The sequence below is a fragment of the Urocampus carinirostris genome, chromosome 17, assembly GCF_059441175.1.
Source record: "Urocampus carinirostris isolate Australia breed hairy pipefish chromosome 17, RoL_Ucar_1.0, whole genome shotgun sequence".
Classification (NCBI taxonomy): domain Eukaryota; kingdom Metazoa; phylum Chordata; class Actinopteri; order Syngnathiformes; family Syngnathidae; genus Urocampus; species Urocampus carinirostris.
Window position 1 is genome coordinate 4,773,625 of NC_142365.1, and position 288,358 is coordinate 5,061,982.

A 288,358-nucleotide genomic window follows, 5' to 3' on the forward strand; every position below is an offset into this window, starting at 1 on the left:
GTGAATGAGCGAGCGAATTGTCTGTCCCTGTGGCAACCAGTTCAGGGTGTCCCCTGCCCACTGCCCGAAGATGGCTGGGATGGGCTCCAGCACCCCCGCGACCCTACTGAGGATAAGCGGTACAGATAATGGATGGATGGATACTCAATACAGCGGCATCTTGTGGTCAAATACGACGGTGTCCCTTAAAATCAGAGGTCTCCAAGACTGCCCCCTGAAAATAGCTCACCAGTGTAGTTTTCTGGTAAAATGATTGCTACTGCTACTAATTACCCTGGTAATAACATAGTAACATCGTAATAACAAGTTATTATTTTAGAAATCTATATCAAACTGGGTGCCTTTGCGTTAATAAGTAACAAAAAGTAGCTCTCGGCTTGCAAGAGGTTGGAGACCCTTGCTTTAAAGCAGGGGTCGGGAACTTTTTTGACTCAAAGAGCCATAAAAGCAAAATATATCAATTTTATTTTGGGAAAGAGCTACACCATATATTATGAGACAAATTGACTAAATTGCTAAACCCGCGCCCCAGACAAAAGCTTAGTCTTCAGCACATTTTTGATGATTTGATAAAAATTATGAAAAGAGAATAATGCCAGAGCCCGTGTCCCAAAATCAACAAACATACCACTTTAAACTTGTCTCTTTCTTGCAATTACTGAAGATCGGTTAAACTCATTTTGACCCTTTTTTTCATATATATTGTTTTCAAAACCAGATGCAAGCAGTTATTGTGTAAAAACGTCACAATATTCTGCAAACAGGGAGCCTGATGTGCTTACCTTTGGCGCAGACGGCGTAGGGTGAAAGATGGTAGGGAGTGCTTGCACTTTTTGCATAGCTCCACCCATCCCTCCCACTCACCCAATCAAAAAACTTTAAGTTCTCTTCCGGTGTTTTGGCGTATTTACAGTTTGTTCTGTGGATTCATCATAAGGTATCTGAACACTGAAGACAGATAATATAGTGAGGTTTTATATAACGGATTCTTTAGCGTTGTACAGCCAGAACGTTTTTTTTTTTTTTTTTTTGTGACACCTTGACTGTAAATTGTAGTGAAAAACGTGCCCTATATATTTTGCGAAGTACTGCTCTCTTATTAGCTTTGGTTTGGCTTTGCGTGTAACTGAACAGGATTAATAGCTTACGTTTTGGACGAGATGGAGAAAATTTGCATGCAATCAAATTTGTCTCTGAGCCACAGGTACTCATAGAGCCATATATGGCTCGCGAGCCATAGGTTCCCGACCCCTGCTTTAAAGTATAACATTTACTCTAATACATGTGGCGCGTCGTATTGTGCGACATGAAGTAGAGGGCACCATGGCTTGTCATCACGGCAGGGCCATCCCTGGAGAAGATTTCAGCCGGATGGTAAACCTGCGCCCTATAGTTAGGTGCATCCTTTGTTTATCGTGTTGGTGAAGTAGAGGGCACCACTACTTTGCATCATGGCAGGTTTCCGGCTACCTGTGGAGTTCATTTGGCCGGGTTGGAAACCTGTGCCCTATGGTCAGTGGAGTCCTGTGTGTGTTGTGGACATGATGTAGAGGGCACCATGACTGTGCAACATGGCAGGCTCCCGGCTGGAGAACATTATGGAAGGGTTGTGTTTCAGTATCTTCGGATTTGCATCACAGCACACTCCCTGCCACTCCTGGAGCTCATTTCGGCCAGGTTAACCTGCACCCTGTAGTTAGGTGCGTCCTCTGTGTGTCCTGTTCATGAAGGTAAAGGGCACCACAGCAGACTCCCAGCCACCCTTGGAGCTCATTTTGGTCAGGTTGATAACTTGCGCCCTATAGTCAGGTGTGTCCCGTGTCTGCTGTGGACAAGAAGTAGAGGGCGCCACCGCAAGATCCCGGCCCCGTTGTAAACCTGTGCCCTATGGCCAGGTGTGCTTTATGTATCGACTAAATTAAAAAAATGGCACACGAATCAGAGACACTTTGTGGTTGTGAAAATATGGTAAATTTCATTTGAACCTGTAGGGGGGAAAAAATTGACCACCATCTAAAGCAAGCACGTCTAACATACGGCCCACGGGTCGGATCCTGCCAGTTGGGTGATATGATGTGACCTGCCATAAATTTGGTTAAATTATCAATTAAATAGTGAGCCTCTGAAAAGACTCTCCGGTCGCTAGGGGGCAGTGTTGAGTCTCATGTGGAGAGTTGGTTCAGGTGTAAAACGCAATCACTTACATTGTCATGGTTGCCATGGCGCCCAATTGGCCCCCGCCCATGGACACCAGCTGAAACTTGTTGACAGATTGGCTCCCTGTCAGTATATAAACTCTGTTCTGCCAGCCACCTTTTGTCGGTGCGGCTGAGAATCTCCGTTTTCCCTGTGTTTTTGCTCCTGTTTTCCTCCTGCCACAATCTGTTTGATTTTGACTTTTTCCGTTCCCGACACGGTCATCGCTAGCCACGGAACTCCCCGCGACCAACAATCTCCGGATCGAGTGTGCACGCCTTTCCCCAATAAAACTGAGTAACGTTACGCGAGTGGGTCCCGTTTCCCATTCTGGTCCTGACATAAATGGTACAATAAACCAGTTAACACATTTAATGCCAAACAGGAAAAATATTCTTCCGTGTTGTTTGTGAATAAATGTGTTTAGAAAAGATCGCTAGTCATCCTTGATTATAGAATGTAGGCTGATAAAGCATCATAGTGAAGATAAACATTTGGAGTTGACATTCGTTTACTGATCCATCCCATTTCAAAACAGAACGTCTGGATTAGGACTTAAATCCCAACTGTGTTGAAAATCCCAGATTCTAAACGTGAGCTGCAAACACAAGGTAAAAAAAATAGGCGAGGGGGTTCTCTTTTTTTATTCGGCTTTTATTTACTGGTGAAAGGAAGACAAAGCAAAACATCGAGCAAGGCACTGTCCGACAGAAAAACAGATCCATTATGATTCGATTCTTTAACAGCGACTAAAATAAAACACGAGTGAGCCCGGTTGTTCGCGCGTGATCCGACTTGGGTAACGGGACCGTTCTCCGGTCGAAACAAACAGCGCAGCGTGGTTTAAGTTAACGCCTAAAAAAAGGTATCCAAAATAGAAATCGCATTCTTACGTTTGATAGCTCGGTGAAAGAAAGAAAAATACTGTGATACCGTTGCTTCTAAGTAAAAATTGTATTCTGACATCGAGATAGAATAAAAAAAAGAAAAGCCTACTTCTAGAATACTTTAATACATCTTTCAAAGACTAATCTACGGAACAAGCAACACCCGAGGGACGACGGTTTGAAAACGTCCAATTGATCTGGCAGATACGTTTGGCGGAATGTGAAATCCGTGAAACCGGGCGTCGCTCGTTCCTTACTACAGCGACCGCTACAATAGTTTGATCTCCAAAATGCTAAGATACAAAAATATCCTCGGCGGAACGGCTGCGTCTTCTAGTAATCCAAATCATAAAATGACCCAAAAAAATCATTTTCTTAAATACATACAGTATATTCAAATGTAAGGAACGGAGATACTACGCTTTCGGTTCATTTCCAATACTGTGATGTTCCAGTGCATGTTTAAAGGTACAAAAATGGAAACGCAGAAAGGTTTTCCCGGGATGTGATTTTCAAAATGACTTTGTAGAACTTTGTAAAGATGTTTTTGAACCAGATTTGAACGCCCCCCCCCCTCCCCTTATCCCCTTGATATACTTGATAAGCAGCATGGGTCTCATAACAAAGAATCCAAATTTAACACTACAAACTAAACTGGTTCCTTATGGCACTTGAATTCAGTCTCTATCCCAAAAGCAATCGCTCGTCTTCAATCCTTCGCTCCAAATCAACTCAAAAATCAATGTTTACAGAGTACAGCTTTCCATCGGGTTATTGATTCGAACGGGAAAATTCCGTTTCCGTGTGTACAGCGGGGACTTTATTTTCATCGGGCCGTCTTTTATTTTGAAGTCACGATACAAACGTGAGAGAAATGAGATGAAATCAGAACTAGTTGAGTTAAGGAGACGCTACGGACACTTCTCGGAGTGAGGAATGCGCTTAGAAAATACAATCTGTCCCTTATTAGCCCCGCGACTTGCCTAAATTCGGTTCGGAACGGTAGCGCATGCGATTTCGCGGATCCGTGTTTATACATCGTGCGGCCGTGTTGCGATTGGCGGCCATTTTATCGGGGAGGACGCAAAAAAGGCGGAGCGACCGGTCGGGAAGGCACACCTCCGCTTCACATACATTCGAATTCGTCGATGCGCTGCTTGGTGTTCCCCGATCGGATCTGTCGGAGGGTCTTGTACTTGTCCCGTCCCGCCCGCATGTTCTCGGCGTGGATCATGTCGTTGACCGTCTTCTTGGTCTCGTCTCGGGCGTTGGCCAACTCCGAGCTCAGGGCCTGGAAAGACGGCGGTCACATGTTCAGCGAAGCAAACCCGGCGACGATTCTCGTGCAATGTTCACTGTAATTTTCCTTACGGGTCTGAGCGTTCACACAAAGTCTGTGAGCAACGCTTGAAACAACAGTGAGCAACGGCAATCCCAAGTGTGGCAAGATAATGAATTATCAAACATGTCCAAAACTTGACATCAAGTGACATTTTGCTGAGTTTCCGGCAATGCAAAATGATTTTTCTCTTTTGAATGAATTGACTCATGTACTTACGTCGTTTGTTCTTACAATTCTTTCACAAGATATCCATTTCTTTTTATTACCTGATATATTTTGTCGCATAATATTAACATTTTGGGGGGCTTATTGAGTCGGTTGCAAGATACAGAACTGTACTTAAATTTTTGAGTGGAAGTACAATGTTGGCAACAAGATTCACTTGATATAATTGGAAATTATTTGAATGCAACACAAACTTTTTCTTTCTTTTTTTCGTGTTTTTTTCTACTTCTTTTTAAATTCCTTTAAAACAAATCTCATTGTCTTTATTTTTTCCGAGCTGTTACTTATTTCTTTTTGTTCTGTTTACTTTTTTTCTTACATTTCTTTTTCTGGCTTTTTTCTAAATTTGTCCTTTTTTTCCTCTTCCTTTTCTTTTTTTCTCAGCTTTTCACTACTTTTTCATTTTGGTATTTTTTTCTTTTTTGTTCCATTCCCCTCTTCCTTTAAGTCATTTTGTGCACATTTTTACATAATATTTAGTCATGTTGGGATTAAAGGAGCAAAAACAACCTGAAGAGCCGTTTAGGACCCGAAAGAGCCGGTTCTCGACAAACTCTACTAACTTGACTCAACTTTGTTCTACTCCGACTCGACTTCAAAATACCGCATTTAGAACACAACGTCGGGGGAACCCGTGTATTTTTACCTTCATGCATTGTAACTTTGACTTAAGTCGCTTCTTAATTAGTAATTTTGAGCCCTCATTTTTGTGCGCTGGCTAGATTTTCTTGTGCGCTGAGAATGTGCGAGCAGTGCGCAATTGCGCACACGCGCAGCTTAGAGGGAACACTGCTCCCGTGTTAACCGGGGTCGACCCTGACCCGGCCGAGTTAGCGACACTAATTGGAACTCGTTATAGAAAATGAATGAACAGGTTCCATCTCTATGTGGTTATTGTTTCCTGATGATGTCAGCACACTGCAGTCTACTGTGACCTTTGCGATATTCGAGTGGGATTTATTGCTCCTGCCTCCGCATTCCATCGTGGGAGCAGGAGTCAGCCCAAGGGCCGGGACAGCATGTAATGAACCGGGCTGCTCGGTGGCTTTAGTGACGAAGGGGCAGACGATAGGTTTCTCTGATTGACCGTAATAATTTAGTCAAGGACTCTGTAGTACCCGGTGACTTTGACCAAGAACGAAATCTGCGACAGCGCTGTCCTGTGGTCATTTGTCAAATGCTGCTGCCGTACAAGGACAGCTGCAGCTGAGATCAGTCCTATTATTGAATAGGGCTGGAGCTGCCCATGATTTTGCCATTACAATTATATATACAGGATAGGAACACACATTGGATTTGTTCATGAGAGACATACTGGGTTTTAATCATTTACCTTATAAATGTATTGATTGGTGCCAATTTTGTTATCATAGAAAAACAATTTAGTATATTATTAGTACTTCAATACTCCAACTCAATACATTTCATTTATATCTGTACATTCAAGGAAACTGTGCGGGTCAGATGTATCGACATTTCGTTCTGTGTACACGTGTACAAGAATGACAATAAAGTATATCTGAATCTGAAGTATAAAATTATATAGTACATGGTTATATTTATTCAGTTTTTTCACAATTTATGATTTCATTTATTCAAAATCGCTGAATTTCACATTTCGTTACAAATAACAGTATGTTAACGTACTACTGTGCTGAGCAGATGCAAAGTGGGGCGTGCAATTATCTTGCCTAATGGCAGGGGGCGATAGTGAGACCAAGGATTTTGAGTTGACGCACACCTCAGTCCCAAACAATAATAATAATAATAATTTCCTTGTATTGTCATTCTGTGTAACAATGTACACAGAACGAAATGTCGATTGCACCTGACCCGTTGTAGCGAGCCGATGCAGCCGCAGCCAACAGAGGGCGCCGCCGACCACTTTTTAAGTCTTAGGAATGACTCGGCCGGGGCGCGAACCACCGACCTCCCAGTCTCAAAGCGGGCGCCTTACCATCTAGGCTAAGAGTTAGCGATAGAATTAGCAAACCATTCTGTAATTATTGGATTATTTCTCATAGAGGATTACCTATCCATTGATACTTTTATTCAAAAAGGAGCAGTGTGTATACTTCATTTATAAATTAAGGCATTCCATTCATTTTTTTTTTCAATGCTACAATTTATATAATGCTTGCTTGCTTCCAACTATGGCTAAGATGTAGGTTAATATATCTGGAAATTTGACTGCCTCACCAGACACAAAGCTCACAGAATGTCACTGGTTAGCTTTCATGTCTGTGTTGCTAGTACTAATTGTTATGTGCCCCTGTAGTAAAGCTAACTGCTAGGAGCCACTTAGGGAATGCTTGCTGCAACAACTAATCGATGAAATCTATTAATATCAATTGATAAAAGCGTTGGCAACTAATTAGATCATTGATTCGGTGTATCGCGTGATTTATGAACCACTAAGTGTGTTAAATCGATGCAAATATGAGTGCACGCAATTCAGTAATGACGCTGAGAGTTGCAGTACCACTTTGGTCTGGCAGAGGGCGACAAGCTCGTTAACAAATATTTTTCTATTGAACATTGTGACATTACAAACAAAATTGGCATGAAAGTTTCAACTCTGTAGTGTTTGTTCATGAAAGAAAGTTAGTTTAAGGGAACAGAAAGTTCTGCAGAACTACAGAGGGGTAAAAAAAGAAAATAAGTAAATCAAATAAAGCAAAATGATAAATAATAATGACATGTTTAACTCTACACAAGAGGCATTTTATATATCAATTTTATATTGGGAATGTTTATCAAATTTAAAGATTCAACCAAAATTAACAAACTTGTTGACACATTTCTGGAAAGTGGGTTACATTTTTTGTGGCTAGATTAAAATGTATTGCACTCTTTTTTTGTTATATTTAAGTCCAAATATAAAATGATCTTTGGATAAGGTGGTGGGAAAAGAGTATCTTACATATTTGCAGGTGTATAGCATATGTATTTTATGGTCAAGTTACTTTTTTTAGTCCCTTGAATGTTTCTGTTCTTTTATATTATAAAATATTCTGTTGTTTTTTGCCCTTTTTTCTATCGGTCTAAAACTAATATTTAAATAAAGTGGGGTATATTAAAAATGTCTTTAAGAAATCCGATGTATCGATTAATCCCCCAAAAATAATTGATTCATATATTATCAGCAACCCTATACTCCGATCATATATTTTAGACCAGGGGTCTCCAATCCTTTTGAATCAAAGAGCTACTTTTTGTTACTAATAAGCGTGAAAGGCTACCAGATTGACATGTATTTTTAAAACAAAAACGTTATTACAATGTTATTACCAGTTTGTCATTAAAACATCATGCCACTTAGAAATCACATATAGTAGAAAATCACAATGCCCTATGATATATTTTCAAAACCAGTCCGCAGGCTACTCGGGTGGTTTTAGGGGACTACGTGGCAACCCCTGACCTGAACGTGAGTCAACAAAAAGGAATGCTAAAAGCCAAGAAATTTCAAAGCTACTGAAGCTCACCACAGCAAAAGCGTGGGAAAATCGTTTTGATCATGTATTAAATCTAAAACGGGGAAAATATAAGGATTATTTGAGAGCGCCGCACAGTGGTGGGAGATTTCCTCATGCAAAAGGTACGCATCATCAGACTCACCAGTAAATGTTTCTGCAAACGCTCGTTCTTCTCGGCCTCGGTCATGCGCTCCTCCTCGCTGCGGTCCTTGTAGGTGACGGCGGAGGCGAACTCGGCGCTGGCCTCGGCGCTGCTCTCGTCGTTCTCGTCGTGCTCGTTCTCCGTGTTGAGGGGCTCCTGGACGTGGGCCGCCATCACTTTGTTTTTCAGCTCTTCTTTGGTCTTCTCCAGGTCCTGCTGCACCATCGTGGCCTGAGGCAAGGAGAACGATTAACGTATTTTCCGCACTATAAAAGGCGCTCCGGATGAGAATGCGCACACACCCCCAAAATTGTATTTTTTGGTATTTTTTTTTCTCATACTCTCTATCCAAAAGGCGCAACACACTATAAGAAGGACTGACTTAAATTCATAGAAAAAGCTAGGGTTGCACAACAGATAAAAAAGTGCCATATACGCATCAATTGATCAGTCTCAATATAATACTGATCACAATTGCATCAAATTAGATGCAACAGAAATTGAACCCGGATCACAGCGTGAAGTCCACCGGCGTTGGGTCTTATCTCATCATCACAATTTTTGGTCAAAGTACCAAATTGTGGATTATAATCGGCCCGGGCCGTGAGAATACCGTCAGAGATCAACTGAACCGAGGTACAGCGAACTCAAAGTCATTACAAAGCGCACAAGATTCTGTACTGAAGAGAACAGCATTGTGGGAAGTAATTTGGTCGCCCTGAAATATATAAATATTTGCATGGCCACATGTATTCAAACCATTTGTCACTTACAAGGCTTAATTTGAGCTGAGAAAAGGTGAAACAAAGTTCGCTCTACTCTTAACACATCTGGTACTGTGACTAAAAAGAAATAATGAGACAAGACCTGATGCCTCATCTGTGTCCCTAGTGGTCTAGAGCAGTGTTTGTCAAGCCTTTTTGAACCAAGGTACAATTTTATTTCTAAAAAAGTTCCGAGGTAGACTGTCCATCAAAAATGTTTGAAAATAAAGTTATGTCAAATATTTCACTGTACGACCTCATAACCAGATAATTAGTATATAAAAAGAAAAAAAATAATACTTCAAATAAAAAAGAATGATGTGCTTTATTTATGTTTTTATTTTTTTACAGTGCAATCTTAAACCGCTTTGTTAAATTAAGTGATCAAATGTACTGTGATACCTCAAGAGCAGATAATTAGTATATAAAAATCTACTGCCACCTACTGATATGGATGACTATTACAGTTCCTCGTCTAAATATAGCAAAAATACTGAATAATGGCCTGATTTTTTGGAAAGTTAAAATTGGGAAAATTCCAGCGGCACACTAGACAAGGTCTCACGGCACACTGGTTGGAAAACACTGGTGTAGAGGTTAGGCTCTGGGACTCCCCTAACTGTGATCCGGGTTCGATTCCCATTGCGACCTGGTGTTGGGGATCCAGTGCCCTAACCATTTCTACTCGGTTTGATCCCCGACTGTTCAATAAATGCACAAATGTGGTAACACATTTCCAATTTTGTCCACATTTAAATGCTCACCGAAATTTTGGCCTTTTTGGGTGCGCCAAATAGTCCGTAAAATACGCTAAGTGTTGAAAATTCACAGTAGGATAAGAAGTGACTGTTTTTAAAAGAAAATCAACAAAATTATACATAGACATAGTAGCCTACCTTCTCTTGCCATTGCTCGGCTTCCTCTTCCTTCTTCTTCTTGGAATCCTCCAAGAGGGAAATCTTTGAGGTCAGCTCGGCTAACTCAGTGGCCTAAAACAACACCCTTCTTTGAGTTGCACATCACCAAACTCCACAGATCGAACGGACTTCTTCTCACTGACCAAGTGCTCTTGGTTCTTCATCTGGTTCTCCGACTGCTGCAAGAGTGCCATCTTTGCGTCCTCCGCGCCTTTAAGGTCCGCCTCCAAGCGCTCGGCCTCCTCTTGAGCTCGCTTCCTCTCCAACTCCAACTCCAAAGCCCTCAGGGTTTGCTCCTCCAGCTCTGTGCACAATGGCTGAAGATGAAAATCACTCCGGGACAACTTCCCCGACACTGTGGCCCGCGACACTCACCTTGCTGGGCCTTTTTGGTCTGCTCCTCAATTTGCCTTAATCGCTCCATTAATTCCTCTTTTTCCTTTTCTATCTTCTCCTTTTCCTTTTCCGCAGCTTCTCTTTTCCTCTTTTCGTTATCCAGAAGAGCTCTAATGCATTTAGGAATCAATGGACAGCGCATTAAATGAGATATTAACACAGTAATTATAAGTTGATGAAAATTCATTAAAAGGAAAGCCTGTTCTTGTGGTTTTAAGATTTTTGTTTGCATGCTTTCTGTGAACTAAACTTGGAGCCCTATTTACAGTCGTATGCAAAAGTTTGTGCACCCTGATCATTTTCAAGATTTTAGTAGATCCCCTTTTGCAGAAATAACAGCCTCTAAACGCTTTCTATAGCTTCCAATGAAGGTCTGGATTCTGGTTGAAGGTATTTTTTACCATTCTTCTTTACAAAACATCTCCATTTCAGTCAGGTTTGATAATTTCCGAGCATGGACAGTCCGCTTTAAATCACACCACAGATTTTCAATAATATTCAGGCCTGGAGACTGAGATAGCCATTCCAGAACATTGTACTTGTTCCTCTGCATGCTTTAGTAAAATTTGAGCAGTGTTTGGGGTCGTTGTCTTGTCGAAGTATCCAGCCCCGGCGCAACTTCAGCTTTGTCACCGATTCTAGAACATTGTTCGCAAGAATCTGCTGATAGTGACTGGAATCCATGCGACCTTCAACTTTAACAAGATCGCCAGTACCTGCACTGGCCACACAGCATGATAGAACCACCAAAAAATTTCACTGTGGGTAGAAAGTGTTTGTCTTGGAATGCTGTGTTGTTCTTTCGCCAAGCATACCGCCCCTTGTTATGTCCAAACGACTCCATTTTAGTTTCATCAGTCCAGAGCACCATATTCCAAAATGAAGCTGGCTTGTCCAAATTTGCTTTAGCATACCTCAAGCGACTGTTTGTGGCATGTGCGCAGAAAAGGCTTCTGCCGCATTACTCTCCCATACCGCATCTCCTTGTGCAAAGTGCGCTTAATAGTTGAACGATGGGCAGTGACACCATCTGCAGCAAGATCATGTTGTAGGTCTTTGGAGCTGGTCTGTGGGTTGAGTTTGACTGCTCTCACCAACCTTTGCCTCTGCTTATCTGAGATTTTTCTTGGCCTGCCACTCTCGGCCTTAACTAGAACCGTGCCTGAGGACTTCCATTTCCTCACTATGAACCTCACAGTGGAAACTGACAGCTGAAATTGCCGAGCTAGCTTTTTGTATCCGTCTCCTAAACCATCATGGTGACCAATCTTTGTATTCGGGTCATTTGACAGTTGTTCTGAGGCTCCCATGTTGCCACTCTTCAGAGAAGATGCAAAGAGGAGAACAACTTGCAAATGGCTGCCTTAAATACCCTTTATGATTGGCTTCGCCTGTGTATGTAGGTCAAGGGTCAATGAGCAAACAAATTTTGTGTTCCAATAATTAGTACTAAAAGGTATCCAGATCAATAAAACAACAAGGGTGCCCACATTTATGCATCTGCTTACTTCTGTTCAAGTAATTATTGCACACTTTCTGTAAATCCTATGAACTTCATTTCACTTCTCAGATATCACTGTGTTTGTCTGCTTTATGATATACAGTGGAACCTCGGTTTTCGAACGCCTCTCAGTTCGAACAAATCGGTTCTCGACCAAAAATTCCGAGAAATTCTTGCTTCGCTTTTCGTTCAAAAAAATCGGAGTTCGAACACCGGTACGCTAGGGGCGATGCTGAGCGGCGTACGAGTGTAGATTGCCCCCACCCCTCGTAAAGAACTGTTGTCACGGCAACGCGCACTCCTTCTCTGCTTTCGTTTTTCAAAAGCGGTTAAGGGAGTGTTTTAACTCCTAATTATGCCTCGGAAGAAGGTTGGTGCAAGCAGCAAAGTTGCTACAGGTGAAAAAAGAGGAGTAGTGCCTACAAATATTGCATTTAAGAAAGAAATAATAGCAAAATATGAAGAAGGTGTGCGAGTTTCCCTTCTTTCAGGAATACAGCATGGCTTCTGCAGACAACCGCCAAGAAATCCGACTCATAATTCTTTTCTTTATCCTTTAACTGCTCACCACTTGTTGTGGAGACCCGGGTGCTAAATGACGTGTAAACGACCTAATTTTTTTATTTTTACACGTTCATGTTAGCGTAATCTTTCGTACGGAAGATTACGCTAACGCGAACGTACGATTAGCTTCATGTTTACTTTCGTGGTAAACATTTAGGGTGTTGGAACGGATTAAAACAGTTTTACATTACTTTTAATGGGAAAAAACGACTTTGGTGATCGTACAAATCGTATTTCGTACAAAGAAATGGAACGGATTATTGTCGAGAACCGAGGTTCCACCGTATCTAAATGGAGATGCTGTTCCGAACAACCAATGATTTGTAAAGGAAAATCTTGAAAATGATCAGGGGTGCCCAAACTTTTGTATCCGACTGTATATACGTTTCTACATGGGGGCATTTCTTGTTACCGTTCCATCTTCTTTAGATTCTTCTCCTCCCGAGCCTGGGCCTTCATCTGCTGTACTTCAATGGTGTCGGGCTTGCGGCGGCGCATGTATAGCTCGTGGTTGCCCATGCACAGTGACAGAATGCGCTTGTTGATACGCAGCCTCGGAGCATAGAACACAAAGTCCTTCAAAAAGAAGGACACACATTAGTGACAGCTACAGTAAATTAAAGGGAAAGACGTCTTTTCTTAAAAAATGTCAACATACTGGAGCTTTCTTGTCAATTGGTTTGATGACAAATTTCTTGTCGTTGAAGGAAATATTCCTGATTTCACTCCAAGGGAAACCAATTTTGGGCGTCATTCTGCGAAACACACAAGCTTCATTAGTGGACCCAAACCTCAAATTTGGAAAAAGGTTTCACATTAACGACAATGATTTAGGTCCTGAATACAATCAACAACTATTAAAAATATACCAAGCTGGGTTCCAATTAGTAGAGCCCAGAGTTCAAAACATACATTCTATCTATCTACCTTGGTCATATCCCTCAAGAGGGATGACCGACAGCAATACAAACGCATACAATAACAACGAAAATAAAAAAGGGAAAAAAAGAGCAAAAAACACAAACATTTTTGGACCATGGCCAACCCAAATGCCCAAATACCCAAACAAGTTAGGCACCTCGGCACCTAAGTTGGTCATGCTTTCGTCCCTCCAGATGAAACGGGACACGAGAAAGCGGCCAGGTCAGATTGACACAACACACTCCTCTGTTCAACAGCAGGGCCCGACAGCTTTCGCTGGTTTACCCCTGCCGCATCATACAGGTGCCCTGCCCATCCCTTAGAACGCGTCCAAACATCCTCTTTCTTCCACTCAGTCACTTTACTTCCACATCCTCTCACATTTAGTGACCCTATAACTAGGGTTTGCGAGACCTTTCGGTCTCCCGCCCCTCTTTCTTTGCCTTGCTGTCTCTTAGGGAGTAGAGATAGAGAGGAGAGGATCCCCAGTCCCCTCGCTCCCTCTACTTTAGTCGTCTCTTACGACACGCAGCGGACCACGGTGGGAGAATTCTCTTACCTCTCACGAGGAGAGGGCCCCCTCACCACAGGGCAAAAAATATACATAGAATCAACTTTAAACAGAAGTGACTTTAGCATGAAGTACAAATGCTTTAAGAAAACAGTTTTAAATGTCTTAATATATTCTAAGTATGAGAAGTGCATTGCCCCTTGAGTTCTGGTTCATCGACCTGGTATGCCGATCCCGTACCAGCTCCTTGTTTAAGAAATGCACTGAATAAATAAAACCGCCCTCCTTTGCCTTGTGTACACTTACTTATCATTCTGTTCATAAATGTTGAGTCCCAGAGCGTCCACTCCTAGCCACAACTCTGTTCCCTTCTTATTTTTGATGCTGAAATAGTTGACTCCGTACATCTCCAGGTCTTGGGCAATCTTCAAATACTCCATCATGGACTCCTCTCTGTAAAAACAAGTAAATATGTTTTTGGCATCAATAAATGAAGGGTTAACATATTCGACCACTTTGCACAACCTAAAACTTTCCAAACACTGTCATTCAGAGAGTTCCTCCAGGTAGTTTTATAAAATCTTATAAAATCAACAGCACATAGTTAAATTTAGCATTTAGCAATCACGAGGAGAACAGTACCCATCGACGGATACTGCACACTGTAATTGACTTAATAAGATCTCTAACTATCAGGATGACTTCATTGTGGTTTCTGTAATTAGGAGAAATGGAAATTGCTTCTGTTGACTTCCAATGTAAATTCAAAACAAGTTCACTGCTATTTAGCACTTGAAATCCTTGCAAATTCTTCAATTTTAATGTGTTTTCAAGGATGAGAAAAATGCTTGGATTTCGGGCGAAGTGCTTGTAAATGCTTGACATTGTTGCAAGTCTGCTCAAATTTGGGTTAAGTTTTTAAACTTAATTACTGCAGCTATTTAGAAATCTCTTATAGATTTGAATGGCCTTTAACAGAATTATTCTAAAGCAGCATTAGGAATTATCTGGACCATTCAGGAATGGACAAAAAACTATGACCGCTCTATATGTGTCAAGTGATTTGTCTATCTGTCCATGGAATTTTTCTTTTATTAAATGTGTTCTATGGTCTGTATTTATATAGCGCTTTTCAAGTCAATGAAGACCTCCCAAAGCACTTTACAATGTGCTTCACACTTACCCATTCACACACACACACACACACACACACACACACACACACACACATCGATAGCGGTTCCAGACATGCAAGGCAACCTTCTTATCTGGGGCACTAGGGTTTCAGTGTCTTGCCCAAGGACACTTCGACACAGTGGAGCCGGGAATAGAACTTGTAACCTCTTGATCCCAAGACGAGTGCTCTGCTGTCTTGTTGCTTGATGTGTAACTGGTTTTCGTTCGCTTTAGCCAACAGTGCCATTTAGTGGTCAAATTTTACACATTGGGGCTTTAAAGGAGCTGTACATAATTTGGAACTTTGCTGCTCTCTGCAGCCATCCCCTGGCTTGTGTCATTAATACAGCCTCAGTCAGCTCATTTATGATGTGCGTGCAAGTACGTGCATTTTTCAGACAAGAGCCAGGAATCGAACCTCTCGATCCCAAGACGAGCACTTACCTCCTGAGCTACCACCGCCCCATGTGTTGCTTTTCATTTCTGATATAAGGCATACGCTAGGTTCAGTGGTCGCCTACTGTTATGAAGCAGAGATCTACTTTTTGGTTACGAATTAGTGTGGAGGGCTATAACTTTTGTATGGATCCACCACTAACCATCGTGCCATTTAGAAAAATAATTCTTACAAAAACAAGGTCACCAATGATACATTTTCAGAACCAGTCTGTGGGCTACTCAGGTGGTATTAGGGTCTACCGGTTACCACCACGTTGGAGACCCCAGTGCTAGGTTAAGACAACTCCAAGAAGAATCTAGTCATGAGAAGTGTCATGACCTCTGGCCCCCTGCCAGTGTTATATTTAAAAAAGGGAGAGGTAAACAAAGGACAGCGTTTCAAGTGTGCAAAAAAAAAACGGGTAACCCTTATAATGAGAAGGTCTTATCTCATATGGGTGAGATAGGAGGAACAGTGATTACCTCATCATCCCCTTGTGCTCTTCATGCCATACTTGAATCCTCTCCTCCCACTGGTCCTTGCTGAGTTTGTGCTGGTCAAGAACTCTGCCAACACCAGCGGTCAAAAGTCATGCAAAGGCCGATGCAAATCCAGATGACCACCGTCTCGGTAGTCGAAATAGTGCTGTCATAATCACCTCTGAGGGAGCAGATGTTCGTTGGACAGATAGCCCGGTGTGTGGACCTCCTTGTTGTAGTCAGCATACTTGGCTTGCACTGCGTAGGAAGCCAGGAGGACGGCCGTCTCGGGAGGGCAGTAGATATCGTCGTTGAGGATTCCTTCCTTCACCTGCAGGAAAAACAGCCGCTGGGTGGCATCCTGGATCAACTCCTCGGACACATCCTCAGGAAAGAACTTGGCGCGGAACTTAAATAGCAGCGGGCTTTCCTTCCGCACATCTTGGGCCGTCACCTGGAAATAGAACGTAGACTGAAGGGTCATGAAGGTGTTCAATAGTGAGGGAAATCAGTTGTGTGATTACCTTCTTATTCAGTTTGAGCCATGTTGATAAACCCTTGGTATCTTGGTACTGGAGTCCAAAGTACCAAACCTCACGAAGCCCAATGGTCTTGACCACCTTAAAAAAATATGCACGCGGTTATAACATATACAATGCACTAAATTGTTTTTGCGTGATAGCACATCGTTTGAAATGTCGTTAGAAGTTAGTATTTGTGTGTTGTACCTGGTCAAAGAGTTGCTTTCCTGTTGTTGTAGGCTGAATGGCAAACTCCAGTTCCGCATCCATTGTGGTGACTCTCACACTAATCTGAAAAGCCAGAACGAAAGACATGAATGAACAATGCAAAATTGGCGATCACATGGACTCAAGTGCTAATTTCAAAACATAAATCAAAGTTGAATTTTTTTTAAAAATCAGTTCAACAAACTCGTTTGGCAATCAAGCTTCAATAAAAAGGCATTCATTGGTTGATTTGAAATTCCAGTGGATGAAGTCAACTGAAAATTATTTCAATAACAGGAGAGGGAAAATATAAATAATGACCAAACAGAAGTCACCCTCCAGACAAGTGTAATTTACACTTTCTTTAGAAAAAAAATAGTAATGTTGCACCAATTTTCATATTCCGTAAAATGAACCATTTTTATCAGGAATTTTACAAGTAACTAGACTATAAATCAAATGCAGAGCTGCCAAATACTAACAATTTCCATGGGTTACTAAGCCAGTTTATAGCAAATTACTAAATGCACAGTTTCTCTGAAAACTAAGCAAATCCTCTCGATGGTGTTCTTGGTTTAATTGCAAATGTACACTGTCTGAATTTCTATAGCGCTTTTCAAGTCAATGAATACCTCCCAAAGCGCTTTACAATGTGCTTCACACTTTTCCCTTTTACACACCAACTAACCGATAGCAGCGTCAGCCATGCAAGGCTACTACCTGCTTACGAGGGCATTAGGAGGTTCAGTGTCTTGCCCAAGGACACTTCGACATATAACATGGAGGAGCCAGGAATCGAACCTGCGACCTCTTGATCCCAAGACGAGCGCAAATACAAAGGGTAGTTCAATAAATTGCCAGAGCATCTTCAACCATGAGCCATATCAACATAATGGCTGCCCTCAATAGGGCCTGATGTAACTCATAATGGTCACCAAATTTAATTGGTATGTAAAATAAGTGTAACTACTGTTTAATATAGTGCCTCACCACAAAAATATATTAGCATTGAAGTTGAGTAGCATCATGTTGCTACACCTATATATTATCAACTAAATATATGAAAATAAAATTTATTTGGCATTGACGTGGAATCAGTGGTGCTGAACAGTCACTCTCGGGGCATCATAGTCGACAAGCATTGTGGTAAATGTAGCTTTTGGTCAAAGAACTCGAGTATTTTTTAGGATAATCAGACACTCTGCTCTCGCAGGCGACAAACAGATTTGGCTGGCCAATTCTGGCCCCCAGACCTTGGATTTGACACATGTATCCTAAATGCACTGAACAAGCTTTGGTCAATCATGGACAATTCATCACATCCACTACACAACATCATCTCCAGACAGAAGAGCAGCTTCAGCGACAGACTACTGTCACAGTCTTGTTCCACAGACAGACTGAGATCATTTCTTCCTCATGCCATGAGGCTCTTTAACTCCACCCGGGGAGTAAAAGCTCACATTAAACCCCACCCTCACATTTGCATATTACCCTATTCTTATTACAGTGTGCATTTTCCGTAGCACTATTTCCCTACAGGGATGAATAAAGTATCCATCTATCGAAATGCTACAAGGATATTTTTAGTAGAAATCTGAAAATGTTCTTGATCCATTCTGAAATAGACATTTTTATCTTGGCAGCTCCGCAATTGTGTTCTGAGTTTAGTCACATGAAGCCAAGCGGAGCCAGAATTGATCTTAACCTGAGCATCATTTTCTGTCAACAGAACGAAAAATTGACAACCTTAGTGACTGATATGGATTATTTTATGCCACTTCAAATAAAAATAAAATTGAATATTGTAAAAGAAAATGGCAGATGACTATTAGCTCAGGAGGTAGAACGCTCGTCTTGGGATCAGGAGATCGCAGTTTCGATTCCCGGCTCCTCCATGGGCAAGACACTGAATCCCTAATGCCCCAATACGCAAGTTGCCGCCTTGCGTGGCCGCTATTGGTGTGTGAGTGTGTGTGTGAAGCACATTGTAAAGCACTTTGGGAGATATTCATTGACTTGAAAAGTGCTATATAAATACAGACCATTTACCATTTATTCCTGAGCATTTTTTTCCAGCCCATGACTCAATAAAAGTCCATGTGCCCGACTGGTTGGTCTCAGTATGGAACTTATCTACAGGAAGTAACCACATCCTCCGGTGGCGAGCCCTTTCGCCGGTTCGACCTTACGAGAGCAGCCTACTTCCTGTCATGCATCGAGCCGTCGGCTCGCAGCTATGCGGTCTGCCAAGAACATACTTATACACCCATTGCATTTACTTTGTCACCACCGGGGAACTTCCTGTTCAAGTCAAGAATGCACTGAACTCACATTAGATATGAGTCAGGATTGCGGAATGTATAATGACCACCCTGGTCAAGTGAAGACCCTCATGCTTTTGCAACAGTGATGCGACATTAAACTAAGCCGTGTCCATTTGCTGAGGTCATACAATATTACATCTACCGTATTTTCCGCACTATAAGGCGCATCTAAAAGCCTTTATTTTTTTCAAAAGCTGACCGTGCGCCTTATAATACAGTGCGCCTTATATATGGATCAATATTAAGTCGCAAAGTCTCGCAACTAAGGCAAGCAGCCGCCGACTGGATTTTCCCCCAGAGGCGAAGTCGTCCGCGGTGTATGCTGGGATTAATATACCGGCGTTTCATTTCCTAACCAATGTGTCAATCATCATTTGAATCAGTCACTAATGGCTAAAGTTATTCGGAGGTAAAGGGGGCGGATCCTTTTTATCATTTACAGGCTCGCATAGGCTAAAGGGGCGAAACAAAGCCTGCAATTGGCCGAAAAAGATTAACGTGAATCCCACGTTGGGTTGCACTACAGCATAGAGAAAACATTTTTTATTATTCTGTATTTGTAAATATTTTACTCTCCTGGATTTATTACACTCACGGTTGTAAGAAGACCATGGTTACGTATCCTTATTGAACGTGATGGCTGCAAGTAAACTTAGGTGAGCTATGCGACTTTATATTTTCTCGGTATCTTGTTTTAGAACGATCTTGATGTTTCTGTGATGAGTCTATTTTTAAACTAAATTCAATTCAAAGTGTTTATTGTCATATGCACAGAAAAGAACCCCGTTTCCCTGCACAATAAAATTATTACTTTGCTGTCCACACAGTTGCCAGCAAAAAATAAAATGGAAACTAAGAAATGTTTGACATTTCTTGAATCCCAAGACTTTAACCTTCCGAATGATATTTGGAACGATGCATTTGAGTGATTGGTGACATCGTACAGACACTGTTTCCGTACATGTCTGAGACACGTATTTGCTTCTTTGCAAGCTTTTGGAATGATAAGGGGGTAATAAGTTTGACTGAACTATCTGACTGTTTTGTCCACGTTCCCATTGTAGCGCCTTATAATCCGGTGCGCCTTATGTATGGAAAATATAGGACCAAAAACTATTTTTGGGGGGTGCGCCCTATAACCCGGTGCGCCTTATAGTGCGAAAAATACGGTACTCTAGAATCAGTGAGTGTGTCGCAGTTTGTCATTTCTCCACCCTCGTGGAGATGAAAAAAAAGCAGCACACATGCCTGTTGGGAAATAACTGTTCAGGCTGAGGCCCTGGCCTGCCCTCAACAACAAAGGCACGCATTATTTGGCACTAGCAGGGGCTGACAAGCGCCGCGTTCTTTTCCATTCATGTCAGCAGAAGCTCATTTACAGCTCGGGACACTCGCTCCTCTGTCACTTCCTGTTAAGTTGCAGGTCAGACCGAGTGCAGTAAAAAAGTTGAAGAACCGAATTCTAACAGGGACAATGAGAAGCGTTTTGAAAAGGCGGTTGGTTTCCTGAGCGAGAATGAATAGGGAAGCATGCGGCTACACGGGCTACTTGTGTTAGGGTGTGTCGCCATGCACTATTCTTAGCGCGTTCACCAGCGCCCTCTCGGCCCACGTGCCCTATTTTTGCGCGTTTGACCTCATCGTTTTCCCCCAGGCAACGGCACAATCTACACTGGCTGACTCAACTGGTCTGCAACCTTGATACCATACAAGGGTCACGCAGTATTTTGCTTTGATCAATGACGTCTTTTAAATTGGGATCAGACACACAACTCTGTCATTCTAGTTAAGTTTAATGTTTTAACCACCATATTTTCCTCACTATAAGGCGCACCGGATTGTATGGCAGACTCCCCATTAGTCTTTTGTGATATTTCACACAGAAAGTGCACTGGAATATTAGGTGCATGGATTTAAAATTACAGTAAAGGCTAGTGTTACACAATAAATGAAAAGTGACATATTTGCGGATTGATTGGTCATAAGATATCACTGATCACAATTGCATTAACATTGGACAAAACGGGAGTCGAACCTGGATCGCGTGTAGAGTGTGCCTGGTCCACTAGACCAGTCACTCTCAACCACTATGCCGCGATACACTAGTGTGCTGTGAGAGATCATCAGGTGTGCCGTGATAAATTATCCAATGTCACTTTTTAAAATATTATAAAACATTTATGAATCATTTTCTGCAATGATGTAATTGTCAAGTGTCTGTTCTGTAAAAACAGGGGGTATTTTATTAATTATATTTTAATTAAATATACTATTCAGTGTCATTTTATAAAATTTTTGGTTAGTGGTGTGCCGCAAAATTTTTCCAATGTAAAAAAAAAAATGCCCTGGCTCAAAAAAGATTGAAAAACACTGCACTAGACCACTAGGGATACAGACAACACATGAAATGGCAACACTCATTCAAAATTCTTACTTTGATCCGAGAAAAAGGGAAACAACTATTCTTTCTACTCCAACAGATCTGGTACCATGACTAAAAATAATGTGATGAAATTGTGAACAATTAGCCATGTCTCTATCAGCCCTGGCGGTTGGTATCCAGTTTTCTTGCCATTGCTATCTGGTTCGATCCAAGTTGCAACGCCAATTTCAAATTTCTGGCCCATTTAAAGTGTTTGGATGCGCCTCATCGTCCAGAATATACGGTATTTGAGTTGTGAACTATTGTTACGAAAACTACTTTTAATTTGAATCATGTATTATTCTTTTCCAAGTAGTCATAGCTCATGGCAGACCCAAAGGTTGGACTGACGCTTATATGCTAGAGTATAAAGTTTGTCTCCCCCCGCCAACTTTCCTTGCAAGCTGCTATTGCTAGCTACTCTTGTCAACTCTACACGCTAGGTCACCAGGTTGCCCGCTTGCTCACTCACTAAATAATTGTTGGCAGTAATTGGTAATATGCGTGCCAAGTGTGGTTCGTCAGCAGCACTAGAGAGCACAAGCTTCGTAATTGTTTTATTTTTTTTAATCGTTGGATGGTGCATTGTACCAATAGCATCTGCCCATTTTATATTGTCCTTTTCCTTTTTTTGGGTAACTAATCTTTTGCAAATTAGTGAATATGAATTAGCTGAGAGACGGGCACTGAAAAAGCTGCGGTCAATCATGGACAATCCATCGCATCCACTACACGGCATTATCTCCAGACAGAAGAGCAGCTTCAGCGACAGACTGCTGTCACTGTCTTGTACCACGGACAGACTGAAGAGATCTTTTCTTCCTCATGCCATGAGGCTCTTTAACTCCACCCGGCAGAGTACAGGCCCACATTAAACCACACCCCCTACATTGCATATTACCGAATTTTATTGCAATATGTATTCTGTGTAGCACTCTCTAGATACTCTATATAACACGCTACAATGGGTATTAGCTTGTCACATTGGGTATTTGTATCTTGTATTCTTTTTGCTTTATTATTGTATTGTTCTCAGCGCAGGGACGCTGCTGGAAATGTGAATTTCCCTGCGGGGATGAATAAAGTATCTATCTATATGGTAAATAGTTCACTTTCATATCGAGTTAGATTGCAGCCCATTGCGTGTACAGACGTTTGTATCTTTCAATTGGAGATTTAGAGCTGTAGCTTCCAATATGGAGTTTTGTCTTTTGACGTTGTTTGACAGCTTTTGCCAAAATAGGGGGACTGAACTACAATATCATGGTATGATCATATACTACTGCAGAGGAATTGATTTTAACCAGGCTGGCAGACAGGCTTCAAGTAGGTTTTGACATATCAACAAACACTACTGATTGATCTTCTCGACTTCAACAAATTAGTTTATTAGAAAACTCTGCGGGAACTTCATATCCATCCCGGTCATTCTAAATCAGCCATCTTGATCTAGAGAAACCCCCAAAACATACAGTACTGCGGCTTTCGGTGAGCTAGTTTCCCCTCCCCTGGTGTTGGGCATGCTAAGCAACTCATAAAGATGCCTGTGTTGCACAGAATGAGGCAGTGTTAAACCTCCCACCTCAGTTTCAGACGCCCTGCGGCTGTGTGTACCGTTGTGTGTCTGAAGTCCAGATGTGTTTACAGCTGAGGGCTTGATGCAGCCGAGCGTTACGTTTAAAGAAACCCTCCAGTTGAAGAGGGCAAGCTAGCCGACAGGAAGAGGGAGGGATGAAAAGGAGGATGAGCTTTCTCGACAAAGTGAGGAGGGGTCTTTCCCATGACCATTGTTCCGTAAATATACATGTCCACATCCATCTGCTTAGACATCGCTTAGCAAGACCGAAATCCCTTTTGGGGGGTATTTAGTTAACATTTGTGAACTCTACCCTCCATTTAAACCTCTCCGTCACTCAATTCGTCAAAGCCAGTTTGCGCTAACTACCTCCTGTTCACCAAGACTTGTTTGTGAGGAGTGTCATTGGTTCTGGGGCAGAACCAACGGTACAAACATTTGGCAAAATCTCAAGCTTGCTCTTATCTTTCGACAACCTCGATTTAATTGGAGCTGAAAACCCCGTGGAAATAATGGACCGGACAAAGCCAGTTAGCACACCTGAATGACACAACATAAAATTACTTACTTTCTGAAGTGTTATCGTCACACCAAATCCAGGTTGGGGAAAAAAAAACAAATAATATCAACTATTTCTCAAAAAAACATTCACTTTTTCCGCCAGCTCTAACTCTACAAACTGCTAATCTGCTCTGCTATGCGCACTACGGCCTCCTTAAATCCGCTGCTAGCATACCTCCACGTCTTTCCATTCAGCAAATCACCATAGCCACACACACTTAATGTTTGCCCCTGTTGCAGGAAAGCCACTCATGTGGTGGACTTTCGATTGAAATGGTAAGTAATACCCAAACTTTATATCTGAAGTATTTTGTATCGCGGGTATGTTCGACAGTATGTGCCGTTTGATGCACTGAACGACCCTTTGACTACTGATTTCCAGCTAAAATGTGTCATCAATTTATTGGAAAGTTTTTTTTTCTCTGGAACTCGTGATAAATCGAAGGTTGATAGAGGGCTTCAGTGCGAGCTTGAGCAGTGCACAGCATGTAAAGAGTAGGCAAGGAGGAGGGGAAGCAGAGAAGAGAGCAGCTAGACCGTGATGTGAAAGTCCATATAAGGCTGCGGGCGAGGAAATTACCAGAAAGGAACTGATGTAAGAGCAGAACATTTGAGTCACACCGTGACTTCCTTGAGAAACTTAAGTCCTTGCCAGTAGGAGGATGGCGGACGCACAACTTTTGGAATAATCCTCACTAGTCAAACTTTCTGCAATTCTGGGAGTTTCTTAGCCTCTTTAGACTTCTCCAAATAACATTTTCACTTGGCAAAAACTGATCTTTGATCCTGAATCAGATTGTCTCACCACCTTACAGGCATCAAAACTTACGAATACAGTTACCGTAAATTCCGGACTATAGAGTGCACCTGATTATAAGCCGCACCCACCACATTTTAAGAGGAAAACCGATTTTGTACATAGACAAGCCACACCTGTAAATAAGCCACATGTGCCCACATTTAAACATGTAACACAAACACAAAATTAACCCAAACCCGACTTCAAGTCCCGCGATTGAAACTAAATGTCCTTCATCAAAGTCCACAGTCTAAAAATCACAGCTGGCAAAATGAACGGAAAATGATACCGGTACTTAAGGTTTGATGCAGACCTGCAGAGTCCGGGTCTCGTTGAAAGTAATCCAAGGAAAAAAGTGGATATTTCCAAAGGTAAGGGTGGGAAAAATATATCAGATGAACACATTTACTCACGCAACTCCTTTTTCTTTAACCAACTTTTTACCCCCTCTTCTTTCCTTGTCTGTCCCTCACCTTTAGCGGTCCCAACTTCAACTCGGCACCCCGCGTTTGTTCCGCCCCTCATTTATCGTTCACACGTGCAAAACATATCAGAATAAGTGTATAAAATAAATACAAATAAATACGTTACAAAAATATACAGTTGCAAATACGTATTATACATGGGTTACACATATTTACAACGAAAGACGGTACACCGAGAGAGTTTTCAAAGCTTTAATAATAATAATATAGCTTTGACAGGGCAGTTAATGGTAGAAACACTCGAGCGCCGCTAGCGGCCGTTAGAAAAATGACATAAATTGGCCGCATCGCTGAATAAGCCGCAGGGTTGAAAGTTAGGGGAAAAAGTAGCGGCTTATAGTCCGGAATTTACGGTACCTTAAACAGAAATACACTTGATGACATTGCGAAATCCTAAACTTTTCATCCAAAAAACATTATTCCTCAGTTTTTTCCTGCCATCATCTGTGACCAGTGACCTTCCTCTTGACCAGATAATTGTTCCTTTTCAACGTCCCCTCGTTTGAACACTGAAGCGGGACAACTTAACAACACAGTAGCATAAAACAAGAGGGCCTTATTGCTTGTAAACATTGTAAAAGCTCTTTTTGAGCGTCTCCCAGCTTGTCAAAGCAAACGGGGGACCATGACAACAGTGTCGAGGTTATCGGTATCCTAGCTGCATTGCTCAGACAATGGGAACATACCGTTACCTGGGTAACGGACTAAACATATTTCTTTAAAAATGCATGGTAAACACGCGAAGCACTGCTTAGAGTTGGAATACTTACAGCACAAACAATGTTGAATAATTAGCTACACCGCTTATCCTCAGTAGGGTCGCGGGGGTGCTGGAGCCCATCCCAGCAATCATCGGGCAGTGGGCAGGGGACACCCTGAACTGGTTGCCAGCCAATTGCAGGGCACACGGGGACAGAATAATATTTTACCTAAAACATACTATACATCTTTAAATATCAGTAAATAGCTTATTTTCTAAACAAAATAAATACCCTGCCGTATGTAGAGAGTAACCAACGAGTAGCATGTGAAATGTAAATGTTACAATTGAAAACAGTCGTGTCTGGGGTTTACCTGACACGAAGATTATATACAAATGAATTTATTATGCAAATATGCATTTCTAAATAATTACCGGTACTCACCTAGAAATTTCCGCAAATGAATTGGAATATGTTCAAAAGTGCGCTGTCTGTATCCATTACCTCTAGCTAGAAATATTGCAAGCATAAAATCATGTGTACAGAGCCTTTGAGAAATGCAGAAAATGATTGAATTATTATTTTTTCAAACATTGATGAATCTGAAAATTAAATGCTTTTATTTCAACTCTTGGATTCTAAAACATTATTTTCAGATTTACTTAGTAAATACAATTTAGGGACAAGAATGTGTCAGATAATATGCGAAAAATGTATTTTTTTTACAATAAAAGCAGATGCTTTCCACTCTCAAAATAGTCCTTATGCCAAGAGCTCAAAAGCAGCAACAATGAATACTGAATTCTCTTTGTGTAGATCCTTCCGGATCAGATTTTACACATCCAACACAAAAGTTATTAGGTTTTTATCACGTAAGGCAATATCAAATTGTGAATATTCACTGTTCTCCAGCCATCCATTATCTGCACCGCTTATCCTCAGTAACATGTAAATTTCTTCCTCATGCCATGAGGCTCTTAAATTCCACCCGGGGGATTAAAGACCACATTAAACCCCACCCCCACATTTACGTAGCACTATTTAAATACTCTATATCAACACGTTATATTGGGTATTTTTCTATTCTATTTCTTTTATTTGCTTATTTTACTTTTCAACACAAGGATACTGCTGGAAGTGTGAATTTCCCACCGGGGGATGAATATCTATGAGTATCTATCTATCTAAATGTGGCACAGGACTAGAATTGCAAATGTCATGGACCACAATTTGAAAACCACAATAGAAGCTTCAGAGGGTCACGTGACTTTTTAAGCGGCTGCCATATTGGATTACAAGCGCCAATGGAAAATGCAGCCTCCAATCGATCTGTGTGCTGTATAGATTTTGAAGACGGGATATTAGGAAAAGTTTAAGGCGATAAACAATGTAGACCCATATTTGATGAGAATCAACAATTTAGTTGTCAGATCTTGGCATTTTACCTGAAATTTAAGATCCAAACATTGTCAAGTAACATTTATTTGTATAGCCCTTAATCACTAAATGTCTCAAGGACTACACAGGTCACAATTACACCATGCCCTAATCTGCACCCTCGACGAGCTTCGATCTTATAAAAGCCTCGATTCATAAAACTAGTTTGTTGGTGGCTAGGCAAGAGAACTCAAATCAACTGGGATCAACGGCCATCATTCAGTTCTAGTAAGTAGTTTACGATATCCAGGGATTAAATTGCAGCTATCTGATGACAACTTGTCGTTTTTCATAAAATAAAAGTCTATATTGTTGTTAATTCAACTTTTCCCTGTATCACGTCTCGGAAGCCCCACCTAAATTCGTAAAAATGTGGATTGATTTTTGTTTTGCATCTCTTGTTGTAATCCAATATGGCAGCCGCTTAAAAAAGGCACGTAACCCTGGGTTTCCTCTATACCGTTTTTCCATCACCTCACAATTCTAACACAAGAACACAGGTTCATATTATTCGCACCACTACACATGAGAAGTCACATTTATTATTTCACTGTGGGCTAATCATCGGAACACTACTTAAGCTATAGTTTATAAAGATGTGCTATACAGGACTGTTGGAGGTAGTTTAAATTTTTGTGAAAAAGTTCTTTTGTGTAATTAAGAAAAAAAATTATGAGTGATTCTGGATTTATTACAAATCCATTGAAATATTTCAAGTATTTTATTATTGCCGATTATGACTTACGACCTATTAGGATACTTTTTCCTGATATTTTGGTACTCGATTTATCACTATAATCAGTGAAATTAATACAATACAAAACAAAACAAAAAAAGACTTGCAAGTCAAGTCATGTTTATTTGTATAGCCCTTAATCACAAAGAGTCTCAAAGGGCTGCACAGAACCCAAACTATTGCAAACTACTGACTATTATGACACCTTCCCGTGATCTATAGCCTACATGAGGGCAAGGGAAAACTCAAAAACCTCAAGTCATGTTTATTTGTTTGGCCCCTAATCACAAAGAGTCTCAAAGGGGTGCACAGACCACAGATTATTGCAAACCAAAGTTTGCAATAAGCAAAGCACAGCAGCGGATTTTATGTCCGAGAACAATCTTTTTGAATCTATGCAATCAGGATTCAGGACTAACCACTCTACTGAGACAGCACTGATTAAGGTAACCAATAATCTACTGGCAATGGACTCCGGCGCTTCATCACTCTTGCTGCTGCTGGACCATTAGTGCTGCCTTTGACACTGTGGACCATAATATCTTACTAGAACGGTTGGAAAAATGGATTGGTCTCTCAGGAAGCGTCCTCTCATGGTTCAGATCCTACCTCTCAGATAGGACGCACTGTGTTAAATATGGTGAAATGACATCTGAGCCCTTTAGTGTTACCTGTGGTGTTCCACAGGGTCCAGTACTTGGATATCATGAAAAAAGTATACTAGTAGGCTGTAAAAGCTTGGATTTGTAAACTGTAGTTCAAATAGTACAATAAAATACAACAATTTTGATATTAATTTTATGTTCTGATGAGTAGATTACAGTGGGACATGTGGCTCATTATTATTTATGATGCAAATATCGAAATGGGACTTGTCAATGGAGGAATTGCGATACAGTGCTGTCTCAGAATATTCGAATACTTTCATAAAGTTATTTTCTGTAACAGTGAACTGAAAATATTCTCCATTCGGGACCCAGTGCTGTGGAATGCTCTTCTTCCTGAGATTCGATCTGCAACCTCAGTGGAACCGTTTAAATCTAGGCTTAAAAAACACTTCTATTCTATAGCATATAAATAACCTACATTTCATGTTGACAATATCTATGTACAGTTTGTTAACGCTACATCCATTGCAGCCTGGTCATCCTGGAAGGTTGATGACCTCATGTGCGGTCCCTTCTCAAGGTTTCTTCATTTTCCTCATGTTGAGGTTTTTGAGTGTTTCCTTGCCCTCATGTAGGTTTTAGATCAGGGGATGGTGTAATAGTCTATGGTTTGCAATAGTTTGGGGTCTGTGCAGCCCTTTGAGACTCTTTGTGATTAAGGGCCAAACAAATAAACATGACTTGACTTAAGGTTTTTGAGTTTTTCCCCTTGCCCTGGTGTAGCATATAGATCAGGGGATGGTGTCATAATAGTCTGGTTTGCAATAATCTGTGGTCTGTGCAGCCCTTTGACACTGTCCCTTCTCAAGGTTTCTTCATTTCCTTATGCTGAGGTTTTGAGTTTTTCATTGCCCTTATGTAGGTTATGATCAGGGGATGGTGTCATAATAGTCTGTGGTTTGCAATAATCTGTGGTCTGTGCAGCCCTTTGAGACTCTTTGTGATTAAGGGCTATACAAATAAACATGACATATCATTTGAGATGGGATAGTTTTTGCCATCAACAGCAATATCAAAACAATAAAAGACTAGCACTATTTCATAAATCCAGAATTGGAGTTTTCCTTCAATTGCATGGCAGAAAATTGAATAACTTTAGCGCAATATTCTGCATTTTACTAGACAGTCCTGTTTGCAGTTGGAATTATTAAACAAAGAGTGTGTGCGCACCCCCAACAAAGAGGTGGCTCCTCTTCATTGTTCCAAACTATGCCGCTCTGAAAACGGGTTGCTAAAAGGAAATAATAATACTAAAAGGGGATTTCTTTGCAGTTGAAACTGGAGAACCAGGTCTAAACAAGGAGACGACTGGACCGTCTTGACAGCTCCAATCTCTGCTTTTCCCCCCGCTAGCTGGCCTCCCGTTAGAGTTGAGGAGGCCTCCGGAAACACAAGCTTCCATGGCTACCGTAGAGGGGGAACCGGAGGGCAGTCTCGAAGTACAAAGCCACCCCGGAATGTGTTGGGAACCGTTTCCATTCGCGGTGGAGACGCGATAAAAGTAATTCGGATTCAAAGTGGACTGGAAGACGCGAGACGAGATTTCGGGCGCTCGTTTCAAGCGGGGGGCGGGAATGCGCACGCGCACTCCCCTAACGGAAAGTATTGTGTCGTAGCGTGAAATTTGACAAAGAGCGTTTAAAAACGAACATTTATCTTCTTAAATCGAATTAACGCACGTTAAAGGCGGACCAACGTCGACGCGCGGTTCTGTCTGATAAGAATAACGTTCACACGGTAAGAGTAGTCACTGTATATTCCACTTACCGTTTTCGGCATCTTGGCGTTTGTTCGTCCGGTTCTGTTGAGGCGAGAAAAAAACCCAAAGAAAAAACTCAAAACTCTGGTCAAACTAAGAGAACAAACGAGCAGTTGTGGAACCCGCCAGGAAACTTTTTCCCATTAGAACAACGCCTTCCTGTCCAAAAAATCTCGACGCCAATACAAAAAGGAAAAAAACTACACTCCTCTGTTAAACTATCACTCTCGATTTGAGTTTTCGTCTTCCCCCGAAAAATGGACGCGGTTTCCTGCTAACGGTACCCGGACTCTGTAACCACACCCAGGCCGATGACAGGGCAGTAGCCAGACAGAAAGAAGAGAGGGAAGCTCGCTTTGGGCTGGGTCGGTTTAGCAGACGCCGCTGGAGCCCGCAGACTCCGCCTGCTGCCTCCGCATCATCATCATCATCATCATCATGGCGGAGTCTCTCTCTTTTTTTAATATTCCATTTAAGAGTCGTTCAAAAGTAAGAAAACACTCCCCAAGTCGCTCACTGTTGGAAAGTTAAGTTACACTACTGTCTGTATTAGTTATTATAGGCTACAGTGTTTATACTTTTAACATTTTGTATTTCTCTCGAGATAAAAAAATACATATAACGTCTTTCTTCCTGAATTTAGCGCCTCCATTTTGTTTCCGGCCTTTTGTAAATTAATGAATTCAGGTGTGCGTGATTCTGGTAACCATGACAACAAGGCCCGAAGGCACCTGGCTTAATTAATTAGCCAAGATGGCTTCAAACCAGGGGTCTTCAACTCCATTAACATGGGGGCCACCGTAGCGAGGGTTTTCTAAAAACATTCCACTGTGTTCGAGTAGAATTCTTCCACAAAATAAGATCTATCTATCTATCTATCTATCTATCTATCTATCTATCTATCTATCTATCTATCTATCTATCTATCTATCTATCTATCTATCTATCTATCTATCTATCTATCTATCTATCTATCTATCTATCTATCTATCTATCTATCTATCTATCTATCTATCTATCTATCTATCTATCTATCTATCAACAAAAATATCAAAAATTAATTCGGAAATAAATAGATCAACCAGTAATAAATGAATACATAATTTGTGTGGGGTGTACTTTAAAGGGACAGTGTGTGATATTTAATGCTTCCTAGTGGTACAAAATCAAGCCATGTTTATTTGTTTGGCCCTTAATCACAAAGAGTCTCAAAGGGCTACACAGATCACAGATTATTGCAAACCACAGGCTATTATGACACCATCTCCTGATCTAAAACCTACATGAGGGCAAGGAAAAACTCAAAAACCTAAAGTCAAGTCATGTTTATTTGTTTGGCCCTTAATCACAAAGAGTCTCAAAGGGCTGCACAGACCACAGATTCTTTCAAACCACAGACTATTATGACACCATCCCCTGATCTAAAACCTACACGAGGACAAGGAAAAACTCAAAAGCCTCAAACAAAAACTTTTATTGAGTAAAAAATAAACCACTGTTTTGAATACCAAGCATAAATACTTGAACTATCATAGGTCAAGGAATTTGTATTCATTTTACATAGTGGAATCCCTACTTTGACCGTCGCCATGTTTGTCTGCTGTTTTTTGTTCGCTTTAGCCAACAGTGCCATTTAGTGTTCAAATTTCACACATTGGGACTTTAAAGGAGCTGTACCTAATTTGGAACTTTGCTGCACTCTGCAACCATCTCCTGGCTTGTGTCATTATTGCAGCCTCTGGAAGCTCATTTATAATGTACGTGCAAGTTCGTGCATTTTGTAGACACGTTTAAATAAACTTTTTTTTTTTTTAATATTTCTTAAGGTATGACTTAAAACAGGCCTTTTCTTACTTTCACCATGTTCACGCTACACTATACTTGTTTTTTTTTATTCCTATGGACACGAGCATGATGTCACTCTCCAATACTCCTACCTAATGTGTTCCGCCCCGAACAGCCTTGCTAAAAGTAAGATGAAAACAGACGCAGGGGGAAATAAATGAAAAGGGTTCCTTGAACTTAGTTGGGCATTGCTCTCACATAATAAAGAAACTATTTAACTTTCAACTTTTTAGGGACAACTTCAACGACACACCCCACCTTTAATGGGACAGTATATATTTGACCACTAGATGTCGTTGTATTTTGTGGTGCAACCAAAAACAAGCACTACATAGCACAAGGAAAAAAAAGAGACTAAAGAAACTCAAAGTGACTAACCTGAATAAGGTTTCCTTCTCATTGTTTTGCCAAACCTTTTGGGGGTTTTCGGGTACCATTAACAGCAAGATGGTGGACAATTAGGTCAGCTCCGTTTTGGTGAGGCTAATTTTATGTAAAATAAATGCAAATTTCTCGGCCTTCGAGTATTTTAAAACACGCACGTTTATATCATAGTTCATGAATTTTTGCTTTTCTTCCCCATTTTATTTAAAAAAAAAATAATAATTAGTTTTTTACCAACAGGAGGACCTTTTTGATACACAATATATTTTTAGAATTTCACAGTAAGGCGGGGTCCTCAAACTGTCATCCAGTGGGAATCAATTTCCCACCGGGCCTCAAGTTTGAGAACTCTACTCTACAATTATATTCTCAAATTTTAAAGTAATACATGTTTTGGTAGGGCAGCACGGCGGCATAGTAGTTAGCATGTGTGCGGCACAGTTCTGAGGTCATGAGATTGAACTTTCCTGTGTGGAGTTTGCATGTTCTCCCCACACTGGGGTTTCCTCCGGGCATTCTGGTTTCCTCCCACATTCCAAAAACATGCATGTCAGATTAATTGCCCGGTCCAAATTGTCCCTAGGTGTGAATGAGCGAGTGAATTTTCTGTCTCTGTGTGCCCTGCGACTGTCTGGCAACCAGTTCAGGGTGTTCCCTGCCCACTGCCCGAAGATGGCTGGGATGGGCTCCAGCACCCCCGCAACCCTACTGAGGATAAGCGGTGCAGATAATGGATGGATGTTTTGGTGGAAACGCATAGTATAAATGATTTTGTCCTCAATTTGCTCTACTGTAACAGGGGTCACAATGTGGTGCCGGCGACCACCAGGTGGCCCCCTAACAACATGTGGGAAGCCTACGGACCGGTTTTTAAAATAACTCACAAGTGATGGGGTCATTGTGATTTTCTAGAGGATTTCATTTCTAATTGGCATCAGAAATCATTGACATGATCAGTGTCTTTAAATACATGCTCAATTCTCCCCAAATGTATTTCAAATTTAACGATTTAAATATGTAAATGAGTGCTTTAATATAAGGCAGATGTTTTAGTGGTTTACTGAGCTTATTTTGCCTAATTCTAATAGTCATAAACTAGTAATTACATATTAATATAGTAACAACACCGTAATAACATAATTAGGTATTTCAGAAATGCATATCAAACTGGTGGCCTTTTGAGCTAATTACTATCAACCACTGGAGTACTAAAAACAATATTTGATGAAATTGCATCAGCAAAAAAATATTCTTATCATCCCTCCCACCTACACTACAAAAATGAAGTCATCAAAACGAAATAGGGAAAAAATAGTCCGACCAGCATATTCTACTTTCCTCATTTAAGTATTGTTTTTTTTTAAATTTTACTATATCTCTTTTTACTCTGAATTTAAACGATGAAAATGAGTAAGATTATCCGATAATTCATGTCTTAAAGGATTTTTAAAAATATATATATTATTTTAAACATTTTGCTCAATATTAAAAATAATACTTAAAATAAGCCACACCATAATGTATTTTATGAATCATAAATTAAAACGTTCATTTTAAAGTGAGCATTTCATTTTACCAAGTCAAGTCCTGTTTATTTATATAGCCCTTAATCACAAAGAGCCTCAAAATGCTGCACAGATTATTGCACACCACAGACTATTATTATACCATCCCCTGATCTAAATCCTACATGAGGGCAAGGAAAAACTCAAAAACCTCAAGTCAACCTCAAGATGAAAATGAAGAAACCTTGCGAAGGGACAGTCTCAAAGGGCTGCACAGACCACAGATTATTGCAAACCACAGACTATTACTACAACATCCCCTGATCTAAAACCTACATGAGGGCAAGGAAAAACTCAACATGAGGAAAATGAAGAAACCTTGAGAAGGGACCATTTTTCTGTTTCTCTATCATTCTGTCTGTCTCTCCCTTTCCCTCTTTCTATCTTGATCCATTTCTCCCAACTCTTTATTTTCTATAACTTTTTCTCTCTTTATCCTTTTTTCTCTCCCTTCCCCTCTTTCTTTCTCTCTCTCTCGTGAATTCACTATATTTCTATCTATTTCCATCGCTCTCTCGTTTCCTCACTCCTTCTATCTTTCCCTTTTTGTATATCTCTTTTTTACCTTTCTCTTTAGTCAAAAAGACTGTTAAAATGTGTTTTATTTTACTAGAAAAACAAGTTTATGTCAAGTAAAAGAAAGTACAAAAATACCAGGAAGGCTAAAATACGATTAAGAAAAATGAGCAAAATTATCTCAGACAATATATTTATTTTTGCTGTGTACAATATCAAAGATCCTAGGCAAGGGGGGTACTTTAATTCCTCCAGATTATAGCAACGGAAAAAGGTTGAAAACCTTTGCTCTAAGTTTCGGGGATATATGGTTGACAGAGATAAAATAAATTATATATATGAATATATAATTACCTTAAGTATAAAGCACTTTTTGATTCTCTTCACAGGCAGTGGAAAAACGGAACCATTTGCCTTCCCCTCGTTGCCAGCACTACTGGAATGACGAAACGGAGTCCAGCAGACGCCGCAGCAGACATATTTGTGAGGGGCCACAATGTGGTGAACAAGAGAACGCAGCAGTGGAAGAAGGTAGAATCATTATGCTTTTATGGCGTGAGTAACCTGAATATAGCATGCCTCATCCCACCCAAATTCTTTTGGGTCTTTTAAGAAAAAAGATGTTTCAACAGTTTTTAAAATATGGTGGATCGGGGCGATAATATCCTCTGGTTTCTTGAGGATGGGGGATACGGAATCGTGATTTATGACACTGCTTCGATTATTCGATTAAAAGCTGCACTGATTTTTATTTATGTGGAACAGTGTTTCTCAAGTAGTGGGTCCTGGGCCTTTGCTTTGGCAAAATAATGCTAAGGACAAGAAAAACGTCAATTTGCGCTTTCCCAATTGCGTTTGAGAGGGACTACATCTCATTTTAGTGTGATTTTGTCCGTTTTCTTTCCTTTTTATGCCCGAACTAATGGGTCCCAAGAAAGTTAGCAATAAAAGGGAAGGAAAAGTTGAAAACAGTGATGAAGTTGAAGAAGTAAAACATTGCAAGATACGAAAATAGTGTACGAGTGTCTGCCATTGATGCGCTGATGGAAGGTATAGTAAATAGTTTACATACCTGTCGCGCTCCAGGGCTCCATGCCCTTACAAACTGTCGTATTTTCCCTTACAAAATACAAAAAAATCTTACACCATCATTTTTTTTCAAATGTGTTTATTTATGTAGTTTAACATGTTATATTGTACATGTGTTTCGTTATATCATATATATTGTTAATTAACATTTTGTTGTGAGACACTGAGTTGCTCGACATGAATGAGGTTTATTATAAAAAAGTTAAACAATTAAGTAGCTTGGTCGTTCACTGTAGAAGGAAAAAATACATGCAAATATAACTAAGTAGAATAATAACATTTTCTCATTCAAATTATGAATTCATTTTCTGCATTAAATTATTGTTGGTAATATACTGATTAAAGGGATAACCACAAACCTGTCTTTTTTCATTTTCTCCTTTTATACTTCCTTTTTTCTTAACTTCTTTATACAACATCATAATTCGTAATATAATGCATCAAAGCAAGTGAGCCGTTTGAGAGCCGAAAAAGCCTGTTCTCTAAAAAGAGACGGACTTCCTTTCACTACACAACTCAAACTCGTTTGACTTGATTGATTAGCCGTTTCGTGATAGTCGGTGTATACCGGATGGTACCCATAATTGACAAATTTGCGTTTTTCCGTCCAGATTATCTCGTACGTTGTACACGTCTTAAAATGGATAATAAACGTACTTTGTACGGCAAAAACGTACAGGTTGACAGGTATGGGTTTACCATTATATTACCTGTTAAATAGTTATCGATGTTTCGGTCCATGTTTCATTGATATTTCGGGTACAAATTTCCCTTAGTATGTGGCTATTTCAAAGCAGTTTTATATGCGATGTGCTTATATGGCTACGTTCAAACTGCAGAGCTTAATGCTTAATTCCGATTCTTTGGAGAAATCTGATGTTTTTGTGAGATTGTGCACGTAACCAACTAAATGCAAATTGGATGCAACTTGATCTTTCTGTGCGTATGCGCCAAAATTGTCACGCGTGTGCACAAGAGGACACGAGACTTCACACGCAATGCACTCATGTTTGCGGAAGTACTCACGGATGTTAACAGAGGAGTGTTGTCCCTCTTAATATTCATTCAATCAAAAACTTTGATTTTCCCAATTTAATACTGTCCGTGTTGTGTGTTTTAAATGTTAACTACCATTAGAGCGTGGGTCTCAAACTTAATTGAGTTGGGGGGCACTGTAGCTAGGATCCGGGCCAAATGGGGTTTCTTCATAAAAAATGCGCTGATTAAAGCATTCCGTTGTTCCTAAAGAGACCGTGTTTTATATTTGTCCACGAGATGTTGCTGTAATGTGTGATGAGCCTAAGGAAGACTACAAACTATGGAGACTGAAATTGAACAGAAAGAACCCCTTTTCTTCCAATTTTACCAAGCTTTTCTTAAAGAAAGACAAAAAGGGAACTTTTTGACATAAGAAAAAGGGACAAAAAGAGGAAAACAGGAATAAATGGAAAAGTAGGGGAAAGCAAAAACGAAAAATGTAGAAAAAAAGGAAAGAAAGAAATGAATTGTTGAGGGAGAGAGACAAAGACAAGAAAATTAATAAAGTATTTTTTTTTCTCTTTTTTTTGTTTTATTTTATTTTTTCCTTTGCCCTGCGACTGGACGGCAACCAGTTCAGGGTGTCCCCTGCCCACTGCCCGAAGATAGCTGGGATGGGCTCCAGCACCCCTGCAACCCTACTGAGGATAAGCGTTGCAAATAATGGATGGAATGCATGGAATTCAATGCCTTTAAAGACTTTTCAAGCATCCACGGGAACCCTGTGATGCTCACTGGCACAAAATTGGTGACCCCTGATCTAGCTGAATGCATGGATACAAAAAAATTAAAAAGGATGTGTGTAGCGTGTTTTAATATATTCTATTATTTATCCAGGGTCTTGCCCAATGTCAGATGTGATAGGCCCCGGATCTGCGGAGTCCACAATCCATTTGCTGCCGATGAAGGATAAAAAAAAACACCCAAGGTGAAATTCCGCCAGGGTAAAATTTTGGACCTTCAAAAAGTAACCAAATCAAAATACTTTTATGTTGACTCACTGAGCTGAATTGCTACGGATTACAAGTCTAGGATAAAATGGCCTCTGTTGGTGTTTTCACCTAGCGAGATTTATCGATCAAAAAAAAAATTTGCATCTTAAAGCATCATGGAGACTGCGCCTACGTTGTAATGCCATAATGTAACGTTGTAATGCATAGTACACAATCATTGCCAGCAGAGGACGCTCAAAACCAAATTTTAACCACACTGCATTTTAGGCCTCTTAAGCTATGGATGCCATACAACCATTTTCTTTGTTATAACAGTGTAGCCAAATGACATTTTTTGCCAAATTTGCATTAAAAGCTGTATTTTTCGATAAGCAGTTTGTATATCTTATTAAATGAGTAAATAAGGCAAACTTGTACGCTGCACAAAAGAGTTTAATGCAGAGATGTCAAACTCAGTTTGGCTCTGGGGCCAGATTCAAACTTTCTGTTCTCAGGCAGACCAGATCAGTAAAAGAAGTAAACTTAAAATGTTTTGCTTACTTTATTTATTTCATATTTTATTTTAATTTTTATTGTTAATGCAACATCCAGGAATTGCAGTCTCCTATCAATGTTTCTTCATTTTCTTCAAGTTGAGGTTTTGAGTTTTTCCTTGCCCTCAGTAGGTTTTAGATCAGGGGATGGTGTAATAATTGTCTGTAGTCTAATAGTCTGGTCTGTGCAGCCCTTTGAGACTCTTGGTGATTAAGAGCCATACAAATAAACATGACTTAAGTTTATCAGTATACTGCTTCATCATTCAGCCTATTTAAGTAGCGTACCCTTCATATTATAATCATGGATGACAACACATTTAGTCACAAACAATAGGGATAAAATATTTTCATGTTTGCCATTGAATCCGTTAACTGGTTTAACAGTTCAGCAAATGCAGTTTCACACCTGAACCAACTCACCACACTACACAAACTCATGTAGGAGCTGTAAAAAGTATATAATTTTTGCCTTAATTGCCGAACTGGTTTGAAATGAATGGGGGGGAAAACAAAATAAAATGTAAGCAGTGCATGGGCAATAAGATCAGACATATATATATATATATATATATATATATATATATATATATATCCTCTGGCAGCCAGAGGGAGCATTTGGTTTGTATTTATTCCTAACTTTTGATTGAAATTATCTAGCTTCTTTTTTTGACACTCAGAAATTCATGGTGGAACATATAAAGTCATCAAATGCAGGCCATATGTTTTACATGCCCGGTTTCGTGTCTTCCATATCGAAAACTCTCCAAATTATTATGAGAAACAGAGAGGGCACAGTTCAAACATAGGTACTTTTATTCATGGTGAGAAACACGTCATTAAGACTTACATTTTGTTTGAGCCTGTAGACTCAAATAATCTAGTTTGGTCTACAAAAAGAAGCAATGCTTTCCAGTCAAGTGTGGATTACAATACCGAAGATAATAAGCACAACACAAAAAGCTCGCCTCTATGTATTCCGGTTTTACACTGCAGACAAGCGGTCCACTCACCTCGCCAGTACAACTCAGTTTTGTGATTTTGAATGATAGAGGGGTTAAACCTGAGTTTTACACTGTAAATATGTAGTCATGTTGATCGGAACACCGCTAAGTCTAGACATTCTGCATACAATAATCGGTCCATCTGGGTGTACTGGATGTTGGAATCAAGTGTCGTAGTTCCACATTTAGAGTGTGTGTTTGAACCGCTAATCACATTTTGTACAATTGAAAGAGAAAAAAAAAAGAAAACAATGGCTTTGGTCTTCATTTCATCCATTGACACACTAGTCAACACTTCGAAGTAGCGCAAATCCAATTTCCGAAGGTTGTCGGCTGAAAGTATATACAGACTAGCCACTCAGTAAAATTATTCACGCTCGTATAGTCTAGAGGTCAAAGTAACAATGAAGAGCACACAACTCATCGTCATTCAAAAGCCTGCCCCGAAATTACAATAAATTCCAGTTTAAGGGGGAAAAAGCTTCACAAATGTTTCAGAACTGGCACTGCACTACCATTTATAAATTATATTAACATTTCTATCATTTATTATTAGAAAAATACATCTTGAAGAAAACAAACCATCAATACACAGTTGATTCAAACCTGGCACTGTGCTATAGGTTTAGTAAGAGTGTCCCTTATAGTAGTCCATCAGTTCAGTGCATGACAATCTGTTTTTTTTTTTTTTAAATACATGTTTCTGTACGAGAAAATATGAACAAATCAAGGGAAAATAAGCACAGATTTACAACATTCAAGTGAACTAAAGTAATGTTTTACATTTACGCGTTTAATCCTATCCACAGGAACACATAGAAGTATTTACAGTGAGGGCATGTAGCTTAGAGCCGCACAGTTTTGACGTGCACCGACCCAGCACATCAAAGTCCTAGGAAAGTAACTACTATACCCAAATAATAGATAGTTCATACCTATGGGCAACTCCCAGTGACACACAGTGTCACACACGATAGGCATTTTACCCTATTTAAAAATCTTTTTTTCTATTCATACTAAGTTTTCAATTTACATTCAAGGTAGAGATACAATTTGTATCAACAAGTAAAAGTCAATTCTAGACATTTGTGGCTTGGTTGTTTGCGGCACTTGCAAATGAAGGGATATGGGAGGGGTTAAAGTACTATGAACTACTACTTTTCAACCAATATCGGTCTAAAGTACACTTATAAACAACTCGGCTATGAAATATGAAAATTGAGGATCACATTTTTGAATACAATCAGTATGTTGAAGTCACTACACGTTTAAAAATATGCAGTTATATTGTTTATTATAGATTTTTGGTGAGAGCATTTCTCTTTCAAATAGTTTTGCAAACATCTGGCCAAGGCTTTGAGTTTTTCCTTGCCCGCATGTTGGTTTAAGATCAGGGGATGGTGTCATTGTAATCCTGTGCAGTCATTTGAGACATTTTTGTGATTACGGGCTATACAAATAAATGTGACTCGACTTGGCCTGACTTTAAGGACGAAAAGATAGCTTTGATCTGATTGGGAGTTTTAATTTAGGGGGTTAGTTATGAAAAAATGCTTTTTCACTGAGAATGAACTGATCCTCCAACTTGGATTTGACAAATATAAAAGATAATAAAACTAGTCAAAAGGTAGGGAAGGATGGCACGCAAACGTTGAGCCAAATGCCAGAAACAACGGTGACAGCAGCCTTGCAATCTGATTGTTTCATAGGAAGAAACATTTAGGCAGTTTGTTTTTCACCTTCTCATGAACAGATCTGGCCGAAATTGGCCTCGTCTATTTTCATGAAAAAAAAAAAAGTCAGCAAAACCCCTTTAAAATTTTCGGGCAATGCACATTCAGGTTTTACATAACCAAACATTATAGAGAACACTTTAATCTTTTTTGATGAAGACTCACCCTTGAGAAAAATAATCTAACTCTGATAAAGTCCACGCTTAAAGAGTAATAACACTTGACCCCAAAAATCTGTGTGGCACTTTTGTTTAGATGCTCAGTCAGGTGATCCGACAGATTTCGATGAAGTGATATTTCCCTTTAAAGGCATTCGCATGACCATCTTGCAGTTGGGGTGGCTTTATACAATGTCTGGGTTGCCTTTCTGCAGTGGCACCCTGAAGCTAAAAATCTATTTTTGTCCGATTTTCAATGCTTTAAATATTAATTTGTATAAACTGCAATATACATCGTGTAAAGCCGCCCAAAAGACCCAACGCTAAACTACTCAAGGTGCATACTTTGAACACAACATACAAAGTTTTAAAATGTTTCAACAGTATGTACAAAATTTTCACAAAATATATCACTTTTAGATGAGACTCACGCCAGGACTGACGTAGCCACTGGTTTTTGGCCAACAACGTGAGAAAAGTGAAAGCATCCTGAGAGCAATGTGCTGCAAGGCACAGCCAAATTGTATTGAGCCATCCACTCTCGCAATACGGGCCAAACATCGTATGAAACATGCTTTCTTTTATTTTTGCCAGTAACGTGCAGCCAGGGGAGGCAGGTGAGGAAATTTTAAATTAATAATATAAATTGTTTTTATTTATTCAGTTTTTTTCTCATTTAACTTCACATTTTAATTTTCCTTTAAATGCAATTTTGATTATGACTATTATTACAATTAGGTTATATCATATTACTCTGCTGAGCATTTGCAGAGTGAGGCTTGTAATTCTTCTGCCTCATGGCAGAGGGTGATAGTGAGACGGAGGATTCTGATTTTGCACACACCTCAGCCCCAAACAACTAAATAAGAGATAGCATTAGCAGGCTAACGGCAAATCAATCCATCCAGTAATTATTTTCTCGTTGCATGGACTCATTTTCAATATCGATTGATCTTTTTATCTAAAAGGAGCAGCGCATAGACTTCATTCATAAATTAAGTTAGGACAATTAAAAAAAAAAATCCTATGCTAAAGTTTATATACTGCTTTCCTGCTCTGCCGATCAAACGATAAATAAGATTTAGGTTAATTCTTAATTCTGACTGCCTCACCAGACACGAACCTTGCCGCACGTTACTAATTTTTGCCGTTTGTTGGACTTTAACTATTATTAGCCTCTCCTACTTAAAGACCTTGCAGGCCAAATGCAAATGGAAAGATTTTAATCGATCCAAATAAATATAAAAACAGAGCAGTGTGCAAACTCTTGTCAGTAATCTATTTACAGTAGATGCAATGTGGTCATCTTATTTTTAGTTTTGTTATCTCAAGTGTCAAATGTTGACTAGATCAAATTTATTGTACATGCATTCAAAACGTCTTACTTTATCAATAGATCTGCAGCAAATTACTTCAAAGTATCCTCAATTGTAAACGGTCTAGGAAATACCTCGAAAATTGTCTTCAAGCGAAAGCCCAGGAGGGATAAAAACCATCTAATTTTATATGCCTCGGGTTGAAGTCAGTTCAAGTGCATCTAAAAGTAGTCTTTGATCCAAAGGAACAAAAAGCTTCACTGACAACCCGAGGGAGTTCAGAGAAGTTCAGTTTTCATGGGAATTGTGTACAAGCCCAAGTGTATGAGTAGAGTTTTCTGGATAAAATCAATTGGGCTTATTTTTTAAAAACGACCTCAGCTAAGCCTTTGATATACAAGCGCTACATATTCTATGTTCACAACAAATATGAGAAAAATACACATTATTGAGAAATGTGGAATCATTCCAATTAGGTGAGGCTGAATGCAATGTGTCAGAATAATGACCTTTTTTGGCATTTTTTAGCAGCTTATAAATGACTGAAATAATGGCTTTTGTGTGATTTATATGTACATAGATAACGACATGCACCCGCATACAAGACAAAAATCTCTTTTTGGCTTGCTTTGTGCACGGACAAATTCTACCAAAATAGTTGTAACTGAGAAAATAGATCTCTTTCCATACTGAGAGTGCTTTACGTTTGAAAGTAGGAGGCTTCAATGACAAAAGACATTCATTGAAGACTAAAAGCGTGAGGTCATTCAGATATAAGGCCATTAAACATCATATTTATGTTTGGGAGGTATGCATGTACCTCCCTCTTACTCATCCTAGAAAGAATAACACAAAATAACCAGGAAATGAGTGTACAACTGAGGGATAGCTCAAGAAAAGTTGTTGATATAGTTGCACTGCACCCCAAACCGACGTGACCTGAACAGGAAGGTTTTAAAAGCCAGAATATAATTCTTTAAATATATTTAACATTTGAAAGAAGCGTGCTAGAATTTTTTTGAATTAAATAGGAATTCGGGGGCCTGTTGATCATTACTTGAAAATAACTGGACAATACCTAAGAAAAGGGAGCTAACCAATAGATGAACGGTGTGGATAATGTTACTGAAACGGTTTAACTATCTTAACCACTCTTAGGGGGAAATCTTGATTTACACGGACTCCACAAGAAAATGAATATTTGTTTTTCTTTCTATTGACTTATTTGTTCAACTCTTAAATATGTCCTTTGTCCAATTTTGTTTAATATAATTTTTCAATCCTGAATTTGTTGTACAGTATTTTATTTACTTGTAGTTCCTTTTATAGGATAATTAAAATGTTTAACCTAATCACTGTCATGTAGAATAAATGGGATCGATCTAAAAAGTTATTTTACCAGCTTAACAGGATTCTGACAGTCCCGAAAAATGTTAATAGCGGTCCTGTATCAACTTCCCGATGCCTCTTAATTATGATCCTGTAACATCCCTATTCAATTCATTTATAGTTCAACTTTTTATTCATCATTTCGAAGGATTTATTCGACCTATCATTGTATTTGTACAATATATTAAAACTGAATCAACCACTAAATATTGGCACTTTTAATTTCGTAGTATTTCTTAAACAATGACAATAAATTAATCTTACATCTAAATAAACGGAGATTTGAACAAAATAATCTGACGATGTTAAGAGCTTGTTAAATGTATTCAACCAGCGGTTATAAATGTAACCGTTTTTCACAACCAGGCACCGATGGGTCTGACAGATTTGATAGCAGCTAGAGCACTACATTTCTTGTATTTGACATTTTGCAGCCAATTTCAAATGCTGGAGGAAACTCGCCTCCTGGTTAGGGGTGATAGATGCGTTATGAAACATACAATAATGTTTCTTTTTACAACCACACTTCAAATATGTAGCTTTCGATGTGAACCGTACCAAAAAACTCAGACAAATGTCGTCTGTTGTTGACTTGATGTCATCTCACTGATGGAAAACCAGAATGCTGGATTTTGCACCAGGCGTGAAAACAAAAAGAAATCTCCTGAGGGCAAATGCTGCACATTCGGCAACATTTATCAAGTGCCTGTCTTTGCAATCAAAATCTTTTGAAAACCTAAATCGCATGTGGGTCGTCAGTACCCTCAGTGACAAGACCTCAAATTTGTAACAATGACTGCTGCCAGTTGTTGCGGGTCTGTCAAATGAGGGTTCTTCTCCATCACGGAATGGACCACGTACGCGGGAAAAATGTTGCAAAGGTTCCGATATGTTTGATACTGCTGCTCCGGGATGACGTACCGTTCTTGGTGTTCGGCTGCAGCCGGAGCCTCCCACGGCAAGTTCCAAATTTGCTCCATTTTGTCGGGCATGCTGCGGACCATGACTCGCTCGCAGCATGGCATCAGGCTGTTGCTGAGCGGGTACGAATGGTATCCGTAACAATCGTTCCCGCCGGGGAGAGGGTCCCAGCTCGCGTGTTGCTCGCGACACAGCGGCGGCCGCCTCTGCCTCATCGGGTTGCTGTCGTACAGTCTGGAGTCGGAGATGCTGTCCATGCGGGTCATACCCAAGGATCGCGCCGGCTGCGAGGACAACGGAGGCAGGACGTTTTGCGCCATGGGGTAGTCCCCGGGGCAGCTGGACCTGGCCCCCACCGGCACGTGTTGAATGTGCGGGGCCAGATGAGGCGCCGACGGCTTGCGCGGGAGACCCTGCTTGGGCTCCTCCGGCCCGTAACTCTGCACCCGAGCGATCGCTTCGTGGCGGAAGCCGTGGGGGAACGTCTGCACTCTCCCCGTGGCCGGGGACTGCTGCTGGATCTTCATGCTCTCCTCCATGCTCCCGTCCACCGAGCCGGGGTACATTTCGCCATAGGAGGAGAAGGAGTCGCTGTTGGAGTGACTGAGGCAGGACTCTGGGCAGTGGCTGAGAGTTCTCTGGCACATAGCGTGCTCGTGCTCCATGCTACTACAGAAACTGTCGACATTGTGCATACTGCTCATGCTCATGTTGGAAAAGTCGCTGTGCAGGGAATAATAACCGTGATCGCTGACAGAGTCGTACTTTGGGAACTGCTCGCTATACGTGACGGAATTCCCGTGACTGTTGGTGACCAAAATGGGAGGGTACTGTACACTGGACATGTGCTCGAGCGAACTATGCGAGAACTGCAAAGAGCCCGGTACGGGACTGCTGGCGGATCGCGTGTTCAGAGCCCCGGCGGCGTGGCTCTTGGCGGGCTGCATGGTGGGAACGCTGAGAGCAGTCACCAGGGAAGGCACCGAATTCGTCTCGGACTTCCTCACGACCGAAAGGGTTTCCGGAGACTCGCAGGCCACCGAGCGTATGCTTGGGTCTGACTGGCGTTTGGGCGCCACGCGTTTGACTTCAGAGTTGCTGTCCCTGTTCACCATTGCCGGGCCTATCCCGCATTTCGCTAAGGCCCCCTCGCTCATTGTCTTTACCGCGGACAGCTTGGCGAAGGCCCGTAGTTCGTCTGCCACTGACCGCAATGGTTGGTTGACACGCTCCGGATGGTAGTATTTGCACTTGTGTCCATACGTGCACTTTTTGCCTATACAAAGGGGGGGGATACAAAAAATTAAGTCAGCAACATGCAACAATATGAATTTGTGACAGTATTATTAGTCATCAAGGAGGCTGATAACCAATACAGTCATCCCTCACTATATCGCGGTTTAATTTTCGCAGTCTTGCTGCATCACTCTTTCATCGTGGATTGTGTTCTGCATTTTGTCACGCCCCTTTGCAGTTAAAATTGTACACGTATGTAAAGGAGCTCGACAAACCTACATTAAGTACACAAATCTTTTTCATTTTCCAGTTTCTCTATAAGCCATCATTTCAACAAAACGCTGTAGACCAACAAAAGCACTTGAGGTAAGATCGTGCCTAACAAAAGAGGATTGTACCAGTGTCTAAAACTCATGGGAAAAAGTTAGCGGACACCAGGGCAGATAACTCTGAAAAGTTGCCTGCCCCATTTTTCACAACTTGAAACACAATAAGACGACTAATCGAAAAAAAACATTTATGCAAAGTATTAAGGATTGATAATCAGAATATATAACAGAACATCACTTAAAATTTAAGTTTATGATAAATCTACTAATAACATTCATTGCATGTATTTGACATCACTGTTTTCCATCTGCCATCATTATGTACCTGTATTTACTCATCTTCATTCACGCATCGTCTGCTACAAGCCACGTGAACTCCTCTTTCCACGATGCTTTAAATGTACGTTTACGTTTTGTAGCGTCATCAATTTTGTTAGCTTCTTTTAAATCTTTCTTCTGGGGCTGCTGAGATTTTGGCTAGATTCTTAACCACTTTTCCATTTTTCTTGTGTTTTCTGTGCGTGTACCATGGAAAATTATATGCAAATGCACGACCTTATAAGGCTCGGGAAAGTCCGGAAGCAGGAAGTTATCTGATGCAGGCTTCTGATCAGCTGCCGAGTATGCAAATTGTCTAACGAACCGAAATTCTGAAATTTCCAAACCGAACAAAGATTTCGAAATCCGAATAAAGCAAACATTTGATTTGAAAAAAAAAAAAAAAAACGTTTTTTTTTAATATATCAAAGGATGTATTAAGCAGATATCTCAATGTGCGAATGCATGCAAGTGTAGGAATTGTGTTTTGTTTTTTTAGAAAGTATCAAAATATCTTGGATTACAGTGAACAATTCCCTAAACAATCTTTGCAAACGTTTGCACATTTTTAAAATCCTTTAACAGATTTTTTGATGATTCTAAACAGGTCTTAAATCTTGTTTAAAATGAAAATGTTGTCAAAACGGAAAACATTGTCGCAAATAAGCGGTCTAAACCTCCCCCAATAATGCAAGTCATTCACCATATGGGCAAGGTTGTTTTTTATGCTCCGGGACCACAGGTCTCTTGCGAAGGAAATTTTCCAAGCTTGGACCATGTCTTCCTAAGGGATCATCAGGTGGCATAAATCTGAAGACATTAAAATGATTAAATCATAAATGTGTCAACAGCGACGGTCATCCAAACGTGTGAATATATTTCTTTTTCAATGATATCATTTTGCGTTTACTTACTTGTCATTGACGAATGAATACATCAGGAGACGTTCCTCGATGAACTTCTTCCATTCTGGTTTTTCGTTTTGCAAGTCTCTGTAGTTGTCATTGGACACAATAATTCCTTCAGAATCATAAGCCAGCTTCACTATGAAGCGATCATCATAGCACACCACCCTTCTGCCTTGGACCCTCCGAGATGGGGTAAAAACCAGTATCTTTTCTTTTTCCAACTTTCGTAGTATTTCTTGATCTGTGGGGGGGGGAAACGGTTTCAGTTGGCCACCCACTTAAACATTGACTGGATTGTGGCGCACACAATATCCGAATACTTCTGTGCATTTGTAACATTCAGCAGCTTGTATCGAACTCCTATGTTGATACGATATCAGCTGGTGTACTACAACGTGCACAAACTGCAGCTGTAATACGTGCAAAAAATAGCTTTTCTACCTGTAATGGGGGCATCAGGTCTTGACTGTTCCTTTCTCCAAGCTGGGACAAACACAGTAATGTCTTTGTGTCCCTTTTCTAGGAACCATTCGACGGCAAGTTGGATACCACGGCAAGAGAAAACCTCTTTGTTTCCATGGCTGAAAAACAAACAGGCAGGATAAGCTACCATTAAGAGAAAATGTGTTGGACGAATTAAAGTAGTCTGCGTACAAATATATACATTTTTAGAATTAAGGCCATCCTTGTTGAGGTGGACCAAAAAATATACTAAAAAACAAGTCATGACTCATTTCAATACATTCTAAGTCAGTGTTTTTCAACCTTTTTTGACACAAGGCACACTTATTTTCATGAAAAGAAATTGAGGCACATAGTCCGTAGAAATGTTCCAAGATAATTTGCCAGAACCAGTTTTATGTTGTTTTTACTTAAATTATATTTTCATTTTGACAACATGATAAAGTATAGATTTAAGCACTTTGGTACACTGAAAGGACTGTTGAAAAGGGCTGTGTAAATAAAGTACTGTACAGTTAACATTCACATTTTTATCATCATTTGTAGTCACCGTGGGTGAGGAGGTAAACCAATTTATTCATTCTGGTTAATAATTTTGCTGTGATTTGGGATTGTATTATATGTTTCATCTTTTTAAGTTTAGCTATATTTTATGCGGTTTTCCTCATGTTGAGGTTTTTGAGTTTTTCCTTGCCCTCATGTAGGTTTTAGATCAGGGGATGCTGTTAAAATAGTCTTTGGTTTGCAATAATCTGTAGTCTGTGCAGCCCTTCGAGACGCCTTGTGATTAAGGGCTATACAAATAAACATGACTTGACTTTTTTTTAGAAAACAAACTAACAATGATTTTCTAGTAATACAAAACATGATTTGATACATTCTAACCTTTTTTTCAATATTTTTGCGGGGATTATCAAGATATCTAGATTATGATTTTTACTTTATTACATTTCTTTCATTATTTTCTGTTGGTTAATAGATATCTGTACCTGTTCTGTCTCATGTTCAAAAAATTACTTTATAAAAAGAGAGAAAGTAAATGATGCCACCTACCGGTGTGGATGAATGTTACAGTTGGATGATTAATGGCAAAAAGCTATGTTTTATTTAAATACTAATAAAACAAGAATAAAATTGGACAATTTCCTGTGGCACACTAGACAAGGTCTCACGACACACTAGTGTGCCCTGGCACACTGGTTGAAAAACACTGTTCCCATTTAAAAAAAATAAAAAATACTACTTACAATCAAACAAGTATTTTCCTGACTATAAGGTACACGTAAAACCACAGAATTTTCCAGGAATTTCTTAAGTGACCCATATAATCCAGATCACCTTATATTCTAGAAAGTACGGTAATATTACTCTTAATTACACTGAGCTGGGTTAATTTAATTTTCACCAGCAAGCTGGTAGTGTGCTGCACACCAAAATCTTGTAAAATCCTATGGCCTTACTTATATTATGACTTTGTAAATGTTTTTATTTTAAAATTTTTGTTGTGCTTGCTCAAACTTTTGAAACAATTTCTAAAAGCCTTTTGCATCCTTTTTGAGGCCTTCTGGCCAAATAACGTTTAAACTTATGCTTCCAAAATTAATTTTATTATGATTCCTTAGGCAGCACGGTGGCGCAGAAGTTAGCGTGTGTGCGGCACAGTTCTGAGGTCATGAGATCGAACTTCCCGTGTGGAGTTTGCATGTTCTCCCCGTGCTTGCGTGGGTTTCCTCCGGGCACTACGGTTTCCCCACATTCAAGAAACATGCATGTCAGGTTAATTGGCTGGTCCAAATTGTCCCTAGGTGTGAATGAGCGAGTGAGTTGTCTGTCTCTGTGTGCCCTGCGACTGGCCGGCAACCAGTTCAGGGTGTCCCCTGCCCACTGCCCGAAAATAGCTGGGATAGGCTCCAGCACCCCCTCTACCCTACTGAGGACAAGCGGTGCAGATAATGGATGGATGGATGGATGATTCCTTAGTACCACAGGACACATCAAGCTTTTTTGTCCCATTTCCCTCTGTTGATCGTTGCTATGGACTACGTGCATGTAACGACAATTTAATTCCATTTACTTATTTATTGCCACTGACCTTTAAATTTGTTATGTTCAAATCAAACTATTGACTCCCAACACAGTACATGTACGAACATTAAAACGTTTATCAGGTTCTCAATGGGATTTTGATCTTACCTCATTGCCACATTGGATCCATCAATGACAATAGGCCTGAGGTTGTCGTAAGGGTCCGCAGATTCCTCTTCCAAAGACACCTCAGGACTAACAGTCTCTTTGACGCTCGGTGTAAGAGACAGCAGCGTGGCTGCAGTGCTGCAGGGTTGACTTTCAGGTTCCACTTTGTTTCCCAGCCTTACCAGTTCAGCAAGAATGTCATTAATAAGCGCAGCGGACCCCAATTTATTGAGCACCATCTCAACCTGTTCTCCGGAATAACCCAGCTTCAAAGCAAAGTCCATTTTTGTCTGGTACTCCTTCTCGCTGGCCGCTTTGATGGCCTGCCCTGCCTCATCTTCACGGGATTCTTGCACGGTGCTGTTCTGGGAAAAACTAGGTTGGTCCAGACACGGAGAACGACACAGTTGCCGATGTGGCTTTGTCACCGCCAAGGGCTCCCAGTTCTTACAGCCGCTGTTGTTCACCGGAGCCTCCGGGCGCTGCCGCTCGTCGCCTTCGCTCTCCGAGCTGCTTCCGTCTTCAGGCTCACCGCTGGCATGCTTTTCCCTGCTCGAGTCAAAGTTCTCCTCACTGCATGGGCGCTTTTCCATTTTTTAGCCTTTCCGACGCAGAGCATGCTGTCACGTTTGCCTCAGCACTTTGGATTTACGGTCCATGCTTCTCCCTCACCTCAAGTCCAACCAGGGAATCCTTTTCATTTCTGGACTTATTACACTCCTTGAGTCGGACGGAAGAATCGCACGGTTTCCCTGTGCCAATTACGTAAACCTGAAAAACACATAAGATTAATTGTTTTACAGACTTCCAAATGTTAAAGACCGGCCCAACCTGTACAATTATGAACACTTGGTAAAAGTTGGAGACTGTATAGCAATGAGCAGACATCAAGAACTCTTTGCTGCGCCTGTTGGTATGCAGCGAGAATATTACGAAGCCAATGACGAAAATATAAATATTCAGAAAGCGACACCACCATCCGAGGTTTTCAATTTCACAAATTCAACTATATTTTACATGAGCAGCTAAACAACAATCACCGGCCAACCAATATACAATTCGTTTCTCTGTTGATGAGCAAAAAGACTGATAAAACTACCTCAAATACGTCATCAAATCTCCTCTCCCTGTGGTCAATTGATTTTAAATTCATGCAAAAAGCCAGGAACACTGTTAAAACACTGCGGAACAGCCCTCGCCTTGAAGCACAAAAGCAACATTGAAGGCAGACACGCGTGAGTGCATAGAACCTGAGACAGTGTGGGCTGATCAGTGCACCAGTGTGCCGCCAGCTCACAAAGCGTTAATATCGCTTGGCAACCAATTTGTTACGGCCAATAGGTGCACGTCCTAAAATATGTTTTCGTTAGCCATAGAAAAAAAATAAACAATTTTACTAACGAGACAGTTGAGATGGTAAGCAGATACAATGCTGCCAGATTCGAGAGGCGCAGCCCATGATGTGTGTTGCCTAGCAACACAGCCGTGTCATCAGCTAACTCCTTTTTACAAGTCACGACTAAGGCAAACACGGCTCATCATCTTTCTTCGGGCTGCCAGATAACACGCAACACTTGCAGAGACCGTACTCTTTGCACCACGAGTATCCAAGCACATTTTTACCTGAGAAAAATAGCAGATCTTCGTCTATACGAACCATTACATGCATACAGCACCTCATCTCATCTCATCTCATTAGCCGTACCGCTTATCCTCAGTAGGGTCGCGGGGGGCTGGAGCCCATCCCAGCAATCATCGGGCAGTGGGCAGGGGACACCCTGAACTGGTTGCCAGCCAATCGCAGGGCACACAGGGACAGACAACTCATTTGCTCATTCACACCTAGGGACAATTTGGACCGGCCAATTCACCTGAAATGCATATCTTTGGAATGTGGGAGGAAACCGGAGTGCCCGGAGGAAACCCACGCAAGCACGGGGAGAACATACAAACTCCGCACAGAAAGTCTGGAGCTGGATTTGAACCCACGACAGGTTCCCATGACATGAACTGTGCCGCACAAGCGCTAACCACTGCGCCGCCGTGCTATATATGTAAATACAATCCACAAGAACAGTGAATAGAAAGGATCCAAAAAGTTTAAGTCTTGATAATGAGAGTAAAATCTATGTATCTATCTACCTTGGTCATATTCCTCGAGAGGGGTGACCGACAGCAAGACAAACATACACAAAAACAAAGAAAATAAAAAAGGAAAAAAATAGCGAAAAACACACACACACATTCTTTTGGACCATGGCCAACTCAAATGCCCAAACACCAAAACAAGTTAGGCACCTCGGCACCCAAGTCGGCCATTCTTCCGCCCCTCCAGAAACAGGACACAAGAAAGCGGCCATGTCACTCGGGTCAGGGTGACACAACACACTTTTCAGTTCGACAGCAGGGCCCGGCAGCTTTCACTGGTTTACCCCTGCTGTATCATAGAACGTGTCCAAACATCCCACTATCCTTTCACAACACCTCTCCACTCATTCCTATCACCAACAAGAGCTCTAGCTTTCACTAGATTTAGACCTCTTTCCTGCAGTGCACTCATACCACCATCCATCCACGTCAATGGCGGCCTTCCTCTCGGTCTCCTTCCATTGACTTCTGCTCTGTAGATCCTCTTCAACATTTGCTCCTCATCCATCCTCTCCATGTGTCCAAACCAACCGTGTATTCTCTTATCCACACGCTTGCCCAGTTCCACTACTAGTGTCCAAGCACATTTTTACCTGATACAAATAGCAGATCTTTGTCTATACGAACCATTACATGCATACAGCACTATTGACGTAAATACAATCCACAAGAACGGTGAATAGAAAAGATTCAAAAAGTTTAAGTCTTGATAATGAGAGTAAAATCTATTAATATTAATTTTACTAGACCAACAGTTTTTTATATGTATTTATTTTACAATTTTTTGTAAAATAAATACATATAAAAATGTAAATATTTTACATTGACTGTGGGTAAGACATGTATTACAAAGCGAATAATGCACATATATAGTTTTAAATATTTTTATTTTTTTTTGCTTATTCAGTGAAATATATTTTTAATGTTTTCTTTTACTTCATTATTTTTTTTTTATTAGTTATTTTTAAATATGTATTTTAGATTTTTATTCTTTATTTTATTATCATTTTATCTGTTCTTTTCTGTTAAATATAGATTAAAAAATGTATAATAAAAGTGTAATTACCAAAGAATTTAAACACAATATAAAGGTCCAGTATGGCTGGCACAAATTGATCCAAATAGTGCATTCTTTTCATTCTCAATGAGTTATGGATACTAACCAAAAATATATTTCAATATTGTTTGTTTTTTGTCAATAATACGAATGAAACACAAAATATGATATCATTATTATATTATATTTTATATAGCCCTATGACATTTCCAATCACTGTATTGGCAAATCTAAATCCCTAATGCCCCCGCCAAGCAGGCAGTTGCATTGCATGGCTGACGTTGCTATCGGTGTGTGAGTGTGTGTGAATGGGTAAGTGTGAAGCACATTGTAAAGCGCTTTGGGAGGTCTTTAAAACGCTATATAAATGCAGACCATTTACATTCATACTCTTTATGCATATCTGACAAATTTGCATTTTTATTATTTTTATATAGCAACTGTCATGAGAGGTTTTGGACAGTGAGCCAATGGAAGCAATGCCGTCCATTCATTGAGCTTACAGATTCACAGGTTTATATTCCAGTGCAGGGGTGTCAAATTCATTTTAACTCTGGGGCCACACGATATAACAAACTTTCTGTCGGGGGCCGGACTAGTAGATTAAAGAGAAAGAAAAAGAGAGATAAAGAAATAAGAGAAGGAGGGAGGGAAAAGGAGAGAAGGCGGGACAAACACAGAGAGAGAGAGAGAGCGTGAAAAACAAAAGAGATAAAAAGAGAAGTTGTGAGAAAGGGGAAGAGAAAGGGAGAGGAAGCAAGAAATCCAAAGAGAAATAGAAAGCGCAAAGGGTAGGAAAAAAAAGGAAGTTAGAGCAAAATAAGTTAAAAAGACACAGAGAGAGAAAGAGACAAAGAGCAACAAAGGAAGAGAAAAAAGAGACACAGAGAGTGAAAGAGACAGAGACAGAGAGTGGGAGAAAAGGAGTGGAAAAGAGGGAGCGAGAGAGAGAGAGAAAGAAATACAAGTACAGTGTCTTTGTTCAAGGCACCTTTCTTTGGCAAGATCAAGTTGACATATTTCAACCTGCAGCTTGTTTTTCTCTTGCACTTCTCTGAGTGTTGTCTTGCGGGCCGGATTCAATCCCTTAGCGGGCCTTATCTGGCCCGCGAGCCACCTGTTTGACACCTGTATTCTAGTGAAATGGCCATCTGTGTCAGAACCTTACATGGCAAAGGGTTAAGAACTCCTTGAAGAGGTCCCTGAGGCGTATCTGAAGCCCATCTGTGTTTGGGATTGTTCGATAATATCCACTGTAAATTCAGTTTCTTAAATACTGTGCTGGGAAAAACTACATTTTGCTGCTGACTATTCATTCTGGGAAGTTGCTAACTGTTGTTTACTAGAAGTGGGAGTGTTCATGCTTATGTTTCTTTCAATTGTTCTATACCTGTCGCTTATTATTTAAAATGATTTAAAAATCTGTTTAACAATCCACAGAGAATGTTGGCTGTAAACCAATGACATAATAACCATTGTCCCAGAGTAGTGTCCAATGAACAGTTTTTCAATTGACTAAAGTCAAGTCATGTTTATTTGTGACGCCCTTAATCACAAAGAGTCTCAAAGGGCTCCACAGACCACAGATTATTGCAAACCACAGACTATTATGACACCATCCCCTGATCTAAAACCTACATCAGGACAAGGAAAAACTCAAAAACCTTAATATGAGGTAAATGAAGAAACCTTGAGAAGGGACAGTCTCAAAAGGCTGCACAGACGACAGACTATTGCACACTACGGACTATTATGACACCATCCCCTGATCTAAAACCTACATCAGGACAAGGAAAAACTCAAAAACCTTAATATGAGGTAAATGAAGAAACCTTGAGAAGGGACAGTCTCAAAAGGCTGCACAGACGACAGACTATTGCACACTACGGACTATTATGACACCATCCCCTGATCTGAAACTGACATGAGGACAAGGAAAAACTCAAAAACCTCAACATGAGGAAAATGAAGAAACCTTGAGAAGGGACAGCCTCAAAGGGCTGCGCAGACCACAGACTAATGCACACTACGGAATATTATGACACCATCCCCTGATCGAAAACCAACCTGAGAGCAAGGAAAAACTCAAAAACCTCAACATGAGGAAAATGAAACCTTGAGAAGGGACCGCACATGAGGTCATCCCCCTCCCAGGATGACCAGGCTAAGAAGACTCTCTAGTATAGAGAATGTCTATCAAACTTTGTTGGTCTCATTTCATTCATCCATTTTCAGAACTGCGTATCCTCATTGGAGCTCATCCCAGTTGTCAGGAGACATGGTGGACAAGCTACCAGCTAATGGCAGGGCTTACAGAGACAACCATGTATCCAAACACTCAATACTAAGGACAATAGTATAATCGATAATCAACCTGCCATGCATGTTTTTGGTATGTGGGAGGAAACCGGAGTGCCCACTCACAGGCAACTTACAAACTCCGCACAGGGAGGCCGGTAGCTGGAATTGAACTGTCAGGCGGGCGTGCTATCGATGTATTGTGGCACTGGTGTGAAAACTAGAAATTGAAAAGTTCAGGACTTTGTTTTGTTTCACTTCAATTCAACATTTGTTTGTAACTCAGGAAGTATCACAATTTAGGTATTGAAGGATTTCATACATTTCACTATAAAGGATTTTATACAAGTTACATTTATTGAGTTTAATGCTATAGTTATTTACGGACTGTGCCTTTATTCAGTGAAAGTTCAGGGCAGGCATAAGTGGTGGAAGAGATTGTTTACAGGAATGGGACATACTGCTAAGATAATCAGCACATCCAGACGTTGTTGACGCAGGCGTATTTTTGAGTACCCCAGACATAGGGACGCTTGTCTACAGGGTTGGGTAGGGTTACTTTAACTTGATTACTTTCAATTACTTTTGGATTACTCCAATACCAAATATGCTAATAAAAGACAAAAGAAACTAAATGTGAATAAAATGACTAAATTGTTTGCAGGCTTAGAGAGTAACAGAATACATGGAACGGCAAAAATGATGTTGGCAAGCTGTTTGGATTTATTTTCATTTTGTTTCTGTCGCATTTTATGTGAGTTTTGCCGGAGATCAAAGGGATCGAAGCCAGGAGAGAAAGCTTACCACATGTTGTGAGTCATCATTTTATTCATATTTAGTTTATTTTGACTTTTATTAGCATATTTGGTATTGGAGTAATCCAAAAGTAATTGAAAGTAATCAAGTTAAAGTAACCCTACCCAACCCTGCTCGTCTATAAGATAGTGAAGCCCAGGGGGGGCTTCCTTGGCGTGCCCATGGGAGGAGTCGGCACGCCATTATGCGGGGAGAAGATGGCTAATAGGAAAAAGCTAAAGGACTTAGGAAGAAGGCTTCCCAGAGACTCCAACGTCACCAATTTGGCCGTTTGAGATGGCGTACACTTAGTTAAATTGCTAGGGAAAATAAATCCTGTGTGAAAATGTCGGCTTCCTGTTCATTTTTCCCTCAAGAAACGAGCGCACATAAATTCTTGGGTGAATGTAGCTTGTGTTTGGTTAATGGAGTCAGATAACTAATTTGAACAATTTGGTAAACGGGACATTTTGATCATTAAATTCCAATAGTACCAATCAAAACTCACCGATGGCTTCTTCGATTTCACACTTGATATGATTATTCGTTTTTGTGCAGCAATACTGTTACGATTATAAGTCCCAGATGACTGACACATGAAATAATCATGACATAATGATATAAGCGATTTCGACGAGTAACAGATTGTACTTTAAATAGAAACTTTAGTTACTTTGATAGCACTCATTTTCAAACGTCTTACGATCAAATGCACGTCGACGTTGTATCATGTCATCTTCAAGAGGACCTTAAACGCAGCACCGCAGACTTAATTGAGGTTTACATTTTTAATGCAATGTTTACAGGACGCCGAATCTGCGAATGTTTATCATTTAGGCCCCGCGTTAGCGTAAGCTTGCGAAACCGCTTCGTGATGACTTACCTAGCCAGCTGACACAACATCGTTAGCACGATTAGCTTTCTTAGCTACGTCTTGTTTGATTCGTGGCTATAAAAGCACAATGCGTTTCCATCAGGTGGAGTTTTGCACGTCACACAATCAGCGATCGATGTCTAAATTGACTTAAGAGAGGAAAAACACTGCACTAGCTCCTGATGCTAACCTCGACTTGCGAGCGTGCGTTAGTTAGCTCGTGGCTGACCCGTGCGCGCTAGCTATTTCCCCTAAGTTGATCCATCGAAGGAACCCCATCTTACTTCGTGTTGAGGGCGATGCACGGTGCAGGAAAAGCAGCCCGGTGTGTTCCGTAGTCTCACCGGTTTGCTGTCATCCTCCGCGGATGTTTTGCTGCTGCGCTGTCGCAGTTTGCTCAAGGTTGCCAGATCACTACGGGATCCTACCTGCCTGCTGGTGGCCGTCTGGTAAAAACCTCAGCAAGTCCCTAAAACATCGCCTTCTTTTTTTTCTTTTCTTTATTTGCAACTTTAAATGAAGCGCATTTGATTTTTTTCTTGCAGTGCACTTGTTCTTGGCTGCAGCTATGCAACTGTGGGCAGCGTTGCCATGCGATATCACATGCGATGTTCTGCAGGTTTTAAGTCGGAGAAATTTAAAATGCACGGGTGTCGAGCATGCGGCCGGCGGACCGATTCAGGCACCGCCGGTGTTATGCCGAGAAATTGGGAGTTCTTTTGTCACTCTCTTTCTCTCTCACTCTTTGTTTATATTTCTATCTTTTTCTCCATTTCTTTGTCACATTGTCTCTTTCCTCTCCTTCTTGTTTTTCTCCCACTCTCCTGAGTTTTTTCTAATTTCTTTTCCTCCTATGTCTTTCTATCCGTCTCTTACTTTCTCACTTTTTCTTCATTTTTCTTTCTCTTTTCATTTTTTGTCTTCTCTCTTTCCCCTTCTCTCTTTGTATTAATCTTTCTCTATTTTTCGCTTCTCTTGTCTTTTTTTCTCCCCATCTCTTTCTTTACCCTCTTTTCCTTTTGTCTTCTCTTCTTTCCCTTCTCTTTGTGTTTAACATTCTCTATTTTTTGCTTCTTTCTTTCTTTTTCTTACTTTTTTTGCCTTTCACTGTGTCTTTTTCTCTCTTCCACCCTGTTTTTTTCTTTTTTCTCTAGATGGAGATAAATAGATAGATACTTTATTCATCCCCGTAGGGAAATTCACACTTCCAGCATTATCCTCATGTTGAAAAATAAAATAATAGAATAAAAATATAGAAATAAGGGCAGCATGGCGGCGCAGTGGTTAGCGCGTGTGCGGCACAGTTCTAAGGTCTTGGGAACCTCCTGTATGGGTTCAAATCCAGCTACTGGACTACCTGTGCAGAGTTTGTATGTTCTCCCCGTGCTTGCGTGGGTTCCCTCTGGTGACTCCGGTTTCCTCTCACATTCCAAAAACATGCATGTTAGGTTAATTGGCCGGTCCAGATTGTCCCTAGGTGAGAATGAGCGAGCGAGGTGTCTGTCCCTGTGTGCCCTGTGATTGGCTGGCCACCAGTTCAGGGTGTCCCACTGCCTGATGATTGCTAGGATGAGCTCCAGCACCCCCGCGACTCTACTGAGGATAAGCGGTGCAGCTAATGAGATGAGATATAGAATACAAAAATACCCAATATAACGTTATGCTATAGAGAATTTAAATAGTGCTACGAAAAATACACACTGCAATATAAATAGGGTAATATGCAAATGTGGGGGTGGGGTTTAATGTGGGCTTTAAATCCCCCGGGTGGCGTTAAAGAGCCTCATGGCATGAGGAAAAAATGATCTCCTCAGTCTGTCCGTGGAACAAGACTGTGACAGCAGTCTGTCGCTGAAGCTGCTCTTCTGTTTGGAGATGATGCTGTGTAGTGGATGTGATGAATTCTATTTCTCTTCCTTTCTGTCTTTATTTTTTTCCACTCTTTTTCTTTTTCTTACCCTTGGCAGCTCCATGGTGGACAGCGCTCCTTGTATGTGAGCCTCGTGTTATGTCGAATAAATACAAATTTCTTCACCTTGGAGTATATTTCAAAAATACTCGTTTATATTATAGTTCATGTACTTTTAATTTTTCAAATCAATGGTTAAATAATACACACTGTCCCTTTAAAGGCTCAACATGTATGAAAAGTCACAAAAGGGTGTGCACTCTTTGAGATATGGTTGTTCAAACAATGACAAAATGAATCTCTAGCGCCACCAAGAAAAAAACAGTATCCAGATCCAGAACTATTGGGCATTGGCTATTAAAATTGGCAGGCACATGCATGGATGCAGAAAAAAGTTAATGTTTGAAGAGAAAATGTGTATTTATGCCCCCTAGTGGTAAAAAAAACTTCATAATAAACAATATTGGTTCAAATAATAATCCAAAATACATTATACAAACGAACATTTCCTAAATATTCCTGAATCACAAAAGTTGCATTTACTTGACATAACAAGAGCCTCACATAGATGTAGCTGACATGATTGTCCACCATCTTGCTGCTACAGGTACCCAAAAACCTTGCCAATGGTTGAGCAAAAAAATGAGAAGAGAAAATGTGCAGTTCAGACAGTCTCTGTAGTTTGCATTCTTTTTTGTGATTTTTAGCACTCGTTTCAGTTGCACAAAGACATCTAGTGGTCAAATAAGACACACTGTCCCTTTAACTTGATTAGAATCAGATGGGAAAGGACTTGCGAGAAAACCAATTATCTTTTTTGTCATATTTATGAGTGGCTCACAATCCATAATGTCCATAATTGTTAATTGATCAGGCAGCAAATTCATTTTACTCCGTTGCTGCATTTTTCAACAAAATCTAAATGGTCCATTGACTTGAGTTCAAGCTAGCCATGCTAATAAATTTTTCAGTTTTATCAATGTGGATTTCGTTCTCTTAGCCCATTTATGTGAAATTCCAATCACCTTTTTAGGCCAACAAACTGAAATACAGTAATCCCTGCCTATTACGAGGTTCACTTTTCACTGCCTCGCTGATTCACGGTTTTTCTATTATGCATTGTCTTCTGCATTTTGATTGGCTGAACAGTCTCAAAGAAAATGTTTACAGGCACAGTATACGGTACTTTCATTTTTTAAAATTTGTGTAAAGGTTATGTTCTTTGATTTTAATGTGTTTAAGAGTATTTCATTGTATATAATTGTAAACAAATTAAGGTTTCCAGTTTATAGATTCTTCTTGGAAAGTAACCCCCACAATAAAAAAGTACATTTCAACAGTAAAACAAAATTCAACAGATGCATGTTTTTTGTGATTTAAGGCGATGTTCACATTGGCAAAACAAATCTTGAAACCAGACATTTTTTACAGCAAATACGAGTACAGTCGTACGAGGTGCAAGCAGCTGAAAATATAAATACAAAACATCCCATGGCATTTGTGAAACCCAAAAAATATCAACAAAACATAATTCACATTTGAAAATGAAGCCTGGATTTCTTTTCAAACCACATTCCTTCTAATGCAATTATGTTTATAAATTGTGTCAGATTTTGCTGTGCAGAAGCATCCAGGCAGTATTCCTCTCACGTGCTACATAAATAATCCAGTTTTTTCCTGCCCTACCATCTACACTTAGGCTGCAAAAACTACACCTCTATTATACATTTCCAAAAACAAAAGGCTTTACTGTCACCTCCAGTCCCACAAGTTTTGTGTTTGAAAAACATCTAGACCAGGGGTCGGGAACTTATGGAACCTGTGGCTCACGAGCCATATATGGCTCGGTGATAAAATCAGACTCATGCAAGTCTCATCTGTAGTTTTGAATAAGAGCAATGTCAAAATTATTGCGCATATAGCTGACATAGCGTAAATATTCTAGTTGGTACAGTCTAGTATATAAAGAGCATACTCCCTGTAAGGTCTTAACATTTACTTCACGTGTCTTGTCCAAACCCTGACAGTTGGAGCATGTCCAGAAGCCGGAGAAGTTATTGAGCCGAGTATAGTCCACATATTGATTTATTTAACCGAATCAAATAGTTGAACGAATCAGGTCTCTGCCTGTGCCAATTACAATCGTGTGCAGGAGACATGACGGGGGCTTCCGGGTTGCCCACTTTTATGCCACATGGGATGAACTGTCCACGCCCCATGATCAAGCCTCTGGCTGATTGGTAAAATTACATCAACACGGCACGGACCAGTCGTCCTTAGAAGCATTGGGAGAAGGGTGATACGTCATCGCCCTTGCCCCCCCAGGCCAGTTGATTAAGTCATTGTTATCTACACAAACAGAAACCAAAGACACATTCCAAAGGAAATGCAGTTTCGACACCCTTCTAAAGAAATGTATTGAAGGTTGACGTCACACAAAGGACAAGTATTTTTGAGTATAAGTGGAATAAAACAGCGTATAAAATAGTATATAGATAGCTTCATCCCCCACTACAACTTAAAGTCACCGTGTCACACCAACAGACATCGTTCTGGCTGTACGTCACTAAGGAATCCATTATATGAAAGCTAGGTTATAGGAAATTTAGGTTCACTGTTGAGACACTTAATGATGAAAACCCACAGAAGAACTGCAAACAACCAGCCAGGCACACAGAGCAATTTGATTGCGTGAGCAGTAGGGGGTGGGCGGATCTGTGAATTAAAATGCTCGGAAAATTTTGATTTTGTCTGGAGAGATATATGTTATGGCTCTCAAAAAATAATATATTTTTTGTCATCATGGCTCTTTGGCTCAAGGAGGTTCCCGACCCCTGATCTAGACCTTTAGAAATAAAAATACTTTTACACAGGCCACGCTGTAGTACAGAAACACATTGGGGAATATCAAGTCTGAGACTTGAGAGGCAACTGGTGTTATAAAGCACAGCAACAATAATGAATCCTGGATATATGAAAACATAAGACAGTTTTGAGAAGAAACCTTGGTGATGCAAGGATTTGTGCGTTAATTCCTGCAAATCATAAAAATTCAACCAACGTTTTCAGCGAACACCAAACACATTCCAACGTCATTGTGGAAAGTCCTTCACATCTACCGAAAGCTCTTCTGTTGGCCCGCTTGCCTTCAGCGGGCTTCCAGGATGACTCACTATTTCCCTACTCGATGTCTTTTTGCTTTGACTAAACTGCATATAGGTCTTCAAATCGGCGGCGGCTTTGCAAAACTCTTCCTCGTCTGTCCCGGAACGAACAAAGGCGCTACGGGGTGAACAAGGATCCGATCGCAAGGGGAGATGGCGTGGTCTGTTACAAAACTCCGAATCATGCGACGTCGCATCGCGGGACATTTGCACATCAGGGCGTAGGTGGGCTTTATCGTCGAGTGAATCCGAAAATAGGGTGAGTTTCTGGACTGTTTCAGTCGCTTCCTCAGCACTCGAAGGAAGGCTTAATGTAGCGTCTGACCGACTTTGCCATGCTAAAGCCGTAGCGCTATCTGCGTCTTTAACATCCGATGCGGACACGGCGACATTCTTTTTGTAAAATGCTCTCTCCGCGTCTCTTTCAGATCGTGGAGAGGAAACTGTAGAAGCTCTGCTTTCTCTGTATATTATAGGCATCTGCATCCCAATGCTTTCCCTATCTAGAGACCTGCTCCTTCTGTCTAGGGACAAGGGATTGGACAGGGACTGGCTTTGTCGCGGGAGGCTGGCGACGACCCACGTGTTCCTGACCAAACTCTGCTCGTACAGATCCAACATTTGATAGTCGCATTCGGCGAAGGCGTCTTTTTGGAGGTAGCTGTCTTCGAATTCTGGAAAGGGGGACGAAATGTCCTCCTCCAGTTCCATTTGTATCTGTTCGTCGTATTGGCCCTCGTTATGCATGTCCATTATATCGAAGGTGACGATGGTCGGTAAGGCGTCCATGTTCGGCGTGAAATCGGCACTCGTCTCCAAAACGTCCGCGCTGGCGTCGCGCATGTTGCACAGCATTTGTGAGCTTTTCTCAAAGTTTTCAAGTGCTTGGGAGAAACAAACTGTCTGGCTTTCATCGATGCAACTGTTACAATTCGGAGTCTGCAGATTGACGTCTTGGAACAGCAATTCACCCTCTGGAAGTTCTAATCTTCTCAAATCTGGGTCCGATTTTGAATTCAAGTTACAGTTCTTCTGACTGTCCGTTTCTTGCAAAGTTCCCGTATTTCTTACCAAGTTGAAGGTCTTGCGGCTGCTTTGAACTTCAATCGAATCCTTCCTTATATACTGGTCGGGACTTGATACGCGTTTCATCTCTGAGAAAGCAGAATTTGTCACATCCGTTTGCCCACACTCTTTGGGACTCTGTAGTCTCGGTTTGCTTTCGTGGTGGGGACTGACGAGACTCTCGTCAGTCGCAAATAGTTCATAGAGCGCATCCCCGCTGTAACTGTCCCTGGGTAAATTGTTTGTATGTCTTAGCCGGTCTGTTCGTTCCTGTCCTTCATCGTGACCTGGAGTAGTTGAATCATAGTAGCCCTCGTCACTATTAGGAACAGATTCTTGGTGTTCGCTTTGAGGTGTCAACAGATCAGATGTAGTGTTCATTGTTCCAGGTTGCTGTGTGCTGTTACTGTCCACCAGGTCTGTAGGCACCATGTAGGCTGTCAGATCCATGTGGCCCTGGTTGTAAGGGAAGCTCAGTTCCTCAGACTCATTATTTTCCCAGAAATCGTGCAGACATTGTCCGTCTAAATCTTCGGGGGAGGCCATTTCTTCACCGCCGCCCTGATAGGTGAGAAAGCAGGAAGCCCGCTTTCCTCCATTCCGACTCCTTTCTCCAGAAACGGATGTGTCCGTGATGCTATCATCCTCTTGATCTGCGATGATGTCCCCACAACCAGTCAGCGAATCAAAGCTCTTCAGTGAGGCAACCTCACCGTAAATCAGGTTCAATTGATCCGATGAGCCAGCTGGGGTTTCAGACTTGGGCATCATCTTAAGTAACAGACAAGGCTCACTATGTCCTCGACCACTCTCCTTGTATTCACTTGAAACCACCATCGAGTTGACTTTATCTACTTGGCCATCACAGGACTGATTTTGACACCCAACCTCCGGGTCCTCCTGTTCCAAAGTCTTCTCTAACACCACTAATTCACCTTCCATACCATCACGGGGCAGTGAAATTTCACACACAGAACTTTCAAAATCAGGCACATCTGGTTCAGAATCCAGGCACTGTGTGACATTTTGGTCAGGGTAGTCCTGAACAGCAGGCACCTCTGTATGGCAGTGAGAAGAGGACGTTGGAATTGTTCCCGTTTTATCCGAACCATCAATCCTATGGGTTTTGTGATGCTTGAAACTACTAAAAAAACTTTTCAAACCTCGTTTCTGTCTCGTGAGCGACTGGGATTTCTGCTCATTGGAGAGACGACCTTCATTACTATGGCGGCTTTCAGTGCAGTCACTCTGGTTGTAGTATTCAAAATCCCCAGTCGAGGCGGATCCGCCTCTCAGGCTGTCATCGTGACTTATTTGGCTTAGCCCATCGTGGGTTTTGCTTTTAGAGATCCCTTTCTTAGACCACTTGCTCTGATTTTTGCTCCTCCCGCTGAAAAAGCTTGGTAAGAGGCACAAGCTCTTTCGAAATCCAAAGAATGTTAGCGCAGTCCTGAACTTTCCAGATTTCGGACCCTTCACCACTGAAGTGGTTCCTTCTGGAAGGTGCTCTACTGTAATGTCGGATGGGCCACATTTAGAGAGGGATCCAGAAATAGTCTCTAAGTCGCCGGTGTCACTTGGGAGACTGTCCTCGTCAAGAGAAGCCATTGCAAGCTCATTTATTTAATTTATGGTTGTTTGAGCTGATTGTCCACAGCCTGCATTGTGGCTTAATGTTGTCAATTTTTCATCCATCCATCACAGGATCTGCAGTACAAAGACACATAATTTCAATATAACAACAACCCAAAAACAAAGTGGCATTCGGCAAAATATAGCTAGTAGGAAATGTACATCGTACAGACACGTATTTGTTTATCAGTCACTGAAATACGCCATGCCACATATACAGGGTTGGGTAGGGTTACTTTAACTTGATTACTTTCAATTACTTTCGGATGACTCCAATACCAAATTTGCTAATAAAAGACAAAATAAACTAAATATGAATAAAATGATGACTCACAACATGTGGTAAGCTTTCTCTCCTGGCTTTGATCTCTTTGATCTCCAGCAAAACGAACATAAAATGCGACAGAAACAAAATGAAAATAAATCCAAACAGCTTGCCAATATCATTTTTCCCGTGCCATGTATTCCGTTACTCCCCAAGCCTGCACAAAATCGAGTAATTTTATTCATATTTAGTTTATTTTGTCTTTTATTAGCATATTTGGTATTGGAGTAATCCAAAAGTAATTGCAAGTAATCAAGCTAAAGTAACCCTACCCAACCCTGCACATATATTTGTAAAGCTTGAAATCTTGGGATTCAGGACATTTCAGAATATATTCATCAGAGAAACAGTGATCAGTCAAACAAAATACCCCGAAAACTGGAAAGCCGAGGCGACTCACCAGTACGTACCCTGGCCGTCTTTAACTTGTTTGAATGTTCACGAAAATGGCTTGATTACATAAAGGACAATCCATAGAATCCAATCCCCAAAACACACGATAATGCAAACAGATAAATAGAAATCCGCCTAAAAGCATCTCTGCATCGGTGGAAGTTGCTTCTTGTAACCTGTTCGTTTTGCCACATTATTTCCGTTTACAAATAAACTGACTTGTGAAATTATTCCTAATATGGTAGTTAGCTCCCCCCTTTCGATTGACGCATTTCTCGGCCAATCGCAGACTTTTTTACGGTCCACAGCCCGCGTTGGCCTGTTACGAGCCTGCTTGCTAAAACGGATATCGGCTCCAATGGGTCCGAATAACTTCAGCCAATAGTAACCAAATCAACTGATGATTGACACATTGGTTAACCATTCTAAAAAGTAAAGTATCACAAAGGTTTAATCTCAAATGTATATGCAATATGTTAACAACCTTAAGTCAATTTATAATATATGCTATTTCATCATTTAAACTGCATTAAATATCTATTTCCCCGTATGCCCATCCATCTTTCCATTTTATGACGTTTTTTAATGGGTTACAAGTTTTCAATCCGGTAAAATTAGTAATCGAAACATATTGCTTATAAAATGTGTCGTGACACGCCCGCCTAGTGCTTAGCAAGTCCACCTCGAGTTCAGAGATCCAGTATTTTTAAAAGTTCTCCCCATGTCTGAATTTATTTTTCCAGATACAGTACTCTGGTTTTCTGTCATAGTCCCAAACACATGGCAGGAGAATTGAAAAGGTAATTGTGCAAGTAACTTCTTTGTAGTGTACCACGCCTATTACTGATAGAGAGCCATGATAGGCACCAGCTTTAATGACCCTCATAAAAATGTGATGGTTTTGATGATGCATGCATGAACAGATGCAGAAGTTGCATAAAAATTCTGTTTCACTATTTAAACACTTAGTGATTTCTACATATATAAATGGCATGAAAACTAGATTCACTACTAAAGCAGTGATCCGTGCAATACTTTAATCAATCTTCTTGTTTTACGATCGTGTCTGCTTTGAGGAAAACTCCGTCATGATGTAGAAATGCTCCCTGGATTGTAACAGGTACAATCAAAATCACAAGCAATTCCATCCAATTCAATTAAACCTTCTTTAATTGAAATAATCAGCATTTGTGCGGTTGCTTGAAATTCTTGAAAATGCTTGAATATTAATTATGTGTTTTCAAGGTTGGAAATGTGCTTGAATATTGGGAGAAGTGCTTATAAATGCTTAAAATGGATGCCATTTTACTCAGCAGTCTGACTTAATAGGCCACGCAATAAATGAAGAAAAATACAACGAGTCTGCTTAAAACGACGCCAAATCTGCTCTCTCGTTGCTTTGTTTTTCCATTGTATTTCTTCTTCCCTAGTGATTAACGGCAGTTGGCATTAGTTTGTACAGTGTCATCTAGCGTCGCCGTTTAATGGCCACAATCTGCGCGCATTGTAGAGGCAGAATGGTGGATTTTATGTCAATATTTACCAGCCGATTTACAGAAAAATATTGTTTATTGTCGATAGTAAGATCTCAAACGAGCACAAACTATGTACATATGTTGTACAGCATGATAGCGACTTTATTCCTTATGCTCTTTAGTGTGTAAAAGGGAAAAGTGTGAAGCACATTGTAAAGCACTTTGGGAGGTCTTCGTTGACTTGAAAAGCGCTTTATAAATGCAGACCATTTGCAATCCAAGGTAACAATTATCACTGCCACATGTCTAACGAAAAGTGAAACTAAACATCAATTGCTATCACACACCTGCACTTTTAAGCAATGCAACACGTTGTCGTTGCTGCAATTTGTCTAAATCTTTATTTTCAACACAAGAATACTACTGGAAGTGTGAATTTCCCTCCGGGGATGAATAAAGTATTTAACTATCTATCTGGATCTAATTTTGAGTAGGCCTATCCTAATTTGAAGCCACAATATCTATATATAGACTATCATAGGTAATGGCCAATAAATATGTTAAATAACTTACCGGCTGCGGCAAATATATCCTCTCACATACTGCACTCCATTTTCAGGCATCACCAGCTCGACTTGGACAATTTCGCTGGATCGGGAGCTGATGAGAAGCTTGCACCACAAACGGGTTGATTTGTTTTGCAGCGCTAACGCTACCTTTGGCTAGCTAGCTTGCTAACGAGCTAAAATCCGCCTTTAAATCTCAACTTTGGTGGCCATGCAGTGGCTCAAGACAGGAGAAGGCAATCCACTCGATTGCTTAAAACACTGCTTTTTAAATATCGGGTGACTGCGAGATGAATTTACTTTAGCAACGGTGCTGTCCGTGTTGGAAACGCAACAGTAGTGCGTCGCTTTTCCGACGCATTTTGATGACGTAAGACTTTATTTATTTGTACTGTATACGTACAAGCATTCTAAATCATAAGTTCGTTTTTAAATAATGTCGGTGATTTGATTATTCCATTATTATTCAAATGCTGTTTGAATCCCATCGTTCTCAAAATTCACATTTTTAAGAAAAATAGGTCAGTAGCTCAGGAGCGCTTGTCTTGGGATCAAGGGATCCCAGTTCTAATCCCGGTTTGTCCGTGTTACAGGTCGAAGTGTCCTTGGGTAAGACACTGAACCCATAATACTTCCAATAAGCAGGTTAGCGCCTTACATGGCTGCAAGGCCGCTATTGGGAAATGTGGAGCACATTGTAAAGTGCTTTGGGAAGTCATTGACTTGGAAAGCGCTATATAAATGCAGATCATTTCTTTTCAATATAGTAAATAAGAACACCTTATTAATAATATTATCTATATTATTCTAGAGAAAAAAATACAAGAATGAAATACAGCATAATAAGAAAATAATAATTACAATGAGTAAATCATTTGCCATTTTTGCAAGATTTCTTTTGTATTTTTTTAACTTTAATTTGTTGTGAGAAGGAATCCATGTTTTATTTTGCCATTTGCCAGCTCATTTCTGTAGAGCAGAATGACCCTGTATAATGAAAAGCAACGGTGACCAGATGATGAAGGTGCTGTATTTGAGTCAAATCAGGAGGCTTCTCCTGTTACTGGTAACCAGGGAAACAAATTCTGTTTTATGTGGGGGAGAAAACCCCCACCTAAAAAAAACAGCCTGGAGAGGGATGGGCGCCGCCAGGCTGTACTTGCCCAAGACACATTACAGGAAGTGGTGCCCTGATGATCATGGCGGTTAAGGGATGTGTGACCTGTGAGCCTTGATCTATTTTTTTTTTTGCTCAGGGGCACTTAAAGAACTATAAAATCGTTTTTGTGGCAGCAGTCATTGATACAGTTAAAAAAATACGTTATAATAATAAAATTATGTCTCAAAAAAAATTTGTGAAATAAGTTATATTGAACTCAAAACATGCCGTTTCATTAGGGCTGTGCATACCTTATATATGCACGTAAAATTCCTCAGTATTCCATTAATTTCTGTGTGTCAAGGAAGGTATTAATCACGTGATCTGATTATAATATATATATATATATATATATATATATATATATATATATACAGTGAAGAAAATAAGTATTTGAACACCCAGCTATTTTGCTATTTCTCCCGCTTAGAAAATCACAGAGCGGTCTGAAATTTTCATCGTAGGTGCATGTCTACTGTGAGAGAGATAAAGTAAAAAGAAAAATGTATATACTAATAAGAAAAATAGCATTGCCCAGCCAATCTCCAGACCTCAACCCTATCGAAAATCATTGGCGGGAGTTCAACCTCTGTGTTTCTCAGGGACAGCTCGGAAACCTGACTGATCTAGAGAAAATCTTTGTGGAGGAGTGGGCCAAGATCCACCCTGCAGTGTGTGCGAACCTGGTGAAAGACTACAGGAAACGTTTGACCTTTGTAATAGCAAACAAAGGCTACTATACCAAATAATAACATTCATTTTCTCAGGTGTTCAAGTACTTATTTGTAGCTATATCACCAGGGTTGGGTAGGGTTACTTTAACTGGATGACTTTTAATGACTTAATACCAAATATGCTAATAAAAGACAAAATAAACTAAATATGAATAAAATGATGACTCACAACACGTGGTAAGCTTTCTCTCCTGGCTTTGATCTCTTTGATCTCCGGCAAAACTAACATAAAATGTGACCGAAACAAAATGAAAATAAATCCAAACGGCTTGCCAACATCATTTTTGCCGTTCCATGTATTCCGTTACTCTCCAAGCCTGCACAAAATTTCGTCATTTTATTCAAATGTAGTTTATTTTGTCTTTTACTAGCATATTTGGTATTGGAGTAATCCAAAAGTCATTGAAAGTCATCCAGTTAAAGTAACCCTACCCAACCCTGTATATCACACAAATAAATTGTTTAAAAAATCATGCATTGTGATTTCTGGATTTTTCTTTTTAGTTTATCTCTCTCACAGTGGACATGCACCTACGATTAAAATTTTAGATCCCTCCATGATTTCTGAGTGGGAGAAATAGTGTTCAACTTATTTTCTTCACTGTATAAATATATATTTTTAAAATTTAAATTGTATTATGTAAAAAGGCAGTGAATATGTTAATAGTTCCCATTCCCAAAAGTAGAGATTCTGATATCAATCGCCATAAAGACAATTCAATTCATAATGCCACAGCCTTTCAATGTTTTTGTTATACATCAGTTGTTATTGACCATAATTGTGTCTTTTTCTTCTCATGTTTTGGACTGCCGCACATCTGTCCATTCCATCTTGGTGCTTTGTAGGGCCTGCGTCTTCTTCTTATCCACCAACACATAATCCACCCGCTGTTCTTCAGAAAGAAGGGGCTTCTGCGGAGATGCTCAGGTGAGGTCATAAATCATCCTGAACCATTCTTTTCGAGCCGGATCATCCATTCGTACCTTCTGCACAGGAGAAGGAGACGCCGAGTTGAAATCCAGCGACAAGTAGTCAAGGTCAGATCTTCTTGCCCGAGGTAGGAGAACTCCTTCGATGTTGAGAGAGAAACGTTGTCTGGAGTCCTGCGGTCAGAGAAATAGCTGAAAATCTGAAGAGACATCAAATTTCACATGAAGCGTATGTAGAGAAGAGTTTTACAGTTGGAATACATCTAAAATAACCAACATCACAATCCTTTTTAACTTTTTTGAAATGATTAGACTGAAAATCACAAATTGGTCTCTCCAAGGTGACCAACCCTCGCGAATCCAACCTCTAATACCAAGCATCAAGCATCGTGTCATGATTCTAGGCACCTGTGACTGCTCAATTGGCGCCAACAGCCCTGAGAGCTGATTGGCGCCAACAGCCCTGAGAGCTGATTGGCTAAGAGACGCTTTTCAAACCCCGGCTTTCAAGAGAACACTGTCAGATCGTTGCAAACTGATGCTCCCAGCTCGGCAAGCTCTCACGTTCAGACTCTGTTCCTGCTCTGTTTCCTCTGCCTGATACCCGTTGTCGACCTGTTTCCGGACCTGATACTGCCAACATCCAACCTGTTTTGCCCCGCTACCTGCCTGACACCTGTTGCCGACCTTGTTTCCAAACTTGATACCGCCCTTGCTCTCCCGTCCCGGCTAACGACTAGTATTCCTGCAAATCTACGACCATCCTCGCTCGACAGGGAAGTGCCACTTCCGCATCTCCAGCCACCTGCTACCCTTGTCCGTCAACCATCAGATCGTGGAAGCAAGTCCTACTCTCCCTCTTTATTAATAAAACTGAGTAAACGAGCGCTATTGGGTCCTGTGTCTGTTTCTGGTACGTAACACGCGGCAATGGATAACAATGTTGTCTTCGGCATGACTCGGCCGAGGCTCAAACCAGTGACCTCCCAGTCCCGAGGTAGGCGCTCTTCCCAAGGCCACCTAGCTGGTCAACAGAATCATCTCCTGTGGATGACACCCATCTTTACCTTTCCGGCAAACCCAACTCGATACTGCCACCACCTGACCTCAAATCTTGCCTTTCTGAAGTAAAATCATGGTTCACTGTCAACTGAATTTTCCTACGGGGATGAATAAAGTATCTATCTATCTATCTTGCCACAAACCAGGACAGGAAACAGGAATGAGAACCCAATCGCGTAACGTTACTCCCAATTTATTGGGGAGAGGAGGAATGCACGCACACTCAATCCGGGGATCGATGCAAAATGATTCAGCCCCATTGAGTTAATATTTTGTAGCGCCAACTTTTGCTGTGATTATAGCTGCAAGTTGCTTGGGGTATGTCTCAGTTTTGCACCTCGAGAAACTGATATTTTTGCCCATTCGTCCTTGCAAAACAGCTCGAGTTCAGTGAGTTTGGATGGAAATCGTTAGGCCTTTCTTTCTTTCTTTAGTAACTCGGACCTGCCTGGCGTGTTCCTCGTTCTTCATGATGCTCTCTGCACTTTAAACAGACCTCTGAGATTATCACAGTGCAGGTGCATTTATAGAGAGACTTGATGACACACAGGTGGATTCCATTCATCATCGTTAGTCATTTAGATCAACATTGAATTATGGAGGGATTCTCAATGAACTTCTGGACAGAGTTTGCTGCACTGAAAGTAAAGGGGCTGAATCATTTTGCACACCCACTTTTTCGTTTTTTATTTGTTAAAAAAGTTGAAAATATCCAAAAAAGTGTGTTCCACTTCATGATTCTGTCCCACTTATTGTTGACACATTTTTATATCTTGATGTTTAAAGTCTGAAATGTGAAAAAAGGTCACAGACTTCAAGGGGGCCAAATAGTTTCGCAACCCACTGTACGTTTATATCACAGGTGTCAAACAGGCGGCCCGCGGGCCAGATCGGGCCCGCTAAGGGATTGAATTCGGACAACACTTAGAGAAGCGCAAGAGAAAAACAAGCTGCAGGTTGAAATATGTCAACTTGATGTTGCCAAAGAAAGGTGCCTCGAACAAAGACACTGTACTTGTATTTCTTTCTCTCTCTCTCTCTCTCTCTCTCTCCTTCTATTCCACCCCTTTTCTCCCACTCTCTGTCTCTGTCTCTTTCACTCTCTGTGTCTTTTTAACTTCTTTTCCTCTAACTTTTTTTTTCCTTTTTTCTCTTTCTCTCTTCCTACCCTTCGCGCTTTCTTTTCTCTTTTCTCTCCTTCTGTCTTTCTATTTCTCTTTGGATTTCTTTCTTCCCCTCCCTTTCTTTCCCCCTCTCTCACGACTTCTCTTTTTATCTCTTTTGTTTCTCACGCCCTCGCTCTTTTTCCCTCCCTCTTTCTCTTATTTCTTTATCTCTCTTTTTCTTTCTCTTTAACCTACTAGTCCGGCCCCCGACAGAATGTTTGTTCTATCGTGTGGTCCCCGAGTTCAAATGACTTTGACACCCCTGGTTTATACTATGTCAAACTATTATTACCTGAGCGGGAAAGTTTGAGTCTTCATCTGTGGAAATGCCCTCGTTCTCAAGAAGTCCCTCGAGCGCTAGACACCTTTCTGAAAAGCTGAAACTACAACGAAAGCAGAAACACATACTGGATATTCAATATGATTTTGACCATTTATCAACAGAATGCCCCGCGGCCCTACTGAGGATAAGCGGTGCAGATAATGGATGGATGGATGGATTAACAGAATGTCCAAAATGGTCAATTATGTAGGGTTTGTACTGGTGCTTGAAAATCCTTGACAATGCATGAATTTTTAATGTTTTGAATTTTCCGTGACATGCTTGTGAATGCTTGAAATTGTTGGCATGTCTCTCCACAAGTCTGCTTAAAAATGGCGCTGGTGTCTGGTGGCTTGACTTTGCCATTATATTTTTATCTCCCTTTGTGATGAACTGTCACGTCCAGAACAAAGGGTGGACCCAATTGCGTAACATTTCTCACAAGTTTATCAAGATAGAGAGAGAAAAAACAGGTCGGTAGCCAGGACAGAGAGAGCAAAAAACGTGGTCGGGGTTGGAAACGAGTCGTAAGCCAGGACGGGGAAGTAGACGTCGTTGGGATCAAAAGAGAGTCGTAAGCCGGGACGGGGGGAGCAGACGTGGTCGGGATCAAAACAGGTCATAGCCGAAGGACAAACGGGAGCAAAAACGGGACAGGCGGGAATCAGGGTCAAAAAAGGCTTGCCTTGTATCAACAGAGGTTCGCAGACGGACTGACAACAGGAGAGTGACAGGACTGGGTTTAAATAGGGACAGGGAGCCAATCAGAGCCCGCAGCGGTTGGTGCCAAAGAGCGGGCACAGGTGATTCACATTGGTAATTATGACATTAACAGCAGCTGGCATTAGTTTGTATGGCATTACCTCCTGAACAGGGCACTATGAAATCTGTATTATACATCAATGATGGACATTTTGTCTGAGGTATGTGGGAAAAAATGAAAGTAGTGTTTCCCAGAGGTAAATTGTAATGGGAAGAACTTCCTGCAACTGAAAATGTGATCTAAACATGATTGTTATTTTAACTCAACACCTCTATGGAAAGACATTTGTCATAAAAGCAAATATATATATTTTCGTGATTTACCCAAGATCTAAAAATCATATGCAAAAGACACGATTCTCTAGTACTGGCAAAAATTGGAAAATTGACTTCGTAAGTGTCATGAAAAGGAACGGGACTGTCTTGAAACGGGTCGGAAGCAGGAAGTCGGAACTCATTTGCGTAGACGATCTGTCACTTTAATTGAGAAAGAAAAGTGGTCCAAGACACAAACGGACCAAAAACAAAACAAAGCAGGCTCAAATGCAGGCAAAACCACAGACTAGGCATTTAACGGGATTAAACAGAACTTGGTCGGGGTCGGAAACGAGTCGTAAGCCTGGACGGGAGAGGAGGCGTAGTCGGGATCAAAAATGGGTTGTAAGCCGGACCGGGGGAGCAGACGTGGTCGGGATCAAAACAGGTCATAGCCGAAGGACAAACGGGCGCAAAAACGGGACAGGCGGGAGTCAGGGTCAAAAAAAGGCTTGCCTTGTATCAACAGAGGTTCGCTGATGGACTGACAACAGGAGAGTGACAGGACTTGGTTTAAATAGGGACAGGGAGCCAATCAGAGCCCGCAGCGGTTGGCGCCAAAGAGCTGGCACAGGTGTCTGAGAATGTTACAATCGGAGTGCAACAAAGTCCAACAAGCAAAACAAGAATAAACAGGTATCAACAAGTTTTCAACAAGGGTAGACAACTATCTGGCATAGGGCAATTCCAAAAGGCTTAAGTACCCATAGGAGTAATCAAGAAATGCAGGTCAGCCGGTGTCAAGGGGCGGGGCCAGCTGGGCGCCATGACAACCGTGCAGGACATGACAGAAAGTCCTTAAAAAGTGCTTGAATTTGGACGGGAAAAAGGTGTACGACCCTAATAATGTTTTCCCTCTTCTTAGTTTTATTAAAGTCATAGTAGCAATAGAAACTTTACAGTTTCAATGTCTCGTATAGGATACAAAAAATTGACTTTTTGATTATTATTCCTCAAAATTTTTATTCAGTCTCACCAAGTCTTTGTTCTGCTCAAAGGATGCTGAGTAGGACATTCGGTGATGGTGGAGAGGCCTCTCAGATCCAGAGGTGGAGGTCGAGCTGTGAACCCAGAGAGGAAAGCAAAACTGAGGTTTGAAATTTGCATTTGCTACAGGGATGTCAAAACTATGGCCCGCGGGCCGGATTCAGCCCATCAAAGGATTTCGTCTCAGGATTTTCGAGTATGGCAAAAAAAAGAAGCGATTTTATTGGTCATTTCCCTCAAAAGTTTTATTTTAATAAATGCAAACCAAATCCTCCCTCTGGTCGCTAGATGGGAGTAAAGGATAGTTGTTTGATCTGATGTAGTTGTCAGTACCCGAACAGATGGCGGACCCAGACGCGTAACGTTTTCATACTAGCTTTATTTTACGGGAACGGGGCAGTCATGCGCGGGAACACAAACGCTGGGCAGAAGATTTGGGACAGAGAAGTCAGGCCCGGGAAAACAGGAAGCCAGGGGCAGACGAGATCGAAACCGGACAGGACAGACGGGATCGATACAAGATACAGGATACACGAGCAGATACCAGACAGGACGGGATCGATACCGGATACTGGTTACACGAGCAAGATACCGGACAGGTCAGGCGGACTCGATACCAGATACTGGACAAGACGGGACAGACGGGATCGATATCGGATACTGGATACACGAGCAAGATACCGGACGCGACGAGACAAACGGGATCGATACCGGATACTGGAGACTGGAACAAGGTACCGGACGGGACGAGACAGACGGGATCGATACCGGATACTGGAGCAAGATACCGGACAGGACGAGGCAAGCGGGATCGATACTGAAGACTGGAGCAAGATACCAGACAGGACCAGACAGACCAGATCAATACCGGATACAGGAGACTGGAGTAAGATACCAGACGGGATCAATACCGGAGACTGGAGCAAGATACCGGACAGGACGAGGCAGGCGGGATCGATACTGGAGACTGAAGCAAGATACCAGACAGGACGAGACAGACCAGATCAATACCGGATACAGGAGACTGGAGTAAGATACCGGATGGGACAAGACAGACGGGATCGATACCGGATACTGGATACACAAGCAGGATACCGGACAGACACAAAATACGCGTCTTGCAAGTGCAGAGGTTCATTGACGGACTGACCAAGAGGGAATGGGAGCACTGAGTTTAAATAGGAGGAGAGCCAATCCGACAACGAGCAGCAGCTGGCACCAAACGAGCGTGCCCAAGTGAGGGCAATGGGCAATCGTGACAGTATTCTTATTGCCCATGCACTTCTTTTATTTTGTATTTCTTTTTCATTCATTTCAAACCAGTATGACAGTTAAGGCAAAATAAATGTTTTTTTTTTCACAGCTCCTACTTGTGTTCGTGTAGCGTGGTGAGCTGGTCCAGGTGTAAAACCGCATTCACTCAACTGTTAAAATCAGAATAAAATAGTAAATTCTCTTTTTGTTGTTGCTAAACCCAACTGTAAAATAAATGTTTACAACCTAACGCAGAAGCCGGAAACCTTCACGTTTCCGAAAGACTTTCGCACTTACCTCTCCTCAAGCAGGGTTTAAGATGGCGGTGTATGGGAGGGGGCGCGTGTTTCCCGGGTACGTCCGTCAAGGAGCCCGGTTTTATGGTGGCCTCCACTTTACCGATTGGGACGCTGGTGGATTCCATGGAGGTGTAACCGTCACCTTCCTGGTTCCTCACATGCGTGGCAACCATGGACATGTAGGACTTATCCTGCTGCTGGTCAACCTGGGAGTGACCTGTTAGGGAATTCTAGAAGGAAGGAAAGAGAAGGGAATGGTCAGGATTCTGGGGTACAGGAAGAATGATGGGGTAGTAACTACTGAATCGGGGTTCCTGCAGATCCTTGAAAAGGTTTATTCTGTCCTGTTTAATATCGGTTTCCAGTTATGTTCCCGTGTATTTGTGTCCTGTTTATTATTCTCTCCAGTTTTTGTTCCCGTCTAGTTTGTCCTGTTTAATTTTGATATCCATCCATTATCTGCACCGCTTATCCTCAGTAGGGTGGCGGGGGTGTTGGAGCCTATTCCAGCTATCTTCAGGCAGTGGGCAGGGGACACCCTGAACTGGTTGCCAGTCAGTCGCAGGGCACACAGAGACCGACAACTTACTTGCTCATCACACCTAGGGACAATTTGGACCGGCCAATTAACCTGATATGCATGTTTTTGGAATGTGGGAGGAAACCGGAGTGCAGGAAACCCATGCAAGCACGGGGAGAACATGCAAACTCCGCACAGGAAGGTTCGATCTCATGACTGCAGAACTGTGTCGCACACGCACTAACCACTCCGCCGCCGTGCTGCTTAATTTTGATATCCTGTTTCAATATCAATCCTGTCTGTCCCGTCCTGTCCCGTATCGACCCCATCTGTCTGATATCAACTCGGGCAATTGGAATCCATCTCGTCAGTCTCTGGCTTCCTGTCTTTCCACGCCAGACCACTGCCTAAAGTGCATGACTCCCCATTACCCGTGAAATAAAAGCTTGTGTGAGAAACGTCACGCATTTGGGTCCTGATCCTGTTTCGGTTCATGACAGTTATTGTCATTTTAAACTGGATCTTCAGCAGTTTTTTTCTCAAAAACTTACTCAAGTAACACGGTACATGTAAAACGTTCCTACAGGATTCTCTGAGTTTCATTTGCAATAAAAACGTCGCGGAATTGTTGGAAAATATTTCTAGGTTCCGATTCGGAATTTCAGCCACAAAGAAGGGACCACATTTATCTTTGTCATGATTACCAATGTGAATCAATTGTGCCCGCTCATTTGGCACCAACCACCGCGGGTTCTGATTGGCTCCCTGTCACTATTTCAGTCCTGTCAATCCCCTGTGGTCAGTCTGTCTGCGAACCTCAGTGTATACTGGGCAAGCCTTTTTCAAACCCTGACTCCCACCTGTCCAGTTTTTGCTCCTGTCTGTCTCCGGCTACGACTCGTTTCCGATCCCGACCACGTTTTTGCTCTCCTGTCCCGGCTATCGACCCGTTTTTCCGTCCCAGACACAGCCATCGCCCTCTACGGAAGATCCACTTCCGTATTCGGATCACAATCCGATTGCGAGAGCGACTTGCTTCCCGCGTCTAGTGAGCACCGGATCTCGGGCGCTGCCCTTCCTCTCTATCTCAATAAACTTGAGAGAACTGTTACGCGATTGGGTCCTGTTTCCGTTCTGGTCCTGACAGTCTTACCATATTCAGGGCTTTCCTTATGTCTACTGTAGATCTGATGTCAATATCTCCTGAAAAAACAAAGATACATATCTTAATATAAATGATTTTCCCACTTTGCTTGCCTCTCCAACACAATACAGAGATGACTTTTGTGTACATTTTGAGTGGGAGTAACGCGTTTTAAAGGAACACGATTCCGTCGTTACCGTTATGCATCCCACGTGTAACGTACATGATCTCTGTCATGATTACCGATGTGACACCAACCGCTGCGGGCTCTGATTGGCTCCCTGTCCCTATTAAAACCCACTCCTGTCATTCCCCTGTTGTCAGTCCGTCTGCAAACCTCTGTTTATACAAGGCAAGCCTTTTTTCGACACTGCCTCCCGCCTGTCCCGTTTTTGCTCTCCGGCTACTACCTGTTTTGATCCCGACCACGTCTGCTCTCCTCTCCTGGCTTTCGACTTGTTTCCGATCACGTTTTTGCTCTTCTATCCCAACAACTGACCCGTTTTTTCCGTTCCCACTTCCGCGTCTGAGCAACCTGCTCCCCGCGACCAGCGATCACCGGATCGTGTGTGTGCAATCCTTTCCCTTCTTCCCAATGAAACTGTGAGAAACGTTACGCGAGTGGGTCCTGTTTCTGTTCTGGTCATGACAGGTAATGCCGTACTCTTAGCTAGGGGTTGTAGTAGTACAGCTTTTTGAGACTTCTTGTGATGAAGGGCTATACCAATAAACTTAACCTGACCCTCTACTACAGGGGTGTCAAAGTCATTTTAACTCGGGGGCCACACAATAGAACAAACATTCTGTCGGGGGCCGGACTAGTAGATTAAAGAGAAAGAAAAAGAGAGATAAAGAAATAAGAGAAAGATGGAGGGAAAAGGAGAGAGGGCGGGACAAAGAAAGAAAAAGAGAGAGAGAGCGTGAGAAACAAAAGATAAAAAGACATGAGAGAGGGGGAAAAGAAAGGGAGAGGAAGAAAGAAATCCAAAGAGAAATAGAAAGACAGAAGGAGATAAAATAGAAAAGAAAGTGCGAAGGGTATGAAGAGAGAAAGAGAAAAGAGAGAAAAGGAAAAAAGGAAGTTAGAGCAAAAAAGGTTAAAAGACACAGAGAGAGAAAGAGACAAAGAGCAACAAAGGAAGAGAAAAAGAGAGACACCGAGAGTGAAAGAGACAGAGACAGAGTGGGAGAAAAGGGGTGGAAAAGTGAGAGAGAGAGAGAGAGGGAGAGAGAAATAAATACAAGTACAGTGTCTTTGTGAGAGGCACCTGGCTTTGGCGGCAGCAGCTCAGGAGGTAGAGCGCTCGACTTGGGATCAAGGGATCCCAGTTCGAATCCCGGCTCGTCCATGTTACATGTCAAAGTGTCCTTGGGTAAGACACTGAACCCCTAATACCCCCAATAAGCAGGTTAGCGCCTTACATGGCTGCAAGGCCGCTATGTGGAGCACATTGTAAAGCGCTTTGGGAAGTCATTGACTTGAAAAGCGCTATTGAAATGCAGATCATTTCATTTCATTTAACATCAAGTTGACATATTTCAACCTGCAGCTTGTTTTTCTCTTGCGCTTCTCTGAGTGTTGTCTCGCTGCCCGGATTCAATCCCTTAGCGGGCCGGACCTGGCCCGCGGGCCGCCTGATTGACACCTGTGCTCTACTACTTGTGGGTGTCAGTAATCATGGCGATGACGCAATTACTTTTTAAAGGAAGTAACAAGTAACTGTAACTCATTCCTTTTTTGAGTAACGCGCCCGACACTGCTCGAAGCATACCCATACCCATACGATATTTTTTGGGGACTTTGTTGCACTTCGATGTAACATTCTGAGAGATTCCTGCAAGTTCTGTTTAATTCTGGAAATACCTAGTTTGTAGTCTTGCCTATGTGTGACCCGTCTTGTTTTTTTGGTCTGGTCCGCTTGTGTTTTGGACAACTTTCTTTCTCAAATTCAAGTGTGAGGACGTCTACGCAAATGAGTTCCTACTTCCTGCTTCCCGTTCCGTTTCATGACACATTCGTAATACAATGCATCAAAGCAAGTGAGCCGTTTGAGAGCCGGCTCTCTTTAATGAGTTGAGCCGAAAAAGACGTTTCTATAAAAAGAGACGGACTTCCTTTCACTACATCAAACCGCTCGCTTCGTTTGCAACGCAAAAAAACGATACCGAGATAGAGGCTACCGCGGCGAACTCGTTTGACTCGATTGATTTGCCGTTTGGTGATCGTCGGTGTATACCGGATGGTACCCATCATTGACAAATTTGCGTTTTTCCGTACAGATTATTTCGTACGTCGTACACGTCTTAAAATGCATAATAAACAAAAACGTACAGGTTGACAGGTATGCATACCGCTCGTGAAACGATCCAAGCTGGACAAAGACGTCCTGCGGGAAATCATGGCGAGGTGTTTCGGGACATGGCGAGCGCTCATGGCCCTGGGCCTGCGGACGCCTCCGTCGGGCAGATGGTCGGGCTTAGGTGGCAGCGGGGGAGGTGTTTGCCTGCCGCAGGCGACCTCCGATGACGCACGAGAGTCGGTTTGCTCGAACCGGAAGGCGCTCGGGGACGAGGGGGTACGGGGTTCTCGGCTCCAGCACGGAGCGCTGAGGGGAGGGGTCCTCAGACTTCCGTGTACGAAGGGCAAAGGGCTGAGGCCAAAGGTAGAAATACAGGGAAACGAGGAAGAATCACCGCACGGAGGCGACGGCGTTGTTTCCCTGAAAACGTCTCCTGTTGATTCCGGCTCTAAAGACTTGTCCGAGTTTGAAAAGCTGCCAAGAAAAAAGGATGTCAAGTCAAGTTTATTAGTTTGGCCTTTAATCACGATGAGTCAGAGGGTTGCACCGACCACAGATTATTGCAAACTACAGACTGTTACTACACCATCCCCTGATCTAAAACCTACACGAGGGCAAGGAAAAATACAAAAACCTTAACATGAGGAAAATAAAGAAACCTTGAGAAGGGACAATCTCAAAGGGCTGCACAGACCAAGGATTATTGCAAACCACAGGCTATTATGACAGCATCCCCTGATCTAAAACCTACATGAGGGTGAGGAAAAACTCAAAACCTAGCATGAAGAAAGTAAAGAAACCTTGAGAAGGGACAGTCTCAAAAGGCTGCACAGACCACAGACTATTGCAAACTACAGACTATTATGACACCATCCCCTGATCTAAAACCTACATGAGGACAAGGAAAAACTCAAATACCTTAACATGAGGAAAATGAAGAAACCTTGAAAAGGGGCAGTCTCAAACGTCTGCACAGACTATTGCAAACTACAGACTATTATGACACCATCCCCTGATCTACAACCTATATGAGGGCAAGGAAAAACTCAAAACCTTACCATGAAGAAACCTTGAGAATGGACAGTCTCAAGGGGCTGCACAGACCAAGGATTATTGCAAACCACAGACTATTATGACACCATCTCCTGATCTAAAACCTACATGAGGGCAAGGAAAAACTCAAAAACCTCAAGTCAAGTCATGTTTATTTGTTTGGCCCTTAATCACAAGGAGTCTAAAAGGGCTGCACCGACCAGACTATTGCAAACCAAAGACTATTATAACACCATCCCCTGATCTAATACATACATGATGGCGAGGAAAAACTCAAAACCTTAGCATGAAGAAAATAAAGAAACATTGAGATGGGACAGTCTCAAAGGGCTGTAAAGACAACAGACTATTGCAAACTACTGACTATTATGACACCATCCCCTGATCTAAAACCTACATGAGGGCAAGGAAAAACTCAAAAACCGCAAGTCATGTTTATTTATTTAGCCCTTAATCACAAGAAGTCTCAAAGAATGTACAGATTACAGACTATTATGACAGCATCCCCTGATCTAAAACCTACATGAGGGCGAGGAAAAACTCAAAACCTTAGCATGAAAAAAATAAAGAAACCTAGAGAAGGGACAGTCTTAAAAGGCTGCACACCTCAATGATTATTGCAAACCACAGACTATTATTACAGACTATTATGACGCCATCCCCTGATCTAAAACCTACATGAGGGCAAGGAAAAACTGAAAAACCTCAGCGACCCCATGTCTGAAAAACTCATAACAGCAGAGCGCTTGTCAAAACAACTTCTCCAAACAATGCCTGCCTTCCTGCGTCATTCCGCATTCGGATCAGCGTGACCTGTCATTGAACTTAAGCCTTCTCTGTGAAAATCTTCATTGCATTCAACAAATGTAACTTGTATTCAATCGTATAAAATCCCTTATAGTAAAATGTGTAAAATCCTTCAATAGCAATGCTTGTATTTTAGGCAGGTGATTTTGACAAAGATCAGAACACATTTGATAGGGATGTTGCGCAGAAATGTGAGGATTTCCAAAAGGTTCGGATACTTCTTCATACCACCATTGATATAAACTTGTTTTTCTCACGCCTAAAAGGACATGCCTAAAAGCGTCTCCGTTCCCCGTCTGGCACTGTGAAAGGATGAGATAATTTGGCGTACGGCCGGAGTCCCGATGACTCGACAGCGCCACCCGGTCAGAGATGTCACTTGACGGCTGTAGTGAGGTTGGAGTGTGAGGGAAGCCTTCTTCTGAACTCCCTGTTGATAGAAAAAAACAAACTGGCAAGCAGGGTTGGGTAGAGTGCCTCCTGATGTTGTATTATTTCAAAACAGCCACAGTCTCTTGGCAAATTAGACAGACGCACTCCTAAAAGCAGTGGCCCTCACAGTCAACTTTCATTTTTGTAATTTTTTTAAATTATTATTATTATTTACAGCCGCCATTTTGTAAATGGGGTGAACTAAGATTTCCACAGAAAGTCAAAGGCCAAGTGGTCATCATCTTGTGAAATGGTGATTTTTATTTGATTTATTTTTTGGGGACAAATTTATTTTATACTGCGATCAACATTACTGGTGGCCAGGGTTGGGTAGGGTTACTTTAACTGGATTACTTTCAATGACTTTAGGATTACTCCAATACCAAATATGCTAATTAAAAGACAAAAGAAACTAAATAGGAATAAAATGATGACTCACAACACGTGGTAAGCTTTCTCTCCTGGCTTTGATCTCTTTGATCTCCGGCAAAACTAACATAAAATGCGACAGAAACAAGATGAACAACTTGCCAACATCATTTTTGCCGTTCCATGTATTCTGTTACTCCCCAAGCCTGCACAAAATGGAGTCATCTTATTCATATTTAGTTTCTTTTGTCTTTTATTAGCATATTTGGTATTGGAGTAATCCAAATGTAATTGAAAGTAATCAAGTTAAAGTAACCCTACCCAACCCTGCTGGCAAGAGTGACAGCAAAAGGCAAAAAAGAGGGCAGCCATTTTGTGACTCACTGTCCTTTTACAATGTTGGTCAGGGCTCAGTAGTAACGACCAATCACAGTTCACCTGCTTTCTGAAACTGAGCCGTGATTGGTCTTTACCTGAGGCCTGAGGAAATGTGATGCAGCAAATGTCAAAATGGCCGCCAACTGAATTGCTAAAAACAAATGAATATCCGTTCCTTATAAGGCCCGCGGGACACCGAGAGCCATAATCCAGCTCATGGGACAAAGCTAAGAGAAGCACAATAGAATACTAACCCACATCGCATCGGACAATGACCAGCAGTTAAAAATATGTCCACTGGATGTCGCCAGAGTTAAGCATCACTCACAAAATAAACCACCCACTTAAGCTGTATTGCCATTTATCAACCAGAGAACACTCGAAGAAACAAACAATCACAATCATATATGTCTTAAGATAGAAGTCATGAACATGCTGTTGTCATGGTTGCCATGGCGCCCAATTGGCCCCGCCCGTGTGGCGCCAGCTGCAGCTCGTTGACAGGTTGGCCTTCCGTCTGTTTAAGCTCATTGCTCTCACTCCTCCTTGGTCAGTCCGTCAAGGAACCTCGCCCCACAAGACGAGGGTTTTGACTTGGTCCTGTTTCTTGTTGGTATTTCCTGTCCGGTATTGTTCATGTTATTTTGTCCTTTTTGATATCGGTTTCCATTTTTGTTCTCGTCTAGTTTGTCCTGTTTAATTTCGATATCCTGTTTTGATATCAATCCTGTCTGTGCCGTTGTTTAATATCAGTTTCCAGTTTCGTTTCCGTCTAGTTTGTCCTGTTTAATTTCAATATCCTATTTTGATATCATTCCTGTCTGTGCCGTTGTTTGATATCAGTTTCCAGTTTCGTTTCCGTCTAGTTTGTCCTGTTTAATTTCAATATCCTATTTTGATATCATTCCTGTCCGTCCCGTTGTTTAATATCGGTTTCCAGTTTCGTTCCCGTCTATCTTGTCCTGTTTAATTTCGATATCTTGTTTTGATATCATTCCTGTCTGTCCCGTTGTTTAATATCGGTTTCCAGTTTCGTTCCCGTCTATCTTGTTCTGTTTAATTTCGATATCCTGTTTTGATATCAATCCCGTCTGTCCCGTTGTTTAATATCGGTTTCCAGTTTCGTTCCCGTCTAGTTTTTCCTGTTTAATTTCTATGTCTTGTTTTTTATATCAATCCTGTCTGTCCCGTCCTGTCCGGTATCGGCTTGTGTGAAAATGTCACGCGGTTGGGTCCTGATCCTGTTCTGGTTCCTGTATTCTAGAATACACAGTAGTCATGTTGTGGTTTGTCTTACCCGTTTCTTCGCGCTTGTCAAACTGGCAAATGCGAGCGATGCTGCGAATCCAGCCGTTCATCTCCTCCTCGCTTTTGGCCACCAGGTAGAACATCCGAGCTGAGGTCTTCACCACGAAAAGGTTCTTCTCCAGGAAGTCCCGCTTGATCCCCAACTGACCACTCAGCATTTCCACCTGGCACTCTCTCAGGTCAATGGCGCGGATGGGCTTTTTGGAATTCTTACTTCTGTAGTACTCGAGTACGTCGGGGTTCCCGCTCATGCGACCTCTTCGGAGTACGAACCAACGTTTTCTCCAAGCCTATCGGAGACACGGGAATCGGCCTATGAAGCAAACCTGGAAAGTATGTCACGGTTGCCATGGCACCCAATTGGCCCGCCCATGTGGCGCCAGCTGCAGCTTGTTGACAGATTGGCTTTCTGTCTATTTTAAGCTCAGCGCTCTCACGCTTCCTTTGTCAGCCCGTCAACGAACCTCTGCCCCGCAGGACGTGGATTCTGACTCGGTCCTGTTTTCCTATTGGTATTTCCCGTCCAGTATTGTTCCCGTTTTTTTTTGTCCTGTTTATTATTCTCTTTTCGTTCGCGTCTAGTTGGTCCCGTTTAGTTTCGATATCCTGTTTCTTTATCTATCCTGTCTGTTCCGTCCTGTCTGGTATCGACCCCATCTGTCCGATATCAACTCAGGCTATTAGTATTGATCTCGTCAGTCTCTGGCTTCTTATTATTTCACGCCAGACCGATGCCTAACGTGCATGACTTCCATTTTCTCTTAAAATAAAAGGCTTGTGTGAGTAACGTCACGCGTTTGGGTCCTGATCCTGTTCCGGTTCATGACAAAGTAATGCAATAGAATCAGCTCTTTTTCGGCATGCCCTGTCATGGGAACTAGATCACAGATTGACAACTTAAAATAAAATTTGCTTTGGATACACTCAGAAGCGGAAGTTTAATTCCCCACATGAAAGAGGAAGTTGAATGGATTTAGCGGAAAATTTTTAACACCACAAAAGAGAAAGGGGTAGTTTTAGAAATTTGATAACCATTATCTACTCGAGTGTTTCTTTGCCTTTTTCAAGCCGTGGCACTTTTAGCTTTTCCTTAAAAGTGTCAAGGCACACTGTCCGTTGAATATATTTACAGGTGAGTCCTCAGTGTCCTTAAAAAGATTAAACTAGAATATTTTCTCTATGTGTTAATAATGCTCAAGTGAGTTCAAAGAGCCTCTATGTTTTCTTCCAGCCCGCCTTTCTGCTTTTATCTTGCTTTGATCAGGGCTGTTCAGGAACTGCGAAACATTAAGAAGCAGGGAAAGGGGTGGAGTGATATCATTGCGTTTTTCTATCAGGTTGGCATGAAAATGGTGAAAGTAAGAAAAGCTCTAACCCTAACCCAAAACCCTAAAAAGTTGAAAAAGGAAGAGTCAATTCGAGGATGTCTAAGAAATGCATGCACTTCAGAAGCTGCAATGATGTCTTAGGCCAGTCAGCGTCAGGGAGTAACCTATTTCAAAATTCCAGACAGCACCTTTAAATGCTAATTCTTGGCAGCAGACTCATGTTTTTTTTTTTTAAGCTTCAATTATTTCACACATTGTTGCATAAATTTGTCATGATTACTGATGTGACTCACCTTTGCCCGCTCATTTGGCATTCTGATTGGCTCCCTGTCACTATTTGAACTCAGTACTGACAGTCCCCTGGTGTCAATCTGTCTGCGAACCCCAGTGAATACTAGGCAAGCCTTTGTCAACCCCTGACTCCCACCTGTCCCGTTTTTGCTCCCGTCTGTCTCTGGCTACGACCCATTTTGATCCTGACCCCGTCTGCTCTCCCGTCCCAACTTACGACCCGTTTTTGATCCCGACCACGTCTCCTCTCCCGTCCCAGCTTGCAACCCGTTTCTGACCCCGACCACATTGCTGCTCTCCTGTCCCGGCTATCGACCTATTTTACCATCCCACGGAAGATCCCATTCCGGGTTCAGATAACAATTCGAGTATGAGAGCGACTTGCTTCCCGCGTCCAGCGAAAATCGGATCGTGGGCGCTGCCCTTTCTCTTTCTTTCAATAAAATTGTGAGAAAACTCAAAGAGATCAAAGCCAGGAGAGAAAGCTTACCACGTGTTGTGAGTCATCATTTGATTCACATTTACTTTCTTTTGTCTTTTATTAGCATATTTGGTATTGGAGTAATCCAAAAGTCATTGAAAGTAATCCAGTTAAAGTAACCCTACCCAACCCTGCTCATGGCACACTGTTCGAAAAACACTGTCACCTATTTGCAAACGTTTCCTTGTTGCATTTCGAAAACACTTGTTACATTTTAGGAAATGTGTTTTGAAATTTCCAGGAGAATCTACGGGTAAAAATGAAATGCATGAAGTATTTTTGGGTTTTGTAGGTTCACTTAACACCCCCCCCATCCTTTTTTGTCTGCCTTCTGTTTCTGAACGTCAGTTGGTTCCAGGAAGTGATAAGGCAAACCACAATCAACGCCACCCAATTTATGGGAAATTCATACGAATTCCTCTGATCCACCAACAATTTGGAGATTTAAAAAAAAAAACAAATTTGGGCATAGAGGACTGTCTCAGAAAATTTGAGTGTTGAGATGAAATTCTTTTATTTTTTCCAATACATAAAAACATGTCATACACTCTGGATCCATGACAACTAAACTGAAATGATGCAAAGTCTTTTATTGTTTTGATAGTGCTGACTAAGGCGAAAAGTCAAGTATCTCATTTCAAAATATCAAATTATCATGAAAACATATACTGTCATGATTACTGATGCTGATTGACTCCCTTCCACTTTGATCCTGACCACATCTGTTCTACCGTCCCGGCTTACGACCCGTTTCTGACCCCGACCACGTTTTTGCTCTCCTGTCCTGGCTATCGACCTGTTTTCCTGTCCTTGACGTCCTTGTTTTGCTCCCGTCTGTCCCCAGGTTTGACCCGTTTTTGATCCTGACCACGTCTGCTCTCCTGACCTCTTTTTGTCCCCGACTACGTCTTCTATCCTTTTCTGGCTTATGACTCGCTTTCGGCGTGACCACGTTTTTGCTCTCCTGTCCTGGCTATCGACCTGTTTTCCCGTCCTTGATGTCCTTGTTTTGCTCCCGTCTGTCCCCGGGTTTGACCTGTTTTTGATCCTGACCACGTCTGCTCTCCTGACCTCTTTTTGTCCCCGACTACGTCTTCTATCCTTTTCTGGCTTATGACTCGCTTTCGGCGTGACCACGTTTTTGCTCTCCTGTCTACCTGCTTTTTCCGTCCCTGACACCACCATCGCACGCCAATCCGAGTACCAGTGCGACTTGCTTTCTGCGTCCAGCGAACACCGGATCGTAGGCCCAGCCCTTTCTTTTCCAACATCCGGCACCGTCAGAACTTTTCTGGTATCCCTCAATCCGTTTCTTTTAAACACCGACCTTGTTTTGACATATTCCGTCTGTCCTCCTTTTTATTTTACACAGAGGAATTAAGTAGCGACTATTTCTACTTGCTGCTCATGACTTGTGTCTGGCCGGGCCGACACCACTTCCCATGTTTCACAATTCTCGCGGCTAAAGCATGCGCTGAGTGGGTGAACCCCGCGATCACATGACCCCAACAAAACTGTATGCCGCGATCAGGGTTGGGTAGGGTTACTTTAACTGGATTACTTTCAATGACTTTTGGATTACTCCAATACCAAATATGCTAATAAAAGACAAAATAAACCAAATATGAATAAAACGATGACTCACAACACATGGTAAGCTTTCTCTCCTGGCTTTGATCTCCGGCAAAACGAACATCAAATGCCACAGAAAGAAAATGAAAATAAATCCAAACAGCTTGCCGACATCTATATTGCCGTTCGATGTATTCCGTTCTCCCCAAGCCTGCACAAAATTTTGTAATTTTATTTATATTTGTCTTTTGTCTTTTATTAGCATATTTGCTATTGGAGTAATCCAAAAGTAATTGAAAGTAATCAAGTTAAAGTAACCCCACCCAACCCTGTAGATAGATAGATAGATAGATGGATAGAGATAGATAGATGTCTAGATAGATGTCTAGATAGATAGATATAGATGTATAGATAAATATAGAGATAGATAGATAGATAGATAGATAGATATAGATGTCTAGATAGATAGATAGATAGATAGATAGATAGATAGATAGATATAGATGTCTAGATAGATAGATAGATAGATAGATATAGATGTCTAGATGTCTATATAGATAGATAGATAGATAGATAGATAGATAGATAGATAGATAGATAGATAGATAGATATAGATGTCTACATACATAGATAGATAGATAAATATAGATGTCTAGATGTATAGATAGATAGATAGATGTCTAGATAGATGGATAAATGTCTAGATAGATAGATAGATGTCTAGATAGATGGTTAAATGTCTAGATAGATAGATATATAGATAGATATAGATGTCTAGATGTTGAGATAGATAGATAGATAGATAGATAGATAGATAGATAGATAGATAGATGTCTAGATAGATGGATAAATGTCTAGATAGATGGATAAATGTCTAGATAGATAAATAGATAGATAGATGTCTAGATAGATAAATAGATAGATAGATGTCTAGATAGATCGATAGATGTCTAGATAGATGGATAAATGTCTGGATAGATAGATAGATAGATAGATAGATAGATAGATAGATAGATAGACAGGGTTGGGTAGGCTTACTTTAACTGGCTTACTTTCAATGACTTTTGGATGACTCCAATACCAAATATGCTAATAAAAGACAAAAGAAACTAAATAGGAATTAAATGATGACTCACGACACGTGGTAAGCTTTCTCTCCTGGCTTCGATCTCTTTGATCTCCCTTGCCGCGATCACATGACCCCAACAACAACTGCACGATCAAGGCCTTGTGCCGGTTAAATATATTTTTTCTTCGCACGACTCAATTTCATCCATTGCCTTCATTATACTTGCAGTTGTTCAATATAATATATCTGAATTCGTAAGAAAACAACAATCCGACTCCGATACACACACACGACGTAGTATTTCTACCGTCATGCTGCTGCGAATGTCCGGTGACTGTTCTACTCACAAATCTCTTGAGTTTTTTCTCCGGCGGAGATTTAATAAGCCAGCCAGTGCAGACCACATCCCCAAAACTCATCTTGACTGCAGAGCGTCTCGTCCTTGCTGCTGTTGCCGTGAAACTGAGAGAAAAGCATATCCTGTCTTCGAGTATTCAGTCCGGCTACTCCAAAAGGGGGAAGTCGAAAAAATATTCGACTGACAGAGAAGGGAGTGAGAAAATTGTCTGTTTATGTTAGCAAGAGGGGATGGAGGGTTTTAAGCTAAAACTGACATTGGTGATAAAGTGGGAGGTGGTTAGAGTTGTACAGATAGGAGACTTGTCAAGACCAGAACAGAGACAGGACCCACTTGCGTTGCGTTTCTCTCAAGTTTTAGTGGAAGAAAAGGGAAAGGGTTGCACCCGGGGTCCAGTGATCGCCGGGCAATGTTCCCTGTCATTTTCCTTACGGGTCTGAGCGTTCACAAAGTCGGTGAGCAACGCTTGAAACAACAGTGAGCAACGGCAATCCCTAGGCCCAATCCCATTCCTCTCACTTGGCCCTGAGAACCCTCCAGTGAGGTCCCTTCATAGGGAAGTCCCCTCAGTGAGTGAAGTGCAAAGTGAAGATCGTCCCCTAAGAAATTGGACGGGACTTGCAAGGCTGAACCGTGATTTTCTGCAGTTATCCTACACTACGGTTTGGAGTGTGAAGATGTTTTTCTTTTTGCGGCTCCCTCGGTAGATTCGTGCAATGTTTATGTTTTAACGCGAAAATGCGATTTTCTATCGCATTTATGTCTAACCGAGATATCTCAATATATTTCGTTGCAAATGCATGCGTAGTTGTGGAAAACTACTTACATTCGTGCGGTTCCTTTCCAGCCATGTTTGTTGATATTGAGAATTCGCAAAGCCTTCTGGGTAGTCACTTCGCTCCAAGTGAGGTACCGACCTCCCTCGATCTGAAGTGGTTATGTCATGGGTTGAGGGCACTTCTCCCTCGGTCTTGAGAGTATTGGGACACATCCCATTTTCACGTGAATGCGCAAAACCGAGTGACTAGGGCAAATAGCGAGTGAAAGTGAGAAGAATGGGACGCAGCCCAAGTGTGGCAACTAAGTCATTATCAAACATGTCCAAAACTTGACATCAAGTTACATTTTGCTGAGTTTCCAACAATGCAAAATGATTTTTCTCTTTTGAATGAATTGACTCATGTACGATTGCAAACGTCGTTTGTTTTTACAATTTTTCTTCTTTTTTCCGTGTTTTTTTTCTACTTTTTTTTTGATTCCTCTAAAAAAAAAAGTCTCATTGTGTTTATTTTTTCCGAGCTGTTACTTTTTTCTTTTTGTACTCTATTTACTTTTTTCCTACGTTTCTTTCTTTTCTTTTTTTCTGGCTTTTTTCTCTACCTTTTGTTTCTTTCTTTCTCAGCTTTTCACTAATTTTTCATTTTGGTATTTTTTTCCTTTTTTGTTCTGTTCCCCCCTTCTTTTAATTCATTTTGTGCATAGTTTTACATAATATTTGGTCATGTTGGGATGAAAGAAGCAAAAACAACCCGAAGAGCCGTTTAGGACCCGAAAGAGCCGCTTCCTTTTAGTGAGCCGAGCCGAAGAAGCCGGTTCTCGACAAACTCTACTAACTTTACTCAACTTCGTTCTACTTCGACTCGACTTCAAAATACCGCATTTAGGACACAATGTCAGGGGAACACGTGTATTTTTACCTTCATGCACTGTAACTTTGACTTGAGTCGCTTCTTAATTAGTAATTTTGAGCCCTGATTTTTGTGCGCTGGCTAGATTTTCTTGTGCGCTGAGAATGTTCGAGCAGTGCGCAATTGCGCACGCGCGCAGCTTAGAGGGAGTACTGTCGCTGGGTGCAGGAAGCAGGTCGCTCTGTACACGGAAGTGGAAATTCCGTGGCGAGCGATGGCGGTGTCAGGAAGGGAAAAAACGGGTCAGTAGCCAGGACAGGAGAGCAAACACGTGGTTGGGGTCAGAAACGAGTCGTAAGCCAGGAAAGGAGAGTAGACGTGGTCTGGGACAAAAGAGATCAAAAGCTGGGACGGGAAAGTAGACGTGGTCGGGATCAAAAACGGGTCGAAGCCGGGGGACAGACGGGAGCAAAAAACAGGGTCGAAAAAAGGCTTGCCTAGTGTTCACTGAGGTTCGCAGACGGACTGACAACAGGTGACAGAAAGGAGTGGGTTTAAATAGGGACAGGGAGCCAATCAGAGTCCGAGGCAGTTGGCGCCAAAGGAGCGGGCACAGCTGAGTCACATCGGTAATCATAACAAGACTATCTTCATTCTGAATGCAGTTTTCGACATTTCCAAAATATACTTGCGCATGTATGAGAAAAATAGGGTTTGTGTAGTTTTTTGTACAGCTCAAATGAAAGGAAATAATATCAACCTTCCTGTGTGGAGTTTGCATGTTCTCCCCGTGCTTGCATGGGTTTCCTCCTGGCACTCAAGTTTCGTCCCACATTCCCAAAAACGTGCTTGTGAGGTTACACTCCACTTATTGAAACATAAATATTTTGTTTGTTTGTTGTACATGATTCAATTGTTTGTTTGTTTGTACATGATTCAGATTGAATCGTTTCTTGTACATGATTCAATTGTTTGTTTGTTTGTACATGATTCAAATTGAATCGTTTCTCCGGCGCCGTCACGAATGGCAGCCACTCCAGCAGCTCCCGTGTTATTTTTCGATTGTTCTCAGTTATTTTCGATTGTTCTCAGCTTAGGGATGCTGCTGGAAAAGTGAATTTCCCTTCGGGGATGAATAAAGTATCTATCTATCTATCTATCTATCTATCTATCTATCTAATTGGTCGGTCCAAATTGTCCCTAGGTGTGAATGAGCGAGCGAGTTGTCTGTCCCTGTGTGCCCTGCGATTGGCTGGCAACCAGTTCAGGGTGTCCCCTGCCCACTGCCCAGAGATGGCTGGGATGGGCTCCAGCACCCCCGCGACCCTACTGATGATAAGTGGTGCAGATAATGGACAATATATGGATGATGTTCCATATAGAATTAAAAAGTGTGTCATGAACCGGAACGGAATCAGGACCCAATTACATTTCTCACAGGTTTTATTGAAGGAAAGAGGAAGGGCTGCGCCCACGATCCAGTGCTCGCTGGACGCGGGTAGAAATTCGCTCTTGGCGATGTCAGGGACCGGAAAAAAACGGTCGGTAGCCGGGACCGGGAGAGCAAGGCGTGGTCGTAAACGAGTCATAAGCCAATACGGGAGAGTAGACGTAGACAGGGACAAAAAAAAGTCGTAAGCCAAGACGGGAGAGCAGACGGGGTCAGGATCAAAAGAAGCCGTAGCCAGAAACAGACGGGGGCAAAAACGGGACAGGTCGGAGTCAGGGTCGAAAAAAGCTTGCCTAGTATACACTGAGATTCGCAGACGGACTGACCACCGGAGAGTGACAGGACTCGGTTTAAAAAAGGGAAAGGGAGCCAATCAGATAGCCCGTAGCGGCTGGCGCCAAATGAGCGGGCACAGGTGATTCACAACGGTAATCATGACAAGGTGTAGCACTCAATTGATTTTAAATGAACATTTTAAACGTCAAAAATCAAGAAATTATAATCCTCCCTTCGCGCAATAATTAGCAAAAAACTATTTTTCCATATAATATTACGTTGTAGCTCGTCAAGGATTCTCCAGTGAGGTCACTTCCGTTTTCAACTCAGTCGTGTCCAGCCCAAATATGGCCACCGTTATACGCATGCGTGAACAAACTCAAAGGGCGGGGTTTAGTGATTTCCGTGTCCTTCATTGGCTTCTAGTGAAGGTTAGCCCGCTGTTGACCAATCAAAACGAATGACGTACTGTCAAAGATCTTTCAAATATAAGAGATTAATCATATGCGTGTGGCTGGGACTAACATCACCAAGTGTTTTGCTGAATTTACGTTCAAGTTATTGCAACGGACCTCAAAGAAGCGGATAAACGATACAAATGATTTATTTAATGGCAGAGAGGGATATACTCAACCGAGGGTGTTTATCTATCTATTAACTTCCGCAATCCTTCTCCAGCACTAAAGTTCTCCGCAGTTACCCATGATTCCCCGGGAACGTGTGACCTGTCTCTGGCCTTGTGCGGCGCGCCAGGTAGCAGGAGCGTGTGCAGGTTTTGCGTCAACTCCAAAGCGAGAGTGCAAACATCAAACAAGTCGGAAAGTCAAGCAAAACTTGATTTTTTAAAAGAAAACCCAGTCGCCACCATGCTCAAATGCAGAAGCTTCTGGAGGAAGCTTGCTCCTCTCGCCAGATCCTCGTCAACACTATGTCGGCAAAACGCGAGGAGAACAGGTAGGTGCAAACTTGTCTCAACGGCTTTTTTTAGTCATTGATTTGTCATTTGACGTTCTATCGATTAACGGGAATCAAGTTTGTTTTCTTTTTCTTGCTCCCGGGTGAAAGATTTAGCGACTTATGAGGAAAAAAGCGTGACCTTCATTTCACCGTTAAGCGCTAAAGCAAACCAGCTGGTCAACGGGGTTATTGCGTAAAGTTATTGGGAATTGATTGCCTTTGCAAAATCCTTTCTTTGAGTGGCAATATTTTTCAGCTTATTTCTATTCGAAGTGTCATGGAGTAGCGCCCCCAACCGATAGTAACATACCGAAAAACTGACGGATACAACGCAGGGTTAATATTTTGCCAAGTGTAACTTGCGGTTGCATTTCAAAACCATGCGACTAAAACCGGGTACCCGCGGATCCTTAAAGTCTTATAAGGTATTAAATTCATCCATTTATCTATTTTCTGCACCGCTTATCCTCAGAAGGGTCGCGGCGGTGCTGGAGCCCATCCTGGGAAGTGGGCAGGGGACATCCTGAATTCGCTCGCTCATTCTCACTTAGGGACAATTTGGACCGGGTACTTAACCTGACATGCATTTATTTGGAATGTGGGAGGAAACCGGAGTGCCCGGAGGAAACACGCAAGCACGGGGAGAACATGCAAACTCCACACAGGAAGGTTTTATCTTACTACCTCAGAACGGTGCCGCACATGTGCTAACCACTGTGCTGCCGTGCTGCCCCTTGTAAACTATTAATTTATCCATCCATTATCCGCACAGCTTATCCTCAATAGGGTCGCGGGGGTGCTGGAGCCCATCCCAGCTATCTTCCGGCAGGGGACACCCTGAACTGGTTGCCAGCCAATCGCAGGGCACACAGGGACAGACAATTTGCTCACTCATTCACACCTTGGGACAATTTGGACCGGCCAATCAACCTGACATTCATGTTTTTGGAATGTGGGAGGAAACCCGAGTGCCCGGAGGAAATCCACACAAGCACGGGGAGAACATGCAAACTCCACACAGGAGGTTCTATCTCACGACCTCAGAACTGTGCCGCACATGTGCTAACCACTGCTCCACCGTGTTGCCCGCATTGAATTAATTATTCCAAAAATAAGGCCATCATTGGCATTAAAACGTCTTCAATCCAATTTTTCAAATGTCTTAAAAATGTGGACACATTGATGAGATTTATATGTGTTGGAACCAACAAATCTAGTAAAACTTTATCCACTGTCTTTTTTAATAATTCACTGATTTTATTATGGTGGCAACATGGCGTGACCACCATTACTGATCTATCAAAACGGCGATGTGCTTTCAGTCGGGCCTTTCTAAGCAGACGTAACCCTACTTACAAATAAGATTCCGGATGATCGTTTGTAAGTTGAATTTGTTCGTAAGTTGCTTCAGTGCTATATTTTGTATGTTTAAGGTTTATCTAAGTATGCTTAAGGCTTCTTTAAGTCACCTGTCTTTTTTTTGTTGTTGTCTTTTTGTCTTTGTCTTTTTGTCTGTCTTTGTCTTTGTCTTTCTTTGTCTTTCTTTTTGTTTTTTTTCTGTATTCAAAAATAAACATTTCTTAAAATAATATGCTCTACGAAGATAACTAAAGTTGAGTTCAACTTACTTTTGGAAGATGAGTTTCAAGAGTTGGGCGACTTCCTCCTCCGTGGTAAAAAAGCGGCTGAAAAAAAAATCGAATCCAACCATTTTCTCAACCGCATCAAGCTTTCTTATTCCATTTTAATTTCAAAAGGAACTGCTCGCCTCTTCTTTACACTTTACACCAACCATATTGAATGGATGCACCACATATTAGAATAGAATAGAATAGAATATACCTTTATTGTCATTGTTACAAAATGGGTTAACATATTGTGACAACAAAATTGGGCATGACACTTGTCCCTAGGTGTGAATGAGTGAACTAATTGTCTGTCCCTGTGTGCCCTGCGAAATTGGGCATGACACTCCAGTTTTACACATATATTAAACAATAAAAACGTTTACTCACGAACTAAGAAGAGGGAGCAGATTTCTTCTTCGGGGTGGATAATGGGTGACCTCTCACAGCGCCACACGCCGATAGTGGCGGAAAGAAGCACTACAGTTCTGTCCTGTACTCGGAAAAAGGTGCACCCGATACAAAATCTAACTTACAGCAATGTCCGAATATTTTTTGACATCCTGAAAAAAATGTTTGTATCTACTTTTTTTTTTTTTTTTTTTTTTAAGTTAAATGGTCGAAAGTAGGGGAGCGTCTGTAGTCCATTTAATATTTTTTACATTAAAATTCTTTGTTATCACTGATACTAACTTTGTGGTGCATTGTTCTCAATGAGATGACACTTGGCACTCCAGAATCAAAGACCATTTAAAGGGACAGTGTGTAATATCTAGTGCCTGTAAGTGGTACAAAAAACTTCCATTGAGTAGAAAAAAAAACACTGATTTAAATCCTAGGCAAATATATATGTAAACTATCATATCAATGGTTAATGGTCTGCATTTATTTAGCACTTTTCAAGTCATTAAAGGTTCCCCAAAGTGCTTTACAATGTGCTTCACACTTACCCATTCACACACACACTCACACACCGATAGAGGTGTCAGGGATTCAGTGTCTTGCCCAAGGACACTTCGACATTCCTCATACCCCAGGCATGTTAATTTTTATTAAAAATAAGTCGTGAAATTTTTATTTGTTTTACATAGTGGAATCCCTAGCTAAGGTCGCCGCCATGTTTGTCTGCCAACTTGCTGTGCACTGTGGCACTGGTTTTAGTTTGCTTTAGACAATACATTGCCATCTAGTGGTCTGATCTTAAACTCTGGGGCTTTAAAGACAAAAATGTCATCAAAGAATGATATTAGGATAGACTGCACATATTTTCAAAACTGCATCAGAAAAAGGTTTTTAGACACCTCACCCCTCAGACGTTTTATTTATTTTATTGTAATGCATGCAGTGTCCACTAGGGTGACAGGTTTTTGGATATTTGGTACATGACTTTTGGAGGATGAGGATTTTTATTTAGCGTAAATTCCGGACTGTAAGCCGCTACTTTTTTCCCTAACTTTCAACCCTGCGGCTTATTCAGTTTAATTTATCGAGTGTTGCTACCATTAACTGCCCTGTCAAAGCTACCGTATTTTCCGCACTATAAGGCGCACAGGGTTATAGGGCGCACCCTGAAAAAATAGTTTTTGGTCCTATTTTTGACATACATAAGACGCACCGGATTATAAGGCGCTACAATGGGAACGTGGACAAAACAGTCAGATAGTTCAGTCCAACTTAATACCCCCTTAACATTCCCAAAGCTTGCAAAGAAGCAAATACGTGTCGTAGACACGTGCGGATGCGGTGTCCGTACAATGTCACTCAAATGCATCGTTCCATCATTCAGAAGGTCAAGTCTTGGCATTCAAGAAATGCCAACCATTCCTTAGTTTCTATTTTCTTTTTGGCTCGCAACTTTAATGTGCATTTGACAATAATTGAATTTAATTTAAAAATAGACACTCCATTCCATCCAGTATCTGCACCGCTTATCACAGAAACATCGAGTTCAGTCTGAAACAAGATACAGGGATAATATATATAGCCAGAGTAGCTCACCGAAGTCGTTGTGTTCATAATAATGTGCAGCCGTGGTCCTCTTATATCCGTGAGTTTAGTAAATCCAGGAGAATAAAATATTTACAAATACAAAATAGTAAAAAAATGCTTTCTGTATGCCGTCAGCCATGTGCTATACGCATTCATCTTTTTCAGCCAATTGCAGGCTTTGTTTTGCCGTTTAAGCCAATGCCAGCCTGTAAATGATAAAAAGGATCCTCCCCTTGACCTCCGAATAACTTTAGCCAATAGTGATCCATTCAAATGATGATTGTCACATTGGTTAGGAAATGAAACGCCGGTAAATAATTCCCAGCATACACCGCGGACTACTTGGCGTTCGGGGGAAAATCTAGTCGGTGGCTGCAAGTTAGTTGCAAGACTTTGCAAATTAATATTGATCCATGTATAAAGCGCACTGTATAATAAGGCGCATGGTCAGCTTTTGAAAAAAATAAAGGCTTTTAGGTGCGCCTTATAGTGCGGAAAATACGGTATATTATTATTATTAAAGCTTTGAAAACATTCTCGGTGTACCGTCTTTCTTTGTAAATATGTGTAACCCATTTATAAATATGTATTTGCAACTTTATATTTTAGTAATGTGTTTATTTGTATTTTTTTAGACACTTATTCTGATATGTTTTGCACGGGTGAACGAAAAATGAGGGGCGGAACAAACGCGGGGTTTAAATGGGGACCGCTATAGGTGAGGGACAGACAAGGAAAGAAGAGGGGGTAAAAAGTTGGTTAAAGAAAAAGGAGTTGCGTGAGTAAATGTGTTCATCTGATATATTTTTCCCACCCTTACCTTTGGAAATATACACTTTTTTCCTTGGATTACTTTCAACGGGACCCGGACTCTGCAGGTCTGCATCAAACCTTAAGTACCGGTATCGTTTTCCGTTCATTTTGCCGGCTGTAATTGTTGGACTGTGGACCTTAATGAAGGACATTTAGTTTCAATCGCGGGACTCGAAGTCGGGTTTGGGTTAATTTTGTGTTTGTGTTACATGTTTAAATGTGGGCGCCTGCGGCCTTATATACAGGTGCGGCTTGTGTATGTACAAAATCGGTTTTCCTCTTAAAATGTGGTGGGTGCGGCTTATAATCAGGTGCGCTCTATAGTCCGGAATTTACGGTAGGTTTGGGTCAGTTTAAGTCGGGCTGCACAGTTTTCTGGGTGCATCTCTCACTCAGGGTCAAAAACGGTATGGCATTTATTACATTACAAAATGGGGATTACCTCACAAATATGGTCATCCTTTATCCAACACTGGCTCCTATTTCCTTAAGTTTTTCCCGTGTTCTGTACAAATAAAGGGATGCGTTTCGATGATTCGGCTTAAAACTATTCTACGCTTTTATTTTCAGGTTTGCACAACGCCCGAGTACCTGCACACCTACCTGCGGCTCACATGGCCACGGGTCCTGCTGGGGGTGGTAGGGAAAACCAGCTGTATGTCCTTCTGGTCGGGGCCACCTGCGTCGGTGGAGCCGTATACGTGAGCAAACTTGTCACTATAAGAATCTACACACTACTTCGCACTTACCCATTCACACACACTCGCATACCGATAGCAGCATCAGCCGTGCAAGGCAACTACCCGCTTACACGGAGGAGCCGGGAATCGAACCTGAGATCTCTTGATCCCAAGACGAGCTTTTCCTCTTGAGTTACAGCCGCCCCCCAAAGCTACTGCCGCTCCTCCTTTCATGATCCTTCCTCATCACTGTTAAAAACACTCTGACTCCTTGGTTCCGTGCTAGTTTGTTGTCTTCAATGTCACGTCCTTAGCGTCTTATTTCGGTGTACTGTACCCTCGCCTGCCCTACCGAATCCAGAATACCGCCTGATCGGTGTTCCCTCTAAGCTGCGCGCATGCGCAATTGCGCACTGCTCGCACATTCTCGGCGCACACGAAAATCGAGCCAGCGCACAAAAATGAGGGCTCAAAATGACTCATTAAGAAGCGACTTAAGTCAAAGTTACAGTGCATGAAGGTAAAAATGCACTGGTTCCCCTGACGTTGTATTCTAAATGCGGTATTTTGAAGTCGAGTCGAAGGAGAACGAAGTTAGTAGAGTTTGTCGGGGAACCGGCTTCTTCGGCTCGGCTCACTAAAAGGAACCGGCTCTTTCTGGTCCTAAACGGCTCTTCGGGTTGTTTTTGCTTCTTTAATCCCAACATGACCAAATATTATGTAAATTATGCACAAAATGACTTAAAGGAAGGGGGGAATCGAACAAAAAAGAAAAAAATACCAAAATGAAAAAGTAGTGAAAAGCTGAGAAAGAAAGAAACAAAAGGAAGAGAAAAAAGAAGGAAAAATTTAGAAAAAAAGCCAGAAAAAAAGAAAAGAAAGAAATGTAGGAAAAAGTCAGTAGAGAACAAAAAGAAAAAAGTAACAGCTCGGAAAAAATAAACACAATGAGATTTTTTTTAAAGGAATTTACAAAAAAGTAGAAAAAAGAAGAAAAAGTTAATTTCCAATGATATCAAGTGAATCTTGTTGCCAACATTGTACTTCCACTAAAAATGTGATCAAGTACAGTTCTGTATCTTGCAACCGACTCAATAAGTCCCCAAAAATGTTAATATTATGCGACAAAATATATCAGGAAATGAAAAGAAATGGATATCTTGTGCAAGAATTGTAAGAACAAGCGACGTTTGCAATAGCACATGAGTCAATTCATTCAAAAGAGAAAAATCATTTTGCATTGCCGGAAACTCAGCAAAATAATAATAATAATTAATTTCCTTTGTATTGTCATTCTTTGTAACAATGTACACAGAACGAAATGTCGTTACACCTGACCCGTTGTAGCGAGCCGATGCAGCCGCAGCCAACAGAGGGCGCCGCCATTTAAATGTAACGTGACGTCAAGTTTTGGACATGTTTGATAATGAATCATCTTGCCACACTTGGGATTGTGGTTGCTCACTGTCGTTTCAAGCGCTGCTCACCGCCTTTGTGTGAACGCTCAGACCCCTGCAAAATGACAGGGAACATTGCGCCTGATGTTTTTTTAACGGTCCCCATAACTGTTTTGACTCACTAAAACACTCACCCCCTGAGTGAAAAATGTTCTCCAAATGATTCATTCTCTTTGTTTACAGGCCTACTCAACAGTTAAAGGTGATAAGCAGAGATACAACGACCGCATTGCAGAAATTGCGTCTCGACCACATCGGAGCGGCAAACAAGCACCCGATAGCGTCCCGATAGAAGCTCCTGGTTAGAATATTTGAGTATTTTTTGTTAATTACTGTTGCGAACAAGTTTTGTCCAACTGATCAAGTATTTGTTGTTTATCTTTGCAGCCACAGAGAGTGACGGTGAGTATAATGTCTTTCTTTCCGAATATAACGTCATCTATTGGTTTTGTGTATCCTTTTAGTTGTTGAGTGATGTCATCTGTTAAATGATTTGGTTGCATTGAGTCGCAAATAAGTTTTTTTTGGTTCCAGAATCAGAACCCCAACCCGCACTTTTGACAGAAGAGCCTAGCCCTGAGTCTGATGCCGAGGCTGCTGAACCGCTACAAGGTTGTTTTCCGAATTTTCTAATTCATGTGACTGATATCAGGGATTGTGTTTCAAAAATGGTTAATGGTCTGCATTTCTATAGCGCTTTTCAAGTCAATGAAGACCTCCCAAAGTGCTTTACCATGTGCTTTACACTTACCCATTCACACACACACACTCACACACCAATAGGGAGTCAGCCATGTAAGGTGCTAACCTGCTTATTGGGGGTATTAGGGGTTCAGTGTCTTACCCAAGGACACTTCGACATATAACACGGAGGAGCCGGGAATCAAACCTGCGACCTCTTGATCCCAAGACGAGCGCTTTACCTCCTGAGCAGACGTAGCTAATGAGCAAGCGTTCAGGCATTATTTCATTTAAGGGACCCGGAGTGATATTTGATATCTCTGCATTATGTTGTGCTACCGAAAACGAGTGCTAAAAGTCACAAGCCAAAATACAAACTACATACTTAAAGTGACTAAAGCGCACCATTTTTCTAGAAGGAAAAGGAAGGAAAAAAATGGAAGAAGCAAAGACTGATAAAAAAAATTAAAAGAAAGAAAACAAAAAAATGAAGAGAAAAAGGCAGAAAAAGAAAAGAGTGAGGGGGAAAAGTGTTTCGGGCACCTGTAGTAGCAAGATGGCAGACAATAGTATCAGCTTTCTCTAGGTGATCCTCATGCATGATACAAATTAGTTTGACCCATGAGTATTTCAAAATGCACAATATGATGGTTAATGACTTACTTGGAACGCGGGTAGAAGAGAAGTAGAAAGCTGTTTGCGCTTCTCCTTTTAAAGTGATGATGTCACTGTCACTGGTGGCGGGTCCTGTGACCGGTGAATTCCAAGTGATGCTTTTCAAAATAAAGTTCTCCTATAGCTTGATTATAATTATTGTAAATGTTTTGCATTTATATAGCACTTTTCAAGTCAGTGAAGACCTTTCAAAGCGCTTTACAATGTGCTTCACACTTACCCATTCACACACACAATCACACACTGTTGATATTAGAGGATGGTGTCATAATAGTCAGTAATAATAGTTTGCAATAGTCTTTGATCTGTGCAGCCCGATGAATCAAGTTATTTTTTACCAATAGGATTCACCAAATACTCAATATAATCTATTATCCTTAAATGCCAGATAGTCGCATTGTGTTTAGAAAGCTATTGTGACCCCTACCGGTCAGTTTGGGTAATGCAATCGCTTTGAAACGCTATACATTCGGTAGCCGGTCCAAATGTATATGCTAAGCAATACTAAAACCTCAATGTTTCTTTAAAATAGTTTCAGAAGCCGCAAATTTGATATTTAAGTTGCAGTTCTTGCCCCGACAGCAGAAGAACCCGTGTTAGAAACAGAAGCCGAGCCGCCCGTCGAGGAGGAGGGTAAGACATGGGAGTGATTGGGTCCGTCTGAGCCAATAGCAAATAACTAATATCAACTATGTTAGCAGAACTTCCCGCCCCTTCTGAGCCAGACCCGGTCCAAGAAACTGAGCCGTCCCCGGTCCAAGAAACTGAGCCGGCCGCCCCGGTCCAAGAAAGCGAGCCAGTCCCGGCGGCCCCTGCTGAAGAGGATGGTAAGCGGCCCAGTTTTTCTTGATCATAGACCATACCTGTCAACCAGTATGTTTTTGCCGTACGAAGTACGTTTCGTATGCATTTTTGTACGACGTGCGAGAAAATCTGTACGGAAAAACCGCAAATTTGTCAATGATGGGTACCATCTGGTAAACACAGACTATCACGAAACGGCAAATCAATCGAGTCAAACGAGTTCGCCGCGGTAGCCTCTATCTCGGTATCGGGTTTTTTTTTTCGTTGCCAAGGAAGCGAGCGGTTTGATGCTACTGTGCGCATGCGTCTGCCGCCTGGGGGTTCCCCATCATGCATCATTCCGATCAGGGGTTGATTGATTAAATTTAAAATGCACGCGGTCTTAAAAAGCAGGATTTCAAGTGGTAGTTGTGTAGTGAAAGGAAGTCCGTCTCTTTTTAGAAAAGCGGCTTTTAAGGCTCAACTCATTCAAGAGAGCCGGCTCTCAAACGGCTCACTTGCTTTGATGCATTATATTACGAATCATTATTGTTGTATAAAGAAGTTAAGAAAAAAAGGAAGTATGAAAGGAGAAAATGAAAAAAGACAGGTTTATGGTTATCCCTTTAATCAGTAAAAGATCTGAAACCAACAGGCGGGGTTGATTGAGTAAATTTGAAATACATGTGGTCTTAAAAAACATCTATCACGGAACGGCAAATCAAACGAGTTCGCCGCGGTAGCCTCTATCTCGGTATTGTTTCTTTTTTCGTTGCAAACGAAGCGAGCTGTTTGATGCTACTGTGCGCATGCGTCTGCCGCCTCGGATTTCACGTGGTAGTCATGTAGTGAAAGGGAGTCCGTCTCTTTTTAGAGAACCGCCTTTTTCGGCTCAACTCATTAAAGAAAGCCGGCTCCCAAATGGCTCACTTGCTTTGATGCATTATATTACGAATCATTATTGTTGTTTAAAGAAGTTAAGAAAAAAAGGAAGTATAAAAGGAGAAAATGAAAAAAGACAGGTTTGTGGTTATCCCTTTGATCAGTATATTACCAACAATTAATAATTTGAAATTGAAAATGTATTATTCTTGTTAATTCTATTCGCATGTATTTTTTTTCCTTCTACAGTGAACGTCCAAGCGACTTCATTTTTGAACCTTTTTCATAATAAACCTCATTCATGTCGAGCAACTCGGTATCTCGCAACAAAATGTTAGTTAACAATACACATGATATGACAAAGGCAGCAGTTCATGTCATGGGAACCTCCTGCGTGGGTTCAAATCCAGCTCCAGCCTTCCTGTGCGGAGTTTGCATAGTCTCCCCGTGCTTGCGTGGGTTTCCTCCGGGCACTCCGGTTTCCTCCCACATTCCAAAGACATGCATTTCAGGTGAATTGGCCGGTCCAAATTGTCCCTAGGTGTGACTGAGCGAGTGTGTTGTCTGTCCCCGTATGCCCTGCGATTGGCTGGCAACCAGTTCAGGGTGTCCCCTGCCCACTGCCCTAATGAGGATAAGCGGTACGGCTAATGAAATGCGATGATATAACGAAACTCAAGTAGAATATAACATGTTAAACTACATCAATAAACATGTTTGCAAAAAAAAAATATGGTGTAAGATTTTTTTGTATTTAGTAAGGGAAAATACGAGAGTTTGTACGGGCATGGAGCCCTGGAGTGCGACAGGTATGATAGACACCTTTTTGATTTTGTCCCACCTTCTTCTGCAGCTTTGGTGACGCCATCAGAACCCGTAGCAGCAGAAAGTCCGGTCGCTGAGACGTCCGAGCCGCAGACTGAAGTTGTGGCTGAGAGCGGTGAGCATGGATTCCAAACCCCACCTGAAAAGTGGTTTAGTATTCGTTATCTCTGTCTTTGAAGCCGGAGGGGTCGACTTAGCGCCACCTACGTTCCCTTCGCACGCCCCCTACCTTCTGATTGGCGGAGGGACGGCATCCTTCGCCGCCGCCCGCTCCATTCGAGCCAGAGACCCCGGCGCCCAGGTGGGTTTTCCTCCCGCCTCGAGGTAGCATGATGTCCTGGGTCCATAACCTCAAAGGCGACCTTCCCCCAACAGGTTCTGATCGTGACCGACGAGCCGGACTTGCCGTACATGAGACCTCCTCTGTCCAAGGAACTTTGGTTTTCTGACGACCCCGCTGTCACCGACACGCTGCGGTTCAAGCAGTGGAATGGAAAAGAACGAAGGTGGGTGGTCGGAAATGCAGAGACGGGACCAGAACCGCCCGCGGAAAGCAAAACTCCAGAAAGTAGCGTGGCAACTTCATAAAAGCCCCCCAAAACATCGCGATGACGTCGTTACCGACTCAAAATAACAATGATTGATCTACAATTAACATATGCTTGGAGTGGATTAGATAGATACTTTATTCATCCCCGTAGGGATATTCACACTTCCAGCAGTATCCTTTTGTTGTTTATTAACAGGATGGCCTCGGGGTGCTGTGTTGTAGTCAGGGTTGGATAGGGTTATTTTAACTGGATTACTTTCAATGACTTTTGGATTACTCCAATACCAAATATGCTAATAAAAGACAAAAGAAACTAAATATGAATAAAATGACTACCGTGTTTTCCGCACTATAAGGCGCACCTAAAAGTCTTAATTTTTTTCCAAAGCTGACCATGCGCCTTATAATACAGTGCGGCTTATTTATGGATCAATATTAAATCGCAAAGTCTTCCAACTAACTTGCAGCCGCCGACTCGATTTTCCCCTGAACGCCAAGTAGTCCGCGGTGTATGCTGGGGTTTATTTACCGGCGTTTCATTGGCTAACCAATGTGTCAATCATCATTTGAATCGATCACTATTGGCTAAAGTTATTCAGAGGTCAAGGGGCGGATCCTTTTTATCATTTACAGGCTGGCATTGGCTGAAGCGGCAAAACAAAGCCTGCAATTGGCCGAAAAAGACGAATGCGTATAGCACGTGGTTTGACGGCATACAGAAAGCATTTTTTTACTATTCTGTATTTGTAAATATTTTATTCTCCTGGATTTACTAAACTCACGGATATAAGAGGACCATGGCTGCACATTATTATGAACACAACGACTTCGGTGAGCTACTCTGGCTATATATTTTCCCAGTATCTTGTTTCAGACTGAACTCGATGTTTCTGTGATAAGCGGTGCAGATAATGGATGGAATGGAGTGTCTATTTTTAAATTCAACTCAATTCCAAGTGTTTATTGTCATATGCACAGTAAAGTTGCGAGCGAAAAAGAAAATAGAAACTAAGGAATGGTTGGCATTTCTTGAATCCCAAGACTTTAACCTTCCGAATGATATTTGAAACGATGCATTTGAGTGACATCGTACGGACACCGCATCCGCACATGTCTACGACACGTATTTGCTTCTTTGCAAGATTTGGGAATGTTAAGGGGGGTAATAAGTTGGACTGAACCATCTGACTGTTTTGTCGACGTTCCCTTTGTAGCGCCTTATAATCCGGTGCGCCTTATCTATGGAAGATATAGGACCAAAAACTATTTTTTGGGGGTGCGCCCTATAACCCGGTGCGCCCTATAATGCAGAAAATACGGTACATTTTGTGCAGGCTTGGGGAGTAACGGAATACACGGAACGGCAAAAATGATGTTGGCAAGCTGTTTGGATTTATTTTCATTTTGTCTCTGTCGCATTTGATGTTAGTTTTGCCAGAGATCAAAGCCAGGAGAGAAAGCTTACCACGTGTTGTGAGTCATCATTTTATTCATATTTAGTTTCTTTTGTCTTTTATTAGCATATTTGGTAGTGGAGTAATTGAAAGTAATCCTGTTAAAGTAACCCTGCCCAACCCTGGTTGTAGTTTAGCAACAGCGGAGTGGATGACGTCACACGCTAGGCCAAAAGTTCGACGTCCCTGCAGCAGATGGAAATCTTTGTGCCCAGGGTTACACCACCTCGTGTTCACATACATGGCGAGTCCACCTCCTCTCAGCTTCCCGCAGGCTTTTGTGTGTCTAACAGCGCTGAAGCCGGGTAGCTCCGGTTAGCTCCGGAATGCTAGACGTGAGCCACGTCCACGTTAGCGTCCGGGATGCTAGATGTGAGCCACGTTTTCCGTTAAACGCATCAAACTGCACTCCCTGTACGCCCAAGGCTGGGCCTAAAATGTCAATCATTACGTTCGGGATTGGGGCCGGCAGGGATTTTCTCTTGCTACATTAAAAAAAAAATATCCACCCATCATTGTTCTTTATTTCTTTTTTTTGTATTGGACGGATGATGATTTCAGCCAGAAGATGGCGTCGGCAAGTAAAATATTTTGATGTTGCTGACACTACCTTTATTTTTCTCAAATATTAAACATAAATGACTAGTTTTCTTTGAAATCTTAATAAATAGTTCATTACATTTTGTGAATTAATGACATATATTTCAAAAGCTTCGAATATTTTGTCATCAAGATTTGCATTCATTATCTCTCATGTGAAAAAAATGAACTCCTTTCCCCCCACCATGAACATGGGAAAAAAAACACTATTATCCCCCAACAATTTTGTATTATGGATTTCTTGATATGAGCGGACCGATGCGTAAATATCGACAGATTTTTAAACACTCACTCTTTGAAAAACACTTAAGTAAACCGTTGAGGGGGAATTTAGATAATAGACAAACACGATTTTCAGAAGTTTTTTTTCACATGACAGTGATGATAAATTTATAGAGTAGATAGATCTATTACTGGAGAACGGGCAAATAAATGGGGTTTCAATTTTAAAGGAAATCAACATTTTACCAACAAATCGAACGGTCACGGATGCTAGAAGCTGAAGTGAGCCCTCGCCTCTGCGACACTAGCATCTAATGCTAATGCTAATGTTTATGAATGAAATTTTCCGTGAAGAAAAACTAGATCTTGACTCTTGTCGTTTCTTGCAGTATCTACTTCCAACCTCCATCGTTCTACATTACTCCAGAAGAACTGACGAAAGCGGAAAATGGCGGTGTGGCCGTTCTCACAAACAAAAAGGTTGGTTGTTAATTGCCATGGTCTGGGTTGTTATTAAGCGAGGGGTCAGGAACTTATGAGATATGACTACAGTGCTGCATAATTCTTTTGTGGTGTCCTAAAGTCAGATCGTTACACCACTTTTGGTACATGCAAAGCCGAACAACACCGAACTGCCGAATGGTTCAGTCCAGTTTATATAGGGCATAGTCTCCACTAGTTTACTGTTACTTTTTGATGAAAATCGTCTGATCAAACTGTGAAAACCACTCAGAGCAATTTGTTTGGGTGAGCGGTAGAGGTAGGCGGAGCTCAGCACTCAACGCAAGGCACTCCCTTCTCTCTCGCTCAGTGCAGTCTGCGCATAAGATAAATTCGTCGATATCTTTGTTTGCAGTATTTTGTGACATTTCAACAAAAGAACTTTGCTTGCACCAACTATGATTTCGGACAAAAATGGCAGTCAATATGAGCCTTAACACTCTGAAGTAAGGAGGGAGACAACCCATTTTTGGTACATGCAAAGCCAAACAACACAGAACTGCAGAATGGTTCAGTTCAGTTTATATAGGGCATATTCTCCACTAGTTTACTGTCATGGTGTCACACTAATTACCTCATTTTGGCAGAAGGTCGCTAAAAAACCCTAATTAAACTGTGAATGTGCACTGTTGGGGTTACTTTTTGATGAAAATGGTCTGATCAAACGGTAAAAACTTGGGAACACCATCAAAGAGGTAGGCGGAGCTCAGCACTCTGAGCAAGGCACTCCCTTCTCTCTCTCGCTCAGTGCAGTCTGCGCTGAAGGTAAATGCGATGATATCTTTGCAGTATTTTGTGACGTTTTAACAGAAGAACTTTGGTTGCACCAACTATTATTTCGGACAAAAATGGCAGTCAAAATGAGCCTTAACACTCTGAAGTAACTGAGGGAGACAAATTTTTAGGGTTATATTGATGTGGGACACAGGGTTTGTCATTATTGTTATTTCATAGTTTCACTCAAGACTAACACATCAACCTTCCTTTTAGTCATCATCCTTCCGATCTCCTCTTTCTTCCACTCAGTCTCTTTACTTTCACATCCTCTCACATTTAGTGACCCTATAACGAGGGGTTGTGAGACGGCTGTTGGGCACCTGTATGATGTGGCAGGGTTAAACCAGTGAGATAAAAAGCGCTGAAGATTAAGTTTTGTCTAGAGCTCAGGTGGCCCGCGGGCCAGATCAGGCCCGCTAAGGGATTGAATCCGGCCCGCAAGACAACACTCAGAGAAGCGCAAGAGAAAAACAAGCTGCAGGTTGAAATATGTCCACTTGATGTTGCCAAAGCCAGGTTCCTCTCACAAAGACACTGTACTTGTATTTATTTATCTCACTCTCTCTCTCTTTCCCACCCTTTTCTCCCACTCTCTGTCTCTGTCTCTTTCACTCTGTCTTTTTCTCTTCCTTTGTTGCTCTTTCTCTTTCTCTCTCTGTGTCTTTTTAACTTTTGCTCTAACTTCCTTTTTTCCTTTTTTTTTCTCTCTTCCTACCCTTCGCGCTTTCTTTTCTCTTTTCTCTCCTTCTGTCTCTCTATTTCTCTTTTGATTTCTTTCTTCCTCCCCTTTCTTTCCCCCTCTCTCACGACTTCTCTTTTTATCTCTCTTGTTTCTCACGCTCTCTCCCTCTCTCCCTTTTTCTCTTTCTTTGTCCCGCCCTCTCTCCTTTTCCCTCCCTCTTTCTCTCTTTTTCTTTCTCTTTAATCTACTAGTCCGGCCCCAGACAGGTTGCTTGTTCTATCGTGTGGCCCCCCGAGTTCAAATGAGTTTGACACCCCTGGTCTAGAGAGAGCGGTTTTGTGGAATTTTGTCTGAAGATACATGGTGTGGCTCTCTCAAAATATGGTCTTAAATATTATTGCTTCAGGTCCAAAAGGTTCCCGACCCCTGGTAAGAACAATCGAGTGGATTTCAAAACACACATGTTGAATTTGCAGGTGGTTCACATGGACGTGAGGGGAAACAAAGTCAAACTGGACGACGAGACGGAGATTTCTTACGACAAGTGCTTGATCGCCACAGGTAGGTCCCGTCTCCGAACCCGAACCGCGTGATCGAGCGCTCGCACCGCAAAAAAAGCTCATTTGAAGTTGTCTAAGGCGGCGTCCCAAGAAATCTGCAAGTCATCGAGCGAGCGGGAGAAGAGGTACAGAAGAAGACGACTCTGTTCCGGAAGGTCAGTGGCAAGTCTGCGAAGGCAGTGGTCGGCAACCACCGGGCTGTGTTAGAAAAAAAAACGATTAGCAGATGAAAGTGAAAGAAAGAACTAGAGAGGGAGAGAAATGAGAACAAGTGAGAGAGAGAGGAGGACGAGTGAGTGTGAGAGAGAGAGAGAGAGAGAGAGAGAGAGGAAAAGAGAACAAGTGAGAGAGAGAAAAAAAGAACAAGTGAGAGAGAGAGGATGAGTGAGTGAGAGAGAGGAGGGGGAGAGAGAGAGGGAGAGAGGAGGCCGAGAGAGTGAGTGAGAGAGGGAGAGAAGAGGCCAAGTGAGAGAGGGAGAGAGGACAGGTAAATAAGAGAGAGAGAGAGAGGACGAGTGAGTAAGAGAGAGAGAGAGAGAGAGGGTGAGTGAGTGTGAGAGAGAGAGAAGCAAATAAAGAGAGAAAAAGACAGGGAGAAAGATAAGAATTAAAGAGAAAGATCTTGCAAGATAAAGAGTGGGAGAAAGGGAAAGTGAGAAGGCAAAAAACTGAGATCGAGAAAGGGAGAGAGCAAGAAGCGTTGAGAAAGTGAGAAAAGGAGAAAGAGACAGACAGAAAGAAAATTACAGACTGAAATACATAGAAATATTAAAGAAAGAATGAGGAAGGGAAGTGAAAGAGGCAGCGGGTGAAAATTTGACAGAAAGAGAGAGAGGGGAAAAAAGGAGAGAAAGAAATACAGCTACAGTTGTCTTCTAAATGGCTTGACCTAGCTTTAGCGACATCCATGGGTCATATTTAAAACGGGTCATATTTTTTTTTTCCTCTCGCACTCCTCTCGCCGTCCTCTCGCTGGATGGATTCGATCTGTTTGCAGACCAAATCATCGTAACAGTGTAATAACACGATTTCTCTTCATTTCTAGATCGACGACTTCCGATCTCTAGACAAAGTGTCCAGAAACATCAAGTCCATCACAGTCATCGGAGGCGGCTTCTTAGGCAGCGAGCTGGCCTGCGCCCTCGGCAGAAGATGTGAGACTAAAGACCGGAATCGGGGTGCAAAAACTGCCGACTCGGCACGTTCCTCACCTCTCGTTGCTTTGCAGCTCAGGATTCCGGCCTGGAGGTGATCCAGATGTTCCCCGAGAAAGGCAACATGGGCAAAGTTTTGCCGGAATATCTCAGCAACTGGACCACGGAGAAAGTCAAAACCGGTTCGGCGCCCTTTTGCTATCCAGTGAATATACCCAGCGTTGGGTAGGGTTACTTTAACTGGATTACTTTCAATGACTTTGGGATGACTCCAATACCAAATATGCTAATAAAAGACAAAAGAAACTAAATAGGAATACAACTACTAAATTTTGTGCAGGCTTGGGGAGTAACGGAATACATGGAACGGCAAAAATGATGTCGGCAAGCTGTTTGGATTGATTTTCATTTTGTTTCTGTCGCATTTAATGTTGGTTTTGCCGGAGATCAAAGCCAGGAGAGAAAGCTTACCACGTGTTGTGAGTCATCTTTTTATTCATATTTCGTTTCTTTTGTCTCTTATTAGTATATTTGGTATTGGAGTCATCCAAAAGTCATTGAAAGTAAGCCAGTTAAAGTAACCCTACCCAACCCTGTCTATATCTATCTATCTAGACATCTATCTATCTATCTAGACATCTATCTATCTATCTAGACATCTATCTAGACATCTATATCTATCTATCTATCTTTCTAGACATCTACATCTATCTAGACATCTACATCTATCTTTCTAGACATCTACATCCATCTTTCTAGACATCTACATCCATCTTTCTAGACATCTACATCCATCTATTTAGACATCTATATCTATCTATTTAGACATCTATATCTATCTTTCTAGACATCTACATCTATCTAGACATCTACATCTATCTTTCTAGACATCTACATCCATCTTTCTAGACATCTACATCCATCTATCTAGACATCTACATCCATCTATTTAGACATCTATATCTATCTATTTAGACATCTATATCTATCTAGACATCTATATCTAGACATCTATATCTATCTATAGACATCTATATCTATCTATATCCATCTATCTATCTACAGGGTTGGGTAGGGTTACGTCAACTGGATTACTTTCAATGACTTTTGGATTACTCCAATACCAAATATGCTAGTAAGAGACAAAATAAACTAAAGATGAATAAAATGACTCCATTTTGTGCAGGCTTGGGGAGTAACAGAATACACGGAACGGCAAAAATGATGTTGGCGAGCTCTTTGGATTGATTTTCATTTTGTTCCTGTCGCATTTTATGTTCGTTTTGCCGGAGATCAAAGAGATCAAAGCTTACCACGTGTTGTGAGTCATCATTTTATTCATATTTAGTTTCTTTTGTCTTTTATTAGCATATTTGGTATCGGAGTAATCCAAAAGTCATTGAAAGTAATCCAGTCAAAGTAACCCTACCCAACCCTGAATATACCAGACGGAGATTTTGAATAAATAACACGGCCGATTTGAAATTCCAGAGGGTGTGAAAATCATTTCCGAAGCTTTAGTCAAGTCTGTGACCTGCAAAGACGATCAACTGGAAATCAAACTGAAGGACGGCCGATTGGTAAGTCCAGCGCGATGACTGTATTTTCCGGACTGTAAGCAGTGTTCTCGTTTGCCGGCGTCCCTGCGTCCTAGACGGATCATTTTTGCTGGGGACGCATAGTCTTAAATCAACGTGCGTCCCCAGGACGCAACGTTTTTGACACAAAATTGTCAATTTTTTAACAAAGATTAGCCGCACTCCAAACATTTCGTCAGGCAGATCCGCCATTGTTGTTTTGGTCTCGCGCTGATCTCGGCAGATGAGATCTCATTGCTTCGAGATGACGTCATTGTTTTCGTCGTCGAGTGAAAGAAGTATGCCTCCGTAAAAACTGTTGGTACCGGGTGCAAATCAACAAAAAATAGGTCATTTCTTCAGTGTCGGTAATAAGTCGAAACATAACACAGAAAGTGGTAACAACGGCAATAATTCCGGCACGAAAAAACGGCGGAGAAATTCTTCGGAAGACCGCGAAGGCAAGGAAAACACGTGTGCTAAAGCCAACGATTCGACGAAAGAAAATAAACAAAAGAATACTCCTAGCAAGAAAAGGACTTTTCTGCCCAAATGGACTCCATTATATTCCTGGTTGCGCTATGAGGAAGATGATAATGGATTGGACCTTGAGAAGGCATCTTGACTATCTCGGGATAGAAAACCACAAAGAATATATGAACTGAAAAATTTGAAGTGATAACTGCTTTGTATTACCAATTAACTGTGATAATTAAAACTGCAAGAATATATAAATATTTCAGCAATATTATTTTGTATAGTGTACAATATTGTGAACTAAAAAATCTTGGAGTGATAACTGATTTGTATTACCAATAAACTGATGATTAAAACTGAATGAATATATAGATTTATATTATATATTTGTCGCCGATTTACAATTTCAACCGCGATAAGACTAAATTTTGGGGAGCCATAGATCTCTGGTGGGACCCATAGATTTTTGAGCATGCGAGAGTCCGGGACCCATCACTTTTCACAGCTCAAATGAACAAAATCGCATTTTTGGGTTAAATGTATTTGCTAAAAGCCAACACCAAAAACATACAGGTCATCTTGAAAGGCAATTTAAGATGAGAGTGGAACGAGCCAAAAAGGTTCTTACGCAATATGAGAGTTACATGATTGATTCGGTTAAATTTGGGTAAACTCGTTACATATTAAGAGTTATTCAGGTAAAGCTATCATGAATAGCATGCTTACCAAACGATCATTTTCACTCCAAATCACAAAATTCAATTAAATTCTCATCCTCCGTGTCACTCACCGTAAAAGAGGTTGTGGAATGTGGATAATAACTAATAAGTATGTAGGCATCTGGTGTGAAGGTCGTGGGATGACGTAGTTGTGTGGTCACAAGCTGATATGCTGATGGACGGCCTTCACGAGATATCTTAACTTTATTTGAGAACACTATAAAAGCCAATGTTGGAACTTTGAACGTGTCCCGAATGCAATAAAGTGGTTCCCTTTTTGCCATATCTACTCTCTGCGTATAGTTAGGGCAACGCCCAACGACCTTCTCACCAAATAAAACCCGGCCGCTTTTGCTTTCCGCATCTACGTGGCCTCAACAGACTCATCGTCACCTCCTCTCTCTGCGTTTTACTGTTTTCTGCAGAATATGACTTTCTTTTTGGTGCCGTTTTTGTTCATTTGTTTTTTTTATGAATTTTTGAGCAAGTCAAAAATCCTTGGCAAAATGGCGCCTGATCTTTTGAACAGCCGTGTCCCGTTTGATATGAAAAGAGGGGGTCATTTGGCTAAATATTTTCAACTCGTTCGAAAGAGATTTCTATTCAAGATGCAAATTTTGGGGGTTTTACTGTTCTATTACATTCCCCCCCCAAAAATTTGATTCAAAGTCATAGAGATAGATAGATAGATGAAAAATGAAACAATAAAATAAAATATATAGAATACAAAAATACCCAATATAACGTATAGAGCAGGGGTGTCCAACTCATTTTAGCTCTGGGTCACATGCTAGAAAAAAAAATTCTTGGGGGCTGGACTAGTGGATTACAGTATAGCGAAAGAAAGGGTGAAAAAGAGAGGAAGGAAAAAGAGAAGTAAAGAGGAACAAATGAAAGAGAGAAATAAAGAGAGCACAATATAGAAAGGGATAAAAAAGGAGAAAGGATACAAAAAAAGAGAGTAAGATATAGAAAGGGAGAAAGTGAGACAAAGGGAGAAAGCAAATAAAAGTGGGAGAAGAGAAGGCGAAAGAGACGGGGAAAATGAGCGAGTGTGAAATACTGAAAGAGATAGAGAGAAAGAAAAAGACTGCGGAAGAGAGAAGGTAAAAAAAAAGACATGGCTGAAGAGAGAGGGAGAGAGAAAAAAGAGAAAGTGAGGAAAAAATAGTGCAAAAGAGAGAAATAAAAAGAGAGGGTAAGAAAGAAAGAAGAGTGAAAGCAAGAAAGAGAGAGATAGAAAGAGGGAGTGAAAAGTGAGAAGAAGATAAGAGATCGTGAGAAAGACATAAAAAGAGAGGAAGAAAGAGAGGCCGCTACAGTTGTTCTGGCTTTGGCGACATCAAGTGGCCATATTTAAAACTTCAACTCATTGTTCTTCATTTTGTAATGTCTCGCGGGCCAGATTAAAAGCCTTGCCGGGCCTGATCTGGCCCGCGGGCCACATGTTTGACACCTGTGCTATAGAGAATTTAAATAGTGCTACGGAAAATACACACTGGGGTGGGATTTGTGGGCTTTTACTCCCCCGGGTGGAGTTAAAGAGCCTCATGGCATGAGGAAGAAATGATCTGATTAATGATTATAGTCACGTTTGCGTGAGTGTCATGCTGGAAGGGAGGGTGGGGGGTTTTCATTGCACAACAGGGCAATGTTGAAATGATCAACGTAGGCCTAGATCGCCCCCTTGTGGTTTAGTGTGAAATAACATGTGACATGATATCCTTGGTATAAATGTGTCAATTTAAGAGGATGGGAATAAAAAAAGCGTTACCTCACCATGTTTCATATCGTAGGTAAAAACGGATCACGTCGTCGCGGCCGTGGGCCTGGAGCCCAACGTGGACCTGGCCAAGTCGGCCGGACTGGAGGTGGACTCGGACTTTGGCGGCTATCGCGTCAACGCAGAGCTGCAGGCGCGATCCAACATTTGGGTGGTAGGTGAACGCAAAAACTACCGGTTAATCATTATAGACGGTTTTTTTTTTCAGTTACACATTTTCACATTGAATTGAAATGAAGGCGAAATCTCTGCGCCTGGGTTCTGTTTCCTAGTCCATCGCCCTCTTGAGGTTATCGGACTTAAGATTAAGCGTAGCCATTTGAATACGGCAGTGTTTTTAGACCTTTTTTTGAACCAAAAGCAAACTTTTTTCATTTTTTATGTTTAAAAAAAATCAATTCCTGGCACCAGATTGAGTTTATTTAAAGCTTAATTGATCAAATTATGTCAAATTGACAGTATAAAGGCGAGGTGAGGGATAGTTTTTGTTCCCAGTTGGTGCAAAGGGTTACCAGTTTGATCCACATTTCGAAAATAACAACTTATTCTGTTATTACTATGTTATAACCGGGTTGCCATTTTCAGAAGGTTTAGATAACCACTCAACAGGGTTTGTACGTGTGCTTGAAATCCTTAAAAATGCTTGTGTTGTAATGTCAAGGGTTGAAAATGTTTTGGAATTTTGGGTGAAGTGCTTGGAAATGCTTGATAATGTTGCCATGGAAGCAAAGAAAAAAGACTTTGCCGATAGAATAAGTAATAGCAACAGTTATGAAAAATTGAAATCCGCTTACCTGATATGAAGTGTGCGCTGTAACCCCGAGCCGTTTTGATGAGTGCCTCGGTCCAATCTTTTGTCTTACAATGCACTTACCACAACTCTCCTCTTTTGCTTTGAACAGAGGTGTCCGCTGGGATCCTGTAATATTTCAATTTTCGATCGTTATACGAATGTTTTTTTTTCTCCGATTCTGGCTTACAAACGCACAACATGACATTTTAGCATCGGACTAGCAGAAACGAAGGCTGGGTTTCTTCAGTGTTTTCACAAGCGGAGTGTTCTTTTGCCTCCTGCGACAAAAAGGTCTATTGCAAGGGTTAGGGTTATATTTACTTTGCTATGGAATCCTGTTATGATAAAAACCCACAGAAAAAACTGTAAAGTCATGTATGCTGTATAAACTGGACAGTACCACCAAGGTATTCAGTGCTGACTCGGCTGCACAACACTAGGCTTAAATCAAGGAAATTTAGGACGACGTAGAGAAAATCTTATGGTATCAACTTTGTCTCCGAGGCCTATCTACTCATGGAAATAGTCCTATATGGCTCTTGAGCCATAGGTTTCAGATTTTCAGATTCAGATATACTTTATTGTCATTCTTGTACACACACATACAAGAACGAAATGTCGATACATCTGACCCGCACAGTTTCCTTGAATGTACAGATATAAATACAATGTTGTATTGTGTTGGAGTATCGAAATACTAATAATATACTAAATAATTATAGCTATGAGTATTATACAGTAGTGCAAAGAGTGCAAGAGGAGCAGCTAAACCAGGGGTGTCAAACTAATTTAGACTCAGAGGGCCACACGATAGAACAAACATTATTTGGGGGCCAGACTAGTGGAATGAGGAGAAAGAATAAAGAGAGAAAGAGAGGGAGAGAAAAAGAGAGTGTGGAACAAGGAAAGAGAGAAAGGGAGGCAGAGAGAGAGAGAGAGAGAGAGAGAGAGACAGAAAACGAGAGAGAGAGAGAGAGAGAGAGAGACAGAAAACGAGAGAGAGAGAGAAATCCAAAGACAATTTGAAAGCAAGAAAGAGAGAGGGAGAGAAAGAGATACGAGTAGAAAGAGAAGGGGAATGTAAGAGAGAGAAAAGAGAAAAAAAAGGAAGAGAAAAAGAGAGTGAAAGAGAGAGAGAGTGAGAAAAAAGGGAGGAAAAGAGAGAGAGAGAGAGAGAAAAAGAAATACAACTACAGTATCTTTGTGAGAGGCACCTGGCTTTGGCTACATCAAGTGGACATATTTCAACCGGGCCGGATTAAATCCCTTAGCAGGCCTGATCCGGCCCGCGGGCCCCCAGTTTGACACCCCTGAGCTAAACAGACGTGCAAAACGGGCAGTCAGGTAAACAAGTCGCGATACAATAACAATAACAATGGAGTACGGTAGTGCAGAGGAGAACAGATGTGCAAAGGAGTCGATTTTTAGGCTATTTCCTGCGGCACACTAAACAAGGTATACAGTGGATCAAGAGTTTCACATCCTAATCCATTCTCCCTCGGCTCCTTCGTTAATCCAGGCGGGAGACGCGGCATGCTTCTACGACATAAGACTGGGCCGGAGGCGGGTGGAGCACCACGACCACGCCGTGGTCAGTGGTCGGCTGGCGGGGGAGAACATGACCGGCGCCAACAAACCCTACTGGCATCAGTCCATGTTTTGGTGAGTATGAGCAAGCCGGACCCTCGAACTATCGGCGCCGCTTATCCTCAGTAGGGTCGCGGGGGTGCTGGAGCACATCCCAGCTGTCTTCGGGAAGTGGGCAGGGGACACCCTGAACTGGTTGCCAGCCAGGCACAATGAACCCGACATGCATGTTTTTGGGATTGTGGGAGGAAACCGGAGTGCCCGGAGGAAACCCACGCAAGCACGGGGAGAACATGCAAACTCCGCACAGGGGGTTGGATCTCATGACCTCAGAACTGGGTTCAGAATAGACATGTTAGAATCTTATATAAATATATTAGTTTCATTCAATTAATTTTGAAATGCTCACAATTAATGGAAAATTATATATTGGGTCCCAGTTTTGAGCATTAAATTTGATATTTAGTTTTGTAGTCATACTGTAGTTGTATGTTTTAGTAATTTTCAAGCATTTTTTGAGTGTTTTTGTTGTATTACTGTAGATGGATCTTTGTAGTATTTCTGCTGTTGGACTTTTGTAGTACATTTGTCGTATTCCTGTCGTAATGTTTTTTTTAGTAGTATTTTTTTGTGTTACTACTGTAATTGTATCGTTGTAATATTTCTGTAGACGTGTTTTTAAAGTATCTCTACTGTAGTCATTTTGGTATTTTTGTAGTATTTCCATTGTAGCAATTTTGTACTGTTTTTGGCTTTAGAATTTCCAGTATATTTGTAGTATTTTTGTTGTATTATTTTTGTAGTAGTTCTGTAGTAATAGTTTTTGATTATTTCCATAGTATTTTTTGTAGTATTTCTGCTATTGGAGTTTTGTTAGTACATTTGTCGTATTCCTGTCGTAATATTTCTTTTAGTAGTATTTTTTTGTGTTACTACTGTAATTGTATCGTTGTAATATTTCTGTAGACGTGTTTTTAAAGTATCTCTACTGTAGTCATTTTAGTATTTTTGTAGTATTTCCATTGTAGTAATTTTGTACTGTTTTTGGCTTTAGAATTTCCAGTATATTTGTAGTATTTTTGTTGTATTATTTTTGTAGTAGTTCTGTAGTAATAGTTTTTGATTATTTCCATAGTATTTTTTTTGTAGTATTTCTGTATTTGTAGTATTTCTGCTATTGGAGTTTTGTTAGTACATTTGTCGTGTTTCGGTCGTAATCTTTCTTTTAGTAGTGTTTTTGTATTATAGTATTACTGTGATGGTATTTTTGTAATGTTTCTGTAGACGTGTTTTGGAAGTATTTCTACTGTAGTCATTTTTGTATTTCTGTTTTTTTGTAGTATTTCCATTGTAGTGGTTTTGTTCAATTTTTGGCTTTAGAATTTCCACAGTAGTATATTTGTAGTAGTTTTGTTTTGAATTGTATTATTATTTTTTGTAGTAGTTCTGTTGTAATAGTTTTTTAAATTATTTCCATAGTAGTATTTTTGTAGTATTTCTGCTATTGGACTTTTGTAGTACATTTGTCGTATTCTTGTCTTATTTCTGTCGTAATAGTAGTAGTATTTTTGTATTATAATAGTACTGTAATGGTATCGTTGTAATATTTCTGTAGACGTGTTTTCGAAGTATTTCTACTATTTTTGTAGTAGTTTTGTACTATTTTGGCTTTAGAATTTCCGCAGTAGTATATTTGTAGTATTTTTGTTGTATTATTATTTTTCTAGTCGTTCTGTAGTAATAGTTTTAATCATTTCCACAGTAGTATTTTTGTAGTAGTTCTGCTGTTGGACTTTTGTAGTACATTTGTCGCATTTCGGTCGTAATATTTATTTTTGTGGTATTTTTGTATTATAGTATTACTGTGATGGTATTTTTGTAATGTTTCTGTAGACGTGTTTTTGAAGTATAGTCATTTTAGTATTTCTGTAGTATTTCCATTGTAGTAGTTTTGTACTATTTTTGGCTTTAGAATTTCCACTGTAGTACGTTTGTAGTATTTTTGTTGTATTATTACTGTATTCATATTTTTGTTGTAGTTCTGTAGTAATAGTTTTTAATCATTTCCATCGTAGTATTTTTGTAGTAGTTCAGTATTTGTAGTATTTTTGCAGTATTTGTAGTATTTTTGTAATATTGCGGTAGTTTGTATTTCTGTTGTAATATTCCTGTCGTGGTATTTTCAAATTATAGTATTGGTGTAGTGGTGTTTTTGTAGTGTTTCTGATTTATTTTTAATTTTTTTTTCAAAATGAAAGCAAAATAATACAGTGAGTTCCTGTTTTCAAGCACTGAAGTGAGATATTTAGTTTCGTAGTAACATTTTAGTAGTATTTCTGGCGGGCCGTAGTTTGCCCGCCCCTGCATTTGACCGTATTTTCAGTTTTGCTGTCAACGTATTCCCAATAAGATTATATTATGTTTTCCCGATGTCCCAAATTTACAGGAGCGACCTGGGTCCCGACGTGGGCTACGAGGCCATCGGAATCGTAGACAGCAGCTTACCAACCGTGGGCGTTTTTGCCAAAGCCACGGCAAAGGATACCCCAAAGGCCGCCACTGAGAAGTCTGGTAGGAGGAATTTTCACATTTTTGAAAGAAACAAGATTTTACTAATGCGATAAACCGAAGCCCCATCCGTGTGTGTTCGTTTGTGGCCTATAGGCTCCAAAACGGCTTAATCGATTTTCACGAAAATTTACACACTTGTGCTTTAAGCCCCCACGAGTGTCTTTAGCTAGGTTTTGTTTCAAGGCACCCGCAGTAAACATCAACAAAATCGATAAACGTCTGCTTTCATGTTCAAGCAGCTCTGACGCTGCATGCACCATGCGACTCTTTGGCACTCCCTAGTGGCTCCCTGGTGCTTTTTCAACAAACCACGACACCAACAACCTGGCCCAAGTAGAATGCCCGGCAACATTAGGCTTGTTTTGAGAAAACTGTTTTCCAATTTGCATACGTTTTTCTTATTCTCTATAAAAGAAAAAACGGATTTCCAAGTAAAATACGTTTGTGTTCTAAAGTAGTAAAAATTGCTCATTTTCGATATTATTTATTTTAAGTATTTTTTTTTTATATATATATATTTTTCCATTTTCTATAATTTCTTATTTTCTATATAAGAGTTTAATGTGTTTGATTTTCAAGCAGTACATACTCCTAATTTTGGATAAATGTATTTTATAAAGTGCTGTATATATATATTAAAATAAATCTTTAAAAAAAATTTAAAATACTCTAGTGAAAAAACTAAACTGACATGCCAAAGAAACATGCATAATTTTTCAGTGTACAGATTAAATAAAATGACCAACGAATTCAGTCTTTTGAGGTCAAAATTGTATTTCTCCTATAAATGAATACATTTGAGTTGTCTTTATTGTCCTTGATATCAACGTTGTGAAGCATTTTTTGTGTAGTATTTTACACACTTTTTTCTTAGGGTCGGTCTACGCATTTCTAAAAGTGACCATTTTGCATGAAATGTAATATGTATTCGATCGTACTAAATCCTTTATAGTCAATTGTATAAAATCCTTCACTTTGTAGAATGAATAAATGCATGAATGAATTGCTTTCTGAGACGGGGTTTATCGTATAGTGGAACTTCGGTTTTCGAACGCCTCTCAGTTCAAACAAATCGGTGTCCGACCCAAAATTTCGAGAAATTCTTGCTTGGCTGTTCGGTCAAAAAAACGGGGTTCGAACGCCGGTAATGCGTGAGTGCGTACGCTAGGGGGCGATGCTGAGCGGCGTACGGGTGTTTTAGCCCCTTATTATGCCTCCGAAGAAAGTCCGTGCAAGCGGCAAAGTTGCTACAGGTGAAAAAGGAAAAGTAGTCCGTACGACTATTGGATTTAAGAAAGAAATAATTGCCAAATATGAAGGAGGTGTGCGAGCGCCTTCTGCTGACCACCACAAAGGTAAGAAATCCTATTCATAAGATTACGATAACGCCTGGGTTAGCTTTAAGTTTACGTTGAACATTCAGGGTGTTGGAACGGAGCCCAACATTGAGGGTGTTGGAACGGAGCCCCCTTTCCAATGAACCGCTCACCACTTGTTGTGGAGACCCGGGTGCTAAATGACTTGTAAACGACCTGATTTTTTTGTTTTTACACGTTCATGTTAGCGTAATCTTTCGTACGGAAGATTACGATAACGCGAACATAGGATTAGCCTGGGTTAGCTTTATGTTTACGTTAAACATTCAAGGTAAACATTCAGGGTGTTGGAACGGATTAAAACGATTTACATTATTTTTAATGGGAAAAACGATTTCGGTGATCGAACAAATCGGTTTTCGAACAGGGTTCTGGAACGGATTATGGTCGAGAACAGAGGTTCCACTGTACTTTTAGCGCTAGCCGAAGAGCGAAGTAGCATCTGCTAATAACGGCTAACTCGGTGGCACAGGAACCGGAATCCGCTCGGAGAGCGAAACTGAGGAGGTGGCCTTAAGTGCGGTGGTCTCCCCGAATCCCGCCCCGTCCCCCGCACACCACGAGGACTACGGCAAAGGCGTCATCTTCTACCTGCGGGACAAAGTGGTGGTCGGCATCATCCTGTGGAACGTTTTCAACCGGATGCCCATCGCCAGGAAGGTGAGCCCTCTTGCTACTTAAAGGGACAGTGCGTCATATTGAGCGCAGGGGCGTGGCGGACTGCATCTAAACACATGCAGACATTTATAACGTTATATTTGTGTTTTAATAGATTTGTTTTATCAAATCGGTTTTAAAATGCTCACAAAGCAAAATACTACTAGGTCCCATTTTGAAGTACTTGATTTCATATCTTAATTTTGTATTTTTGTACACTGAATTCATTTTTTTCAGCAAACGATTAATATAAGATTTGATTTAATATAGTATTTGTTTCTAGTATCTCCATAGTGGAATTTTGATAGATCTGTAGTAATATTTCTGTCGTGATATTTATGTAGTAGTATTAGTTTCTGCAGTCGATTTTTGTACTGCTTCTGTAGTATTTTTGTTGTATTTACTGTAGTTGTATTTTTTGGAGGGTTTTTGAAGTATTTCACAAGAAGTATTTTAATAGTAGGATTTCCATATTAATATTTCTGTAGCATTTCATTGTAGATTTTTTTCCAGTATTACTATAGTTGTATTTTTGTAGTAATACTGTCTGAGTGAGAATATCTTTTGATGCCTTGTCGCCAAAAGTTGGGAAACACTGGTCACTTCTCGGACAATTATTTTTTACATATAAACCTATGTTTTTTTTATTGATGTTTACTATGTTTTGTGCATTGTTGCCCTATGCTAAATCTATCGGTACCCTGGTCATCCTGGAAGGGGGATGAACTCATGTACGGTTCCTTTTCAAGGTTTCGTCATTTTCCAAAAGAAGGTAAAAAGAGACAGAGAGGAACAAAGAAAGAGAAAAAGAGAGTGAAAGAGAGAGAGATAGAGTGAGAAAAAAGGGAGGAAAAGAGAGAGAAAGAGAGAGAGAAAGAGAGCGCGAGAGAGAGAAATACAACTACAGTATCTTTGTGAGAGGCACCTGGCTTTGGCTACATCAAGTGGACATATTTCAACCCGGCCGGATTAAATCCCTTAGCAGGCCTGATCCGGCCCGCGGGCCCCCAGTTTGACACCCCCGAGCTAAACAGACGTGCAAAACGGGCAGTCAGGTAAACAAGTCGCGATACAATAACAATAACAATGGAGTACGGTAGTGCAGAGGAGAACAGATGTGCAAAGGAGTCGATTTTCAGGCTAATGCAAAGATACGATTGGGTCATTTCCTGCGGCACACTACACAAGGTATACATTGATATACAGTGCAGTGGATCAAGAGTTTCACACCCTAATCCATTCTCCCTCGGCTCCTTCGTTAATCCAGGCGGGAGACGCGGCATGCTTCTATATCTGTAGTAATATTTCTGTCGTGATATTTATGTAGTAGTATTAGTTTCTGCAGTCGATTTTTGTACTGCTTCTGTAGTATTTTTGTTGTATTTTTATGCTAAATCTATCGGTACCCTGGTCATCCTGGAAGGGGGATGAACTCATGTACGGTTCCTTTTCAAGGTTTCGTCATTTTCCTCATGTTGAGGTTTTAGAGTTTTTCCTTGCCCTCATGTTGGTTTTAGATCAGGGAATGGTGTAGTAATAGTCTGTAGTGTGCAATAGTCTGTGGTCTGTGCAGCCCTTTAAAGACTGTCCCTTCTCAGGGTTTCTTCATTTTCCTAATGTTGAGGTTTTGAGTTTTTCCTTGCCCTCTTGGACGTTTTAGATCAGGGGATGGAGTCATAATAGTCTGTGGTTTGCAATAATCTGTGGTCTGTGCAGCCCTTTGAGACTGTCCCTTGTCAAGCTTTCTTCATTTTCCTCATGCTGAGGTTTTTGAGTTTTACCTTGCCCTCATGTTGGTTTAACATCAGGGAATGGCGTCATTATAGTCTGTGGTTTGCAATAGTTTGTGGAGCCCTTTGAGACTCTTTGTGATTAAGGGCTAAACAAATAAACATGACTTGACTTGACCTTAAGGTTTCTTATTTTCCTCATGCTGAGGTTTTTGAGTTTTTCCTTGCCCACGTGTTGGTTTCAGATCAGGGAATGGTGTCATAATAGTCTGTGGTTTGCAATAGTCTGTGGTCTGTGAAGCCCTTTGAAACTCCTCGTGATAAAGGGCGTCACAAGTAAACATGACTTGACCTTCTTAAGGTGTCTTGTTTTCCTCATGCTGAGGTTTTTGAGTTTTTCCTTGCCCTCATGTAGGATTTAGATCAGGGGATGGTGTTATAATAGTCTGTATTATGCAATAGTCTGTGGTCTGTGCAGCCCTTTGAGACTCCTTGTAATTAAGGGCCAAACAAATAAACATGACTTGAGTTTTTTGAGTTTTTCCTTGCCCTCATGTTGGTTTCAGATCAGGGGATGGTGTCATTGTAACCTGTGCAGTCCTTTGAGACATTTTGTGATTCAGGGTGTCATAAATACGTGACTTGACTTGTACAACAACATCTCATAGTCAAATAACACTGTCCCTTTATTATTATTTTTTTTTAATCCTTTAAATTTATTTTCATCTTCCTAATATGACTTCATCCTACGCAGATCATCAAAGACGGAGAAGAACACTCAGACCTGAACGAAGTGGCCAAGTTGTTTAACATCCACGAGGATTAGACCTACCAAGAACCCGGAACACGGAGTGACATTTGATACGGAAGAATTTTCCCCCCAAAAAATGAAAAACTCACGATTATACTCAAGTGTTACCCCCTCTTTTTTTTTTTTTCAAAAGAAATGGAAATCCGGCCTTTTGCCCAAACGTTGTTTTCTCTATCCAAATTCCACCCGGTGGAACGCAAGAAATAAAGTCTATTTTTAAATCCCAGTTATCCCTTTCTTCTCACACGGCACTAATGCGAGACGCGCTGACCTCGAGGGATGCCGGGGTTCAAGCCCGCCACCCTGGCGCGGCGGCCGCCCAGAAACGACCGCGTCAGCAACGAATCCGACAGCGTGGGACCGGAGCGTGGCCTGAGTCAGAACGGTCGAGCAAGCAGAAAGCGGTTTCCTTATTCCTGGTGCGATCATGCGCGGTCTTGGGAGTAATACGAAGGAACATAAATACTCTGTATCGAGTATTGTTACGCGTTATTAACTCATTCAGTGCTGTAACATAAGTATATTTTTAGAAGCGTTGTCCCAGAGTGCCAAAAAGACGAAAAAAATGGTTTTGGGTTGAATTTTAAAAAGACTACAGTAATCCCTCGGTTATCGCGGTCAATGGGGACCAAAAGCACCCGTGAAAAGGGAAAATCCGCGAAGTAGCGACGCCCCTTCAAAAATGCTTAAAAAGAAAAACATTTTTAAAAAATTTTTATTTTATTATTATTATTTTTTAGACCTGCGGATGTGGATCCACGAAGTAGCCAGGTCCCACTGTATTCTAAAAGAATCATCATGCCTCTGGGAATGAATAAAACGTTTTGGGGTTGAATTTTGAAAAGATTATTCTAAAGGAGCACCATCGTTTCTCTGGGAATGAAAAAAATATTTTGGGTTAATTTTTAAAAAGATTATTCTAAAGGAGCGCCATCATGCCTCTGGGAATGAAAAAAATTTTGGGGTTGAATTTTAAAAAGATTAAAGGAGCAGCATCATGCCTCTGGGAATGAAAAAAATATTTTGGGTTGAATTTTAAAAAGACTATTCTAAAGGAGCACCATCGTTTCTCTGGGAATGAAAAAAATATTTTGGGTTAATTTTTAAAAAGATTATTTTAAAGGAGCGCCATCATGCCTCTGGGAATAAAAAATTTTTTTGGGTTGAATTTTAAAAAGATTAAAGGAGCACCATCATGCATCTGGGAATTAAAAAAATATTTTGGGTTGAATTTTAAAAAGACTGTTCTAAAGGAGCAGCATCATGCCTCTGGGAATGAATAAAATGTTGTTGGGTTGAATTTTAAAAAGACTATTCTAAAGGAGCGCCATCATGCCTCTGGGAATGATTTCAGTTTGATCAACACTAGACGATTGTCAGATTTTTGGAGCCCCCACTTTCTTTGTGTTGCTTTGCTGCCTCTATTTAGCGAGTCAGTCTGTGTAGGTGGCGCCCGAGTGACCAAAATTGCATGTTCATTCCGTTCTTTTGCACATGTGTTTATGGCAAACACTGTTCTATCACCAATGCAAAATAAAGCACCAAAATGAAAGTTCTGCTTGAAATGGAACTGGAATGGACAAAAAGACGTTTTTTTCCTCCGATTTTTGAACAGGGTACTTTTGAGGAACTTGGCATCGGTAAAAGAAAAATGAAGGCCTTCTAAAAATGAGTCAAAATGGCTGGCAACCACACTTACCATTTGAAAGAACTGTCTGGCACTGAATGAGTTAAGAAAAATGTAACTTGATTACTCCGGTACCTATTTAAAAGCATTTACAAATTCCAACACCATTTAATCAAAACCTGTTCTCCCCCTAGCTCTGGAAAGCTCAATAATCCGCAAGCATCACACTGCCTATCACGTTGAATACACAGAGTTGGCACAAATAATGAGTTCAATCATTTCTCCCTACTGAAGGATTTTATACATTTGACTATAAAGGATTTTATACTATTGAATACAAGTTACATTTATTGAGTTGAATGCAAGATATTCACTGACTGTTTTTCTTCAAGGTACATTAGAAGGTTAGTCTGTGTGGAATGCATCAGACGTATTTCTGATAACAGAATTCCTGTGAGTCCTGACGGAGAAGGCCAGACGCACAAGGACAGACATCGCGACGCCCTTCGCCGAGGATGTGGCGACGCACAGGGGGGGGCTTCATTGGCACGCCCATGAGAGGAGCCGGCACACCAGCTTGAGGTGAAAACGTGGGGTGAGAGATCGAGAGAGGAGGCTTTTTTTTTTTTTTTTTTTTTTTTTTTATTATTATTCAGCCAGTATCAACCATTAACATGATATCTACCGGAAATCATTTTGATCGGCGCCGGGTTTTTTTTTTTAGACCCAACTGCTGTGTTGGGAGTCATTAGGTGACCAAACCCCCCAATTCCAACCCTTATTGCCGAGCGCCAAGCAGGGAGGCAATGGGTACCAATGTTGTAAGTCTTAGGTATGACTCTGCCGAGGCTTGAACCAGCGACCTCCCAGTCTCGGAGCGGGCGCCCTACCATCTAGGCTACCAAGCTGGTACTGGCTTGACAGAGACTCGAGCGACACTTATTCGGCTAATTCGGCCAGATCCGATGGAGTACATTTAATTTGTTTATGAAATGAAATCTGCCCCGTGTGGAAATGCCGGTCTCTTTTCCATCAAGAAATGAGCCCGCATTGTTAGGTGACTGTAGGTTGTGTTTGGTTAATGGATAACTAATTTGAACAATTTGGTAAACGCTACATTTTAATATTTACTTCCTAACACTACTGATATTCTCCCTACCATATAGAATCCCATCTAACCTGGATTTACAACTCTAAAAGAAAATGACTGAAATCTGTGTCAGTTTAAATCAGATGTAGGCAGTCCGGTCCTTACGGCCCGCATGCCCTGCCTAGATTTTGACCCGTTCCTCTGCTCCAATTCAGGGCATTCCAATCACAGGGATTGTTCACAAGCTCTTGCTAGTTCGCTAATAAGTTGATTATACGGTTCATCTGAGTTGAGGACAAACCTCCGAAATCATGCATAAACCCGACCTGGAAGAAAAAAAGCTTAGGCGGTACATTTGAGTATTTTGAAGCCTATTCGGTGGAACCTCGGTTCTCGACCATAATCCGTTCCAGAACCCTGTTCGAAAACCGATTTGTTCTATCACCGAAATCATTTTTCCCATTAAAACTAATGTAAATTGTTTTAATCCGTTCCAACACCGTGATTGTTTACCTTGAATGTTTAACGGAAACATGAAGTTAACCCAGGCTAATCGTACGTTCGCGTTAGCGTAATCTTCCGTAAGAAACATTGCGCTAACATGAACGCGTAAAAATAAAAAAATCGGGTCGTTTACAAGTCATTTAGCACCACAAGTGGCTAGCGCTTCATTGGAAAGGGGGCTCCGTTCCAACACCCTGAATGTTTACCTTGAATGTTTAACGTCGACATAAAGCTAACCCAGGCTAATTGTACGTTCGCGTTACCGTAATCTTCCGTACGAAAGATTACGCTAACATGAACGTGTAAAAATAAAAATATCAGGTCGTTTACAAGTCATTTAGCACCACAAGTGGCTAGCGCTTCATTGGAAAGGGGGCTCCGTTCCAACACCCTGAATGTTGGGCTCCGTTTCAACACCCTGAATGTTAACCTTGAATGTTTAACGTAGACAAAGCTAACCCAGGCTAATTGTACGTTCGCGTTAGCGTAATCTTCCGTACGAAAGATTACGCTAACATGAACGTGTAAAAATTAAAAAATCAGGTCGTTTACAAGTCATTTAGCACCACAAGTGGCTAGCGCTTCATTGGAAAGGGGGCTCCGTTCCAACACCCTGAATGTTGGGCTCCGTTCCAACACCCTGAATGTTTACCTTGAATGTTTAACGTAAACTTAAAGCTAACCCATGCTAATCGTACGTCCGCGTTACCGTAATCTTCCGTACGAAAGATTACGCTAACATGAACGTATAAAAATAAAAAAAAGGATAAAGAAAAGAATTATGAATAGGATTTCTTACCTTTGTGGTGGTCAGCAGAAGGCGCTCGCACACCTCCTTCATGTTTTGCTATTATTTCTTTCTTAAATGCAATACTTGTACGCACTACTTTTCTTTTTTCACATGTAGCAACTTTGCTGCTTGCACTGACTTTCCTTGGAGGCATAATGAGGGGCTAAAACACCCGTACGCCGCTCACCATCGCACCCTAGCGTACGCACTCACGCATTACCGGCGTTCCAACTCCGATTTTTTGACCGAACAGCGAAGCAAATATTTCTCGAAATTTTTGGTCGGACTCCCATTTGTTCAAACTGAGAGGCGTTCGAAAACCGAGGTTCCACTGTAGTCCAAAATGGATATGGAGTGTCTCAGCTAAGTGTTCATTTGCGAGATCCGGGATTAACGGAACACTGTTTAAACGGTTTTTTTCAGTATTGTGGCAAAAAATGCTCGACCCCCGCTTCCTCATGACTCACGTTTCCCGTTCCCGAGGTCGACATGTAGCGCTAACGGGGGCCGCCTCTCGGCTTCTTCTTCACTTTACATGATGGAGTCGATGGAGCAATGAACACGAGCGCATTTACGCGCTTCCCCTTCAATACCCATTACCCCCACCCACCCCAACGCTCCTAAGATAGACTGGAAACATCACTAGTCTTTGCTAACCGGAAACACCAAAAATTACCCTCAAACTACAGTTCACAGATCCCTCAACTACCTGGGCACTTCCTGTGGTGTGTCTTGGGTAAGTACAATCAGGCAGCCCTCATCCCTCTCCAGGCTGTTTGGTCGGGGTTTGCTCCCACATATGAAACAGAACTGGTTTCTATGAGAAAGCCTCCTGATTTGACTCAGATACAGCACCTTCATCATCTGTTCTCCGTTGTTTTTCAGTATATAGCGCCACCCCGCTCTTCAGATGAGCCGGACTTCGGCATTGATGGGCAGCGACATTTAAGAGATACTGATACTCAGGGTTGGGTAGGGTTACTTGAACTGGATTACTTTGAATGATTTTTGGATTACTCCGATACCAAATATGCTAATAAAAGACAAAAGAAACTAAATGAGAATAAAATTATGACTCGCAACACGTGGTAAGCTTTCTCTCCTGGCTTTGATATTTGGTATATTTTAGTATCCTTTCGCTGTCTGTTTCTCTTTTCCTCACTTTATCTTTTTTTTCTCTCTCTCTCTCTCTCCCTACTTTCTCCTTGTTTTGTCTTCCTTTCTCTCACTCTCTTTTTTTCCCTTTCTCCATTACCTCCTTTCTCTGTCTCTTTTTTTCCTCCCTTTTCCATTTTTATATTTATCTTCTCTTTCTCTCTTCACTTTCTCTTTTTCTCTACTTTCTCCTCTGTCTTTCTTTCTCTCACCCTTTCTCTATTTTTCCCTTTATTCCTTTATCTGTCTCCTTCTCTTTTCCTCCCTTTCTTTCTTTCTCTCTCTCTGTCTCTCTTTTTTGTCTTTCTTTCTTTTTATTTCTTTTTTTTTTCTTTATTTTTTTCTTATTTTTCTTTCCTTTTTCCTCTGTCTTTTTTTTCTCTTTGTCTTTCTTTTTCTCTCTTTTTCATTCTTTCTCTCTTTCTTTCTTTCTCTCTCTCTCTCTCTCTTTCTTTCTTTCTCTCTCTCTTTCTTTTTTCCTCTTCCTTTCCCTTTAATCCTCTCGTCTGGCCCCTGTAAGAGTTTTCTTTTTGGTACTGTATGGTCCTGAGCTAAAGTGAGTTGGACACCTTTCACTAACCGGGTTAGGTAGGGGAAATGATTGCGGTTCTTCGCCTGTAGTGAAGCGGGTAGCACTTTGCCCAGCACGCTACGGGTCCCCGGTTCGAGACCGGGCGGAAACATGTTGAACGGGCGCCACCGGGCTGTACTTACACAAGACACACTGCAAGAAATGGTGCCCCTAGTGGTGAGGGGTTCCACTACTAACCCATTTGAAGTATTTATTCCCTGTCTCTTTAAATATCTCTGCAGTTGTTCCTTGAATATGTGCACATCTGGAAATGAGAGCGAGAGAGCATCCCCTCCAAGCACAAGAGGCGTCTTCACACACAGAGTGAATTATAGAGCAGAAGGCGGCGGCGTGGACTCCTTTTTTACACCTGCTGAGGACGAGCTGCTCAGTTAGAGTGCTACTAAAGCAATATCAAGTTCTCTGCTTTTCCTTTTTCCCTCGTTTTTCTATCGCTGGACTGTTTACGCTCGAAGGATGCCTGTGCAGATCTTGTACTTGCTCTGGGCTCACTTTGTGCTGCAAGGAAGGTAATGTATCGTGCTTCGTGATGCTTCTTAGTGGATTATTTTAACATCGTTAACGCGTTAAGTCAACATTTAAATCCAAATGTCACTTTTTATGACTGTACTTTTGTGTCGTTTTGTTTTTGAGTTGCGTAAATCTTAAGAAAAGATTGCTAGTCGAAGAAGCACTGAGGGAGAAACAAATCGCTAACAGGGTTGGGTAGGGTTACTTTAACTGGATTACTTTCAATGACTTTTGGATTACTCCAATACAAAATATGCTAAGAAAAGACAAAAGAAACTAAATATGAATAAAATGATGACTCACAACACGTGGTAAGCTTTCTCTCCTGGCTTTGATATCTTTGATCTCTGGCAAAACGGACATAAAACACAGGGTTGGTTAGGGTTACTTTAACTGGATTACTTTCAATGACTTTTGGATTACTCCAATAGCAAATATGCTAACAAAAGACAAAATAAACTAAATATGAATAAAATGATGACTCACAACACGTGGTAAGCTTTCTCTCCTGGCTTTGATCTCCGGCAAAACGAACATAAAATACAGGGTTGGGTAGGGTTACTTTAACTGGATTACTTTCAATGACTTTTGGATTACTCCAATACAAAATATGCTAAGAAAAGACAAAAGAAACTAAATAGGAATAAAATGATGACTCACAACACGTGGTAAGCTTTCTCTCCTGGCTTTGATCTCTTTGATCTCTGGCAAAACGGACATAAAATACAGGGTTGGGTAGGGTTACTTAAACTGGATTACTTTCAATGACTTTTGGATTACTCCAATACCAAATATGCTAAGAAAAGACAAAAGAAACTAAATAGGAATCAAATTATGACTCACAACACGTGGTAAGCTTTCTCTCCTGGCTTTGATCTCCGGCAAAACTAACATAAAATACAGGGTTGGGTAGGGTTACTTTAACTGGATTACTTTCGATTATTTTTGGATTACTCCAATAGCAAATATGCAAATAAAAGACAAAATAAACAAAATATGGATAAAATGATGACTCACAACACGTGGTAAGCTTTCTCTCCTGGCTTTGATCTCTGGGAAAACGAACATAAAATGCAACAGAAACAAAATGAAAATCAATCCAAACAGCTTGCCAACATCATTTTTGCCGTTCCATGTATTCTGTTACTCCCCAAGCCTGCACAAAATTGAGTCATTTTATTCATATTTACTTTCTTTTCTCTTTTATTAGCATATCTGGTATTGAAGTAATCCAAAAGTCATTGAAAGTAATCCAGTTAAAGTAACCCTACCCAACGCTAAACGCTAATGACATTAACAAGAACTTTACTCTTTGTATTGTTATTAATATTATTGTTATGACTTTAAATCATTAGAAGACAAATAAGGACTGGTGGTTCTAGGAACCAAGAAAGTCATAAATATGTCATAAATCTTGCCTGATATTTTAGTCATTTTAAAGATTCGTTTTCTTATCTTATCTCATCTCATTAGCCGTACCGCTCATCCTCATTAGGGTCGCGGGGGTGCTGGAGCCCATCCCAGCCATCTCCAGGCAGTGGGCAGGGGACACCCTGAACTGGTTGCCAGCCAATCGCAGGGCACACAGGGACAGACAACTCACTCGCTCAGTCACACCTAGGGACAATTTGGACCGGCCAATCCACCTGAAATGCATGTTTTTGGAACGTGGGAGGAAACCGGAGTGCCCGGAGGAAACCCACGCAAGCACGGGGAGAACATACAAACTCCGCACAGGAAGTCTGGAGCTGGATTTGAACCCACGACAGGTTACCATGACATGAACTGTGCCGCACAAGCGCTAACCACTGCGCCGCCGTGCTGCCTCATTTTCTTATATTACTCTAAATTTAATTTGTTTAATACAGGGTTCTTATGGGTGATATTGAAATTGTCAATGCTTTTAGATGAAGTGCATGTAAATGCTTGACATTGTTGCCCGTGTTTCTCAACAAGTCCGCTCAAAAATGACGCCAACACTGCTCTCTGGTGTCTTTGGGTTCGCCGTTGGATTTCTTCTGGCATTAGATTGTACGCAATTGTCCCATGGGGCAGCACGGCGGCACAGTGGTTAGCGTGTGTGCGGCACAGTTCTGAGGTCATGAGATCAAACCTCCTGTGTGGAGTTTGCATGTTCTCTCCATGCTTGCGTGGGGTTCCTCCCACATTCCAAAAACATGCATGTCAGGTTAATTTGGCCGGTCGAAATTGTCCCTAGGTGTGAATGGGCGAGCGAATTGTCTGTTCCTGTGTGCCCTGCAACTGGCTGGCAAGCAGTTCAGGGTGTCCCCTGCCCACTGCCCGTAGATGGCTGGGACAGGCTCCAGCACCCCCGCGACCCTACTGAGGATAAGCGGTGCAGATAATGGATGGATATTACTCTAACCCGTTCAAAACAGGGTTCTTATGGGTGATTGAAATTGTCAATGCTTGTTTTCAAGGATTCCCCAGTGCTTGAATTTGAAGGTGAAGGGCATGTAAATGCTTGACATTGTTGCCTTGCTGCTCAACAAGTCAGCTTAAAAATGACGCTGACACTGCTCTCACAAACTCGCATACTGTTATAAGCTTTTTAATTTAAAGGATTAATGCTTTTCCTATAATATTTTGCTTGAGTAGTATTTTTGAAAATGTAGTTAAAGGGACAGTGTGTAATAATAAGTGCCTCCTAGTGGCACAAAAAACTTATTTTAATACTGAGAAAAAATACTTCAAACTAGCATACTATTATAAGCTTTCTAATTTAAAGGATTAATACTCTTACTAAACTATTTTCCTTGAATAGTATTTTTGAAAATGTAGTTAAAGGGACAGTGTGTAATAATTAGTGCCTCCTAGTGGTACAAAAAAACTTTCATCTAGTAAAAAAAAAAACAAATGATTTAAATACTGGGCAAAAATACATGAACTATCACACCAATGTTAAATATTGATAAAAAAAAAAGTATTGGTAGAGAATTTTTTTTTAACTATATAATCCTTCTTTATCTTTTTTTTCTTTTTTTCCTTTTTATCATTTGTTTTCTTCCTTTTTTCTTTTTATTCTTTATTTGTCTTTCATTTTTCCTTTTCTACTTATTTTTCATTCCCCTTTTTCCCCCTTTTCTTTTTTCCATTATCTTCTTTTTTTTTCTTTGTTCCTTTTATGTCCTCTTTCTTCTTTGTCCTTATTTATGTCCCGTTTCCTTTTTTTCTTTTTTCTTTCTTTTTCTCTCTTTTTTCTTTGTTTTTCCTGTTTCTCTTGTCTTCATTTTTTCCTTTTTTATTTTTTTCACATTAAGGCAAGACCTCAAACTATCCCTAGGAGGGCCGCAATTGGCCCCCGTGCCGCGAGTTTCGGACCTCTGCTTCAAAATTATTAAAGGACACAAGAAAAAGAAAGGAAAAAGGATCGAAACACGGTCCCAAAGATCTGATGTCCCGGATATCCCTTTCAGGTCCGTCCAATGTAAAGACACGAAGCTGCCGGGCGCCGCCTCCAGGCCGCCCTCGCCGTCCGACTTCCTGGACAAGCTGATGGGTCGCACGTCCGGCTACGACGCTCGCATCCGACCGAATTTCAAAGGTGAGACGGGACGTCCCCGGGCCGAGACGTTTTTTCGCTCGATTTGACGGGGACGTCGAGGTGGCACACGACTCCAGCAGATGTGTCAAGGGCGAGCAGTGCCCCCTGCAGGCCGCCGCCCCCCCCGCACCCTCTACTCACTGTTGACCCGCAGCCCGGGGTTGTGATATTTTTACACTTCCTTCAGATCCTTTTAATTCCAAATGCGCAGCAGCGTCCGCCTTGTTACCCCACAGGCCCATTTAAGTCCACTCCCGAACTGTCGCTTTAAACAAACCGGAAGATTCAATCTGACACATTTTACCCCGCGCGAGTCTCCGGGGTTGAATTTCATCCATATTTCATATCATATTTGATACTTCTCTCCGAACTGTTCGGCGGAGCAGGCTGAGAAAAATCCCCGCTGATTATCTATAAATACACTCATGTAAACGCAAGTCGAATCAATAAATGATTGGCTCGTGGGAAATGAAGCAATTGAATCATTTATGCGAAGCGGTCAGCATGTGGCCTCCTCAGATAGGAACGAATGTTTGGAAATTCCTGAATGTGATGGTTCAGGTGGCATTTCGTGAGCAGGATTGTCTTCTTTCAGGTCCTCCGGTCAACGTCACCTGTAACATCTTCATCAACAGCTTCGGCTCCATCACGGAAACTACCATGGTGAGTTTGGTCTTCTTCTCAATTGCCAAAATGTCAACGCAGTCATATTTCGGTTCACGGCTCCCTTAAGCGCATGCGGTACATAACTCTGGACAGCTTTCTCCACTGTTGACAGTTTCTGGCCTATTCTTGGGTCCTGGGAAATCTGGCACCAGTCCATTCTTTAAGTTGTAGGCCCAGTTCTTCTTCTGCCCCAATGGACTGTGCCCTGGAGGATGGTCATGGTCAGTCCTGATGATCTTGTGACGAGACCATACCTCTGAAGTTTCCGTCTGCACACAGTTCAAGTCAAGTCAAGTCATGTCTATTTGTGTAGCTCCTAATCAAAAGGGAGTCTCAAAGGGTTTCACAGACCACAGACTATTTATGACAGCATCACCTGATCTAAAACCTACATGAGGGCAAGGAAAAACTCAAACCGCGAGTCAAGTCATGTTTATTTCTGACGCCCTTAATTACAAAGGGTCTTAAATGGCTGCACAGACCACGGACTATTGCAAACCACAGACTATTATGAAACCATCCCCTGATCTAAAACCTACATGAGAGCAAGGAAAAACTCAAAAACCTGAAGTCAGGTCATGTCTATTTGTGTAGCTCTTAATCACAAGGGAGTCTCAAAGGCCTACACAGACCACAGACTATTATGACACCATCCCTTGATCTAAAACCTACATGAGGGCAAGGAAAAACTCAAAAACCTCAAGTCAAGTCATGTTTGTTTCTGACGCCCTTAATCACAAAGGGTCTCAAAGGGCTGCACAGACCACAGACTATTGCAAACCACAGACTATTATGACACCATTCCCTGGTCTAAAACCTACATGAGGGCAAGGAAAAACTCAAAAACCTCAAGTCAAGTCATGTCTATTTGTGTAGCTCTAAACCACATGGCAGTCTCAAAGGGCTGTACAGACCACAGACTATTACAGACTATTATGACACCATCCCTTGATCTAAAACCTACATAAGGGCAAGGAAAAACTCAAAACCCTCAAGTCAAGTCATGTTTGTTTCTGACGCCCTTAATCACAAAGGGTCTCAAAGGGCTGCACAGACCATAGACTATTGCAAACTACAGACTATGATTACACCATAGTCTCCCTCAGTACTAGACCATAATCTGTTTGGGATCAGTGTCCGACCTCAGCTAATTGATCCCCTTATGATACCAAGAGGTCCTAGCGGATGGGAACCAGCTTGCTCCACGCCGCAAACCGGTTTCGATTACAGTTGCAATCAATGTTATAGAGAAACCAATATGGCGACTCGCATAGACACAGTGCCTCTTGGCTCTCCCATTCAGTGCTTTCTTTGTGAAACTACTTTATGTTTTGCTTTGGACCTTATCCACAACACCCTACATCCTCAACAAATAGTGGTCCGTGGATTGTTATTGGGTTCGGGGAGGGACGCAGACGGCATCAAGAGAGGAAGCAAAACAGGGGCGAAGGTCTGGTTTACTAATCTGGCTATGTAACAACACACAAGCCACCTCTGCTGAGACCTTATCTCACCAACACCAGATCCGTTACCAATGAAACGGATGACCTGGAGCTACAACGTGTGGAAAACTACTTAATTCGTGACTGTAGTATTTTAACTATCACAGAGACCTGGCTCAAACCGAGGATCCCCATGCTAGCGTGGCTGCTTTCCACATGTTTTTTTTTCACCGAGAGGAGAAGCCCTCGAAATTAAAGACACAATATGGAGAAAAAATACAAAGATCATTTGAGTAAACAAGTTTTTATTTATTTACCAAATGACAACAATAAAAACAATTCTTTTAGCATATTTCATAGTTCTTTTACCACTCGCAGTGTACTTAATGTTGTTTATTGCACATACCAGATGAGAGATTAGAGCTGAAATGGGCAAGATGAGAGAGTCAATTGGTATAATAAGACGCCTCCTAGTGGTGAAAACAGTTAATTAAAGAAAAAAACATGTTTTAATTTCTAATAAGAATCTTTACATTGACTATCACATTCTTTTTTTTGCATTTTTTATACATAACATGAGCCTCACCTAGAGGGAACTGACACAATTGCATGACGTCTTGCTGCTACGTGAACCCGGAAACCCAAAAGCAAAAGGCTGGGCAGATTGATAAAAATGGTGTGTGTTTTGGTCTCTTTGAGTCTCCATAGTTTGTATTCTTCCTCGTGCACTCTGGTTCAGTTGCACAACAGTAAACATGGACAACTAGTGGTAAAATAATACACACTGCCCCTTCAAAAACGTCTGGTAATAAAGCGTTTACTGATGTTTGTCACGGTTGCCATGGCGCCCAATTGGCCCCCGCTGCGGCTCGTTAACAGATTGGCTTCCCGTCTATTTAAGCTCAGTGCTCTCATTTTTCCTTGGTCAGTCCGTCAACGAACCTCTGCCCCGCAAGACGTGGCTTTTGACTCGGTCCTGTTTCCTGTTAGTATTTTGTTCCCGTTTATTTTTGTCCTGTTTAATATCGGTTTCCAGTTTCGTTCTCGTCTATTTTCGTCAGTCCGTCAACGAACCTCTGCCCGCAAGACGTGGGTTCAAACTCGGTCCTGTTTTCCTGTCGGTATTTTCCGGTCCGGTATAGTTCCCGTTTATTTTTGTCCTGTTTAATATCGGTTTCCAGCTTCGTTCTCGTCTATTTTTGTCAGTCCGTCAACGAACTTCTGCCCCGCAAGACGTGGGTTCAAACTCGGTCCTGTTTTCCTGTCGGTATTTTCCGGTCCGGTATTGTTCGCGTTTATTTTTGTCCTGTTTAATATCTGTTTCCAGTTTTGTTCCCGTTTATTTTTGTCCTGTTTAATATTGGTTTCCAGTTTTGTTCCCGTTTATTTTTGTCCTGTTTACTATTCTCTCCAGTTTTCGTTCCCGTCTAGTTAGTCCTGTTTAATTTTGATATCCTGTTCCATTCATCAATCCTGTCCGTCCCGACTTGTCCGGTATCAACCCCATCTCTCCGATATCTACTCGGGCAATTGGTATCGATCTCGTCAGCCTCTGGTTTCCTGTCTTTCCACGCCAGACCGCTGCCTAACGTGCATGACTTTCCCGTAAAATAAAAGGCTTGTGTAAATAACGTCACGCGTTTGGGTCCTGACCTTGTTCTGGTTCATGACAATGTCCTTTCTCTGTGATTGAAATTCCCCCTTGTTAAAACTCAATATTTCAAATGCGATTTCCTCATGAAAAGTTTAAAAGGACTCCAGAAAAGAAGGTTCCCTTATTAACGAGGTTTGAAGACTTTCTCAGGGTTTTCATTTATTCACATTTGGCGATAGTGAGACTCATGTATTTTCCAAGATACTTAAAAGGGAAGCTTATTCAATTTTAATGCTTATAATTGAATGTGCGGCGTGCTGTCTTTGGGAAGATGAGCACGCCAACAACAATATTTTGTTTTTCTTACTCAATAAATTGGCATTTCACTCAATTGAAGGAAGAAAAAGACAGAATATTGAGTCGGGGGCCGGACTAGTAGATTAAAGAGAGAGAAAAAGAGAGATAAAGAAATTAGAGAAAGAGGGAGTGAAAAGGAGAGATGGTGGGACAAAGAAAGAAAAAGAGGGAGAGAGGGAGAGAGCGTGAGAAACAAAAGAGATAAAAAGAGAAGTTGTGAGAGAGGGGGAATGAAAGGGAGAGGAAGAAAGAAATCCAAAGAGAAATAGAAAGACAGAAGGAGAGAAAAGAGAGAAATGGAAAAAGGGAAGTTAGAGCAAAAGAAGTTAAAAAGACAGAGAGAGAGAAAGAGACAGAGACAGAGAGTGGGAGAAAAAGGGTGGAAAAGAGAGAGAGAGACTAAGAGAGAGAGAAATAAATACAAGTACAGTGTCTTTGTTCGAGGCACCTGGCTTTGACAACATCAAGTAATCATGACTTGTATTTATTTCTCTCTCTCTCTCTCTCTCTCTCCTTTCTCTCTCTCTCTTTCTTTTCCACCCCCTTTCTCCCACTCTGTCTCTGTCTCTTTCACTCTCTTTTTCTCTTCCTTTGTTGCTCTTTGTCTCTTTCTTCCTCTGTGTTTTTTAACCTCTTCTGCTCTAACTTCCTTTTCTATCTTTTCTCTTTCTCTCTTCCTACCCTTCGCGCTTTCTTTTCTCTTTTCTCTCCTTCTGTCTTTCTATTTCTCTTTGGATTTATTTCTTCCTCTCCCTTTCTTTTCCCCCTCTCTCACGACTTTTGTTTCTCACGCTCTCTCCCTCTCTCTCTTTTTCTTTCTTTGTCCCGCCCTCTCTCCTTTTCCTTCCCTCTTTCTCTTATTTCTTTATCTCTCTTTTTCTTTCTCTTTAATCTACTCGTCCGGCCCCCGACAGAATTTTTGTTCTATCGTGTGGCCCCCGAGTTCAAATGAGTTTGACACCCCTGTACTACAGCCTGGCAGGGCCCATTCTTCTCCAGGCCAACACATGTGTCCACCCGGTTTTGCTCATTATTCCAATCAATATTGTTTGGTTTTCAATGAATGAATTACTCTTGCCACTAGGAGGCACTAAATATTACACAATGTCTCTTTTTGATGACTATTTATAGACACAATCTCGGCGGCGAAGCGTAGTTTTGGGTTTGCAGAATTAATCGGAACGCTACGTGTGTCACAAGCCAGAGACGGGGACAGGACCCAATAGCGTTCGTTTTTACTCAGTTTTATTGAAAAAAGAGAGCAGTGCTTGCTTTCACGATCCGATGATAGCCGGGACGGGGGAGCAAGGGCGGTAACGAGTCCAGAAAAAGGTCGGCAACAAGTATCAGGCAGGAAACAGGGCAAAACAGGTCAATGGCCGGGACAGAAGAGCAGGGCAGAAACGGGTCCAGAAACAGGTCGGCAACAGGTATCAGGCAGGAGAAACAGGGCAGGAGATTGTCGGAAGGTACAAAGCTTGCCTAGCAAAAGTGTAGGTTCGCAGGACGGTCTGACAGTTTCCTCTTGGAAGCCGGGGGTTTAAAAAGACCAATCAGCGACCAGGGTTGTTGACGCCAACGGGGCAGCCACAGAATCAGTAATCATGACAACGTGGGGTTCGACAGCATGCAAATGACCCCGTTTTTGTGTATACAGTGGAACCTCGCTAGTTCGCGGTTCCACTTTTGCGGGTTTAGAGCTTCGCGGGTCTAAAAAATATACTTTACCTTCTCAATAAAAGCATTTATTGACATGACGCCATTGAGCGCGAGCCCAATTTCGTTGTCACAATATGTTAACCCATTTTGTAACAATGACAATAAAGGTATATTCTTATGTCAACTGAGGACACATTGTGGACACTCTTATTGTGAAGGGGAGGGGGAGGCCCTGACACAATGCTTAGTCATTGTCGCTTCGCTCACCCCCCTCCTTCAACTCCTCCCACCTCACCCCCTTCTTATGTGGCGCTCAGTTTATCATGGAGGGAATTCGGCGACACGACGTAAGTATATTCTCTTCTGTCACCTTTAATCTCAAGTTTGACTTTATTATACCAAAAGCGAGCAGTTGTTTTAACTACCTAAACACGGCTAATTGTGTGTGGTTTCGTGTATTTGTTGTAAAAGCCGTTCGATGTTGTTAGCCAAAGTATGTTGTTATTGTCAGAAGGTAGCTCTTTCATTAAAATGAACACACACCATTTTTATAACTGTTGTTTCTCAAAACGCTTCACAAACACTCATCAAATACCACATTTTCACTGTTTTTATTTTCAATATGTAACGGGTAGTGTAGTCATAGTGCTTTCGCCGCAGTCCTATTACGTGTACATACAACATATTTTACAGTTTTTTTTTTGTTATAACATGAATTTCACTCTCTCTCTCTCTCTACCCGTATTCTATATGGTGTACTGTATACAGGGGGGTATACTGTATACGTTTTTTTTAAGCATTTTTGGAGGGGCGCCGCTACTTCGCGGATTTTCAGTTTTCTCGGGTGGTCTCGGTCCCCATTAACCGCGATAACCGAGGGATTACTGTGTATAATGGGCCATCAGGGACCGTAGAAGACCTTCTCACGGGCCACAAACGTCCCGCGGGCCTCGGCTTTAGGGAGATTCGTCTCGCCTCCTCACATGGTCCCGTTTTGAATGTGTATTGCAGGACTACCGGCTGAACGTATTCCTGCGGCAGCAGTGGAACGACCCCCGACTGGCTTACAAAGAATACCCGGACGACTCTCTTGACCTGGATCCGTCCATGTTGGATTCCATTTGGAAACCCGATCTCTTCTTCGCCAACGAAAAGGGAGCCAACTTCCACGACGTCACCACCGACAACACCTTGCTCAGAATCTTCCAGAACGGAAACGTCCTCTACAGTATCAGGTTTCGCCGTCGTTAATCGAATTCGATATCCGCATTTATCACGTGATATCAAACGATATCACGTCGATGGGTTTCTATGGACAGCTGGTTATGATATCTGGCAGCATCCTTATTTCCTTCCACTCCAGTTCAGTCGAATGGGAATCGGTGTTCAGCTAACATTGCCAACATGTTAATGGTAAGCAGTAACCGCCGGCTAAATAAATTCAAGTGACACCGAAGCAGTGTGCTGAAATAATCGGGAAATGAAGTTTAAGTCTATGGGGGGATTAAAAGCCTGGCTTTACTCGCCCAAGAAACACCACAGGAAATGGTGGTGTTCAGCTAACATTGCAAATATGTTAATAGAAAACAGTAACTGCTGGCGAAATCATTTCAAGTGACACCGAAGCAGTGTGCTAAAATAATCGGGAAATGAAGTTCAAGTCTATGGGGGGATTAAAAGCTTGGCCTTACTCGCCCAAGACACACCACGGGAAATAATGCTGTCCTGCTAACATTGCGATCATGTTAATGGTAAGCAGTAACCGCCGGCTAAATGAATTAAATTGACAACGAAGCGGTTTGCTGAAATAATCGGGAAATGAAGTTTAAGTCTATGGGGGGATTAAAAGCCTGGCTTCACTTGCCCAAGACACACCACAGGAAATGTTGGTGTCCTGCTAACATTGCGAACATGTTAATAGTAAACAGTAACCGCCGGCTGAATAAATTCAAGTGACACCGAAGCAGTGTGCTGAAATAATTGGTAAATGAAGTTTAAGTCAATGAGGGGATAAAAAGCCCTGCTTTACTCGCCCAAGACACACCACAGGAAATGGTGGTGTTCAGCTAACATTGCCAACATGTTAATGGTAAACAGTAACCGCCGGCTAAATAAATTAAAGTGACACCAAAGCAGTGTGCTGAAATAATCGGGAAATGAAGTTCAAGTCTATGGGGGGATTAAAAGCATGGCCTTACTCGCCCAAGACACACCACGGGAAATAATGCTGTCCTGCTAACATTGCGATCATGTTAATGGTAAACAGTAACCGCCGGCTAAATAAATTCAATTGACACAGAAGCAGTGTGCTGAAATAATCGGGAAATGAAGTTTAAGTCAATGGGGGGATTAAAAGCCTGGCTTGACTAGCCCAAGACACACCACAGGAAATGGTGGTGTCCTGCTAACATTGCGATCATGTTATTGGTAAACAGTAACCGCTGGCTAAAAACTTTCAAGTGACACCGAAGCAGTGTGCTGTTTGCAGAACAGTTTTGAGGTCATGGTTTCAAATCTCGCTACCAACCTTCCTGTGCAGGGTTTGCATGTTCTCCCCGTGACTGTGTGGGTTTTGTCCAGGCTCTTCGGTTGGCATCAGTCATAAACTAAAGATTATGACTGTGTCTTAAGTCTAGTTTTAAACAATTCCACTGAGGTTGCAGATCTTATCTCAAATAGCAGAGCATTCAACAGCACCGGGGGCAGAATAGAGACCTCTCTGGGGTTCTGGATTTCTTCTTGGCTCTTGGAAGTGCAAGTCATCTAAAATTGGAGTGATATGTTCAAACTTCCTTATCCTAGTCAAAAGACTCTGTGTCTGAATCTTGAACCAGCTGCAAACTTCGAATGCTAGACATTGGGAGACCAGAGAGCAATACATTACAGTAATTGAGATGAAAAGTGAGAAAACCGCGTAATTTTTTTGACACATAACTAAAACGAATTAGGATCAGATAGGACACTGTAAAGTAGGCTTAAACGTATTTGCTCAAAGGTGTGTATTTCTAAATCAGTTTCATGTTCCCTTTTGGCGTTACCTAGTCTTCCTGTCTTTGTTTCTCACCACCCCCACGGCTGTCCAGGGGGGATGGTCTGATTCTCTCTGTCTCAGTACTTTTCCACCCTTGTGACTTCAATAAAACACTGAGACAGAAGGGGGGAGGGTCAGAAAGAGTTGGGCTAGCGAGCTGTAAGTGGGTAAATTCCTTGCTCTCTCTCACCTTCTTTCTTTCTCCAGCTGCAGTTGTAAAGAAAACTCAAGAAGTCTTTGCCTGAACTTCCTTCCACGATTAGCCAATATTTTTAGCTCTCCCACACGTAAGTGGTCGTTTTAGACCCAACAGACACCTAGATTATTGACCGAGTCACTCCGGGGGATATTTCATTTGTCAAGGTTCGGAGCAGTGTTTGAGAACAAGTCACAGTTGCGTATCATCTGCTTAGCAATGTAAACTAATATCGTACTTGCGGATAATATCAGCATGTGAAAGCTTATACAGTGGAACTTCGGTTCGCGACCATAATCCGTTCCAGAACCCTGTTCGAAAACCGATTTGTTCAATCACCGAAATCATTTTTACCATTAAAAATAATGTAAATCGTTTTAATCCGTTCCAACACCCTGAATGTTTAACTTGAATGTGTAACATAAACATAAAGCTAACCCAGGCTAATCGTACGTTCGCGTTATCGTAATCTTCCGTACGAAAGATTACGCTAACATGAACGTGTAAAATTAAAAAAATCAGGTCGTTTACAAGTCATTTAGCACCCGGGTCTCCACAACAAGTGGTGAGCGGTTCATTGGAAAGGGGGCTCCGTTCCAACACCCTGAAAGTTGGGCTCCGTTCCAACACCCACATAAAGCTAACCCAGGCTAATCGTACGTTCGCGTTATTGTAATATTCCGTACGAAAGATTACGCTAACATGAACGTGTAAACATTTTTTAAAAAAGGATTAAGAAAAGAATTATGGATAGGATTTCTTACCTTTGTGGTGGTCAGCAGAAGGCGCAGGTGGACGGCCGTTGCTTGCTTATAGCATTCACTCCCTTAGCCACATCACTAGATTTCACAGCCTCCTTATTCTTTAGTATCGTACTTATCGTAGATTTAGCCATGCTGTATTACCTAGCAAGATCAGACCCTCGCACACCTCCTTCGTATTTTTCGATTACTGTATTTCTTTCTTAAATGCAATAGTTGTACGCACTACTTTTCCTTTTTCACCTGTAGCAGCTTGCACTGACTTTCTTCTGAGGCATAATTAGGGGCTAAAACACCCGTACGCCGCTCAGCATCGCACCCTAGCATACGCACTCACGCATTACCGGCGTTCGAACTCCGTTTTTTTGACCGAACAGCGAAGCAAGAATTTCTCTAAATTTTTGGTCGGACACCGATTTGTTCGAACTGAGAGGCGTTCAAAAACCGAGGTTCCACTGTAATACTGAAAATGAAGGGGCTTAGTACAGAGCCTTGTGGAACACCAAACGTGAGACTTTCAAAAAAAGTCTGATTCAAACGTGCGTCGTCCATTGTGTGTCCTCCAGGCTGACCTTGACCTTGTCTTGTCCCATGGACCTGAAGAACTTCCCCATGGACAGCCAAACGTGCATCATGCAGCTTGAGAGTTGTGAGTTTTTATGGTTGGAAAATGGGTTTCGTTGGTGGGTTGGGCAAAGACGCTTGTTCCTGTCTTGTAGTTGGCTACACCATGAACGATCTGATCTTCCAATGGCTGGACGTGGGCGCTGTTCAGGTGGCCGACGATTTGGTTCTCCCCCAGTTTGTGCTCAAGGAGGAGCAAGGACTCGGATATTGCACCAAGCACTACAACACAGGTAGTGTTTTTTAACATTTTTTCATTCATGTGCCGATTTTTGAAAATATTAAATAGGTGAAAATCGATAAATAAGGATATGAGCAATTAAATAGACTAATAAGTACATAGATACAAATCTTGTCCCATCGCGCCAACTGCCTCGGACTCCCTGTCCCTATTTGAACCCACTCCTTTCTGTCACCTGTGGTCAGTCTGTCTGCAAACCTCAGTGTATACTAGGCAAGCCCTTTTCGACCCTGACTCCCACCTGTCCCGTTTTTTGATCCCGTCTGTTGCTCGGCTTCGACCCGTTTTTCATCCTGACCACGTCTACTCTCCCGTCCCGGATTTCGACCTTTTTTGTCCCCGACCAGGCCTCCTTGTCTCTCTCTGTCCCCTTTTGTCAGTCCGTCTGTGAACTTCAGTGAACACTAGGCAAGCCTTTTTCGACCCTGACTCCCACCTGTTTTTTGGTCCTGTCTGTCCCCCGGCTTCGACCTGTTTTTGATCCTGACCACGTCTACTCTCCCGTCCCGGATTTCGCCCTTTTTTTGTCCCTGACCACGTCTACTCTCCCGTCCCGGATTTCGCCCTTTTTTTGTCCCCGACCACGTTTACTCTCTTTTCCTGGCTTACGACTTGCTTACGACTTGTTTCCGACCCCCACCACGTGTTTCCTCTCCTGTCCCGGCTACTGACCCATTTTTCCATTCCCGACATCGCCATCGCTCGCCACGGAAGTTCTACTTCCGCGTTCAGAGCGACCTGCTTCCTGCACCAAGCGATCACCGGATCGTGGGCGCAACCCTTTCCGTTTCTTCAATAAAACTTGAGAGAAATGCAACGCAAGTGGGTCCTGTCTCCGTTCTGGTCCTGACATATACAGGTTATAAATATAATGAAATATAACTACATTTTGCTCTAAAACCAAATAACCATTTAAAGGGACACTGTGTAGTGGTACAAAAAACTTCAGTAAAAAACATTGACTAGAATACTAGGCAAAAAATACATGAACTATCTCACCAATATTAATTTTTATGTCATGATTACCGATGTGACTCACCTGTGCCCGTTCCTGTGGTGCCAACTGCCTTGGACTCTGATTGGCTCCCTGTCCCTATTTAAATCCCCTCCTATTTGTCCCCTTTTGTCAGTCTGTCTGCAAACCTCAGTTAACACTAGCCTTTTTTTACCCTGACTCCAACCTGTTTTTTGCTTCCGTCTGTCTCCGGCTACGACTCGTTTTTGATCCCGACCACTTCTGCTCTCCCGTCCCGGCTTATGATCTGTTTCTGACCCCGACCACGTTTTTGCTCTCCTGTCTCTTGTTTTTCCATCCTTGACACCGCCATCGTATGCTACGGAAGATCCACTCCCGTGTTCGGATCACAGAGCGACTTGTTTCCCGCACCTAGTGAACACCGGATTGTGGGCGCAGCCCTTCCTCTTTCCTTTAATAAAACTTGTGAGAAACATAACGCAATTGGGTCCTGTTTCCGTTCTCGTGCTGACATTTTAACTCACTTTTTTCATATCTTAGTATATTGTCCTTTAAAATACTTATAGATCCCATCTATAAACTATAAACAGGGTTGGGTAGGGTTACTTTAACTGGATTACTTTCAATGACTTTTGGATGACTCCAATACCAAATATGCTAATAAAAGACAAAAGAAACTAAATAGGAATAAAATGACTAAATTTTGTGCAGGCTTGGGGAGTAACGGAACACATGGAACGGCAAAAATGATGTTGGCAAGCTGTTTGGATTTTTTTTCATTTTGTTTTGCCGGAGATCAAAGAGATCAAAGCCAGAAGAGAAAGCTTACCACGTGTTGTGAGTCATCATTTTATTCATCATCTATTATCTTCTAGATTCCCTTTTTTGCTAAAGTAAAACGTAACTTGGACAAATCTATTTTCAATGTTTTGAATTTTGTGGCTATTGACCTAAGGAACTGCATGGTTTTGGCCACAATCCATTATCCCTGATCTGCTATTGCTGAGACCTGGAGGAGGTAAAAATGTGCGACTGTTTTTTTTTCATTTTTTACGCCTAAAATGAAGAGAGTGTCAACTGACAGTCAGGACCAGAACGGAATCAGGACCCACTTGCGTAGCGTTTCTCACAAGTTTTATTAGAAGAAAAGGAAAGGGTTGGAAATTTTCCGGATTTTTTTTACGCCTAAAATGAACAGCATAGGGGCTCTTTGAACTCAGTTGGCCATTGTTAACACATACTTAACAGAGAAAATATTTACCTTTCAACCTTTTAGGACGCCTTAAACGACGCACCCCAACTTCAAGGTATATTTTACAATCGCAAGTACCGATCGAAGTGCCTTTAAGCACCCATAGTGGGTACTAAACCAACGACCACCCTTGAGCGGCACCTCCTCCGTCACTCGGAATTTCTAACCAGCCGGCTAGTTTGTACCTGTATCCCCCCCTCTTCCTTCTGCGCTTAGGCAAGTTCACCTGCATCGAAGTGAAATTCTACCTGGAGCGTCAGATGGGATACTACTTGATCCAGATGTACATCCCCAGCCTGCTGACCGTCATCCTTTCCTGGGTGTCCTTCTGGATCAACATGGACGCCGCTCCGGCCAGGGTCGGCTTAGGAATCACCACCGTGCTTACTATGACTACGCAAAGCTCCGGGTCCAGAGCTTCCCTGCCCAAGGTTGGACAAAACGTTTTTATATTCAACCCAGCTGAACTAAATGAAGTGCATGGGAATTTGTAACGGGCCTAGGATTTACATAGAATTAAATGAGATTTATTTGAAATGTAAAAAAAATGAAAAGATAGAATAGAATAGAATAGAATATACCTTTATTGTCATTGTTACATAGTGGGTTAACATATTGTGACAACGAAATTGGGCATGACACTCCAGGTTCACACATTCACAGTGAGGTAAAAAAGCCAAGAAGGTAAAGGAACAGCGAAGATAAGGTTATAAAACAAGGAGTGTTAAAAAAATTAAAAGATAGAATAGAATAGAAAAGAATAGAATAGAATATACCTTTATTGTCATTGTTACATAGTGGGTTAACATATTGTGACAACGAAATTGGGCATGACACTCCAGTTTCACACATTAACAGTGAGGTAAAAAAGCCAAGGTAAAGGAATAGATAAGATAAGGTTATAAAACAAGGAGTGTTAAAAAAAAATGAAAAGATAGAATAGAATAGAATAGAATATACCTTTATTGTCATTGTTACATAGTGGGTTAACATATTGTGACAACGAAATTGGGCATGACACTCCAGTTTCACACATTCACAGTGAGGTAAAAAAGCCAAGAAGGTAAAGGAACAGCGAAGATAAGGTTATAAAACAAGGAGTGTTAAAAAAAATGAAAAGATAGAATAGAATAGAATAGAATATACCTTTATTGTCATTGTTACATAGTGGGTTAACATATTGTGACAACGAAATTGCGCATGACACTCCAGTTTCACACATTAACAGTGAGGTAAAAAAGCCAAGGTAAAGGAATAGATAAGATAAGGTTATAAAACAAGGAGTGTTAAAAAAAAATGAAAAGATAGAATAGAATAGAATAGAATAGAATATACCTTTATTGTCATTGTTACATAGTGGGTTAACATATTGTGACAACGAAATTGGGCATGACACTCCAGTTTCACACATTCACAGTGAGGTAAAAAAGCCAAGAAGGTAAAGGAACAGAGAAGATAAGGTTATAAAACAAGGAGTGTTAAAAAAAATTAAAAGATAAAATAGAATAGAATAGAATAGAATATACCTTGATTGTCATTATTACATAGTGGGTTAACATATTGTGACAACGAAATTGGGCATGACAGTCCAGTTTCACACATTCACAGTGAGGTAAAAAAGCCAAGAAGGTAAAGGAACAGGGAAGATAAGGTTATAAAACAAGGTGTGTTAAAAAAAATGAAAAGATAGAATAGAATAGAATATACCTTTATTGTCATTGTTACATAGTGGGTTAACATATTGTGACAACGAAATTGGGCATGCCACTCCAGGTTCACACATTCACAGTGAGGTAAAAAAGCCAAGAAGGCAAAGGAACAGAGAAGATAAGGTTATAAAACAAGGAGTGTTAAAAAAAAATCATAAGATAGAATAGAATAGAATAGAAAAGAATAGAATAGAATATACCTTTATTGTCATTGTTACAAAATGGGTTAACATATTGTGACAACGAAATTGGGCATGACACTCCAGTTTCACACATTCACAGTGAGGTAAAAAAAGCCAAGAGGATAAAGGAACAGAGAAGATAAGGTTATAAAACAAGAAGGATGGTGGAAAAAGAGAGGTTTTTCTTGAAAATAAGAAAAAGTATTTCATTCTTCACATTTGAACTCATTTTGCTCATTTTAAGGAATATTATTCTTACATTAGTAGAAAAACCGATTGAAATATTGTAAAATTTCAAAATGAGCACTGTTATTTGATACCAGGTTTGACATTGTCAGTGTCACGGTTGCCATGGCGCCCAATTGGCCCCGGCCGTGTGGCGCCAGCTGCAGCTTGTTGACGGATTGGCTCCCTGTCAGTATTTAAACTCTATCCTGTCAGTCCCCTTTTGTCGGTTCGTCTGCGAATCTCTGTTTTTACACGGCAAGCCCTTTTTCGCCTGTCCTGTTTTTCACTCCTGTTTGTTGCCCGCTACGATCTGTTTTGATCTCGACCACGTCTTCTCTCCCGTCCCGAATTGTGACCTGTTTTGATCTCGACCACGTCCGTCTGTTCTCCCGTCACGAATTACGATCCGTTCTTGATCTCGACCACGTCTATTCTCCTCTCCTGGCTTTCGACTTGTTTCCGATCCCGACCACGTTTTTGCTCTTCTATCCCGGCTACTGAACCGTTTTTTCCGTTCCCGACACGCGTTCAGAGCGACCTGCTTCCCGCGTCCAGCAATCCCCGGATCCTGGGTGCAACCCTTTCCCTTTCTTCGAATAAAACTTGTGAGAAACGCTACGCAAGTGGGTCCTGATTCCGTTCTGGTCCTGACCGTCAGTTGACGCTCTCTTCATTTTAGGCGTAAAAAATGAAAAAAAAAAAAAAAACAGTTGCACATTTTTACCCCATCCAGCTCTCAGCAATAGTAGATTAGGGATAATGGATTATGGCCAAAACCATGCAGTTCCTTAGGTCAATAACAACAAAATTCTAAAAATTGAAAATAGATTTGTCCCGGCTACTGACCCGTTTTTTCTGTTCCCGACACCGCCATCGCTCGCCACGGAAGTCCCACTTCCGCGTTCAGAGCGACCTGCTTCCCACGTCTAGTTATCCCCGGATCGCAACCCTTTCCCTTTCTTCGAATAAAACTTGTGAGAAACGCTACGCAAGTGGGTCCTGATTCCGTTCTGGTCCTGGTTGTCAGTTGACGCTCTCTTCATTTTAGGCGTAAAAAATGTAAAAAAAAAACAGTCGCACATTTTTACCTCCTCCAGCTCTCAGCAATAGTAGATTATGGATAATGGAGTGTGGCCAAAACCATGCAGTTCCTTAGGTCAATAGCCACAAAATTCTAAAAATTGAAAATAGATTTGTCCAAGTTACGTTTTACTTTAGCAAAAAAGGGAATCTAGAAGATAATAGATGATGAATAAAATGATGACCCACAACACGTGGTAAGCTTTCTCTCCTGGCTTTGATCTCTTTGATCTCCGGCAAAACTAACAAAAATTCTAAAAATTGAAAATAGATTTGTCCCGGCTACTGACCCGTTTTTCCGTTCCCGACATCGCCATCGCTCGCTACGGAAGTCCCACTTCCGCGTACAGAGCGACCTTTCTCTTTCTTCTAATAAAACTTGTGAGAAACGCTACGCAAGTGGGTCCTGATTCCGTTCTGGTCCTGACTGTCGGTTGACGCTCTCTTCATTTTGCAGTTAGAATCTTGTGGTTTCATTTTACATCTCAAAAAGTGATATTAAAGTAAAAAATCCTATTGAAAAAAATACAACATTATAGGGGGAGGAATATAAGAGCTTCTGCCCTACCCACTAGCCCAATGTCATATGGAATCTGGATTATGAGGTGTGTCACCATGTCACTACAAAGCATGCAATATATAGCAGTTTCCTGAGGCTGCATGATGAAACATGTGTATTTACTTAGCAAAGCTCCTCCGTGAGTGAAATGGCTGCAAGGTTTCCATGCTAGCCGCTTGAATTCCTCTTAAAGTTGACGGCACGTGGGCGCTGGGCTACTAATGTGGGCAGCCAACACCTTTCAACTGAATTATTTAGTTCCAATTCAGGGTTAATGAAAGGACAGGTCAAGTTGGGTAAATTCATCAAATACAGTTGTGTATGTAAAAAAATCCTTTTTGTGGGGGAAGCAAGAAAATCTAGAGCAGTGGTGGGCAAACTACAGTCCGCAAGAATAAAAAAAAAAAATCTGCACCTTAAGATCTCCCCCATTTATGGGTACTGTTCAAGATGTTTTTTCTCCAGGCATGATGTATTGGAAAAATAATTTTACGAATGAAATGACCCAATTTCAGCACACTTTTACCGTAAATTCTGTGGTTATGTTTGAGGAAACTTTGGTAATGGAGTTTGGAAGAGTGTGTGATAGGCGTAAGTTATGTGTGAATGTTGGGAAGAGTAAGGTGATGAAGGGTTCAGGTGGTGAAGTGGGCATGGCGTTAGAAATAAGGTTGCATGGACAGGTGCTGGAAGAAGTTGAAAGCTTTAGGTACTTGGGTTGTGATGTGGCTGCAGTTGGTGGAATGGAGTGCGAGGTATTGCACATAGTCAATCAAGGAGACAAGGTTTTGGGTGCTCTGAGGAGAGTATGAGTATGGATGTTAAGAGGGGACTGTATGAGAGTGTGATTGTGCCGACTGTGTTGTATGGTGCAGAAACTTGGAGCCTGGATGTAGATTTGAGAAGGAAATTAAATGTTTTTGGGATGAGGAGTATGTTAGGAGTGACAAGATTGGATAGATTGAGAAATGAAACTGTGAGAGACAGAACTGGAGTAGTAGTGGAACTGAGCAAGCGTGTGGATAAGAGAGTACTCAGTTGTTTTGGACACATGGAGAGGATGGATGAGGAGCGAATGTTGAAGAGGATCTACAGAACAGAAGTCAATGGAAGGAGACCAGTAGGAAGCACACGATTGACGAGGCTGGATGGTGTTATGAGTGATCTGCAGGAAAGAGGTCTAAATATAATGGAAGCTAGAGCTCTTGTTGGTGATAGGAATGAGTGGAGAGGTGTTGTAAAAGGATAGTGGGATGTTTGGAAGCGTTCTATGATACGGCAGGGGTAAACCAGTGAAAGCTGTCGGGCCTTGCTGTTGAACAGAAGGGTGTGTTGTGTCACCCTGACCCGAGTGACATGGCCGCTTTCTTGTGTCCTGTTTCATCTGGAGGGACGAAAGCATGACCAACTTAGGTGCCGAGGTGCTTAGCTTGCTTGGATGTTTGGGCATTTGGGTTGGCCATGGTCCCAAAAAATGTTTTGTGTGTTTTTTGCAACTTTTTCCCTTTTTTATTTTCTTTTTTTTTTATACGTGTTTGTCTTGCTGTCGGTCACCTGTCTCAAGGAATTTGACCAGGGCAGATAGATGGATAGAAATGTTTGCCCTTTTGATTGAGTCGGTTTGTTGTTCCTGTTTAAGCCACGCCCCCTCCCTACAAACTGCCTACCATTCGCTACTGTTGACAAACGACCAAGTATGCGCACATAAGCTGACGTTTGAGTATTTTATTTTATATTAGTGTATTTGGCGTTACCATAACTGTATTCAGTTGTACTTTGTAGTTAGATATAAACATGCTCACCCATCCATAATGGCTGGTTGTTGGTCGTTTGTGACCACGTGAGTGAGGCAAAATAATTCAGCAATTGAAATGCTTGCAATATCTGTGTATTATTTGTTACTACAACATCCATTGCAGCCTGGTCATCCTGGAAGGGGGATTACCTCATGTGCGGTCCCCTGTCAAGGTATCTTCATTTTCCTCATGTTGAGGTTTTTGAGTTTTTCCTTGCCCTCATGTAGGTTTTAGATCAGGAGATGGTGTCATAATAGTCTGTAGTGTGCCATAGTCTGTGGTCTGGGCAGCCATTGAAGACTGTCCCTTCACAAGGTTTCTTCATTTTCCTCATGTTGAGGTTTTTGAGTTTTTCCTTGCCCTCGTGTAGGTTTTAGATCAGGGGATGGTGTCATAATAGTCTGTGGTTTACAATAATCTGCGGTCTGTGAAGCCCTTTGAGACTGTCCCTTCTCAAGGTTTTTTCATTTTCCTCACGTTGAGGTTTTTGAGTTTTTCCTTGCCCTCAAGTAGGTTTTAGATCAGGGGATGGTGTTAGAATAGTCTGTTGTGTGCAATAGTCTGTGGTTTGTGCAGCCATTGGAGACTGTCCCTTCTCAAGGTTTTTTCATTTTCCTCATGATGTGGATTTTGAGTTTTTCCTTGCCCTCATGTAGGTTTTAGATCAGGGAATGGTGTAACAATAGTGTGTAGTTTGCAATAGTCTGTGGTCTGTGCAGCCCTTTGAGACTCCTTGTGATTAAGGTCTTTACAAATAAACATTACTTTACTTTATTTATTATTTCTATCGTTATTATTATAATTATTATTAATTTTATAATGTGTTATTGAGGTGATCCTCACATGTAAATCCACAATAGATCTAGCTGTAAGACTATTATTACGTAGGATTAAATAGCATCATAATCGTCTGTGGTTTGCAATAATATGTGGTCTGTGCAGCCCTTTGAGACTCTTTGTGATTAAGGGCGTCACAAATAAACATGACTTGACTTGACATGTTAGTCTTAAGACCGATGGTATAATATTTCTTTATTGAAGTATTCGTGTTTTACAGGTGTCCTACGTGAAAGCCATCGACATCTGGATGGCCGTGTGCCTCCTGTTCGTCTTCGCCGCCCTTCTGGAGTACGCGGCTGTCAACTTCGTTTCCCGGCAGCACAAGGAATTCTTCAGGCTCAGGAAGCGGCTTCAAGAGCAAGAACGCTCGCGGACGGTGAGTGCCAAACGCCCACTCGGGCTCCGCTTCTGCCCCGCCTCAACCCTTGAGCAACTGTCATCTGCGATTCTCCAACATCTCAGCTGCTTTTCGCGTCACCGAATGCGCTGACCCCGGAGAAGCAAACGGGTGCTTTGGTAACATTCCTTGAAAGAAGCGTCACAGCTGCGGTAGTACAGTAGATATCAGGCGCAGCTCCGAGCGTTCGCCTCGGTTTGTCGGGACCAATGTTCCCTCTAAGCTGCGTGTGTGCGCATTTGCCCAGAGCTTTTCCGCGCACAAGAAAATCTAGCCAGCTCACAAAAATCAGGGCTCGAAATTGCTCATTAAGAAGCGAATGAAGTCAAAGGTACAGTGGATGAGGGTAAAAATACAAAGGTTCCCCTGACGTTGTGTTCTAAATACGGTATTTTGAAATCAAGGTCGAAGTAGAACGAAGTTGAGTAAATTCAGTAGAGTTTTTCGAGAACTGGCTTCTTTGGCTCAGCTCACTAAAAAGAACCGGCTCTTTCGGGTCCCAAACGGCTCTTCAGGTTGTTTTTGCTTCTTTCATCCCTACACGACGAATGTATGTAAAATTGTGCACAAAATGACTTAAAAGAAGGAGGGGGAAATAGAACAAAAAAGAAATAAAATACAAAAATGAAATTGGAGTAAAAAGCTGAGAAAAAAGAAACAAAAGGAAGAGAAAAAAGAAGGAAAAATTCAGAAAAAGCCAGAAAAAAAAGAAAAGAAAGAAACAAAGGAAACAAAGTAAATAGAGAACAAAAAGAAAAAAGTAACAGCTCGGAAAAAATAAACACAATGAGACTTTTTAAATGAATTTAAAAAAAATAGAAAAAAACAGGGAAAAAGAAGAAAAAGTTTGTGTTGCATTCAAATAATTTCCAATTATATCAAGTCAATCTTGTTGCCAACATTGTACTTCCACTAAAAAATGTGATTAAGTACAGTTCTGTATCTTACAACCGACTCAATAAGCCCCCAAAAATGTTAGTATTATGCGACAAACGAAACCAGGAAAAAAAAATGGAAATCTTGTGAAGGAATTGTAAAAACAAACGACGTTTGTAGGCCCTGCAACCTTTGCAATCGTACATTAGTCAAATCTTGCAAAAGTGAAAAATAATTTTGCATTGCCGGAAACTCAGCAAAATGTCAAGTTTTGGACATGTTTGATAATGATTTAGTTGCCACACTCGGGATCGCTGTTGCTCACTGTTGTTTCAAGCGTTGCTCACCGACTTTGTGTGAACGCTCAGACCCGTAAGGAATATTACAGCGAACATTGGTCGGGACCGCAACGCTCTGATGACGTTTACTTCACGCTGCAATGGACACACTCTTGTTCACCAAGGTTTCTCTCTCTCCCATTAGCGTGGAAGCGGCGAGAGCAAAACGAAGGGCGGCACGGCGGCCGATGATGCGGCGGCGCATGGCGGTTCGGGGCAGCAATGTAGCGCCTGCGCTCGGGTACGTATCACTCCATGAGATTTCGACGGTATGCCTGTCAACCATGAACCCCAAGCTCTTACACCAGGGCTGGCCCATAAGGCCCCTCAGTATTAAATATGTCCACTGGGTGTCCCCAAAGCTAAGCCACACACTGTAGCTGTATTTGCTAACTACTATTTATAAACCAGAGAACATTTGAGGACACGAACCGTCCCGTACGGATTTTTAGGTGTTGTTTTCTCATTTTTATGTAGTTAGATAAGAGAAACAGTCCTTGAAAATAGCAAAATCATCTGCCATTGATGTACAAACAGGGTTGGGTAGGGTTACTTTAACTGGATTACTTTCAATAACTTTTGGATTACTCCAATACCAAATACGCTATTAAAAGACAAAATAAACTAAATAGGAATAAAATGATGACTCACAACACGTGGTAAGGTTTCTCTCCTGGCTTTGATCTCTTTGATCTCCGGCAAAAGTACCATAAAATACAGGGTTGGGTAGGGTTACTTTAACTGGATTACTTTCAATTACTTTTGGATTACTCTAATAGCAAATATGCTAATAAAAGACAAAAGAAACTAAATATGAATAAAATGATGACTCACAACACGTGGTAAGCTTTCTCTCCTGGCTTTGATCTCTTTGATCTCTGGCAAAACAAACATAAAATGCAGGGTTGGGTAGGGTTACTTTAACTTGATTACTTTCAATTACTTTTGGATGACTCCAATACCAAATATGCTAATAAAAAACAAAATAAACTCAATATGAATAAAATCACTAAATTTTGTGCAGGCTTGGGGAGTAACGGAATAGATGGAACGGCAAAAATGATGTTGGCAAGCTGTTTGGATTCATTTTCATTTTGTTTCTGTCGCATTTGATGTTCGTTTTGCCGGAGATCAAAGAGATCAAAGCCAGGAGAGAAAGCTTACCACGTGTTGTGAGTCATCATTTTGTTCATATTTAGTTTCTTTTGTCTTTTATTAGCATATTTGGTATTGGAGTAATCCAAAAGTCATCGAAAGTAATCCAGTTAAAGTAACCCTACCCAACCCTGTGTACAAATACTTTTTGCGTGTTCAAGTTTGAAAAGGTTGTGTTTCAACGCTGCGTTGAATTATCAAAAAAATCGTTCCAAGCCCAGCTGTAAAACTTGACATGGTGTCCTTCATTCCAGGAAGAGGAGATGGCGCGTCAGGGTTTACTCTACCACGCTTTAGGCGTAGGCCTGGCCGGCGCTCCCGAAATGGACGCCACGCCGGTCTTTGCCGATTTGCCTCCAGGCTTGGGCTACTACGACATCCGGCGGCGCTTCGTGGATCGGGCTAAGAAGATCGACACCGTCTCCCGTGCCGTCTTCCCCATGACGTTCCTGGTGTTCAACGTCCTCTACTGGCTCACTTACAAGGTCCTACGGCATGAAGACCTTCAGTTTTTGTGAGCGGCTGAGGAGGACCAGTGAGACTTTGGGCCACTTGCTGCTTCGGACAAACACCAGGAAACAATGGAATGGATTAACGTCTCATTTTGGACGAGCGGCTCTTTTGGCTTGGCTCACTCCAAAGAGCCGACTCTTTTGACTGCCAAACAATTCTTTGGATTGTTTTTGTTGATAAAGATATATTATCGATAATAATGAAAGACGATGCACCAAATTCATTAATTTTGAAAATATTTTATGCTACTACTGCGTATCTTAATATACAGTGGACTTTTACCTTATTTAAACCTTGAAATTGTTTATACTAAGCAGAGAACACAAAGACGACGCCACTCATATTGACCTGTCACGAGCGCCTTCGAGTAAAAGTGAGACAGAGAGAGAAAGGTAAAGCGTTAAAGAGAGAGAAAGAAACATAGAGAGAAAGAGAGAGCAAGAGAGAGGAGATATTAAGTTAAATTGAAAAGAGAGAGTGAGAGAGAACAAGAGATAAAAACAGAGAGAGAGAGAGAGAGAGAGAGAGAGAGAGAGAGAGAGAGAGAGAGAGAGAGAGAGAGAGAGAGAGAGAGAGAGAGAGAGAGAGAGAGAGAGAGAGAGAGAGAGAGAGAGAGAGAGAGAGAGAGAGAGAGAGAGAGAGAGAGAGAGAGAGAGAGAGAGAGAGAGAGAGAGAGGGGTAAAGGTAAAGGAAAAACTCAAAAACCTCAACATTAGAAAAATGAAGAAACCTTGAGAAGGGACAGTCTCAAATGGCTGCACAGACCACAGACTTTTGCACACTACAGACTATTATAACACCATCCCCCGATCTAAAACCAACATGAGGACAAGGAAAAACTCCAAAACCTCAACATTAGAAAAATGAAGAAACCTTGAGAAAAGACCTCACGTGAGGTAACCTCCCTTTGCCTCACAGGAAAACAATTAGGGGACCCCTGAACTACACAATTTCCAACTGGTTAAACTATTTTTAAGATAACCAAAGTATTGTAATACAGACTGCGAGTACAATCAACAGTCGTGTGTACTTTTTCTATTTAAAATCACTGTCGGCTCATCTCACGATACAAGGTGTCCCCCAAAAATGTATACACGTTTTATCAGTTTACAACTCAATCATTTATTCTTTGTTTATAGACTGAAACCGTCGAACTGAGTGGTGGAACCCAGAGTTGACTTTGAAGAAATAGAATGCTACAGGAAGTATGAACACACATCCATCTTCTGCGCAGCTTATCCTCTCGAGGGTCGCGAGGTATGAAAACACAGTAGAATGTCAGGACCAGAACAGAGACAGAACCCACTTGTGTACATTTCTCTCAGTTTTATTGGGAAGAAGGGAAAGGATTGCACACACGATCTGGTGATCGCTGGTCGCGGAAAGCAGGTCGCTCTGAACGCGGAAGTGGCACTTCCGTGGGGAGCGATGGCGGTGACAGAAGCGGAAAAAACGGGTCAGTAGCCGGGACAGGAGAGCAAAAAACATGGTCGGGATCAGCAACGAGTCGAAAGCCAGGAGAGGAGAGTAGATGTGGTCAAGATCAAAAAACGGGTCGAAGCCGGGAAACAGACGGGAGCCAAAACAGGAGTGAGTCAGGGTCGAAAAGCTTGTCTGGAGTAAACTGAGGTTCGCAGACGGACTGACAACAGGTGACAGAAAGGAGTGGGTTTAAATGGGGACAGGGAGCCAATCAGAGTCCGAGGCAGTTGGCGCCAAATGAGCGGCCACAGCTGCTTCGCATTAGTAATCATGACATAGAGATGCAAAGACAATTTAGACGGGAGTTTAATAAAGGACCTAAACTATTTTACAAATTTTTGTGTACGTATTGGCTCCAAAAATTCTGACCCCATTTTAATGGAAATGTAAACAGGTGTACTTTAGGCCTCCTTGTCTCTCTATTTAAACCCACTCCTTTTCTGTCCCCTTTTGTCAGTCCGTCTGCGAACCTCAGTGAACACTAGGCAAGCCTTTTTCCACCCTGACTCCCACCTGTTTGTTGGTCCTGTCTGTCCCCCAGCTTCGACACGTTTTTGATCCTAATCACGTCTACTCTCCCGTCCCGGCTTTCGACCTTTTTTGTTCCTGACCACGTTGACTCTCCTTTCTTGACTTACGACTCGCTAACGACCCCGACCACATTTTTGCTCCCCTGTCCCGGCCACTGACCCGTTTTTCCATTGCCGACACCGCAATCGCTCGCCACAGAAGATCCACTTCCGCGTTCAGAGCGACCTGCTTCCCGCGTCCAGCAATCGCCGGATCGTGGGCGCAACCCTTTCTCTTCCTTCAATAAAACTTGTGAGAAACGTACGCAATTGGGTCCTGTTTCCGTTCTGGTCCTGTCGCTTCAAAGTCAAATCTAGCTGCCATCACTCAGTTCAAGGGGTTCAGTCTATTAAGAAAGAATACATTATTGTGTAATCAACTGCTAAAATGTGTAGGCATTTTTGGGTCACTCTGTTCATGTCTTGCCTTTATTTCCTGAAATAGAAGCTAATCATATTTCTTAACTTGTGCGATGTATTTCAAAGTCTTTGAATAAATGTCTTATGTATATTTCGCTTTTTCCAGTCTGCTGTGTCGTTCAATGATGGGATAAATAAGAAGAAAATTAAGGCTAATTAACTTCCATGTTTAAAATTCACCACACAGAGCAGGTCTTCATATAATACTGTAATCAAATTGTCAGGACCAGAACGGAAGTAGGACCCAGATGCGTAACGTTAATCACAAGTTTATTGAGATATAGAGGAAAGGCAGCGCCCGTGGTCCGGTGCTCGCTGGACGCGGGAAGCAAGCCGTTTACGGGATCAGAACGTGTTGCGAAGGCAGAAGTGGATCGTCCGGAGCGGGAGATCGTAGTGCAGTAGATGGAAAAAACGAGTCGTTAGCCAGGACGGGAGATCAGAACGTGGTCAGGGTAAAAAAACGAGTCGTTAGCCGGAATGGGAGATCAAAACGTGGTCGGGGTAAAAAAAAACGGGCCGTTAGCCGGGGACAAACGGGGAAATCAGGAACTGACGAGTGGAAAACGGGTGGCAAAACGGGACCGACGGGAGTCAGAGTAAAAAAAAATGCTTGCCTTGTGAAAAGAGAGGTTTGCTGACAGACTGACAACAGGCGAGTGAAAGGACTGAGCTTAAGTAGGACGGGGAACCAATCAGGTAGCCAGCAGCAGCTGTAATCAGTCATCATGACACAAATATTGTATACTTTTGGAAGTTTGCATTAAAACTGGGCAAATGATGACTCACAACACGTGGTAAGCTTTCTTTCCTGGCTTTGATCTCTTTGATCTCCGGCAAAACGAACATCAAATGCGACAGAAACAAAATGAAAATAAATCCAAACAGCCTGCCAACATCATTTTTGCCGTTCCATGTATTCCGTTACTCCCCAAGCCTGCACAAAATTGAGTCATTGTGTTCATATTTAGTTTATTTTGTCTTTTATTAGCACATTTGGTATTGGAGTAATCCGAAAGTCATTGAAAGTAATCCAGTTAAAGTAACCCTACCCAACCCTGTTCATCAAATAAGACATTTACACGTTATCGCTAATAACTTCTGCTCATTAAGAATGTTTTGTGGTTAGTGTTTTGTTTAGTAAAGTAATTTCATCGAGGCTGAAATTTATTTTAGGTTAAATAAATGTTTGAAAGTACATTAAGTATTATTTAGCGAAGGGGTCACCAACTTTTTGGAACCTGAGAGCTACTTTTTTGTTTGAACCACAACTCTCAAATAACAACTTATGTTATTACAATGTTGTTACAATGTTATTATTACGTCCTTACCAGGTTATAATGTTTAGAAATAGGGAAAAAATAAACACCATCGTCCACAAAAACATTGTTTTTATAGACACTAATCATGTCAATGATTTATCATGCCCATTACAAATTACATTTTCTAGAAAATCACTATGACCTATCACTGGTGAGCTATTTTCAGAACTGGTCAGGGGGCTACTCAGGTGCGATTAGGGGGCTACGCGTTGGAGACCCCTGATTTGGCGCCACCTAGTGGTATAAAAACTCTATTGATAATGCATTACAGACTCTCCCCTACTTACGACTATTCGACTTACGAAAAACAGTAAATACAAACTTTTTTTTTTCGAGATGTCAAAAAATATCCGGACATTGCTGTAAGAATGATTTTGTATTGTGTGCACCTTTTTTTAGAGTACAGGACATTACTGTAGTGCTTCTTTCCGCTGTGAGAGGTCACTTAGCATCCACCCCAAAGAAGAAATCTGGCTTCCTCTTTCAAGTTGGTGTGTAAATATTCTATACTGTATCTCCAGCGCGCTAAGAACTTTGGCATTTTTATTGTTTAATATCTCGTCAAGATGGTTGGTGTCAAGTGTAAAGAAGAGGCGAGCGGTTGGTTTCTTTTGAAACGAAAGTGGAGTAAGAAAGCTTGATGCGGTTGAGAAAAATTTCGGCCACTTTTTACCACGGAAGAGGACCTCTTGAAGCGCATCTTCCAAAAGTAAGTTAAACTCGACTTCACTTATCTTCATAGAGCATATTTTCCGCAATGTTTCTTTTTCAGTACAAAACAATACAGGTTACTTATACAAGCTTTAAACATACAAAATATAGCACTGAAGCAACTTACGGACAAATTCAACTTACGAACGATCGTCCGGAACCTATCTTGTTCGTAAGTAGGGTAGCGTCTGTACACTCTCCCATGGCCCAAAATAAACATTTCAGTCCGAAGTTGCTACGTGTTTTGCGGATAGACATTCGAGATACGTCTGCTGAAAGGCCCAACTGAAAGCAGATCGCCGTTTTGATAGATCGTCTACTCGTTCGTGAGTAGGGCAGCGTCTGTATTGATATGGACAATAAGCGAAAATACATCAAGTTCTATATTAATGTTCGTTTTTTTAAATAGTCATAAGTCGAGTTTTTTTTTTTAACATAACAGTAGGCTCGCTTTGAGGGAGCTGACATGGTTGTCTGCCATCTTACTGCAAGAACCCATAAAACCAAAACCCTTGCGACAGGCTGGGCAAAAAATGAGAAGAGATACTGTATTGTACAATTTGGTTGCTTTGAATCTCCGTAGTTTTTTTCCACTTAAACTTTGTAAAACTCGTTTTCAGTAGCACTTCACAGTACATGAACACCAAGTAGTCAAATACTGTACCTTTAAGAGAGGGAGTATGGTTGAGGATATTTTATTACACACATTATATTCATGTGCTTTTATAATAATCATTAAAAATGAAAATTTAAATTACTCTAGTCTACACTGTAGTTCAGGAAATGAATTTTGCAACTCGTCAATGTAAAGTAATAAAAGAGATTTTTTTTTTTATATCTCTGTCTTTAGAATATGTCAGTATTTTGAAACAAAGCCTGACTCTAAAATTATGTTTAACTTTAAATATGAAACCTGTACGATTTTCTGATTATTTATGTATTTATTTTTTTGGTAGCGTTTGAACGGGGAGGGGCTGTTCCTGTTCTTCGGGAGCGGACGTGGCAGCGCCCCCCAAGCTTGTGACTGAACCCACCCTTACATTTGCAGATAAACGAGCGACAATGTCTGCTGACTAACTTGCCATTAACACTCGACGTGTTCCATTGACGGTGACGAGCCATTTTCAAACATTTAATGAGCTGACATTTGCAGTCCCCAAATAACTTCCGTTTCACTCTGGCAGCGATTGGTAGGGTCTGGTCTGAATCTCTTAGCTAGCGTTCATTGCACGCTGAATAAATCGCTCATTAACTGACGATACAGTTCATTGTACGAAATTCCTTAAACACCCAATTTGTTCTGTTCTAGGAGACAAGCCATTTTCGGACAACTGACGCGCTGTTGTTCGCAGTCTCCGAGTCCAAAGAGCTTCCGTTTCGCTCTGGCAGCTGTTGGACTGGTCTGGGGATCCCTCTGCACTAGTAATAGTGATTCCGGCTCTTTTGAGAGGACCGTCTTTTTGGGCTCACTTACTAAAAAGAGCCGGCTCTTTCAGTTCTCAAGATTTTCGTTTTTAATGAGATATTATAAAAATAATCAAACATTTTGATCAAATTATTTCATTTTGAAAATGTATTATGCAACCATATAATAATAGCCATGTTTCCCTCACCACACAGTAAACTATGACCTAATTTAAACTTTAAAATGATTCGTACCTAAGGAGTAAGCAAACAACAACGAGATGATGCTACTCATATTGACAAGTCATAAGCACTTTCAAAAGCGAGAGAGAGAGAGAAAGAAAGAGAAAGAACGAAAAGGGTAGAGAAAGAAAGGTAATGAGAGAGAAAGAGAAAAAGAGGATGAAAGGGAGTGAGACAAAAAGAATTCGTGAGATAAAAGAGAGAAATGGAAAGAAAATTAAATGGAAAAATAAAGAGAGAAATTGATAGAGAAAGAGGAAAAGACAGATAGAAAGAAGGTAGATACAGAAAGAGAGAGAGGGATAGGTAAAGAGAGAGAAAGAGAAAATAGAGAGTGAGAAAGAGAGAGATGGGGAGGTAGAGTAAAAGAGAGACAGTGAAAAAAAGATAAATGCTTGGAGAAAGAAAGGGAGCAAGAGAAGGGCAGAAATAGAAAGAAATTGTGTCAAACAGAAAGAGAACAAGAAAGGGACAGTGAGAAAGGAAGAGAAATAAAGGTAATGAGAGAGAAAGAGAAGAAGAGAATTAGTGAGATAAAAGAGAGGGATATAAAGAAAAATAGGTAGAAAAATAAAGAGAGAAATTAATAGAGGAAGGGGAAAAGACAGGTAGAAAGAAGGTAGATGTAGAAAGAGAGAAGGATAGGTAAAGAGAGGGAGAAAGGAAGAAAAATAGAGAGTGAGAAAGAGAGATGGAGATGTAGAGTAAAAGAGAGACAGTGAAAGAAAGATAAATGCTTAGAGAAAGAAAGGGAGCAAGAGAAGGGTAGAAATTGAAAAATTGTGAGTCAAAGAGAAAGAGAAAAAGAAAGGGACAGTGAGAAAGGAAGAGAAATAAAGGTAATGAGAAAGAGAGGAAGAAAGGGCGTGAAACAAAAAGAGAATTAGTGAGATAAGAGAGAAATAGAAAGACAAATTGGTAGAAAAATAAAAAGATAAATTAATAAAGAGGAAAAGACAGGTAGAAAGAAGGTAGATGTAGAAAGAGAGAAGGATAGGTAAAGAGAGGGACGAAGGAAGAAAAATAGAGAGTGAGAAAGAGAGAGATGGAGATGTTGGGTAAAAGAGAGACAGTGAAAAAAGAGAAATGCATAGAGAAAGAAAGGGAGTAAGAAAAAGACAGAAATAGAAAGAAATTGTGAGTCAAAGAGAAATAGAAAAAGAAAGCGACAGTGAGAAAGGAAGAGAATGAAAAAGAGAAATAAAATAGAAAGAGAGACAGAGACAAAAAAGGAAAGAGAGTGAGAGAGAGGAAAAGGGAGGGATGGAAAGAGAGAACGAGAGGAAAACAGAGCGTTTCTACAGAGACCGGCTCTCATCGTTCACTTCAACGAGCCTACTCCTAGAACTCATCGTTCGCGAACGACACATCCCTAGTCGCTCCCCCTTCACCCCACCGGCGAGCTAGCGTAAATCGCCCGCTGAACAAGTCGCCCATTCTCCACCTTCAATGGAGGCGCAGCCCAAGGAGCGGCTACGGGACAGTCGGAACCAACACCGCGGGGACAATGCCAGCCCCCCTCGGTCGACCGCTTGCCCCAAACATGACCAGAGCCACGTCCACCAGCGACAGCATCCGGAAACGAACGCGAAGAAAACAGGTTGGAAGATCCCCCGAAAAGTTAGCTAGCACTCCGCTAGCTTCACTCGGCTAATGTCAACTCGTGTCTTTTTCCACCCGGCCTTATTAATCCAAACGCCTCGCGTGTATTCTAAAATATAACACATTAATAACATTTTAGCGATAAAACAAACAAAAATGACTCCGCGTTGAATGCCGGCGTACATGGCGTGACAGTTGCGGCCATTGCTGCTTTAACATGTCGCGAATTGACCTTGCGCGCCGGTGCCCACATTCTCCCCCATGCCGCCCGGAGAACTACTTCGAGTTGCCGCTATTTGTATCTCCGTACACGCCGACAATTATGGCAGACTACCCAGAAAAATGGAGCCGAGGCCGTTTAAGCCCACTACCGCCGTCGTCCCGTTTGGGAAAAGCAGCCGGCTCCGTTGGAATGTTGGAGCTGCCATTTCCGGTCGGCCATGTTACAACACAACTGACGGGCAGTCGTTCTAGTTAGCTAACTACGGGTAGTTATTACTAGTATTAAATAACTAACCACATACTTTCATCGTCACATAATTTAGTTTTTGTTACCTGACCACAAAATGATAGGTTTTGGTTACAATCCAGCTGCTAGCTTAGCTAAGTGAAGTTAGCTCGTGTTAGCAAGCAGGCCCGTTACTTTCTAAATGTGCGAGGAAATCAAGCGAGAATTTAGCGACAATTTAATAAAATTGTGCCTTGTATCATGGAATGATTGCTTCTTACGAACTGGCTTAGATTTAAATTCAAAATAATAGAATTGTCACTGATTACCACATAGTAAACAGTATTATTCAGGATAATTGTATTGAATCGTCATATCAACGTTGTGTAACACTGTATTCAACGAGATTAGACGTGGCAATCCTGATGTAAATATAAAAGATTGTCAGGATGAATAAGTAATAATATATACAACTTAGTGCTTAGGAATGGGCCTAAGTTATAACCAGTGTTGGGCACGTTACTTTTAAAACGGTAATTAGTTATAGTTACTACTTATGATCCCAAGAGCCAAGAAGAGATCCGCAGGTTCGAGAGCGTTCTCCATTCGGGCCCCGGTTCTGTGGAATGCTCTTCCCCATGAGATTCGATCTGCATCCTCAGTAGAACTGTTTAAATCTAGGCTTAAAACATACTTCTATTCTATAGCATATGAATAACCTATATTTTATGTTGACAATATCTGTGTTTTATTTATTATTGCAACATCCATTGCAGCCTGGTCATCATGGAATAGGGATTACCTCATGTGCGGTCCCTTCTCAATATTTCTTCATTTACCTCATACTGAGATTTTGAGTTTTTCCTTGCCCTCATGTAGGTTTTAGATCAGGGGATGGTGTAATAAGTCTGTGGTTTGCAATAGTCTGTGGTCTTTGCAGCCCTTTGAGACTCTTTGTGATTAAGGGCTATACAAATAAACATGACTTGACTTATTCCAAAGGTAACTCAGTAACTGAATTGCTTTATAGTAAAAGTAACAAGTTACCAGGGAAAGTAACTATTTTTGTTACTTAAAATAAAGTTGTCAATTGTCAAAGAATTTCACATTTTCTTAGCAGTAGTTGAGTCAGTAGAACAGATAGCATGTAATGGTCTCCTAGAACCTTGTAATATTTATTGCATCTCACCAGCAACAGATTTATGTTACACTTGAAGTCCAACAAAAATAATTGATAAACAGAAATGTACTTAAACGTTCTTGACATACTGTTTTTGAGCGCCAGAAAAATATGCTGCAAAGTATGTTTTCAGTTGTGTGCGCTTGTTTAGGGTGGTGATGGCCGGGAATGAAGCCATTACTGAGCCTGTTGTCCTTGTTTTAAGGGACCTGGAGCACAGACCAGATCATAATATTGCAATAAACATATTTTTTTTTTCTGTTACACAATCGAGAAAATCTCATATATTCTGGATTCATTACAAATCGACTGAAATCTTACAAGTCTTAGACTGTTTTAAAATTCCCGCTTATGTCAAATTTAAATATCCCTCCTCAAAATATTGGAAAGTCACTTTATCATAGTTGGCTGTAAGCCATAATTGGCAATATTAAAATTATAAAAGGCTTGCAAGATATCAGTTTTTTTTATAATGAATCCATATGTAGTTACATTTTCTTCACTTAGGCAAGGTAGAGAAAAAAAATCAGTTTTGTGTGCTTGTTCAGGGTGGTAATGGTGATGTGGAAGAAACCGTCTCCGAGCCTTTTCTTTGTTTTATGGGACCCGTAGCGTCTACCAAAGAGCAGCAGGTCAAAAAGGTAGTGGCTGAAGTGAGAGGAGTCCTCTGCTGCGGTAGCAGGGGCCAGTAACATTCGTCTTTTTTTAAATTAGATACCGCCGTTATCTGCTCAGAGCATCTTGGCTAGAATAGTTAATTTAAAATACAACATGACCACTCTTTAAAGTTTGCTCTTGGTTCATTCAGACCATGTGGACTTGTCGGCTGCATATCACGTCCCTAATTTAACCCACCGTGCTCATCTTCCGATGTGTCATAATGTATTTTTGGGTGAAGGTTCATGTCGAAATCGCGGCAGGGTGAGTTGGCCCTCTGTTGTCGGGTTAAAGCTATGATTATAACAGCAGTGCTTTGTGAACTTTGACCTCAGCTGCACAGGACAAGTTGGTTTTTGCAAAGGAACAGATCAACAAAGTCAGCTTTTTGTGCTTTGAGGCGATCACATGCTTTTTCTTTGTATTATAAAAGAATGTTCAATACGACACCTAATTCCTTGATTATTGATGTGATTATTTCATTAAATAACAATTTGCATTTTTAAATTTAAAATCCCAACATAATCTTTCCTTGAAACGGCATTTATTTAAAGGTAATTTACCATTCATTTAATTCCAGGTTCCTGATTATTAAATGGCATCTAAATGGCAGCCAATATTTGTAGAGATTAGTATCTGCACTGATACCTGGGAGCTCTGTATATCCATCCATTATCTTCCGGTTTTAAGTTTGGCATTTCTCACCGTGACATGAACCTCAAGTTAATGTAACAAATTATCATCTAAATTTATTTCTGTCTCTTCTCCAGGCATCAAAATATTAAGCGCTGGCGAGGAGGAAGTGGAAAAGGGTACACATTTGTTTTCTGCTGTTGGCATGCCGAATCCCCCCTACAGCAATGGAAACAGGCGTGCGAGTAACACAGTTGTGAATCAGAAGTCCACCCAACGGCTTTATTCGGCTCCAAAGACCAGCAGCAAAGAACTAGATCATATAAAGACTATGGATCTTAAAAATAATAAGCTTGAATTGAATTATCATGAGGATAAGAACGATCATGCTGCGTCACTGCAAAATGGTGTTTCGCACCGCGGTGGGATTATGAACGGCTATTCTTGCAAGGACAATGATGGCAGCGGGTCTGAAGGTGGATATACCACGTCGAAGAAACGTAAGGCCAGGTGTATCGTGAAGAACACGGACTTTGCGATGAGAGAAAATGACATTCAGCAGGGAATCTATGCCCTGGAGCCTGCAGGTTCCAATACCGAGGCAGCTGAGAAGGGGAGGACTTCGAAACCCAACTGTTTGAAAGGCACACACAAAGGAGAGAGCCAGTCTTCACCTAGACGGACTGCAGCCTCAGAGGCCTTCGTTGGGGAACTTCAGAGGAAGACCTCAGATGGGAAAGCTGTCAGTAAAAAGACTGAGGAGAGGCACAGAGCCAAGGTTTGCTCGGCTTCAAAAGAGGATTCATGGACTTTGTTCAAGCCCCCTCCAGTGTTTCCTGTGGACAATAGCAGCGCTAAAATAGTCCCCAAGATAAGTTATGCAAGTAAAGTCAAAGAGAACCTCAACAAAGCAGCTGATGCGCTGCCTCCGCCTGTGAGACTGTCACAGGTCCCCATGTCCGCCGTGAAAACTGTCTCGTCGGCGAGCTTCACCAACGGCCCGCTTTCAGCCGGTGCGAATGGCTGCCCCTCGGTGGGTACCTTCTTTGCTCCCGCTGCGTCAGGAAGTGGCGATAATGTAGCATCTCCTTTGGAAAGTAATTGTAGCTCGACGGATAGCCCCGTTGAGGGAGAGGAGTACGAACTGAGAAATTGCTCCCTCTTCGTTTACCCTTTAAATATGCAACCCGCGCTCCCCAGTGCCCGCCAACTTAACCCGCCGGCTTCTCCGGCAAATCAGAAAGCCTTGGGCGAAATCTTCCAGAACAAATGGGGGCTTTCGTTCATTAACGAGCCCAATTTAGGGCCCGAAGGGGAAAGTGGGCCGGCGTCGGCGGAGGACAACCCATCTGTTAGCCAGTGTCAGGCCAAAGTTGACCAGCCTCGCCTAGAGGAAGGTGTTTTTTTCCTGGAGCCGGGCACTTTGGCTCAAGATGCTGAACACAGGACTTTGACAATTTCGCCTCTCTGCGTTCCTGCTGTGGTTGACAATGAAGAAACAAATAACTTAGATTCTACCTGTAAGGATAATGGTGCTAAACGTGTACAGGACCACACAGCAACAGTGTTTGGGAACTGTAGAGAACAGGCTAAAGATGTCTGCAAAAGGCGAAGTTGGGGGTCCTTTGACCTTAAAGCTGCTGTCGCTTATCACACTAAAGGTAAGCTATTTCTGCAATAGTAAATATTTGTTTCCAAATGTTTATTGGGTTTCAAGAAAAGTTTACGCTTAAATAACCCGATACGCTCAATTTTTGATGTTTCATTCTTATTAACACTTATTTGTGTTTTCTATTCCTCTTCAGAAATGGAACTCATTTTCAACTTGCAAAAACAATGTAAGTAACATTTATGAGTTGTCGTTTTTCCCCCCGTGTTATTTATTAATTATTTTGGGGAAATGTATCCAATACTAATCCATAAAATCATTGATCATTTAGGTTTCTTTCGCCCCATACACGAATGAAGAAATGTTATTTAAAAGTTTTAATGTTTTTGTTTAGTTATTCTCTTTAAAGGGTATTTTATAGTTATTTAAAATTATTATTACACAGTTTCAAGATAACCAAATCAAACTGTTTGACAGTTACTCTGTACACAAAATTCAGTTTTGAATTATGTAGGTATTTAATATTAAAAAATGTCAAAAAAATATATATTTATTTATCATATAGCAGGGAATTCCTTCAAAATCAAAGTACAATTCCATTTTACAGAAACCGCTCACAAATCATTTGTTAAAAAATAAATAAAAAGTATCAATCCATCTATTATCTGCACCGTTTATCCTTAGTAGGGTTACGGGGGTGCTGGAGCCCCACAGCTATCTTCGGGCAGTGGGCAGGGGACACCCTGAACTGGTAGCCAGTCGCAGGGCACACAGTGTGACGGACAACTCACTCGTTCATTCACACCTCGGGACAATTTGGACCGGCCAATCAACATAACATGCATGTTTTTGGAATGTGGGAGGAAAGCTGAGTGCCCGGAGGAAACCCATGCAGGCATGAGGAGAATATGCAAACTCCACACGGATAGGCTGCAGTAGCTGGACTTAAACCCTGAACTTCCACACCATGGGGCTGCGCGCTTATCACCCAGCCGTCGTGCCGCTAATATATATCTATATATATATATATATATATATATATATATATATATATATATACACTTTTTTTCTTCAATGAGTTGAAAATAAATACTTCAGGAACCTTCTCATATGAAAACAGTTTCATTTCACTCATGTTCTAAAATTAGAAAAAGTCAAATAAGATAAACTGTTGTTCTAAATGGGTGGAAGATGATTATCACGACAGTGTTTAGACATTTTTAAAGGTCAAAAATATTAAAAATCTGACTCCAGCTTGTCAGTGAAACTGATATTGACCTAAATAAAGTGAAAATATATTTTATCATCTAAATAATGAACTTTTTCTTTTTTTGTTAAGGTCCAAATCGAGTGTGGGTTTATGCTGAGACCAAGGAAGTACCTGACCAGTGAGGTCAACGTCCGCAGTTCTCGGATTCATAACTTCTGGGTGCTTTGGTTAACCTCCCTGGAAATCCTCCTTGGGGGAAGTGGACAACTGTGAAAACATTTGCTTTTTTTGGGAAGGTATGGTCAGACTAATACACCATCGGTTTGGTTGTCCTATCGAAATGAGCAGATGTCTGCACCAAGTTGGGCGTTAAAGGAGCAGACTGATTGCTCCAAAGTAAAAGCCTTTCTTGCGGCAACTCGAAAATTGTCGAAAGGACGCATTAAAAACACGAGCGCAGGCCAGAATGCGCAGACGAGCAACAAAGGCCTTCGCCGAATGGACAATGGGAGTGAACGGCGGGAAACATTTTGTCTTAAGAATCCGCAGGGCAAATCTCAGCCAATCCTGAGCGTCGTCTTTGCCCGTCCCAGTCGCTAGCGTGCTGCAGGTGACAACACCTCCGCAAACCAAAATGCCAAGTTTTCGCATCGTCTGTTTTCCACACGTTTTCAGATTGTTGCTTTCGTAGATTTACTTTTTCATACTTGACCTCCCGCCTCCCGATTCGAACACGCCGCCACATTGTCGCAAGCCGCTGACGGCTTGAAAGCAGTTGTCCGCCACGATGCCACGTAAATCACCTTCTCCATGTCAGTATTCAACGCAACTGTCGATTTTTTTCAGAGCGTGCGTTTGCTTCAAATTTGGATCGGTAGCACTTTATGTAAACGCGTTTTCTGTCCTTGCTCTATCGCTACAGCGCCTCCCTAAATACACACCTGTCACTTTTTGAACAAAATCATTCAATTTAACTCAGGTAGCCTTTTTAAATCCATGCCTAGTTCATTTCTCCCCCCACCTTCAGTTGTGATGCCCTTTTTAATTTGGAAACATACAATTGAATCTATTTATGGAAAAAAAGATGTGATTTAAAACAAACGCGTTTTTAATGAAAATCATCGTCCTGTTATAAATTAGTCGTAGATGAGTTTGTTTGAGGTACTGGTTTTTTTTTTCCTAAACATGCTAGCCTGTATTGTTTCATGTTCATTAACCTCTTGACAAGTTTTTCTATGTGCTAGTGTTCTCATCTTGCTGCTTTTGCTCGATTAGACTTCACAGCTTTTTTTTTTCTTCTTCAAACTGAGTCAACTTGACATTGAATTTACATCGTTTTTGTTTGGGCATTGTCGAGCGTCAAAATGCTCCCCTGGTATTGTGTAACTTAATTGTCAAGTCCTTAAAAAAAGAAAAAAAAGCCTATGGAAATGCCAGGTTTGCTTTTGGAATACTTGATAACAATGTCAAGTTATCTCAGGCACGTTTAGGCTTCGGTGCGTCAAAACAGGGTGGTAAAAAGAGTGACGCGTTCGATAGTTTAGAAAGAAATTCCTTTCTCGTCCAAGCACTTAACAGAGCAAAAAAAGCCTTTGTATGTCGTTGAATCCTGCAGCCTGAAAACCAAAAAAAAAAAAACGCCTGAGTGTAAATGTATGCGTGTGTGAGAAGTCAGGGCCTGATTACATAGAGTCATGCCCCCCCCCACCACTTCTCAGGATGTGCAATCACCTCAAGAACGCTGACATAGGCTTCCACATCACCAGGATGACTCGGGCCTCTTGACACATTCAGTGCCATCGACTGTTTTACACGTCAAATAATTCGGCTTGGCTGAAAGCAAACGAGTCAATTTTTGGCGCCTCATCCACCTCCTTTTGTTTAAGATATGCAATTTTTTGTATTTCATGTAACCCCCCTCCTCATTAAGTGTTGAGCGAATGAAAAATCTCTCACGGCAATTTCGATTGTTTCTGATCGGCTTCCAGCATCTCTCGGTGCCATGACATCCCCGTGATGCTTACTCTTAGCTCTGCTGATTCTTTTTTTTGTAAGCCGGAATTAGTTGAGATGATTTTTAAACAAATTTTGTTTCAAAGAATGCATGAGTGGCGCTAAATGCCAAATCAGGCGAAGCGCAAATTGTCAAGTGTGTGTGTGATGTAGCACATGGTGAATTTTAACAAAATGATATAATATAAACGTGTTTAAAAAATATTTTCAAGTTTTGAACTAACTTATCCATAGTTGCACAAATAGGTCAAGTTATAAAAAAAGGAGTATATGACATTAAAAGTTTTAAAATTTGTCATTTTTGGTAGCAATATGTCATTTATTGAACAAATATGGAGATGATTAAATTGCCATCTGGATCGCGCTAATCCCCCTTTGATCAATCTCTCCACCCTTTTCCAGTGCTTTTTCTTAGGAGCTTTATTGATCCCTATTTCCTCAATTTGCAATTTGACGTTTTGTTTTTGTCTTTTGCTCCTAAAACAAAGGCAAGGGGATTTCTCTCAAATGTCTTAAAAGTCTACAAACGACCCTTTGCTTTTTGCTTTGCATTGAACAGAAAAGTTGGCGTTTGTTTAAGCATGAAAATTCCAAACAATGTTCAAAAAAATCTTCCAATGTCACTTTTAGTTTCTATTAAAATGTAAAATTAATCAATTCTGATTGTCCTGGATTTTTATGTGTGTGTATGAGTGGTCTGCTTAGCTTTTAGACAGATTTGTGTGAATTTACGCCCCCTGGTGGTTTAAAATATGTGGTACATCTGGTCCGGAGATGTGTGACATCGTTTGCTGCCTGCTGGAATTAATCTTTTTTGCAGTTGTGGGCGGGGTGTCATTCTGCGCGATATGGTTCATTGACTGTTTTTCCATTACTAAAGAGCCACAATGAGTTTTTTTTTCACCCCGTTCCTTGCCCGAATATATTTGCCTCCGTTCATTGCGCTGATAGTGTTGTTGAGATTGCATGCACATCTGTGAATACGGAGCAAGGGGGACCAAATTTTTGAGTATTGCGTGTGACAATACACATTCACAGCCTTCCCAGATTACGTTTATGCTAATTGAAATACATTGCTGCCTATAAGAAAAGAAATGCCCAAATCGTTAATGGACTATACATACAAGTGATAGTTTTATAAAGAAAACATTTATTTGCACTGGCACATTCTCCAATTTCTGTTTAAAATGTTCAGTTAATAAAATGAGGTACAGCCTGAATATATGCTTAAGGTTTGGATAGCTATGGGAAGTTTACAGATTACCTACTGCCCTGAATGCATCGTTTTGCAAGCCCACAGCATGGCTGAAAGATTTCCATCTGTGATCAACCTTTATAAACAGTGTTGAGCACGTCAGTTTAAAAAAAAGTCATTTGTAATACTCATTCCAAACAGTAACTGAATAACTATAGTAAAATTAACTAGTTACCAGGGTAAGCAACTATTTTTCTACATTCGAGTTACCTACAAAGGTACATACGAACATTTTTTTGGGATGTCGAAAAAGATCAGGAAATGGCTGTACGTTACATTTTGTATTGTGTGCACCTTTTTCCGAGTACAGGACAGAACTGAAGTGCTTCTTTCTGACGTGTTGCGCTGTGAGAGGTCACCCAGCATCCACCCTGAAGAAATCTGCTTCCTCTTCCTAGTTCGTGTGTGAACATTCTATGCTGTATCTCCAGCGCGCTAAGAACTGTGACATTTTTATTGTTTAATATCTCTTACATCCATTCAATATGGTTGGCGTACAGGAGAGGCGAGCCGAAAGTGGAATAAGAAAGCTTTGATGCGGTTGAGAAAATGGTTGGATTGCTTTTTTTCAGCCACTTTTTACCACAGCAGAGGAAGTCGCTTAACTTCCAAAAGTAAGTTAAACTGAACTTTATTTATCTTTATAGTCGAGTCATGTTTATTTGTATAGCCCTTAATCACAAAGAGCCTCAAAGATCTTCACGGACCACAGAATGTGAATGCATAATGTGTAGCTTTGTTTTTCAGCACTATGCTTTATCATCCAGTCTGCTTTGTAACGTTGTAGAGCATATTATTTTATGAAATGTTTGTTATAGTACAAAACAATACAGGTGACTTATACAAGCCTTAAACATACTTATATAAACCTTAAACACACAAAATATTGCACTGAAACAACTTACGAACAAATTTAATTTACGAACGATCATCCGGATCTTGGTTCGTAAGTAGGGTTGCGTCTGTACACAAATACGAAGCTCCACGTTTACTTATAGAGAACTTGCTTTTTCGACTTACTAAAAAGAGCCGTGTCTCCTGGCTCCCGGGTTGCTCCTCAGCTTGTTTTTGTTGCTTTAATCCCTACATTACCAATTATAATATAACATGAACTGATGGGCTTAAAAACAGAAAAAAAGAAATACAAATGACGAAATGAAGAGACAAACTGAAAAATGCATTTACAAAAGGAAAAAGAAAGATAAAAGAATGAACCTTATTTTGTACAAACATGATTCAAAAAGATGTGATGTAAACAACTCGGACAAGACCAGAATACCACGCCACTGAACGCTGTTCAAAAGACTAAGTAACACACCACTTTCAATAACAGTGAAAAAAAAAATCATTGATTACCGTGTTACTGAAACAAAATACTGTACACTTGTTACGTAACAATTTTATTGATAACGTTATTCCCAAAATTGCTAATGAAACAGCCACTTGGGGTAAACTGTAAAACTAAACGAAGTAACAATTGCAGTACACCCTCAACATTTCAAAAATCAAAAAATTATTTAATATAACACTGCTAGCCTGGTGCTAATTCATGCTAATGACGTCCTCCTTTGTAATATTACCAGGAAGTTCACATTCTACTTTGGTAGCTAAATTATCGTTAATGCCTTGCTCAAGGGCACTTTGACTACCATACCCGCAGAACCCACAACCTTCTAGCCACGGACCACTGACACACACTTGCTTTGCAGGCTGAGAACACTGCTGCAAACAGGTGAATCTTAGTCATCAATACAGCCTAAAAACCATCAGTTGCTCTCTTCCCTGTCTGGAGGATCTTATTGTTCTACTGCACTTACAACCTACAAGCATTTCATTGTAAATGTTAACTTATCCTAATATTTCTTGTTTTTTTTTCTCGAGTGTTCATGACATGTTTATCCCGGAGTGCCGATTCTAATCTTGTAAACAATAATCATTGCTTTGTTGTGAATTACGATAAAGAAATCAAATTTTTGACGCTATTTCAGCTGTTATGTTCGTTTTATAACATGATGTATACATGTGAAAGGTCCCCGGTTGGAGACTGACTGGAGAGGGATGGGCGCCACCAGGATGCACTTGCCCAAGACCCACCACAGGAAATGGTGCCGCTACGACCTGTGTGTTTAAGGATTCCAACCAACCAACCATACAGGTCATTGAAGGGGGACTGTGTAGTATTTTACTACTAGGTGTTGCTGTATCGTGTCATGCATCTGAAAACGAGTGCTACAAAGATTACAAACTACGGAAACTTAAACCCAACTGCACCATTTTTATTCGTATTCAACTTTTTTTGTCCAGCCTTACAACTCATTTTAGCTTGGGGCCCACAGGATAAAAAAAACGTTCTCACAAGGGCTGGACTATTAAAATAATGACATGAAAAGTGTGGCTTGGCTGGAGGGCTGGGGGTCTTTTTGGAGTCTCTCAATTGAATCAGGATCTAGGGATGTAAGATTTGATTATTACATTGTTGAAGGGGTATTCTCTCCTAAGATGTGATCTCTTATGGTGTTTATCAACTGTATATTTGTAAAAACAAAACGATTTCCATTTTAGTTTATTTAATTTTGGGTAATAGCACATAATCCCCAAATGATTGAATGATTTAAAAGCCTCTCAGCTGTAATAAAAATGGAAACTTGGCTGTCAAATTCACATCTATTATAAAATACAGCTACTGTGGGTGCTTTGCGAGTGGCGCCGAGCTTTGTCGACACCAAGTGGCCATGATTACAACTGCAAGTCATTGATGCGATGCGGTTTTGCGCTGTATAGAAGGTGGCACGGGTCAGGGTCACGTGGTTAGGGAATATTAGCCTCATCACGGACTTTTAAGTGTTTTTTAATCGGCGTTTATGAGCGAGCAGAGTCCTTGAATGGCACGCTAATTTGCAAGGCGGGCCTTGCATCACAGGTGCATTCTGGGAGATGGCAACCCCTGTTATATAAAGACTGTTTACGTCAGCGTGCTTATGTAGTGGCCATATTGGTCGGGTCAACGTTCCTGTTAAGATTTTACAACCAATTTTCACGCGGGTAACGTTAAACGAATTAAATAGGATAAAAACGGCTTTTTCTAAATCAAAAACAATTTATTAAAACAGTTTATGAACAATTATAGTTTGTTAAGAATACTGCACTGAAAATTTAACACTTTAAATGAAAATCATTGACCATTTACAATTCAAAATCTGTGTCAAGAGGATATTTTAAGTCTTTAAAAAAATGGTGTTCTTTTTTTTTAGTATATGTATTTATATATAAATATGTTTTTCTCTTTCCCTTTGTTTCTTTTTTCCAATTGTTTCTTTTTTGCTCTTTAACCCGCTAAGGAAGCTTATTCCATCCAAATCTGACATCGAGTTCGTGAGGAAAACCATCCTTTTAACGCCTCATTCGTTGCAGTACCAAAAACAGCCGCAAGGGAGAAGCAGAATTACGCCAAATCACGTTGCTTTGTTTGGTTCATGGGCTGTAGTCGTGACAAGAGGCTTTTATAGATTTACAGAGCACCTTTTAACGTTACTTACCTTTGAATGGATGAAAGTACTCTTTTTGTCATTTATTCTGAAACCCATACACTCGTGAGCATATCACTGACCTACTAACATTTGAGCTACCGGTGCTAATACAGATTTCAACCAAAACGTAACCCTTACCCTAGCTCCCAACCAAACCAACCCTTGACTCAGCCTCTTGGCTGAGGGCAAGTGTCTCGGCCCCTTGGCTTTGTAGCGTATTATGATTTGACCGATAATGGATAAACCTTACAAAAATCCACCCCCCCCTCCCAACCAAACCAACCCTAGTTGCAGCAAAAACCCTTACCCCAGCTTCAACCAAAACACTAACTCACTAACCATGGCTCCAATCCTAGTTACAGCAAAAACCATAACACTAACTCCAATTTAAACCCAAACCCTGGCTCCGACCAGAAGCTGGGATGGAACCCACAAATCTATAGATATAATACAATGAAAACTCTTTAAGCCTAACCTTACCTAAAACCACAGGTAAAGCCGAAATCCTAGGTCCAACATTAATGGACTAACCATGGCTATTGGACCAGACCCCTAACCGTAGAATTTTTAATGGAGTTTGAACCCACATCAAACTCTTTAAAACACCAGCACCTTCCCAGTTGAGCTAATTTTGGACACTATATGAAAACGAATACCATTGCTTCGAACGGGGAACGCTTCATTACTCGAACAATTAGATTTTGCACCAATACTGAACGAGTTATTGTCGGGCACTACCAGATCAGTTTATAGAAATTGGAAGATTTGTATTGTTGGGAATTTTCTATCAAAATGTACCGTTTACCAAATCGTTCGAATCAGTTATCTGACTCCATTAACCAAACACGACCCACATTCATCCAACAATTATGCACGCTCGTTTTTTGAGAGAGAAATGACCAGGGAGCTGGCAATTCCACACGGGGGTGGGTTTATTCACAATAGCAGGTTTAAGTGTGCCCAAAGGAGATGACTACCCCCTCCCAGTTGCCCCGGATCATTTATACACTTCAACAAAAAAAGCAAAGACATCCCATTGGCCATGTGTCATCTGTAGTTAACGTTAGCTTTCTCTTATTGGTCTTCTCCCTGCATGAGGGCGTGTCGACTGGGCTCCACAATCTTCGCATACCAGCGGCACCCCGACGTCTGCCCTTCTGCGTCTGGCCTTCTGCGTCAGCACTCACAGGAATTCTGTTATCACAAATACATCTGATGCATTCCACACAGCCTAACCTTCTAATGAACCTTGAATAAAAACACAGTCAGTGAATATCTTTATTGCATTTTGGACACGCAATTTATTTTATCATTTATTTCTCTTTTCAAAAAGAACCTTGAGTCTCGGTATTTTGTCCTCTTCCTTTGTGCTTTTAGCACTCGTTTTGTAGTGGCACGACGGTTTACAGCAACATCTAGTGGAAAAACACACTGTCCCTTTAACTTTAATATTAAGGCGGGGGCCTCAAACTATTATCTTATTATCTATGTTTGATACCCCTGATCTAAACAATGCTTTCCCTTAACACAAAAACACTGCTTGCAAATACATATTCTATTGCAAGAACACTTAACTTATTCACATGATTTCGATGAACCTGTTCCTTTGGAAGTGCACGAAATGTCATCCCTCTCTGCCCCGATGAAGACTAAAGGACTTTGTCTCTGTCTGAACTTATCCATATATTTGCTTCTCTCACACACTGCTTCGCTACACTTCAATCACTGGATACAGCAAGCAAGATGAGGAAGTGGGGGCTTCCTTGACGTGTGGACAAAGATCTAATCAAAGCCACTCCTGCCATCTAAAGGTGATTTTTTTATACTTAAATAATTCCCAGAGACTTGATACTTATAGTTGAGCTGCACCAAACCCTTTCTAATAGTTTTCCCCCCCAAAATATTTTTTACGTTTTGACACTAGGACACAATGCTCCTGAAAACATAAGGAAAAATATTTAAAATTCAAACACACTGCTTCGCTGCACTTCAATCACTGGATATAGCATGATTAGGAAGTGGGGGCTACCTTGAAGTGTGGACAAAGATCTAATCGAAGCCACTCGGGAATTTTTCATACTGAAATCATTCCCAGAGGCTTGATGCTTACCGATGAGCTGCACCAAACCCTTTCTAATAGTTTTCATCAGCGGAGATTAAAAAGTAACTCTCTTAAACAGCAAAAGCAAGTCATATAACAATTCAGTTTATTGTATTTATTTTCCAGACACACACATCAATTTCTGGACCACAGTAGAGGATGGAAACCTTTCACAGACACGTTTTTTTTTTGGTCAATATTATTATTTGAAAATACAAATATAAAATTAGACTTTCCACATTTGATATGTGAGAGACCCCCATCCACCCATGATTATTTTTCCATATATTTTACAACGGGGCTTTAGCAAGCCTATACGGTGACCTGAAAGACTCTTTCAGATCGGGTCAGTCGGGTCCGTCTGTCCATCTCTCGCCATTAAAAAGTCCATGAAGGGGACAATGAAATAGATAGGGGCAGGGGAGGGGGAGGGGGCAAGTGTGAGGAATGAACCGAAGACGACGAAAGCAACGACGGACACCCCTAGCCAAACGGCGACTACCTAGAAGACTGCTAGCGTCTATTTGGAATACGGCGATTGCATGGGAGGTGGCCATGCTTCCTACTAAAAATGACACGTGTTTTCCATTATCTCCCGAGCTATTTAGAGCGAATACGCGCGGAGAAAAGGACCTGGTCGTCCCCGAGACATTCAACTGAGCGGTCGCTGACAAGATGCCTAGCACTTGCCTCCGGATTCAAGTTTCAACGTTAGTACACAAACTTGAAGTTTTTTTTTCAAGTATTTTCTCGTTTTTTTCCCATTCTCCCTTAAAGGAGAAGCTACAGGAAGTCAACTACGATGATTTCACATTCATCAGCTGCGAGCGCTGTCAGTTTGCGATCGAAGGGATTGAGTCACGGAGCCGTGCTACCTTAAAGTCCAAGCGACGCTATCGCTAAGGCTAGGCTAAGCTACGCTAGGCTAAGCTACGCTAGGCTACACTACGGAGGCCATTGGCGGCAAAGAAAGTTCAAGTTTTCGTTTGTTACTTTTTCTTTTACGAAGCTAAACGACTAGCAAGTCGAGGTAATGCGAAGGAACACTTTCTTTGACCCTGTTGGATAGAAGATGAGATGGCACAAACAGACGCCATGTTTTTGAATTTCTTCCTGTTTTTTTTTGTTCGTGATGTTTTTTATGTTGCACATAAACACGAGCAGTCGCGTGATTTTTTTTGAGGCTAAACATAATTGAAAATTGAACGCAGTTAGTCCCCTATTGTAAATAAATAATAATAAAATAAAAATAAAAATGAGGGCCATTACGTAAATTGAATCTTATTGATGAAAAAAAAATATAACAAACCCTGATGAATTACAGGTATTATTTATTATTATTTTGTATTAAATATAAATATTTTTAATTTCTTTAACATTTTAATAGTTAAAAGAAGAATATTTATAAAAATTAGGACTATTATTTAAACTAAATATTTCATATTTATTTAAGAAAAAAAACTATGATTACCCCAAATAATAACATTTGCTTATTGTATTAAAACAATTCCTAAAAAAATGAAACTAAAGAAAACAAAAGCGCTACATAAATGCAGACCATTTACCATATGACCAATTTGTCCACCAGGGTAACAAAACAATTTTACTTGGAAAGATTATTTAACAGATGTTTTTTCTCCATTTTCTCACTGGACCTTTTGCAGGAAGTTATTATGAGATAGTCATATTTCGGATCCTATTTTGCAATGTTAATGTTGGATAGGGTTCCCCTCTGGTCTTCGTAGGCTTGGCGGCACACGAACAGTTTCCTTCACACAACTGCAGTAATTGGTAATTAATTCTCAGAAATACTACACTGAGCGAAACAAATCCTAGGCGGCGCGTTTTGCATATCGGGCGTTTAAGGGAGATTGGCGCCCCCTTTGGAGACATTCAAATAACGCCTCGTGTACGCTTCCACCTCCCAGCAAGTGTTTCTCTCTCTCTCTCTCTCTCTCTCTCGCTCTCTTTTGGGTATTCACGAGAGCTTCTGTTTGCAGAAAAGGCGAAAAACAAAACAGAAAAACGAGTCCAAGTAGGGCGAGAGGGGAGAACGGAGAACAGAAAAAAATCTAACACGGTCAGCGAGAGGAAGGCCTGGCGCATGTCTGGACTGGTTTAATGTCTACTACGGTCACTATGTATGAGAGGCCGTTTGAGAAGTAAGTCATACTTGCTCTCACATTAACACCTTACTCTCACACGTACACTACTCTACTTTCATTCACACAGTCACACCCATGCAAGAACACTGCTATTCTCTCTCATACATAGTACTATACTTTCATACACACGACTATACTTGTTCACAGAGAATATGATACTCTCTCATTCATATTACTATACTCTTATAAACACTACTATACTCTCTCGCGTAGACAACTATACTCTCATACACTACTATATTCTCAAACACATAGTATGATACTCTCATACACTTCTGTACTCTCTTGCACATAGCACTTTACTCTCATACACTCATCACTATGATCTCTCAAACATTACTATACTCTTATCCATATACAGTCATACCCATGCACAATTACTGTTATACTCTCATCCATACTAGTATACTCTAATACAGAGAGCTATACTCCTTAATGCATATTACTATACTCTCATACTCACTATTATACTCTCTTTCAGACTACAATACTCTCATACACTACTATACTCTTTCACCCATAGTATGGTATTCTCATACAGTACTGTACTCTCTTACACATAGTCTTATACTCTTATACACTTATTATTATACTCTCATCTGCACACTATACCCTTTCACTCATATGACTATACTCTCACCTAGACAGTCATAACCATGTACAAACTACCATACCCTTTTATGAATACTACTCTCATACATACGCCTTCACACAAATTACTGTACTCTCTTACACTACAATACACACATAGTACTATAATCTTTTACTAAACTCTCTCACACATACCCCTATACTTTCATACACACATGATACTGTGTGCAGATGAGCGTATAATAATGTTAGAGTATAGTAATAAGTGTAGGAGAGTATCGTACTATGTGCAAGAGAGTACAGTAGTGTATGAGAATACCATACCATGTGTGTGAGAGTATCGTAGTGTATGAGAGTAATCTGTGAAAGAGAGTATAATAGTGAGTATGAGAGTATAGTAATATGCATGGAAGAGTATAGCTCTCTGTATTAGAGTATACTAGTATGGATGAGAGTATAACAGTAATTGTGCATGGGTATGACTGTATATGGATAAGAGTATAGTAATGTTTGAGAGATCATAGTAATGAGTGTATGAGAGTAAAGTGCTATGTGCAAGAGAGTACACTAGTGTATGAGAATACCATACTATGTGTGAGAGAGTATCGTAGTGTATGAGAGTAGTCTGTGCTATTAGTGTGTATGAGAGTATAGTAATATGTATGAAAGAGTATAGTAGGGATTGTTCTGGGTATGACCACGTCTGTATGAGAGCATAGTTGTGCATGCGTGAGAGACTGACATTATACGCGAGAGCAAGTCGGATTCCCATCTCAAACAGCCTCTCGCAGCTACGTCGTGGTGTATATGGAGGAGTCCTACGTGGGAGAGGAGAGGTAGAGCAGACGGAGGGCGACAACGAAGCACTAGACGGGGGGAAGAGGGCTAAAAGACAGCACTGCGTTTACAAGTTATTACATGAAATCACATCAATGAGCAACTCAAAGAGGATGGAAAGAGAGAAAAGCAACAGATGCACAGTACATTTTAATAGTATAGTACAATTATTATTATTATCATATAGAAACCACAACAAAATCCAACTAGAAATCAGCAAAGAAGCATCTTCCTTTTTTTTTTACGTTTGCTTTTTTTTGCCGTTTTTTTTCTTCTTTTACATGTGAACAATACACGTTTTTTTTTTTTTCCTCGTCGAAAATTATTACTCGATCACGACTCCATTCCGTCGACTTTAAAAGTTTCCAGCATTTTTTTTCTTAGCGTTGTTGTTTCGGGAACGCGACAACAACCGGAAAGGAAAATAATAAGAATAAAAAGAAGAAACGTAATTGGTATACAGCGGAACGTGCACCTCTGCAGGGATGAATCGTCATCATCATTTGTTATTTTGATATTCATCTAAGAGTTTAAACTGCATTTGTTTTTGTTTTTTTCAATCTTCTTAGAAAATCCAATATCGATTCATAGAAAAATGAAAATCTGTTCTTTAAAGCCCCAAAGTCTAATACTTGACCACTAGATGGCACTGTTTAACAAAAACCAGAGCCACAGCTTGGGACAAACAAACATGCAGCGACCTCTAGGTAGGGACTCCAATATGTAAAATAAATGGGAATTTCTCGACCTATGATTGTTTTTTACGTCGAGCGCTCGTCTTGGGATCAAAAGGTCGCAGGTTCGATTCCCGGCTCCTCCGTGGTATTTGTCGAAGTGTCCTTTGGCAAGACACTGAATCCCTAATGCCCCCAATAAGCAGGTAGGCTCCTTGCTTGGCTGACTCCCTAGTGGTGTGTGTGTGTGTGTGAATGGGTGAAGTGTGAAGCACATTGTAAAGCGCTTTGGGAGGTCTTCATTGACTTGAAAAGCGATATATAAATGCAGACCATTTACCATTTTTTATAAAATTTAACATTGGTATTATAGTTCCCTGCGATTGGCTGGCAACCAGTTCAGGGTGTCCCCTGCCCACTGCCCGATGATTGCTGGGATGGGCTCCAGCACCCCCGCGACTCTACTGAGGATAAGCGGTGCAGCTAATGAGATGAGAGATTATAGTTCTTGTTTTTTTGCCTAGTATTCAAATCTATATATTTTTTTCACTGAATGAAAGTTGTTTGTACCACTAAGAGGCACTAAGTATGAGACACTGTCCCTTTAATCAAATTTAACATTGGTATGATAGTTTTGTTTTTTTGCCTAATATTCAAATCACTGTTTTTTTTTTTTCACTGAATGAAAGTTGTTTGTACCACTAGGAGGCACTAAGCATGACGCACTGTCCCTTTAATCAAATTTAACATTGATAAGATAGTTCCTTGTTTTTTGCCTAATATTCAAATCAATGTTTTTTATTTTTCACTGAATAAAGTTGTTTGTACCACTAAGAGGCACTAAGCATGACGCACAGTCCCTTTAATCATAATTCTGAATTCAAAATGTAATGCAAGAATCAAAATAATCATCTATAGATCTTTCGAAACCATTACATTTTAGTAAGAAACAATTCTAAATATTTTCAAGCGATAGTCTCAAAGATGTCACGATTATTAACGTGTACCCTCCTTAGTATCTAATGTTGGCATATATAATGATTTTCTATGTAGAAGTATCAATACTTGGCCTCCTTCCTATCACTTTGTCATGTGCGCAAGGGATGGGAGAGCTTAAGATCAGTCGCATGGCTCAGCATGTATACAGGGTGGTGTGATTGCAGGGGATTAAGGATTTTAGTCAGGACAGTACACTGAGTTTTGTTTTGAGAACGTTTTTGTTGCAATTCTGCGTATATGTTGATTTAATAATATTGACTACTGCGCTAGACGATTAAGATTAACAGCTGCAGACACAGTTTACAAACGGGTGCCTTAATGTGTTACTTTTCTGTACTAGACATTTCCCCGCTGATTTCATTTAAATGTAAAAAATGGACGTGAAAGAGTTTTTATTTATGGCTGTTTATGTCATGATTAGCATCACCTGTGCCCGCTCGTTTGGCGCCAGCCGCTGCGGTCTACCTGATTGGTTCCCCTTGTCCCTTTTTAAGCACAGTCCTTTCACTCTCCGGTTGTCAGTCCATCAGCAAACCTCTGTTGTTACAAGGCAAGCATTTTGACCCTGACTCCCGTCGGTCCCGCTTTTTGCAACCGTTTTTCCACCCGTCCGTTCCTGATCTCCCCGTGTGTCTCCGGCTACAACCTGTTATTGATTCCGACCATGTTTGCTCTCCCGTCCCGGCTTACGACCCGTTTTTGATCCCAACCACCTTTTTGCTCTCCTATCCTGGCTATCGACCTGTTTATTCCGTCCTTTACACCGCCATCTCTCGCTCCGGAAGATCCGCTTCCGTATTCAGATCTTGATCCGATTGTGTTGAGTGGCTTGCTTCCGGTGTCCAGCAAGCACCGGATCGCGGGCGCTGCCCTTCCTCTTTCTATCAATAAACTTGGGGTTAACGCTACGCATTTGGGTCCTGATTCCGTTCTGGTCGTGACAGTTTAGGCCTGCGGCTTAAAATCCGACGCGGCTTATACAATAACAAAGTTGAGTTTTTTTCATAAATTTTACCGTAATCAGGTGCGCCCGCGGTCCGGAATTGACAGTATCCTTGTACAACTCGAGAGATATTTTCAGGAAAATAGAAAAAATACAACAAAAAATGCTTGAAAGATTTTCTCATAAAATATTTTGGAAAAAAAAGCATCTTCAATCATGAATCGATATTGGATTATCAGAAGAAAAACTGATTCTTAAGGCTGTTGAAACCCAACACTAATGATCTTTGATTAATTAATTCCGAACAAACGGACTCCATTAGAACGCAAAAGGTCCAAAATGGCCGAGGCCTGACATCGCCCGGCAACCCCATAAAGTTCGCCGTCCACTTTCTCAAACGATTCCACAAAAATCCTTCGCGTTCGTCCCAAAGGATAAAAAAAAAAAAGTGGAAACGGCTCACAGTGCAATGATTTCTTCTCCTCCTCTATCGCTTTTTTATAAATAGATCATTTTCAATCATTCAGTGTTTTCATTTCGGCGAGAATAAATTAAACCTGCCGGCGGTCCCACAACAGAACGCGCCGGTCTGAGGTATGATAAAGAAACACAAAAACCGAATTCATCGTAAAACAACAGAAGCGGGCTCGTGCACCCGTACGTTGTTTGCTTCCCGAAAGATTAGCGGGAAAGGACCAGGACGATCCAAAACAAAGAAAACAAAAAGTACAAAAAACGTGTCCGCGGACGCACAAAATGCAATCGAAAAGTACACTGTGCTTTGGATTCGATATCCCCCCCTCTTCGTTTTAACCCCCCCAAAAAATCGAATCTTTCAAGTGATTTCATTCGTTTTTTTTTCTTTTTTTCAATCGAATAAAACTGACTTCAACACATCGTTAGCAAATTTGCTGGTAAAACGATTTCGACTATTTACAGAGCAACGGTGGTCACCGGTGGTCGTCGCCGTTTTTTTTTCTCCGAAAAATCGGAATTTGTCTTCTATTCACACGCTAGAACATTTTCTTGGACACACCATCACAAAAATATGCTATTCTTCTCTCACTGAGTAGTTGGTTATATGCCGTCAATGGAATAATATGTACAGCTACATTTCTTTTTCGCAAATTCACAATGTCGTTATATGAAATTTTTTTCTTATAGCATAGAATATATATATATATATATATATATAGATATATACTGTATATATATATATATATATACATACATACTGTATATATATACAGTATATATATAGATATATACTGTATATATGTATATATACTGTGTACTGTGTGTATATATATATACTGTATTAATGTATACATATATATCTATATGTACTGTATACTGCATATATACTGTATACATGTAAACATATATATATATCTATATAAATACTGTATATATGTATACATATATACAGTACACAGTATATATACAGTATATATGTATACATATATACAGTATATATACACAGTATACAGGATATATGGATATATACAGTATATATATATATATATATATATATACAGTATATATATACTGTATATGTATATATATACTGTATATATATATATATACAGTATATATATACTGTATATGTATATATATACTGTATATGTATATATATACAGTATATATATACTGTATATGTATATATATATATATATATATACTGTATATATATACTGTATATGTATATATATACTGTATATGTATATATATACTGTATATGTATATATATACTGTATATATATATGTATATATATACTGTATATGTATATATATATATATATATATATATACTGTATATGTATATATATACTGTATATATCTATACATATATACTGCATATATCTATATACACTGTATATATATATATATATATATATATATATATATATATATATACTGTATATTGTGTATATATATATTGTATATATCTATATATACTGTATACTGTGTATATATACTGTATATATGTAAACATATATCTATATATATATATACAGTATATAAAATATTTAGATATCTCAATACAACCCAAAAAAAACAATTGTGAAAAAAAAGGACCATAAAAATATGTGAGTCCTCTTTGTATTGCCCAAAATCGGATGATCGTGTTTCAACAATGAGACGTCACGAAAAATTAAAGCGCTACTAAGATTTATTACTTTGATACCCTCGTATCCGATTTACCTTTTTGATTTTTTTGTCTTTTCGTCAACATCTAAAATCCTCTAAAAAAACTTTTCCGATTCGCTTCTGATACATTCCGGTCGAAAATACGACCCAATTGGGTTGACCGCTTTCTGGGTTGTTTTGGGTTACATGATAGGATTTTTGGGGGGTGTAAAGGAAAATGAAATGATTTTCTGTGGGTTTCCGGAATCAGTTTTTCGTGTAGGTTTGAGTAAAACTACTGGGTTATGTTAATATGGTTGTTTTGTTCAATTCCACATTTAAAAAAACAAAATCATATGTCAAGATTTTTTTGGGGGTGTTGTATAAAAGTCATGATTTAGGGATTATTTACGTTGTGGTTAGAATTGTTTTATTTTTTTAGAGATTATCTTTCTTTCAGAGATTATCTTTGTACAATATAACCCAACTTTATATGGTTTTATAAACAGAACAATCCAATATCCAAAATAAGCACACAATTATCTTTCTTTTAAAGATTAAGTTTGTACAATATAACCCAACTTTATATGTTTTTTTAAAAAAAACAACCCAATATCCAAAATAAGCACACAATTATTTATTATAAATGGTGAGGTTTTGGGGTTTGGGTTTTTTCTTTTATATGCAATACTGGGTTAGTTTTGTTTTGCTCGAATCCACATTTTTGGGTCAAAACTTGGTCAATATTGTTGTACATTTGATTAAAAAAGGAGTAGATTATATATGTCTATATATAGTAGTGAGGTGTTTGTTAAAAAGGGTACTACCCATTATTTTGGGTTAGGTTAAATAAATGACACCATTTTGGGGAATATAAACCAAAATAATGAGACTTTTGGGGGTCTTGAAAAGGACATTTTTGGGCGCTGTTATCAGTAAAATTTACATACTTAATTTTGGGTTGTTTTGTTTGATTGCACATTTTTTTAATTTTGTAATTAGTAGAGATTTAATGAAAAAAAAAGACTGGATTTAAAATGAAACGACCAAATTTTTAGGGGTTTAAAACATGCCCTTTTTTTGGGCAAAACTACCGTGGAAATGTTGGGTTGTCTTGTTCAATACCTCTTAGATTTTTATGAGGATTTTGGTATTTGAAAAAAGGACCCTGTTTTTTACTGTTTATTTTAGATTGGTTTTATACAACCCAACTTTATTTTTTTTTACACGGAATATTTTGGGTTATGTTAAACAAAGAACACAATATTAAGGGTTTAAATAAAAAATACCATCTATTTTCTAAAGTACTGGGTTAATATGAGTTCTTTTGTTCCATTCAAACTTTTGTTATTAAAAATGTTTAAAAAAAATAACAACCCTCTTACTTGTGTTAGCTTTATACACTACAACCCAACTTTTATTTTCTAGGTTTTTAATAACTTGAACAACCCAATATTTTGGGTTGGTTTAAACAAATTTTTGCGAGGATATTCACGGATTAAAAATGACCTTTTTTTTTCAGTTTTTCTCAGCTTGGAATTTGCGGTTGGATGAAATGGGTATCGAACCCGGATCTCATGTATGATTCCTGTAGCAAACGATGTTTTGTGATTTGGGTCAGCGATATTTCTTGACTGAATAATCATCGCAGGAATACGGTAAGAAAAGCGTGTTATACACTAATAATTACAGTAGTTGTTTATTTGGGCTTTGCACCATACAACCCAAGATTTTTAGGTTGTTTTGAATAAATGTCACAATCGGGGTTAGGTGGGGTTACGGTTACTTAAACCTGATTACTTTCAATTGCTTTTGGATTACTCCAATACCAAATATGCTAATAAAAGACAAAAGAAACTAAATATGAATAAAATGACTCCATTTTGTGCAGGCTTGGGGAGTAACGGAATACATGGAACGGCAAAAATGCTGTTTGGATTTATTTTCATTTTGTTTCCTTCACATTTTATGTTAGTTTTGCCGGAGATCAAAGAGATCAAAGCCAAGAGAGAAAGCTTACCACGTGTTGTGAGTCATCATTTTATTCCTATTTCGTTTCTTTTGTCTTTTATTAGCATATTTGGTATTGGAGTCATCCAAAAGTCATTGAAAGTAATCCAGTTAAAGTAACCCTACCCAACCCTGGTCACAATTATTTGGAATTTGAAATCAAATTCAGGATTAGATTCAACGAAAAGACCCAATTTTTTGGGCTAGCTCGTCAAACAACCCAGAAAGCCGGCTCAAACGATAACTCCGTTTCTTAGCTTATTCTTGACGCATCTGTTTTTAAAGGTCTAAAGCGCACCATATCTCTTTCAAGCTACCAAAGACAAACACATTACAAGTTGATTTTTTTTTTTTGTCTGTCGCGCCGCTCACTTTTTAAAAGCAGAAAAAAGAAAAAACAAAAACAAAAAGTGACACCGAAAGCCACGCGAGACTTCGAGTGACGGGAAAGGAAAAAAGAGGCGGACGCAAACCGGACGCCAAAGACGGAAAGCCGAGAGAGCGAGCCAAGAGGCGCCGGCTCGGAATTTTGTACAGCAGTCGTCGGCTTTCCACACTTTTCTTTTCTTTCTTCTTGTGTTTAGCACTCGCTCGCTCTTTGAGCGCGTCCGCTGTGCTTCAGTAGCGCCACCTGTGCACAAAAACCATTACAAAACATCGCACTTTACTTTGAAAAGCAGGTTAAGATATTGTATAGAAAAAATCCTTAATTAATACAAAATAAATTACCATAGAAGAAATTTAAATGATAGTAAATTATTATAGTAGTAGTATAGTAATTATAGTATTCTATATCTTTAATTTTTTTATTCTATATCTTTTATTCTTTTATTTTTCAACACAAGGATACTGCTGGAAGTGTGTATTTCCCTACGGAGATGGATAACGTATCTGTCTGTCTGTCTGTCTGTCTGTCTATCTGTCTATCTGTCCCTCTATCTATCTATCTATCTATCTATCTGTCCCTCCATCCAGCTATCTATCTATCTCTAACCCTCTATGTATCTATCTATCTGTCCCTCCATCCAGCTATCTATCTATCTATCTATCTATCTATCTATCTATCCTTCTATCTATCTCTCTACATCTATCTATATATCCATCTATCCCTCCATCTATCTATATATACATCTATCTATCTATCCCTCCATCTATCCCTCCATCTATCTATCCCTCCATCTATCTATCTATCCATCCATCTATCTCTATCCATCCATCTATCTCTATCTATCTCTCTACATCTATCTATCTCTCTACATCTATCTATATGTCCCTCCATCTATCTCTATCTATCTCTCTACATCTATCTATATGTCCCTCATCTATTCCTACATCCATCTATCTATCTATCCTTCCATCTATCTCTATCCCTCTATCTATCTATTTGTCTCTGTCTGTCTGTCTCTATCTAAAAAACAAAAAATTCTTATTTTTCAGTAAAATTCTATCACTCAATCAACTGCCCAGTTAACTAGCATGACAACTAAGAAAAACACTTAAAATATGGAAAAATACTCTTTATTTAAAAAAAAAGTTCAAAATATAGTATAGAAATACTTAATTTAATAAAAAAAGTATATTACCACAAAAACTTTAAAATTATAGTGAAAATGTGTAAAAAAAAAAAAACATGACAAGAAATAATGATCATCAGTAATATGAAAAACCTGGCCCTGCAGCAAGAAAGATTTGAAAATATTTTGCAAAGAAGAATGGGCCAAAATCCCTCATCTTGAAAGACTCTTTATCAATTATCGTAAATGTTAGATGATCCGTCCCAAAGGTGGCCCAACTCGCTATGAGGTCCGGGGGCAATTATTTTTTCCACATAGGGCCGGATACATTTAGCTTTCTTTTCGCGAAAAGACAAAAGCACATAAAATAAAATGCAATACCTCTTCTGAGATGGCAAAACAGACCACCTCTTCAATGGTATCCATTTGTAAAAGCGGTTGCAATCAAGGGGCCCTAGAAGTAGACAGTTAGTGCACAGGTCAGTTTGCAATTCAGTGAAACTTTTTTTGTTGTTGTTTCTTAGCTACTAGCTTGCAACTGCAAAACAGTGAGGCTAGGCTAACATAACCGAGTTTGTGAGCTCTCATAAATTAGCAACATTTCATGAGAACTCAAAATCACAGGCCAACAGTGCTGTAAGCACAGTGGCAAAGTGTTGGGCTGGCGCTGCTACATGCTAACGGCTTCATGCTGAAGCCTCATGCTAATATCTACATGCTAACAAGTCATGCTAATATATACATGCTAAAGAGTTATGCTGACAACTACATGATAACGAGTTAAGCCAAAGGCTAACAGCTACATGCTGACGAGTTATGCAAACGGACACATGCAAAAAAGTTATGCTAAAGGCTACATGCTAACAGTTAAATGCTTAAATGCAGACAAGTTATGCAAACAGATATATGCTAACAAGTTATGCTAATGGCTACATGATAACCAGTCGATAACGACTCATGCTAACAGCTACATGCAAACAGCTACATGCTAAGAAGTTATGCTACCAGCTAAATGTTAACGGCTACATGCAAACGAGTCATGCTAACAGCTACAGGCTAATAAATAATGCTAATGGATACATGCTAAAGAGTTATGCTAACGGAGGCATGCGAACCAGTTACGGTAACGGCTGCATGCTAACAAATTATGTTAACGGCTACATAATAACAGCTACATGCTGACTAGTTATGCAAACGGCTACATGCAAACGAGTTATGCTAAAGGCTACATGTTAACGGCTACATGCTGACAAGTTTTGCAAACAGATAAATGCTAACAAGTTATGCTAATGGATACTAGCTAACAGCTACATTCTAAGAAGTTATGCTAACAGCTAAATGTTAATGGCTACATGCAAACAAGTCATGCTAAATGCTAACAGCTACATGTTAATAAATTATGCTAATGGATACATGCTAACAAGTTATTCTAACAACTACATAACAAGTTAAGCTAAAGGCTACATGCTAACAGCTACATGCAAACAGCTACATGCTAAGAAGTTATTCCACCAGCTAAATGTTAACGCTACATGCAAATGAGTCATGCTAATGGCTAAATGCTAAGAGCTACATGCTAATAAATTATACTCATGGATACATGCTAACGAGTTATGCTAAAAGAGACACGTGAACCAGTGATGGTAACGGCAGCATGTTAATAAGTTATGTTAACAGCTAAATGCTAACAGCTACATGCTAATCCGTTAGCATCCACCATTTTCCCATGGTTAAATATCATGTGGTACATTACTGGAAACATACCATGGTGACCCATTGAAATGTCTGGGCCCTATTCATTTCGGATGGGCCCATTCATTTTGAATTACACAGTGTAATAACAGTGCTATTACTATGTTATTACTAAAGATGTGATATTTTTTTTTCATACTGTCCCTTAAGGCATCTCCTTATTGCTATCGACGTGCTAACGAGTACATGCTAACAACTTGATGCTAACAGTCACATGCTAACACAATTAAAGAAAGTAGCGATACTCAAAGAAAAAGCACACGCAGATGAGATGCTCGGCTAATCGGGCGAGAAGACGGGGGACGGGTATTCGGGTTTGGGGGTTGCGGGGATTTCTGCCGGCAGCTTGCCGGAGGGGAGAAAAGGGAGCGACCCTTTCAGCCGTGATTAGCCGCTCTTATCGCCTCAATCGGCTAATTGCGTTCTAATTGTCTCGCATATAAAAACAGTTCAAATCATTAGGCTTCCTTTGGTAGACGCCATTTTGATAGCGGCTAAAGGGATTAATGGAAGCAGCCGAGCGTGACTCTCCAGTCTGATGACGACGAGCCCGTCGGCATTCCGCTTTGACGCCTGATTGTGGATCATTTCGTGACGTACGGGGATCATCAGCCAGGCGGAATCTTGACTTCTTTCAGAATTGCAAAACAAATTACCGTATTTCCCGACTAAACGCGCACAGAAAACCCTAAATTGACCACCGGAAAATCCATCCATCTTATCCTCAGTAGGGTCACGGGGGTGCTGGAGCCCATCATTGCATCATCATTTCTTTACACACAAATCCCTTCCTAACCTGCACCCTTGATAGCGTTTGCAATCTGAAGTCTGCTGCAGAACACAATGGATATGTTGATATCAATGACAATTAAGACAAATCAATTCATTTCAAAATCCGCGAAGCAGTGAACTGAAAATAACCGTAGCGGGACGTATCAAGGGGTCTCTGTAATAAAATGATAGCTGTCGTCGGCGCAGAATTTTTTTTGTTAATAATTTAGCCGTGGCATCAAATTTGACTTGCTAAGAAGTTATGCTACCAGCTAAATGCTAAGAGCTACATGCTAATAAATTATGCTGATGGATACATGCTAACGAGTTATTCTAATGGAGATATGCAAACCAGTTCTATCTATCTATCTATCTATCTATCTATCTTTCCATCCAGTTATATCTATCTATCTATCTATCTATCTATCTATCTATCTATCTTTCCATCCAGTTATATCTATCTATCTATCTATCTATCTATCTATCTATCTTTCCATCCAGTTATATCTATCTATCTTTCCATCCAGTTATATCTATCTATCTTTCCATCCAGTTATATCTATCTATCTATCTTTCCATCCAGTTATATCTATCTATCTTTCCATCCAGTTATATCTATCTATCTATCTTTCCATCCAGTTATATCTATCTATCTATCTTTCCATCCAGTTATATCTATCTATCTATCTATCTATCTATCTTTCCATCCTGTTATATCTATCCATCTATCTATCTATCTTTCCATCCTGTTATCTAATATCCCAATGAATTTGGGGAAATGCACTAAACGATGTTGATGATTCTAGCGGTGTTACCATGGCAACCCAGCATCCACATACAGTTGACCTGGTCGGTGTCACGGCTAAGCGGACTTGCATTTCACATTTTGTCGGCGATGGACTTCCGATCGGATGTAAATCTACTCCCGGGCGTGCGCCAGCGACTAATATTGGCTCAGCCTCTTCAGCTCCCGGCGCCGCGAGTATCGATTTGATGAGCCGACGTTTCTTTACCGCCGTCAGATGTATTTACTGGACTGCGGAGGTTGTAAACAAGGTGCAACATCTGTCCCTCCGACCGACTGTTGCATGAAATACAAAAGCGGATCGGATTTATGAGGCGCCCGAAAAGAAGCGATTTGATGGGCGCTGAAAATTCTCGACAATAAACGTTTCGTGATTTTGTTATTTATTGTTCAGGGTTCATGCACCTTTTTCATGGCCATATTCAAGCAAATTTTCCAATTTTCTGGTACCATTAACGGAGAAATCCGATGTGAATTATGTATTTTGCAGACTCACACGTATATCTGATTTACATATGGAATTTGTAATCTTGTCTGTGCATTTATCAAGGCATACTGTAAAGTTTTTGGATCTTGAGTAGATTTTGAATATATCTTTGAGACCTCCATCAATTATCTGCACCGCTTATCCTCAGTAGGGTCACGGGGGTGCTGGAGCCCATCCCAGCTACTTTCAAGCAGTGGGCAGGGGACACCCTTAACTGGTCGCAGGGCACACAGGGACAGACAATTTGCTCGCCCATTCACACCTAAGGACAATTTCGACCCGACATGCATGTTTTTGGAATGTGGGAGGAAACCAAAGTGCCCGGAGAAAACGCACGCAAGCACAGGGAGAACATGCAAACTCCACACAGGAAGGTTTCGATCTCATGACCTCAGAACTGTGCCGCACACGCGCTAACCATTGCGCTGCCGTGCTTCCCTCTTTGAGACCTATATTTCCAGATAGGGTGTCTGTTCTTCCCATTACAATTTACCACAGGGAAACACTACCATCACCGTCATTTTTTGCATGGCCCAGAAGAAATATCCATTACTCATACATAATCCTTGCACTACTACAATTCACAGTGCCCTGTTTAGGCGTAACATGCAATTGTCCTCATGGGTGCAACCTCTCAGACCATGCCATACAAACTTAGGGAAGCTGCCGTTAATCGCAAGAGAAAAAATGCAATGGCAAAGCGAAGCCACCAGAGAGCAGTGTTGGCGTCATTTTTAAGCAGACTTGTTGAGAAACATGGCAAGAATCTTTATCAGTTCAATCAGATAGAAAGACTTTCGACTAATAACTTAAAGACATTTTAATGCTAATTAAGGCCTTATTTTTAGAATACGGAATTCAATGCCTTTTAAGACTTTTCAAGGCAATGCGGGAACCGAGTTAAAATATTGCTCTTTAAAAACATTTGTTTTCCGTTTCAAGTAGCACTTTTCTCTATTTTCATGGGCCAAAACAGCAACTAAATAAACATTTATTGTCACAGTTGCCATGGCACCCAATTGGCCCCGCCCGTGTGGCGCCAGCTGCGGCTTGTTGACAGATGAAATGAAATGATCTGCATTTATATAGCGCTTTTCAAGTCAAGACTTCCCAAAGCGCTTTACAATGTGCTCCACGTTTCCCAATAGCGGCCGTGCAGCCATGTAAGGCGCTAACCTGCTTATTGGGGGTATTGGGGGTTCATTTCATTTCATTTAATTTCATTGGGGGTTCAGTGTCTTTCCCAGGGACACTTCGACATGTAACACATAGAAGCCGGGATTCAAATTGCAGTCTCTTGATCCCAAGACGAGCGCTCTACCTCCTGAGCCACTGCCGCCCCCGCTTTCCTTCTATTTGAGCTCAGTGCTCTCACTCTTCCTTTGTCAGTCCGTCAACAAACCTCTGCATGTATAACTCCCCATCTCATCCCATCTCATTAGCTGTACCGCTTATCCTTATTAGGGTCGTGGGGGGCTGGAACCCATCCCAGCCATCTCCAGGCAGTGGGCAGGGGACACCCTGAACTGGTTGCCAGCCAATCGCAGGGCACACAGGGACAGACAACTCGCTCGCCCATTCACACCTAGGGACGATTTGGACCGGCCAATTCACCTGAAATGCATGTCTTTGGAATGTGGGAGGAAACCGGAGTGCCCGGAGGAAACCCACGCAAGCACGGGGAGAACATACAAACTCCGCACAGTAAGGCCGGTAGCTGGATTTGAACCCACGCAGGAGGTTCCCACGACCTCAGAACTGTGCCGCACACGCGCTAACCACTGCGCCACCGTGCTGCCCTAACTCCCCATTTCCCGTAAAATAAAAGGCTTGTGTGAGAAACGTCACGCATTTGGGTCCTGATCCTGTTCCTGACATTTTTACCTCACCCGATTGATCGATTAAATCTGAAATGAGCTCTACTCGTGCTTTTTGTTTCAGTCTCAAAAATTTGCCTTGAAAACGAGCCTGCTTGATCTCCCAAACAAATATTATAAAACAATTAAGAGAGGTTTTGTTTTGACACAAATCAGAAACCCGGTTTCTGTTTTGGTTGGGATACCACAAAACAATTAGCACGCTCTTTCTCCATTTTCCATTTGGAATAACTCCTTTAAAAGTTAGCTTTCTCACCTCGTCCTGAAGAAATAACGAGCTCTTCATGATGCCGCCTCAACCCGTAAGCTAATTCTGTGTTATTCTAACAAAACGGGTTTTATTTACTGGGCCGTTCTCCCTGGGTCCGTTTAATTGTGCCCAACTCTTAAAAACAAGCCCTCACAAGCTAAGTGCAGCACCGGCATTTCATTTTTTTTCTTCTTTTTATTCCCTTGGAGCTCAGCTTCAGCATTCCTGCCATTGTTTTGACATTCTAGGGCCATAAAACCAAGGTGAATTATTTAGGCCATCGTGGCCTGCAAGGCCTTCTCTGCTGGCCTAAGCAAACACTTCTGAAACAAATCATTGTGTTGTTAATTACATTTTTTGTCCACAAATACTTAATAAATAATAAATAATTCAAAATGGTCTGTCAGTTTATTTTTATTGCTTCTTCCTGGCTGCACTGCTTTAAGCAGATGACCAATCACATCTACTCCGAGGCCTTCACAATCAGTTCTGCGGGCCCTGAGGCTTTGGGTTTAATGTCAAAACCTCATGCGGAAATTTGAGTTTTTTGTTAAGAAAAATACAAAAAAAATCTTATTAATGAGACTTTCAACAATTTTCTTGAAGAATTTTTGAATGCCAATTAGGGCCTTATTTTTAGAATAAAGGATTTAATGCCTTTTAAGACTTTGCAGGGATCCGTGGGAATCCCGATTTGTTGTTAAGAAATGATATTTTCAAGAGATCGTTACAGAAGCAAGTGTGCTGGTTCCCTGATTCATGAAGAGAGTTGGGCTTCCAATTTAGCAAGTTATACACGTAGAGCACAGGTGTAAAACAGGCGACCCGCGGGCCAGATCAGGCCCACCAATGGTTAAAATTCGGCCCGCAAGACAACAGTGAGAGAAGCGCAAGAGGAAAATGAGCTGTCGTTTTAAATATTTCCACCGGATGTCACCAAAGCCAGTTAACACTTGCAAAACAATTCTGGTAGTATTTCTCTCGAACTAACTTCTGTTTTATTTATTTCTCCCTCTTTTTCTTTCTCTTGTTCACGCTCTCTTGCTCTCTCTTTTTCTCTATTTCTCTCACACTCTTTCTTTTTCTGTCTTGCTCTCTTTCTATTTTCTCTCTCAAATTTACACTTTAATTCTCTTTCTTTCTATTTTACTCTTTCTTTCTCACACTCTTTATTTCCCTTTTTCGACCTCTCTCTCACCTCACTTTGTCTCTTTCTCCTGCTGACTCTTTTTTTCTTTCTGTCGTTTCACTTCTCTTATTCTTTTTATCTTTCTCTTTTTTTCACTTTCTTTTTCTCTCTATATTCATTTTCCCATTCTTCTCCTTTCATATCTCTATTCTGCTCTCTCTTTTACTCTCACTGTTACTCTGTCTCCCTTCTTCTCCCTATCTGTTTATCGCTCTCTCTTTCTCTCCCTCTCTTTCTCTTAAACGTATTAGTCCGGCCCCCGTGAGATTTTTTTTTATAGCTTTTGTGGCCCCCAGCTAAAACAAGTTTGACAACGCTGACGTAGAGGAAACAGTAAACAGGCTATACGCAAAAAACATGCTCAAAAACGGGTAACGGTAGAACACTCACGGTGATGCTGGGGCCGAATCCGGAACCGGGCTGAGGGCTGGCGGCACTGATGTAGTTGCCCACGGCAGAATCCTGGCTGCCGGGTCCGTAAAGGTCGGCTACGGGGCCCGGGCTGTTGGCCCCGTGGAAAGCTCCGGGCCTGGACGGGTTGCCGCCTGCATACGAGCACAAGGTATAGCACAGCCGCTCAGAATCAAAAGCCACCATTTTGTCGTGTTTCTCATCACTGGGCAATAAAAATGGAATCCGGGTTGCGGTTTTAATCGAGCTCCATGCACAAGACAAAGCAAGCAAGTGGCAAGCAGCTAACATGCAGAATGAGAACTTGTCGACAGGGAGAGTGACACGCTCTTGGTTTGTTACATTTTTATGAGAGATTGTTTGAGATGTAAAGCATACTTGCTCTCACATACAACTTCAGACTCTCATTCAATCATACCCATGCACAAACACTACTCTCTCACACTATAATTCTCTCTCACATCTCATACTCACAGTACTTTACTCCCTCACACATACTATTATTCTCCAACATATCATTATACTCTCAAATTCACACGACTATACTCTCTCACACAGACTACTAGAAACTCATGCATATACTACTATACTCTCACACACAAACTAATACACTCCCACACACATTACTATGGATTCTTTCACACACTTTTATACTCTCTGGCATGCGCAATACTATACTGCTACACAACCAATACTATAAACTCTCAAATGCTACTATACTCTCAAATTCACACTACTATACTCTCTCGCAAAGACAACTACTAGAAACTCATGCACCGTACTATGTTTCCCACACATACTACTATACTCACACACACATACTATTACACTCCCAAACAAATTACTATGGATTCTTTTACACACCATTATACTCTCTGGCACGCGCAATACTATACTCCCACACACACAATATTATAAACTCTCTCAAATGCTACTATACTCTCTCACACAGACTACTAGAAACTCATGCACCGTACTATGATTATTTCACACACTATTATACTCTCTGGCATGCGCAATACTATACTCCCACACACACAATACTATAAACTCTCTCAAATGCTACTATACTCTCAAATTCACACTACTATACTCTCTCACACAGACTACTTACTAAAAACCCATGCACCGTACTATGTTTCACACACATACTACTATACTCGCACACGCATACTATTACTATACTATTACTCACATTACTATGGATTCTTTCACACACTTTTATACTCTCTGGCATGCGCAATACTATACTCCCACAAAAACAATACTATAAACTCTCTCAAATGCTACTATACTCTCAAATTCACACTACTATACTCTCTCACACAGACTACTAGAAACTCATGCACCGTACTATGTTTCCCACACATACTACTATACTCACACACACATACTATTACACTCCCAAACAAATTACTATGGATTCTTTTACACACCATTATACTCTCTGGCACGCGCAATACTATACTCCCACACACACAATATTATAAACTCTCTCAAATGCTACTATACTCTCTCACACAGACTACAAGAAACTCATGCACCATACTATGATTATTTCACACACTATTATACTCTCTGGCATGCGCAATACTATACTCCCACACACACAATACTATAAACTCTCTCAATGCTACTATACTCTCAAATTCACACTACTATACTCTCTCACACGGACTACTTACTAAAAACTCATGCACCGTACTATGTTTCACACACATACTACTATACTCACACACACATACTATTACACTCCCAATACACATTACTATGAATTCTTTTACACACTTTTATACTCTCTGGCATGTGCAATACTATACTCCCACACACACAATATTATAAACTCTCTCAAATGCTACTATACTCTCTCACACAGACTACTAAAAACTCATGCACCGTACTATGTTTCACACACATACTACTATACTCACACACGCATACTATTACTCTCCAATACACATTACTATGGATTCTTTCACACACTTTTATACTCTCTGGCATGCGCAATACTATACTCCCACAAAACCAATACTATAAACTCTCTCAAATGCTACTACACTCTCAAATTCACACTACTATACTTTCACACACATACTACTATACTCACCCATACATACTATTACACTCCCACACACATTACTATGGGTTCTTTCACACACTGGTACTCACTGGCAGGCGCAATACTATACTCCCACACACACAATACTATAAACTCTCTCAAATGCTACTATACTCTCAAATTCACACTACTATACTTTCACACACATACTACTATACTCACCCATACATACTATTACACTCCCACACACATTACTATGGGTTCTTTCACACACTGGTACTCACTGGCAGGCGCAATACTATACTCCCACACACACAATACTATTAACTCTCTCAAATGCTACTCTACTCTCATACTACTATTGTTCCCACACCCCACTAAAATTCCTATTACTATAAGGTTTTTTTTCACACCTAGTGTAATGACCACCTCTCAGTGTGGTTTTACTTTGGATCATTTGGTAACCATAGCAGCATACACTGTTGTTTGCATATATGTTATTAAGTTATACATAGAACTGGAATTGCTCCCAGTATAGTAGTATGTGTAAGAGATTACAGTAGTATATGTGAGAGAGCATAGTAGTGTGTAAATGAGATCATAGTCATATGTGCAAAAGAGAGAGTATTGTAGTGTGTGTTTGAGAGCATTGTAAACTCTGTGGGAGCGTATATTAGTGTGTCTGTGAGAGTTTATTGGTATGTGTGAGAGTATAGTGGTATGTGTGAGAGAGTATAGTACTGATATAATGTTGTAATGGCGGTCTGTGCAGCCCTTTGAGACTCTTTGTGATTAAGGGCTATTCAAATAAACATGACTTGACTAGTGTGTATGGATGGGACTATAGTCGTATGTGAGAGAGTATAGTAACGAGTTTATTGGTATGTGCGAGAGAGTATAGTGGTATGTGTTCAAGAATATAGTACTGATATAATGTTGTCATGGCGGTCTGTGCAGCCCTTTGAGACTCTTTGTGATTAAGGGCTATACAAATAAACATGACTTGACTAGTGCGTATGGGACTATAGTCGTATGTGAGAGAGTATAGTAATGAGTTTATTGGTATGTGTGAGAGAATATAGTACTGATATAATGTTGTAATGGCGGTCTGTGCAGCCCTTTGAGACTCTTTGTGATTAAAGGCTATACAAATAAACATGACTTGACTAGTGCAGATGGGACTATAGTCGTATGTGAGAGAGTATAGTAATGAGTATGAGAGTATAGTAGTATGTATGAAAGTGTAAAGTAGCTTTTGTGCATAGAGTATGACTGTATATGTATGAGAGTATAGTTGTGCATGTGCGAGGGTATGACGTTATATCTGAGAGCAAGAACGATTTACTTCTCAAACGGCCTCTCACACATTTGCCCATTTGAGTTTATGGCCTCTTTCGTTTTTATGGCACCAGACGTTCGACCGGAGGACAGGAAAAAATTCGGTCATTACTTCCGAGAGCTCTCGGAGCCGTGTGTCAATTTGTCGGGCGAGTCGAGAGAAGGAAAATGGCGGCGGGGGGGAAATGGGAAAACTTGACCCAGGTTTGTTTGCGGGACGTGACTCACTACATTTTACCCTGGAAGTAAAAGAAGGACTAATGAAAGGTTTTTTGGAAAAGTCTGAGAAATACTAAAAGCCCGGGAGAACGAAAAATGGCAATGTCTTTAGAGCAATCTTTGATGATTCACTTTGTCCGGCCCCCGTTCTTACAGTAAATAGTCTCTCCCGGAACCCAGAAGCACAGAGAGAAGCGATTTAAGGCTCATTTTGTGGAATCTGTGTGTTAACTTCAGTTTTTGTGTGTATTTACGTACGTTTTAGGTGTTAGGTGGGTGGAGTGCCCAAAATCCACACTAAAACATCTGCCTTGTACCTGGGCACTGTGTGATTTACATAATAATAATAATAAAAAATATAAATATACTGTATATTATATATATATATATATATATATATATATATATATATATATATATATATATATATATATATATATATAGGCAGGGTTGGGTAGGGTTACTTTAACTGGATTACTTTCGATTACTTTTGGATTACTCCAATACAAAATATGCTAATAAAAGACAAAAGAAACTAAATATGAATAAAATAATGACTCACAACACGTGGTAAGCTTTCTCTCCTGGCTTTGATCTCTTTGATATCCGGCAGGGTTGGGTAGGGTTACTTTAACTGGATTACTTTCAATTACTTTTGGATTACTCCAATACCAAATATGCTAATAAAAGACAAAAGAAACTAAATAGGAATAAAACGATGACTCACAACACGTGGTAAGCTTTCTCTCCTGGCTTTGATCTCTTTGATCTCCTGCAGGGTTGGGTAGGGTTACTTTAACTGGATTACTTTCAATTACTTTTGGATTACTCCAATACCAAATATGCTAATAAAAGACAAAAGAAACTAAATATGAATAAAATAATGACTCACAACACGTGGTAAGCTTTCTCTCCTGGCTTTGATCTCTTTGATCTCCGGCAGGGTTGGGTAGGGTTACTTTAACTGGATTATTTTAAATTACTTTTGGATTACTCCAATACCAAATATGCTAATAAAAGACAAAAGAAACTAAATATGAATAAAATAATGACTCACAACACGTGGTAAGCTTTCTCTCCTGGCTTTGATCTCTTTGATCTCCGGCAGGATTGGGTAGGGTTACTTTAACTGGATTATTTTAAATTACTTTTGGATTACTCCAATACCAAATATGCTAATAAAAGACAAAAGAAACTAAATATGAATAAAATAATGACTCACAACACGTGGTAAGCTTTCTCTCCTGGCTTTGATCTCTTTGATCTCCGGCAGGGTTGGGTAGGGTTACTTTAACTGGATTATTTTAAATTACTTTTGGATGACTCCAATACCAAATATGCTAATAAAAGACAAAAGAAACTAAATAGGAATAAAATGATGACTCACAACACGTGGTAAGCTTTCTCTCCTGGCTTTGATCTCTTTGATCTCCGGCAGGGTTGGGTAGGGTTACTTTAACTGGATTACTTTCAATTACTTTCGGATTACTCTAAAACCAAATATGCTAATAAAAGACAAAAGAAACTAAATATGAATAAAATGATGACTCACAACACGTGGTAAGCTTTCTCTCCTGGCTTTGATCTCTTTGATCTCCGGCAGGGTTGGGTAGGGTTACTTTAACTGGATTACTTTCAATTACTTTTGGATTACTCCGATACCAAATATGCTAGCAAAAGACAAAAGAAACTAAATATGAATAAAACGATGACTCACAACACGTGGTAAGGTTTCTCTGCTGGCTTTGATCTCTTTGATCTGCGGCAAAACCAAAATAAAATGCGACAGAAACAAAATGAAAACAAATCCAAACAGCTTGCCGACATCATTTTTGCCGTTCCATGTATTCATTTTATTTATAATTAGTTTCTTTTGTCTTTTATTAGCATATATGGTATTAGAGTACAGTAATCCAAAAGTAATTGAAAATAATTGCGTTAAAGTAACCCCACCCAACCCTGTATATAGGTAACTCTTTGACTGCCTCTATAGACTTTAAGTTTTTCCAGTAGACAGGGATCAGAATGGAGATTTTCATTTTCAGCTGAAATAGTCAGCGTCCAGGAATAAACCCTTCTTAAGCACGCTACGCCCAGACCTCTTCGTCCGAGGATTACGTTTGAACCCTGTATGATGCTCCCGATGACCTGTTCCGTCTTGATCTGTTTACCCGATTCTGCCTGCCTCCGATCCGACCTGCTTCCGTCCCACCCTACTATCTTCTCTCCAGCCCCGGTAAACTTGACCTGCTAGACTTCCGCACTCGGATTGGCTATGTGTTCCGAAGCTACCCGGCTCTGCTGCTGACGTCCGACAGTCATCGCGTCTCCCGCTATCCCTGTACGCTTACCTAAATAAAGAACTGTAACGAACGCTCTGGGGTTTCTTGTTCTGTTCTGGTCCTTCTGACACATAGTTTCTGTCCCATCTCTTGCCTCCCAGGAAAAATCAAATTAACAAGTTCATCAAACCACGTGTTTGTGGAACCTGTGTAGATGCTACACCCAAAAACCCACATAGGTCTAGCCAGGGGTTGAAAAAACTCCCACCATCACTAAGTGTAATTAAAAACAAAACTTAAATCAATAAACCACATCATTTAAAATAAAAGTAATGTTAAAATTCAAGTGAGATCAAAATATATATTCAAATTTTGTAGGAAAGAAAAGCGACAATACTGCTTCCTGTTTGACCTCAAAATAAAAGCATGACTTGTCGTGTCCAGCATGGTCGCCGTGGCAACCGGCTGGCCCCGCCCCCTGGGAAAAAGCTGAAGCAGATCGCTTAATTTGGGCGTTTGCTTCTTAAGGGGGGTTTTGGGTTTTGCGGGTGCTGGCTCATTGCATTTTCCGTCTGCATTTCCCGTTCTATTTTGCCCTGTCCTGTTTTGTTTGAGTCGGAAGAAACCTGTGTTTGCACGTTTTTAGTTAAAGCCTGTTTTTGATCTGTTTTGTCCCTGAGTTTTGGACGACTTTTATTTTGCCAAATAAAAGTTTTGATCGTCAACGCAATTGAGTTCTCCCTTCCTGCCTCCGTTCTGGTCTGGTCCCCCCGTGACATGACTTTCAAAATACAACTCAACTACAGGATACTACCCTCCTTATTTTCGCATGACGACTAGAAATATCCACAAAGTTATGGTAAATATAACTGTGAACAATTCATTTTCAGCTAACATGTTAGCATGTAACAAGCGTGTACGTGAGATCGAATCTCCCAACAGAGATTCCAGTTCTTATTGGACAATCGAGGAGTCACATGATCAAGACATCTAAACTCTTAAAGCTGCCTAACTTTATACGTATTAGTGGCAAAAGATGCTGTGATGAATTTCCAGGAAGCACTTCCAAGCCCACATTTTCAGTTGTACTATTATTTTAAGTTTTTCGTTTGTTTGTTTTTTACCAAATTTTACAACATTCAAATTGATTTACTTGAATTATGCTTTTATTTTGGCAATTTCTTGAACCCAGGTAGCCTAATTTTGGGTGTGGGAGGAGATGGAGCTCCAGATACCTACGACTAATTCATTGATTGAGTATTTCGGAGAGTAGTTTGATCTAAATTGGTTATTTTCACCAAATGCAATAAATAACCAAATGTTTTTTTAATGTTTTTTTAAACCCAGGTGACCCAATTTTTGGGAGGAGGTTGGGGAGGATAAAATCCAGTGACATATCAGTCCATTATCTTCCGCCTATCCGGGGCCAGCCTAGAGACAGTCTCTCCAGCGTGTCCTGGGTCGTCCCTGGGGCCTCCTGCCGGTGGGACATGCCCGGAACACCTCCCAAGGGAGGCGTCCTGGAGGCATCCTTGTCAGATGTCCGAGCCACCTCAACTGGCTCCTCTCAGTGCGGAGGAGCAGTGGCTCTACACAGAGTCCCTCCCGGATGACTTGAGCTTCTCACCTTATCTCTAAGGGAGAGCCCAGCCACCCTGCACAGGAAACTCATTTCAGCCACTTGTATCAGGGAACGTGTTCTTTCGGTCATAACCCAAAGTTCATGACCATAGGTGAGGGTAGGAACGAAGACCAGTAAATCGAGAACTTTGCCTTTCGGCTCAGCTTCCTCTTCACCACGACGGACCAGTACAGGGTCTGCATGACGGCAGACGCTGCACCGACCCGTCTGTTGATCTCTCGTTCCATCCTACGATCACTCGTGAGCAAGACCCCAAGATACTTGAACTCCTCCACTTGGGGCAGGATCTCATCCCCAACCCTTTTCCAGCTAAGTACCATGGTCTTAGACTTGGAGGTGCTGATCCTCATCCCACTTCACACTCAGCTGCGAATCGCTCTAGTGAGAGCTGAAGATCACTGCCTGAGGAAGCCAACAGCACCACATCATCTGCAAAAAGCAGAGATGCAATGCTGAGGCCTCCAAACCGGACCCCTTCTGCACCAAGGCTGCGCCCTGGCGGAGTCCAACTCTCACCAGAAACGAATCTGACTTACTGCCGGCAATGCGGACCAGGTACTGGGCATACAGGGTCTTCACAGCCAGAAACACCCCCCACAGGGCTTTCTGAGGAACACCATTGAATCCCTTCTCCACAAAACACATAGGCAAACTCCCATGCACCCTCAAGGTCTAGAGCTGGTCCACTGTTCCACGGCCGGGACAAAAACCACACTGCCCCTCTAGAATCCAAGATTCGACTTCCTGGTGGACCCTCCTCTCCAGTGACATATGTTAGGACTAATAAACTATCCATCCATTATCTGTGCCGCTTATCCTCAGAAGGGTCGCGGGGGGGCTGGAGCCCATCCCAGCTATCTTCAGGCAGTGGGCAGGGGACACTAGGGGAACTAGCTGACTAATAATCTAATAATCCTTAATTTTAGGGCGTCCTTTTATATAAAGTTAGTTTTTTGGGAGCCAATATCAAATACATTTATTTGTAACCCAAATGACCCAATTATAGTGGGACGGTGGATAAGATCCATTGACCTATTTTATAACTATTACTCACGATGAACACAATCTTTATGCGCCACTTTTATTAAAAAAACAATATTCTTTTAACTAAATTGACCCAATGTCAGAGATGCAAAACGCTAGAAATCATGTTTCAGAAGGTTTTAGAGAAAATTTTCAGATTTGGTATTTTTTTTTCCGGTAGTTGCATTTAAGAGTACCGTATTTTCCGTACTATAAGGCGCACCTAAAAGCCTTTATTTTTGTCAAAAGCTGACCATGCGCCTTATAATACAGTGCGCCTTATATATGGATCAATATTAAGTCGCAAAGTCTTGCAACTAATTCAAGCAGCCGCCGACTAGATTTTCCCCCGAAGGCGAAGTCGTCCGCGGTGTATGCTGGGATTTATATACGGGCGTTTCATTGGCTAACCAATGTGTCAATCATCATTTGAATCGATCGCTATTGGCTAAAGTTATTCGGAGGTAAAGGGGGCGGATCTTTTTTATCATTTACAGGCTTTCATAGGCTAAAGGGGCAAAACAAAGCCTGCAATTGGCCGAAAAAGATGAATGTGAATAGCATGTTAGGTCGAACTACGGCATAGAGGAAACAGTATTTTACTATTCTGTACTGTATTTGTAAATATTATACTTTCCTGGATTTACTACACTCACGGATATAAGAGGACCATGGCTGCACATTATTGTTGAACGCGTCTTCGGTGAGCTACTCCGGCTATATATTTTCCCAGTATCTTGTTTCAGACTGAACTCGATGTTTCTGTGATAAGCGGTGCAGATAATGGATAGAATGGAGTGTCTATTTTTAAATTCAACTCAATTCCAAGTGTTTATTGTCATATGCACAGTAAAGTTGCGAGCGAAAAAGAAAATAGAAACTAAGGAATGGTTGTCATTTCTTGAATCCCAAGACTTTAACCTTCCGAATGATATTTGAAACGATGCATTTGAGTGACATCGTACAGACACCGCATCCGCACGTGTCTACGACAAGTATTGCTTCTTTGCAAGCTTTCGGAATGTTAAGGGGGTAATAAATTGGACTGCCCTATAACCCGGTGCGCCTTATAGTGCGGAAAATACGGTACTATTTTGAAGTCGAAAGAGGTTCAAGGTTATCACCGCATATCAAACCTGCTGTTACTGTGATTGCTTAGCAGATGGGACTAATGAACCATAAATAACCAAGGAACAATCAAAGTGGTTAATACATAAATGAGTTTTCTAGTTTTTGTAGAAAATGCGTATTTAGTATGGTGACCTGCAATTTTTGACTTTCAAATTTATTTAGTTAATTTTGGGTAATTCAAAAACAGATGTTTATTGAACATTAGGAAAAAACTACATAATATTTTCAACACGCTCGATTTTTGGCATTTTATACTTCCTAGTTTTACCTAAATATTCACGTTTCTGTCACAATGAAACCCCTATTTGTTGATGAATGTTTATTTGGATGACCTCAAATCCTGTGGTTTGACTTGACACAATTAAATGACCCCCAAAAACTTTTAAATAATATTATTTTGGATGGTTTTGTCAACCAAAAGTTTGATCACATGACCCCGATTTGAGCTAACCGGCATTGGCTCCCTGTTAGCTTAAGATGTGATTTTAAGGTTCTGTTGGTATTATACAAAATCATGCGTGGTCTTGCTCCCTCATATCTTTCAGATTTAATTCCGCCCAAAGTTCCGGTCTCTGAAAACACTGGTCTACTAATGATCCCAAGAGCCAAGAAGAAATCTGCAGGTCCTACATTCGGGCCCTGGTCTTGTGGAATGCCCTGCCCCCTGTAATTTGATCTGCAACCTTAGTGTTTAAATCTCGGTTTAAAACACACTTTTATCCTATAGCTTATAAATGACCTTATGTGTGGTCCCTTTCCAATGTTTCTTGATTTTTCACATGTTGAGGTTTTTGAGTTTTTCCTTGCCCTCATGTAGGTTTTAGATCAGGGGATGGTGTCATAATAGTCCGTAGTGTGCAATAATCTGTGGTCTGTGCAGCCCTTTGAGACTATCCCTTCTCAAGGTTTCTTCATTTTCCTCATGTTGAGGTTTTTGAGTTTTTCCTTGCCCTCATGTAGGTTTTAGATCAGGGGATGGTGTCATAATAGTCTGGTTTGCAGTAATCTGTGGTCCGTGCAGCCCTTTGAGACTATCCCTTCTAAAGGTTTTCTTCATTTTCCTCATGTTGATGTTTTTGAGTTTTTTCTTACCCTCATGTAGGTTTTAGATCAGGGGATGGAGTAATAATTAATCTGTGGTTTGCAATACTCTGTGGTCTTTGCAGCCCTTTGAGAATCTTTGTGATTAAGGGCGTCACAAATAAACATGACTTGACTGAGGTTTTTCCTTGCCCTCACGGAGGTTTGAGATCAGGGGATGGTGTCATAATAGTCCGTAGTGTGCAATAATCTGTGGTCTGTGCAGCCTTTTGAGACTGTCCCTTCTCAAGGTTTCTTCATTTTCCTCATGTTGAGGTTTTTGAGTTTTTCCTTGCCCTCATGTAGGTTTTAGATCAGGGGATGGTGTTATAAGAGTCTGTGGTTTGCAGTAATCTGTGGTCTGTGCAGACCTTTGAGACTGTCCCTTCTCAAGGATTCTTCATTTTCCTCATGTTGATGTTTTTGAGTTTTTCCTTACCCTCATGTAGGTTTTAGATCAGGGGATGGTGTAATAATTAATCTGTGGTTTGCAATACTCTGTGGTCTGTGCAGCCCTTTGAGACTCTTTGTGATTAAGGGCGTCACAAATAAACATGACTTGACTGAGGTTTTTGAGTTTTTCGTTGCCCTCATAGAGGTTTTAGATCAGGGGATGGTGTCATAATAGTCCGTAGTGTGCAATAGTCTGTGGTCTGTGCAGCCCTTTGAGACTGTCCCTTCTCAAGGTTTCTTCATTTTCCTCATGTTGAGGTTTTTGAGTTTTTCCTTGCCCTCATGTAGGTTTTAGATCAGGGGATGGTGTTATAAGAGGCTGTGGTTTGCAGTAATCTGTGGTCTGTGCAGACCTTTGAGACTGTCCCTTCTCAAGGATTCTTCATTTTCCTCATGTTGAGGTTTATGAGTTCTTCCTTTCCCTTATGTAGGTTTTAGATCAGGGGATGCTGTCATAGTAGTCTGTAGTTTAATATGTGGTCTGTGTAGACCTTTGAGACTCCTTGTGATTAAGGGCATCACAGATAAACATGACTTGACTTGCAAGACAACAAGAAAACATTTTCGGGAGACATTTTTAACGTGCCACTCATCATCATGCCATTCATGATGCCACAGTGTGAAATCAATCCGTTACTTTGTATTTAAAAAAAGGAATCAAAATGAATAAAAACAAATCAGAGGGGGCGGGTGTTCATAAGGAGGAGCATGCATTTTCTCAGCAAGGCAGGTCGAGTTTACGTTTTACAAGGCGGGCAAGGGGGGGAGAGGGCAGCATTCGTTCATCGACAAGTGCATGAGGATAAAACCAAAAGCAAACAACGCAACCGACGGGTCAAGGCCAAAAAAGTCCGAGGGAGGCGAAGACGGCCGACGCGTATACAAACCTGGGTTCTTAAACTGATCCGGGCTGTGTAGGTGCTGGAGGGGGGAGTTGCAGGCGGAGGTGGCATGCTCACTGTGCAGCATCTGGGCCGCCTGGGGCCCCAGGGAGCCATAGTCCGCAAAGGAGCAGGGCCCCCCCCTTTGCTCACCGGGTGCCGAGTAAAACCCGTAATCGGGGAGGCCTGGGAGATACAGTAAAGGTGGAGGGGAGGGGGATTCCCGTCATTGCGCAAAATCAACTTTTCTCAAAGTCACCGTCCGGCAGCTCCGCCCTTTGACACGCCCGGTCGCATCCTAAACATCCGAACCCCGGTTGTTCATTATTACCGTAAATTCTGGACTAAAAGCTGCAACTGTTTTTCTACATTTTGAATATTTAAAACCAAACTCTATGTCCTGTACTGACTAGAATTCAGAAGCCTGTACAACACAGATGTCAAACGGGCGGCCCGCGGGCCAGATCAGGCCCGCTAAGGGATTGAATCCGGCCCGCGAGACAACACTCAGAGAAGTGCAAGAGAAAAACAAGCTGCAGGTTGAAATATGTCAACTTGATGTTGCCAAAGCCAGGTGCCTCTCACAAAGACACTGTACTTGGATTTATTTCTCTCTCTCTCTCTCTCTCTCTCTCTCTCTCTCTCCCCCCTCTTTTCCACCCATTTCCTCCCACTCTCTGTCTCTGTCTTTTACTCTCCTTGTCTCTCTTTTCCTCTTCCTTTGTTGCTCTTTGTCTCTTTCTCTCTCTAACTTCCTTTTTTCCTTTTCTCTTTCTCTCTTCCTACCCTTTGCGCTTTCTTTTCTCTTTTCTCTCCTTCTGTCTTTCTATTTCAATACAATAAGAAATTGTACTTGTATTTCTCTCTCTCTCTCTCTCTCTCTCTCTCTCTCTCTCTCTCTCTCTCTCTCTCTCTCTCTCTCTCTCTCTCTCTCTCTCTTTTCCACCACTTTTCTCCCACTCTGTCTTTGTCTCTTTCTCTCTCTGTGTCTTTTAACCTCTTTTGCTCTAACTTCCTTTTCTCCTTTTCTCTCTTCATACCCTTTGCACTTTCTTTTCTCTTTTCTCTCCTTCTGTCTTTCTATTTCTCTTTGGATTTCTTTCTTCCTCTCCCTTTCTTTTCCCCCTCTCTCACGACTTTCTCATGCTCTCGCTCTCTTTTTCTTTCTTTGTCTCGCCCTCTATCCTCTTTTCCCACCCTCTTTCTCTTATTTTTTGATCTCTCTTTTTCTTTCTTTTTAATCTACTAGTCCGGCCCCCGACAGAATGTTTATTCTATCGTGTGGCCCCCGAGTTCAAATGAGTTTGACTCCCCTGCTGTACAATCACAGCAGCTTTTAGTTTTGCAGAGCCGTGCGGGTGATCTTAAGCTCTCCCATCCATTGCAAACACTGCAGAGTGATATACAGAAGGCCAGGTATTGCTATTTCTACTGTACATAAAAAATCATTATACATGCCGACACTACTGTAAATTCCGGACTATAAGCCGCTACTTTTTTCCTAAACGTTCAACCCTGCGGCTTATTCAGTGATGCGGCCAATTTATGTCATTTTTCTAACAGCCGCCAGCGGCGCTCGAGTACAAAAGGTAAGATTTAGACCGGTGGGATATATGCGCCGAGGAAGACTGCAACTTCTTAGCTTGTGCACAAATTAAATTAGCGTAGAAATATCCTCATCATGCAAATTGCAAAAAGAAAGGCACATGACGCAGCTTTCAAGCTAAACGCAATCGAGCAGTCCGATAAAGAAGGAAACAGAGCTACTGCACGCAAATTTTACCTTGCGAGCGTGTTGCTAACGTGTTTTTGAATAAGGGAGCGTAGGACGAAGGTTATATGACAAAGTCTCCTTCCCATACTAAAGGAGGACAACTATGATGACGTCAGTTATAGGGAGGAAGATGAGAAAGTTTTACCGTGGTTTCTACATGTACGGTATGATTTTTTTAACAGACCCGCTAACTGTATTGCGAGCGTTTTGTTAGTAGCGTTTTGCTACCCTTCACAGGCACAGTTTGGGATGAAAGTTATAATATTATTATTAAAGCTTTGAAAACTCTCTTGGTGTACCTTTTTTATTGGTAAATATTTTTAACCATGTATAATATGTATTTGCAACACGAGGTGGTGTATCCCTGGACACAAAGAAAAAGATTTCCATCTGCCGCAGGGATGTCGAACTTTTGGACTAGCGTGTGACGTCATCCACTCCGCTACAAGCACCCCTAGGGCATCATGTTAATCTGTTAATAAACAACGGGGTAGACTGCTGGAAGTGTGAATTTCCCTACGAGGATGAATAAAGTATCTATCTATCTATCTATCTATCTATCTATCTATCTATCTATCTATCTATTTATCTATCTATCTATTTTTGTAATGTATTTCTTTGTATTTATTTTGGACACTTATTCTGATAAGTCTTGCACTGACCAATTAAAAAGAAGGGGCGTAACAGACGCGGGGGATGACGGGAAGTGGGGACCGGTAAAGGTGAGTGTTTGTGGACACGGCAGACAAAAGTGGATATATAATTTTCCCACCCTTACCTTTGGAAATATACACTTTTTTTCCCTTGATTACTTTTAACGGGATCTGGATTCTGTAGGTCTGCATCATATCTTAGGTACCGGTATCATTTTCCGTTCTTTCTGCCGGCTGTGGTCATTGAACTGAGTACTTTATGCTCAGTTAAAATCGCGGGACTCAAAGTAGGTTTTGGGTTAATTTTGTGATCGTGTTACAAGTTCTAGCGTCGGCGCACGCGGCTTATATACAGGTGCGGTTTGTGTAAGTACTAAAGCGGTTATCCTCTTAAAATGTGGTGGGTGCGGCTTATAATCAGGTGCGCTCTATAGTCCGGAATTCACGGTAGTTACTTACTAAGGAGGGGTACACGATAATTATCGGGTGGATAGTAATCGGATAGCCAAATTTGACGTCACAGTTTTCGGTAGGAAATATATACCCGCTAATTAGTGACCTGCTGCCACGCTAAAATACAGTTTGTTACCCAAAAAAATTGATATAATTTCGCCATTTATTAAGTTTGTTGGCTCTCCATCAAATGACTTTTAATAGCATCTTCGTGCAAAAATAGAAGATATCAAGACGAGTATCAATACAGAACTGCAGACTTTGGCCAGACCTGGATTACCAACTTCAGATACTGTGTCTCAGGCAGTGCGCAGATTGAATATTTGTGAAATTGTTCGCATAATCCACATGCATTTGAATTTCTCCTTCTGATCTGTAAGTGTAAATGTTATGGTCTTTATCATGAATACATTGTAATTTGCCTTAATCGAGTCAAATTATTACAAATTCTTTGAAAATTGTTAGAAAGCTTCCAAGCATTTATGTATAATGTCTTTTTTTAATGTAGTAGTAGCAATACTCATGTACCTTCCTTTTAGTCATCATCCTTCCGATCTCCTCTTTCTTCCACTCTGTCGCTTTACTTCCACAACCTCTCACATTTAGTCACCCTATAACCAGGGTTGGGTAGGGTTACTTTAACTGGATTACTTTCAATTACTTTTGGATTACTCCAATACCAAATATGCTAATAAAAGACAAAAGAAACTAAATATGAATAAAATGACTACATTTTGTGCAGGCTTGGGAAGTAACGGAATAGATAGATAGATAGCAATACTCGATCTCTCTATCACTTTGTCATGCCATGCAAGGGATGGGAGGGATTGCATGGCTCTGAATGACAACAGGCTGTTGTAATTATACTGGCTTCAGAATTTTAGTACAGTACACTTACAGTTTTATTTTTAGAATGTTTTTGTCTGCGTATATGTTAATGGCAATTTCATCGTGATAGACTGCAAATGGGTGTCTTAATCATGACACAATGTGTTACTTTTCTGTACTAGACATTTCCCCGCTGATTTTGAAAAACATGTAAAAAATGGACATAAATGTGTTCGTTCGGATGCTAACGTTCCACCGGATGCTAAGGTTAGCATAGCGCTAAATCTCCTGCCCGCTGCTATCAATAAACAGCAGCTCGCACACCCCGACGGAGCTTTTATCGTCGCCGGCGACTTTAATCGGACATGCTTACGGACTGTACTTCCCAAATTCAATCAATACGTGGACTGAGCAATTAGGGAAAAAACACTGGACCGTGTGTACAGTAAGATCAAACATCCAGTTGGATCCGGCCATATCTGTCTGTCCCTCACCCCCTCGTACACCCCCCAACGGAGGAAAACAAAGCCTATGCAATCAAGGACAGTACAAACATCTTCTTTGTTCCTTTATCTCTTTGTTTTCTTTATCCTCACTGTAAAATGTGGACTGGAGTGCCACGTCCAATTTCGTTGTCACAATATATTCAACCCATGTTGTAACAATGACAATAAAGGTGTATTTTATTCTATATTCTATTCAAATAACTGTAGGCCTGCAACTTAAAATCCGGTGCAGCTCGTCCAAAACAAAATGGAGATTCTTCTTTGATTTGCGCATGCACCTTTTCATCGGAATTTACGGTATTATTTTTGATTTTATTGTCCTCCGCGGACAAATTGAACGATGCCGCGCGTTGGGCTCGATCATTACGGAGCGAGATGAAACCTAGCAATCATTAAAAACACGGGTCGATGCCTTCCCGTTTCCAACGCTCTGTTGACACACCCCGAGGAAGAGCGAGCCAAAGAAACACAAAAAGCTCGCCGGTCGATAATTAATTTGATGGCTCCTCTTTGACCGGCCGTGATAAGAGTGAAGGAGATTCCCGGACATCCCGTCTTTCTAATAACGCTCCCTTCGGATTATCCAGAGTTTAGAAAATGTCATTCGGCGGTCATCGGTGCTTTCGGGAAACTATTGAAGCCTCTATTTAGAAACAGACTTTATCTACTCATGACCAGTGTTCCCTCTAAGCTGCGCGCGTGCGCAATTGCGCACTGCTCGCACATTCTCAGCGCACAAGAAAATCTAGCCAGTGCACAAAAATGAGGGCTCAAAATTACTCATTAAGAAGCGACTTAAGTCAAAGTTACAGTGCATGAAGGTAAAATTACACGGGTTCCCCTGACATTGTGTCCTAAATGCGGTATTTTGAAGTCGAGTCAAGGTAGAACGAAGTTGAGTAAAGTTAGTAGAGTTTGGCGAGAACCGGCTTCTTCGGCTCGGCTCACTAAAGGAACCGGCTCTTTCGGGTCCTAAACGGCTCTTCGGGTTGTTTTTACTTCTTTCATCCCAACATGACCAAATATGATGTAAAATTACGCACAAGATGACTTAAAGGAAGGGGGGAATAGAACCAAAAAGAAAAAAAATACCAAAATGAAAAAGTAGTGAAAAGCTGAGAAAAAAGACACAAAACGAAGACAAAAAAAGAAGGAAAAATTTAGAAAAAAAGCCAGAAAAAAAAAGAAAGAAATGTAGGAAAAAAGTAAATAGAGAACAAAAAGAAATAAGTAACAACTCGGAAAAAAATAAACACAATGAGATATTTTTTAGAGGGATAAAAAAAAGTAGAAAAAAATCACAGAAAAAAGAAGAAAAAGTTTGCATTGCATTCAAATAATTTCCAATTATATCAAGTGAATCTTGTTCCCAACATTGTACTTCCACTAAAAAATGTGATTAAGTACAATTCTGTATCTTACTAAATAAGCCCCCAAAAATGTTAGTATTATGCGACAAAATATATTAGGAAATAAAAAGAAATGGATATCTTGTGATAGAATTGTAAGAACAAACGACGTTTGCAATAGTACATGAGTCAATTCATTCAAAAGTGAAAAATACTTTTGCATTGCCGGAAACTCAGCAAAATGTAACGTGACGTCAAGTTTTGGACATGTTTGATAATGACTTAGTTGCCACACTTGGGATTATGGTTGCTCACTGTTGTTTCAAGCGTCGCTCACCGACTTTGTGTGAACGCTCAGACCCGTAAGGAAAATTACAGGGAACATTGCTCATGACTCAACCCCAGTTTGTGTTTTTAGAATTTTGGAACTCTGCCGCCATCTTCTGGCTTAAAAACATGATCACAGCCTAAGTCAAATATGTGCATGTCTTAGACATGCTCGCATAAACTCTTCTATTTAATCTTTTTGGGTGTTCCTGTTGGTGTTTTGACCCTAGTAAAAGCAGATATTTCTGACTTTCACCATTTTCATACTACACGGACAAGAAGGAATGATAAAAAAAAAAGGCCTGCGGGGTCAAGCATGACCTTACTCTCCATCATTTTCCTTGCGCTTATTCCTCGTACCTAATGTGGTCTGCCCCGAACAGTAACATAAAAGCAGATAGGCGCAATTATATAGCATATGAATAACCTAGATTTTATGTTGATAAAATGTATTTATTGCCCTCATGTAGGTGTTAGATGATGGGATCGTCTGTAGTTTGCAATAGTCTTTGATCTGTGCAGCCCTTTGAGACTCTTTGTGATTAAGGGCGTCACAAATAAACATGACTTGTTTCTGTTGGTGTTTCGACCCTACTAAAAGCAGGTATTTTCTGACTTTCACCATTTTCATACTACCCCGACAAGAAGGAATAATAAAAAAAAGGACTGCGGGGTCGAGCATGACCTTACACTCCATCATTTTCCTCGCGCTAATTCCTCGTACCTAATGTGGTCTGCCCCGAACAGTAACATAAAAGCAGATAGGCGCAATGGACAATAAAAGACGCTAGACTTGGTTTTCCACTCGAGGAGTTTCAACCTCAAATGTGAAGGTGTTACCGTGTACTACTGTTATTTCTGATCATTATTTAGGTACATTTAAGGTGCTGGCTAACTGTTTTATGAAAAAAAACAAGGATTTAGCGGACGCAATATAAGCACTGGCATAGTTTCTGAGCTCTCTGATCTTCTTTCAGGAGTAGTTCCGTCGTTTCCTTTATATAAAGGCTCTATTGACTCACTCGTGAATGAGTTAAATGCTACCCTGGCTAGTGTCCTGGATTCCGTAGCACCCCTACGCATTAATTCAGGGCCTAAAAGACGCACGCCTTGGTTTACTGATAAAACTAGATCGCTTAAAACAAGACTGCAGGAAAACTGACAGAAAATGGCGCGCTACCAAGCTTGAGGTTTTCCATCAAACCTGGTTTGACAGCTTGTTAAAGAATAAAACAGCCCTTGCCTCTGCAAACTCAGCCTATTTTTCAAAGGTGATTGCGGCACAAAAGAATAACCCCAAAATCCTTTTCGATACTGTAGCATCGCTAACCAGGCAACATATTATTCCAGATAGTTCTACCCATTCAGCCCATGACTTTAAGGTCTTCTTTAATAAGAAGATTCAACGCGTACGCGAAGAAATTTCTATCTTCTAAAGACATTGTTAATACATCACATATTAAAGGGCTGAAATCTATACAGATAAAAATGACTTGACTTAAAACATAAGGGCTCTTTGAACCCAGTTAGGCATTGTTAACACATATTTAGGAGAAAATATTTAACTTTCAACTCTTTAAGGACACTCGAAACACCCCACTTTTAACTGTTGTTAGCCGTTAATTTATGAGGCGGCTTTTGCAGTCCGGTCGGCCGCAAACACCCGGGCCCATTTTTTCTCATCAGCGGCGATCTGATCAGTTATGCGGGACGAGAGCGGGCAGCTTGCGCCGCAGCTGCACAAGTATCACCGATCGTATCGGGGAGAAGCCGAGCGTCCCGTTATTAATATTCACGCAATCTATCCAGAACAATGGCCCTTTCTTACGCTTCCGTTTTTTTTCCCACTGGCCACTAATTGGATGTAATTACTCATCTACAAAACAAATGAGCGTGCTGAGGTTGCCTTGGAGACGAGATCAGGGGAACCAGCAGTGCGAATCATCGGCGGGGCTTCATTTATACTGATAATTATCTCGCCCCCGCAACCGCCCCCGACTTTCCCCTCCGACGGGTTCCGCCGTCATCTGTTCCTGACACTGTCGCCCTGCTCCACTCGCCACTTTGCCAGGTGACTGCCTCCAAGGAGGAATCGGCAACCTTGAAAGCATCGAGGCCTTTTTTGGTCTCTCACTGCGGTGATTGGTCGGCGTTGTCCGCAACAATCGATAATGATATTCAGACACGATTTTCACACAGAGACGCATTTCTACATGAAACACAGTCATTCTTTGCTGTATAACTGTTTACGTTTTGTGTCTCATCTCATTAGCTACATCGCTTATCCTCAGTAGGGTCGCGGGGGTGCTGGAGCCCATCCCAGCAATCATCGGGCAGTGGGCAGGGGACACCCTGAACTGGTTGCCAGCCAATCGCAGGGCACACGGGGACAGACAACTCGCTCGCTCATTCACACCTAGGGACAATTCGGACCGGCCAATTCACCTGAAATGCATGTTTTTGAAATGTGGGAGGAAACCGGAGTGCCCGGAGGAAACCCACGCAAGCACGGGGAGAACATACAAACTCCGCACAGGAAGTCTGGAGCTGGATTTGAACCCACGCAGGAGGTTCCCAAGACATGAACTGTGCCGCACATGCGCTAACCACTGCGCCGCCGTTCTGCCCTACGTTTTGTGTTTTCGATACAATTCGAATTTTGTTATTGATATCAACGTATCATTGATTGTGTTTTGCAGCAGACAGCACAGAGCAAATGCTAACACAAGGGCAGGTTGTGTGTGTGCGTGTTGAGTGGGCATGACTGTGCAAAAACGAGTATTTCAGCAGCTCGTTACATTGAAAATCAATTCATCGATTAAATCGGACTCTGAGGAAATTCGGAAGAGCGCAAAGATTGTTATCGGATCCCTGAAGAGACAGAGACGGCGTCGGGAGAGAAAGCAATAGCGGTGCTGCAGGTACAGCCTACTGGTATGGCTACGTAACGAGCAGGGTTGGGTAGGGTTACTTTAACTGGATTACTTTCGATTACTTTTGGATTACTCCAATACCAAATATGCTAATAAAAGACAAAAGAAACTAAATATGAATAAAATGATGACTCACAACACGCGGTAAGCTTTCTCTCCTGGCTTTGATCTCTTTGATCTCCGGCAAAACTAACATAAAATGCGACAGAAACAAAATGTTCCATGTATTCCGTTACTCCCCGAGCCTGCGCAAAATGTAGTCATTTTATTCATATTTAGTTTCTTTTGTCTTTTATTAGCATATTTGGTATTGGAGTAATCCAAAAGTAATTGGAAGTAATCCAGTTAAAGTAACCCTACCCAACCCTGGTAATGAGCCACCCCTGCCAAGATTGTATCTCACCATGGCAGATCAGCAATGATTACCAATGAAACGGATGACCTGGGACTACAACCTTCTAAGAGAGCACTACATTCAGGATGATTATGATACATTCCAAGCAGAACTTTCACTTTGTTCCTTTTTTTCCAGTGACCTGATCAAACAATTTCCTTCACCAAGGCGATCGTGATCTTGCGGACACGCACGAAACGTCATCCCTCTCTATCCCTGACGATGACCAAGGGACTTTGTCATCTTTTTAGAAATAAAAAAGACTACGGCCTTCAATCGCCGGATACAGGAAGCATCACTAGAAAATGGGGCTCCCTCGATGAGTGGACAAAGATCTGATCAGAGCCACTCCTGCCATCTCATGGTATATTTTTGTACTGAAATCATTTCCAGAGGCTTTATACTTACTGAGGAGCTGCGGTAAACCCTTTATCATAGTTTTTAAAAATAAACCGAAAAAAAGGCACACCTGTTAATCCTTGCACCAGTACACATTTCATAGCCCTCTGTTTAGGTGTAGCATGCACCTTTCCTTTTGAGCTAGGGGGCGATGATGCTTTGTAGGAAAAAGCCATCAGAACTAATGCCAGTTGCCGTTAATGACAAGGGAAGAAGAAATGCAATGGCAAAGCGAAGCCACCAGAGACCAACGTCGGCGTCATTTTTAAGCAGACTTGTTGAGCAACCATTTCAAGCATTTAAGAAGCATTTCTCCCAAAATCCAAGCTTTTTTCGATCCTTAAAAACACAGCGAAGGATTTAAAGCACCCGTGCGAACCTTGTACTATCTTGTTGTCATGGATTTTTTTACGCGACATCTGATTTGTTAGCACGGCGCATTCTTTATTACGATTCCCAGGTAGGCAGTGTTCATTTTACCTGTGAAAAGTGATGGGTCCCGGGGACTCGCATGCTCAAAAATCTATGGGTCCCGACAGAGATCTATGGCTCCCCAAAATTTAGTGTGCTCCATGTCCTTACAAACTGTCGTATTTTCCAATACAAAACACAAAAAAAAACACGTTGTTTATTTATGTAGTTTAACATGTTATATTGTACATGTGTTTCCTTATATCATATATATTGTTAATGAAGATTTTGTTGCGAGACAGTGAGTTGCTCGACATAAATGAGGTTTATTATAAAAAAAGTTCAAAAATGAAGTCGCTTGGACGTTCACTGTAGAAGAAAAAAATACATGCAAATATAATTAAGTAGAATAATACATTTTCTTATTCAAAGTACCGTATTTTCCGCACTATAAGGCGCACCTAAAAGTCTTAATTTTTTTCAAAAGCTGACCATGCGCCTTATAATACAGTGCGCCTTATATATGGATCAATATTAAATCGCAAGGTCTCGCAACTTACGCAACACCCGCCGACTCGATTTTCCCCCGAACGTGGAGTAGTCCGCGGTGTATGCTGGGATTTATATACCGGCGTTTCATTGGCTAACCAATGTGTCAATCATCATTTGAATCGTTCGCTATTGGCTGAAGTTATTCGGAGCCTCGGATTGGCTAGAGGACCAAAAAAAACCCTGCAATTGGCCGAAAAAGATGTGTCAATCATCCGTTAAATCGATCGCTATTGGCTGAAGTTATTCGGAGCCTCGGATTGGCTAGAGGGCCAAAACAAACCCTGCAATTGGCCGAAAAAGTTGACTGAACAGCAAGCTTGCTAAACTACGCCATAAAGAAACATGTTTCATTAGTCTGTATTTGTAAACATTTTACTCTCCTGGATTTACTACACTCACGGTTGTAAGAAGACCATGATTGCGTATCATTATTGAACGTGAGAACTTAGGTGAGTTATGCGGCTTTATATTTTCCCGGTATCTTGTTTTAGAACGATCTTGATGTTGCTGTGATGAGTTGAGTGAATTAAACTCAATTCCAAGTGTTTATTGTCATATGCACAGTAAAGTTGCGAGCGAAAAAGAAAATAGAAACTAAGGAATGGTTGGCATTTCTTGAAACCCAAGACTTTAACCTTCCGAATGATATTTGAAACGATGCATTTGAGTGTTACGTACGGACACCGCATCCGCACGTGTCTACGACACGTATTTGCTTCTTTGCAAGTTTTCGGAATGTTAAGTGGGTAATCAGTTGGACTGAATCATCTGACTGTTTTGTCGACGTTCCCATTGTAGCGCCTTATAATCCGGTGCGCCTTATGTATGTCAAATATAGGACCAAAAACTATTTTTTGGGGGTGCGCCCTATAACCCGGTGCGCCCTTTAGTGCGGAAAATACGGTATTAATTTATTTTCTGCATTAAATTATTGTTGGTAATATACTGATTAAAAGGGAAAACCACAAACCTGTCTTTTTTCATTTTCTCCTTTTATACTTCCTTTTTTTTCTTAACTTCTTTATACAACATAATCATTCATAATATAATGCATCAAAGCAAGTGAGCCGTTTGAGAGCCGGCTCTTTAATGAGTTGAGCCGAAAAAGCCGGTTCTCTAAAAAGAGACGGACTTTCACTACACAACTCGAACTGGAGATCGGCGTGCGGACGAAAACTCGAACCGCGAGACCAAAACAACAATGGCGGATCTGCCTGACGAGAAGTTTGGAGTGCGGTAAATCTTAGTTAAAAAATGATAATGACAATTTGGTGTCAAAAAAGTTGCGTCCCGGGGACGCACGTTGATTTGACACGATGCGTCCCCGGCAAAAATAATGCGTCTAGGACGCAGGGACGCGGGCAAACCAGAACACTGGGTAGGGTGGACGTGTCTTCGCCGCCCCTTTCGACGCCTCCGCCGCGTTCGATCCCTCGGAGGCCATCAAACCACTTCCCCCCCGTGCAGAAAATGTCAATAAACGCGAAGCCCCCGCTTCTCAAATTAGCATCGTATTGTCGAGTCGCCGTAACGAGCTTTCCCATTTTCACCGACGTCATTTAAAAAGCCGCCCTCCGCAAAACTAACAGCTCTTTTTCTTTTTTTTTGCTCGTCTTTCCTCGCTTTCACTTTCCATTTGAAAGGATCTTTTCGGAACCGACGGCTGAGTAATTAACAGCACTAGACAGCCTTTTTCGGCGAGCGCAGACGTTTCATAAATAATACATATTTAATGTCTTGTCATTTGGTGTTCAGAGAAGCTTGCCTAATGAATTTTAACAGATGATTTCTTCTCCCGTTTACTCGCTCAGACTCGCTCCTGTCTTTTGTTACGATCCATTTTATACCTTTTTCGCTTTTCTCGGCCTTATTTTCTAGCCTTGAGCAAGCGCGACGTTATTCTGATGTAGTGGTTCTCAAATCGTGGGGCGGGCGCCCCTGTGGGGCGAAATGCTCCATCAAAAGGGGCGCGGGTGCGTTTGACTTTTTAATTTTTTTTAAATTTTTTTAACTTTCCCAGAATAAAGTGCGATGGCACCTCCACTCCACTAGAGCGCAGTCTCGTTGGCTGAGTGTTTTGTTTACATTTATCCACCACGCAGTGCATTAAGCATCGAACTCATCGTATTGTAAGGTTTTAACATTTACTAAACTGCAATCTGACTCCTAATACACTTCACGTGTCATGTCTAATTCCTTACAGTTGGAGCATATTTCTAAAGTCAGGGAAATTATTGAGCCGAGCGCCGCATATAGTCCACATATTAATTTATTTAGCCGAATTACATAGTTAAAGAAATCAGGTCTCTGTCTGTGCCAATTTCAATCGTGTGCAGGAGACAAGGCGACGAGACTCTGCGGGATCCTCTGTTATAATTCATGCCGATGGAATGTTTACGCCCCATGACCAAGCCTCTGGCTGATTGGTCCGCGCCGCGTTGATGCAATTATCCCAATCGTCCTTTGAAGCATTGGGATAAGGGTGATAGGTCATCGCCCTTGCCCAGGCAAGGTGATAAGTCATTGTTATCTACACAAACAGAAACCAAAGACACATTCCAAAGCACAGGCGTTTTTACGACAGCCTTCTCTCTGAGTTTGCCCTCAAACATTGAAGTCACATTTTAGAACAAGTATATTTGACTATATGTAAGATAAAACAGTGTCATTCCTAAGACTTAAAAAGTGGTCGGCGGCGCCCTCTGTTGGCTGCGGCTGCATCGGCTCGCTACAACGGGTCAGGTGCAATCGACATTTCGTTATGTGTACATTGTTACACAGAATGACAATACAAGGAAATTATTATTATTATTATATAACATCAGTATGTTGCACTTCACTGTGACCATGGAGGAGGATGAGCAAAGACCAGTGTGCTTGCTATGTTAAAAATGTCGGCAGCGGACAGCACGAAGCCAAGTAAATAAAGACATTACAACCCGATCACGCGGATATGTTTTTCTTTTGCAAAAATGTGCCAAAAGGCATTGATTTGGCATGGAGAGAGGTGACCTGTTACCACTAATATCAGGCAAAAGTTTTGCGTGCAGGTTGTATGGTGACCTCTACTGGCAGCAAAATCCAAGCTGTGTTTGGGAACAGACCAGAACTAACTGTAACTGATAGTGTTATAATAAGCCCTCACTATAACTATCTTGCTTCATTATTAATTGTATTTTGATTTATGATTGGCTAAATATTCTGTAAAAGAGACTGTATTGGTAATGAATTAATAAATATTTACAGGTACAGTACACAGGACTTAAAACATGTTTGGGCCAGTAAAATATATTGTTCTTTGGTTTCAATGCCTGATAGATTATTTTATTGTAAAATAAAAATAAAAAACAAGTGAAATAAAGGTTTCTAATTCACGGATTTAACCTATCATGGCTTCTTTTTGGAATGTGACCCTTGTGATGAACGAGGGTTCAGTTTACAGACGCTCCCTTACTTATGACCATTCGCCTTACAAAAAACAGTAGATACGAACATTTTTTTCGGGATGTCGAAAAATGCACCTTTTTTCGAGTACAGGACATTACTGTAGTGCTTCTTACCGCCATTACCGATGTGTGGCACTGTGAGAGGTCACCCAGTATCCACCCCGAAGAAGAAATCCAGCTTCTACTTCCTAGTTCGTGTGTAAACATACATTACTACGTGTACTGTATCTCTAGCGCGCTAAGAATTCTGACATTTTTATTGTTTAATATCTCGTGCATCGATTCAATATGGTTAGTGTAAAGTGCAAAGAAGAGGCGAGCTAGTTAATTATAATTCAAAGTGGGATAAGAAAGCTTGATGCGGTTGAGAAAATGGTCGGAACGCTTTTTTTCGGCCACTTTTTACCACAGAGGAAGACCTCTTGAAGCGCATCTACCAAAAGTAAGTTAAACTCAACTTTATTTATCTTTATAGAGCATATTATTTTATGAAATGTTTATTTTTAGTACAAAACAGTATGAGTGGCCATACTTATATAAACCTTAAACATACCAAATATAGCACTGAAGCAACTGACTAGCAAATTCAACTTACAAATCTTGTTTGTAAGTAGGGCAGCGTCTTTATAACAAATTAAAAATACAAATTTGCACTCAGAATTTACAAGTTTTTTCTGTTTTTAATATTGCACACTTGTAAAGGAGATAGCATAGGATGCCAGTTCGTTACTGTGACTATTATTGTGCACTGTTGATGTTTTGACTATGATGCACTGTTTATCTTATCGTCCCTAGGGTATTTCTGCTTTTGTAACCTAGGAGATTTAATAAAAAAAGCGCTTATCGGAGGGCTTTTAGAAAAGGTTGGAATTCCCTATCGGCGGTTTGTGTCTTCTGTGTTCTCCTTGCCAGTTCAAAATCCATTGATGTCTTCTCTGCTTATTTCGAGGGTCTACTAAGCTGTAAACATATCAAGAATTTTGTGCTTACACTGTTTCTCCACCAGATGGAGCAGTAACTCAGTTTAATCTTTGAATATTAAACTAACTGACCTATGGTTTACTGCAGGGGTGTCAAACTCGTTTTAACGCGGGGGCCACACGATAGAACAAACATTATGTCGGGGGCCGGACTAGTAGATTAAAGAAAAAGAAAAAGAGGGATAAAGAAATAAGAGAAAGAGGAAGGGAAAAGGAGGGAGGGCAGGACAAAGAAAGAGAAAGAGAGAAAGGGAGGGAGAGAGTGTGAGAAATAAAGAAGATAAAAAGAGAAGTCATGAGAGAGGGGGAAAGAAAGGGAGAGGAAGAAAGAAATCCAAAGAGAAATAGAAAGACCGAAGGAGAGAAAAGAGAAAAGAAAGCGCAAAGGGCAGGAAGAGAGAAAAGGAAATAAGAGCAAAATTAGTTAAAAAGACACAGAGAGAGAAAGAGACAAAGAGCAACAAAGGAAGAGAGAGAGAGAGACCGGAGAGTGAAAGAGACAAAGACAGAGCGTGGGAGAAAAGGGGTGGGAGAGAGAGAGAGAGAGAGAGAGAAGGAAAGAGAGAGAGAGATAGAGAGAGAGAGAGAGAGAGAGAGAGAGAGAGAGAGAGAGAAATAAATGCAAGCACAGTGTCTTTGTGAGAGGCACCTGGCTTCAGTAACACCAAGTTGACAGACATATTTTAACCTGCAGCTCGTTTTTCTCTTGCGCTTCTCTGGTTGTTGTCTCACGGGCCGGAATCAATCCCTTAGCGGGCCTGATCTGGCCCGCGGGCCGCCTGTTTGACACCTATGGTTTACTGGATGATCTGAACGTAAGAATCCAAGGGATTAGTTTCCAAAAATATTTAAATGAAGAATAACTTGATATGTATTACTTGCCGCTTTAATTAGATAAATATTTATAGTCATAAGGCAGACAAGTTTAAGGCACACAGAAATCATACATATTAAGAAATCTTGTTTCGCAACAGAATTAACTTGATGCATTCATAAATGGTTCCATGAGGCTCTTTAACTCCACCCGGGGGAGTAAAAGCCCACATTAAACCCCAACCCCACATTTGCATATTACCCTATTTTTATTACATTGTGTATTTTTCATAACACTATTCAAATGCTCTTTATTAGCACGCTATATTGGGTATTTTTGTATTCTATATCTTTTATTTTATTTTTTAATGAAAGGATACTGCTGGACGTGTGGATTTTCCTACGGGAATTAATAAAGTATCTATCTATCTATCTATCTATCTATCTATCTATCTATCTATCTATCTAGCTAGCTAGCTAGCTAGCTAAGCGGCTAGCGGCGTTATAAGTCTTCGGTACCATCCGTAATCATGGTAAATGCGAACTCACGACCAAATAAGATCATCGAGTGCTGGTGGAAAACATCGAAGCGCACAGGGAGCGCAGTTGCTGTGTTTTGCGGAAACGTGGCTCACGTTTAGCATTCCGGACGCTAACGTGTAGGCACCCGGAGCTACCCGGAGCTATCCGGCTTCAGCGCCGCTATACAGAGACACGAAAGCCTGGGGGAATCGGAGAGGAGGCGGACTTGCTAACACGAGGTGGTGTATCCCTGGACACAAAGAAAAGATTTCCATCTGCCGCAGGGATGTCGAACTTTTGGACTAGCGTGTGACGTCATCCACTCCGCTGCAAGCACCCCTAGGGCATCATGTTAATCTGTTAATAAACAACGAGGTAGACTGCTGGAAGTGTGAATTTCCCTACGGGGATGAATAAAGTATTTATCTATGTATCTATCTATCTATCTATCTCTAGTCTAAAGGGCGCACTTTCTAATTTATGGCAAATTTTGGGGTCTTTCAGGTGCGCCTTATAGGCTGTTATTTTCTTATTAATCTGCATCAGTGTCAGTTGTAAAAAAAAAATCAATAATCATTCCTCTCCCATATTATCATATCATAAAGTTTTGAGATGTACTTTGCAGGAAGTTTGCAGCAAAATCCAATAGGGCGACGAGCCATGTCAGTGTTTAGCATGCAAAGTCTTTGGCTTATCTCCTTTGGCACTGGAGCATATCTTTGCTAGTTAAACTCAAAGTTAGGATTATTTCGCCCATGTATTCACAACCTGGAAAATATTTACAATGGATGTCCCAAAAAATGCAATGTGTGATTACAGCACCTAATATATTTCAGTTTTTTCACCTGTAGAGGGAGCAACAGGGCCGAAATAACCCCCTAAAGTCTCTCCTCGCTGGTGCACGAAGCCTTCAAGCATGGGTTCTTTAAAGAGAAGAGTGTTGTGTATGCAGACCCTGGAGGGCAAAGCTGCCGCGTCCCTAAGGGGATGTAACCTCTGAGCATCTGCTCCCCCAGCTGCCAACGCTTTGTGGCAGAATCGCAAAGGGACTTTTTGCCCTCTCTTGCACTTCACAACTTTTTCTGTTGAGCTTTAGACAAAAACAAAAGGAAACAAAACACGGGTGGTCTCAGTCAGTGCTGGGACTGACGCGGTACTAGGGAACGCTACCCCCTTTCTCTATGACCAGTACAGTGGAACCTCGGTTCTCGACCATAATCCGTTCCAGAACCCTGTTCGAAAACCGATTTGTTCGATCGCCGAAATCATTTTTCCCATTAAAAATAATGTAAATCAGTTTAATCCGTTCCAACACCCTGAATGTTTACTTTGAATGTTTAACGTAAACATAAAGCTAATGCAGGCTAATCGTACGTCCGCGTTATCGTAATCTTCCGTACGAAAGATTACGCAAACATGAACGTGTAAAAATAAAAAAATCAGGTCGTTTACAAGACATTTAGCACCCGGGTCTCCACAACAAGTGGTGTTCTGTTCATTGGAAAGGGGGCTCCGTTCCAACACCCTGAATGCTTAACGTAAACATGAAGCTAACCCAGGCTAATCGTACGTTCGCGTTATCGTAATCTTCCGCACGAAAGATTACGCTAACATGAACGTGTAAAAAAAAAAAAAAAAGGATAAAGAAAAGAATTATGAATAGGATTTCTTAAATTTGTGGTGGTCAGCAGAAGGCGCAGGTGGACGGTGGAGCTATTATTTCTTTCTTAAATGCAATAGTTGTACGCACTACTTTTCTTTTTTCACCTGTAGCAACTTTGCAGCTTGCACTGACTTTCTTCTGAGGCATAATAAGGGGCTAAAACACCCGTACGCCGCTCAGCATGGCACCCTAGCGTACGCACTCATGCATTACCGGCGTTCGAACTCCGATTTTTTTGACCGAACAGCAAAGCAAGAATTTCTCGAAATTTTTGGTCGGACTCCGATTTGTTCGAACTGAGAGGCGTTCGAAAACCGAGGTTCCACTGTACTCTGACGCGTTTTAAATAGAACGCCCGATCCAATAACCACTCACTCTGTTGTGCTGCGTGACCGTGTTGTTAGTATCTTTACCAACAAGGTACAACTGAAACAGTTATTGTGGCTCAAGCGGAGTTAGAGCACACTGAGTTTCTCCTCATGGAGATATTCTCACTGTAAGGGAAATTACGGTTTGATTAAAGTTTGAATGTGCCTTTGTGTGATTTTATCCTTAAAAGTGGCTTTTACGAAGCCAAAGATTACATCCAATGTTTGTATTCTTGTAAAAATTGTATCCTCTTGGGGTCTGCTAACTATTAATCAAGATGGCCTTCGTTTTGGTGATGGGAAGAGTTTACAATTGTTTCCTCTTGGGGTCCGCTAACTTCAGATTCGGATTCACTTTATTGTCATTCTTGTACACGTGTATACATAACGAAATGTCGATACATCTGACCCGCACAGTTTCCTTGAATGTACAGATATAAATGAAATGTTGTATTGAGTTGGAGTATTGAAGTACTAATAATATACTAAATAATTATAGCTATGAGTATTATACAGTAGTGCAAAGAGTGCAAGAGGAGCAGCTAACCAAATGTGCAAAATGGGCAGTCAGGTCAGGTAACTATCAATCAAGATGGCCTTCGCTTTGGTGCCGGGAAGCCTGCTCAAGAGTTTTCCTCCCTACATTCCTTTCTTTTCTTTTCCTTACTGCTCATTCTGTCACGGTTGCCATGGCGCCCAATTGGCCCCGCCCGTGTGGCGCCAGCTGCTGCCAATTAAGAGATTGTCTTTTTAAGCTCAGTGCGCTCTCTCTTAGTTTGTCAGTCCGTCAAAGAACTTCTGCCCCGCAAGATGTTGGTTCTGACTCGGTCCTGTTTTCCTGTTGGTAGATCCAGTTCGGTATTGTTCGCGTTTATTTTTGTCCTGTTTCCCTGTCGGTATTTCCAGTTCGGTATTGTTCGCGTTTATTTTTGTCCTGTTTCCCTGTCGGTATTTCCAGTTCGGTATTGTTCGCGTTTATTTTTGTCCTGTTTAATATCGGTTTCCAGTTTTTTTCCCGTCTATTTTTGTCCTGTTTATTATTCTCGCCAGTTTTCATTCCCGTCTTGTTTGTCCTGTTTATTTTCGATATCCTGTTTCATTATCTATCCTGTCTGTCTGTCCCGTCCTGTCCGGTATCGACCCCATACGTCCGATATCAACTCAGGCAATTGGAATCGATCTCCGGCTTCCTGTCTTTCCACGCCAGACCGGCTGCCCAACGTGCATGAAGCCCCATTTCCCGTAAGATAAAAGCTTGTCTGACAAATGTCACACATTTGGGTTCTCCTCCTGTTCCGGTTCTTGACAGTTAGTGGGTCAGGTTAAATGCTATTTAGGCTTATTTGCGAGTATATGCGAAGAGTTGTGACCAATTGTACCTTTTAGAGTAACATATTACTTTTTGGAATCAGTTCTCAGCCGTGTAACTGAGTTACTCTTTGAGTAAGGTATCTAGTAACTGTAAATGAAATGATCTGCATTTATATAGCGCTTTTCAAGTCGATGACTTCCCAAAGCGCTTTACAATGTGCTCCACATTTCCCAATAGCGGCCGTGATCTGTGCAGCCATGTAAGGCGCTAACCTGCTTATTGGGGGTAATTGGGGGTTCAATGTCTTACCCAAGGACACTTCGACATGTAACACGGACAAGCTGGGATTCGAACTAGGATCCCTTAATCCTAAAACGATCGCTCTACCTCCTGAGCTACTGCCGCCCCTTTTACTATAAGGCGCACCGGGTTATTGGGCGCACCCCGAAAAAATAGTTTTTGGTCCTATTTTTGACATACATAAGACGCACCGGATTATAAGGCGCTACAATAGGAACGTGGACAAAACAGTCAGATAGTTCAGTCCAACTTATTACCCCCTTAACATTCCCAAAGCTTGCAAAGACGCAAATACGTCACTCAAATGCATCGTTCCAAATATCATTCGGAAGGTTAAAGTCTTGGGATTCAAGAAATGCCAACCATTCCTTAGTTTCTATTTTCTTTTTCGCTCGCAACTTTACTGTGCATATGACAATAAACACTTGGAATTGAGTTTAATTTAAAAATAAACACTCCATTCCATCCATTATCTGCACAGCTTATCACAGAAACATCGAGTTCAGTCTGAAACAAGATACAGGGACAATATAAAACCCGGAGTAGCTCACCGAAGTCGTTGTGTTCATAATAATGTGCAGCCAATGTCCTCTTATATCCGTGAGGGTAGTAAATCCAGGAGAATACAATATTTACAAATACAGAATAGAAAAAAATGCTTTCTCTATGCCGTCAGCCACATGCTATACGCATTCATCTTTTTCGGCCAATTGCAGGCTTTGTTTGCCGTTTAAGCCAATGGCAGCCTGTAAATGATAAAAAGGATCCGCCCCTTGACCTCCGAATAACTTTAGCCAATAGTGATCGATTCAAATGATGATTGACACATTAGTTAGCCAATGAAACGCCGGTAAATAAATCCTAGCATACACCGCGTACTACTTGGCGTTCGGGGGAAAATCTAGTCGGCGGCTGTAAGTTAGTTGGAAAACTTTGCAACTTTAAAATTGATCCATAAATAAGGCGCACTGTATTATAAGGCGCATGGTCAGCTTTTGAAAAAAATAAAGGCTTTTAGGTGCGCCTTATAGTGCGGAAAATACGGTACTTGTTTTATTAGGGGTTCAGTGTCTTACCCAAGGACACTTGGACATGTAACACGGACGAGCCGGGATTCGAACTGGGATCCCTTGATCCCGAGACGAGCGCTCTACCTCCCGAGCTACTGCCGTAACCGATCCCTGTCTCAGAGTATCGTGCCCGATATTGGTCTTAGTATGCCTATTCCTGCTAAACCCTGCAGCAAATACACGTGGAGAGCTTTTTAGCGCAGAGGTCGAGCGCTGTGGATTAACGTGTGGGACGAATGGACCTGGGATTGATTGAGGCCACGGCACACATTGCTGCCCTCCCAGGCACCGTGGAAGATGACTAAATGATTGCCAAGGAAATTGATGGAGACCTTCTTTGGGACATGACGGTCACATAAGTTCTCCGCTGGAGAAAACATGGCAATGAGAAGAAGGGGGCAAATAAATAAATAAATCCTGCTTCTACTGTATAGAATTTCTACCGTGACACCAGGAGGACACTTTGCGAATACTAGAAGCAATGTTCCCTGTCATTTTCCTTACGGGTCTGAGCGTTCACAAAAAGTCGGTGAGCAACGCTTGAAACAACAGTGAGCAACAGCAATCCCAAGTGTGGCAACTAAGTCATGATCAAACATGTCCAAAATTTGACATTTTGCTGATTTTTCTCTTTTGAATGAATTGACTCATGTACTATTGCAAACGTCGTTTGTTCCTACAATTATTTCACAAGATATCCATTTCTTTTTATTTCCTGATATATTTTGTCGCATAATATTAACATTTTGGGGGGCTTATTTCGTCGGTTGTAAGATACAGAACTGTACTTAATCACATTTTTGAGTGGAAGTACAATGTTAGAAATAGAAATAGAAAAAGAAAAGTTAAAAAAAGAGAAGAAGAGAGATAAGGAGGAAGTAGGGTTAATTTGTCCCAGTAAACCACCCCAAAAAAATTATTTTACTAGAAGATCATAACGACCCAGAACTGGTCCGCGGGCACCCAGGTGCCCCCCGAGGAGAGCTGAGGTGCCCGCGGCCACCATGTTGAACACCCTTGGGGTAGAGGAAGGAGGAAGAGCTAGGAACCATTGAACCAGAGTCCGAATGTTACTGTTTTGAGAAGAAACAAAACCAAATTGGACAATGAACAATTGCCACGGCGCTTGAAAATAAGTAGGAAGCAGTGTCCCAATTCCTAGAAGGATTCTTCCCTTGCCCTTCCCAAAGGAAGGTAAGGGGGGGAAAGAAAGACAAACAACGCCTTTCGTAGTCCTGAATCGTGGTTTTGGTCCAAGCTGCTGACTGAAAAAAACAAAGTGTCCTTCAGTGAGGACTTGACTGATCTAAGTGTAGTACTCAAGACGAGCTGTAGGTGGAGACAAACCCCAAAGAATGTTCTGCAGTGACTGTTTATGGCCAAAAAAGTAGAGCTAGGCCACTTTTGTCCTATTGGTAGAGGTCATGCTTAGTCACAATGCCCAATTCAAGCCATAGTGGTAAATAGTAATACTACTAACTTTTTAGTTATTATTTTTTTGATATTTCTTTTTTCTTTAAAAAAGGTAAAAACGTCCAAAAAAATAAGTAAAATCAATTTCCTTCTGAGGGCAGCACGGCGGCGCAGTGGTTAGCGCTTGTGCGGCACAGTTCATGTCATGGGAACCTTTCGTGGGTTCAAATCCAGCTCCAGACTTCCTGTGCGGAGTTTGTATGTTCTCCCTGTGCTTGCGTGGGTTTCCTCCGGGCACTCCGGTTTCCTCCCACATTCCAAAAACATGCATTACAGGTGAATTGGCCGGTCCGAAGTGTCCCTAGGTGTGAATGAGCGAATGAGTTGTCTGTCCCTGTGTGCCCTGCGATTGGCTGGCAACCAGTTCAGGGTGTCCCCTGCCCACTGCCCGGAGATGGCTGGGATGGGCTCCCGCGACCCTAATGAGGATAAGCGGTACGGCTGATGAGATGAGATGAGATGAATTTCCTTCTGAAGAAATCAATGGCTGCTGTGACTAAACAGCTTGAGAACAGAGGGCCAGAACTGATTCCTTAAAGCAAGGGTCCTAAACTTGCGGCCCGCGAGCCAACCTCAAGGCAATAGTTAAGGCCCCCCTCCGTGATATCATATTGTCATGCGAAAATGGCGTTACTGACAATAATTTTGAAGAAAAAGGCTAAAAACTAAAAAAACTTAAATTTTGAAAACAATACTTGCACTAAAGGTGGCACAGTGACTTGGTGGTTAGCATGAGCCCCACAGTGTGGAGGTCCAGGGTTCAAATCCAGCTACACATTGTTTACCACTATGGCTAACATCCGCAAGACTAGTTATAAATATTAGTGTCCTTGATGTTTGCTATTATTGCTAGCATTTCGTTTGGCTCGCTGGAGCGCGCTCTCTGATTGGCTGACGTTCTCTTCTTAAGCGGTCAGCGCCCAGAAAAGGACGTCAGACCGTACTTCTGTGTTCCTGTGTGTTTCGCCAGATTACCAAGTACCAAAGACTACTCTCCCGTTTTGATTCCTGCCTTTGGTTCCGACCTGTTTCTGCCCCGAGTTTACGATCTACTCTCCTGCCCTGGCCATCGACCTGCCCGCTAAGACGTATCGATTCTGCCTACCTGTCACGGAACTGCCGTTCCGTCCAACGCTGCTAGCGACCGACAACCATGAGGTAAGTAGAATATTATTGGTCTGGCCACCTTGAGATTAAATTTCGCTTAAAGCTTAGCTAACTGGGTCGTATTTTGTCATCCTGAAGTAGGGTTGGGTAGGGTTACTTTAACTGGATTACTTTCAATGACTTTTGGATTACTCCAATACCAAATATGCTAATAAAAGACAAAAGAAACTAAAAATGAATAAAACGATGACTCACAACACGTGGTAAGCTTTCTCTCCTGGCTTTGATCTCCGGCAAAACTAACATAAAATCAGGGTTGGGTAGGGTTACTTTAACTGGATTACTTTCAATGACTTTTCGATTACTCCAATACCAAATATGCTAATAAAAGACAAAATAAACTAAATAGGAATAAAACGATAACTCACAACACGTGGTAAGCTTTCTCTCCTGGCTTTGATCTCTTTGATCTCCGGCAAAACGAACATCAAATGCGACAGAAAAAAAATGAAAATAAATCCAAACAGCTTGCCAACATCATTTTTGCCGTTCCATGTATTCTGTTACTCCCCAAGCCTGCACAAAATGTATTCATTTTATTCATATTTAGTTTCTTTTGTCTTTTATTAGCATATTTGGTATCGGAGTCATCCAAAAGTCATTGAAAGTAATCCAGTTAAAGTAACCCTACCCAACCCTGTCCTGAAGGTTGCCTATGGCAACACTTTTTCAACAATGGAAAGACAAAAAAAGAAATAAAACAAAACGAAAAACAAAAAAAAAACTAGCTAAGCAGTCAAAAACATGATTCATCGGCCCATGTCCTTAATGATACTTATCTACCTTCCATTTGCAGCTGTCAGAAATAAACTGTTCCCGATGGCTGCCATCAGGTCATTTACTTCCCGGCTGCTGCCAAGCCCAAATCAACATCCCCGCTCCTTTAATGACACGCGTTGCCAAGATGGTGGCGCTAATGGTTTGTTTTGAAGAAAAAAAGGCAAGAAAAAAAAAAGGTGTAGCATGCACCTGTCCTCTTGAGCGCAAAAACTAGGGGGCGATAATGCTTCGTAGGAAAAAACCATCAGAACTAATGCCAGTTGCCGTTAATGACAAGGAAAGAAGAAATGCAATGGCAAAGCGAAGCCACCAGAGACCAACGTCGGCGTCATTTTTAAGCAGACTTGTTGAGCAACCATTTCAAGCATTTAACAAGCATTTCTCAGTTCACAAAAATATTGTACTTTATACAAAATAATATTGCTGAAATATTAGTCTATATATTCATGCAGTTTTGATCACTACAGATTTTTCGGTTCATATAATCTTCGTGGTTTGCAGTCCCGCCACAGTTGTAATGCCTTCTCAAGGTAAAATTGCAGCAACAGAATTTCCATAGCTAATTTGCGGTTTTCATTGTCGTTGTGCCGATCCAATGTGCTTTTCTCAAAGTTCGTATTGCGAAATGATTTATGCAATCCAGTTTTTTTGTCACGCTGGGTGCACGCATCACAGAACATTTAGCCTCCATTATCATCCTGCTCATAGCGTGACCAGGAAAATAATTGAGTTGATTTTGGCAGAAAAGTCCTTTTCATGCTAGGAGTATTCTTTTGTTTATCTTTCGTCGAATCGTTCGCTTCAGCACACGTGTTTTCCTTGCCTTCGCGGTCTTCTGAAGAATTTCTCCACCGTTTTTTTGTGCCGGAATTATTGCCGTTGTTAGCACCTAATGTATTATGTTTCAACTTATTACCGACATTGAAGGAATTACCAATTTTTGGTTGATTTGCACCTAATACCAACAAAAGCGATAAACAGCCTCCATTATCATCCTCCTCATAGCGTAACCAGGAATATAATTGAGTCCATTTTGGCGGAAAAGTCCTTTTCTTGCTAGGAGTATTCTTTTGTTTCTCTTTCGTCGAATCGTTCGCTTCAACACACGTGTTTTCCTTGCCTTCGCGGTCTTCTGAAAAATTCCTCCGCTGTTTTTTCGTGCCGGAATTATCGCCGTTGTTAGCACTTAATGTATTATGTTTCGACTTATTACCGACACTGAAGAAATGACCAAATTTTTGTTGATTTGCACCCAATACCAACTGTTTTTACGGAGGCATACTTCTTTCACTCGACAACCGCCAAAACAATGACGTCACCTAGAAGCAACGAGATCTTGTTTGCGGAGATCGGCGCGAGACCAAAACAACAATGGCGGATCTGCCTGACGAAAAGTTTGGAGTGCGGTAAATCTTTGTTAAAAAAAAGTAATCGGGTAATAATGACAATTTGGTGTTGAAAAAGTTGCGTCCCGGGGACGCACGCTGAAACAAACAGCGAAGGACCGTGCATCTCGCGCACTGATGTCGATTCGAATGATCGTGATTGGCGAGCACGGCGTGGAAAATGGAGAACCCGGGTTACGTTTTAAAGACGTTTTCCTCCGTCGGCAGCAAGATGAAGTGAGGTTGCAGGTCGCGAGCTCGCTTTTGACAACTATTGAATGATCTACAGTTGTGGAAAAAATCTAGGCATCTGATTGAAGCCGACGTGTCAATCGATGTGTTAAACATGTGGACAAACTCTGTTGAAGACGCTTATAGCCAATGAATCTGGCCAGAAATCCAAACCATGGCTTTGTTTTTCATCGACTCAGTGGTTTGGGACCAGTGTTCCCTCTAAGCTGCACGTCTGCGCAATTGTGCACTGCTCGCACATTCTCAGCAAGAAAATCTAGCCAGCGCACAAAAATGAGGGCTCAAAATGACTAATTAAGAAGCGACTTAAGTCAAAGTTACAGTGCACGAAGGTAAAAATACAAGGGTTCCCCCGACGTTGTGTTCTAAATGCGGTATTTGGAAGTCAAGGTCGAAGTAGAACGAAGTTGAGTAAAGTCAGTAGAGTTTTTCGAGAACCGGCTTCTTCGGCTCGGCTCACTAAAAGGAACCGGCTCTTTCGGGTCCTTAACGGCTCTTCGGGTTGTTTTCACTTCTTTAATCCCAACATGACCAAATATGATGTAAAATTAGGCACAACATGACTTAAAGGAAAGGGAGAATAGAACAAAAAAGAAAAAAATACCAATATGAAAAAATTGTGAAAAGCTGAGAAAAAAAGAAACAAAAGGAAGAGAAAAAAAAGAAGGAAAAATTTAGAAAAAAGCCCCCCAAAAAAGAAAAGAAAGAAACAAAGGAAAAAAGTAAATAGAGAACAAAAAGAAAAAAGTAAAAAAAGCTCGGAAAAAATAAACACAATGAGATTTTTTTTAAAGGAATTTACAAAAAAGTAGAAAAAAACACGGAAAAAAGAAGAAAAAGTTAATTTCCAATTATATAAAGTGAATCTTGTTGCCAACATTGTACTTCCACTAAAAATGTGACTAAGTACAGTTCTGTATCTTGCAACCGACTAAATAAGCCCCCAAAAATGTTAGTATTATGCGACAAAATATATCAGGGAAAAAAAAGAAATGGATACCTTGTGAAAGGAAGTCAAGGTCGAAGTAGAACGAAGTTGAGTAAAGTCAGTAGAGTTTTTCGAGAACCGGCTTCTTCGGCTCGGCTCACTAAAAAGAACCGGCTCTTTCGGGTCCTAAACGGCTCTTCGGGTTGTTTTTGCTTCTTTCGTCCCAGCATGACCAAATATGATGTAAAACTAGGCACAACACGACTTAAAGGAAGGGGGGAATAGAAGAAAAAAGAATTAATTTAAGTCTTAAATTAAACGGCGGTGAGTTGCCCTGCGAGTATTAACCCCCCACCCCTCTTTCCGATGATTTTTATGTGAAGATTATTGGTTGAATAAACTAACTAACTAACTAACTCTTCGTCGGAAGCTTCGGGAGAGTTAACGCTTGCGAGAGCCGGGGCGACTACGTCTATGGTAGGAAGCAGAGCGGTAGAAGTGGAAGAGAGCAGCAGCCACAGCGAACGTGGACAGAGCGTTTACCTGGCCCTGTGCTCTGTGGGTACGCCAGGTAGCCGCCTCTTCCACGGGCCCCCCTACCTGAGCCACGCGCTGCTACGACCGCCGCCGCCGCCACCGGTCCGTACGCCGTCGCTGGGAAGCCTGCACGCAAACACACAAAATAAGTCAAAAATTAAAAAATACAATCGAATGGGGGAAAATATGGAAAAGTGCAGTGATTTTCATTGACCATTGACCACATAAGCTCAATTTGGACACATTTTCAAAAAGTACGGCAACTCGATTTGGCCACGTTTGATCGTCTCATCTCATCTCATTAGCTACACCGCTTGTCCTCAGTAGGGTCGCGGGGGTGCTGGAGCCCATCCCAGCAGTCATCGGGCAGTGGGCAGGGGACACCCTAAACTGGTTGCCAGCCAATCGCAGGGCACACGGGGACAGACAACTCACTCGCTCATTCACACCTGCTCTCCGGGTTTTCGCAATCGACAGTGGTAACTCTCTATACTAGCACTTCTAAATACGAGAATTTCGGTATTTGAGTTGTATTTGGCCCTGCGACTGGCTGGCAACCAGTTCAGGGTGTCCCCTGCCCACTGCCCGAAGATAACTGCGATGGGCTCCAGCACCCCCGCGGCCCTACTGAGGATAAGCAGTGCAGACAATGAATGGATGGAGTCGTCTCATCTCATTAGCTACACCGCTTGTCCTCAGTAGGGTCGCGGGGGTGCTGGAGCCCATCCCAGTAATCATCGGGCAGTGGGCAGGGGACACCCTGAACTGGTTGCCAGCCAATCGCAGGGCACACGGGGACAGACAACTCGCTCGCTCATTCACACCTAGGGACACTTCGGACCGGCCAATTAACCTGAAATGCATGTTTTTTGGAATGTGGGAGGAAACCGGAGTGCCCGGAGGAAACCCACGCAAGCACGGGGAGAACATAGAAACTCCGCACAGGAAGTCTGGAGCTGGATTTGAACCCACGCAAGCACGGGGAGAACATACAAACTCTGCACAGGAAGTCTGGAGCTGGATTTGAACCCACGCAAGCACGGGGAGAACATACAAACTCCGCACAGGAAGTCTGGAGCTGGATTTGAACCCACGCAGGAGGTTCGCAAGACATGAACTGTGCCGCACATGCGCTAACCACTGCGCCGCCGTGCTGCCCACATTTGATCGTTTCATGACTTAAATCACAGGTGTCAAACAGGCGGCCCGAGGTTCCTACGCGGCGGACAATAGTGGATATATATGTTTCCCACCCTTACCTTTGGAAATATAGACTTTTTTTCCTTGGATTAGTTTCACCGGGTACCCGGACTATGCAGGTCTGCATCAAACCTTAAGTACCGGTATCATTTTGCTTTATTTCTGTTTCAATGTCAATTTTCCTGTTTTCGTTCGTGCTGTTTACTTTTACTTTTTCTTTCTTCCCCCCTTTCTCCTTCTTTCTGTCTTTCTTGCTCTTTCTTTTTTGCTTTTTTTTTTTTTTTTGCTTTCTGTCCCACTCTTTTTGCAGTTTTGCTGTCTGTTTTTTTTTCTTCCTTTATTATTTTTGCTGTATTTTGTAATTACTTTCTTTCTATATTTCTTCTGTGGTTTTTAGACCGTGTACTTTACATTCAGTTACAATCGCGGGACTCAAAGCCGGGTTTGGGCTAATTTTGTGATTGTATTACATGTTATAATGTGGGCGCATGCGGCTTATATACAGGTGCGGCTTGTGTAAGTAAGAAATCGGTTTTCCTCTTAAAATGTGGTGAGTGCGGCTTAAAATCAGATGCGCTCTATAGTCCGGAATTTACGGAAGTTGAATTAATAGTGTTTCATTTCAACAAATGAATGACTTTTACAACACTAGGGGTCGCTATATAATACACAGTGGGACTGGAAAATCGGTTTTCATTCCCTTTTTTCTCGATCTAAACACAACAGCAACGTATTAAGAAGCAGACGAAGATAAAATTCTTGCACTACACAGCAGAAGGTGCAATTAACCTGCATGCTGTTATTACAATGTAATAGACCAAGTCGAGTTTATCAGCCGGATGTTTGACAAACCAGGCCCAGATTTTAAGCGGAGGACGTCAATTTGAGAGCAAATTGAGACAAGATTATCGTAACTTCATTAATTTGAGAGCTATTTGCATTTTCTCAAGTTTTATTGGATTGCAGGTGAAATGTTTTGTCTGGGAAGAAGACGCACGGGATCTGATGAGATATAAGAAAATGGAGAGTTTAAAAATGATCAGTTGAGGCATCTTCTTGGAGCAACAATCTATGATTTTCCAATAACCGGTTGTTATCTTCATTAATCAATGAATATGTAAAACATAGTAAAATTACGAAAAACAAAACAAAACAAACCCTATATTGTCACGAGGCGTGGTGGAACTGGAAGGAGTGACCGGACCAGAACGGAGGCAGGAGGCAGGAAGGGAGAACTCATATGCGTTGACGATCATAAGTTTTATTTAACAAAATAAAAGTCGCCCAATACTCTGGGACCAAAACAGAACAATACAGAGTTCCTCCGGCACGAACTCAACAGGACAAGGCATAACAGACGGAAAATGTTTAAACCTAAAACAGGACAAGGCATAACAGACCTGGGATTGTGTAATGAGCCAGCGCCCGCCAAACCCACAATCCAGCCTTAAATAGCAGACCAGCAATCAGCTGATCTGCTTCAGTTGAGTTCGGGGGCGCGGCAGACTGGTAGCCATGGCGACCGTGACATATATTTAGCATGTAATGTGCCAGAAAATAGGCACAAAAAAATAATGATTATTTATTGAGTAAAAGCAAATTAACTTTCTACACCGATAAAAAAATAAAATTATTCGAATAACTGAACCAGGAATGTCCAGTGTGAAGTGTCTCCGGCTACGACCTGTTTTGCTCCCGACCACGTCTGTTCTCCTGTCCCGGCTTACGGCCTCTTCTACTCTCCTGTTCTGGCTTACGACTAGCTTCCGACCCCGACCACGCCTTGCTCTCCCAGTCCCGGCTACCGACTTGTTTTTTCCGTCCCTGACACTGCCATCACTCGCTACGGAAGATCCACTTCCGTGTTCGGATCACAATCCGAGTATGAGAGCGACTTGCTTCCCGCGCCCAGCGAATTTCCTCTCTCTTTCAATAAAACTTGTGGTAAACGTCACGCAAGTGGGTCCTGTTTCTTTTCTGGTCCTGACACTAATGACTGCACTACAGAAAGCAGTTTGATATACACGTTTCTAAGATAACAAATTATACTATTACTATGGTGTTACTATGTTAACTATTTCTTATTATCTTTATTACCTGGTTGTAACTGTTTAACTAGCACTTAATAGGGATGCACAAAAATTAAAACTTGGGGCCAGTTATAGCCCTTAATTAATAAACATTTTTAGTGGCTGCGGCCTCCGTCATAAATTCAAAAATATGTATGTCAGAACCAGAACAGGAGGAGGACCCAGATGCGTAACGTTTTCACACAAGCTTTATTTTACGGGAATGGGGCACGTGAACACAAACGCCAGTGAATCGGCGATCGCTGGGCGGAAGAAGTAAGACGGAAGTCCGGCGTGGAAAAACAGGAAGCAAGAGGCCGACGAGATCTATACCAGATAGACGAGCAAAGACCGGACAGACGGGGTCGATACCGGACAGTACGGGACAGACAGGATCGATACAAGATACACGAGCAGATACTGGACAGACTGGGTCGATACCGGACAGGACGGGACAGACAGGATCGATACCAGATACACAAGCAGTCCGGTGACAGACGGGATCGATACCGGACAGGACGGGACAGAGCGGTGCGATACCAGATACACAAGCAGATACTGGACAGACGGGGTAGATACCAGACAGGACAGGACAGACAGGATCGATACAAGATACACGAGCAGATACTGGACAGACTGGATCGATACCAGATACACAAGCAGTCCGGTGACTGACGGGATCGATACCGGACAGGACAGACAAGATCCATACCACATACTGGAGACTGGAGTCAGATATCAGACAGGCCGAGACAGACAAGATCGATACCAGATACTGGAGACTGGCGCAGGATATCAGACAAGATGAGACAGGGGGAATTGATACTGGATACCGGAGAATGTAGCAAGATATCAGAGAGGACGAGACAGACGGGATCGATACCAGACACTGGAGACTGGAGTAATATATCAAACAGGACGAGATAGACAGGATCGATACCCGACACTGGAGACTAGAGTCAGATATCAGACAGGACGAGATAGACGGGATCGATACCCGATACTGGAGACTAGAGTCAGATATCAGACAGGACGAGACAGACGGGATCGATACCAGACACTGGGGACTGGAGTCAGATATCAAACAGGACGAGATAGACGGGATCAATACCCGACAGGATTCACAAGCAGGATACCGGACAGAGTCAAAACACACGTCTTTGGGTGCAGAGGTTTATTGACTGACTGACAAGGGGTGAGTGAGAGCACTGAGCTTAAATAGGAGGGAAGCCAATAAGGCAGCTGGCGCCAAACGGGCGCGGCCAAGTGAGGGCAATGGGGAACTGTGACAATGTAGCCCACTAGTAATGCTGACCTCAGTTTAAAATAAAACACAATTTCAGCAAATGATGGCAGTATCACAGGTGACCAAATAAAAAAAAAGGAAGGTTGACTGTGAGGGCCTTAGTGAATGTCTTTGGTTAGATTTCGTGTCAAGGTACCCCCAGAAAATACAACTTCGGGGTCTCTAACGCCCTCTGGCCGCAAAATTGAGCACTGCAGCTCCCGACCACTCCAAGCTGCCGAATCCAATCTTCTATCGGCAAGGCATTCCATTTTGCTTGTTCAGTGATAAGTGCCTGAAATATCTCTAAAATAAAAAATAAAAAAAAATAAAAACCTTCTTGGGGGCTACAAATCTTTAAACAAAGTGTGGCGGGTTTACAAATTACACAGGGCAGCAGATTAGATTAATGAAATAACATTGCTCGGAGGGTTTGGGGATTTGTATATCCTGAGATCAACCTCTGGACTTGATGACACTTTTATGGTGTGCGATCAACTGCGATGTACGACTCGCAGGGTTGGGTGGGGTTACTTTAACCTGATTACTTTCAATGACTTTTGGATTACTCCAATACCAAATATGCTAATAAAAGACAAAAGAAACTAAATAGGAATAAAATGACTCAATTTTGTGCAGGCTTGGGGAGTAACGGAATATATCGAACGGCAAAAATGATGTTGGCAAGCTGTTTGGATTTATTTTCATTTTGTTTCTGTCGCATTTTATGTTCGTTTTGCCGGAGATCAAAGCCAGGAGAGAAAGCTTACCACGTGTTGTGAGTCATCATTTTATTCATATTTAGTTTATTTTGTCTTTTATTTGCATATTTGGTATTGGAGTAATCCAAAAGTAATTGAAAGTACCGTATTTTCCGCACTATAAGGCGCACCGGGTTATAGGGCGCACCCCCAAAAAAATAGTTTTTGGTCCTATATTTTCCATACATAAGGCGCACCGGATTATAAGGCGCTACAATGGGAACGTCGACAAAACAGTCAGATAGTTCAGTCAAACTTATTACCCCCTTAATATTTCGAAAGCTTGCAAAGAAGCAAATACGTGTCTCAGACATGTACGGAAACAGTGTCTGTACGATGTCACCAATCACTCAAATGCTTCGTTCCAAATATCATTCGGAAGGTTAAAGTCTTGGGATTCAAGAAATGCCAAACAATTCTTAGTTTACATTTGATTTTTTGCTGGCAAGAATTTTATTGTGGAGGGAAACGGGGTTCTTTACTGTGCATATGACAATAAACACTTGAATTGAGTTTAAAAATAGACTCAGAAACATCAAGATCGTTCTAAAACAAGATACCGGGAAAATATAAAGCCGCATAGCTCACCTAAGTCCTCTTGCAGCCATCACGTTCAATAATGATACGTAACCATGGTCTTCTTACAACCGTGAGAGTAATAAATCCAGGTGAGTAAAATATTTACAAATACAGAATAGTAAAAAATGTTTCCTCTATGCCGTAGTGCAACCCAACGTGTGATTCACATTCATCTTTTTCGGCCAATTGCAGGCTTTGTTTCGCCCCTTTAGCCTATGCGAGCATGTAAATGATAAAAATGATCTGCCCCTTTTACCTCCGAATAACTTCAGCCAATAGTGACCGATTCAAATGATGATTGACACATAGGTTAGGAAATGAAACGGCGGTATATAAATCCCAGCATACACCGCTGTCATGGTCGCTGTGGCGACCGGTCTGCCCCGCCCCCTGGGCACCAGCTGAAGCAGATCAGCTATTTGCGTGGCTGCTACTTAAGGTTGGGTTGTGGGTATTGCGGGTATTGGCTCATTACACCTTTTCTGTTCTGTTATGCCCTGTCCTGTTTAGTTCGAGTCGGAGGAAACCTGTACTTGACCATTCTGAGTGTAAGAATGTTTTTGTTCTGTTTTGTCCCGGAGTTTTTGGACGACTTTTATTTTGTTAAATATGATTGTCTACGCAATTGAGTTCTCCCTTCCTGCCTCCTGCCTCCGTTCTGGTCCGGTCTCCCACCTCGTGACAACCGCGGACGACTTCGCCTTCGGGGGAAAATCTAGTCGGCGGCTGCTTGCCTTAGTTGCAAGACTTTGCGACTTAATATTGATCCATATATAAGGCGCACTGTATTAAAAGGCGCATGGTCAGCTTTGGAAAAAAATAAAGTCTTTTAGGTGCGCCTTTTAGGTGCGCCTTATAGTGCGGAAAATACGGTAATCAAGTTAAAGTAACCCTACCCAACCCTGTAAAGTAAGAGTGTGGTTAGCATGCAAGCTAACAGAGATGAAAACCATCTCACTAGCCAAACAATGGAGAACAGCGAGCAATCTACCGGAACGGCGTTGTCCGAATGTTTAGAAGGCTCTAATGAAGTAAAGACGTCAATAAGCCTTAAACGCCATTCTTTGAGATGAAATTATTCCCAACAAATATCAGCCTAATCAGCTTGTAATTAATCCGAAGCAGTATCAGTGGATTGTAATTACATTGTTGGGACTTAATGAACATAGTAGCAAGAGGTGGGTGACAGACGCGGGTCCCTGCCCAAGGCCCGGGTTCTTCTTTCAAGGCAGGAATGGCATGTCATTAGCGCCCGTGATGAGATTCCTCACTCTGGGCTCCGCGCCGTCGACGGCTAATCAGCCGCCGAAAATTATCACCACGGGATATGCTCGCCTCTCTTGCAACCAAATGAGCTCGCTATCCTCTCCGGTTGCAGTCGTCTAAGGTTTTTTGGGGGGGAAATCGAGTTAGGCGGGCTGTGTCCGCCTCGATGTCCTTGTGCTAGAAGCGCGTGGATCCAAAATGGACGCCCTCCACAACTTTTTGGAGTCGATCAACGTCCCTGCGTCCTAGACGCATTATTTTTGCTGGGGACGCAACTTTTTTGACACCAAATTGTCATGATCATTTTTTAACAAAGATTTACCGCACTCCAAACTTTTCGTCAGGCAGATCCGCCATTGTTGTTTTGGTCTCGCGGTTCGAGTTTTCGTCCGCACGGCGATCTCCACTTTGAGTTGTGTAGTGAAAGTCCGTCTCTTTTTAGAGAACCGGCTTTTTCGGCTCATCTCATTAAAGAGCCGGCTCTCAAACGGCTCACTTGCTTGGATGCATTATATTACGAATGATTATGTTGTATAAAGAAGTTAAGAAAAAAAGGAAGTATAAAAGGAGAAAATGAAAAAAGACAGGTTTGTGGTGATCCATCAACATCAACATATATTGTTATGTCGGTTTTATATTTGACCCCATGGTTTTGGGTTAATGTGGTAGAGTAATGAAAATTATTATTTAAATAAATTTTGTAACTGTTTAACTAGCACTTAATAGGGATGCACCAAAATTAAAAAAGTGTAAATAAAATTATATAATAATTCTAAACATTAAATTGGCAATGACTTGATTGAAAAGCTATAATAAAACGATAAATAACTGACTGTTATATCTGATTTAAATGATTTTTTTAAAATTCTCCTAAAACAAAAAAATATTTTTTTTAGCATATCGCATAAAGGAGAGTAAATAGTAACAAGAAAACTGGAGTAGGAGGTAAATGTGGATGATGGCACATATCCTTCTCCCGATTTTTCCCGAGAAAGGGAACGAAACTGTCATGTCCTGCACGGTTGTCATGGCGCCCAGCTGGCCCTGCCCCTTGACACCGGCTGAGACACATTGGACTGATTGCTCTTGGAGTACCTAAGCGCGCTCCTTTGTACTGTGAGTTGCTGGAACGTTTGTTAAACCTGGTTAAACTCCGTGAGACTTCTGTTAAAACCTGTTAAATGCCTAGTTCTGTGAATCCGCCCGTATTTGATCCTGTTTTGTTTTTTGGTCTGATCCGTTTGTTTGTTTTTGACAACTTTTCTTTGGTTTGGATTTCTAATCCACTCCGCGACCATCGATCCCCGGATCGAGTGTGCGCACCCTCTACGCGAATGGGTCCTTTTTTCCCGATTCCCGCTCCGTTTCGTGTCAGAAACAGGCGGACGACTGAGAACTAGGTCATTCCAGACCCTGTCTTCGAACCAGGCGTCCGAAAACTAAAATTTCTGAATGCACTCTCGAGAGAATGACTTCATAAAGCGACACATTGAGGAGAGAGGTATTATAAAAACACCGTGAAATGGCCTCCCCAAATCTGCCGCGCTGGTAAACCAGCCGAAATGAGGCCGTCCAGGTTTTCACGCTTCCCGCCTTTGTCACGACGCCCCAAAAGACGCGGCGGCTCGGAAGTTAGTTGCAAAGTTGCGGTGAGAGATTAACTTTTGCAGGATTAGTCGGGTTAATTAATAGATGGCTGCCGCTCATTGTTTTTGTGCTGGCGCTGTAAGAAGCCACCCAAGAGAAGCGCTCCGGCATTAAATCAATTTCATGGCCCTTTTATTACTGAGGAGATAAAGCCAATATTTAGCTTTCAATTCTTCACAATTATTGTCCCCCTCCCCTCTTTGACACTCCAGTGCTCGCACTTGGCCGGGGACAAGGACGCATCTGTTTATGAGCCGTGCGGGGGCCCCAGGGGCCATGCTGTCCGCACTCAGGGGAACGGTCCTCGCTGCGGTAATTCAACGATGGTCACGAAGTATGAAATGAAGAAAAAATGGACCGACTCTTTTCGAAGTTCTCGATGGCCTTATGGTGCACAGCTAAACTAAAAAGTACCGTGTGATTTAAAACCATACTCATTTTGTATCGTACCAGCATTTGTACCGTATTTTCCGCACTATAAGGCGCACATAAAATCAGATTTTTAAAAAAAAAGCTGACTATGCGCCTTATAATCCGGTGCGCCTTATATATGGATCAATATTGAATTACAAGGTCTCGCAACTTACGGTAAGCAGCCACCGACTCCATTTTTCGCGTAGAAGAAGAAGTGCGCTGTGCATACTGGGAAATATTAAACAACGATTCTCTTTTATTTGTGCGTTTGTATAAAGACCCTGAAATGGCTCCTATTAAGAGACACGCTTACAACGCAGAGTTTAAACTCAAGGCGATCAGTCACGCAGTAGAACACGGGAATAGAGCAGCAGCGAGAGAGTTCAACATTAATGAATCCAACGCGAGAGTGGCTCGAGCCGGCAGAATTAAGAGTCCCCCTAGGAACTCGCTAACTGAACAATGGTTCCATGGGTGAATTATGTAAAACCCACTACAACGTTTTACGTTTTACAGTTATTATGTTATTGCTTTACTTTTATTGTTTTGCACTTGTTGTTTTTGCACATTACGAGTGTCACTATATTGCGATTGCACTAACGTTTAATTTACCATAACAGTATCAGACGTTTTTTTGCGTGTTGACTAAATGGAGGAAAAGTAAAATGTTATGCCTTGCTGTTGTTCAAAGATGTTAAAGATGGGTCACGAAAATGCTTTACCTCAGAGAAAATAATAAAACGGCTGTTTATTCATTTTGGGAGTGAATGGAGTTGTGGAAAGCTTGTTTGTTATCTATTAATAAAGTTTGACTGACCTATCTGACTGTTTTGTTGACATTCCCTATAGCGCGGCACCATCTAACGGTTGCATAACGTAACTACATCCTCTACTGTAGCCGAGTCAAGTTAAGTCACATTTATTTATGACGCCCTTAATCACAAAAATGTCTCGAAGGACTGCACAGGATTACAATTACAAAATTGCACAATTACCTGATCTTAAACCAGCATGCACTTATAGCGCCTTATAATGGGGTGCGCCTTATGTACGGAAAAAGTTTAAAAATATATCATTCATTGAAGGTGCGCCTTATAACACGGTGCGCCTTATAGTGCGGAAAATACGGTATATTGCACAATAAACATAATAGTTCCAATGGCAGACAATACTTTGGTAAGAGCTGCATGGAATTTTGAACTTTGATACTCTGTGCCGCCATCTTCTGGCTTAAAGTCATCATTGCAGCCTCAGTCCCTTCAATTCATGATGCGCGTGCAAACTCTTTATTTTGTCACAAGCCAGAGACAGAGACAGGAACCAATAGCGTTCGTTAAACTCAGTGTTATTTTAATAGAGAGCAGTGCTTGCTTCCGTGATCCGATGACCGTCGGCAGGAACGCGGAAGAGTCGTATGGGAGCCGAAAGACCCGGCTTTTGATAGTGAGCGGAGCCGAAAGAGCCGCTTCATAAAAAAAAGACAATTTGTGCGGCAACATTGACGTAGTCACATTGGTAAGTAAGGTCAGGTAGCTTCGTATAATAATAATAACAGGGTGCTTAAAATAATTAGAAATGCTTGAATTTCAAATGTTGTGGTAAAATCCGCGTCGAGCGAGGATAGTCGTTGGTGGCAGGAAAGCTGGTCGGTAGCCGGGACAGGGGAGCAAGGGCGGTAATCGAGTCCAGAAAAAAGGTCGGCAACAAGTATCAGGCAGGAAGTGGGGCAAAACAGGTCGATGGCCGGGACGGAAGAGCAGGGCAGGAACGGGTCCAGAAACAGGTCAGCAATGGGTAACAGACAGGAGAAAACAGAGCAGGAGATTGTCGGAGGGCGCGGTGCTTGCCTAGCAAAAGCGTAGGTTCGCAGGGCGGTCTGACCCTGGTAACAGGGAGCCGGGGGGTTTAAAAAGTGGCAAGGAGCCAATCAGCGACCAGGGCTGTTGGCGCCAACGGGGCAGCCGCAGGTGCCCCGAATCAGTAACCATGACACATTTTTCATTTTTTTGGGGGGTTTGGGTTGGTGTTTGGACTCTACCGTAGCAGACCTTTTCTTACTTTCACCATTTTCATAATAGAAAAAAACTGCAGGGAAGCGGCATCACTCCCTAGGCCCATTCCTCGAACCTTACGTGTTCCGCCACGAACCGCTCTGATAAAAGTAAGATACAAGCCGCTAGGTACAGGGGAAGCATTGTGAACACATACTTAATACAGAATTGGTGCACCTTTTTTTCAGCTAGATTTAAGCACTTTTTAATCACTCTCAAGGCCAATTTTTCAATTTTTCCAGTACCTACAAAGGAAGAAATCCAGCGGCAATTAAAACATATATATTCTTTATTGGCTTTGACAAAAATAAAGTCGCTATCTTGTTGCTAACACATACTTAGAGCTATTTTGCACTGTTCCTATATATGGGGTGCTATAAACTGACATAGATTCTGCCATTCTGCTTTAACAATGCACGTGCAGCCTAAATACGTCAAACTTGCTTACGAACACGGAATAGGATAATAATGGAGTTTAATAGAACACAAATAAAATGGAGAAACAACTGTATGAATAAAAAACAAAAAAAGGAGCCAAATTTGGACTCATTTTAATGATCTTGATTGCCCCGAAGCATTTATTAATCTTTCAATCTTGGAGAATGCTGATCTTTTGCTTTTTATTTTACTTATTTTATATTTCATTGCGTGTTTAAATTGGTTGAAATAGAATTGTAAAGTTAATTTATTTACCGTATTTTCCGCACTATAGGGTGCACCGGGTTATAGGGCGCACCCCCAAAAAATAGTTTTTGGTCCTATATCTTTCATAGATAAGGCGCACCTGATTATAAGGTGGTACAATGGGAACGTGGACAAAACAGTCAGATGGTTCAGTCCAACTTATTACCCCCTTAACATTCCCAAAGCTTGCAAAGAAGGAAATGCGTGTCGAGAACACGTGCGGATGCGGTGTCCGTACGATGTCACTCAAATGCGTCATTTCAAATATCATTCGGAAGGTTAAAGTCTTGGGATTCAAGAAATGCCAACCATTCCTTAGTTTCTATTTTCTTTTTCGCTCGCAACTTTACTGTGCATATGACAATAAACACTTGGAATTGAGTTTAATTTAAAAATAGACACTCCATTCCATCCATTATCTGCACTGCTTATCACAGAAACATCGAGTTCAGTCTGAAACAAGATACAGGGACAATATAAAACCCGGAGTAGCTCACCGAAGTCGTTGTGTTCATAATAATGTGCAGCCAATGTCCTCTTATATCCGTGAGGGTAGTAAATCCAGGAGAATAAAATATTTACAAATACAGAATAGAAAAAAATGCTTTCTCTATACCGTCAGCCACGTGCTATACACATTCATCTTTTTCGGCCAATTGCAGGCTTTGTTTAGCCGTTTAAGACAATGCCAGCCTGTAAATGATAAAAAGGATCCGCCCCTTGACCTCCGAATAACTTTAGCCAATAGTGATCGATTCAACTGATGATTGACACATCTTGTTCGGCCAATTGCAGGCTTTGTTTTGCCGTCTAAGCCAATGCCAGCCTGTAAATGATAAAAAGGATCCGCCCCTTGACCTCCGAATAACTTTTGCCAATAGTGATCGATTCAAATGATGATTGACAAATTGGTTAGCCAATAAAACGCCGGTAAATAAATCCCAGCATACACCGCGTACTACTTGGCGTTCGGGGGAAAATCGAGTCGGCGGCTGCACGTTAGTTGGAAAACTTTGCGATTTAATATTGATCCATAAAAAAGGGGCACTGTATTATAAGGCGCATGGTCAGCTTTTGAAAAAAACTAAGTCTTTTAGGTGCGCCTTATAGTGCGGAAAATACGGTACATCTTTTAATTTATTTATAGCACTGAAAACTACGTATAGTATTTATAATTTATATTTTTCTCTTATGCATTTTTGGGGATTTTATGTTGTTGTTTGACTTTAAATCTGCTCAGTGAGTAAAAAGTGAATATTGTTTGGTATTATATCATTTCTTTGTGTAGACCTGTGCATATTTTAATCTATAGTTCATGTGTTATTCAGGGATCCCCCGCAAAATAATGTTTTATTATCATTGATAAAAAAGAGCCGGCATTCCTAGTCTGGTAAACCTGTCCTCTTGAATGCGACAGTAGGAGGCAGTAGCGCTTCGCAAGAAAACTCGATAATGAGGACTGGAGCCACCGTTTGCGTCATTTTTAAGCAATTTTTTATTTTTTTATTTTTTTTAATTTAAAAGCGTGGTATTTCGAGTCAGACCGCCAGGAAACACGGCAATGGAAATAATTTCAAGCACTTCACCCAAAATTCAAAGCTTTTCCTGACCTTGAAAACACAACATAAAAATTCACGCATTTCCGATGATTTAAAGCATCCTGTCAAAGGATGGTTTATTTTAATTATTGCCTGCACAGTCAAACGACGAAACTACGATCTTACCAAAATGACTACGTCCGCACAAATTGTCTTTTTTTTTTCTATGAAGCGGCTCTTTCGGCACTGCTTCGAATCCCAAACGACTCTTCAGGGGTTTTTGTTGCTTTCATCCAAATATTATCAATTATTATGAAAAAGACTCATTTAAAAAGTAATCGGGGTAGTTGACTCTTGACACAATGATTAGTCAAGAAGTACAGACGCTGCCCTACTTACGAATGAGATTCAAGACCATCGTTAGTAAGTTGAACTTGTTCGTAAGTTGCTTCAGTGTTATATTTTGTATGTTATGCTTTATAAAGACAAATAAAGTGGAGTTTAACTTACTATTGGAAGATGGGCTTCAAGAGTAAGGTGACTTTGTCCTCCGTGGTAAAAAGTGGCCGAAAAAAAGCGTTCCGACCATTTTCTCAACCGCATAAAACTTACTTATTCCACTTTCATTTCAAAAGAAACGGCTCGCCTCTCTATATATATAGTTTTGTATATTGAACGGATGCACAAGCTATTAAACAATAAACATGTCAAAGTTCTTAGTGCGCTGGAGATACTGTATAGAATGATTACACACAAACTAGGAAGAGGAAGCGGATTTTTCTTCTTCGGCGTGCATGCTGGTTGAGCCCTCACAGCGCCACACACCGGTAGTGGCGGAAAGAAGCACTACAGTAATGTCCTGTATTCTGAAAAAGGTGCACACGATACAAAATCTAACTTACAGCATTATCCGGATATTTTTTGACATCCCGATAAAAAATGTTCGGATCTCCCGTTTTTCGTAACTCGAATGGCCGTAAGTAGGGGAGCGTCTGTAGATTTTTCACACCTTTTAAGGACACCTGGACGCTTATCGTGTAGGGATTTGTTAGCTGTGAAATAAAGCGGTAACATTAAAACCCAAAGCTTGTCAATTAGATCACAGGTGCCAAACAGGCAGCCCCCGGCCCAGATCAGGCCCACCAATGGTTTAAATCCGGCCCGCAGACAACAGTGAGAGAAGCGAAAGAGGAAAATGAGCTGTCCTTTTATATATTTCCACCGGATGTCACCAAAGCTGGTTAAGACTTGCAAAACAATTGTGGTAGTGTTTCTCCATTTCTCTCTGACTCACTTCTTGTTTATTTATTTCTCCCTCTTTTTCTTTCTCTTGTTCACTCTCTCTTTCTCACTCTACCTGTTTCTTTTTCTCTGTCTTGCTCTCTTTCTATTTTCTCTCTCTAATTTACACTTTAATTCTCTTTCTTTCTATTTTTCCCCTTTTTTCCGATTTCTCTCCCTCTCACCTCACTTTGTCTCTTTCTCTCCTGCTGACTCTTCTTCTTTCTGTCGTTTCACTTGTCTTATTCTTTTTATCTTTCTTTCTTTTCACTTTCTTTTTCTCTCTATATCCATTTCCCCCTTCTTCTCCATTCATATCTCTATTCTCCTCTCTTTTTCTCTCACTGTTACTCTGTCTGCCTTTTTCTTCCTATCTGTTTATCGCTCTCTCTTTCCCTCTGTCTCTTTCTGTCTTTTTCTCCCTCTCTCTTTCTCTTAAACTTACTAGTCCGGCCCCCGTGAGATTTTTTTATTGCATTTGTGGCCCCTTTCTCTCTCACTCTCAACCTGTTTCTTTTTCTCTGTCTTGCTCTCTTTCTATTTTCACTCTCTAATTTACACTTTAACTCTCTTTCTTTCTATTTTTCCCCTTTTTTCCGATTTAACTCTCTCTCCCTCTCACCTCACTTTGTCTCTTTTTCTCCTGCTGACTCTTCTTCTTTCTGTCGTTTCACTTCTCTTATTCTTTTTATCTTTCTCTTTTTTCACTTTCTTTTTCTCTCTATATCCATTTCCCCCTTCTTCTCCATTCATATCTCTATTCTGTTTCTCTTTTCCTCTCACTGTTACTCTGTCTCCCTTCTTCTCCCTGTTTATCGCTCTCTCTTTCCCTCCGTCTCTTTTTGTCTTTTTCTCCCTCTCTCTTTCTCTTAAACTTACTAGTCCGGCCCCCCGTGAGATTTTTTATAGCATTTGTGGCCCCCAGCTAAAACCAGTTTGACACCCCTGCATTAGATGTTTCCGTTGGGCACCCGTTACGCACGCATTCCGAAGGTTACTGTCTGGATTGTTTTGTTTGCACAGCAAACTCACGCAGTCTATTGATTGACGTGCGCTGCGAGTAAAGTAGCAGTCGGGCGGGTCGGCGCGGTATTTATGGACTCTGCGTGCGTTATTCATAAGAAAGTCAAGAGGGGCTTTGACACCGACTCTCCATCACTGTCTTTTCCCGACCATAAAAATGAGTTGCTTTTCAATAAAGCTTTTAGTGCGGGACCCCAACACGGCGGCGCCGAGTCACTCACATGATGTCACCAATCATAAAATATAATTACGTTTAGTGAGCCATTTGTCGCGCGATATTACGGATTCCTATTCGCCTTGTAATTCTCATCGAACGGGTTTTTCTTTTGCCGTTGAACTCTTTAATTATAATTCGTCACGTTTATTAATAAAAGGAGAGGATTTCTCACGATCGTCTGACAAGAAACACTCGTGGTACGCGACACCTCGCTTCTATAAATGCCACGGTTTTCATTTTCACATCAATTTTACAAAAGTACCAAAAAAACACAGTGGGTTATCGTAAGTGACTTTTATAGAACGATACTGCGAGCTTCTTAGGGGGTTGACGAGTACCACAGGCGCCGCATTAATGAACAGAGTTTCAATTTACAGCCATGCTGGACTTCCGTTTTTCTGAAATTTTACCATACTGTACATAGAAATTACTTTAGCTAAATAAGTAAATTTTAAATAAGAGTGATCATGGGCCTCTTGGCTGCATCTCTGATTAGTTTTCTCCTTGTATGAGCTGAAAGTTTAGAGGGACGGTCCGATCTTGGTCGATTTGCAGCGATCTGATACTCCTTCCATTTCAATATTATAGCTTGCACAGTGCTGCTTGGGATGTTTAAAGCTCGGGAAATGTTTTTGTATCCAAATCCAGCTTTAAACTTCTCCACAAGAGTATCTTGGACGTGCCTGGTGTGTTCCTCGTCCTTCATGATGCTCTCTTCAAACAGACCTCTGAGACGATCGCAGTGCAGGTGCATTTATACAGTGACTTGATGACACACAGGTGGATTCCATTTATTATTGTTAGTCATTTAGATCAACATTGAATCACTCAGAGATCGTCACTGAACTTCTGGACAGAGTTTTCTGCACTGAAAGTAAAGGGAATGAATCATTTTGCACACCCACTTTTTCGTTTTTTTATTTGTTGAAAAAGTTTAAAATATGCAGTGTGTTCCACTTCATGATTGTGTCCCACTTATTGTTGATTCTTCACAAGAAATTACAGTTTTATATTTTTATGTCTGAAATGTGGCAAAAGGTGACAAAGTTCAAGGGGGCCAAATAGTTTCACAAGCCACTGTACTTCTTTGTTACTAATTAGCACAAGGGCTACCAGTTTGATATCATTTTCTACCCCAAAGGGGCCCGCGACTGTAAAAGATTGCCCATGCCTGTCCTATACAGTAGTTGGTAACATAGTGCAACAATTTAAAGCAACCATTAGAAATGTTATATCCATGAAAATCACCAGAGTGAATAAAGAAAGAGGTTAGGAAAAAAATTATCATCCGAATCTGTTGCCTATGTTATTACAGGGAAAGAGAGGAAAAAAAAGAGGGCTGCAACAACTAATCGATATACAGACGCTCCTCTACTTACGGACATTCAAGTTACGAAAAATATCCGGACATCTGTAAGTTAGATTTTGTATTGTGCACCTTTTTCCAAGTACAGGACAGTACTGTAGTTCTTCTTTCCACCGCTGCCGGCGTGTGGCGCTGTGAGTGCTCAACCAGCATCCACGAGGAAGAAGAAATCCACTTTCTCTTCCTAGTTTGTGTATATACATGCTATCCTGTATCTCCAGCGCGCTAAGAACTTTGACATTTTTATTGTTCAATATCTAGTGCATCCATTCAATATACTTGGTGTAAAGTGTAAAGAAGAGGCGTACCGTTTCCTTTGATATGAAAGTGGAATAAGAAAGCATGATGCGGTTGAGAAAATAATAGGAATGCTTTTTTGGGCCACTTTTTACCACGGAGGAGGAAGTTGCCTAACTCTTGAAGCTCATCTTCCACAAGTAAGTTAAACTTAACTTTATTTATCTTTATATAGCATATTAATTTAGTAAATGTAAAAGGGCACAGTCTCTGTAGTTGGTTCTTTTTTAGAATTTAACACTAGTAGATGAAAGTATTGATTACAAAGTAAAACACACGGATAAAAACTTGTCGGAGTTCGTTTTCAGATTCTTCTGACTTGTGATCCTTCGATCCATTAATCTTCAATTCTGTTGCGGCTGCCCCGTTTCCATGTTCTTCCGGGTAGCGTAGAAATCAACACACCATGGCGGACAATAACATGGGAAGCTTTAATGGAGGGAAAGTGAGGTTTTGGATTTAATTCATATTTGGGAGGACGACTCTATTCAGCCTCTGGTAGCCCAATAACTTAAAAATTACTAACTACGCTACAGCATTAGCATCCATGAGAGCTTCCGCAAACAATGCATTGCGTGTGACATCACTCGTTCTCTTCGGCACAAGCAGAAATCAAACAAGAGACGACTAAAAGTCCCAAGAAACACAAATACCGTATTTTCCGCACTATAGGGCGCAGCGGGTTATAGGGCGCACCCCGAAAAAATAGTTTTTGGTCCTATATCTTCCATAGATAAGGCGCACCGGATTATAAGGCGCTACAATGGGAACGTCGACAAAACAGTCAGATGATTCAGTCAAATTGATTACCCCCTTAACATTCCCAAAGCTTGCAAAGAAGCAAATACGTGTCGTAGACACGTGCGGATGCGGTGTCCGTGCGATGTCACTCAAATGCATCGTTCCATCATTCGGAAGGTTAAAGTCTTGGGATTCAAGAAATGCCAACCATTCCTTAGTTTCTATTTTCTTTTTCGCTCGCAACTTTGCTGTGCATATGACAATAAACACTTGGAATTGAGTTTAATTTAAAAATAGACTCATCACAGAAACATCGAGATCAGTCTGAAACAAGATACTGGGAAAATATAAAGCCGCATGGCTCACCTAAGTTCTCACGTTCAATAATGATACGCAATCATGGTCTTCTTACAACCCTGAGTGTAGTAAATCCAGGAGAGTAAAATATTTACAAATACAGACTAATGAAACATGTTTCTTTATGGCGTAGTTTAGCAAGCTTACTATTCAGTCATCTTTTTCGGCTAATTGCAGGGTTTGGTTTGGCCCTCTAGCCTATCCGACGCTCCGAATAACTTCAGCCAATAGCGATCGATTTAACGGATGATTGACACATCTTTTTCGGCCAATTGCAGGGTTTGTTTGGGCCCTCTAGCCAATCCGAGGCTCCGAATAACTTCAGCCATTAGAATCGATTTAACCGATGATTGACACATCTTTTTCGGCCAATTGCAGGGTTTGTTTGGGCCCTCTAGCCTATCCGAGGCTCCGAATAACTTTAGCCAATAGCAATCGATTTAACGGATGATTGACACATCTTTTTCGGCCAATTGCAGGTTTTGTTTTGGCCCTCTAGCCAATCCGAGGCTCCGAATAACTTCAGCCAATAGAATCGATTTAACCGATGATTGACACATCTTTTTCGGCCAATTGCAGGGTTTGTTTGGGCCCTCTAGCCTATCCGAGGCTCCGAATAACTTTAGCCAATAGCGATCGATTCAAATGATGATTGACACATTGGTTAGCCAATGAAACGCCGGTATATAAATCCCAGCATACACCGCGGACTACTCCACGTTCGGGGGAAAATCGAGTCGGCGGCTGTTGCGTAAGTTGCGAGACCTTGCAAATTTAATATTGAGCGGCATATAAGGCGCACTGTATTATAAGGCGCATGGTCTGCTTTTGAAAAAAACTAAGACTTTTAGGTGCGCTTTATAGTGCGGAAAATACGGTAAGTAGCATTTAGTTGTAAACGTGAACGATCTCTCAGAAACATGTGATTTCACCCAAAACTGTTGTAAGGCTTGAACCTGTAACCTTCCATTCTCAGGAGCGGGCGCCCAACCATTAGGCCACCGAGCTGGTCTCCATACTCCGACAATTCGAAGAAAATCTGACCCTTTCATGTGTGCCTTACAGGTGTGAAAATACGGTAATCGAAAAAAACAATTGTTCGATTCGATTCTGAAAAAAATCAAGAGTTAAATGATCATTGAAATCGTCAAACTCAAATGAAAGCCTTCCTGCTTTCTGTTAAGTGAATACAGTGGAACCTCGGTTTTCGAACGCCTCTCAGTTCGAACAAATCGGTTCTCGACCAAAAATTTCGAGAAATTCTTGCTTCGCTTTTCGTTCAAAAAAATCGGAGTTCGAACGCCGGTACGCTAGGGGGCGACGCTGAGCGGCGTACAAGTGTAGATTGCCCCCACCCCTCGTGAAGAACTGTTGTCACGGCAACGCGCACTCCTTTTCTGTTTTCGTTTTTCAAAAGCGGTGAAGGGAGTGTTCTAACCCCTAATTATGCCTCGGAAGAAGCTTGGTGCAAGCAGCAAAGTTGCTACGGGTGAAAAAAGAGGAGTAGTGCGTACGACTATTGCATTTAAGAAAGAAATAATAGCAAAATATGAAGAAGGTGTGCGAGTTTCCCTTCTTTCAGGAATACAGCATGGCTTCTGCCGACCGGTAAGAAATCCTATTCATAATTCTTTTCTTTATCCTTTAACCGCTCACCACTTGTTGTGGAGACCCGGGTGCTAAATGACGTGTAAACGACCTGATTTTTTTATTTTTACACGTTCATGTTAGCGCAATCTTTCGTACGGAACGTACAATTAGCCTGGGTTAGCTTTACGTTAAATATTCAAGATAAACATTCAGGGTGTTGGAACGGATTAAAACAATTTTACATTACTTTTAATGGGAAAAAACGGCTTCGGTGATGGTACAAATCGGTTTTCGTACAAAGAAATGGAACGGATTATGGTCGAGAACCGAGGTTCCACTGTATGTGAAAAGTGTGCTACACTATATCCATATCCTTCCTGTGCCTGCTGAAAGCCTGAAGCCAAAGTAAAAATTCATTTGGCAACGCAGTTAAAGGTTATTCCCAGCAGTGTGCTCAAGGAGCACAATGTGCACATACCGCTCTGCATTTGTGACTTTACAGCCAAAACGTTTTCCTTCTGGGTATGCCGGGTTTTTATTTTGTCTTTTTTTTTTTGCAAGTGTTTGTGGAGCAGCGGGGTCTTCGGTGATCGAATCGTTTCTGGTGTCGAAAGGTGGAAAAAGGATGCTATAGGCCGTAGATTGTCGCAGTGGTCAGCATTTTGAGCTAAACTAAAAACAAGTAGGAAAAGTAGCTGACCGCAAACATTTAAGAGCAAAGGCCAGAAAGAACTACAAATTCTAATGGTAGATAGGCATTTTTCGCTTTAAGTAGTTTTACTTTAAAATAACTTATTTTAACATAGATTAGGGAAATTTTATTTTCCAAACTAAATTTAACAAATCATTGTATCATAGATAGATAGACATAGATAGATAGATAGATAGAGGGGGGAGTGGTAAGGTAAATAAATAAATAGATAAATAGATAAATAGATAAATAGATAGATAGATAGATAGATAGATAGATAGATAGATAGATAGATAGATAGATAGATAGATAGATAGAGAGGGAGTGGCAAGACACATAGATGGATAGAGGGGGAATGGAATGATAGATAGATGGATAGATAGGGGGGTGGAATGAGAGATAGATGGATAGATAGGGGAGTGGAATGAGAGATAGATAGATAGATAGATAGATAGATAGATAGATAGATAGATAGATAGATAGATAGATAGAGGGGGGAGTGGCAAGACACATAGATGGATAGAGGGGGAATGGAATGATAGATAGATGGATAGATAGGGGGGTGGAATGATAGATAGATGGATATATAGGGGAGTGGATAGATAGATAGATAGATAGATAGATAGATAGATAGATAGATAGATAGATAGATAGATAGATAGAGGAGGGAGTGGCAAGACACATAGATGGATAGAGGGGGAATGGAATGATAGATAGATGGATAGATAGGGGGGTGGAATGAGAGATAGATGGATAGATAGGGGAGTGGAATGAGAGATAGATAGATAGATAGATAGATAGATAGATAGATAGATAGATAGAGGGGGGAGTGGCAAGACACATAGATGGATAGAGGGGGAATGGAATGATAGATAGATGGATAGATAGGGGGGTGGAATGATAGATAGATGGATATATAGGGGAGTGGATAGATAGATAGATAGATAGATAGATAGATAGAAGGGGAGTGGAATGATGGATAGATGGATAGATAGGGGAGTGGAATGAGAGATTGATAGATAGATAGATAGATAGATAGATAGATAGATAGATAGATAGATAGATAGATAGATAGATAGATAGATAGATAGGGGAGTGGAATGATAGATAGATGGATATATAGGGGAGTGGATAGATAGATAGATAGATAGATAGATAGATAGATAGATAGATAGATAGATAGATAGATAGATAGATAGATAGATAGATAGATAGAAGGGGAGTGGAATGATTGATAGATAGATAGGGGAGTGGAATGATGGATAGATGGATAGATAGGGGAGTGGAATTATAGATAGATAGATAGATAGAAAGATAGAAGGGGAGTGGTAAGATAGATAGATGGATAGAGGGGGAGTGGATTGATAGATAGATAGATAGATAGATAGATAGATAGATAGATAGATAGATAGATAGAGGAGTGGAATGATAGATAGATAGATAGAAGGGGGAGTGGTAAGATAGTTAGATGGATAGAGGGGGAGTGGATTGATAGATAGATAGATAGATAGATAGATAGATAGATAGATAGATAGATAGATAGATAGAGGGGGAGTGGAATGATAGATAGATAGATAGAACTACCCCGATTTTTTTTAAATGAGTCATTTTCCTAGCAATTGGTAATATATGGATGAAAGCAACAAAAACATCGGAAGAGTCATAATTAAAGTAAACCAAACTTGTCTCTTCTACATTTAATTCTACCATAATAATATACTTTTCTAAAAGGAATCACCTCCATTAAACCCCCCACTCCTATTTAGTCCCCCTTACCCTCTCTCCTGGCGCTAGAAAAATAAAGCAGAGGGAACCCGCGTTGTTTTTGCCTTTAGCTGTATTTGCTAGTGGATCGAAATCCTTTAAGTTAAAGTAACCCTACCCAACAAATCCTAGTTTGTGACATTCCGGTTTGTGTATTTTTTTTTCATTGCTATGAAAACTTCAATAGAAATCCTCCGTATTTACTCCAAGTCTCACAACCCGGATGTTGATCTGAGCATGTGTCGAAGAAAAAGCTTTGCTTCAATGTTTCACCCTTTTTTTTTAAAAAAAAGAAAGAACAATCACAAGAGGCAACAAAAAAACCCCAGGTGGAGCCAGAACGTGACACAGGAGGTAATTGTCTTTTGTTCTGCACGACTCGGTACCTTTCAAGCAAGCGAACACGGAAAGCGCTTAACAAGCTCGACCGGAGCCCGGAGCGTCAATTCAAGTCGGATATATGAGCCTTTCCACAGCCAGTCGCGACTGCTTGACTGCACTCCCAAGACGTTGCTAAATGCGGCAAAAAAAAAAAAAAAAAAAAAAAAAAAAGCTCCCGGACCTCTATGAAAACCGTCCCCCGTCCCGCCAGAATTCGTCTCCTTGTGCAGCCGGCGGTGAAGAAGGAAAAAAAATAAGAGCTTCTCCATCGCTCTGCCTTTTGGAGCTCATCCAAGGTGTCACTTGAAAAACGCCGACTTGGCGAGAGGGGCCGAATTTGTCGCAGAGCTCCAGTCCAGATCCTAACCGGTAATTGTGGTTAATAGTGTAGCCGGGCCTCGCTCCATCTCTTTCAGGCGGTTGTCAAGATGCAGCCGGGGGCCAGTCGATCCATGGAAACAGCAGCTGTCCCCCAGCTCGCCCTACGAGTCGGGCGCTTGACAGGCTTCTTGAAAACTGAAGCGAGAGGAGCGAGCGCCCGGCTGACTGATGGAGTTCTTTCGGGGATGACGGCTGACTCGCTGCTGGCAGTTTTGGGCCAAAGAAGAGTGCCGATTACATTAACATCAGTCGAGCTGTTGTCACAGCACAAAGGAGGCGAGGCTTTGCAAAAGGGAGCAAGTTTTCATCGGGAAGTGCCGTAGAACAAAGAGTAGGAAGGCAGATCAAGAGCAAGGAACTGAAAACAACCACTTCCTGGTTCAGGGGAGACGGACGGAGAGGGTAGAGTAAAACCCCGGCACACGACATGGATCTTTCTGTTCTGAGGTGGGATCGCAAGGTGATATTATTCTATGGCGGGGGATAAGTGGTAAATGGTCTGCATTTATATAGCGCTTTTCAAGTCAATGAAGACCTCCCCAAAACGCTTTACAATGTGCTTCACACTTACTCATTCACACACACACTCACACACCAATAGGGAGTCAGCCTCCAAATGTTTTGAGGATAATCAAGATGCTAAATGGTCGGCATTTCTATAGCGCTTTTCAAGTCAATGAAGACCTCCCCAAAGCGCTTTACAATGTTCTTCACACTTATCCATTCACACACACACTCACACACCAATAGGGAGTCAGCCTCCAAACGTTTTGAGGATAATCAAGATGCTAAATGGTAAATGGTCTGCATTTCTATAGCACTTTTCAAGTCAATGAAGACCTCCCCAAAGCGCTTTACAATGTGCTTCACACTTACCCGTTCTAACACACACACACACACACGCACACACACACACACACCAATAGGGAGTCAGCCTCCAAACGTTTTGAGGATAACGCGCTTTTCAAGTCAATGAAGACCTCCTGAAGCGCTTTACAATGTGCTTCACACTTACCCGTTCACACACACACTCACACATCAATAGAAGGTCAGCCTCCAAACGTTTTGAGGATAATCAAGATGCTAAATGGTAAATGGTCTGCATTTCTATAGCACTTTTCAAGTAAATGAAGACCTCCCAAAGCGCTTTACAATGTGCTTTACACTTATCCATTCACACACACACTCACACACCAATAGGGAGTCAGCCTCCAAACGTTTTGAGGATAATCAAGATGCTAAATGGTAAATGGTCTGCATTTCTATAGCACTTTTCAAGTAAATGAAGACCTCCCAAAGCGCTTTACAATGTGCTTTACACTTACCTGTTCACACACACACACTCACACACCAATAAGGATTCAGCCTCCAAACGTTTTGAGGATAATCAAGATAAGGTAAAGTTTTAGTTTTTAGAAAGGAATATATATTCACTGGGTTAGTGTTAAAATTGACTCTTTAGATCAGGGGTGTCAAACTCATTTTAACTCGGGGGCCACATGATAGAACAAACATTCTGTCGGGGGCCGGACTAGTCGATTAAAGAGAAAGAAAAAGAGATAAAGAAATAAGAGAAAGAGGGATGGAAAAGGAGAGGGCGGGACACAGAAAGAAAAAGGTAGAGAGGGAGAGAGCGTGAGAAACAAAAGATAAAAAGTCGTGAGAGAGGGGGAAAAGAAAGGGAGAGGAAGAAAGAAATCCAAAGAGAAATAGAAACACAGAAGGAGAGAAAGGAGAAAAGAAAGCGCGAAGGGTATGAAGAGAGAAAGAGAAAAGAGAGAAAAGGAAAAAAGGAAGTTAGAGCAAAAGAGGTTAAAAGACACAGAGAGAGAAAGAGACAAAGAGCAAAAAAGGAAGAGAAAAAGAAAGACACAGAGAGTGAAAGAGACAGAGACAGAGTAGGAGAAAAAGGGTTGAAAATAAAATAAATAAATAATAATAATAAATACAAGTACAGTGTCTTTGTTCGAGGCACCTGGCTTTGGCAACATCAAGTTGACATAGTTCAACCTGCAGCTTGTTTTTCTCTTGCGCTTCTCTGAGTGTTGTCACGCGGGCCGGATTCAATCCCTTAGCGGGCCTGATCTGGTTATTGAACTTGACTAAAAAATAAAAAATGGACAGGATACCAGGGACGAAACTCAAATCTTTCTTCGCCTTTACGGTTGTCAAGGAATCCCCAACTTTCAGGAATTATTGATCAACGCTCAAGCGACCAGGCCGGGCTATTGATTACAAATGACAGGCAAACAAGTATAAATCCGACAAATCCGGCACACAGGTGGCGCCGGGGAATTTGTTTTGGGATGCAGGCTGGTGATTTGGAGCGTGGCTCAAAGACGGGAGTGAGACAGATGAAGTGAAGAGGAGGGGGACGGACAGATCGGAGGCAAAGGAAGACAAAGAGAGGGACTGACATCCGATGAGGCATTTAGAGGCAGAAATAAGGCCGGGACAACGGAACGCCCTAAGGCACGGAGGGTAAAAATAGACGCTGCTCCATCAGAGCACACTCTAATGCACCATTAAATACATGCATGTGTTATTAGCAGGGTTGGGTAGGGTTACTTTTACTGGATTACTTTCAATGACTTTTGGATTACTCCAATACCAAATATGCTAATAAAAGACAAAAGAAAGTACAGTCAATTCTGGACTATAGAGCAGATTATAAGCCGCACCCACCACATTTCGGGCGGAAAACCGATTTCGTACATAGACAAGCCGCACCTGTATGGAAGATTGAACGGAAAATGATACCAGTACTTAAGGTTTGATGCAGACCTGCAGAGTCCGGGTCCCGTTAAAAGTAATCCAAGGAAAAAAGTGTATATTTCCAAAGGTAAGGGTGGGAAAAATATATATCCACTATTGTCGGCTGCGTCCGCAAACACGTCTTACTCTACTTCCCGTCAGCACGCGTTTGCCCCGCCCTTTCTTTCTCAGTTTTCAAAGCTTTAATAATAATATTATAACTTCTATCCAAAATTATGTTTTAACCGTACGTAATTATGTCGATTGGAAGGACATTCTCAAGTACAGAACATCACACAAATATCTCACTTCTTTGGCTTTCTAACAAGTTTAGCAACTTAAAACACCATCACCCGATACTACGAGTATCAGATACCTAAGACCACGCTCATAGAGGCACGATCTGGTCAAGTGTCCCTGTTCCACATAAAAAGAGGAGCTGATCGATAGCTCGTTCTCTTTTTTTTTTATTGCATCGCATGACGGCTGCGCTATGCAGCCGTGCGGGTCTGCAATGCGGCCTTGGGTCCAGCACATGTGCCACACGTTGAGATCATACAGAGCACGAGACCAAATCTCTCTGCAACAACAAGTAAGAGGACCGTTTCGGACTTTACACCATGTGTGCTGGTTCTTGGAAACGAGCGTTTTCTTCTGTACAAGGGAAACTCCCCAAATTGACTAGTATTATAGTGGGAAACTTTCGTTTTGTGCTACTTTCAGCAGTCGGAAAGTCCCATAATCTCCGGTGCCTTCCCCTCCCCCTTTTTTCCCCCTATCATTAATAATCTGTGTTAATAAATTGTGTGTGTTATTTCCATCGGCCCGGTTTATTGATTACACTTTCTTGGGATTAGTAATCCATATCAGAACTCAAAGAGCTCAAAGTAATAACATAATTTAATTTTTTTTATTAGTGTAGTAAATTCTAGCATTCTTCAGAGGAAAAAAAAAGATTTATGGTAGAGCGCAAAGAACACCAAGAGGCAAACTTGTTTACTGATTGCAGTAAAGAATAATTCATTTCCATCCAAACAATTTTCAAAATTAAAGCTAGAAAAATCCCTACACAAATTAAACCAACTAAATAGCTAACACATATATTCGAGTGTGATAAGACCAATACATAAATATTTATTTTGGCTCTGTCTGTAATGTGTAATTTTCAACCTGGTCATCATTTTTCTTTTCTTTTTTCTTTTATATTATACTTTCATTCTTTTATATTAAATTGTCAATTTTATCTTTGTTAATGCAACATTAATTGCAGCCTGGTCATCCTGGAAGGGGGATTACCTGATGTATGGTCCCTTCTCAAGGTGTCTTCATTTTTGGTCATGTTGAAGTTTTTGAGTTTTTCCTTGCCCTCATGTAGGTTTTAGATCAGGCGATGGTGTCATAATAGTCTGTAGTTTGCAATAGTTTGTGTCTGTGCAGCCATTTGTGACTCCTTGTGATTAAGGACGTCACAAATAAACATATCTTGACTTGGCTCATGAGGTATAGTACAGGACATCCATCCATCCATTATCTGCACCGCTTATCCTCAGTAGGGTCGCGGGGATGCATGAGCCCATCCCAGCTAGTTATTCCCCTACCCTCATGTAGGATTTAGATCAGGGGATGGTGTTATAATAGTCGGCCGTATGCAATAGTCTGTGGTCTGTGCATCCCTTTGAGACTCTCCCTTCTCAAGGTTTCTTCATTTTCCTCATGTTGAGGTTTTTGAGTTTTCCATTTGCCATCATGTAGGTTTTAGATCAGGGTCATAGTAGTCTGTAGTTTGCAATAGTCTGTGGTCTGTGCAGCCCTTTGAAACTCTCCCTTCTCAAAGTTTCTTCATTTTCCTCATGTTAAGGTTTTTGAGTTTCCCATTTGCCCTCATGTAGGTTTTAGATCAGGGTTATAGTAGTCTGTAGTTTGCAATAGTCTGTGGTCTGTGCAGCCCCTTGACACTCTCCCTTCTTAAGGTTTCTTCGTTTTCCTGATGTTAAGGTTTTTGAGTTTTCCATTTGCCCTCATGTAGGTTTTAGATCAGGGTCATAGTAGTCTGTAGTTTGCAGTTGTCTGTGCAGCCCTTTGAGACTCTCCCTTCTCAAAGTTTCTTCATTTTCCTCATGTTAGGGTTTTTGAGTTTTCCATTTGCCCTCATGTAGGTTTTAGATCAGGGTCATAGTAGTCTGTAGTTTGCAGTTGTCTGTGGTCTGTGCAGCCCTTTGAGACTCTCCCTTCTCAAGGTTTCTTCATTTTCCTCATGTTAAGGTTTTTGAGTTTTCCATTTGCCCTCATGTAGGTTTTAGATCAGGGTCATAGTAGTCTATAGATTGCAATAGTCTGTGGTCTATGCAGCCCTTTGAGAGTCTCCCTTCTCAAGGTTTCTTCATTTTCCTCATGTTAAGGCTTTTGAGTTTTCCATTTGCCCTCATGTAGGTTTTAGATCAGGGTCATAGTAGTCTGTAGTTTGCAATAGTTTGTGACTGTGCCACCCTTTGAGATTCCTTGTGATTAAGGGTTGTACAAATAAACTTGACTTGACCCAAAATCCAAACACTTTCCAATGCTTTAAAGCTTTTTCAAGGATTTCAGGCACCCGTACGAACCCCGAACATATGTGTAGAATCCATATAAAATGGAATACATTACTATAGCCGCCGTATGATGTTTAAGAGCCATATTTTGATTTCTTCACAAAAACTACAAAGCGCAATTTCATTAGCATGTATTTGTTTCAGCAAGCAGAAATAAGTCGCGACGGCGGCATCCAAGCACACTGCCGCCTCCTCGCAGCAGGAAGAGGCCACCGCTTCACACGCCGTCCTATTTGCAACCCGGTGAGCACTCACCGTAAAACACGAGGACGAATTAACAAAACAAAACAACAATTACATGTCAACAAAAAAGAAAAAAGAGGCCACGTAGCCCGAGATCTTTTCATCTCCGGCTCGACAAGTATCCCATTGTTGCCGTCTCTCGGCGCCACTTTGTTGTGGTTGAAAGCATCCCGGGTTTGTTGTTATCAAAGGCGCAAATCACAGGGCCGAGGAAAGCCAGGTGGCTTTGGTATGAACTCCGCAGATGCTCCCCTTCTCACCTTTCCTTTCTTTCCTTTGCCACGTGCCGCACGTCGCCGGCGAGGGAACGCGACGAGAGGGTTTTATGCCACGTCCGATCATTCAATTAGGAGCGAACTAATCCAATGTGGATATGATTGCAAATAGAGTGTAAACACCTTCACCGGGTTATCTTACTCGCGTTCCGAGTCGTGACCGGAGGGGGGGCGACTCAATTTAAGGGGCACCGGCACTTGTTAGGCATTGAAAAAAACATTGGATTGTCTGGTTTGTCGATTGCGTTTGTAACATAAGTAAAAAGCCCAGTTATAGACATCCATCCATTATCTGCAACGCTTATCCTCAATAGGGTCGCGGGGGTGCTGGAGCCCTGAACTGGTTGCCAGCCAGTCGCAAGGCACACAGGGACCGACAATTCGCTCGCTCATTCACACCTAGGGACAATTTGGCCCGGCTAATTCACCTAACATGCGTGTTTTTGGAATGTGGGAGGAAACCGGAGTGCCCGGAGGAAACCTACGCAAGCACGGGAAGAACATGCAAACTCCACACAGGAGGTTCGATCTTATGACCTCAGAACTGTGCCGCACACGCGCTAACCACTGCGCTGCCGGATTGTCTGGTTTCTTCGTCGATTGAGTTTGTAACATAGGTAAAAAGCCCAGTTATAGACATCCATCCATTATCTGCAACGCTTATCCTCAATAGGGTCGCGGGGGTGCTGGAGCCCTGAACTGGTTGCCAGCCAGTCGCTAGTCACACAGGGACTGCCAATTCGCTTGCTCATTCACACCTAGGGACAATTTGGACCGGCTAATTCACCTAACATGCGTGTTTTTGGAATGTGGGAGGAAACCGGAGTGCCCGGAGGAAACCCACGCAAGCAGGGGGAGAACATGCAATCTCCACACAGGAGGTTCGATCTTATGACCTCAGAACTGTGCCGCACACGCGCTAACCACTGCGCTGCCGGATTGTCTGGTTTCTTCGTCGATTGAGTTTGTAACATAGGTAAAAAGCCCAGTTATAGACATCCATCCATTATCTGCAACGCTTATCCTCAATAGGGTCGCGGGGGTGCTGGAGCCCTGAACTGGTTGCCAGCCAGTCGCTAGTCACACAGGGACTGCCAATTCGCTTGCTTATTCACACCTAGGGACAATATGGACCGGCTAATTCACATAACATGCGCGTTTTTGGAATGTGTGAGGAAACCGGAGTGCCCGGAGGAAACCTACGCAAGCACGGGAAGAACATGCAAACTCCACACAGGAGGTTCGATCTAATGACCTCAGAACTGTGCCGCACACGCGCTAACCACTGCGCTGCCGGATTGTCTGGTTTCTTTGTCGATGGAGTTTGTAACATAGGTAAAAAAGCCCAGTTATAGACATCCATCCATTATCTGCAACGCTTATCCTCAATAGGGTCGTGGGGGTGCTGGAGCCCTGAACTGGTTGCCAGCCAGTCGCAAGGCACACAGGGACTGACAATTCGCTCGCTCATTCACACCTAGAGACAATTTGGACAGGCTAATTCACCTCACATGTGTGTTTTTGGAATGTGGGAGGAAACCGGAGTGCCCGGAGGAAACCCACGCAAGCAGGGGGAGAACATGCAAACTCCACACAGGAGGTTCTTTATAATGACCTCAGAACTGTGCCGCACACGCGCTAACCACTGCGCTGCCGGATTGTCTGGTTTCTTCGTCGATTGAGTTTGTAACATAGGTAAAAAGCCCAGTTATAGACATCCATCCATTATCTGCAACGCTTATCCTCAATAGGGTCGCGGGGGTGCTGGAGCCCTGAACTGGTTGCCAGCCAGTCGCTAGTCACACAGGGACTGCCAATTCGCTTGCTTATTCACACCTAGGGACAATATGGACCGGCTAATTCACATAACATGCGCGTTTTTGGAATGTGTGAGGAAACCGGAGTGCCCGGAGGAAACCTACACAAGCACGGGAAGAACATGCAAACTCCACACAGGAGGTTCGATCTAATGACCTCAGAACTGTGCCGCACACGCGCTAACCACTGCGCTGCCGGATTGTCTGGTTTCTTTGTCGATGGAGTTTGTAACATAGGTAAAAAAGCCCAGTTATAGACATCCATCCATTATCTGCAACGCTTATCCTCAATAGGGTCGTGGGGGTGCTGGAGCCCTGAACTGGTTGCCAGCCAGTCGCAAGGCACACAGGGACTGACAATTCGCTCGCTCATTCACACCTAGAGACAATTTGGACCGGCTAATTCACCTCACATGTGTGTTTTTGGAATGTGGGAGGAAACCGGAGTGCCCGGAGGAAACCCACGCAAGCAGGGGGAGAACATGCAAACTCCACACAGGAGGTTCTTTATAATGACCTCAGAACTGTGCCGCACACGCGCTAACCACTGCGCTGCCGTGCTGCCAGCTCAATTATAAATAAACCAAAAACATTTCAATATAATTTAATAGGAAACAAATACATTGTAGTAAATATAATTCAATTCAAGATTTTTTTCAAATTAGGGAACAATTTATTATTCCCTGGATTACTTCATGTGCGGTCCCTTCTCAAGGTTTCTTCATTTTCCTCATGTTGAGGTTTTTGAGTTTTTCCTTGCCCTCATGTAGGTTTTAGATCAGGGGATGGTGTCATAATAGTCTGTGGTTTGCAATAATCTGTGGTCTGTGTAGCCCTTTGAAAATGTCCCTTTTCAAGGTTTCTTCATTTTCCTCATGTTGAGGTTTTAGAGTTTTTCCTTGCCCTCATGTAGGTTTCAGATCAGGGGATGGTATCATAATAGTCTGTGGTTTGCAATAGTCTGTGCAGCCCTTTGAGACTCTTTGTGATTAAGGGCTTGAAAAATAAACATGACTTGACCTTCTCAAGGGTTCGTCATTTTTCTCATGTTGAGGTTTTTGAGTTTTTCCTTGCCCTCATGTAGGTTTTAGATCAGGGGATGGTATCATAATAGTCTGTGGTTTGCAATAATCTGTGCAGCCCTTTGAGACTCTTTGTGATTAAGGGAGTCACAAATAAACTTGACTTGACTTGCTTTAACAAAATTTTGCAAGAAAATACTGTCATGATTACCGATGGGAATCACCTGCGCCCGCTCTATTGCCGCTAACTGCTGCGGGCTCTGATTGGCTCCCTGTCCCTACTTAAACCCAGTCCTGTCAATCCCCTGTGGTAAGTCCGTCTGCAAGCCTTAGTGAACACGAGGCAAGCCTTTTCGACCCTGACTCCCACTTGTCCCGTTTTTTGCTCCCGTCTGTTCCCGGCTTCGACCCTTTTCTGATCCTGATCACGTTTGCTCTTCCGTCCCGGCTTTCGACCTCCTTTTGTCCCCGACGACGTCTTCTCTCCTATTTTGGCTTACGGCTCGCTTCCGACCCCGACCACGTTTTTGCTCTCCTGTCCCGGCTACCGACCCGCTTTTTCCGTCCCTGACACATGCCATCGCTCGCCACGGAAGATCCACTTCCGCGGTCGCAGCACAACCACAGTACCAGAGCGACTTGCTTCTCGCGTCCAGTCAACACCGGATCGTTGGCGCAGCCCTTTCTCTTTCTTCCAATGAAAACTTGTGAGAAACGCAACGCAAATGGGTCCTGCCTCCGTTCTGGTCGTGACAAATACATCAAAGACATCATAGCAAGAACCAAAAGCATGTCTTTTGGCACATCAGCGTTGAAGACAGAAAAGACCTGAGATTTCAATAGCAATTATTAACGGAAACAAATGCCATGGCGCCCAATTGGCTCCGCCCATGTGGCGCCAGCTGCGGCTCATTAGCAGATTGGCTTTTCGTCTTTTTAAGCTCAGTGCGCTCTCTTACTTTGTCAGTCCGTCAATGAACCTCTGCCCCACAAGACGTGGGTTCTGAGTCGGTCCTGTTTTCCTGTTGGTATTGTTCCCGTTTAGTTTATCCTGTTTTAATATTGCTCTCCAGTTTTCGTTCCCGTCTTGTTTGTCCCGTTTACTTTCAAAATCCTGTTTAATTATCTATCCTGTCTGCCTGTCCCGTCCTGTCTGGTATCAACCCCATCGTTCCGATATCAACTCGGGCAATTGGAATCGATCTCGTCGGTCTCTGGCTACCTGTCTTTCCATGCCAAACCGCTGCCTAACGTGCATGACTACCCATTTCTCGTAAAATAAAAGGCTTGTGTGAGAACGTCACGCGTTTGGGTCCTGATCCTGTTCTGGTTCCTGACAACTACATGAGTTAATGAGTTTTGCTTCAGTTTCTTTTTGATGTATTAAAAGGTTGCTTTAAGGCATTAAGAAAACATTGCTCATGGTAACAGATTATAACAATTACATCAAATTTGAGATCTCATTCAAATATTTGATGTCTCTCTTGATGATATTTCATATTGTGACTAGCTCGGGCTACAAGTAGTCGCCCCTTTGATGTTTCTTGGCCCGTAGCCGCAGACGGCTCGATGTTGTCTAAGTTTATTCTTTAACAAAAGACTGAATATATTTCTTTTGTTGGCTTTTTCAAAGGCCAATTTGTTTTCCCTACTGGGAAAACTCGATTCCTTGGACAATTGGAAATCTCTGTGATCCGAGTGGCGAGCTACCCATACCAAGAATGCACATCAAGGATCTGATTCATCATAGAGCTCTTCCTCAAGGCCGCGGTACAGTGTCCTGGTTTGCCCGCGGCCCTGCGTCCTGGACGCATCATTTTTGCTGGGGACGCCTAGTCTCAAATCAACGTGCGTCCCCGGGACGCAACCTTTTTGCCACAAAATTTTCATTATTACCCGATTACTTTTTTTTAACAAAGATTTACTGCACTTCAAATTTTTCGTCAGGCAGATCCGCCATTGTTGTTTTGGTCTCGCGGTTCGAGTTTTCGTCCGCACGCCGATCTCGCCCAACGAGATCTCGTTGTGTAGTGAAAGGAAGTCTGTCTTTTTTTAGAGAACCGGCTTTTTTGGCTCAATTCATTAAAAAGAGCCGTCTCTCAAACGACTCACTTGCTTAGATGATCGATATTACGAATTATGTTGTATAAAGAAGTTAAGAAAAAAAGGAGAGAAAAAAAGACATGTTTGTGGTTATCCCTTTTAATGAGTATATTACCAAAAATAATTTAATGCAGAAAATGAATTAATAATTTGATGATTAAAACCGAATGAATATATAGATTTACATTATATATTTGTCGCCGATTTACGATTTCAACCTCGATAACACTCAATTTTGGGGACCCATAGATCTCTGTTGGGACCCATAGATTTTTGAGCATGCGAGTCCCCGGGACCCATCACTTTTCAGCGGTAAAATGAACACTGGCGGTAGGAATTAGATTCAATCTATCGGGGCGGCAGTAGCTCAGGAGGTAGAGCGCTCGTCTTGAGATCAAGGGATCCCAGTTCGAATCCCGGCTTGTCCGAGTTACATGTCGAAGTGTCCTTGGGTAAGACACTGAACCCCCAATACCCCCAATATGCAGGTTAGCGCCTTACATGGCTGCACAGATCACGGCCGCTATCGGGAAATGTGAAGCACACTGTAAAGCGCTTTGGGAAATCATTGACTTGAAAAGCGCTATATAAATGCAGATCATTTCATTTCATTTCATCTTGAATGTGGACTCATAAACTTTGAGAAACCAGCTATACCCATATATGTAGTGGGCAGGGGACACCCTGAACTGGTTGCCAGCCAGTCGCAGGGTACACGGAGATAGACAACTCACTCGCTCATACACACCTAGGGACAATTTGGACCGGCCAATCCACCTGAAATGCATGTCTTTGGAATGTGGGAGGAAACCAGAGCAAGCACAGGGAGAACATGCAAACTCCGCACAGGAGGTTCGACCTCATGACCTCAGAATTTTGCTAACCACTGCGCCGCCGTGCTGCCCCCCACACAAACCGATTTGTTTATTTTTTCCTCTCCCTCCCCACGCCTCCACTATTTAACCTCAATAAAAGTTCTTTATTTTTACGGCCCCTACGGCTCTAATCTCCCAATATTGCCCCCATATAACACATCCACGTAGGTTACAGTCGCCATGTCGGTTCGGCAGCAGTATATCTGGCGCCGCGAACGGACGAGCGAGTAATGATTTTCCAGCCGAGGCCGTCAGAGAAGCCGACATCGGTAACTTTAAGCCGCTATTGGCTGAAATATCGTATGGATTACAACGCAAAAAAGCAATCCTACTCGATCTTCATTTATGCTTCGAATTCTGTTCCGAGGAAATTTACTGTTTTAATCGCAAGGAAGATCCACCCGAGTTTGCTTTATGCTTTGTACACCTTTTTCCTGGAAATCAAGCACTTTTAAGGACTTTCAAACCAATTTTACACATTTTTCTGTACTGTTAAAACAAAAAAAATCTGGTGTAAATTCATCTCATCTCATCAGCTGCACCGCTTATCCTCAGTAGGGTCGCGGGGGTGCTGTGAGTCCCCGGGACCCATCACTTTTCAGCGGTAAAATGAACACTGGCGGTAGGAATTAGATTATTCCTTTGATCTTGAATGTGGACTCATAAACTTTGAGAAACCAGCTATACCGATTAATGTAGTGGGCAGGGGACACCCTGAACTGGTTGCCAGCCAATCGCAGGGCACACAGGGACAGACAACTCATTCGCTCATTCACACCTAGGGACAATTTGGACCGGCCAATTCACCTGAAATGCATGTTTTTGGAATGTGGGAGGAAACCGGAGTGCCCGGAGGAAACCCACGCAAGCACAGGGAGAACATACAAACTCCGCACAGGAAGTCTGGAGCTGGATTTGAACCAACGACAGGTTCCCATGACATGAACTGTGCCGCACAAGCGCTAACCACTGCGCCGCCGTGCTGCCTGTGTGCGCATTTATCAAAACATATTTAGATCTTGAGTGAATCGAATACATATTTGTGGATTTAAACAATACGCACGTAAATATTTAAATACCCTGCGATTGGCTGGCAACCAGTTCAGGGTGTCCCCTGCCCACTGCCTGGAGATGGCTGGGATGGGCTACAGCCCCCCGGCGACCCTAATGAGGATAAGCGGTACGGCTAATGAGATGAGATGAGATATTTAAATACAAATGTGTCAGAGACCAGAAACGGAGACAGGACCCACTTGCATTCGTTTTCTCAGTTTTATTGAGAAGGAGGAAAAGATGATTGCCGGCCACGGGTAGCAGATCGCTCGGAACGCGGAAGTAGCACTTCCGTGAAGAGCGCAGGCAGTGTCGAGAGCGGGGGAAAAACAGATCGATGGCCGGGACGGTGGAGCAAAAACGTAATCGAGTTCAGAAAAGGGGTCGGAGCTGGGAATCAAACAGGAATCACGGCAGGAGAAAGTCAGGGTCGAAAAGGCTTGCCTAGCAGGAGCTGAGGTTTGCAGACGGACTGACAATGGGTCGCAGGAAGACGGGGGTATAAAAAGAGATAAGCAGCCAATCAGGCTGGCAAAGGAACAGACTCAGGTGCTTCCTATTACAAGTTACCACTACAGCTACCTTCTTTTTTTGCAGGTCCCACAATAAATGTCAATAATTGATAAGTAATCCTTGCACTAATAAACATTTCATAGTACCCTATTTAGGTGTAGTATGCACCTGTCCTCTTGGGCGATTCATTGGACAATGCCATACAAACTAATGCCAGCTGACGTTAATAACAAGGGAGGATAAGCGGAAGATGGATGGATGGATGGTAATATCAAACACCTAGTCGGATCCGGCCATCTCTGTCTGTCCCTCACCCCCCTTCTACACCCCCCTCCGGAGGAAAACAAAGCCTGCGACAAGGACAATACAAACATCTTCTTTGTTCCTCTATCTTCTCTGTTTTCTTTTATCCTCATTGTAAAACATGAAACTGGAGTGCCACGTTCAATTTCGTGGTCACAATATGTTCAACCCATTTTGTAACAATGACAATAAAGGTATATTCTATTCTCTCTGTACAATTTGTGATTGCAACATCCATTGCAGCCTGGTCATCCTGAAAGGGGGATGACCACATGTGCGGTCCCTTCTCAAGGTTTCTTCAATTTCCTCATGTTGAGGTTTTTGAGTTTTTCCTTGCCCTCATGTTGGTTTCAGATCAGAGGATGGTGCCATAATAGTCTGTAATTTGCAATAATCTGTGCAGCCCTTCGAGACTGTCCCTTCTCAAGGTTTCTTCATTTTCCTCATGTTGAGGTTTTTGAGTTTTTCCTTGCCCTCATGTTGGTTTCAGATCAGGGGATGGTGTAATAATAGTCAGAAATAATAGTCTGTGCAGCCCTTTGAGACTCTTTGTGATTAAGGGCTATACAAATAAAAATGACTTGACTATTCTATTCTGGTTGACAAAAATTTTAAGCATTTTCAAGCACTTCATGCTGAATCCCAGCACTTTTCAACCCTTGTAGACACGATAATAAAAGTCAATCATATTGAACGATTTCAAGCACCCGCGCGAACGCTTTCTCTTCATCGATACGACCACGAATGACACAAGTATGTGGTCGGTGTCCGTTTGTTTATCCGTGCGGCCCGAGGCTAAATGCTTCTTTGTGTAATGAAACCATTTCGGCACACTGATCCTTTGACCATTAAGAAGTCGGAGTGTCTGTGATTGGAAATAGAAAAAGTCAATTACCGAGGTGAAGGGAGCCGGAGCTTGGCAAAAACCCGGCTTTATGTCAGTAATTGGGCCTGAAACGGCAAGCCTTTGGAAAGATGAGGTCAGGGGGGGAGATATTTATGGCCAAATTTCAACAGGCAGCACATAAATCCTCCTGCTCGGGAACTACTATGTCCTTCCACCGGGCATGATCATGTGTTTATAGGTGCGAAAAAAATCCCACTTTGTCTCGGCCGCACACCTCGACAAGCTCGGATGGAGATGTATGGACTCCGTCGCGCACCGAGATCACCGATCGTGTCTTTCCTGGTCCGTTGAGGGAAATGGCAAGTGAGGGAAAGATGGACGGCATCGCATCCTTGTCAGAACGCGACCTATCGCTCTCCAACACTTCGGAGATGAGAGTTCTCGACCCGTAGATTTACAAGTGAGGGCCTGCCTAGAAGACTAAATGTCATCTGCTGTGCTCAGCGCAGGGTTGGGTAGGGTTACTTTAACTGGATTACTTTCAATGACTTTTGGATTACTCCAATACCAAATATGCTAAGAAAAGATAAAAGAAGCTGAATATGAATCAAATGATGACTCACAACACGCGGTAAGCTTTCTCTCCTGGCTTTGATCTCTTTGATCTCCGGCAAAACGGACATAAAATACACGGTTGGGTAGGGTTACTTTAACTGGATTACTTTCAATGACTTTTGGATGACTCCAATAGCAAATATGCTAATAAAAGATAAAAGAAACTAAATATGAATAAAATGATGACTCACAACACGTGGTAAGCTTTCTCTCCTGGCTTTGATCTCCGGCAAAACGAACATAAAATACAGGGTTGGGTAGGGTTACTTTAACTGGATTACTTTCAATGACTTTTGGATGACTCCAATAGCAAATATGCTAGTAAAAGATAAAAGAAACTAAATATGAATAAAATGATGACTCACAACACGTGGTAAGCTTACTCTCCTGACTTTGATCTCTTTGATCTCCGGCAAAACCAACATAAAATACACGGTTGGGTAGGGTTACTTTGACTGGATTACTTTCAATGACTTTTGGATTACTCCAATACCAAATATGCTAAGAAAAGATAAAAGAAGCTGAATATGAATAAAATGATGACTCACAACACATGGTAAGCTTTCTCTCCTGGCTTTGATCTCCGGCAAAACGAACATAAAATACAGGGTTGGGTAGGGTTACTTTAACTGGATTACTTTCAATGACTTTTGGATGACTCCAATACCAAATATGCTAATAAAAGACAAAAACTGAATATGAATAAAATGATGACTCACAACACGTGGTAAGCTTTCTCTCCTGGCTTTGATCTCCGGCAAAACGAACATAAAATGCGACAGAAACAAAATGAAAATAAATCCAAACAGATTGCCAACATCATTTTTGCCGTTCCATGTGTTCCGTTACTCCCCAAGCCTGCACACAATTTAGTCATTTTATTCATATTTAGTTTCTTTGGTCTTTTATTAGCATATTTGGTATTGGAGTAATCCAAAAGTCATTGAAAGTAATCAAGTTAAAGTAACCCGACCCAACCCTGATTATAAATATATAAATACAGATCAGATGGTGTAGTAATAGTCTCTCTCTCTCTCTCCTTTCTTGCTCTCTCTCTCTCTCTCTCTCTCTCTTTACTTGCTCTCTCTCTCTCTCCCTCTTTACTTGCACTCACTCTCTCTCCTTACTTGCTCTCCCTCTGTCTCTCTATCCTTACTTGCTCTTGCTCTCTCTCTCTCTCCTTTCTTGGTCTCGCTCTTTCTCTCTCTTTAATTGCTCTCTCTCTCTCTCTCTCTCTCTCCCAACTTGCTCTTTCTTTCTCTCTCTCTCTCTCTCTCTCTCTCTCTCTCCTTTCTTGCTCTTTCCCTCTCTCGCTCTCTCACTCCTTACTTGCTCTCTCTCTCTTTCTCTCTCTCTCTCTCTCTCTCTCTCCTTTCTTGCTCTTTCCCTCTCTCGCTCTCTCATTCCTTACTTGCTCTCTCTCTCTTTCCCTCTCTCTCTTTCTCTCTCTCTCTTTCTCTCTCTCTCTCTACCTCTCTCTTAAAAAAAAAAAGTAATTATCCAAATGAGAAAACTAATATACACAGGGGATTTTTCATCTACATTTAGAACTTTTTAAGGTCTTTTCAAGACCACATCCAATGAAATTCAAGACCCATCTTGCGTTCACAACTTATTATAGCACTGCTAGCGAGATTAGCGCTGTTAGCTTGCGGTTTAGGTCAGTACAAAAACTGTCAGAATCGAAGCCAGAAACGTTAAACCGCTAATGATGTGCGATATCATTTCTCAGCTTGTTGTGATCAAGTCTTTGATGATCCGAAATCGTCAAATCGCCCACCCGCTAGGATCCCGTCGCCCAGTTTATCCAAATCCTGCCGACAGAGCTTTAAAAAAAAAAATGGCAGCTTCTGTCCTCACCTTTTGCGAGGATCCGGCGAGCACGAATGAAGTGCGGCTCTTCTAAGTGACAAGAGCGAGCGAGCAAGCGTGGGTTCTTTGTAGCCGAGCTGCAAGGCGGCATCAAAGAGGACAAACGAGGCTCTTTATTGAAGTGGAGCTGCACTTTGGACCTCGCCTTTGTACTCCTTCGTGTGCACTTAAGGAAAAAAAGGAAACTTCGCCGGGGCCAAAGAAGCTGTCTTTACACGGCCAAGCATCTGCTTTGGTGCAATGATCAATATTAGGTCTACTCGGGGTTACTTCAAACACATGAAAGGAGCACTTCTTAAAAACTAACTCCAGATTTGGCATGAATATAACTGTTGATACCAATAGCTACACAAATGTAAATTTGTAAAAATCAATGAAATATTAGTGATGGATAACTGTTTTTTTATAAAGCAGTTGTGATATGAATTATTTCCTCTAGATGGTGCTCTTTGTCTAAAGATGCACTGGGGATGTAATGAACTAGCTTTTGTGTTTAAAGCAACAGCCCCATCTACAGAAGAAAAAGGAACATTATTTAATTTAAGTCATGTTTATTTGTAAAGCACTTAATCACAAAGAGTCTCAAAGGGCTGCACAGACACAAACTGTTGTAAACTACAGACTATTATGACAGCATCCCCTGATCTAAAACCTACATGAGGGCAAGGAAAAACTCAAAAACCTTAACATGAGGAAAATGAAGAAACTTTGAGAAGGGACAGTCTCAAAAGGCTGCACAGACTACAGATGATCACAAACCAGACTATTATGACACCACCCCCTGATCTAAAACCTACATGAGGACAAGGAAAAACTCAAAAACCTCAATATTAGAAAAATGAAGACACCTTGAGAAGGGACGGTCTCAAAAGGCTGCACAGACCACAGATGATTGCAAACCATAGACTATTATGACACCATCCCCTGATCTAAAACCTACATGAGGACAAGCAAAAACTCAAAAACCTTCACATGAGGAAAATGAAAAAAAACTTGAGATGGGACAGTCTCAAAGGGCTGCACAGACCACAGACGATTGCAAACCACAGACTATTATGACACCATCCCCTGATCTAAAACCTACATGAGGGCAAGGAAAAACTCAAAAACCTCAATATTAGAAAAATGAAGACACCTTGAGAATGGACGGTCTCAAAAAGCTGCACAGACCACAGATGATTGCAAACCACAGACTATTATGACACCATCCCCTGATCTAAAACATACATGAGGACAAGGGAAAAACTCAAAAACCTTAACATGAGGAAAATGAAGAAACCTTGAGAAGGGACAGTCTTAAAAGGCTGCACAGACCACAGATGATTGCAAACCACAGACTATTATGACACCATCCCCTAATCTAAAATCAACACGAGGGCAAGGAAAAACTCAAAAACCTCAATATTAGAAAAATGAAGAAACCTTGAGAAGGGACAGTCTTAAAAGGCTGCAAAGACCACAGATAATTGCAAACCACGGACTAGTATGACACCATCCCCTGATCTAAAACTTACATGAGGACAAGGGAAAAACCCAAAAACCTTAACATGAGGAAAATGAAGAAACCTTGAGAAGGGACAGTCTCAAAAGGCTGCACAGACCACAGATAATTGCAAACCACGGACTAGTATGACACCATCCCCTGATCTAAAACTTACATGAGGACAAGGGAAAAACTCAAAAACCTTAACATGAGGAAAATGAAGAAACCTTGAGAAGGGACAGTCTCAAAGGGCTGCACAGACCACAGATGATTGCAAACCACAGACTATTATGACACCATCCCCTCTACACATATATTCCACATGTCTCACTCTTATCTTTACTGCTTGGATCCCCCTGGTGGCTCTTATTAAAAATGCATATATTGGCTGGATCATTGCATAAGCCTCAGGGTTGAAAGATTGTGAAAGAAAAAGTCGCGGCTTATAGTCAGAATTTTAAGGTACATCCAAGATAAATAGGAAGAATGGATGGAATACCCAGGGCAGCACGGCTAAGGTCTTGGGAACCTCCTGTGTGGGTTCAAATCCAGCTACCGGACTTCCTGTGCGGAGTTTGTATGTTCTCCCCGTTCTTGCGTGGGTTTCCTCCGGGCACTCCGGTTTCCTCCCACATTCCAAAAAACATGCATTTCAGGTGGATTGGCCGGTCCAAATTGTGACTGAGCGAGTAAGTTGTCTGTTCCCGATGATTGCTGGGGTGGGCTCCAGCACCCCCGCGACCCTACTGAGGATAAGCGATGCAGCTAGTGAGATGAGAATGCAATACCCCAACCATTTCAATCGGAATCATCGCAGTAGGACTTAGACCTAATCCAATTCCTGTCCACGTTGAGATAGCTTTACATCATGTAAACATTATCAATGCGGGTTCGAAACCCTTAAAGCCGACCGAGGTGACTTTAATCGGCTAAGACGGATAAAAACAGAACAAAGACGTTTGACCTTGCCGTGTTTCTCATGCAACAGTCTTTTTAAGTGCATCGGGCTGTGGAGTGGGGATCATGCAATCCACTTTCCTCGGACATCCCCCGTGTGATTCGCGTTTCAAAGGGCCTGGTGAGCTCTCGGTGAATCAACTGCATGCTCCCGATGGAGCCAATCAAACTAATTAAACAGGACTACTTAAGCCTCCTCTCATTAGTGTCCAAGTAAACAGCCTTAATTTTATATGCATTTTAATGGCCGTCGCCCGCCTCCGAGAGCGGCCACAGATGAATGATGAAGGCTGGCAATTTTCTGCTCGCCAGCGTATAAAATGTCATTCCGAGCGGAGAAAATGCGGGTTTATGGATTTATGTGGATAGGAAAATAAGAGGAAAAACACAACGTTGTGAGTCGGATGCGGTGTTGACTAAAACGAAAAGTGCGGATCGATTATCAAATTGAGATTCGATTAATGTCGGTCATAATTGATTAACTGTTGGGATACGTTTCCGATTAAATATATATCCCAATTTCAGTGAACTACAACCGATTATCATTGCAATTTCCTTTGAAAAGAATAAATCAATGAAATCTTATACATCAAATTTGATATATTGCTGTTTATTTCCCCAAAATGTATCATTACATGAAGTTTGTCACGGTTGCCGTGGCGCCCAATTGGCCTCGCCCGTCTGGCTGCAGTTGAGGCTCATTGACAGATTGGCTTTCTGTCTATTTAAGCTCAGTGCTCTCATTTTTCCTTTGTCAGTCCGTCAACGAACTTCTGCCACGCAAGGCGTGGGTTTTGACTCGGTCCTGTTCCTGTTGGTATTTTCTGTCCGGTACTGTTCCTGTTTATTTTGTCCTGTTTAATTTCGGTTTCCAGTGTTGTTTCGGTCTATTTTCGTCCTGTTAACTATTTTCTCCAGTTTTTGTTCCCATCTAGTTTCTCCTGTTGTTATTTTTTGATTTCCTGTTTCATTATATATCCTGTCTGTCCCGTCCTGTCCGTCATCGACCCTCTATTACAAAGGACATTATTGTTTTTGACCTAGTCGAGTGTCCAGGGTTGGGTAGGGTTACTTTAACTTGATTATTTTCAATTACTTTCAATTACTTTTGGATTACTCCAATACCAAATATGCTAAAAAAGACAAAATAAACTAAATATGAATACAATTATGACTCACAACACGTGGTAAGCTTTCTCTCCTGGCTTTGATCTCCAGCAAAACGAACATCAAATGCGACAGAAACAAAATGAAAATAAATCCAAACAGCTTGCCAACATCATTTTTGCCGTTCCATGTATTCTGTTACTCCCCAAGCCTGCACACAATTTAGTCATTTTATTCATATTTAGTTTCTTTTGTCTTTTATTAGCATATTTGGTATTCCTTTGGAGTAATCCAAAAGTCATTGAAAGTAATCCAGTTAAAGTAACCCTACCCAACCCTGATTATAAATATATAAATACAGGGTTGGGTAGGGTTACTTTAACTGGATTACTTTCAATGACTTTTGGATTACTCCAATACCAAATATGCTAATAAAAGACAAAAGAAACTAAATATGAATCAAATGATGACTCACAACACGTGGTAAGCTTTCTCTCCTGGCTTTGATCTCTTTGATCTCCGGGAAAACTAACGTAAAATACAGGGTTAGGTAGGGTTACTTTAACTGGATTACTTTCAATTACTTTTGGATGACTCCAATACCAAATATGCTAATAAAAGACAAAAGAAACTAAATATGAATAAAATGATGACTCACAACACATGGCAAGCTTTCTCTCCTGGCTTTGATCTCTTTGATCTCCGTAAAAACTAACATAAAATGCGGCAGAAGCAAAATGAAAATAAATCCAGCTTGCCAACATCATTTTTGCCGTTCCATGTATTCCGTTACTCCCCAAGCCTGCACAAAATGTAGTCATTTTTTTCATATTTAGTTTTCTTTTGCCTTTTATTAGCATATTTGGTATTGGAGTAATCCAAAAGTCATTGAAAGTAATACAGTTAAAGTAACCCTACCCAACCCTGGGAGTGTCACAAGACCCTGATGTTAAATACTAAGCAAGATCTATGATACAGCTTGGGAACCTTCCCATCAAGAGATGTGTTATGATATGTCAAAGTTCTTCAAACTTTGTCAGTCAAATGCCGGAAGAATGGCAAATTGGATAGAGAGTAAGTGCGTGATGCCACTCTGCCACTCTCGCAAGCGTAAATCAAGCTTGAGTGTCTGTTGTCTTTTGTTGTTCTGGATTTATTAAGGCGATTGCTCTGTTTTGACTCATGTTGGTGGGTTAGATCTATGACAGGTTACTTTCAAGCTTTGACTGAGAGTAACAATTTTAAAACACACTTCCCTTTACCAGTGCCTGAAACAGCGTCTGCCCGGACGCCCGGGGCGTGCATCTTTTACGTCGGGCGTACAACTTACGAAACGTCTCCGCCCGGGTGGCCGACAGAAAAGAAAAAGAAAAAAAAGAACAAAAAAACCCCAACGATTTTTTTTAAACATTTTCTTTATTCCGATTTCGAAATCTTCAATGAACTCTTCCTTTTCATCTTTTTGGGGTCGGGGTTGGCATTTTGTACTTGAAACAGGCCTCCTCTCACTTTCACCATTCTCATGCTAGACTAACAAAAAACTGCGATAACGAGCATAAACTCTCCATCCCCCTTTCAGTTCAGTTCGGAGATTTCAGAATTTCAGTTAGTTTGGGAATTTGCATACTCGGAAGCCAATCAGAAGCCTGCATCGAATAGCTTCGTGCTTCCGGATTTTACCGAGCCTTATAAGGTCGCGCATTTGCATCTCATTTTCCAAAGTAGATGCACAGAGAACACAAGAAAAAGGGAGAAGTGGTTAGGAATCAAGGCAAAACCTCAGCCCCAGAAGAAAGATTCAAAAGAAGCTAACAAAATGTATGACGCTACAAAACGTAAACGTACATTAAACGCATCGTGGAAAGAGGAGTTCACGTGGCTTGTAGCAGACGACGCAAGGCAAACATTGCATGAATGAAAATGAGTAAATACAGGTACACACTGATGGCAGATGGAAAACGGCGATGTCATATACATGCAATGAATGTGATAAGTGGATTCATAATAAACGTAATTTTAAAGTGTTGTTCTGTTAAACATTCTGATTATTACCGTATTTTCCGCACTATAAGGCGCACGGGTTATAGGGCGCACCCCGAAAAAATAGTTTTTGGTCCTATATTTGACATACATAAGACGCAACGGATTATAAGGCGCTACAATGGGAACGTGGACAAAACAGTCAGATAGTTCAGTCCAACTTATTACCCCCTTAACATTCCGAAAGCTTGCAAAGAAGCAAATACGTGTCGTAGACACGTGCGGATGCGGTGTCCGTACGATGTCACTCAAATGCATCGTTCCAAATATCATTCGGAAGGTTAAAGTCTTGGGATTCAAGAAATGCCAGCCATTCCTTAGTTTCTATTTTCTTTTTCGCTCGCAACTTTACTGTGCATATGACAATAAACACTTGGAATTGAGTTTAATTTAAAAATAGACACTCCATTCCATCCATTATCGGCACCGCATCACAGAAACATCGAGTTCAGTCTGAAACAAGATACAGGGAAAATATATAGCCGGAGTAGCTCACCGAAGTCGTTGTGTTCAATAATAATGTGCAACCATGGTCCGTGAGTGTAGTAAATCCAGGAGAGTAAAATATTTACAAATACAGTTCAGAATGGGAAAATACTTTTTTCTCTATGCCATCAACCCAACGTGCTATTCACATTTATCTTTTTCAGCCAATTGCAGGCTTTGTTTTGCCGCTTTAGCCTATGCCAGCCTGTAAATGATAAAAAGGATCCGCCCCCTTTACCTCCGAATAACTTTAGCCAATAGTGATCGATTCAACTGATGATTGACACATTGGTTAGCCAATGAAACGCCGGTAAATAAATCCCAGCATACACCGCGGACTACTTGGCGTTCGGGGGAAAATCTAGTCGGCGGCTGCTGCATTAGTTGCAAGACTTTGCGACTTAATATTGATCCATATATAAGGCGCACTGTATTATAAGGCGCATGGTCAGCTTTTGCTTATAGTGCGGAAAACACGGTAATCCTTAATACTTTGCAACAACGTTTTTTTTTTTTTTTACGATGACTCGTCTTATTGTGTTTCAAGTTGTGAAAAATGAGTCAGGCAACTTTTCATTCTGCCCTGGTGTCTGCTAACTTTTTGTCCTGAGTTTCAGACACTGCCATTACAATGTCAATCAAAATCAGGTTCTGTTTTATAATACAGGAATTGAAATATGTTTCATCCATTTCAAAGAATCTAACGTAATCAACGAAATAAAATGGTCTGTTCAGCCGCAAAGCCGAAGAATATAACGATAATGTCATACAGAGGTATGTATCGTCTACATGACGCACAGCGGGAATTGCTCGGAAACAAAATAGGTTACGCGTAATAGGATGCAAAAACACGCGCTTGGGGTTGAGTGCAAAAGACGAAGCCTCCACGCTGTTTTGTGACGAGCAGACACGCTGGAGGTTGCGAGCTATCGCCATGCATATTTGCATAGGTGCGTGTAGATCTCGTCCGTCCACTGGGGACGTGAGTGATGGGAGCTACTGGAGAGCTATTAGCACAGTCAGCAGGAGGAAAGGCCGGGAGGCAAGATGGAAAAGGACGGGCCGACCGGGTAGAGATCTCGCAAGTACAAAACTGCTTGGGCCTGGAGCTGGAGAACAGTGGGTGGCATCAAAACAACGGTCGAGCGCAGGCATAATAATCTATTCCTATGCCCACATCGCCGTCTGTGCTCTAGGGGTGTCCACAGGCAGAAACTCCACAAGGTTGACTTGAACATTGGGGACATGATTGCCACTCCACCTCTTATGAGACAGTCTGTCATTACCAGGAAGTTCAAACCAGCCCACGGGCTGCACATTCAGAAATAAGTATTATATACCCCTACGCTTGAAAATTTTGGATACACCAAAATAAGTATTACTGTATTTTCCGCACTATAAGGCGCACCTAAAAGCCTTTATTTTTTTCAAAAGCTGACCATGCGCCTTATAATACAGTGCGCCTTATATATGGATCAATATTAAGTCGCAAAGTCTTGCAACTAAGGCAAGCAGCCGCCGACTCGATTTTCCCCCGAAGGCGAAGTCGTCCGCGGTGTATGCTGGGATTTATATACCGACGTTTCATTTCCTAACCAATGTGTCAATCATCATTTGAATCAGTTACTATTGGCTAAAGTTTTTCGGAGGTAAAGGGGCGGATCCTTTTTATCATTTACAGGCTCGCATAGGCTAAAGGGGCGAAACAAAGCCTGCAATTGGCCGAAAAAGATGAATGTGAATAACACGTTGGGTTGCACTACGGCATAGAGAAAACATTTTTTTACTATTCTGTATTTGTAAATATTTTACTCTCCGGGATTTACTACACTCACGGTTGTAAGAAGACCATGGTTACGTATCCTTATTGAACGTGATGGCTGCAGGAGAACTTAGGTGAGCTATGCGGCTTTATATTTTCCCGGTATCTTGTTTTAGAACGATCTTGATGTTTCTGTGATGAGTCTATTTTTAAACTCAATTCAATTCAAAGTGTTTATTGTCATATGCACAGCAAAGAACCCCGTTTCCCTCCACAATAAAATTCTTGCCAGCAAAAAATCAAATGAAAACTAAGAAATGTTTGGCATTTCTTGAATCCCAAGACTTTAACCTTCCGAATGATATTTGGAACGATGCATTTGAGTGATTGGTGACATCGTACAGATACTGTTTCCATACATGTCTGAGACACGTATTTGCTTCTTTGCAAGCTTTGGGAATGTTTTCTCGACGTTCCTATTGTAGCGCCTTATAATCCGGTGCGCCTTATAGTGCGGAAAATACGGTATATATAGTGGTGCCTCTTTATACGACTACCCCTATACATGAACATTTTGGATACACCATTGACGCATTGGTTAGGAAATGAAACGCTGGTATTTAAATCCCAGCATACACCGCGGACGACTTCGCCTTCGGGGGAAAATCTAGTCGGCGGCTGCTTGCCTTCGTTGCAAGACTTTGCGACTTAATATTGATCCATATATAAGGCGCACTGTATTATAAGGCGCATGGTCAGCTTTTGAAAAGAATAAAGGTTTTAGGTGCGCCTTATAGTCGTGAAAATACGGTACCTCCGCCGATTGTGTTCGTTCACAGCGCATGGGAA

The 288,358-nt window shown here is 41.4% G+C and overlaps 8 protein-coding genes and 1 long non-coding RNA gene across 15 annotated transcripts in view; 4 read left to right on the plus strand and 5 right to left on the minus strand.

Moving 5' to 3' along the window:
• Positions 1 to 3,813: 3,813 nt before the first annotated feature.
• Positions 3,814 to 30,800, minus strand: LOC148349003 (moesin a). Its single transcript, XM_088320751.1, has 13 exons — positions 30,147 to 30,800; positions 16,668 to 16,751; positions 16,464 to 16,559; positions 16,119 to 16,393; positions 15,943 to 16,026; positions 14,152 to 14,298; positions 13,072 to 13,168; positions 12,826 to 12,989; positions 10,328 to 10,458; positions 10,096 to 10,256; positions 9,932 to 10,024; positions 8,272 to 8,502; positions 3,814 to 4,374 (listed from the first exon to the last, which is right to left on the minus strand). The coding sequence occupies exons 1-13, from the start codon at positions 30,156 to 30,158 to the stop codon at positions 4,210 to 4,212; spliced, it is 1,740 nt and encodes a 579-aa protein (XP_088176877.1). The 5' UTR covers positions 30,159 to 30,800; the 3' UTR covers positions 3,814 to 4,209.
• LOC148349004 (uncharacterized) lies at positions 29,970 to 72,536 on the plus strand. The gene is made up of 4 exons (XR_015847226.1): positions 29,970 to 30,116; positions 34,838 to 34,979; positions 70,469 to 70,550; positions 70,618 to 72,536. It is a non-coding gene; the product is annotated as an uncharacterized LOC148349004 (long non-coding RNA).
• zc3h12b (zinc finger CCCH-type containing 12B) lies at positions 38,860 to 57,779 on the minus strand. The gene is made up of 6 exons (XM_088320745.1): positions 57,485 to 57,779; positions 50,029 to 50,799; positions 47,815 to 47,954; positions 47,380 to 47,614; positions 47,169 to 47,275; positions 38,860 to 45,858 (listed from the first exon to the last, which is right to left on the minus strand). Exons 2-6 carry the CDS (start codon positions 50,619 to 50,621, stop codon positions 44,426 to 44,428), a joined length of 2,508 nt encoding a protein of 835 aa, XP_088176871.1. The 5' UTR covers positions 50,622 to 50,799; positions 57,485 to 57,779; the 3' UTR covers positions 38,860 to 44,425.
• Positions 60,469 to 68,078, minus strand: LOC148349006 (APC membrane recruitment protein 1-like). The gene is made up of 2 exons (XM_088320744.1): positions 67,737 to 68,078; positions 60,469 to 65,045 (listed from the first exon to the last, which is right to left on the minus strand). Exon 2 carries the CDS (start codon positions 64,944 to 64,946, stop codon positions 62,202 to 62,204), a length of 2,745 nt encoding a protein of 914 aa, XP_088176870.1. The 5' UTR covers positions 64,947 to 65,045; positions 67,737 to 68,078; the 3' UTR covers positions 60,469 to 62,201.
• On the minus strand, positions 70,167 to 90,314 carry gab3 (GRB2 associated binding protein 3). The gene is made up of 10 exons (XM_088320752.1): positions 90,120 to 90,314; positions 85,020 to 85,320; positions 82,817 to 82,973; positions 80,736 to 81,157; positions 78,393 to 78,442; positions 76,718 to 76,949; positions 75,156 to 75,240; positions 73,073 to 73,163; positions 70,607 to 70,726; positions 70,167 to 70,534 (listed from the first exon to the last, which is right to left on the minus strand). Exons 1-10 carry the CDS (start codon positions 90,189 to 90,191, stop codon positions 70,418 to 70,420), a joined length of 1,647 nt encoding a protein of 548 aa, XP_088176878.1. The 5' UTR covers positions 90,192 to 90,314; the 3' UTR covers positions 70,167 to 70,417.
• A 3,716-nt stretch (positions 90,315 to 94,030) lies between these two features.
• aifm1 (apoptosis inducing factor mitochondria associated 1) lies at positions 94,031 to 125,658 on the plus strand. Of its 4 annotated transcripts, none has more exons than XM_088320750.1 (21): positions 94,031 to 94,438; positions 99,439 to 99,569; positions 101,189 to 101,306; positions 101,393 to 101,407; positions 101,540 to 101,617; positions 102,944 to 102,994; positions 103,060 to 103,188; positions 104,880 to 104,966; positions 105,031 to 105,152; positions 105,227 to 105,357; positions 108,067 to 108,157; positions 110,114 to 110,198; positions 110,276 to 110,352; positions 111,243 to 111,351; positions 111,426 to 111,533; positions 112,843 to 112,931; positions 115,921 to 116,061; positions 118,220 to 118,362; positions 120,734 to 120,858; positions 122,707 to 122,894; positions 125,376 to 125,658. In XM_088320750.1, exons 1-21 carry the CDS (start codon positions 94,351 to 94,353, stop codon positions 125,445 to 125,447), a joined length of 2,178 nt encoding a protein of 725 aa, XP_088176876.1. In that variant the 5' UTR covers positions 94,031 to 94,350; the 3' UTR covers positions 125,448 to 125,658. The 4 variants fall into 4 exon arrangements, with proteins under 4 accessions (XP_088176876.1, XP_088176872.1, XP_088176873.1 ...); XM_088320746.1 differs by having other exon boundaries at positions 94,185 to 94,438; positions 103,063 to 103,188; XM_088320747.1 differs by having other exon boundaries at positions 94,185 to 94,438; positions 102,947 to 102,994.
• Positions 125,659 to 131,485: 5,827 nt separating this feature from the next.
• LOC148349009 (glycine receptor subunit alpha-4-like) lies at positions 131,486 to 158,316 on the plus strand. Its single transcript, XM_088320605.1, has 10 exons — positions 131,486 to 131,699; positions 135,138 to 135,265; positions 135,861 to 135,928; positions 141,995 to 142,218; positions 145,538 to 145,620; positions 145,691 to 145,828; positions 148,281 to 148,495; positions 154,676 to 154,834; positions 156,215 to 156,310; positions 157,479 to 158,316. Exons 1-10 carry the CDS (start codon positions 131,647 to 131,649, stop codon positions 157,740 to 157,742), a joined length of 1,428 nt encoding a protein of 475 aa, XP_088176731.1. The 5' UTR covers positions 131,486 to 131,646; the 3' UTR covers positions 157,743 to 158,316.
• A 6,967-nt stretch (positions 158,317 to 165,283) lies between these two features.
• nufip2 (nuclear FMR1 interacting protein 2) lies at positions 165,284 to 173,898 on the plus strand. The gene is made up of 4 exons (XM_088321452.1): positions 165,284 to 165,488; positions 168,546 to 170,069; positions 170,214 to 170,246; positions 171,357 to 173,898. The coding sequence occupies exons 1-4, from the start codon at positions 165,338 to 165,340 to the stop codon at positions 171,407 to 171,409; spliced, it is 1,761 nt and encodes a 586-aa protein (XP_088177578.1). The 5' UTR covers positions 165,284 to 165,337; the 3' UTR covers positions 171,410 to 173,898.
• Positions 173,899 to 190,281: 16,383 nt separating this feature from the next.
• The window catches only part of msi2b (musashi RNA-binding protein 2b), a 576,812-nt gene continuing 478,735 nt past the window's right edge, over positions 190,282 to 288,358 (minus strand). Inside the window, exons 11-15 of one of the 4 annotated variants that reach the window (XM_088320755.1) lie at positions 239,218 to 239,337; positions 211,643 to 211,822; positions 199,508 to 199,662; positions 192,368 to 192,440; positions 190,282 to 191,103 (exon numbers count right to left, since the gene is read on the minus strand). In XM_088320755.1, the coding sequence (XP_088176881.1) occupies positions 192,399 to 192,440; positions 199,508 to 199,662; positions 211,643 to 211,822; positions 239,218 to 239,337 (497 nt within the window). In that variant the 3' untranslated portion in view covers positions 190,282 to 191,103; positions 192,368 to 192,398. The remainder of the gene's footprint in view (positions 191,104 to 192,367; positions 192,441 to 199,507; positions 199,663 to 211,642; positions 211,823 to 239,217; positions 239,338 to 288,358) is intronic. The other 3 variants (XM_088320756.1, XM_088320758.1, XM_088320757.1) reach the window with 3 other exon arrangements.

Bases quoted from the DNA above. Each gene is read 5' to 3' on its own strand.
- nufip2 (XM_088321452.1), top strand. From the start codon at position 165,338: ATGGAGGCGCAGCCCAAGGAGCGGCTACGGGACAGTCGGAACCAACAC. The intron at 165,489-168,545 runs GTTGGAAGATCC...TCTCTTCTCCAG, and splicing joins AACGAACGCGAAGAAAACAG to GCATCAAAATATTAAGCGCT. The intron at 170,070-170,213 runs GTAAGCTATTTC...ATTCCTCTTCAG, and splicing joins TGTCGCTTATCACACTAAAG to AAATGGAACTCATTTTCAAC.
- LOC148349006 (XM_088320744.1), bottom strand. From the start codon at position 64,946: ATGGCTTCTCTTGACGAGGACAGTCTCCCAAGTGACACCGGCGACTTA.
- zc3h12b (XM_088320745.1), bottom strand. From the start codon at position 50,621: ATGGAAAAGCGCCCATGCAGTGAGGAGAACTTTGACTCGAGCAGGGAA. The intron at 47,955-50,028 runs GTAAGATCAAAA...TTTGTTTTTCAG, and splicing joins GGATCCAATGTGGCAATGAG to CCATGGAAACAAAGAGGTTT. The intron at 47,615-47,814 runs GTAGAAAAGCTA...CCCCCCCCACAG, and splicing joins ACCTGATGCCCCCATTACAG to ATCAAGAAATACTACGAAAG.
- aifm1 (XM_088320750.1), top strand. From the start codon at position 94,351: ATGCTCAAATGCAGAAGCTTCTGGAGGAAGCTTGCTCCTCTCGCCAGA. The intron at 110,199-110,275 runs GTAGGTCCCGTC...AAGTTGTCTAAG, and splicing joins CAAGTGCTTGATCGCCACAG to GCGGCGTCCCAAGAAATCTG. The intron at 122,895-125,375 runs GTGAGCCCTCTT...CATCCTACGCAG, and splicing joins GGATGCCCATCGCCAGGAAG to ATCATCAAAGACGGAGAAGA.
- LOC148349003 (XM_088320751.1), bottom strand. The intron at 16,027-16,118 runs GTGATTATGACA...TGGTGTTGGCAG, and splicing joins GAACATCTGCTCCCTCAGAG to AGTTCTTGACCAGCACAAAC. The intron at 10,025-10,095 runs GTCAGTGAGAAG...GTGTTGTTTTAG, and splicing joins TGAAGAACCAAGAGCACTTG to GCCACTGAGTTAGCCGAGCT.
- LOC148349009 (XM_088320605.1), top strand. From the start codon at position 131,647: ATGCCTGTGCAGATCTTGTACTTGCTCTGGGCTCACTTTGTGCTGCAA. The intron at 154,835-156,214 runs GTGAGTGCCAAA...CTCTCCCATTAG, and splicing joins AGCAAGAACGCTCGCGGACG to CGTGGAAGCGGCGAGAGCAA. The intron at 156,311-157,478 runs GTACGTATCACT...CCTTCATTCCAG, and splicing joins AATGTAGCGCCTGCGCTCGG to GAAGAGGAGATGGCGCGTCA.
- gab3 (XM_088320752.1), bottom strand. From the start codon at position 90,191: ATGAGTTTTGGGGATGTGGTCTGCACTGGCTGGCTTATTAAATCTCCG. The intron at 78,443-80,735 runs GTATGCATACCT...TTGTTTTTTCAG, and splicing joins CTTGGATCGTTTCACGAGCG to GAGATATTGACATCAGATCT. The intron at 70,727-73,072 runs GTAATAATAGTT...CTCTGACCGCAG, and splicing joins ACTCAAACTTTCCCGCTCAG to GACTCCAGACAACGTTTCTC.